We start from the raw sequence: 284,992 nt of genomic DNA, 5'->3' as shown, positions 1-284,992 counted from the left end.
GCCCCGAGCCCCGCTCCCGGCTCACCTCAGCGCCCCCCCGGCCGCCATGCCCCGGCCCCGCCGCCGCACGCCCCTCCTCTCCCCGCAACGCCGAGGGGCGGGCAGGGCCCGGGGTGTGCTCGGCAGGGCCGTGAGGAGAAAAGGGGTCAGGGGGTGTGGGAGAGGCGGCCCCGCTGTTAGGGTTGGTAAATGGGAACGTGGGTGTGAGGGGGGTGGCGTAGCTGGGAGTGCTGCCTGGGGGGGATGCTGCTGAATCACCTGCCTGGTGCTAAACCACAGCCGGGTGGCTTTATGTGCTCCAAAACGCGATGGGGACGCGGTCCTGGATGTCCTGAGGCTCCACAACCCTTCCAGCTGGAGGGTCCCTCACATACGTGCAGCATCACGAAGCTCCAAGGCTGGGGAGAACCGCCCTGGTCCGCATCCTTTTGCAGTCCCATCAGTTGTCATTGAAGCCCAAATGGTTTCGTGAAGCTCTGTGCCCAAACTGAGGTATTCTGCTCCCTGCATTCGTGTCATTCCCTCACACATCATTTGTCCACCCCAGTCAGATCAGTCGTCGGGCACATGGCCCTGTTGACTACTCACACAGGTGGAATTTGCAGGCTGGACCATACTTCTATCAAACAAAGCTCCCCCAGTGATCTGACGTCTCTTTTCCATTTTTTTTAGGAATCTGGATTTTAAAAGCTGTTCAGTAACACACAGAGGCTGTGATTCCCCTATTTGCCGTGGCCAGAAGAGGAAGAGCTCACATCTTTCCTCCTGCACTGATTCCCAGACCTCTTTCTCTGCCCTCTCAGCTAGACTCATTGGGAATGGTTTGACCAGTGGTGGGTATCTTCAAAAATCCTCTTCAGAGTGCTTGCACACTTGGCCATTTCATCCATTATTTATTGGAGAATAGTTCCAGAAGATAGAGGTGCCACACAACAGCAGCCAAGACTTTTAGGTGCACTTGAATGGCCCATTTATTTCTTGATTGTTTGGCACCTTCTTTGTGATTTTTAAAAGCAAGCAGTTCCAGGTAGTTTCCGAAAACTGATATTTAAATCCATTCCCCAGCTACCCAAATTGATTTCAAGTGATATCCCAATGCCTGTGCATTTACATTTTCCAAGTTTCCCATGTCTATGCTTTCATAACTGCCATCCTTATACTAAAAAAATCCTACTTTTACTCATCTTCTTTTGAATACTTTGATTAAAGATATTAACAACAAGACGTCATTCTTGGCATTTTAGATTCCCTACTCATTATAAACTCATTGTACAACTTTTTTTTCCTGATGTATTTTTAGAGTATATTTTATTCTCTGTTAATTCTTTTGGCTCATTTTCCTGTCCTTCTCTGTCTCCTTGTAAACAAAGAGGGAGTTGTATGGGCATAAGAGCGCAGACTGGCTTGGCTAGGGTATCTCCTCTTCATCTGGACCATCCAAAAATTTTTTGTCCTTCCTTTCCTGGGCTTCTTTCAGAGCTGAAAGGTTAAACCTCAGGACAAACACAGCAGCCACAGTATCATTTCCTAAGCGGTCACGGGATTTCTGTGTTCAAGTGTACCACGTCTGTCCTCAGCATCATCAAACATACTTGGGGCACTTTATTACTTCTGTCTGAGTGATTATTTCTATTACACATGCAAAATATGTAATACAGGTCAGGAAACTGCACACAACCAATTGTTTAGCACAAACGTAGTCCATCTTCCTCTACTCTGTAATCCCTTCATTGTTAATGCAGCTTTTTTTCAAAGGCAGGTTGCTTATGAGCTTGCATTCTCACAGCTGAGAGCACAGAGTATTTTCCTGAAGCAGCATCAGAGGCCATTTGCTGAAGTTTCAGAGGAAAGTTCTGGCTGATGAAAAAGAGCTTTAATAGATCTGCAGCAGTATTTTCTTAACGAATAAGGAAACAAACCCAAGGGAAATCCAGGTTTAAAGAAGAGTTTCAGCTAGAAGGGAAGTGTTAGGATAAATGGGAGGATTCAAAATCATAGAGCCCGAGGATGGTTTGGGTTGGAAGTGCCCCTTAAAGAACAACTAGTCCAACCCATCTTTCACTAGATCTGGCTGTGCAAAGTCCCATCCAAAGTGACTTTGAACACCTCCAGGGATGGGGCAACCACAGCTTCCCTGGGCAACCCATTCCACTGCATCACCACCCTCTGAGTGAAGAATTTCTTCCTTATATCCAGCCTAATTTGTGAGGTATTATAAAATAGTGACAACTACCAGCTTCACAAGACAAACATCCCTATTTGTTGTAAGGCAAAGGGGCAGCAGCAGCTATTGGCATCTTTCAGCTCCAGAGAGGACCTAGACCACGGTTCTTGTATTAAGCATTGTGAGGGGAGATTTCTGAGACTGAAGCTGTGTGGTGTGGCTCAGCCAGCAGCCTGACAGCTCCCTGCTGCTACTCGCCTTGCTCGTACCAGCTCCACCACGCTTCACAGATGCTTTCCCGAGGTGATTCAACCCGCTATGCCAGCAGAACGCTATTCCCTTTTCTGTGCCTGGGTTCATTTCCTGCTGATTCAACGAGCTGAACCAGTTCAGAACACGATTAGACAATCACCAGACCTAACGTAAGAGGAGGGAGGAAAACAGGAATAAGGATTTTTCCTCTCTGTGGATGCAAGCCATTAAACTGACTCAAGCTGTAACAGGTACTTTCGCCCTGAGAGGCGGATTGACAGAGAGTTAAGCCAACTGTGCTACTGACAAAAGAGAGCTCCATCCCTTTCCCTTCCCTTAGTTTTGCTTTCCTGATGCCTTCTCTCTGCTGGCTCTGACATCCATGCGGCCACATGTTAGGTTAGACCCTCTTGCCAACGGAGCCGAAAGCTAATCCAGTTTAAAAAAAAAAAGGTTTTCAGCAGGATCAATCTCCTCACCCAGCTGATCCCGCAGCCAAACAGACATTAATGCCAGCATAAGGGAGCTAGAGAGAGGGCCTGTTCCAGTGGCAGCCTGCACACGTGTCAACATAAAACAGAAGTGTCTCCCCCCCAGCCATAATTTCCCAAATGCTTCCAGCCAGCTCTTGCTGGCATCGCTGCCAAAAGTAACAGAGTCTTGCCCTTTGGCCACACCAGCTGCTTATTGCAGGCCCCAGCCACTCTCTGTGCTGTGCTGGAGAAGATATCTATCACAAAACTGATGGATAAAAGCAGCAGGAGTTAAAAGTAGCAGTTGTTGTGTTTTGTTGTTGTTTTTTTTTTCTTTTTCCTCAGGTTTGTCTTCTCCATCAGTAAAGCTTTTCCAAAGCCATGCTACCAAAGACTTGTCCGATTGCACTTGTCTCCAAGGGTGAAACACCGAAGAAAAGAGCTGAGGGCATTTCCCAGACTTATTCTGGGCTCCGGGTCTACCTTTATTTCCCACTGAAGGAGGTTCAGGCTTCACGTCCCGTTGCAGAGGTGCTGGAGCACTCCCAGAATCAGGTCCAGCTTTAGGATGATAACTTCTCGAAGCATGCTGCTCTATTCATGTGAGCATATCCTCAAATGGAGAGAGGCAATCTGAGATGTGCTGTGTGGCTGCTGTCAGGACCTAAATATGGAAATAAACCTGGCAGAGATGCGGTGCCAATACAGCTCAGTAAGAAGACACTGTGAGACAACATAAACTATTCAGAGCAGCCCTGTGTATCAAACACCTTAGCCGTGTATAAACGTCACACAACTATATTGCATCTGACCACACTTCTTTTTCAACAGATACATCTGGGCTGTATTAAACACTCCAAAAGAGAGATCAGAGAAAGCAGTTTCTTGTTATCATTCCATAAAAACTACTTTTCATATGCATTGTAGAGATACTAGCCATTAAAAATCCATGAAGGATCATCAGCAGCTGAAATGATCGACTGCAGTTTTGAGGTCTGAATTTCAGAGACTGCCTCGGTGTCTGCAGGGTCTCTGATGACTATTTTAGCAGTACCAAAAAGTTCCCTAGTTTTCCATGCAGAACTTTGACCCGCACGGTTAACTAATATTCAGCTCGTCACCAGATTTTCCCGTTAGGAGGAAAACGTGGTGGCGAATTCAGTTATCTCCTTGGTGTAATCCTATTTATTTACAAAGAATGTACAGCCACGTCCCGTTTCCTTGCACGCAGAGGAAGCAAATGGGAGGGAATACGGCACGGCGGTCCAAGTCTGCTGCTCTCGCCAGGATGCTTGCCCAGAAGAAGCTGTCCCTTGGCTTTTTCTCAGGGCCATGCACCACTGCTTCTCCCACTGTCTGCTGGCTCTCGCGTGGTGTTTCCGCTCCCTGACATGCACGCAGGCAAACACAGCTGCAACCAATCTGCGCTCTTGCTGCCGTGCTCGCAAGCGGTCCCCGGAGAACTCTGACTTTCCCCAAATTAGTGCTTGCTCATATGAATTAGCTCATCTCAGTGCCTGGCTGTGCAGCCTGGTGCCCTGGGCAGCGGTTTCTAGTTTGTCGCTATCTTACGCCATAAAAGCGCTTAATTGCTCCTTCCTGAATGAAGCCTGGCCAGCCTGCCTGTCGGTTTTAATGAGGTTTGTGATTGCCTATAGATCAAAGCCCTGCCCTGATGGGTTCTGCTTCTATGGCATAGAAAGGAAAGGGGAAGTGACCTCCAAAGTAAACAGAACAACTGGGAAAAAAATTAATTTTCATACACAATTTCTGCTATGACTTGGCGAGTGTCAGATTAACTGCATGAAGTAGGAGACTTCCTACAGAAAGTAAATCCTCCCCAGAACACGTTATAACGAAGATTTGAAGAGTAAGAGCACAACCTGTTTTTCATCTGAGACCTTGTCTGTATCATCTTCCAAACCACAGGCCTGACCCTGTGAGTGGAAGGACTGCTTTCAGTAAACAAACCTTGATTTTCCAGTCCTGCGCCATCATTTACTTCTGTGCAAGCCCCATGAAGATGTTACTACATCTATTCCAGCACATTTAATAACTTTTTTTTTCTTTTTTAATTCATTTTCACAGGTGGAAATGCCTCCAAAAAGCTTGTGGCAGTGGAGGAGCAAGTCCCAGTGTTTTTCCCTAGCAAGGCTCTGATGAAGAGGAATTATCGTGCTGAGACTAATTGGTGATGTTGTATTACATGCTGTAACAACGGGTGATACATAGTTCCCCTCTCTCCTGCGAATTTGGTGACATCAGGGAACCTTACTGAGACGTATTTGCAGCCTGTGGATCTATTTTGCAGGGCTAATGAGAGACAGTTGTGTTTTGTGAATGAAACTCAGAGCAAGGGAACAAAACAAGTCTATGACCACCCTTCTCTTCCAGCATAATCTCCAGCACTCCCATGTTTGTGAAATGGATGAGATCTGGTCTTCTTTTCTGTTCTTTTTCCTGTTCTTCTAACATGGTTCCCAGACAAAATGTCTCTGCTGCTACTGTTCAAGGAAAAAAAAAAAAAAGCTAAAACCCTGTGAGCAACAAGCATGTTTAGGCATGCTGAGCATAATTTTGCTTCCAGTGTGGGAGGGCCCTAAATACTTGGCCTCCCCAGTGAAAGAAATGCACATTCAAGAAATTCAGCAGACGCTGAATTAACCCTTCATTGCCAACCACTGTTATACATGTGAATGCTGGAGCCCAGATCTCCATTTCCTTGTGGCAGCTGCTTGGGTATTGTACAAATTTTGTGAAATCTTGCTGTTCAAATATGCTCTAAACAGGCTGTCAAGAAAAAATTACAGATCTGGTACTATCTTGCTGGCATTTCTCACCTCCTCCTCCACAAGAGGCATACAAAAAAGTTGTATTTATTACCAGCTGACATTCCCTTTTTCCACCTGACCAGCCTTGTCCCCTGTTGGTTTTCCCAGGTGTGGCTTTGCAGCTTTACCATGCACCCTGTCGTGACACTGAGCTGTCACCAGCACTGGGCTTGGTACTGGCTCTGGGGGACACCCAGCACCACAGCTGCTGCTGTCTGGGGACTGGCGAAACCAGGATCTCCAGTAAGAAAGCAGTGGAGTGGGAAAGTGCCAGCAACTGCCCCCCAAAAGCCTTGTTCCCCTTTAGTCCAACAGCTTTGGCAATGCTGGCAAGATGTGCTTGTTTCCCCAGTGGTCATTTTGGGGAAGAAAGGAGATTATTGGGGCACAGAGAAGAAATAGGGTAGGAAGTCGTCTGGAGGTTTCGTCTCTTCCTAAGTCTTTTTTTTTTTTTAATAATATATTAACATTTGTCATTTAGCATTTACTGTAACAAACCCGCAGTGTGCGACAGACAATAAAAATCCCGCAGTGACTTAAATGGGACTAATTATGTGAACAACGAGCTACCAATGAGAACGACGATGCCCTACATACGAAATGAATAAACATCAGTTTCCACCTAATATTTACTTCTTAGAAGTCCAAGAATAATCCCATTTGGCATATTTTAAGGAAGTCAGCTCTTGACCCCAAATGTTTATGGGCTGTAACAGTAAGTCCAATAAAAGAAAGGAAGCATATTTTAAAGCTGCTCTTAAAATCAGATTGGTTTTAGGCACAATTTTGAGGAAGGCAGCATTTCACCTCATGTTTCAAGCGAAGGGCTAAGTGTGACTGATACAGCCCATCCAGACCAATAAGATATTTCTTGCCGTGAAGCTTTCCTTTAACAAAGGATGTGAACACCCACGTAAGCCCCCAAGACGGATGATGTTGTACCACATGGGTTACAGTAGGTGCATACTGCAGGAAAACATTAAGGGAGCTTTCTGGGTGAAATGTAGCAAAATGAGATGGCAGCTGAGAACCACGAGGACCAATTTCATCTCAAATTGGAGATAAATATGCCTTTAAACACATGTATTTTGATGTCGGCAGAGCGTTGTGGACCAGCAGCACGACATTTGCTGGAGGTTTCTCTGACAGAAAATCCGAGCGGGAAGCGGGGTGAAGGGAGCAAAGCGGGGTCCGGGCGGGCTCCCACTGTCGCATTATCACCCCTCACTGCAGGGGAGGCACAGGGGAGGCACAGCCGAGCCCAGCCTGCCCGGCTGCCAGCCCCCGGCCCGCTGCGAGGCCTCCCTCCGAGGACCGGTCTCCCCGTGCTCCCCTCAGCGCCCCGCCATGTCGCGCCCGCCCGCCGCCACCTCCCGCCCGCCAGGGGGCGCCGCGACCCGCCGCCATCTCGCGGCTCGGCGGCGGCTGCGCGCTTCGGCCCGGCCCGGCCCGGCTCGGCTCGGCTCGGCTCGGCCCGGCCAAGCCATGGCCGCCTCCGCTTTCTGCTGCCTCCGCTGGTGCCGGGATGGCGGCGCCGGCCACATCCCGCTGAAAGAGATGCCGGCGGTGCAGCTCGACACGCAGCGCATGGGTGAGCGCGGCTGCCCCTCAGCCTCGGGGAGGCGGCTCCCGGGGCCGGGAGGTGTCACCGCGAGAGTTATTTTGGGGGGAAAAGCTGTCGTTTTGGGGTCGCCGTGCATGAGGCGGTGAGGGGGAGGCCTCAGGGGGCTCTCGCCTTGCTTTGTGGCGTGGGTTGTGGTGGAAGGGTGCGGGGAGGGGTCGGCGCTTGGCAGCAGGTGCCTGGGAATGCAGCCCACCGCCAAGGGATGCGAAGGGATTCGCATCGAAAGAGTTTGCGGAGGAAGCTGAAAAAAATAAAAATAAAAAGAGGTTTGAGTTAGGTTCAGTTGAGGCAGATGATGTGAGTGGGTGTGCGGTCACCTTCCTTGGCTTCAGGGAATGAGCAGAACCGCTTGCAGCCTTGCCCGAAGCTCTTCTTGAGGTGATCTTCACACCAAGCCGTGCCCAGGCTCCATTGAGGAGGCAGCCCTTCATCCACAGCTCAGCGAGGAGGAAAGCAGCCTGGCTGCTTTCCAGCACGATTCCTGGCCTGTTTTGGACCTGGGGAGTCTACCGTATTCATGGCCGTGCCAACGGTACCTATAGGTGAAGTCTTCTGCCAGAGAAAGAGAACCTAGCAGGATTACATTTCTTTTTTTTCCCCTCTCCATACTGGCAGGCATGTTTCTAACAAAAGGACTTCACCTGAGAATACCTGAACGCCTCGCAAGTCCATCACATGTTTCTACTTGATGTGCCTTTCCTTCTCACTGCAGAACATTTTTCTTCAGTCTATAGAGACCGGGTACAGGGCCTAGGTCCTCCTCACAGCAAGCCCTTCTGACTAAATTGTAAGTTATGCCTCTGATGTGGCTGAGCAAAGGCTGTAATCAGCATGGTGCCTTAAAGCCCAAGAGATGAAATTAGAGCAGCGTATAGGTTTTAAATAAATAAACCCTACTTGAAAGATGAACCAGCCTATAAACAGCCTCCCGTTTCTTACTTCAAAGCGTGGCCCGTCATTGTAATTCTCTTGGACTAATGAAGCTCTTACTTGGGGCTGAAAGAACAAAAATTGTTCTCCATGTCTAGGGCTTTTAAGGGCCGCTTCCAGACTTCTGAAAATGTTTTGAAGTTCTGTGTTTTGTTTTCTTCTTGCAGGAACAGATGTTGTCATTGTTAAAAACGGCAGGAGAATATGCGGCACGGGAGGCTGCCTAGCCAATGCACCTTTGCATCAGAACAAGAGCTATTTTGAGTTTAAAATCCAGTCCACAGGTTAGTCAGCAAAAATGTACAACTTTAAACGTGGAAGGTATGTCAGATTGCTTGCTGTTGGTCGTATCTCAAATGCCAAGCACATGCATCTTTCAAATTGCATCCTTGAACTTTGTGAATATTGGAGGCTCTTATAAGTTGTCATTCTGTAAAATGAAATTTTTTCTTATTATTATTCTTATCTTTAATTGTGGCTCTGCAATATTGAAAAGAATGGTAAGTGCAAATCCTAAAACACCATATTATTTTGTATGCTGTTGTATGCATGTGTTTCGTTAACATTTTAGAAATGTATTTTGGTAAATACACATTTATGACCACATAAAACAGTAGCCATGAAGTGTTAGCTTTTTAATAGTGCAGTTTATCCAGCAATATTTGTGGCTATTTGTCTACCTTGATTTGCTATTAAGATGTACTGTGCTTGAGCAATAGTAACATTCCTTGTGCTATGCTTTGCACTTCAAATCAAATGTGTAGCACTTTTTCAACACTGCTTTATCAAGAGGAGCCTTTCAGCACCCGGTTTATTTGTTTTGTACAGATTTGCAATGCAAGGTAGCAGAAAGTGAATGAAATTTGGAAACATGCTTTTACTAATACAGTCAGCTTCAGCTAGTACAGAGGGCACTCCAGACTTTTCTGTATTATAATATTAAAAATCAGACTGTATTTTTAAAAACATCAGATATGTTTTTAAAGATGGGGCTGTTCTTTCTCAAAGAGTAGAGAGAAGAAAGAAGGGAAGTGTTTGTCCAGAGACAGGCTTCACAATACTGGAGCTTGAACCCAGTGCTTTTTGGGTAGGGATTGTTTGCACTCACTTGGTTTGGGGTGCTGGCACTGTGAACATGAATCTGTCTAAAACACCTCACACTCAAACCATTTGTTTTTAAACCAGTTTGGTTTTAAACTACATATAAACCCCAGCTCACTCTTAATCTGGCAATTTTAGTATCCTTTCTGTTGAGGGGGAGAATCAACTCAACTGCAGCTGTTGTTGTTCAAGTATTGTCATCATTCACACAAGTACAGTATCTACGTTGTTACACTTCAGAAACACAGGAAATAAACTCGTCTCTGAGCCCGGCCTCATCTCATCCTGTGTCCCAGGGCAGGAGAGTTATAGATTGCTTAGCTTAAACTTCAATTCACAGAAATGTCCCTGCGCAGCCTACCAGGGGTCATTTAGCCTGACTATTGGGAAGTTTTACAAAGCCCAATCTGAATTTTGTTTTCACTCTGGATTTGTAAATATTAGAATAAATTGTTCTGCAATTTTGTCTTTTAAAATTAATTTAGTTATATTTTTGCTTTGTTTTAGTCTTCTGAAGATAAAAGAGCCCCAGTTTTTTTCATTGTCTACTTACAGACGATGTTTTTACACTTTTTTAACAGGTTTTCTTGTTTCTTCTAGACTTTCTCTAATTGACCTGATTTGTCGTGAGGGGTGATGCTTTAAATGGATGCTGTGCTCCAGCTGCAGCAGCAGTAGATGTCCTTTGTGTACTTTATATGCAGTATGTTTCATTTATACATGCCATACATCCAGAAGTTTTTCATGACAGTACGACACACTCAAATACGGCATGTGTTCTATGATAACCCTCAAATTATATTCTTTGAACTGGTTGCCAAGGCACTATTGTATTTTTGCTACTTATTCCTGCTTACCTGCTGTTCTTTGTAATTCAGAAAAAGGAAATCCTTGCTCCGTATTTCAGACCTCTTAACCAATTTGTTGGGATTATTTAAAAATTGGCCTCTGAAGAGCTTGCACTCCTGTCAGGTTGCTATTGGCAGCATGTTTAACAAGCAAATTGTCATGTTATTTAAGTCATTAATGTGCATACGGAATAGCATCTGACCTTGGGCATTCACTGCAAAATCTGAAACCCCACTCACGTCATCTTTTTGATTTGACAGAGTGCTACTGATGAGTGGTCTCCGAATACAGTTTCCTAACCAGTTGTGCACTCGCCTTGCTGTAACTTCACCTTGACTACGCTTTCCTCATTTGAGTGTTTGAATGTTGTATGAGGATCAGAAATGTTACCAAATCAGTATCTATCGTATTTACCATTTCTCCTTTTTCCCTAGGGCTGGTCTAACCAGATGAAAAAGGAAATTGCATAGTTTCAACTTGATTTGTTGTTCACAAACCCATGCTAGTTGGATTTATTTTTTACATCCTCCTAGATTCTCCGAGTTGTTTTCTAGTATTTTTTAGGAGTAAAAGTTAAGCTAAGTGGTTAGAATTCTCTGGATCCTTATTTTCAAGATAGATACTGACAGATCTTCAATCTTTTGTGACTGTTGGTATTTCCAATAGATATTTACTGGTAGTACCTCCATGGCACTAGTTAAGAACATATTATATTCTTTATACTATCCTGCTTCAGTCAGGTAGTCAAAATTATGTGTGTATATATATATATATATATATTCTTTTTTTTTCTTATCATGTTAATGTCATGTTTTAGGGATTTGGGGTATTGGAGTTGCAACCCAGAAAGCAAACTTGAATCAAATTCCACTGGGTCGAGACGTCCATAGTCTGGTAATGAGGAATGATGGAGCGCTGTATTATAACAACGAGGAGAAAAACAGGCTACCAGCAAACAACTTGCCACAGGAGGGCGATGTGGTGGTGAGTTTCGTAAAGCTGCTGTATCTTTTCCAGCTGTTCCCAGATTTCTCTTTATTTACAGCTGCTGTGTGGTCAGACCGACCGTTTCCAATCAAATTATTGTCGTCTCCCAGTTTGGAAAGTGCTGATGTAAACTCCTGTTGTGTTTGAATGGATCAGCAGCCTGGAGATAAGTGGACTTTGTTCTGAGCATCTGTGTGATCCTGAGTGGGGAACAGGTCTTACCAGGGTTTGAAAGGTGGCCTCTCCTGCTGTGTCGCAGCCCGGTTGCTGTATCCAGGTGGCTGATGACTCTCGTCAGAAAGGTCCTGCACTGTTTGAGATGGGACTTTCCTGAACAAATAACGCGCTGGAATGTGTTATGTGGCCTGCCTCCATGCCCAGCTGAACTCTAGATCCCACAGCTGACTGGTTAATAATTAGAAGAGAGCAGAGAGAGGGCCTGGCTGACTGATGGATTGTATTTTTAGCCAAACTTTTGTAGGGAGGGGGAGAGATACCAAGTGGGAAGACGACTGAAGAATGAGAGCAAAGTGAGAATCCTAAGGTTTTGTACCTCACTGTTTCCAAAATATCTTTATGGCTTGGCATTCAAAGGGTTCCAGTTCATCACTGTCATTTTCTCAATTTCCTGTTAGAGATTTATTTTCAAAAACACATGGGAGCAATGAAATTTAGACCACTTATCACTGCTACTTTTCTTGCTGGGTAACCTTGCTTCTGTATAGCAATGGTTAGAAATTTCATCTCTAGAAGCCCTAAAGAGCTAAAGCTGACTCCTCCACCCTTTACCTCAGACACTACGTTATTCTTTTAGTCCCCTTCTGAAGTTGTTTTATTGGAGGGTTGCAGTCTGTTTCAGGGTTTGGTCAAGCAATGTAGTTTCAAACAACTTCAGTCACAAAAATGTAGCTGATGTGTTACTTTGGTAACTCCCCAGTTTTCATAAATGTCCGTTTATTGTGTACTGTCATGAAAATAGATTCTGAGGCAGTGAACGACAACACAAAGTGCCACACTCAGCCATACCAAAACAGTCAGGAAAAAAAATCCCTTGTCTAACAAATAAGTAATTTATTACCTCATGAGTGTTTGCTTTCTGCTCTCTGGTCAGCATGTTTGTAATGATGTGTGTGAAGTGCTGGTCAAATAAACTGAATTCATAGTGTTGTTATTTAGGAAAGTCATTTCCATGGGAAGGTACAAAAACGAAGACTGCAAACTGCTTAATATTCATTGGAAATTTTGTGATTCTGTGCCATGGTGAGGAATAGTCTAGAAATGTCTTTTGTAAACTGGCCTTAGTAAGACGAGTACAGTACTGATTGCATCTAAATTGAATGAGCAATAAGGAATCCCAAGTATTTGAAAATACAAATGTTTCTGATCATTTATTAACTTCCAGTCCTGTGCAGAACTATTTCAAGTGAAGTTTTCTAGAATGCTGTGGTTTGCATAATGGTGTTAAAATCTGCCTGTGGCTGAAAAAGCTGAACTAAGTAGCAATGTTGTGTGTATAAACTTGTTGATGGTGGCTTTTTTTTGTTTTGTTTTGTTTTTAATTTTCTGTGCTTTGTAGGGCATTACATATGACCATGTAGAACTAAATGTATATTTAAATGGGAAGAACATGCATTGTCCAGCGTCAGGAATCCGAGGGACTGTCTATCCAGTGGTCTATGGTAAGTAGGAGATTTTCAAACCGTTTCATAGTATGGACCATATTTTTGCACCAAGTCTGTCTCGTGAATTCTTCTCCTCACTTGGATGGAGCACACATCTTTCCAGTCACACCTCAATCATTTGTTTTGGCAATTACAACGAAGAATTGCTTGGAAACACAAAGCTAGGAAAATACAAAGGTATATTTTCACTTAATTTTTTAATGCTGTTTAATAGCTAGAAAAAAAGAGCATTGCTTACTGACTGCTGGCAAAGTATCCACATCCAACAAGCCAGGAAGTTCCTGCAGTTAGTCTAAAAGCTGCTGGGTAAAAAAAAAAAAAAAACATGAAGCAGACGAAAGAAAGAAAACCAACAAATTCAACCTAGTATGGACATGTGGGCTAATCTAGTTTATCTCTGCAGCTTGGCATTTATGCCTATTAATTTCACACTTTGTAAAAGTATTCAGTGTTAAATATGAATAGATACTGAATTGCCATTTGTGTTCTCTTAGGGAAGCAATAACTCCCCTGTAGTGCCAGTACAGCTGCTTGCTGTCTGGTGGGCCAGCTCTTTGCTGCAGTACCAAGGTGATGGCCATTTCTGAAATGCAGCAACCGGTGGGTGAGGTGTGGTAGCTGCTCTTGCCATCACCTATCAATACAGCAGAGCGATTTTGAACAAGAAACCAATACCACGTCCAGTTAATCCCCTCATAGGCAGTTTAAGAAAGAATTTATGAATTACGGGAGCTGGAATTTGGCCAAGGCATGTGTTAACAATTTACCCTTCCAGAACTTGGCAGTGTTTTTGTAGTTCCCAAGTAGTCAGAAGGCTGTTTAACATCTCATTTGAAAGGCAGCGCTTCCCCTCGTTCAGCGCATAACCTGTGCTGCACTCTGGGTTGTCTTATAACTTACAGCAAACGATCACTGCTTATTGGATTCCCAGCATTGCACCTCCGGCCTTCTCCGCTTTATCTTTGTTCCCACGTGAGAGTCTTGTCTAAGTAGTATCCTCCCCCAGGCTCATTTAGCTCTTGAGATATCATTAGCTATATGATGTGGATAATTATTTCATTTCACGGTTGGTTCCTAATGAACTGTTGGCATGTTCCCATTTATATCCTGACACATTCGTAATACTGCATTTTATGAGCAGGAAGCAAATACTCTTAGATATGCTGTAGAGCCTTTGAAGTCTGTAAATTTAGACTTAACACCTTTCCGAGGTATTAGGAGTGGAAATTAGTCATTTTGTCATGTGTTTGTAAGCCACATGATGGCGCTGCTGAAGTGCTGTGGCAGCCAGTAGCTGCCCCGCAGCACTGCCGGGTCTCCTCGTGTGAAAAGCTTGGCGGGCAGTGGGAGAAGAGTTACGGTGTGATAGCTGATTCTTGCATCTTCACTTTATTTTGGAAATGGTGTTAGAGAAAGCAGGTTGTTTTTAGAAAACATTCGGTGACTTGTTAGCCTATTAGAAATCATCTTTTTTCTGACTTAGAGTTGTGTGCCAGGGGAATGCAGCAGCCTTTTATTGCCAGGTTCTTATTATCCTCTTCTACAAGTGGACATAATTTCACAGTAACTATAGTGTTTCTTACATATTGCTGTAACAACTGAAGCCTCCAAATTGATTTTGCATGGCACTTACACTGGTATACATTTTAAATACAAACGTCCTTATTTTAATGTGCACTTCTGGTCATGGGAAAGGATCTGAACACAGTAAAGAGAGTTTCTTAAGCATTTCTCTTTCCAGAATTCAGAGTAGAACTATGGATATCTTTTTAAAAGAAACTTGATGCTGTGTTCACCTGCTCTATCAGGTGTGTAAAACAGGAAAGTGAACTTGAAGGTTGCTCCCCACAGCTGCTGTACTTGAGGCACCTTTGCATAAGTGCGATGCAGACTCTGCATAAATGCTACAGCACTGTATAAATGTACTGAGAAGAGTTTTTTCCTACTTTGGTTCTGAGATACTTAAATTTCAAACCAAACTATGGAGATGAATCTCCCCTATTTTGATCTAATATACCTGGTTTATTTGGAGAAAGTTATCTTTGAAAGAGAGCTTTTCTGTCCAGCTGGGCATTTCTGTTTGCTTATATGGTACATGAAAGCTTTTCTGTGACAATCCTCAGTAGTATCTTTTTTTTTTGTACTGAAGGTTAATAACACGTGCCCTGCAGTTTATGCAGGGGTCCAAAAGTGAGAACAGTATTGTAAAAAGCATTAACTTCCAACTTAAAGAGGCAGTCAAGGAACCTCTCTTCGTATTACATCTTAGAACAGATGGTCTGACACCAACCACTGCAGACATCGGAGATCTTGGTAACCTCCAGAAAAATGATTGCAGGCAGCTGAAACCCTGTAAAACTCCAGCAAAATAGGAAGCGGGCAGAAAAAATACGCAGCTGTGGAGGTGACAGCCTTGCAGTACGCATCGAGTAGTGTCCTTAGTCTACAGATTTACAGAAAAATAGAGTAGAAAATTTGAATGGAATTGTCTGAAGCCCTGCTAACGTGAAATCAGAGGTAGCGTACTCTTTGGGTTCAGCAAGGACTGTTGCTGACTAAAGTAAATACCAGCAGAGAGAGGTGACTTGCTCTCCTTGGGTATGCATATAGGGCTTTAGCAAATTTGTTGGAGAAGTTTCATTTAATTCTCCTGTGTGTAGGTAACGGATGTTGTAGAATATTCCTCATGTTGTAAGCATGGTATATATAATCTAGGAAGGTGGTGTAATAGAGGATGAAACTGCAAGTGTTCCTTCTCTAATTCCTTCTGTTTGATTCTTTCCTGCAGTTGATGACAGTGCCATTCTGGATTGTCAGTTCAGTGAATTTTATCATACGCCTCCCCCAGGGTTTGAGAAGATCCTCTTCGAGCAGCAAATCTTCTGAATGTCTTCGTACTGAAAATTTGCACCCTGCACTGTTAAGAAAAAGCTTTGTCATCTTAAATAAAGCTTCACATTACCTTTAGGAAACATATCCGTATTTTTAGTAAGTACTTGTGACTATTGTCTGCGGAATTAATATGTTAACTGCAACACCAGATAATTGTGTTGCAAATACTAGATTTCTGGCAATGTTTTGTGGTTGAAAATCAATGTTTTGGGCCAGTTTTTTTCTGATCTGTACTCGATGCCTAAAGTAACTAAGGAATATCATTGACATCAGCATTCAATTCAGTATTTTGGATGAACTGGAGCTCTGTAAAGCCGGTAGTTCTTATAAATATGATAGCTATGGAGGCTGATAGTTCTCATGATCTTTTTCCCAGCTTTTTCAGACAGAAGCTATATACCTTGTTAAAAGGAAGTACTGTATTTCTAGTCTGTGATTAGGAGTTGCGGTGTCCTGGTTGTGCACGATGACTAACGATACGATGGCATAACTAGCAGCTAGGCTTCTTTTGCCTCCGCAAGGTGTCGTTTAATCCATTTCCTCCGTCTTAAAATGGCAAATGTGTATTTCTCCTAGCTTTTCATTTCCTTTGACTGCGATGGTTACTGTGTAGTAATACTTCAAATGCTATTTTGTTGAACCTTAACAAAGCAAACCTGAACGCCACCTGTGTTTTTTGAGGACCATGGCTCTGTGTCGCTCTGGTAGCAGAGTTCAGTACAGATTGCTCAGCTTGGGTATGCAGAGAGACAGGTGAAGGGTATGAGATGTTACGGTGAAGCCTTACATCTACACTGTAAATCAGATTATTCTTTTACAGAATATCTTATTTAATTTCTCTGTGAATCATTTATAAATGATTAATGGCTAAGACATTGTTCTAAAATGTGATGCCCATAAGTATAAATTGAGATGCTTTTTTTTTTTCCTCTGTTGTCATGTATTTAATATACTTCCTGGAAGAACTTTTATTGTAAAGAAAATCTTCGTATTGGATGTTTGGTTTTTGTTTTTGACTTTTCCTGGGTTGATGCAGTTGCATAAAGGAATAATTTATTTAAATATTTTTTAGAAATGATCTGATTCTGAAATTTTCAAATACAGCTTTCTCAAAGCCTTTCAACGTATGGTTTTCTGCATCTTTCTTTGCATTCTGAGCGGACCATATTTTCCTTCGGTTTCGCCTTGGTATCACGTAAGAGCATGGAACTTTTCAGCCTGAAAGGACGGGATGCCCTTTTCAGCATGGTATAAACCAGGGAGACTTGGAGTGGTGCAGTTTTGGTTCCCCTTGAAATCTGCTCTGCTGTGCATCTTATATTTGAAGATTATACGAAACATTCATCCTTGAGGTGATTTTGCTCTGCTATTTGATAGGAATGTTTCTGTAATCAAATTTGTCAGCTTTTCAAACTTGGAATGATTATTATACGGTTTGGTTTTTTAAATACAAAAGGAGGGGGAAGGTGTCCCTCTTTTTCCTTTTGGTGTCTTTGAACAATGCCTTCAACAGTGTTTCTTTGCCATCAAAGACTACTGAGGTGAAAGTGCTTCATGTGGAATTAAGTTTCTTGTGTTCCTGGGGAAAGGAGGAAATATTTAAAGAAGTTTTTATCACTTCATCTAAGTGTATCCAGCGAACAACTTATTTTGAAGCCTGATCTGTTTAAGAATATTTAACAGTAAAAGCTGCTATCTTGAGCTTAACATAGACTTGGTGAGAGAATTCTCATTCTCCTTGAAGGTGCAGAGAGGGCTGTCTTCTTCAAAGTCAAAGGTTTGAAATGGAGAACATTCTGATAAATACAAAATATTCAAAATAGTTGCTAAAATCACCAAAAATATTAGAGGAGCCTGTTTTTACAGCTGCAAGTTGCTCATTTCTCATCGTAAACAGAGTAAGACGCATTTGTAAAACTGCAGTGTAAGTACACCTCTTGTCTGAACATTGGAAAACTTCTTGTTCTATAATTGGTGTCACAGGGAAACTGTCTAAGGTAAGGGGGATGAATAAAAGATTATTACCATCCATTTATCAAAATGGAAAGACACCACGGGTTTCACCTGGAAATAAATATTGTGGAGGTAGTCCATAAGAGAAGCAAGGGTGCAGTTAACTCCATTGCACAGGTAAGAAGCTACAGAAAGAGCAAATGAATTAACCTGTATCTCAGCATGTCATTTAGACATATGGCAACAAAACCAGCGTACTGCGTTCCCAGCCCCAGCTTTGCCCAGAGAAATGAGGTGCAGTAAATATTTCTGAAAGCTTCACTCTGAAGTCGTTTTCAGTTAAAGATTTAACAATATATTTCCTAGTAGCAAAATTCATTTTAATAAGAATGAATCATGCTTCCCAGTGAAATTGTCGAGGTATTTCCACTAATTGTTTGTACCTAAATGTTTTCTTAATCTCTGAGTGTTACAATTTGGACACACTATCAGAGTGCAAAACTTTGTATTAACTAATACTGTAGATTTTATGAGTCCTCTTGAGATTGTACAGTGGCAGCAAGATAGGAAGTCTGAACCAGGCTTTGTGTATCCATAAATAAATTGAACTGACAGGGCACGTGATACGGATTGCATATAGATCAGTAGAGTTGTTATTCTGATAATGCTGGAACTGTTTATGGTGCTCCAGGATAGATGCAGCCTGGTAATACTATTCCAAGGAGCTTAAAATCCTAATTAGATACTATAAAGCCAGAAATACCTTTTGAGGATTGCCCGAAAAGGGGAGGGTTCAAAAGTGACATGTCAGATTGTATTGGGTAATACTGGATCTGAAAAAAAAAGAAAAAAAAAAAAAAGCTCTCTGCAATGAGTAATTCATTTGGTTAGTATAACCCCTAATTCTGTGGTAAATAGACATAAATGAGGTGTGGGGGAGTGTTTTTTACTAAGCTTGTGCACGCTTAGACAAAAGAGTCATGTCAGGATACTGCAACATACACACTGCTGAGAGAAGCTTTGTGATGTGCGTTGGGTCTCTGAAATCTCACGGAGAGGTTTTCTGCTCCCAGGCCTACCAAGGGCGCTCGGAGGTGGCTGTACATCCATGCAGGTGCAAACGTTCATGTGAAAACAGACTTCTAGGAGTATTCATGCTGTGTTTTTGGTTTTTTCCTTTCTGCAGGCTTTCTTGGGAATGGAAGGCCATGCATATAGAGGTATGCAAAAATAAAAGGAATAGACTCCTAGTCATTAACAAGAACGCCTTAACCACATATGAGTGAGCTCGTTGATTACTTTTGCAGTACTCGCTCAGCTCTGTTACCAGTTTGTGTTGTGCCGATGTTGATTTGCATACTGAAAACTGCTCAGGCTCGTGGCTGAGATAAGGTTTCCCAAGGTGAATCAGTGAAATGGGTGCCTATGTGTCTTTGTCACTCCAGGATTTAAGGTCCACGGCTAAGGCTCCCCTGAGCTACGACATTTTGGAAGGCTTTGGAAATTGGGTTAACTATCACCTCTTGCTGTAGTGAGGGACCTGGTTGTGTAAATATGTCCAAAACTATACAGTATTTGCAGGACTGCTGCTAAAGATTTTGAACAAATCTCAGTGCCAAATGATCCTTTCACTGTTTTGTCCCTAATTCCCAAATAAAGTGCTTTTCAAGTTATTGACATCTTAGATCTGGATTTCCACACAAAAACTGAAGGGGTTCGGGAAAGCTCTCAGATGTACAGTGGCAGAAATCTTGTTTGCTTGGATGGTGGATGTTTACAAATAGAGTATTTGCAAGAACAAACAGTTGGTAGGACCAGTTCCTTCCTGAGCTGGCTTGTTTGAGAGCCTTTTTTTTTCTTTTTCTTTTCCATCCAGACATTTTAGCTTTTCTTAGACCCTTTTCTAGCCCTGTGTTGGACCCAAGGAAGCCTACCTGATCTGGCTGCCCAGATGAGTCAGCAGAAGAGCTCTTTATCTCCCCACAGGGAACAAACGTCTGACACTTCTGGGGAAGAGGAATAGCTTAGGCACTGGAATTTCCTTTGCTGTTGTCAAGAGGTGGGCTGGGGATTAAATGAGATCGAAAAAAAATGTTCTTGTGAGGAGACATCTGCTAAAATGGAAGATATTCAGTGTGAAGAGATGTGCACAAATAAACTTAATGCCACTTCTCCCTACTTCCAGAACCCGTCAAGAAAAAAAAAAATCTTTATGTATTTAGTTTGCCTTGTGCATGCAATCTGATTCAAGATAATACAAGGAGAGCAAAAATGGAAGCCAAGTCACATCCATGGAAAAAAATGGCAAATTTAAGAGACAAGACAGTCCCTAGCTTCAAGAAACATGAAGACTTGAGTCATTTTTCTTGGATGTGCTCATTTCATTGGCAAGCAGTGCATGTTAAAATCCCCATTGTTGAGAAATCTAAACTCCCTTCTGCCTTAAAATATCTGTACTCAGTATAAGATGGCTTATGACCTTTTCATAAGTAAAAAGGTACTACACTGAATAACGATTTCAGTAGTTTGGTGAGGATTTTGTCTTGGAAAAATGCAGTCTTCAGCCAAAGTAAACTCTGGCACGATAGAGATAAGCTGGTGGAAGTGGCTTGTTTCATGGTAGCATGCTCTGGACAAAGTCATCTCCTGTCTGTAGGATGGGAATAGTCCCTCCTCCTCCAGCAGGATGTCAGGAGAACAAACCTGGGGAGCGTGAGGCAGCTGGGGCCGTGTTCAGGCTGCTTGTATGCTAACGCCTGTCACAACTCCCTCTCTCCATTGTCTGAGAAATCGAGTAGGAGCAGTCTGAATCACTCTCATTTGAATGTAGTAGTTAGAACTCCTAAATCAGGCTCACGGAGTAGGGGGTGTGAACACACCTTCAGATGTGATGGTGAAGGGAGGGCCGTCTAATAATCTTTGAGTCTCTGTATTGCCACAGATTGCTTTAGGAGAGGATTGGGCTGATTTTTCTTGGCTTCTCATCTAATTTATCTTCTTTTCTATCTGCTCTGAAGGCCCATTTTCCCCACAAGTAATAAGACAGCCATTTTTTTTGTCGCATGTTGTCAGTTCCTAAATTCTGGGAAACTTTGTCCCTATTCAAAAAGCGAAGGTCGACATAATCCTGCCAGCTAAAGCCCCTGCGGGAGATGCGTGTCGTGCAGCACAAGAGCTCCGCTGATGCTACGTGAATCACTTCCTCGGCCAGCACGAGCAGCAGCGATGGATGGATGGACGTTTTTGCCGGTGTAGCCCCACGTATTCCTGAAGCTTTTCCTCGCAGGGCCGCATGAGTGGGCTGGCATCCCCAGCTAGCGCAGCCCTGCGGGTGGGAAGGAGCTCTGGGCTGGTGAGTCTCGAACTGTCAGAAGCACTGCTTGTAGCTGCTCGCTGCCCTCAGGAGGGTGTCACTCTGCTGAAATAAATAAATTAATCCGGTGTTACAGAAATAGCTCTGTCCTTACCAGGCGAGCTTTAGAGGCCAGCACGCTGCTCTGCCCGTACCGATAAAGCCGTCCCGTTGTGCAGGTCACCTTAGTGCCGCTGCTGTCCCTTCTCTGTAGGATGGGAATCAAGGTATTTCTTTTCTCTCACTCTTCATCTTCACCCAAAGAGACGTGGATTTCAGATTCACCCTGGGGAAAAGGCCAGATCCCCCCAGTCTGTCCAGTTCTGTATCTGTCCCAGCGCAGGGCTGTGGGGGAAGGCAGACCCCGACCTAGCGCAGCAATGAAATACCCAGCCGTGCTGTATTGTTTAGTGCCTTGCTGTTGCCTTCAGGATTGCTCTGTAAGAAAGTAAGTTCCCTTTTAGGGCCATCTCTGTTTCTGCCCTTTGTTTCTCTTCCTTCCTTATTTTCCTGCCTCTAGACGTAGCGACACGCATGATTTATACCAGTGCAAGCCCTGTTGTGTTGACGTGAAAGGATCTGCAGCTGCTCTCGTTAGCCTGATTGGCAAATTACTGGGTGATTTTGACTCCCCAGAGCCTGGAGACATTTTGCACTAGGGTGAGTTATGCTGCCCTGCTGGCTGCCCAGTTCCTCTCGTGGTCTGCGTGATCTCGTCCTCGTGCGGAGTCGCAAGTCGCGCTGGCCTGCAGCCAGGTTCCGCTTCTTTGTGCCCATGCGCTCCAGAAACTACAGCCAATGTGTTTCTCTAGATAGCTCGATGCCTTCCTTTGTCACGCTGCTTTCACCTGGTCCTGGTCTCTATCCTCTGAGAAGTCCCGATGTCCCAGCACAGCTGCTCCAACCGCTGTTAACTTGCAAGCAGCCTAAAACGCATCGCAGAACGGTGTTCGTTGCGTAAGGGGCTCGGACGGTGCCACGAGGCGCTGCTTGGTCCTTCCCCCTTCCCCAAGCTGCTGCTCCTAGCAGTGTTGAATGGTGCACAGAATTTCAAACACACTCGTTGGCTTGTTCACCTTGATGGCAGCACATAAATCATGCAAAGCCACGCCGTCATATCGGATTGCCAGCAGGGCAGGATTTGGCACACGCTTGTCCAAGTCACTCCTGTACCTCTCCCCCAGAGCACCGGTGGCTCTCCCTTGGGACACGATGCCTGAGGGTGGCTCAGGGCATCTGGAATTGCTCTAAGCCTTCTTTTAACTACCAGTAGCTGTCCCGTGTTCTTTCAAACGCCATGAAGAAGACACTTTAATAATAAAATGTCCACGTTAGGTGAAGCCAGAAGTCCGCTCAGCTTGGCGTGCTATATCCTGCAGAATACCCCGGTGATTATCCAACACGGGTGTAGTGTAAATCACAAAACAATTCTCAGCATGAAACCTGCGACACCAAAGTCACCCCCAGACAAGAACAGTACTCTCAGGAGCACAGAGCCACGTCCCTCTTTATCCAGGGATTTCGAAGCTTCCAAACTGAAGCTGAGGAGAAGGGAGAGCATTTCCATCCAGGAGCAGCCAGGAGCCTGGTGGTCAACGGATTGTCCTGCGGGTAGGTGGCCTGAGTCTCTGCCAGGTGAAGAAGAGCCTCGTTACCCATTTGCTGGCCAAAAATTGCAAGTGCAGAGCCAGTGTACAAATACTTACATAGTGCAGGCAACATACAGGAGGCATCACCACATTTCCACCCTAAAGCAGCAGCGGTCAGCTTGTGACCCGTGCAGCTTTCTGGAAGAATTAACTCAGTCTGTGACCCGTTCCCAAGGGAGTATTTGGAAAAAAGCTACTTGGTGTGGCACAGTAAATTGAGGTTTTGATCCCCGCTTCTGGAAAACAGGTGAGGAGGGCATGTAGCATGCGTGCAGGAGGCTCAAGATTTCTGGGAAGACTCAAGGGATTGGGAGAGGCATGGAGTTTTCCTCCAAAACACACGCTGTGGTGTAAATCAGGGTGGTGTGCACAGGTGCATTGGCATTATAGCTTATTTCCCTCTTTTTGATGGACATAAATTACACTGCTAACGCCTTTTGGCCAGAATATCTGCTTCCACGCTTGGAGAGGAGAGAAGGAGGCACGGGAATCGTACAGCCCGAGAGGAACAGAAAGGAAATAACTTCTGCGTTCAGACAGGGCTGCAGTGCCTGAGAGGAGAAGCTGCACAATCCCAGAGCCATTTGCTGAGCCGCGCGGTTCAGGATAATTCTAGGCTGCCTGTCCGTGTCAGAGAGCTTTTGTTAGTTTAGGTAATTCCTCTTCTAATGCATTTTGAGCAAGGTCCTACAACTGAAGAGTTTTTCTTTTTTTTTTTTTTTTTCCTTTTCAGTCTTTTCAGAAAGTAAAATGTCCCTACCTCCAGCTCCAGGCAGTGCAGCGATACGGCCACATCTTTCATGTCTAAAAGGAGTGGGGGCAAGCAGGATTGCACCGTGACTGCAGCAGGACACCTACTGCATCCGTCTGTCCTTAAGCCGTGTAGAAACATTTCTCCCACACTGACAAACATCCTCTGTTTTTCAGCGCACAAGTGAAAACAAAACAAAAAGAAGGCAAAATAGAGGAACTCAAATGTGGGTGCAATCGCATCCTTTTAAAGACATTCACAAGGTCTAGCTGAAAGCTGGTCAAACTTGCAACCAAAACCTTGTTTTGTCTTGTTTTGTTTTTTCTTTCAGTACAGTATGACTGCTGAGGCTGCACAGGATAACAGAGTTCACCTTTGTCGAGCATTTTTAGTCCAGCAGCAAGGAAGAGTCGCTCAGGGGGGAGTTCACCGTGGTAATGATTTCTGGGTCCAGGAAAGGGAATAGTCTTTCTCCACTGATTTGCAGGAAACAAATAGCAAGCCTGTCTGCTTTCAGGTAGGTCCTGAGACCTGGCAAAATAGCTGCTAGCAATGCTATTTGCATTTGCAAGAAGGATGCCTGTTTTTTTTCCACTATATTCTAATGAATTTTTCTAATCTTTGTAACCACTTCGTCAATATCTCAGAGTGTGGCAGTGGAACTGACATCGGCAGGCTTTGGTGGGATGTGAAATACCCACACCAAGTGATAAGCATGAGTACCTAGTGTTCTGGGGGATATATTGTTTTGGGAGAGAGGGACCTTCACAGCATCTCTTTTAGATGAGCCCCACAAAAACCTTTCTAAAGCCCTCTGCAACACAGAGTCCAGGGGAGAGGGCACACGCACCATCGGATGGCAATGAGGGCCACCTCGGAGGGAATACAGCCTTGCAGATGCTAATTCACACCTAGGAGCTACCCTGCACAAAAGCAGCTGGGATTGAGCTCCCCGCTCCTTTCTGGACATCAAGGGCATGACAAAACTTGCAGCACTGATGGTTTAACCACGGGGAAGTGCAGCGGGGCAGAACCAGCAGGAGAGACGGGATGGAAGTCGGGCAGCGACAGCCAGAAGCCCGGCTGCAGATGCCAGGCAAGGTGTAAATGCAAAACTCCAGCAGCAACTGCCTTCGTAGGCAGCAAGCGGCTTGAAGAGCAGAGTAAATAGCCAAAAGGAACAGAAAATATTGCCGTGCGGATGGGAGCGCTCTCTTTAAGCGGGGCGATTGGCACGTGCGGGCACGGCATTGAAGCGAGCTGCGGGGCCGTGCAGGCAGCGATTATCATTAGGGCTCATTCAAACGCCCATTCAGGGAGGCTTCTGCTCCGCGCGGCTCTCCATCAGTCCCCATTGTTTCATAATCCCGCTGTACCCGATGTTGGTTTTATCCCGAATAAGTCTGCCGCGCTCGTTGCCCTCCCCGGTGACTAAGCCGGAGCGCGTTAGCGATGCATGACTTCATCTGGCTCTTTTCTCTCAGGTTAGCTACACGAGAGAAGCCGTCTCTGGTAATTGCATAGCACCGCTTCAGCTTCTTTGCAAAAGGTTGTTTTAGGGGAAGGCACGGGGATATGTGGGCATCCGAGAACTCGCTGGCAGGGGAAACAACTGTTCGCTCCCTGCTAGCATGGCAAAGCCCTCCTGAGCAGCTCTGCACGGACAAATTTCCATCAGACGGACGGAAACCTCGCAAGACCGGGACCAGCACCAGCCGGGCAGCCAAGGGCTCTCTCCCGTGGATGTGGGCAGTGGAGGGGATGCTCGGCCCCATCAGCTTTTCCCGCTGAGAGCACGGCCGTTGCTGGCCAGAGGATGGGGTGGACACGGGGACTTCAACGCAGTTACCTCCTGTCCTGAAATCATCATCCAGCTTCAGAGTCAGGTAAGAAATAACTTATGAACAAACCTGTTTGAGAATCTGGCTTCCCAAATGTCATGGGGAGCAGCCTCTTCAGTTCTGGGGGTGAAAGGTAGACTCAAAACCCTGCACGTCCTTCATCCCAGCATCTCCTCCTTTCTCCCATGGTGCCTCCATGCTTGCAGCACCCTCCTGCTGATGAGTTGCATCCATCAGAAATCCCATCCCTGCCCGAGCCCTGGTGTGCTGAAAACTGCTGCCGGGGCCTCCCTCACCCTTTTTCTGTCTGGCCCCATCACCTTCCACAAATCCTCTTCAATGCTCCTATTGAAACCTCCAAATCAGGTTTCCAGGAGGAATTCGGAGCTTCCCCTGGGGCAGGTTGAACCGACAGGAGCTGGGTCTCGTTGTGCCTTTCTGCGTGCTGCGCTTCACAGGTGGGTGCTTCACACGGCCGAACCCTTTCCACCACAGTGAGAGGAATGCACAGCATGGACATGTGTTGTTGTTGTGGGGTCTCAGAGCTGCTGGGTGTGTAAAATATAAAATGTAACATAAAATATAAAATACAATATAAAAGGTGTGGTCCTGGGCAACCTGCTCTAGGTGGCCCTGCTCGAGCAGGAGGTTGGAGATGACCTCCAGAGGTTCCTTCCAACCTCATCCAATCTGTGATAAACACATCTTACATTTACAATCCGTAGGTATAAAGAAAATTTATATTGATTATATAAATCTCGCATATACAACTGTAGAGTTTATGTGAGAGGAGAAGGTGCCTCCTCTCTTCACCCCACTCTTTGGTGCCTGGAGGCTGCCCCAGGATGGGACATGTGGGATGACCCAACCCGTACCCAGGGGATCCTAAAGGGCTCCCCACACCTTCTTGAGGGGGATGTGCTGAAGCCATGAGGAGGGATGGAAAGGTAACCTCGTGGTTTGGGGTTCACAACTCCAGATTGGGGCTTGGGAGCTGCTGGCTGAGCTCGCAGCAGCCACTAAATCCCCCTCTGGAGCAGGACCTTGGTGAGGAGCATCCCAAAAGGTGCTTTCCACTGAGAAGCCACCTCAGGTGCTGCAGGATCCCTACGGGACCTGGGCCAAAGTGTGGCGTGGCAGCCAGCCACCTGGCAGTATTCACCTGGGGACCTGCTTTAAATCAGCAAAAATGCTGAGCTGTGAGACCCGAAAATAAGCTCAGGAACCTAGGAAGGGTTTTTACCCTCGGTCTGAGCCTTGAAAGTGCAGCTGGATGTGCTGGCCCAGCCCTAAAGCTGCTAGCATTAATACAGGCAAATGAGCCCCCTAAATAGAGAGTGAGAGAGGAAAATGCCAGCACCAAAATAGCTGCATTTTGCAATTTCTGTTTTTTTCTGAAGCATGCAGCTATACTAACAAGGGTGTCTTATGTCTGTAAGCCCTCCAGAAGAGGAAAGTCATAATGAAATGCTAACAAGTGTCTTATCTTCACTGAATGCGGATTCACCCCCTCCTAATTTTCTCGTCTTTGTAACTTGTGAATTTTTGAGTTCATTTCCATATTTTCTGAAATTCCTATGCATCATCCGTTGCCGAGTTTTAGAGCATTAACTCCCCAGTACATAACAATTTTGTAGCTGAGTTTTGTAGCATTAACCCCCCAGTACACAATTGTGGAAGGAAAGCCCGAACTCTGGCACTAACTCACACAGCAGAAACTTAGCGGTGGCAGCCTGCTGATGCCACCACATGAAGAAGAAGGGACGGCAGAAAGAACGAGTCTTACGAGGAGCGGCTGAGGGAGCTGGGATTGTTCAGCCTGGAGAAGAGGAGGCTCAGGGGCGACCTTATCGCTCTCTCCAGGTACCTTAAAGGAGGCTGTAGCGAGGTGGGGGTTGGTCTGTTCTCCCACGTGCCTGGTGACAGGACGAGGGGGAACGGGCTCAAGTTGTGCCAGGGGAGGTTTAGGTTGGATGTTAGGAAGTACTTCTTTACCGAAAGGGTTGTTAGGCATTGGAACGGGCTGCCCAGGGAAGTGGTTGAGTCGCCATCCCTGGAGGTCTTTAAAAGACGTTTAGATGTAGAGCTTAGTGATATGGTTTAGTGGAGGTCTTGTTAGTGTTAGGTCAGAGGTTGGACTGGGTGATCTTGGAGGTCTCTTCCTAGATGATTCTGTGATTCTGTGAAGGACGTGCACCCTCAGGGTCATCATTACCTGCGTCTCATCAGCCACGGCCCTGTGGCAGACCCTCCCAGACCTCTTCCCTCTCTTGCCCTGTCCCCAAAGCCAGTCCCAGTTACCTCCAGCACCTCGATGGAAGATGGAGATTTGAGAGGAGCAAGATCTCAACGTTCTCCTGGGCAAGAGCATCAGGCAGGAAAATGAGCCAAGGGTCTCCTACATGCTTGAGCCCTGTAATCTGCACCACAAGTCTGCAGGCTGGGGGGTGTCCTGTCACAAAACAGGCAAATCTGGTGCTAAAAAGCAGGAAAACAGGCTTGAATAAGAGCTTTATGAGATTGCCATCATGATGGTGAGTAACACGTGGCAAATGGCAGTGTAAATATTCGCCCCTCAGACTTTTTGCTGTTTGTCTTGATACTCCTTTCGCTTCATGGAAAGTCAATATTTGCAAGGAATTAACTGACAGGTTAAATTACACATATCAGTGTAAAAGTATTGTTCCTGCAATTAGGATGCGAAAAGGATACAAATAGCTTCCTAGCTGGTTATTTCAAAAATATGCAAAGTAAAATAGAAAATGTGTGTTAAATCAAACACTCTGGTGCTGACTGATGCTAAATCACCCAGGCTGGACAAGAAGCTTTTCCTGGGATGAAATGCCTTGGCTCACCTTGCTGCATGCGGTGTTGCTGAAGCAGGGGCCCGGCATGGTTTCTTTGGCAAGAGTGATGCCGTCTGCCTTTGGCTTTCACCATCCTGAACTATTTGTGCAGTCCCAGCTCCTGCAAGGGATGAACCTGCCGCTGTTTGTCCCGGTGTCTCGCTGCAGGGAAGGACGGCTCTGGGTGTGAAATCCAGAGCCCTGCACGCTCCGGGGATGCTCCTGGTACCTGCAAAAAAAACAATGAAGTGCAGTGCTGTAGCTGACCTGACTCAGCACATCAGCCCAGGGTATCCACGTTTCCCTGTTGGACTCGGGCTCTGAGTATCATCTCTCTTTCCAGCAGGCCACCACAGTGCCCTTTGGCCATCACGAGTCACCCCATCACCCTTGGACACCCCATAGGTGGCCGGTCCCACATCTCCAGCATGCTGCTAGATGCCCACACCATGTGTCAGGGTTATCAGGAGCGTGCCCAAAAAGCCAGGGCTTCCCCAAAACCTCCTCCCTGGCAGCTGAAGGTAGTTCTCAGCGTAGGATGGAGAGGTGGTTGATGTCTGTCAGTGCTCAAGAGGCATTTGGACAATGCTCTCATTGATATGCTTTAACTTTTAGTTAGCTCTGAAGAGGTCAGGTAGTTGCAGTAAATGACCTTTGAAGCTCTTCTAACTAAACTGTTCTGTTCTCTTCCACCTGTCCCCCCTCCCCTCCCCTCCCCTCCCCTCCCCTCCCCTCCTCTCCCCTCCTCTCCTCTCCCCTCCTCTCCCCTCCTCTCCTCTCCTCTCCTCTCCTCTCCTCTCCTCTCCTCTCCTCTCCTCTCCTCTCCTCTCCTCTCCTCTCCTCTCCGAGAGAGCATAAAGTTGCCAATCTCATTCTTTGTTTGGGGAGATAAAACTCAAAATATGGTAAAACTGATTTTTTTTCACCCAGAAGAGGCACAAAAACGCAGTATTTTTCCCCCATCTTCTTTCCCAGACCCACTGGTCTTTGCCGTGCACCAGAAACCACCATCGTGCTCCAGTTTGCTCCCTGTAAGCTTGCCTAAACTCCGACGTTGTCAGCAGTTTACTGTGTCAGTCACCAGGAGACATCCAGGACACCAAAACAGCCACGGCGTTGCGAAACCACTTGGCATACAGGTCAGCAACTGTTGCTGCGTGCTGTTCCTTTCACCTTTTCCTCCTGCGTTGTACCAAGACCCACGAACGATTTTAAGAGGGTGACTAGCATCCCTCAGCACTTCTCAAGGACGCTGTCGCCTCCTTAAAGTAATGAATCCGTGATTCATGGCAAGTAATTTCATGGTTTATATGTGCTTCTCTGTTGGGTCTGGGATGTGGAATCAGTCGTCGTCCCCGGATTATGCGTGTCTGTGCTGAGAGGCTGAAGGTAATAGGCACAGCGTGTCGCACCCACGCTCATTGCCTGGCAGGCTGGTGTGCGATGGCTAAAGGAGACAATTTAACCTTTAATCTCCCTACTTTCTCCCCAGGGCTTGCTGGCTGCCGGCACGCAGCTCCTGCACATCACGGGAAGCGGGGACAACGCATGTGAAGGCAGAAAGCAATGCCCCATGCTATGCCTGCGGGGAGCCTAGCAAAGAAGTACAACCCATGGTGAAATCTGCTGTCAGGGCCCAACAGAGAGGCCCAAAAAAATGCAGTCGAGCTAAACTGGTTGTGAAGAAACACAAGTGCAGCAGAACCAGCCACCAGTGCACTTTACAGGACTTGTGTCTACATCTAAAGCCAGAAAACGATGATTGGAAAACTAATTACCTAGCCTTTACCGGGTTCTTCAGTCAGCTGGTTCTCCCCTTTGCTGCTCTCCTGCTGCCCAAGGAGAGATTTGTACGGTCAGCGCATGAATGCTGCAAGCGAAATACCGTGGGTGAGAATGGAAAGCGTGTGGGGTCTGCTGAGAGGACAGCAAGGGTTGGTGGCACCAGGGAAAGTGGCCCGCCTAGGTCTGAGGCCATCCAGCTTGTGGTCCTGCTTTGTTAGCAGTAGGCATCTGCTCTAGGTCCCTTCCCTGCTCTTTGGCTTCTCAAAGTGGGTTACAAAGCCGATTCCTTGTGCCATGGACAGGGCTGGCACCCTGGGATGTCACTGCTGTGATAGGCTGCTTTGGACTGAAACTTGGGACCATTGTTCTGGGACTGCTGGTGTTTCGCATGCCCATCACCGTGATGTCTTCCATGGCTCTGAGTGGCCTTCGCAGAGCTCCCCTACTACTGAGCCACCAGAAGTGCGACCTGGGCAGCAATTAAGGAGAGCTTGTGAAAGGCATCTGCCCTCTAATTCATTGTTTCGCTTCTCAGCACCCTTTTGGGGAATAAAGTGAAACGTGGGTGCTAAATAACGATCGCTCGGAGGGATTTATTGCTATTTTAATGTTATATAAGTAACTTCCCAAAACTACTGCTCCGAATAACATGTGTATATTGGTCAGATATATCTAAGATATGAAGTTTTAATAGCTCCATTTGTCTTCCTGAATTGCGTTTCTACTAGATTTACAAAATGTGTTCATATTTCACTCACTCCCTACCCATATGGGTTTCTAATGATCTGCATAGAAATCTTATCATCTCCGGCTTAACTGCTAGATGAAGAAGTTAAATGCGAAGGGAAGGCGAACAGCGGGTGGCTCCTTCACCCCTCGCAACCTGCAAGGATTTCCCCTCTGGCTTCAGCATCCCCACATATGTTCCCAGTGCTTGATACCATCCAAAACAGTAACCGCAATTATTATCAAACCACCAGCAGCACCTAGCAAGAGCCCGAACAAAAACCCAGACGTGTTAGTTATCAAACCAGGTATTTACATCTAAATGCATCTCAGTCTTTTGCATCTCTGGAGGAAGCGGAGATGTTTATTCTGGCACGTTCCCCACAGCAGCCTAGGAGGTTTTGAATACAACAGCCATCAGTCAGTGCAGGCTGGGTGCGCTCAGAGCAGAGGGACCCCCTGCGCTGCTGTCATAGCTGTGAGCTTAAATTAAAAAGCACAGTTATCTTTTGTAGCCTGGAGCACTGCTATCTCTTCAAACACAGGGATGCTCTAACTCCTTTTACACTGATGGAGCAAGGATTCACTCAGTATCCTCTATACAACTTCAGAAATACATGTACACACATATGTTTATGTATATTTATATAATATCTGGGGCACCAGAGCACTGATGGTGGCCACAGCGATGTGCAGAGTGAGGAGCCCGGGGTCTTTCTAAGGGTCACTCATCTGGGACTGCCTCCAAACCATGCCCCTATCACTTTTGGTTGTTCCAAACTGATGAAGAAGCTTCGCAGGGCTTTTGGTTTTGCTGCTGTTGGTTTTCCTCCCTGCTTATATTTACCTTGGCAGGGCAGGAAGTACCAAGTCGCGTTGCTGCAGTTTTGCTGGAGGGCTTCTGGGAGGTCCTGGTGGCCTCTGGTTTATTAGCTGGCTCAGAGCATGAAAAATAGCCTAGGAAGAAGAATAATATAGGCATCTATCCTTCTCTTTTTACCTTGGATCGGGTCCCTGACCTGGCTCACCACCGGCTTTGTGGCTGGAGGGGCGATGCTGGAAGGCCAGGCATCGAGCCCTGCCTGCAGCCTTCCCGTGTGCCGCTCGTGGCTGTGGAAGATAAACAACTTACTGGTCTGTGCCCATTCCTCCTGCCTCTCCCCGCCCCTCGTGGCCAAATAAATTGGTATTAAATATCACTTTCAGCTATATTGTAATACCCACACCAGGCTGGCTCACACCTGGTTCAACTCAGCCAGATTTTACATCAACTATGTTGAATCATCACAAAACGATCCGTGAGCAAATATTTGGAGAAAGCTCCCTCCCCTCTCAGTTACTCCACATCCACATTTTTCATTTCATGTCGTGTTGTCATCATCATGCGTCAGCTTCGATATAGCATTGCCAATACTCATGCTGTTTGAGGTTGTACTTTAAATCCACTGCAGCTCGAGACACAAAGTGAAGTAGGAATTGCAACCCTCCTTATTCATTTTCTTTTGCCCTTCCCTTCCCTTCCCTTCCCTTCCCTTCCCTTCCCTTCCCTTCCCTTCCCTTCCCTTCCCTTCCTTTCCCTTCCCTTCCCTTTTTTTTGCTCTCTTTTTTTTCCTTTCTTTTATTTTCTTGCCTTGCCCCTTGCCTGGGGTGATGCTATCCATCCGATGATGCTGGGGACAGGAACAGGGGCAGCTGTAGTGGTGCCTCTGGGCTGCAGATGGATGCTCCATGTAATTCTTGCGTTATTCTCGCAGCCATGCACCTGCAAGCCCTGACGGTGCTGTTACAACGGGCTCTCATGAGAAGTGATCACCACCGGTGCGAGAATCACCCTTTCTTTATCCCCTCTTTTCCTGTTCCTTGGCTTCTGCTCTTGGTTCACAGTGGGGGACCCCACAAAACACACGCACAAAGCTTCACAGGCAACCAGCGTGCCACACCTGCCCCCAACAACGTGTGCTCCCAGCAGTGCCAACAGCCTTGTGAGCAGGAACTATCAAGAGGGATTTGAGCATATAGATATGCTCAAACTATATATATATGTGCTCAAGATATACATATATGGAAAAAAAATTATGGTTACTATGGGAAATTTGTTGGGGTTGGGGCACCAGTGGAGGATGCCCAGCAGAGGATGCTCCTCTGGGGACCTCCTGTTCCTTCTCTTCCCAGCTGACCACTGGGGAGAGTTTTCCTTTCCCTTTTGTTTCTCTATTTTTATTTTTTATCTTTCCCCAAAAGCGACCTTTGGAGTCAAAGCTTTCCACCAGCTACAGATCCTGTGACCAAATCTTTGTGCAGCTCCACCTGTCTCAGCATCCTCTGCACATCTACCTGGGGGAGGACACGGGCAGCTGAGTGCCAGCCAGCGAGTACCGATGGCAAACGGTGTCCATCTTCCAAGGAGACCACATGCCCAGCAGCCCTGATGCTCCTGCACTGGGGATCACGTAGGGATGGGCTCCAGGTGACCAGGAGGTGAGGTCCACGTGGTGCCCTGCAGATAAGGTCCATCCATTCTTGGGGTGAAGTCAAGGTTCATCAGAAAGGCAGAGAGAGCTGTGAGCAAAGAAACGTCCCGTGTAGGTGATTTTTGCATCATCGTCCATTATCTTCAAACATTTGAGGCAGCATCAAAGGTGAAAACAAACTCCTGCCCTTAACCAAAGCAACCCAGAAGGCTTCCCGTCGTGATTAATGGCTTCGGTCCAAAGGGGGAACACGTAAACATAGAAAATGAGGCCAGGATCCATTTCCCTGCCTCTCGTCTTCTGTGTCACCATCTCAGTGGCATTTTGCTGAGAAGAGCAATGCCAAATGGGTTCACGGTGCACGAAACACATTTGATATCATTAGAAAGCCATTCAAAAGGATGAATGCCGGCCTACTTTAAAAAGTGACAATGTAAAAATAGAGCTCTCTCGCTTGACACGTCTGGCCAAGTAGAGCAGATCTCTCTGTGTGCCCAGAAAATAGCTGTTTACCTTCGTGACTGAAACGAAACTCTCTCGCTGAAAGCACGTACCCATCTGCTTAGCCTTATGCGCGTGTGTCGTCTGGTTACTTCAGTCAAAATAGCTGTGCACATTGTTATTTTCAGAACTTAGGACGCTATTGCCATGGGGACTGAAGATCCAAATAGATCTTGAGAGCAGATCACGAGAGGTTTTAAAATAAAATTGCCGTTTCTGCCAATAATCACGTGAAACTGGCAAAACATTTCAACGTGTAAGCTTGGGGGCTTGCTGCTGTGCTGACTTCTTACAAATGGAAGTTACTGAGACAATAATATTACACGTTGTTTGTAACAGCACGGTACCAAATGTATAATTATTTGCAGGCTTTAAATATGTAGAACCTTTCCTCCAATGAATGGGACATGGTGGCAATAGCCAGCTCTAGTGGTACGTGTTGATAGCAGAAATATAACTACGCTTGAATTTTCTCCCATTAAGGCACACAAAGGGAAGTGTGCCTTGTTCCAGGATCCCACAGCACTGCATCTGTGATATCCTCTATGAGATATACTTACATATATATAATATATATCTGAGCAGAAGCTAAGGCTTGTTTTGCAGAACAGAAGCTACAGGAATCTGCCTCCACTTCTGTCGTACACTTGGGTGTAACCTCTGCAGGGAACTGATCTCAGCTCTCACAAATGAAGCGATGTCAGGGCAGGTTAATACTTGGATATGAGAGCACGAAAGAAAATCCGCCTTTCTTAGGATGCTGTAATCAGAGCGGCATTAACCAGGGACAGGAACAGCCTGATCTGGGAGGGCGCAGGAGGCACAGCCTGCACAACGCGCATGCAACAGGGAAATACGTGTTGTGTTGCTGGCACCATGGGGAGCAGAAGCCTCCTGAGCCACCCCTGTAAACCCTTGCCTTGTCTGCAGTAATTATTCATCTGAAATTGCCTTCGCTTATTAGAAAAGTTCTTAATCTGATTTAGTGAAATCACATCAAATCCACTTGAAGGCTCTTGATAACCTTCGATGACGTGAGCGCTGAAAACTGCTTTGGTGTCACTGCGATTCCACTCTGAGATATTTCTGATTAAAAATAAAATAATAATAAAAAAGCCTATTTCTTGCAGTGCAGGTAGCAAGTCCTGTAGCTCTCAGAGGCTGTGTTTAGGAGAAAAAGTATACTGTTGACACGTGCCAAAATCTGAAACTGAGCATCATGGTTTGTACGGTGAGGTAGAGCCGTGGGGGATTGCCTCAAGCTCATTCAGTCTTCAGGACAAGGCTGTCTGGTTTGTAGCAGGTGGATCTTCTTCATGCTAGAACTTACGGGCTGAAATGTTAACCTCTACCCGCTCTTCCCCATCCATCCAGGTCCCCTTGTCACCGAGCAGCAGTTTTTGGTCAAGGGGAGCAGCAGCCACTGGTGGGAGCAAGCTGTGGGTCTTCCCATGCTGGCTGACTCAGAGTCCAGGAGCTCCAGAGGCAGCCAGGCTTCCTCTTTGCCATGAAGCAGAACCAAACCTCTCCTGCTCCAGAGGGTGAGGAATGTGGTACCCCATACCCTGTGACCAGCACATTTAAAGGAGGTCTTCGTTACCCTGCAGAGAAAGTTTCCCAAATCTGATGACATCATTGACTTTGTTATAGAGCTCTTCTGCAGTTATCTCCCTTCCAGACACGCTTCCCTCTCGCTGACTGTGCTGCCATATTCTGCACATCTGTAATGAAGAGAAGAAAGCAAACTCCCAATTATGCCAATTAAATTATCCACTTTGAAATATAAATTAAGAGAGCCATCCTGCAGACAGTCACTCCCAGGTCCTCAGGGACCTTTCCTGTAAACAGAATCCCTTTGCTGTCTCCTTCAGGCACAGTTCAGTCTGTGTCAGGAATTTCCTGGCTCTTTTTGGTGCTGGGGCTGGGCATCCCCAGGCTGCCTGTGCTGGAGGGTTTGGGCCATGGAGGAGACCTCCCAGAGCTGTTTCCACCAGCAAAAAAAACAGCGAACCCATTGTGGTACAGCCCAGACTCCTATTGCCTGCATCCTAATGCCATACTCCAGGAGGGTGATGGACCCATGGCTCTGCAAGCTGTATCTCAGAAGCTTTGCTCGTGTCAAAGCTGTGGGTAGAATGGCACAGGCTGCTGATTATTAACTGCCTTAAATTTGGGAGGGCTGGCCAGGCCCTGGAATAAGCCTCAGTGCCCCCTCTGGTTCTGCAGCAGCCTGAAGCTCAGATGTCAGGAGAAGGGGACATCTTCACCTCCAGGTGTGTGCCCAGGCACCAAGGACGTCCTCCTCCTCCTGGGGCTGGCTGGGCCCAGGGCCAGCTCTGGCAGCCCAGCTGGCTGTCCTTGAATCAAAAAGCAAGCTGTGAGGAGCCTTGGCGGGGACTCGCTGCACTTCTCTCTGGAGCTGCTTTTAAGCAGGGCTCTGGCCCTTGGTCTCTGCCTGGGCTACAATGCAGCTACGGCTATACCTGGCCCGATAACTCACCAGTATGGACCCTGACTTGAGCTGGGACTGACCACTGTGGTCTGGTCTGGTGATCTGGGCTTTTGGCTGGCCCTGGCTACTGTCACCCGACCAGCTCTTCTTGTTTGTGTACCACGAGAGAGGGCCCTTGTTCACAAAGCTCACAAAGCCCACAAAGCCCCCACCCCATGTCCACCTTGCTGTCACCCCTGGCCCTGGTCCACCTTCTCTTACTGAGCTGCTCACTGGCAGTGGGAAACAGCATAAAATGAGGAAACTCTGGGGTTTCTTGTGAGAATAGTGGAGGATGAAAGTGATACTCTGTCCCAGGAGGAACTTCCCCTAATTGTCCTGCCAAAGTGTAGACAAAGATGCTGAGGCAGCAATCTGGCTCTTAGACTGAACCCAGGGGGGCTGTGAATAACCGGAGGTGTTACGGTTCCTCCTTCACTAGAAATGTCCCCCAGCTTCTGGAAATGCTGGTGTAAAAGCCAGCTGTCCCATCGGTGCTCCTGTTCCTGGTCTGCAGATACCAAGGCCTGCATAAACCCAACCCCTGGGCTGCTCACTGGTTCTTCCAAAGCCAGCCTCATGCCAGCTCCTCTGCCAGTTCTTCGTATGGCCCCCAGAAGCAACTTCTCCCAGCAGCAAAGCCAACCCTCTGGTACTGTCCTGGCACAGATTTCCTCCTCTTGTCCATCAGAAAAGCATTAGAACAAGAAAAAAAGTTGATGCTTCCCCCAACACTTCCTCAGGTTCGTTTTCAGATGAGGGGTTTCCTGACCTGGGCGTGTATCTTTGTACACAGCCACTTTCCATGGGTTTCTCTTTGTTGGATCTCTCGCCTCTCCTTCAGGCATGTTGACTCGTAGCATCCACAGTGTTTCATGGCAGCCTTTAACAAAGCTTGAGTCTTTACCAGGATTTACTTCATGTTCATTACTAAGCCTTAGTCACCATGAGGTAAGAACATAACTTTCCCTATGAAGACAAAATTTGACTTCAGTGACAGTAAGTACTGCAAACATTTATTAATAGCCTCCCTCTATCAGACAAGGGAAAGCAAGCCCCAAAATCTGCTGGGAATTAGGGAGCACTTGAAAAGCAGCAGATTTTATAGAGAAAAGCTCCCTCCTGCTCCACTGTGCCAATGGTCTTATATTGTCACGGCAGTCTTGCAACCCAAGCCAGAGATGCTTAGGCATCCCATTTTGGGATGGGTGAGCAGGACATGAGACTGATGAGTGGTTTAGGTGATCTTGGAGACTTAATTAACAGTCCTTGCACCTTTCTGTGATTAGAAGTGGCACGATTTTATGGACTGTTTTTGACAGCCAATTCAGCAGCAGCAGTTTGAGACCACACCACCTTGCCAGCTGCCCCCCTCTTCTGCTGGGAGCAACATGAGGCACCCACACCTCCTTCATGCTGTGGGTCTTGGCTTCAGCTACCTGTGACTGTGGATAGAGAGAATGGGGAGCTGACACATGTTTTATTCACCCCTCCTGCCTTCTGACAGCCACTAGCAGGGTGGGACTGGCAACAGGTCGCATCTTAAATCACCGCACCTAAATCTCCCCAAGCCTTCTTGCAGGGACAGCCGGCAAGAGTGTGACTCAGGTTCATCACATTTCTTTCACATGCTGGTTTTCTTGCAACTATATTGACTGGCAGATATAGGCAAGATTACAGACTGCAAAAGAGCAAGTGACTAGCTACCACAGGAGTAAGCAGCCTCTTGACACTGCATTCTTGAGGTGATTTCCAAAATATGGCAGTATCACCAGCTGGGTCAATTTGTTTAGCTGAAACCAACAGATCGTCCCAGAAACAAACACAGCTCAACTCTGTTCAGCCATGGGATACCCAAAGAGCTGTTACAGTCCCTCATCTCTGAATTGTTATGAAAGATTTTTCCTCCCCATGCCTCTTAAGTGACAAAATTTATATTGTTGAGGCACTAAAGGCACTCACAGACCTTGCTGGCCACAACCAGCCTCGCTTCTTCCCCTTCACCTCTTCCAGTGGCCCAGGAGCCCCATTTCAGCCCAGCCCTGGACATCAGCCTACCTCAGGGCCCATGGCCAGGCAGGGCTGTGGTGGAGCTGGAGACCAGCCCTGCTGCAGCACTGCTGGGGCAGGGACTGATGGCCCCAGGGGGCTGAAATGGAGTGGGAGGGGGCAGCTCAAGGCCAGTAAATCCTATGAGTGTGCTCGAGGGCTTGACATGTACATTTCAGGTCTTGGTGGCCCGGAACATGTTAATATGAAGCTCATGTGGTGAGGAAGAATACCTACCCTGAACCACAGGGTTCACTCAGTTTTCAAAGTAGCAAAGTACTCGTAGTATCTGTTAATTACAGTGCCAAAAAGTAGTACTTGCTTAACTACATCAAAATGTTTTCTCTCTGAGTACATGCAAGTTTAATTATGTAGTCATGAGCACCACTTTATTCAGGCAATAAAACTGATCAAACTACCATGTAGCTCTGTCTAAGAGGCATTCAGTACCTGAGGGTCTACTAAGAGGAATGAAACGCACTACAGACACTCTGATAGGCTTATACCATGAGGAGGAAGAAATGGGACAGAAAAGACATCGCCACAATTGCATCTATAAATTTTATCTATCTGGTGGAACGGGTATAGATTTATGGATTGGTAAATTGAGTTGTCGCAGTCTGGGCGCTTTCCATTTCTTATTTGTAAGTTTTCCATGTTACCTCATAGGTTATATTGAACAAAGCTCCTTTGTTCGTGGCAATGGCCAGCAACTCCTGCAGAGGATAACTGCAACACCCTGTCTGGCAGCGACCGAGCCGGCGTTGCTCTGATGTCCGAGTGGGTCTGAGTAAGCCACAGCTGGCAGCTGCAGCCACCTTTCTTGGCGGGTAAAGCAAAGCTCTCAGCTACTGAATCTGCTTCAGCAGCTCTGCTGAGGACAGCTGGGCAGCTGGATCCAGTTCCCCTTCAAAACTGCAAGTGTCGGGCCCAGAAGCCGCCTCTGACATGAGCCGTCTTGACAAACGCCGTAACACTGCTCATGCTGCGTGGGCTTTGCCTGCTCTGGGCTCCTTCTTCTCTTCCATTGCTAGCAGTGGTTGTGAAGCATTCCCAGGTAAAAAAAAAAAGTCAGGAAAACGCACAGAGGGACGTGTGTCAGGAGCCAAAACTGCGTGGATACAGGAGGGATGGAAATGATGGAAATGTTACACCGGTCCCTTAGATACACACATTTGGCACACAGCTGAAAGACGGTGACGAAGCACAAGTCTTTCAGACTTTATTCCTCTGCAGCAGGCTGCAAGCCTCACTATGGCAGAGCAGGCAGCTATGGGTCGCCGCCATTTCGGTGACGTGAAGAAGGGCTGGGGGATTAAGGAGCTGAGTGATTAGAGGGGGACGCTCTGAAAATGGGGTCTGTAGGGACATGTCGCAGACCGTGAGGTGGTGTCAAGCGGGCTAGGTGTGAACATGACACATTTTGGGGTATTTTGTGTGGGGGGGGACAGGTTTTTTGGGTTTTATTCCTCAGAAATAGTGTTTCACGGCGGCCTGGGGGCTGAAGTAATTTTGACGGCTATGGGGGGGGATTTTTTGGTCACAGCGGGCGCGCTGCCCCCCTCAGACACCAGGGGAGCCCCCATGCAGAGGGCGAACGCCACGGCCGCTCCCTGACAGGCCGGGACCAACGGCTCCTCCCGCTCCACGTGCGAGGCCGCCGCCCTCGGGGGGAGGGGGAGGGGGGCGAAGAACTACATCTCCCACCATGCCCCGCGCCCCGCGGGTAGCGCAGCCTCTCCGCAGCCCGAGCGGGGCGGGGCGGGGCGAAGCGGCAGAGCCGCGCCGCCATTGGCCGAGCCGCGCCCGCCGCTCTCGCGGTCGCTAGGCAACGGCGCGCGCGCCCGTGCCGTTCCCCCCCCCCCTTTCCCGTCCCCTCCCCTCCCACCACCGCGCGCGCGCTCTCGTCACGGCGCGTCCCCCGCCCCTCGCGCGAGCCGGAGCCGCCGCCGCCGCCGCCGCTGCCGGAGCCGCCTCAGAGCCGCCGCCGCCGCCATGACCGACAACGCCGCCGCCGCCGGGCTGGAGAACCACCGCATCAAGAGCTTCAAGAACAAGGGCCGCGACGTGGAGGTGGGCGGCAGCGGCGGTGGCCGCGGCCTGGCCTCCCTCCTCCTCCTCCTCGCCCTCCTCCTTCCCGCCGCGGCTGAGGAGGAGGAGGAGGAGGGAGGAGGAGGAAGGCCGGGTGAGGGTGGGGGGGTGGGAAGGCCGGCGGCGGTTTGTTCTCCTCCGTCATGAGGGCGGCGGCCCCCGGGGGCTGGAGAGGAGCACAATGGGGCCGCCGCCGGGGGGGGGCCGCCCCCGGGCCCCGCTGAGGGCCGCTGCGCCGCCTGCAGCCGGCCCTCGGGCTTCGTCTGGCAATATTCGGGGGGGTTACGCGCTGCCTCGCCCCAAAATGCCGGGCTGGGGGGGCATCGGGGGGCCCCCTTCACCCACGGGGGTCCCCTCTCACCCCCTGGCCCCTTCCGGCCCCCCTCGCCCCCAACGGCCTCCACGGGGGCGTCCTCGGTGCCAGCCCCCATCGAAGCCAGGGGGAAAACCCCTCACCTGATGGTTGTTTTTTTTTGGGGGTGAGAAACGAAAAAAAAGGGGTGTGTAAGGGTTGTGCTGGAATCCCACTCCCAGCCTGGTGAGGGTTCACAGGAACGGGGAGCCGAAATGCGTGTCAGGTAACTGCCGGGTTCTCCTCAGGGTGCTCGCCTCGCTGCTGGTAACCCACCGCGATATGATCGCCGAAACGCACCTCTGTCACCGATCCGGCCGGGGTTTTAGCCCTCCAAAAGCACATTTCGTGTCTGAGCAGAATTCACACCTCTGCTGCTATTGTTTGGGTGGAGACGGTTCTATGCGGGTCAGCCTTGGCAGCGGCAGTGCCTTTAAGATGACATTCACCATGTAAACTGTTCTTAATTTTCGCTTAACTTAGTGACAGCGGGTCTTTCTCACGGATAATATTGTCTGCGAGGAGCGTGTTAACTTCAACACTCCTGGCTAACATTAGTAAACGCTAGCAAACCGCTAAAAATTACCCATCTTTCCTTTAAGCGGTTGCTTTTCAGGGTAGGAGGAGGCGTGGTGGGTTTCTTTTTCCCCTTCTTATCCAGCGAGGCTCTTCCTGCTGCTGCTCCTCATTCATTTTGTCCTTGTCTCATCTCCCCGTGTTGCTTGCTGGCTTTGTTGCCGCTTTCCCAGCCACTGGCCTGAATCCATCGGAGCTCTAAACAGGGAAAGGTTAGGTATGCTCATGCCTAGCGCGAACTGATCTGTCACCCGTACTTGCTTATGTTATAGCATGCCCAAGACTAGGGGAATTAAATATCCGCCTCTGTGGGGGGGAGGAGGAGAATCAACTGCCTAAGCTCCTCTGGAATTAGTTAGACCAGACCGGCTAAGGTACCTTAGCTCTCAGGAGAACAGTTCCTCCTGAAGTGGAGTAATTATTTTGGAATAGGGTATTTGCTGTTACAGAGAAGTATATCCTCTAGGGTTATCTTCCAGTATGCTGACTGACTTCCTTTTGTAGCTGAGCCTAAGACTTTGCCAGATAACCATGTTAATGGTGCCGGAACCAAAGCTTTCACCCATGCTTTTGAAAAAGCATTAAAATCAAAGAAGCACCTTTCTTCTGGGGGCACCAAACAGGTGAAACTCAGGAGTGAGTAAAAGTTGTACACTCGTGCAGGTATGCTAGGTGAATTTAGGTGCATTTCTCATTTTTCACAGGCCTTTAAATGAACCAGTGTCTTTCATGTTTTCCAACGCGTCGTGTGTGAATTTTTTTACCATACCTCCTTTTTGACTTTTTTTTTTTTCTAATCATGGTACTTATTCAAAAGTTCAGAGTATTCTACTAAGTAAACTTTATGTAACTTGGGTATCTAGAAGTAAAACCAGGTAAGCTAAGTTTATAGCAGAGAATGAAGGAGCCCAGCAGGACCATGTAATTGCCATTAGTTGCTGTGCTTCTCTTGAGGTACTACTACTCAGTCTGACAATGTGTCTGTATTTAGTGAAAATTATCAGTTCTCCACCAAACAGTTCTTTCCTAAATCAAGTATTGTACATAATTCTCAACTGTCAGCAATAAAATACGCTTGTTCCAGTGCCTGTGATTCAATAAGGAGTGTTACATAAAGATCCTGCCTCCAATTTTCTTGTACTCTGAAAACCAAGATGAGAAGTGCTGTTGCTGATCTGCATCTACGCTTTTTGTCAGATTCCACCAATGAGGAAAAAAGTGGTTAGAACGACGGAGTAATAAATCGTGGTCTGGTATCTAGATTATATCCTTTGGAAAATCTCAAATATTCAAGGCCGTGTGCTCTCCGGTTCGGTTTGAAAGGTGTTGTTTGAGTCACCTTCTGCCTGGAGACAGTCCCTGCCTTTGAACTCATCAGCCTTGAATGTGTTTTAAGAGTACCTCAGTAGTCTTCCTTTGGCTTCTAATAAATACTGATGAGTTGTTATTGATCCCCTCTGGGTACAGACTATTATGGCAGACCAAAACACTCCTTTAATTTGTAGTTAACTCATATTTTATTACTGGGTTTGCTAGGCCACGATCATCTTTGCTTTTCGTTAATGCAACCGTAAGGGAAACAAAGGATTAGTAAGCACTGGTTTCACGTTAAGACAGACCTTCGTACCCCCTGCCACTTCTCTCTGGGCTCCTTTTCTAGGACCGAAGAGAAGGATCTGCTGGGCAGGTGTGCACAGACTCCTTGACCTGCACAGGCCCGCTCTGCTTCTCTGAGTTTGAGGTCTGGGTGGAAGTTTCTCACCTTTTAGTTGCCTTCTTGTGTTAATGAGGTAGAGTTGTGCATGTAGAGCTGGAATTCTGGTTTTGAAGCATTAATACTAAAGGCGTTTATCTCCAAGCAAAATCAAATGCCAGAAACAAAGCATTAGTCACTTAATATTAGCTTGCGTTCTCGCTTTTATTAGCGAGACTCTTCTGTTTTTATAGGCCCTCAGATGTGATTAGCAGCAGTCAGAGCTAACCTGAACCAGCAGAGCTGGGCACTGAGGAGCCAAGCGGCTTCGTTTGGACCAACGACTGCCACAACAGTTTCTCCTTACAGCCTTCTCAATTTTATATTCTCCAGAGATAAGAAAGGGCTTTTAAAATTGTCCCATGGATGGTGAGAAAGCCTTCCTGTGTTGATCACAGGCATGTAGCCTCAAGTCTCAGTGGGTGTTTTTCTAAATGTACAGCGCTGATTATTCCAGTACAATTGAGGCTTTGCAGGAAAAGATTGAACAGTTGCTATTGCTTAATTTGTAATACCCCTTGTAACTGCTGGCTTTATTTGTTTATAACTACATCCAAGATAACTTAGCTTTTATAAAACCAAACTTCAGCCTTCTGATTTTTTTTTTTGTTTGCAACTCTTCAGCTTCATTCTTTACCTGGTAACGTCCTTTGTGCAGCTTTTTACTCTTCTGACTTCCTGGACCAGAAACTTGTTACTTACTCTGTATGACAAATAGCAGGCACCAATCTGTTGGCTCCCTGTCGTGATGTTTAAGTTGATAGATAAAACAATTCAGCGCATTTCTTTTTATCAGGATCAGTCAGCATCCTTGGCTAAAACTGAAGAAAAATTCTAGATAAACTGAGATGCTCTAATTTGTAGGACTGTCTGTATGACTTACTGTTATTTTTTGTGTGGTTAAGTGAGACTGTGATCGTGTAATTAGCAAAATGCATACTGGATCGAAAGTAAAGTTCCCTGTACTCCTGTAAAAAAGAGGCAGCAACTGAGGAGCTAGTACATTATAGCCTAAATAACTACTTGTAAAAACTTTTTAATGACTGGGATTAAAATTTCCTTTTTGTATACTTGTCGTGCCTCTAATCGCAAGGCAAAATAATACAGACATCTGGTATCTTGAACTTTTGTTGTTTGATCTGTCGGGTGAACCTCCTGAAATTTGTTAAAGGCTATTTACCAAAAGGAGGCATAGCTACCCTGTCATCTTCCACCTCCCAGTGCTATATTTGATTTTAAATTACTGAGGTCATGACCACTGATGTCTTCTCCCCAGTTACAGTTTTTTGGGGCCAGCTCTATCACCTTTTGGTCTATATCACCTTTGGCCTGGGGACTTTGCAGCATCCATTCTTACTCTTTACCTTCAGCCTCCTGATCCTATATGAGGCAGAGGAAGACGCTGGGCTTAGCCCGGATCTCTGTCATCAGCTCGGGCATCTTCAGTATATTTACTCCCAGCTATTTTGCAACAACCCGGGTTCTTTCCGGAGCTCGCTTTTACAGGTTGGTCAGCTTTCTGCTTCTCTCTCTGCTGGCGCAGGGTCTAATGCTGGCAAAAGAAGGGTTGGGAGGGAATAGGGCTGGACCAGCTGATTTAGGTTGGTTTAGGTGACCGTGGGCCTGCTGTCTTAATAGCCTTGCTGACTCAGTGAAGCTCAGCAGTCAAAGTGAAAACACAGGTATCAGGTAGCTTCCTGCTAGGAACCACATTTAAGGTAAGATCTAATACTCTCGTGCAGAGCTTCTAAGCTGTCCTGCAGCTTCTTTATTAACCTTTCAGGCCAGCATACCCTTGGGAGAATGTAGGTGTACGTGTCTGCACCTTGGAAAGAATTACTTGACTAGGAAATAAGAGGTACACGTGAGAAGCCTCCTTGCTTGCTGTTGCTGCAGAATTTTGTAAACTTCAGTTAGTCTGCAAATAAAAAGTACAGTGCTGTCAAAAGTTTGTCACTCGTGGCAGGAAAAAAAACGCTTAAGTTCACTTAGGTATACTGTCGTATATTTTCCTTGTGAAATTCCAAATCAACTGTATGCACTGCCTTAAAATGTTTAAAGACACAAATACCTTGGGAGGACATTGTTTATTTCAACCTGTGAAGAAAGCAATTTGGAGATGGCGTCTTTTGATGAACGTAATCTTTGTAAGCTGATTGGGATCTGTGCTCGCTGTATCGTCTTTTTTTTTTTTTTCTTTTTGGGTGGTCTTGCGGGGACCCAGGAGTTGGAGTTGATGATCCTTGTGGGTCCCTCCCAACTTGGGATATGCTGTGATTCTATGACATTATTGTTAGTTGTTGTAGAGATATGCCAAGATTTAGGTAATCTTCTGTAATTACAGGTTGTTTTCTTTTTTTTTTTTTCATTCTTTAGTATGTTTAGCAACTATAGCTGTTGTTCTACTATCCCTAAAACCTCTCCTATTAAAGGGTAGGTTATTAACTTGTAAACTGTCAGGAGCAACATAACTGTCATACTAGTTCTAAGAGCTCTCTAACTATCCTTACATAAGTTGTTTGAGATTTTCATAATGTTTGTGCAGTTCTAGCACAAATCCAGGCTTTTTTTTTTTATCTAAAACTTCATTATTTGAAGAGGCAGTGCTTAGGAGGGTGTACCAGCTACAACCGAGCAATCAGATTTGCATTTATTGTGAGGTTGGAAGTGGAATTAGGCACCTAGTGTATGAGATTACGGCCTGAAGAGGCAACAAGGTGGCTGAAGCTGATGGGACGTGAAGAAATTGCCAAGTAAACTGACTTGAGATGCAAGAGAACTGTAAACCCTATATATTTTCCAAGAATACAGGCTATTACTTCTAAAATACCTGGCACTGTGAAATACTGATGCTGGGCTGGTATTTATTCCTAGATACTTCTGTAAGAGCAGAAGCTGTGGGCTTTGCATTCTGTTTCACAGACCCTGACGTTGGTAGTCAGAGCCAGTTTCTTCCAAGAAGCTGGTCCTGCCCCAGAACTGGCGGTGCAATGGGGTGGGCTAGGTGCAAAGCTCTTCACGTTTCTTCTGATCTGCTCCCTTAGCTTCCTGCGCTGGCCTGTCACGTCCAGGAGAAGACAAGTGGTGGCTCGAAGTGTGGTTGGCTTGGAGGGAGAAAGCACGCCTTGTGCGTGGGGTGGTGCTTGATGTCGGGTGCTTATCCCTTCGCTGTCAGGCTGATGCCATTGAATCTGCTGAGGAAGTTCTGTGCCCTTTCTTCTGGGTCAGCTGGTGCTCGTCTCCTCTCTCAGGTTAAGCAAATGTTACCGTCGGTTTTGAGCTTGATTTGGTGTGTGTGTGTTTAATAAGGTACAGCAAGCACAAAATAGGAGTATGTGCTGCATGGATGGCTGCAGAACTAGAGGCAAAATGAGTATCCTTCCCCATTCAGCCACCTACTGCCGCGTTACTCATTTCCCTCATACTTTGTAATGCCTGTGAACGGCTCAGGGTCTCTCCTGCGTTTTTAACCTTGGTAATTGTCACGTTCACTAACAAATGGACTTTGGAGGCAGTGATGGAAGAGGTGATTTGCAAAATCAGCTCGGAGAAATGGCTTCCTCATAGTTTGACTTGCTAGCCTTGATGGAGGTGTATTTTAATGAGCAATCAAGCCCCACTGCAAACTTGCTGGTGCAGAACCCAGTCAAAGCTCGTTTGCATGAGGATAAGGTGGTCAGACAAGGTGTTAGGGCACCTTGTGCCTGTTTTTTGGGGATGCAGTAAGGGATTCCTGGCCGGGCGTAGCGTGAGATCGCAGGTTTGCAGTTCTCAGCATAATCTAGTCCTTGCCTTCTCCTAGGCAGCTGCAATCTAAGTCCCAGTATCTGTGGAATTATGTGGAGATGTTGTAGTTCCTTCCCAGGTGAGCCAAGGTCACCGTAACCAGCAAACACCATCGTTGTATGTGGGTTTTTGGCATCAGGGTCTCCTGCTTCTTTGCATGCTCGCAACCAAATGGATGCAAAGTCAGAGGTGGTGATTTCTCTGCATCGAAAATCTGACTTGTGGCCAGGTAGAGACTGCTCTCCACACCAAGAGCAAACCCTGAAATGAGATCCCAGCCAGGAATCAAGGAGAGCGTCGGCTGTCGGTGCGAAGAGTTCATAACATGGAACAAGCAGTTGTGGAGAACACCCTTCCAGGCAAGCAGAGGTGTTTAAGGGGCCCTGTCACAAGTCCATCAGAACCAGGCCACTTCTGGTGGTCTGACTTCTTAGGGCTAGCTGGTGCCCTTTTTATGGAAGGGTAAACTGCAGGCACCTCAAGGAGAGAACCTTCAGACAGGAGAAACATGAATTCAGGTTCATGTCACGTGAAAAAAGTGAGGTAGAAGCATCTAGAGTTCGTGACACTGCGATGATTATATTTGGAGGGGCTGCTGATAGGGTTCCTAAAGGATTGTGGGATGTTGCTGGAGTGTATTTTCTGGCTCCCAGTGCTCCATTTTCTTCCAGGCTTGTCAGCTGGGTCTATTTTCTCTTGCATCTTGAGCAGAATGATCTCTTCATAGATTTAATTAGGCAGCTTGCACATTTAATTTTTTTTGCGCCTTTTGATTATGTCTTTCGAAAATAGGGGGGGAAAAAAACCAAACATTTCATTTGAGTCATGTAACAGTAGACCAAAAAAACTTAGGATGGTTGAATACAGTCTAGCTCTCTAGGGATCTGTTGTTTTTTTTTTTTTTCATGGCACCTTGTAAATGTATGCAAATTGCAATTATTGTTTCCCATTTTATAGATGGGAATAATTGGACTTTTTTTCCCTCATTTCACAGGGAGGATGCTTATAAATGTATCGTGTGAGGTACTTTGATATTACAGCTGAAGACTGTAAAGTGTCTGGAGAGGGAGTGTCATTGTTCAAACACGGATTGTACAAGAAGGTACCTGGCTGGTATTTGGCCTGGTAGCTGTTCGTTCTGTTACAAGACATCTAGGTTGTTGTCCTTAGCCTGAACTGATGCTTCTGGAAGGGATGTAAGAAAATAAGTTGCAAATTCAGTGTCTGGGTTACCGACCAGCCCCGGAAAGGGGTCTGCCATGTTCTGGCTTAAAGGGGGAGGGAGTTGGGGAGAGTTATTCTGTGTGCTTGTTTTTTTTTCGTTTGAAGGAGGGGAAAGGGGAAACTAGTATAAATATTGGACAAGCTTAAGAATGTCTTGTCTTCTGTGACAGTTGCCACAGAAATCTGTGAGGCCTTTCTGACCAAACACTTCATTTTGTAACTGGTTATTGAAAGTAGTCACCTACAATGATGACTTCCTTAGAAATTCCAGGGCAGGGCAGAGCTGGGGTCGTGTGGGGAGAGAGCAGGGCAGCACGGATGCTTTGCTTCAAGGAGAGGGTGTGCTTCTGGTTCCAGGAGGCTCTGAAGCATCTGATACACGGTTCTTGCAACACAAGGAAATCATAAATATCTTCTCAGTGTTTGCACAACTGAATGGGAATTTGTATGCTGGCAAGAGCAGATTCCCATAACCTAAACCTGTAGTGATGTTTTGAATCCTTGGATGTATTTAGTGTGTCCAGAAGCCTTAATCTTCAAAATTTTTAAAAAATTTGAATAGGAATCACTTGTAATTAGCCTATCTTGATCACCCAGTGTTCCAGGTGTATATAAGGTGTCCGGATAAGGCAGACCTGCCGCCATTGTAAAAATCAAAGAGAGAAGGGACAACTCATCAGAGTTAAACTTCATTCAGCATGCCCTTCTGTTTCCAAAAAATACAGGAAAAGACAAAATGCTTGCTACAGGTATCCTGCAGATCAGCAGCTTCTTTTGGGCTGTAACATGGATGTCAGAACTCCAGTTATGTTCTTCAAGGCTGGCCCTTTGTGAAGTGAGACTTGTCAAAGCGAGATGTTGCCCCAGTCCCTTGGAACGCCGTGTGGACAGATTGCTTTTCCTGGTAGGACTGCAGGACAAAATTACTGCTGCGAATTAGCTGGTGATCCTGTTGGCCTGAGCAAACAACCATTGTGCAGCGATGAGTTAGCTTGGGGTTACCTGGAAACTTCAGTTGGACTTAGGTGGAGCCCGTGTGGCTGCATTAAATCTTCCTCTGATGTCAGAAGAGGTGTGATTAGCGGCGTTAAGATTTCCATCTCAATGGAAATGCTGTGAAACTTTTTACTAGGTATAATGAGCCTGATTCACACCGCAGCAGAGACTGGAAATCTATACGTGCGTGGTGATGTTGGAGAGAGAATTCCAGCTCTTCTTTTATGCTGTATTAAAACACCAGATAATGTTGATTGTATTCCGGGCTGCTTCGTGTCCTTCAATATCAGTGCAATTTGTGCTGAATGCAGCCAGCTAAATTGCTTTGGGTCCGGTCTCCTGAGAACGCTGATACATCTGTACTTGTAAGCCAGGTAATTGGTATATGGAAATTAAAACAGGAGTGCTCACAACTCAATGCTTTGGTCGTAGCTCAGTACACAGCTTAAACAAATGCAAAGAGGGGGTATCAGGACCTTGAAGAGTTTCCTTATAATACAGGTGGTTAAAAAGTAAACCTGGCAACCGCTTTTCTGCCAAGATCACTTGGAGCAGTAGAAGTAGATAACACGGATGGGCAGCTTTGTCTGCTTCCATAGGGCTTTCAGGTGACTCAACACCGTGAGCAACAATAATTGGAGGCTTGTGGCTTTTCATATTTGCATGCGTGTCCGACTTCAGTGAGTCATTGCCCATCACTAAGTGAAAGAGTCGGTGGGTATCTGATGCATCCAGTTTGCTGAGACTGTCCAGGTTCAGCTACGTGAATTATCTTGCCCCAGACTGGCTAACAAAAAGCAGCTGGTATTTGTTTTAGAGGCCCCAAAGTGGGGAATAAAAATATAAAATAAACTAGCGTGGTGGCTCCAACTGAAAAAGAAGTAGTTTTTCCTCAATGGCCTTTGTGAGTCCCAAACAAAACAGACTGTGGCATCAAATAGAGTAGCACGAACACTGCACTCTGCTCCTCATGTCCCTAGTACTGCATTAAAAGTTCCTAGCCAAAAGGAAACTTTATTCTTGTAAGATTCTGCAGTGCACAGAGAATCTGAACTAAGTTCTAATACTTTCAGCAAAGTAATATAATGTTTTCCTAAGAGGAACAAATACCTTTAGGGCACAACAGCCATCAAATGAAATAAAACTCTTGGAGTCTCAGGTCAGTGTGCAGGTACATTGTCTTATTTGGTTGCTTTGGTGGAGCTGGTGCTCGTGTTGTGGAATCCACGCACCCTGCCTGCATTTCTAACCAGCTGGGTGGCCTTAATTTAATAGGAGCTGTGATAACAAAGCCAGAGGTGGCGATGTGCTAATGTTGTAGTCTATGTGACTGGGAAAAAAAAATCACTTTTTCTTCAAAGAATAATTTGGAGATTTATAGGAGTACTCGGTAATTAGTTAAATCTCACGATTGGGTGTGAGGAAGAAGTCTGCTTTCATTATGCACTGGGTGTGGGAGCGTGAGGTTAGCCAATTATCCATGCTGCTCGTACCTAAAGGAATAAACCTAGCAGGGAGGCTTAATTCTGACTATACATTTGGTTTAGTTTGGCATGGATAACAAATCTTTTTGCGTGTCCAAAAGAAATACGGGGGATCAGTGTCCACATCATCATTGGTTTCAGTTCTTCCAGTTTGAAGCACTTGCATTCGCACCATTGCGATGCTATCCCAAAATTTTGGCTTAATCATCCCAAAACTTTGATTTAGGGTATTAATTTTGCTTGCAGTTCTTGGAGTAGGCTCTGTGTGCTTTGAAAATGTGAACAAGAACAGCAGCATCACCTTCTATCAGTGTCTCTTTGCCTGACACTTCGTTGGCTGAAGCCAGCTCTACCAGAGTGAGTAAAACAATATCATCAGGCTAAGCCTCAACTTTGAACGCACCAACAAATGATATTCCTATGCAAATACAGAACATTTAACTTCTAATGTTAACCAAAGATAGGCAGCTGCCAACCTTAGTCATCTCAAAGGCTGTATACAAACAAATATTTGAATTTTGTCTTCTGACCAGAACCAGCCCAGCCCGTGGGGCTTTTGCATTTTCATGTGCATCGCAGTATTTCATGTTTGCTAAAAGGTGTCGGAGAAGGAATAAGGGGGTAAAAAAAGCTAGTAAAAATTCTGGGGAAGCACACTGTTTAACTTCATCAGTGCAAACACCTTCTCTCACTGTACTGCACCCACAGCTACCTTGTAAACTATTTAAAACTGCGCTCTAGGGTATGCTCATATGCAAGGGGGGAGGTATTAGTTAAATCCAGTCCAGCTGTTGGAAGTGGGCCAGTTTTTCTTCAGTTAGGCAGGTGGAAGCAGATTGGAATTGACTTGCAAATGCTAAGCTTTTCTGGTGCCCTGTATGCTTAATCAAGCTACCTTACTCTCCCAGCTATGCATTCAGGGGAGCTCTTGCCTGTCAGCATTTATATTCTGGTTTTCTGAGACTGGTTCCTTTCATGGTGAGAGGCAAGAGCAGAAGTAAAGAATTTAAATGAACAGTTATCTTTTAATGAAGTTTGTAGACCCTGAGAAATTAGAATCAGTCAATGAATTTCTTCCCTCGTCTCCATTTAATGGCTGAAAGTTCAAAAGTAACTAAATGCACGTCTTATCAAAGTTCTTGAAAATATGTTTTGTGTCCACAGAATTGCCAAAATTGATATTGGGGAGTGGTGTTTGTCTTGTCCAGATGAAGCTGGCTCCTCTGTTCCAGGACTAGCAGGGATGCTGAAGCCCGCCGGAGAGCAGGAGCAGGCAGCTAGCTGCTTATGAGCTATCTGGCAGTATTGCTGCTCTGGCTTGCCTAAAACATCTGTGTCCTGCTCTCCATCTATGAGTTTTTCTGGCCTTGCTCCTGTTGCAGTGGACGTTGTGTGTAAGTGCGCTGATTAAAAGATGTCACTCCTCAGGTATCCCACTTAATGAGGTGGCTGGTTTGGGGGAGCACCACACAGCTCCAGATCTCGTTGTTACACTGGTAGGGAGATTTTGAGTCACTAAATGATGGCTGCGCTTTAATCTCCCCTCTGACATGATAGTTATAGCTAAAAATGGTTTAAAAGTTTGAAATTTATACCATTTACCATGGCAGTTTGATTTTTTTTAATGTAAAGAGGATGTATGTTGTTAAACACTTTGTTCTTGAAACTTCATTTTTAATTTGCATTAAAAAATCTTTATCCTTGAATAGCAAGGGGAAGGTAATGAATTCAGCTCCTCGCTAGTTGTGTCATTCACACATTTAAATTGTTTTGGCTTTATAATTTGTACCTTAATTGGAGATGAAGTAATCTTACCAAGTATCCAGAAGTTCTTGTGTTTGGAACAGATATGTTTCGGGGACTTCAAAGTGCTTATAATCAGTTAAGACTGATTTTTAGGTACAAAGTAGGAACTTGAGATTAACGGAAACCCTAAGACTATTTCCAGTGTTTCATTGTGTGTTGAAATCTAACTTGCATAAAACAGTCCCAAAGTTTTAAGTCCGTTACTGCTCTCCCAATAGCCCTTTACTTATGACTGTTGTGTCTCAGATGGTTTTGTCCTTTTGAATTAGCCTGAATTTTCGGCTTGTATAACTTTGGTAGAAGTGTCACATTTGTGTATTTTTTTTTTCAGGAGAAACATGTTATATGTTTGCTACAGAGGGATTTGGAAAACTTATTAATTTGTTCTGATATGCATTAGACTAAAATAACTGATTAGTTGCTGGATTTCTTGATTTTTTTTTCCTTTAGTTTACAGAAGCCATATGAGTTGCCTTTTCAAGTAGTTAAATTTATTGTGCAGTTAACTTTTGCTGAGTTAAAGCAAAGGCTCAAGAGGCAAAATAAGTTTGCTTAAGAGACTTAATTCTTCCATTAGAAACTTAATCTAATGCTATCCAAAGCTTCAAAGTACTTTGTTTCTTTGCCACACAAGTGTGGATGGGCCATCATAAAGGCATCAAGAGGTGGTATTGCAGCAGTGATACTTGCTCTTTGACGTGTAGTGAGCATCCTGTGCACCTTTGTACAGCGTTTCACAAGCAGGCCTAGTGAAGTACACGTGGTTGAGCCAAAGGGTCCCAAGTGTTCAGTCACTTAAAAACGCTTCCTTAAATGTGTTGTTGGCAAGGGTTGCTATTATGATGACAATTCAGAAGTTTGCAGGATTATCTTCAGCCATTGCGTCATGGTATCAAGGGTTCCACGTTTGGTTTGTCATCATGGCCCATCTATCAACTGAAAAATTGGGAGAAATTTTCCTATTCTGTAGGTGTCTGATGTTAAGCTTTGAGGTTGCTCGTCATCGTATTGTTGGAGGAGAGATACCAGAGTTGAAACACTGATCTGATGCGAATTGTTGTGTTTTCTGTAGCTTCTGCCCACTGAGGGTATCAAAGGCCGTTGTGCAGGAACGGTAGCATTCTCCGAAGCCTTGTTTTTGGGCACTGATTTGCAAAATTTGCTTTATTTTCAAGGCTTGGCATTTCTTAATACATTTTTATCTTCTGGCAGTTTAGCATAGTTGTTTTTTATCAGCCTGAAATAAGGTTCCTCAGTTTGTTAGGTTTGACTTCCCATCTCTTTCTGACCATTATCACAAGGATGGAAGAGCCTAAAAAGCAGCTCTGAAATATTTGCATTCAGTTAGGAGGAGGTGCAGGGGCAGTCTTTAACACAGCAGCCCTAATGTGCACAGTGACTTTGTTTGCTGCCATCTGAAACCAATTTCGGTTTTGGTCCTTTGGATCTGGAGGTTATTTCTCATTGAAGTGGAAGATGTCAGGGGGAGACTGCTGGCATGTAACACTTTGCATCTGCCTTTGAAAGAGTATTCAGAAATTCAAGTTGGAAGTGAGAACAGTAACTTACCTAACAGCATCTAGTAGACTTGTTGTTTTTCTGGATTATTTTATAAGATAAAATATCATGGAACTTGACATTAGAAATACAGCTAAAAATCTATGTTTGACTTAATTTTTTTCAATCATTTTATACCTTGAAAATGGTGTATTAATACCCCTGTGCTTAGGAGTGGGGTAGATTCAGTTCAGATTCTGTAGGAATAAGCTTACATCAGCTTGTGTTTTGTAGGGTTGTGCTTATGCAGAGTTCTCCCTTTTTGAGATTTGGAGCCTGGCTTTTAATCAGTGGAACAGTTCAGGTTTGTCTTGGGGTAGTTTTGGGATACGCCGCTTCAGCGTGACATGAAGTTGCATGTTTGAGCACATTGAGCTCAGAAATGACTAGCTGGATGCTGTGGATGTCAAACACGGTATTACATCCAACATCTCGCTAGGCTTCAGCTAATACTGCCTAGAGAGATTTTAGCAGATGGCTGTCCTCCCAGCCTGAAAGCTGGTAACGAATCCACGGGGCTAGGATGCAGGATAATTTTGTCTCTACTCACTGTTTCAGCTGGGGAAAATGTTTAAGCTGTCTATTACAGTACAAATCTCTTTCAGATAACACGTACTACCTCCATACGTGCTGGGGCTTGCAGGTGGTATGAGAGCATGGTGTTCTGCTCACGGTGCTAGTGCTTCCTCGAAGGAGGGCTAGCACCAGTTCCCAAGACAGCTTCTTTGTGCGGTTGGGTTATGCTGTGTTTACTTCTGGGGCTGTAGGAAGATGCTGATAACCTGCTGTATTTCTGAAGTGATTCGTCTGAAACGCAAGCTTTAAATACCTATTTTTTAAGAAATGCCAAAAATTTGCTGGATCGCTTAAGTCTGTGTTGGGGGAATAAAATAAAAATAGATAAGATTACAAGGTACATTTATCAATCTGCAAATTGGAAAACGAAGCTTGCAAAAGCCCAGCAGGAGAGTCTGCTGTATAGCATGGTGCTATATGTTACCTGCATTCCCTGTCATCAGATGAGGGTGAAACACGTTTTTGGTCTTAAGAGTGAGGTCTTGCAAGGCAAGGGTAGCCAAATAGCAGGTGTTCAGAGGCCTGTAATGGGGTAGTCCCATCGCTAGTGGGATCATTGTCACCTCCTGTGGAAAAGAGGGAAAAAATCGAGATGGGGAACAGTTTAAACAAATCCTAATGAAATAACAGGCATAAAACTAAGAAATGAAATGGAATCTCTTTGGGAACTTCAGTCCCACCTACGTGTAGGATGGACCGTAGCCCTAATACCGCACTAACGAGTCCTGGATGGTCCTGGTGACCCCAACGTGCTGAATTTTTAAAGATGCAGGGCCAACAGGAACCTCCGAGAGTGGGAGCCCATTCGTGGAGCTGAGGCTGGGCGATATCCCTGGTTAGCAGCCCGCTTGCTCTGCGAATGGAGAAGCAGCTCTGGAGCCAGTGGTGCGTGCTGCCTTTTAAAGGAGGAAGGAAGGAAAGAAAGAAAATGTAGCAGAGCTGCTTTGGAAGAGAAACTACGTACAAGAAGTTTAAAGGGAAATACAAAAGAACAGGTAAAAGGATAAAACTCGGGTAGTGCAGGCATTGATTTAAGACACACATGAAAGCTCAGAAAATGTATGCGGCTACTAAGAAAAAATGCACAAAGTTGAGAGCCTCTTTGAAGAATCTTTCTAAAGAGTGGTGGTGCTCTAAATGAGGAGAAGATGGGAGGCTTCCTGCACGTCAAATATAAAACCATAATGGAGTAGTCGAATGTTTTGAAGAGCAGTTTGATAAAAGAAACAACTAGTAAAGAAAAATAGAGACAGGATTGTAATAGGATAGGATCAGTGGGGCTGAAATAATGGGAGCATAAAGCAAAACACTGACTGAAAAGCTGAGTGAATTATTTGCCTTCAGAAAGAAGCTTAGGGTATTCCCAGTAGAGCTTTTGTGGAGGGTTGACTCCGAGTAACCATCTTCAGCCACAGTATTGTTCGAGGAGGTTTTACAGTAAATTGATGAAATGAATAGTAATACTTGCCTGGGACTGCACTCTGTCTTTTCTAAAACAAATGTTAAGCTGCTGAACGCAGCATATAGTTTTTCTTCAATTTCTTTTGCTTCTAGAATGGTAGGTGACAAATGTCATAGTTGTCCCCCAAAGAATTTGAAATTTGGTCTGATTTTTTTTTGCTCAATAGAGAATATTCTGGAGTATTATCGCATAGATTTAATGGAGGAGTAAATTCATAGAATCACAGAATCATTAAGGTTGGAAAAGCCCTCCAAGATCATCTGGTCCAACCACCCCCCTACCACCAATGTCACCCACTAAACCATGTCCCTAAGCACCAGGTCCAACCTTTCCTTGAACACCCCCAGGGACGGTGACTCCACCACCTCCCTGGGCAACCCGTCCCAGTGCCTGACTGCTCTTTCTGAGAAGAAATGTCTCCTCATTTCCAACCTGAACCTCCCCTGGCGCAACTTGAGGCCATTCCCTCTAGTCCTACCTCTAGTTACCTGTGAGAAGAGGCCGACCCCCAGCTCCCCACACCTTCCTTTCAGGTAGTTGTAGAGAGCAAATTTGAAACTAAGTTTTGCTTTGCATCTATTAGATGTGTGAGATTTCATAATCTGGCACTGAGATTACTGGATCTGGCTGGGGGGGAATCCTAAAGGACACTCAGGTTAACGGATTTGTCTTGTGGTGGGATATGCCTTAAAATTTAAGGTAAGTAGGAATAAAAGATTTGCTAGTGGGAGGTCTCCTGGAGATTTTTGGTGTCCAGCACATTCTGAACGATCCAGAAAAGGAGCTTTTATAGCAGAAATCTGAGACAAACTTGTCCAACTGCATTTGTCATTGAAGTGCTAAGTTATTGTGGGGAAGAAGTATTGAAAATTGTTTTAGGCTATTCAGTGCCTGTACATTTGACTTAGTTATTAAGATAATTCAAATATAAAATTCTAATACTACTTAGAACTTGAATGACTGGCCAAGCTAGTTGTGTGCAGTGACTTTACAGGTTCTTCACCTTCTGTCCATTTCTTACCTACCCAGTTCCTTCCCGTACCTCAGCAACCCGGTCCTGTCATACCGAGCTTCTGCAGCACTCGGGTGGTCGCAAGGATCGAATGATTTAGCAAAATGATGAGTGAGGGAGGAAGGTGTACTTCTGGTAGGTGTTGCAGTGCTGTAACGAGGACCTGCCTTGTTTAAAGTAGCATCTCCCTTCTTTGGGGATGTAAAATGCAAAGTGTCTGTGTGTACCTGAGTGGGTTGGTTAATCAAGCACTGAACGGGAAGACAAGCCTTCCTTCTGGTTTAGCCAGCCTAAGCTAATTAAATGGGATCCAGCTATGCAAACTGGCGGAGAACAGTGAAGCCAAGGTTATGTTCTATGCACTGAATCCACGTCCCATACAGATTCATGGTGTGTATGAAGTCTGCTCGTTTCATTTACCCATATCGGAGCTTTAGGATGCTTGGTATTTTCTTAGCTGGCTGATGGGGGAGTAGTGGTGGTTTCTCTGTACTGCTTCTTTTCACTGATACTTCTTCACTTTGGGAAGTGATTTGCCCCAACTCAAAAGCGAATGATAGCAGCAGTGAAGGTCAGCAGCAAGGATGGAACATAGAAAGCTTTTTAAAAGGCTAATTTTAGTTAGTGTGGGTGATCTTTCTAGGCTGCCAGCAGTCATCCAGTCCTGATTTTCTTCTGAATTGCATTCCGATGGTATGTCCACTGAAAATGGACCTAGGGAAATTGATTTCAGTAGGCAAAAATTGTTCTTTCTGAATCTTCTGACCTCTCTTAGCTAAGAGGGGTGATAACTGTATTGAAGGGAATACGTCTGAGTGCCCGATATCTTTGAGGAGTTGAGACATTTATGGGTTGGTTTTCCTTTACACCGTTTAAGCTATAGATTCAAAGTGGACATCGTGCCATTGTACTGCTTTGTCTCCTTTTGCTACAAGCCTAATCTATCTTGTTTGGATTGAGCTCAGCCATCTTCTTAGACATTCTTCGTGGTTGATTGTGGCCAGATAGTCGGCATAGGTTCTGTGTCTGGGTTGGGCATGTGGTCATATGCGAATATGGGGCTGTCTAAACCTGTACTTAGCGCGTCTGTTGGTGTGCACACAAACCTCAGGAGAGTCATCCCAGTGAAACCGTGGGGAAGTAAATGTTTTCTGCCTCTGGGATACTGATTGTGGTTTGTAACAAAGCCTTCTGTGAGGCATGGAATCTTTTTTTTTTAAAAAACAAACAAACAAAGAACCTAAAACAACTCATGCATCTTGCTAGGAAAGATTGAGCTGTAAATTATGCACACTGTTTTACTTCTCTTTTGGTGAATAACTGCACTTTTGACCTAGAAACAACTGATTCCAAAACAAATCTCTTTATATGTAAATCTCTTATTTTTTATTTACAGACTATGAGAAGACACAGAAATGAAGTTACGATTGAATTGCGGAAGGTGAGTCTGCTTTTCTTTGTCAGCTATGTTACTTTTCTTTGCTTAAAATGCTCTGGTGTCTTTGCTAAATATTTTGCCATAAGGTTTGTTGTCTAGCCCCAAACTTAAATAGAGAATTTGTATATTTGTAGATTACAAATTGTGGTTTCTAATGGTAGTTTTACTCTGTCACTCATTAGGCTCAGCACAGCAAAACAAGAGTACTGCTTTACTCCAGGGTATGGCTTGGGAATAAACCATATTCAGTTTCTGTACCAGTTCTCATCTTATTGTGAAGCTGTTAGCTGTTTGAATGTTTAAGGTTTATGAATGGGAAAGGGGAGAATTTTAGCACTTAGAAGGTGTGGAAGTTCTTATATTGGGCTTATGTGCTAACATGTCGGTAGTGGAGGGGCTGCAGGGGTGGCCTCTGTGAGAAGAACCCAGCAGCTGCCTCATGTCAGATCAGAGCTGGCTCCAAAAGGGCCCTGCTGCAGGCCAGAGCTGATCCAGTGAGTGATGCTGGTTGTGCTTCTGTGGGAGCACGTTTAAGAAAGGGGGGGGGGGGGGAGGGGGGAAACCCTGCTGTGCAACAGCAGTTGGAGAGAGGAGTGAGACCCAGCCCTGCAGCCCCCCAGGTCAGTGCAGCAGGAGGGCAGGAGGTGCCCCAGGCAGGCAGCAGCAGTTCCCCTGCGGCCTGTGGAGAGGCCCCTGGTGGAGCAGGCTGTCCCCCTGCAGCCCATGGGTCCCACACGGAGCAGATCTCCACGCTGCAGCCCGTGGAGGAGCCCCCGGTGGAGCAGGTGGATGTGGCCTGGAGGAGGCTGCGGCCCATGGAGAGCCCCCGCAGGAGCAGGCCCCGGGCCGGAGCTGCAGCCCGTGGAGAGGAGCCCACGCAGGAGCAGGGGTCTGGGAGTGCCAGAATCCCGTAGGAGGGACCCCACGTGGAGCAGGGGCAGAGAGGGACCGTGAGGGAGCGGTGGAGATGAAGCGTCAGGAACTGACCGCAGCCCCATTCCCTGTTGCCATGTGCCACTGGAGGTAGAAGAGAGTGGATGGGGGGAAGCTGTTTTTAGTTTGCTTTTAGTTTCTCACTGTTCTAGTCTGTTAGTAATAGGCGATAAATTTTATTAATCTCCCTGTACTGATTCTGTTTTGCCTGTGACGATAATTGTTGAACAATCTCCCTGTCCTTGTCTCAACCGTTGAGCCCATTTTCATTGCATTTTCTCCCCCTGTTCCTTTGAGGAGGGGGAGTGAGAGAGTGATGTGGTAGTTTAGCTGCCTCTCACTGTGATACCACCACAGTTACCGTATTTTGCTTTCTGGAAATTACTGCTTCTGTACTGTAGAGGGAGTTAATTTTAGGGTCAGACTTTGGTTATATTGGGTAAATTCTAATACAGCTGGGAAGATTGACAATGAGAAGTCATCTAGTTCAGCGCTGTGTCTCAATACAGGACTTGTTGCACCCTTGTCATTTATAAGACATTTCCAACAGCCTTTCTGGGCACCTTAAAGGCTGGGGGAAGCGTCCACAAGCTAAACAACTTTTGGACTATACATGTAAAGAGAAGTAAACTTTCTTCACCTTTGGGTACCTTCAGTATATTTGAGGACTGACACTGTCCCCTTAAGTTCTGTCATGTTGAGACAAATTCAGTTGTTCACTCTTTCCTGGAATGTTCTATTTCCTAGATCTGACCTGTTGCTACTCATCAGGTTCAAACTGAGATCTTTCTGGAAGTGCGATGCCCAAAACAGGCCTCAGCTGAGGTTCGTGTGATACTGAGGACAGTGAAAGGCGATTCTTAACGCAGTATTCCTATTTACATTGAGTATGTTGTTGACTCAAACTCAGCCTGTGATCCATTGCATCCTTTGGACACTTCCTACGGTACTGCAAAACAAGGGTAGTTGTTTGTGCTCTATTTGCATAGCTAAGTGAATGCACAAGTTTTAAACCTGATTGCTTCTTGTCTTGTGAATTGCATCTGCTTTTTCCAGACAGTTTCTTGTCTTAAATTCCTGTTCTGTTTCCCAATATGCTTCAGGGCATCCTCATTTTTTTCCGTATGCTCTGTCTTTTCTGATATTTCCCTTAGTGACTTGATGGAAGTGTGTGCTTTGAATGTTCCAGATACAGGCCAAGCTGTTTTGGGTCTCCATTGGATGCATCTCCCATTTGGCCAGTTGAATCACCAGGGGCTTTCTTAAGAGTGCACACCCACCCAAATTATTTGCAAACCAAGAGAAGCCAGAAGCCTTGCTAAAAGCAAGGTGAAGATAGAAGCTTATGTAGATAGAAGCTCTGACTTTTTTTTTTTTGATAAATCTTGTCCCTACTTTTCACTTGATTGTGTAGGAGCTACCAAGAATCTTTTGCTAGCATTTTCTGGGAGCCTTCTGCTCGTTTTTAAGAAGATACTTGCTTTTTTGAGTTCTCCCAGAACCACTTACGTCTCTCATTACAATATCAAAAATAAATGCTTGTGAGATTCATCCTGAGAGTACAAGAATTAGTTGAAGAAATATTATTGAACCCACATGACTGGAGAAAATATTTAAATGCTTACATGAGCATGATGTATAACCTAAAGATTTTTTAATGGTTTCCTATTTTCCTAATCAAAGAAACGAGCTGAACATGTCTGAAAATCTTGTGTAGCATAATGTGGCTTCATTCGGCCTGATAGAGCCCAAGGTGTGGAGGAAGCTGGCTTTGCATACAGTGGCGGGTAGCAAGTGAAAAATTAAATTAGCCACTTGTTACTGAAATGAAATTCAGGTGATATGCTGAAGACAAGGCAGTGGGTTGTTCTGTGTAGAAGGAATCTTTGATGTACCAGTAATACATAAGTGAAGATGAGAAAGGAAACCCGTGAGCTGCTAGTTTCTTTTCACTAAAAACTGCACATAGACAGATCAGTTACGTGCTTAAGCACTGGATTTAGGACAGGCTGTAAATCAAGAGTGAACAGCAGCTGCAGAACTCTTAAACGCGGGAAGTTGTGTTCTTCTGGAGTGTTTGCTGAGCGTCTTCCACTGCGTACACCAGAAGTCTGTGTTAATAATAGAGATCCAGTGTGTATTCGAGTTGTTCATTTGCAGCAAGTGAACCGCTGCCGGTGGGCAGCTGGTTTGCTGTGGGAACTCTGTGGCAGGTAGGAGACCATTGCTCCTGGTGCAGAACTGGGACTGAAATTTAAGGGGATATATTTTATTGAGCTCCAGCAGTAGAGTGGGTAATATGTAGTATTACTGCTTCAGTTTTCATCTATACAACTAACACCGCTACCACAGCGTGAGGGTTATGTCTTTGTTTGCATGACCTTAACAATCCATCTGTCTCTCTTCAAAACGAAGAGAGAGCTTCTCTTACTCCCAGCTATCCAGATGTTGAGTGTGCACCTGGCTTCTGAAGAAAACAGGCAAATTGAGCGTATTCTTGATCTGTGCAGTTGAAGGGCTGCATAGGAACGGGCTTGTCTTTTGAATCAACTTGTGTATAAATATTAATTGAATGGATCTGATGAAGTTGCGTACATGTCTGTTTTGTAAGATGGAATAAATAAATCACCGCTTTGAACAGTAACAAACAATTTCTGTGTGTGTTCCTCTGAGGTGCTTGTTTTCTTGAGATGATAGGCATCAGGGTGCATGCACAACCCATGGCATTTCAAAAATAATTCACAGATCTATTCGCTGTTCCCATACCACACTGCAGCTCTTACTCAGAAAGCAACTTTACCTTTTTAAGACTTTTTTTTCCAAGCACTTGTTATTCATTTAGGAATTGAGCAAACGAAGCCATCTCTGCCATAGCAGTGTCTGGCAGAATCCTGGCCCGGGTCTGAGCTGGCACAGTGAGGCAGTCAAATGACACTCCTACTAGTCAGGTGTCCTTCTCTGATTCCATATCGGCCTTGCTGAACGCTCAGTGCGTTGTGGCAGTGGGGTACTATGTTTTTGAAAGGATGGGTTTGCTCTCTGGCTGTGCTGTTAGTACAAGGATGGTGCTAAGAGTTAAAAAGTAGCCACCTCTTTCCAGGCAGATGAGATGATGATGTCAGTTTTGGTTCTGGAGACTGTCTCAGGATTCAGAATTTAAACTGCTCAATGTAGTGTCATGGCAAAGTCTGAGTTAGAAGGTTCATCGCTTCATGTCAACATTACAGCAACACCCTAAGACTGCTCTGTTAGCAACAGGGACCCTGGAATTAACTGGGTTAAATAGCTGTCGAGTGTCAATCTAAAACATGGTGGTGGGGAAATAATGGTTAGGATTCAGTTTAAGGTTGCATACGTGAATAAAGGCAGTAAGTCTACTGCTGTAAGGGATTCTTTGGTTCATTTGGCTTTCTGTGCGGAGGAAACTCAACTTGGGTCATTTGTGTGCTTTGGGAAATGTAGTCAATAGGGTCAACTGGGTTTCGTGTTGCCCTTCATTTGAAGGGTTATATTCCTAACCTCAGCAGAAACAGAGGATGCTGTCATCTTTTAATGCCAGCTAACTAGAATCCTATAAAGATCCAGGTCCCTCACAAGGTATTTGGTTTTTTTTTTTTTACTTTCTCGGCAAATTCAGCTGTCTCTGAGCTCATAGACATGAGCTCATGAAGGCTCTAATTGCCAGTTAAGATTGATGCATGACAAAGCAATTATTTTCTAAATGAGGGGTGGATTAAGGAGCCATGGCCATGTCCCTTTTTTTTTTTTTTAGCCTGTTCTCTGGCATACTGTACTTGTCCCCACCCTGATCTTTCTTCTGTAAGGTTATTTAGGAGCTACTGTAGACATGAGCAAAGTAGTGAGCCTATTTGCTTCAACCCCCGTGCCTCAGAATAGCTGAGGTTTCAATGGGACCTCTGGAGGTCACCTGGGCCAAACCCAGCGTTCAAGCAGAACTGCTTAGAGCAGGTTGCCCAAGGCCACATCCAGGTGGCTTTTGAAGATTTCCAAGGAGGGAAACTCTGTGACCTCTCTGGGCAACCTCTTCCAGTGCTTGGTTACCCACACAGCACAGAAGTGCTGTGCACACAGAAGAAGCGCTTCATGTTGCCCTTGACATCCCTGACCAGATTCAGCTCCGTTAGTGCTTTAGCTTTACTAACTCCATCCCTGGATGCTTGGACAATGTCTCTGTATTCCTCCCAGGTTATCCATCCTTGCTTCCACCCTCTGTATGCTTCCTTTTTGCATTTGAGTTTTGCTGGGAGCTCCTTGTTCATTCATGCAAGCCTCCTGGCATTTCCTCTTTGCTGGGATGGACAACTCTTGAGCTTGGAGGAGGTGATCCTTGAATATTAACCAGTTTTTTCGGGCCTTTATCCCACAGTATTCTTCCAAGCAGATCCTCGAAGAGGCAAAAGTCTGCTGTCCTGAAGTCCAGGGTGTGAGTTTGGTTTTCACCCTCCTCCCTGCCCTCAGGACCCTGAACTCCACCATCTTATGGTCACCGCAGCCAAAGCTGCCATTCACCTCCACGTTCCCAAATTGATTGTTGTTGGTGTGTATGAGGTCCAGTTCAATGTGAACGCATACCTTTTCATTCGTTGCAATGTATGCTTTTCAGGCATCAGTCCAAGGAACAACTACAGTCCCTGCAGGGACACTGAAGCACAATCGGTGTGTTCTTCTGGAGGCTTCTCTAGCCAGTGTGAGTTAAGCACGTTCTTGCCCATCTACCCTGCCTTGAGTGATTCCTCAAAGAAAACACCCTCAGAGAAGAATATTCTCAATGTGTTCATCTGGATGCTCAGCTGAAAAGGGCTATGAAGAAATTCCTTGGTGGCTGACTTGAATCCAGTTTAGAAAGAGCAAGCTGTTGCAAAGATTGGGGCCTGTTGAGTCAGGGAATCTACCAAGATGCAGCTCTGCTTGGAGCTGTTGGGCCACACACTGGTGTGCATGTATGTGTCTGCTTGTTATACTTTCTAAGCAAGATGTGGACTAGCCTAATAAAAAGATTGTGGCTGCTCTTTGTTGTCACAAAGGTGAATTAGCAAAAGTTAAACGTAGAAAAGTTGTCTTTGTCTTCAAACCATAAACTGTAACTTCATTCCATCTGAAGCAGTCATGGAATCTGACCATCTTCAGATGCAGGGGACCTAGTTCATCAAGGATTTAGGATATCGTTTTGATATCTGTGGGTTGTAGCACCATCAGATTGACCTGTTTAGCATTTGTATGGGTTTCAAAACTTTACAATACCGTTGGCAGTAGACAGTTTTGTTGTGATACTCTTATCATCTCTGGTAGGAAGTTGTCAAGTTTTGGATGCATGGCTGCTGTTGTTACGGTTATAGCTTAAGATCTGGTTGTCATCTGGGGACTAAAAAACCACACTGTCTTCCCAGATAGGCAACTTGTAATTGGTTATAAATGTTTCTTTCACAATTTGTTGTAGTTTATGCCACAGTCTGAATGGAGAGGAAATTATTGCAGGAAAAGAGTGGGGTGGGGAGGTCAAATTGAATTTTTGGGATAGATTTACTCACCACTCCAGGCAAGCAAGTCCCAGGAAAAGATGTCTGGGATGTGATCCTCGGATTATTGTCAGACTTGATCTTCTGCCTTTGGAAGGGGACTCTGTCCACTGTTTTCCTTGTAAATTGTGAATTCAAGAGATGTGAAGTTGACTTTCTGATATCTTGCCAGTGGTGTCCACTGAACTACCAATTCATGTCCTAATCTTGAAGCATTATGATAATTGTCCTTAAGACAAAAAGCCTTGTATGTGATACTAAGTAGGGAAATGTTGCAGAGGGACTCCTTTAGGACTAGCACATCCAGATGTGTAGGATATTTATTAATAAAGGCCTGTTTATCGTAGTAAAGGTCCTAGCTGAGCCGCTAGAAGAAAAGTAGGTCTAGTTTTCTTTGCTTCTGCAGATCACTAACTGCTTATTGTATTCTCCTGGAGAGCCTCCTTATATGCTAACCAAATGGCCAGAGAACATGTTCCTGTGTCATCATCTCAAGGCTTTTTTTTGTTTGTTTTTTTTATTTCCTTAAATCCCCGTAGGTGTTAAAGAGTTTTGTGGCAATGAGTAGAGCCAACTAATGGTCCTTTCGCAGCCATTAAAGAAATTGAGTCTTTCCCCAGGCTCATATGCAAGAGCTGTTACTAGGAGCCCATTCAGACTGAATAGCCCACCTAAAAAACTCATTAAGAGGATATTCAACTGAGGTTTTTAGATTATCCCTTTACCACCCTGAAGTTGGACGGTAGGCATTTAATTTCCTTTATTGTGGCAGGTGCTGTCAGGCACTCCCCACAGATTTAAAAAATAAAATAAAATAGAATAAAATAAAATAGAAATTATGTTTAAGTGAAACCTAAAAAGTAGCCCAGCTCATTCTGTCACAGCAGGGGTAACTTAAAAGGGATGGCCAGACAAGCTGGATCTATCTCCGCCGCTGGCCTAGCCCTGCAGTCTTAACTTCAATGCCGAAAGAGTTTCTTCTTACTAGAGGCTGAGTTCCTGGGCCTTTCCCTGACATGAATAAACATTTGATAAAGATGTTTTTTACCTGAAGGCAAGTATTTTATTGTAACTTCTCAATTTAGACCTTGGAGCTTCTCAATAGAGGTGAGACCCTTCATAGGATTTTCCCGTATAACAAATGGGAGTTCTGCTTCGTCGGTCATGAGGGGTTCTTCTTCTGTAGGTCATGTTGCTTTAGAAACTTATTTGTGCCGATAGGCAGTTTCTGAATCCTGTAGCCATCATCCAAGAAGGTAAACAAGAAGTACCAGGATCTGCAGGACTTGCATGCTTACTGGTCACGATGCTTAGCCTTCCCCCTGCCAGTGAAACAGACAGGATGGGTATCTGTCATCAAGGACTGTGCACAGATCATCACGGTGGACAAGAAAGTGCACTCGTGGTATAGTTCCTGTTGTTCCTATTTGGCAATTTTGCCAGGCAGGTGTGTGCGCAAACCTCTTGTTTGTATGGAAACATCTGTAGACTGTCGTGGTGTGTTCCCTACCAGAACACCGACAAGCTCATAACAAGCACTCACCTGCTGTTTATAAACTTTCAGACTCCACTGTACATCACATGCATGGTTTAGGCAGCCTTTGAGTATCTTCCACGTTGAAGGAGAAGACCTGCTTAGTTTCCTTGGTGACGAGAACTTACCCTTCATCAGGGATTCCAGCCTGACGCCTCTCCCTTTGAAAGATCTCTCACTGGTCCTTGAACGGAAGGGCTGTGTCCAAGTATGCTCATTTGCCTTCAGCTTCACCATAGGAGCCTACAGAAGAGGCTGATGATATGATATAGGCAATAAAAGAATTGAGATTTGTTACAGTATGACAAAATACAAACATTTTACGATCACTTTGAGGTGCAAATCGTGTTCTTTCACCTTATGCAGGGGAGCGATCAGTCTATGGAATTACTGTATACAGTGCTCGGTGATTTAGCTGGCCCGAAACTGAATATTTTTGAAAATGAACGCAGCTGTTTCAAAGAGCCTTAGGGCTACTTTTTAGGACTGGAAGGTTCCATGGACACTTTGAATTTATAAGAAGTGCTAGTAAGAATAGCTTTCCTTAGTAAGAATGTTTTAGTGCTTCTCAGTAAGTGCGTATATGTTCCTGCCAGTTGTTTTTCAACCCAACCATCTGCAAACAGTGAGGAGCTACAGGAACATTCGTGTTCTTTCTCACTTTTCCTGGCTAAGGTCATAGTTTCTGGAGCCTCTCATACCGTATGACTGACAGCCTGAAGATGCTGCCTGCATTCACAGAAATTCTAGTATCAAACTTGGTCAGTTATGTCCCGGGAAGTTCAGTTCTCTCTGACAGTTAAGGAGGGTAAGAATATCGTACGTGCTCGTTCCTGCTTGTTTTGGTTAACGTCAACATCAGGAATCGTTCTCTTAGGCATGCTCATGCTGCCAAAGGAATTGGGTAGTTGTGTATGCAGGTACGAAAGGCTCTCTAGGGAGCTGTTGACCTACTTGCTGGAACAGGGGAGAACCAGGCTCTTGGTTAGTTCAGTTATGGTGTATCTTCTGGCCGTCTTTGTCATGCACCTAGAAATGGAAGCCTTTTCAGTCTTAGAGTCTTTTCAGCCTCTTCAGTGTTACAGTCTCGCCGTGTTCAGATTTCCTTAGTCTGATGCCATTTTCCTTTGTCAGGGGTCCCATAGTAGATTGTATAGAATCACAGAAGGATTTAGGTTGGAAGGGACCTCAAAGATCACCCAGTCCCAACCCCCTGCCATGGGCAGGGACACCTCCCACCAGACCAGGTTGCCCAAAGCCCCATCCAGCCTGGCCTTGAACACCTCCAGGGATGGGGCAGCCACAGCTTCTCTGGGCAGCCTGTGCCAGGGCCTCACCACCCTCATAGGAAAGATTTAAACCTAGAATTGTGTGTGTTTGATGGTTCAGAGTTTGAAATAGCGTTCCTTTGTGACTGTCTGCGTCATTGGTGACCTCACAGTGGGGTGCTTTCATTCCTGCTCTCTGTGGAGCTGTTCATGGAGAGTTCCGTTGTCTTTCACAGCTAGGCACGCTGCTGCTGTTGGGAGAACAGTCCTGCAGGGGCTATTCAGGGATTCATGGGAGTCCCCTTCAAGGTAAATGAAATTTTGGTGGGGAGCACTGTCTGGAGATACCCACTGCATTAACGTCCGCATGGACAGGTGCTTGAAGGAGAGAGAGAAGTTTCTTCTCTATTCCTGTTCTTCTGTAACGATGTGTTCATTCAGAACCTGCCCTTCTTCCCTCTTTGTCCAAGTCCCTGAAAGATATCTAGGGAATTGGAAGAACTCAAAAAAAATGCGTTCACCACCCTTTTTATGGCCACAAGCAGACAGAACTTGTGCATGTCTCTCTAGATGCTATAAGCAAACTATGTCAGCTTACAGCATTTGCATAGATGCTCGCTCACTGTGAATAAACATGAAGTGTGTATCTTAAAGAATAACGCTTCCAGGCAGGTAGTCTTTCAGAAGTTCTTCAAGTGAAGAGACAGGGAATAATCCAGTGCTTTGTCCACTGGCATGCTCTGGACTTACTGCCTGGTGGTTGTGGAGGATGACTTTCCAGGATTACCTTTCAGGATGTTAGAGAGGAGATACCAAAATGCACCTTCAGCCTTGTTTTCTGGAGTAACTGGTTACCGCAGCCTTTGTGCTACGCTCTTGTAGAGGCACAGCCCTGAAGAACACTGCTCTCTCAGGACAATGCAGTTGTATAAATCAACGAGACCCATGCATCTGTAGTGGGATACACATTAATATCAGTCCCACAGTTGCTGCAGCATGGCTTTGCTTTTTGCATCCAAAAACCTCTAGATCTTTCAAGCTAGAAAACGCATGATGCACTTTCAACTGTTTCTAGCTAATGTAGCTCTGGGAGGAAAAAACGGAGGATGGAAGTAATGCTCAGGAGATACAGCCCACACGTGTGTGGATATCATCATATTCTTACCAATTTTAATAAGGTCATCTTTGTTGCAAATGGATGGGATCTGTTTAAAATGAACGCAATTGACAAGACTTTGCCCTTACTTCTCAGTTTGTGCTTAGGATGAGAGCGAAGCAACTTGACTTTAAATGTCTCTTGCATACCTTCCACATCCTGGAGGGATTTCAGTTGAAGCTGTCTGAGCTGCCTCCATTCTGTGCCAGCACAGATGCTTTGTGTGGAGCACTGTGGGACGGCGGTCTGCCATTTTCCTCTCCCCAAATGTGGGGACAGTACCTTCACTTCCTGAAGGTCAGAGGATTCAACGGTGGGGGAATCTGCTAACACAATGGTGTAAAAAAAAACACAACACTATATGGGAGAATTTATGACTTGAACTTTTATTTTTTTAGCAGATGGGAGAATTCTGTGAATAAGAAACTTGAAAATAACAAAAGAGACAATGTGACATTTCCTAACTAGAAATTTTCTTCTCAAAAAGTTCGATAAAAATATTTCAGATTTGCTAAATTCTTGGCTATTCTGGGTATTTCATCATCATTTGCATCAAGGAATCTGCAAGAGTGCTACATCTAAAAGTTTTTTTTCAGAAATTTAGAAGTAAAGACCACCTGTCTTACTGCAGGCTGTTGTAACACGTAGTTGAGTGCCACTGATAACGAATCACTGAAAAATCAGTAAATATCACCAGTTGAATTGGTATGGATAACAGCTCTTGAAACAAACATACTTTACAAAAACCCCGTAAAGCTCTTTCCCTGAGTTTTATGAGCATGAAAATCCAGCCAAATACTTTAGGAGAACTTGGTCTGAAAACCTTGCCTTGCACCACAGTGGTTTGCTGCTAGTGACACTCAATCCTTCCCAGTAAATGATTCACTGTGAGTCAGTTAGCTTGCTCCAGCAGACAGTTGGCAACAGTTCTGCACTAAGACCCCAATTTATTCAGGCTGCACCTTTTCTGCAAAGAGGGAATGACTGCTGGACCAGCGCACGCACCCTAATAATTACATTTTTCTCCCTGTACATTTATTTGTGCATGTGCAAACTCCAGTGTGGACCGATGTGATCTGCAGTGGTGTCTCTGGGTGGAAAGAGAAGGACTGGAGACAGCAGGACGTCAGACGTCAGGCACCAATCCTTCTCCCAGTTTTGGTTTGTTTTCCCCTAGAGGCAGAGCTGCTCGTGTAGGAGCCGTGTCCATCAGAGGCAGGAAGAACTGCTTCCTCAGAGGGGGGGATGTGAGCGTAGGAGCCGTGTGCTGGGCAGGAGCGCTGAGCTGCACGTGGGGAAATCGGATCTGGTCCCTGCAGTTGCCAAAGCACAGGCCATGGTTTAGACAAACAGGAGGAAAAGGAATTGTGCTTGAGCAAAGCCAGATTGACTGGGGTTGAATGGTGTTTGCTTAAAATGGCAGTGCCAAGTAGTTGGTGTGGAAGAACAACAGGATTATGACATAGGTCTTCACAGAGAATCCATCCTCCAGTGTCTGCCTGGTACAGCTCGTCTGCGTGACGCTTTTTTCTCAGCATTCGATGCCTGCTCATTTCTATCTTCCTTCGCTCCAGAAACACTTGACAACAACAAACATCTAATGCTTGGCTGTATGGGTGTGCTCGAGTATTCTGGCATCGCTGTACAGCTCTGGAGAGGCTGCCGTAGCTCATCTTGGTGATCTTGTGTGCTGTCCGAGGGTTTAGTTTCTGCTCTTAGTCTTGACAAAAAATGAAGCTAAGCTGAGTCTGTGAAATCCATTCTTCTGCATTAAAGAGCTGTTTAACTTTGGTGCTTGTTTATTGTTTTAGCATTCTGTATCTGAAAAAATCTTAATATGTTGCTTGGGAGCCCTTCACACTGAGGCTGGTAAAGTTGCTTTAAATTCATTTTGAAATGTCTGAACGGTGACAGAGTCAGAAATCTGGGGTCTGAAATTATTTGTCTATCTAACACATAATGAAATGAAACACTGAGGGGAGACTCTTAACAAACATGATTCAGTTTAGAGGGTTTCTTATACTTTACAGGCAAGGCGTGTTATGACACAATCTCTGTAGTCACTACTGTTTGTTTAGCAGATAATTGTTTGGAGACTGAAAAGCCTACTGTTCATTGCGAAGATAATAGATTTGTTTTAGATATTATTGCTGTTTAATACACCTTTTCAAGGTTTTACTTCATTGGAGATTGAAATCTTGATATGCTTATAAGCAAAAGTGTTCAGATATACATGCTGCATCACCTTCTTCCATTGCACTTTCTGTGATTGTACATCTAGACATAGCAAACAAGAAATACAGTCTAAAATTGGGAAAATGCCACTTCACACCTTTGAAATATAATAATGCTTTTAAGACACTCTAAATTTGTAAAGTTGTGTGTGTGGATACAGTCACAACTCCTGATTTTACTGCCTTCTTTTTTTCATTAGGGTTTTAGGTGCTCAGATATTCTAATTAAGCAAAGTAGAAATTAAATGGGTACTTTATCACCGAAAAGGCAGTGTTTTCTCTACTAATTCCTTAAGGGAGCTATGGCTAGACGGTGCTTTTTACTTCAGAAACTAGGCTAACAATGTGAGTGAGCAGGAAATACTGCAGGTGTCAGTGTGTAGGATGCATGCTACTTTACACACAAGGTGTAAATTCACGTAACAAGGGAACTTGAAAGTGAATTTAGCTGAAAATTAATCTTTCACTGGAAAATAATTTGTCTTCTATGAGTCTAAACGTCAATGTCACCCAGATCTATGTGTATTGTAAATTTGTTAGAAAATTGCTACCCAAACTGCAAGTTTTAGTTCATTGAAATGTCATGGATTATCATAGTACTGTCTGTGATTTGCAAGCTGCTAGGTTCTTACACCTGAAATACTGTTAATGCTGGTTGCAGCTATAAATGGCTTTATGAAAGCGATCTTATCTAAAGTTTTATTTTGAAAGGGCCCATTATATCGGCACCCTGTACTAATTAACATTGAATGTCATTATTTTTTGCTATTCCTTTATAGAACAAAAGAGATGAACATCTTTTGAAAAAACGGAATGTTCCCCAGGAAGAAAGTTTAGAAGATTCTGATGTTGATGCTGACTTCAAAGCAGTAAGTACCTTGATTCTGGAAGTTACTTTTAAAACTTTGGTGTCTCAAAACAGTGTATTCTGTTTTTACTTTAACACTGGAAGTCTTGCAGTTATTTGAAAGGAAAATTATGAACTGATACACCGTTAAAATTAGTTTGATTGTATTAAAAGATGAAAATGACAGTGTAACTCAACAACAAAATTACTAAAACATTTTATTTTTCTTTTCAAGCAAAACGTAACACTAGAAGCTATACTGCAGGTATGTTATGTTTACTTATTTATTTTTAATTAGAATTTATTGTTCTGTGGATTTTTTTTAGTTTTTATTGTCATTTTTTTTAGAATGCCACAAGTGACAACCCAGTGATCCAGCTGAGTGCTGTCCAAGCTGCAAGGTAAAAATAAATAAAGACATAGAAATATACTTCCTACGCATTTTTTCATGATGAGTTACTTATTTTACTTTTGCATTTAATTTCACAGAAAACTCCTATCCAGTGACAGAAATCCACCTATTGATGACTTAATAAAATCAGGAATTTTACCAATTCTGGTAAAATGCCTAGAAAGAGATGATAAGTAAGTATACCTTTAAAGACGTTCACCTTTACTGAAAAACTGAAACCAAAACACTCTGGATATTGCAAATGGAACTGAGGGATCCACAGCACCACAAAATCTTACACAGTGGATCAGATTCCATGACAATAAACCCTTAATTCTCCAGGAGCATTTATCTGCCACTGAAATGTCACTTTCTTTTTTAGTGCTTGCTTGAGCATATCTAGCTGAAGGAAGATACTTTACTACATTTCTCATAGGTTTTGAATATTTCAGACTTTCCTGTTAACTGTTTTTAAGAAACATGTCTCAGACTTGGTGTGTGTATTTGTGAAGGCAGAGCGTATGCTTGGTTGTGAACAGGGCTGTTCTCTATACCAGAATACAGTTGTCATCTCTTTCATTAAGGTAATTAGCTTAAGTTTCTAGCTCCTTTCATTCATACTGCAAGGTGAGCTTCTTTCTGGCTCTGCACTGCTCCGTTATATAATGGAACAAAACAGTAAGCATGCTTTGGGTTCTGATTATTCATTGGAAAACGAGTTTCAATAAATGAGAATGTTGAGTGTGTAGTTGCGTGGATTTCAGGTCATGTCAGAAAACTGCTATATTCCACGAGCCCCTTAAGATAGATGGGGATTAATACATCTGAAGTAAATGTTTTAGGCTTTCTTTGGTCTGGGGCAGCCAAAAATGTATTTACAGTATTTCCATTTTCAAGGTTATTTCTGCAACCGCAAGGGCTAGAAACTTCAGAAAATGCAAACTGACATTTTGGGTATAATTTGATGGTTGCAAAACATGAAGCGTGAGTAGCTTTCTAGTTTTTTTAACAAAACAATTACTAAGAAGGCAGCTGGCAATAACGTTCATATCAGGATAGCATTTTAAAATGGGTCACAAATGTCTATCTGCTCTAGAAGTAGATGGTTCAGTGCCGTGAAAATTCATTTAATTTGAATTTTATTTATAGTATTTGTATGGTTTATCTCTGTAAATGTTTAATAAGCCTTTTGAAACTGAACGTAGCATTTTCTTAAGCAGTCCTTTTAATAGTGATTGCTATATAACATTTAGTAGAGGTAAATTCTGCGAAGGCTTTATGTAACAGATCATTAAAGCTGATGTTCATGTTGTAACTGGAAGCTTATCCCAAGGCCACTCAGGTCCCAAGGGGAAGAAAAATTCATTGTGTGCTTGAGGACCAACACAGAACTAGAATGTTAATGCGTTTGATCCTAGAACATAAGGCTTATAGATAGCTGCCTACAGGTACTATTTGTTTTTACAAATCCTTATTTACACCTCGTGGGCCTTCATCTCCATTTCTTTCGCAATCCCATCCCCAGTAATACTTTAAAATGCCTTGGAAACTAGTGCACAAGAAAAGCTTAAGGGAAACAGGTGGCATGGCTGCATATAAAACATAATGATGAAGACACCAAAAAAGCACAGGAATGAAAAAGAGTCACCTAATAGTAAACACTCTCTGTTCCTCCTGAAGCTAGACACCTTGCTATTATTGCAACCACTGTAAGCTGTAAAGTCTTTTATAGCTTTTACAACTTCTAACCTTTAACATTTGCTTGAACAAGTTTTCATGCAAACTGTTTTACTATACTTCTGGTGGCATAGACAACAGCAGCTGATAGACACCATCTTGGATTGGACGTTCCCCCAGCTTTTATAGTATTCGTAACTAATTTTATCTGCATTTAGTAAGTTGGTTGTAGTACAGGTATGATGCTGTCTTTCAATACTGATTCTAGATCTTTACCCTGTCTGTGATGGAGCAGAAAAATGCCTTTGTCCCAGTGTACCTGCTTGTACTTCATCTCGGATGTGATGTTAGAAGGGCCACAAGTGTATATTATTAGTTATGGTCAGCCATGGTTAATTTATTGAGAACTGCTAATGGCAGTAAGACGGTTGCACTTCTTCACTAAGTATGCCTTTGGGTCAGTTGGATGTGAAGAGGTGTCTGTTACCCATTAGAGAGGCATAATTAAATTTTATGATGATGTGTACTTGAAATCTTTCATACTGGAGATAATTAGTTAATTAGAGTAGCGGTCAGCTTCACTAGCTGGTGTGTGCTTCAACAAGTATTACTGTTTGTTTTTCTTTTATTTCTTTTAGTTTTTACTAATATGAAGTTGGAATGATTGGCAGTTTAAAAAAAGACGTAGAATGTAAAGTTAATATTTTTCTCTCATCTCTGTTCTTCTGAAATGTCCAGCCTTAGAGTATTTTGGAAAAACTTTTAGTTTGGTGGCACTGCTTAAATGTAGAGTCTGAGAGTGCATGCAGCTATTCATGCTGAAGTCATCCATAAAATAGTCTGAAGATTGTTTCAAGTTATTACTGTAAAATTATTTCATTACAGCCCTTCATTACAATTTGAAGCTGCATGGGCATTGACTAACATAGCATCAGGCACTTCTGCACAAACTCAAGCTGTTGTACAGTCTAGTAAGTATTAAAATTTGTTTATTGGGGGCTTGTGGATATTTTGGGTAAAAGGCAAAAAGGGGGTTTTTGGATAACATACCACTTGTTATCAAAACTATTAAAATTATAAAATTGTATATATCGGTCTTTCTCGAAAGTTTCTAGTTTTGTTCTTAAAGGTTGGTCTGTTTGTCAGTAACGATTAATATTAAGGATCACGGAACTGAATCTCCCTTTAAAGAAGATAGAGAATGACAGATGATACGAGTTTGACAAGAACGTTAGTCCTTTCTAATTCTGGAGTTGATTATTGAAATCATGTACCGTTAACTCCCCTTCAGCTAAACCTTACATTAGAAAGTAGTTCTTTCTACCTCAAGGGTATGTTCATAAATCTTACTAAAGTTGTTAAATACACGGTTATGTAAGATTGCCCATTTAAACACAGTTAAGAAAATTACCGTCCTTTCCTTTGACCATATGATTCATCTCTCCTGTACACACTGTGTTTGTTGTGCTGGCTTCGATTCTTATTTAACCAGCCACTGACACTTCCATTATAAAGAGACAGAAAATTAGAGCTAATTGAAGATAATTTATGTGTGCTGATTTCAATCAATCTGTTCTTATTTTTCTGGATTTTATATGTAGCTTTTGTGTATCAACATGCTTATCTTCAAACAATCACCTCTATGCTAAATGCAATGTTTTGTCATTAAATGGGAGGCTGTAGCTAAGTAATTATTTAATAAATTGCCTTAGTTTATTCATAGTCAGTGTTTTTATGTAGGAAAATGGTGACTTGGTTATTTGATTTTTTATTTATTTTTATAAATATTTGAACCTGTCTTTCAAATCAAAATGCAGTTTTTTATGTTTGGCTAATAAAATATCTCACTAACACTTAGATTCTGTATAGTTACTATATTGGAGCAATAGAGTAAGAATGCTCATCAAAATGAGCTTTGGGTAAAAATCCAAAGCCTTTAAAAATTGTAAAAATCTTGAAATTGTTTAAAAAAAATAATTAAATGATTTGGGCACTTCTGCTTTAATCTAAACACATCTTTAATCTAATTCTGCTTTACAGATGTCTATCTTTGAAAATGTACTTCCAAGTTTTCATCCTTCCCACCTTGTTAATCGGTTAAGCATTTTTTTTCATCCTTTTTCAAGTTGCAGTGTTATCATCTTTGGGTGAATGAATCCAAATGAAAAGGCTACTTATAGTATTTGCTTTGCAGAAAAAAGAGTGTGGAAATAAGATCTTAATGTGAAAATTAAAATTAAAATTAGAATAAAAAAATGCATGTGTACAGTTAAAAGCCTTGCTGTTAGATGCAGAATTACTCGAAGTTCAGGCTGGGATTTGTCCTGCCCAAAATCTGTTCAGCTAATGCTTGAAAAGAAGCAAGTGTGATAAAACGATCTGCAGAAGCAAAAAACATTTCCTAGGTTTTGCTTCTGAAGAGAAAATGGGCAGAAGTTTAGTCTGGCCACCTTGTACTGGGAGGTGACTAAGGGCCTCTGAACTCTGCTCTATTTTTGATAAGGGACAGTTTGAGGAAACAAAGTGATAGACCCTTTCAGAGGAGGCTGCTCCAGCCGAAATCCAAAAGAAGAAGGCTTCCTGCAATCCAGAGGGACAGATGGCAGTTGGAGGGCCTAGCAAGAGAGGGAAAGTCCTGTACTCACAGAATAGATCTGGCACGAACCAATTTGGAGCAGAAGCAATTAATTTTTTGAGAGCAGTAGATGAGATAACGTGCAACTCACGCTTTCTGAGACTGTCCTGCTTGAGAGCTGATATGAAATAGTTTCGTTCCTGCTTTTGAAAGCATACCAGGATTGCAGTCTAATATAAACTGCATACTTGACCCTCGTCTCTCTGAAATATGTTGAATACATGTATGGCTGAAATGTGGTCTCAGTAAACGCTGGGAAAAGGAGGCTTCAATATTCCTCTTGAGCTAACGGAAGTAGGACGATTATGACAAGAAAAGAAAGTGTTCTTAAGCAATGTTATATTGCTTTCCCTCCCAGCTTGTCAGTTGTAGGCTATTGCTGAATTACTCGTTCAGGTTGGGGAGGGAAATTTAGGTTCTCTTTATTCTTCATCACTCTCTCTCTATTTTTTTTTCCAGGAAAATAACAGCATGTTTTGGCTCCTTATTGCATCTTAAATTATCAACAGAATATTGATTCATAGCTGCTCACAAATTGTGTTGCAATTCTGTAAAATTTCTGAAGCTATTTTGGTTTTTATGGTATCTAAAGAAAAAATACACTTTTCTTCCAGAGTATAAAAATTGATGTATTTTATTTTACTTAGAAAGGCTATAGGATGAGTATGATAATACATAGATTTATAAAACTGTTGTAAGAATTCCCATCTTTCAAGGAATACGGATTGTCTGAGGGGAAATAGCACATGGGAGTAGCTTAGATCTCTTAAATGTATTTATTTCATCAAAGACTGAAATCTAAAATCAGTAGCACTTCCTTAATCTGGTATGTTGCCTGTGTTATATAAGAACAAATAAAAACTCGTCTTAGTACTGTATGGCAGATGGATGCAAGTCTTCACTGCATGTGGAAACTAACTATAGCCACCTCTTGGGAGGAAAGCTATTTTCTTAAAGTCAAGATTTGAAGCACATTTGCATGAGTAGGCATGTCTTTCTGCTAGGTATGTATTGCTGTCTTGGATAAGTGGAAAATCTGAATCACCAGGACATTAAACCTAGCACCTACAGATCTGTGGCTCTTATATAGCACTTTGAGAAAGATGGGGAAATGTTTAAATGTGGGGAGCAGTGTCGTTTAATAGTTGCTTGTTCTTGAGTCTATTTTTCCCCTCTCCAGATTTTTATAGAAATGTTTAACTGAAATGTTATATGCTGTTCATAAGAGAAGTCTGTATCTTAGTATAAGGTGTGGTAGAGAAAGTTTAACATGGATCAATGAACTTATCATGCATGTTATGTTCCAATAAAAACAAATCCAATCCTTTTGTTCTATAGATGCAGTACCCCTCTTTTTGAGACTACTTCATTCACCACACCAGAATGTCTGTGAGCAGGCTGTCTGGGCTCTTGGAAATATTATAGGTAACTGTTGTTCTTACAATGGTTGGAATTCAGGGAGTGTTTCATTTTAGAATTTGACTTTTGAACATTGGCATTATCATGTGAGACTATGTTTCCTCTGAATTCTGTGGCTTAATACAATTTTTCATGTGGAAAGAATTACATCTGTACATGCAATTTTTTTCTAAAGAATAGTGCCACTTGCTACACAAAATGTTAACAGGATAAATTCTGTGTCTCCTAAAATATACATACATATCTGTACGTATGTATATTTAATTGAACACGAACTTTTAGTAGTAAACTATTGGTGAGGAAACATAGAATTTCAGTATCCCGACATGTCATTGCATACATTTCAAGATTTTCCATTTTTAATGTAATTTCTTTTACAACAATTTTCATTTCTGTAGGTGATGGTCCTCAGTGTAGAGATTATGTCATATCACTGGGAGTTGTCAAACCTCTTCTGTCCTTCATCAATCCCTCCATTCCCATCACCTTCCTTCGGAACGTCACATGGGTCATTGTAAATCTCTGCAGGAATAAGGACCCCCCACCGCCTATGGAGACAGTTCAGGAGGTAAATAAAGAATTACAAGAGAGATAATTTTTTATACTCTGGGCTAGAAGCTAGATATTTCACATTGTCATACTATGAATTTATGTATATCTTTTGCCACTGTCTTCTGTCACTTACCAGTTGTTAAATGAAGTAATTTGACCAATTTGTTGCTTCTTACTGAGATTATAACAAAGCTACTCATAACATCTGAAACTGAAGATTGTCTGATTATCCATATATTAGAATGGACGCAACAAAAATTAACACTCTAGAAAGTGTTAACGTACTCAGCATTTAATATTTTTATCAAAAAAGACTACAAACAGGGTTCTGTATATATTCTGTATATAGGGTTATTCAAACGCAATTTTCAGTAAGAGGAAATACATATATTGAACGTAGTGTAGTTTGTGTTTTGATTAGTTGTGAACATGCAGTCATTGTCAAGTCCTCACTTGAGAAGCATCTGCAAATCTTTTTAAACTGGTGAACAAATACAGTGTTTAGAGTAGGCGCATCTAGTAAAGTTATTTGACTAGAACTACAGTTGTAAGTAAAGCTCTTCATTTTAAGATAAATTCCAAAGCCCAGGTACGGCTTTTGAAGCTGTGTGAAGATTGGAAGTGTAAGATTGGTAGTGAGTAAACTCCAATGTATTCTCCAAAACGAAGCAGACACTCTTAGAAGTAAGAATTTACCAAATTAAAAAACAAAACAAAACAAAACACTGTTTTAAGCAGTCTTGCCATTACTCAGTTATATACTTTCTCCGTACATGAATACAAAAATATATATTTTTATTTCAATCCAAAGAGGGTTTTATGTAAATAGTTTTTACTATGTTTTTCAGTAACTTTAAGCTTTCATAAATAGCAGGGAGATGTCTTATTTATGGTGTTTTTGTGTTTTCTCTCAAAGTCTAGTCTGCTCTCTGTGTGTCTTTGAAATAAATTACTTCCTTGTATTTTTACAAATTTTAAATAAAATATATTTTTATACATACTTTGGGGGAGGGAATGAGCAGTTGCTGGGAAACATGTGTAATGTACTAATGCAGTCTCAAACATTAGTCTCGAGTCTCAAGTTTTGTGACTGCACTACTTGGATTTGTGTTTACACAGCAAATTTTATTCTACTCTAATGACTGATGAACTTCTTTTCAGATTTTGCCAGCATTGTGTGTTCTCATTTACCATACAGATATAAATGTAAGTAATTTCTAAAGTTCTAGATATTTAGATCATTTTCTCTAAGAGAAAATGCTATAAGATTTTGTTGGTGGTTAACTTGTTTTTGTGTGTTAATTTTCATATACTTAAGCAGTAAATGGGCAATTAGATGCTAAGATTAATATAACTAGCCATTCAGAGCATGAAAAATGAAGTGCAAGCACCACTCCTAAAATATCTTTTCTAAAAGGCTTATATTTACGTTAGAAATCACATTTTAAGAAATACTATTTTGCAGAATTGAGCACTGAAAATTTAGAATTGTGATCTTTACTATTGACTTAATTCTGCCCCAATTTGTAATTTTGCATAGCTGATATATAATACATGTGTGCAAAGATATGTATAATTCTATATATTAGTTGAATCAAATACTGTAATTATATGGGTAATTCGGATTTTTACAACCTGTTGGGTGCCTGAATTTGCAACCTGTTTAACTAAAGAAATCACATATAAAAATATATTTAAGTAAATATCAATCAGCTATTGTTCTGTGGCACCTTCAACAACTTCTCTTCAGATTTTTAATGCTAAACCTTCAGTACTTCCCACATTCCTGAGCCATGGTTTTACATACATTCTCAAAGTAATGTCCTAGAGAGCTGGACTTACCTCCTGAGGTCTTACATTATGACTTCAGGAACCAAGATCTGTATAACTAAGGGTTACTGAGCTGCTTTTCTACTCCTCCTCCTGTCAGGACTTTGTAATGTCTTGGACTATTGCTCCCTGTAGTGACCTCCAAATTAGGGAAGCAAAAATTGAACCTTTGCGGTGGGTCTGGGGGTAGGACATAAGGTTGGTGGAGATGTCTTAGGTTATCTATTTCCGCAACGAGGTAGTGGTGTTTCTGCTGCTTCTTTAATGGTGTAGTGGGCATGGCTCCACAAGTATTTGCCAACAGTTTAATTTGGGATTTTGCCAGAGTTTTCCCAGTGTAATATGAGTGGGAGACAGCACATGGTGACTTTGCAATTCGTGATTTGGACAAACCTGAATGGAAACTCGTAGTAAAACCAAAATACATCTAACCTATAAGCTTTTTCTTTTTTCCTGCCAAATTTGAAAGCTTTTTGCAAGCAATGATTGTGTGAGAGCTTCTTAAATTAGATACGAGACTATGTGATGCCAGGTTTTGACTGATCTCAATTAGGGTGCCCATCTTTTTGATCCCGAGAGTCAGGTGCTAGTTTGGAGGTACCACTGTGGTCCCAGCCTCTGAGTATTGGAGCAGCAAACCTATCTTTGGAGATGAGTCAGTGATGCAGGTAGGTCAGCCAACAGTACTGTGAGCACTTCTGGCGGCTGCTGCTCTCGTCACCAACAGGGCTGTGGGGCAGCAAACTGGTGAGGCACCATCTCTCACTGCTTCTGCTGCGATACCGGCTCCACTGCAGCACGTTCTGCTGTCCCTGCGGCGTTAGTGGGTGAGGGCAGCAGCAGGCTGTGTCAGGAGAGTGTTAGGTCTGTGCTGTCTGGTCCCTGGAGAAGGGGGGAAGCAGCCTGTGGGTCAGGAGTTTAAAGTCCTTCCCACATCTCCAGTACTATTTAGCTGTCCTAATAGCTGGAAATTTTGTATGGGTATCTCTTTAAAAGTAGAATTCAGGTGCCTTTATGGAAATAGCAGATGAGGTTTCTTTTGGTTAAGTTGTCAGGGAGGGGAAGCTGGCTCCCAAGTTGCTATTTGGGTGCAAGTTGTGCCGTTCCCATTTGAAGCTCCCTTAAATCTCAGTGAGCTGGGCCACTGGCTCCTTTTTGCTTATCATGGAGCACTCAGCCTGGGCACAAGCTCTGCCTACAAAGCCTTTCAAACACAAGTTCAGACCATCTGATCTCAGAACATAATTAAGATGCTTAGATTTGGAGCCTGTTGCTCTAAGCTCATCTAGGTAAACTGGGTGAGAGCCACATTCAAAAGGTGTTTTAGTACACAGAATATAAAAAGTGCCTTAGCATGCAGAATATAGAGGGAGAATAGGCTAAGTCTGCTCTTAATTTAGGCACTTCACTGAAGTGCAATGAATTCAGGCCTTAGTCTTCATTAATATTACAGAGAGCAACTGCTTTGCTTTGGTTTGCAGTGGACATTTACTTAGAAATGCAGAGATCCAGATACCTCAACAGATGACGCCCTCAGTGGGGTCCAGATTTCTCTTCCTGCAGTTCCTAACATCATCTCTAAGTGATGGGATATTACCACTCTTTCTGCTAGCTTTGTTTCTGCTTCAAAAACTACCTTTAAAATAACCGTAACTTTTGTACCTTTCCTTTTTTTTTTTTTGAGGGCTCTCAAATCATCCTTATCAAGTCATCAGTGACGTAGTCGTTACTTTCTTTAAGATACTAAGAGTGCCCTGCATGATAGTCATTCCTTTGTGTTTTTTCCCTTTGCTTGAACAGTTGCCACCTTACAATAGCTGTTACTCCTTTAGCTGGTGTAAGAAATTCTTTTCTTTGCTGTGGATTTTAATCTCGATATGAAGGCCAAAGAGGATACGTTGAGGATAGTTTGCAGTTTAACTTCAAAACTGCACTATGGATCAGAAATGTTAAAGTGTATATAGATGGATTACATACCATGGGAATTTAGGTATTCTGTAATCAGAAGATAGCACATCTAACAGATTAGGGCAGGGTCAGGAGGCTGGCTCAGTATTGTCTTCAGAAAGTTACTAGCATAGTTACTTACCTGAGCTGATCATCAATCTGTGAAATGCAAACCAAGCCAAAAAATTTACTTTTGTCAGGTGATGTGTGCTGTAATTTTATGCACCAAAATGTGGTGTTTAATTAAAAAAAAAAAAAAAAAAAGAGGACATAGAAATTATTTTCATGGTACAAATGACCCCAGTTATCATAGGTGTACCTAATAATCTAAAATTCTACAAATCAGTTTGCATTATAGTATTTGTGTTTTTCCTGTAACGGAGTTGCATGCTCCTTTTTTACCCAGATGTGTGGAATGTTGATCGCTAAATTAAGACTCGGTTATACGGATCTTGCTATTCAATCTGTAAACCATGTTCTTTCCAACTTGTAGATTCTTGTGGACACCGTTTGGGCTCTGTCCTACTTAACAGACGGTGGTAATGAACAGATACAAATGGTGATTGATTCAGGAGTTGTACCTTTCCTAGTTCCCCTTCTGAGTCATCAGGAGGTTAAAGTTCAAGTAAGTCTGCTTCAGTGTCTTTGAATAGTCTTTTGTAACCTATTTGCTTTAAAAAATGTGCTTCTGAGTATTTATTAGTGGTGTTCTGAGACGAGCATTTATAGCTACATTTGTTGTAGGTAAACTGAACAAAAATGTTACCTACCCTAAGGAAAAAAGATAATTTAAAATTACATTGAAGCTGTTTTGAGATTTCTTTGATTTTGTTAGTGACAGGTTAAACATTAACTTCCATTGCGTGATTACCAGGGGTGCATTCCTTTTGTGCTCCTAAAATACTTAATGACAGTAGGTTTTACATTTTCCAAATTATATATACTCTTTTTTTCTGTTGCCACATGTATGGTTGCAGCATCTGAATACCTCATGGAAATCAGCTATGTTTTTGAGACTCGCTGAATGTTAAAATATTTGCAGATTCTTAGTTCTTTTAGTAGAGTAAATTTCTGGTTATCTACAAAAGGTAGGGTAACTGACCTTGTTTGATTAATTTCAAAAACGAAGGGAAACTTAAAGTTAGTTAATATGTCCTTGATTTTTATAAACTAACCATTGGAATGTGGAAGGGTTTTTTTTTTTCTATGTCTGTGCATTTATCATGTTTGTTTAGTTTGGACTTTGGATGAGACTTGGCTGTCTTGAAATTTGTCAGGCCAGTTCATTTGATGAAAACAAGTCCCTCCAGTATTCTGTCACTTATAAAGCACTAAATAACTAATACATAAGAGTATAACGTACATTTTTGAAAGTCAAGTAAGAGTCAATAAGAATAAAAGTAGTCTTTTTTTTTTAATACTGCAGTGGAGACCTGAATCGAAAAGTAAGCAATATTAGCAGACATAGTCAAGACCTAGATGCATTTATTGTAAATCAGATCAGATACACAATGAATTATTTTATTGTTTTAATACCCTTTTACTTTCTAGTCTTTACACTTTTGGAGTTGGGCTGCAGTGCATCTATTGAGTAAAATTCTGTAGTATGTGTTTTTGTTCTGGTGAAACAGCACCCCTTTTTAGAGTGTAGCTGGCAGGCTGAAGTGCTAAATTGCGTTTTGCAAAGTGTTTTTGTAGAGACATTTTAAAATGATCTTTGTTTTAGCATAAGTAACAGCAACGTCTTTAACATGCAATTTTTTTTTTCCTTCCCACTTTGAATATTCAGACAGCAGCACTGAGAGCAGTAGGCAACATAGTAACTGGTACTGATGAACAGACACAAGTTGTTCTCAATTGTGATGTTTTGTCTTACTTCCCAAACCTCCTGACGCATCCAAAAGAGAAGATAAACAAGGTATATTATGATCTGCTTCTTCCTAACTTAATCTTGTTGTTTAAAGTGTAGAACAGTAGTCTGTAGCACGTTACAGAAGAATTTCTTATACCTGTTATCTCTGGGATGTCAGCAATTCTGTATAAAGATGCAGCAGCCTTTGAGGCTGGTGCTTAATTAGGGCTGAAGCCAACCAGGCATACTGGGGATCTGTGCGTTGGTGTTGATGCCCAGTGCTTTTTGGGAGGACTGATGGTTTTTGCTTTTAAGTGTGATACGTTTTTTTCAGTTTGCTTGCACAGTGAGTAATTGCTGAACTTGCGTTAGGGTTTTTCATATGTAAGGATTGTTACTTTGGGTTGAGTCCAGTGAGATGGGTGAGATTGATCCAGTTTTTCCACTCAGCAAAATTAAAGAAGCTTGATGAAATAACACCTTTTTTTATAGCGAAGTTCTTTCTCTTCTGTTGTCAGTCCTCACTTTCAAGGGAGTAGGGAATACCACTGCCCTTTTTTGAAAACTATCCCTGGGTTTCCTCTCCTTCCTTCTGGCAGAGGGAACTTTGCTTCTGCAGAGGACTGGGTGGTATAGGGAGAGTTAGAGGAAAGAATGTGATCGATGGCCTCTTTTCCAGAGCTGTATTTGATGATGTTTTTTGTTAATAATTTTTGTTAATCATCATGCCATCTTTCCCTGCAGAGATGGGACTGGTTGAGGAGGAAGTTTTTTCTTTTCTCTCGCCTTTTGTTTATCTTACACGATTTCCCTATTTTAGCTTACCACTGAGGGGAAATCTGTTAGTGAGGAATCTATGTCTTCAGGGCCTGGCAACTGCCAAGAGCACTGAAGAAGTTAATCTTTGACAGTTCAAACAGCTATGATTTGTTTCTGCCTGCCCTTCTAGCACTCAGGAAAGAACAAGAAATGCCAAGATTCAGTGCTTTTGAATGTCAAGAAATGAACTATTATTGTATAAGGGGAGTGTATAAACACCTTTGAGTTTTTTAATAAATGTTGTGAGGAGCAAATAAAAGTCAGATATACGTCCCTGGAAAATGGAACCCATTGTTTTCTGCAGTACTTTGTAATTGGCTCTTTGATGGCTTATTAAAGTTTGGTTTTAGTAAAGATAAGAGCTTTCTTAAGATGTTCTCAGTTGTCTTGACAAGTATCCCCCATTGTAACCATGAATTTGTTGCTGCCATTAGATGTTATCTATGCTGAGGAGCCACCTGAAAGCGATAAGTGCTGAGTAAGGTCTGAGGACTGAGAGTCCTGTCCTGTCTGATAATTAATGGGAAAACTCGAATGAGCTTTGTAAGCTCTACTTCATGTTTCAGGAACAAAATCGGAGCTGGAAGCACAGAAAGCTACTGCTGAGCTGTCAGGTCAAATATTACAGAAGTCCCTTTTTATATGGGGTTTTACTGATTTTCTTTGCAAAACTGATTAAAAGTTTAAAACGTGGCTGTGATTCCAGCAGCACAAAGTGGATGTAAGGTTTAAGTCAGTATCACTCCCAGTGAATGGAAACACTCCTTGTGTAAGTAATAATCTGACCCAGTGAATTAATCATATCAGTTTTGTATTGATCCCCTGCATGTTTGGCTTTCACAGTGCAATAAAGGTTGTGTGCTGGAAGTGCTAGTGGGGGGGAAACCCGGAGGCTCTGTTTAGAGATTGGTCATTGTATGAGTTGAAGTTTTGAGGTTGTTTTGTTCGGTTTGTTTTTTTTATCTGTTGACTGTTTTTGAAAAGTGCTTTGCTTTTTTATTTTTTCCATTTTTAGGAAGCAGTTTGGTTCCTTTCCAATATCACAGCAGGAAACCAACAACAAGTTCAGGCTGTAATAGATGCTGGTCTAATCCCTATGATCATACACCAGCTGGCTAAGGTCAGTCAAACTATCAGCTATGCGAGTTGTCATCCTCTTTTTATAAACCTGACATGAAGAGTCGGTGATTTTTAATAATAAGCTTGACAGATGTTTCCATGTGGATTTTAATGAGCTATTAATTTTATTCTTCAGGGGGACTTTGGAACACAAAAGGAAGCTGCTTGGGCAATTAGCAATTTGACAATAAGTGGGAGAAAAGATCAGGTATGTGTAGTAGGATTTCAGTTTGTCCCGAAAACATTGTACGTGCAGCCATTTGTAAGAAGCAAAATGTTCAAAGCATTTTGGATGCTTTGTTCAAAGGCTTTTTTTCCTATTATTTAGGTTGAATACCTTGTACAGCAAAACGTAATCCCGCCATTCTGCAACCTACTCTCAGTAAAGGATTCTCAAGTGGTACAGGTGGTGCTGGATGGTCTGAAAAACATCCTGATAATGGCTGGCGATGAGGCCAGCTCAATAGCTGAAATTATAGAAGAGTGTGGAGGTAAGTGCTTTTTAGGCTTTTTAAAAAATTAATTTACTGAATTTTATTCTGTCTTCTGGCTGTTGTTGATGTTTAGTACAGCATTTTTGTGACCCTGGGCTATTTAAATAAGCAAGCGAGACTTTTGCAATGAGAAAAATGACACACTTTCCTGTTTAGCTTGTTTTGGGGATGGTCATGTTGGAGGCAGTCAGTGGAGGAGCTTTCTGTAGCTTAGGTATTTCTAGACTTAAATGAGAATTGTACTTCTTTTCATTTGGCTGTTGCATGTAGTTGGTTGTGTGGTAAAACACAATTCTTGCTGTAATTACTGCTTTGGAAGCAGATGTGAGGATCATAATTCCATTAAGACCAAAACAGGATGAGGAGTCAGGCTTTTGGATATTGCAATCTTATTATTTACTTAGTATTAACTAAGTATTGCAAACTTAGTATTAACAAGCTACAGGCCTCCCTATTTTCTTCAAGGTTTCCTTGTTTTTTCCCAGTTTGGGAGTACAATTTTAATTGATATAGTAGAGTAAGGTAGCACTAAATGGATGTTTAAGAACTTAGTGTATTGAAAACTTTTCCCTTGTGTATACCACATCCAGTTTGAAAATGGGACTATAGTTTTAAGCTGCTCTTAGCATGAGACTTTGTTGCCTTATTGTTTAAAAATTGTATGCAACTCACAAATAATGTCACTTCCTTATTCATATATGCAGAAGGCACAATGACTGGGACAAAAGCTACATATTAGACAGCAGAAGTCTTAAAAAATAATTTAAAAATGAAAAAACAAACACAAAAGTACAGAGAATTTTATCTAAAAAGAGAGAAAATTCCCTTATCCTGTGTTCATAAAATGGGATATTCCATGGCATGCAAAGGTTCACGAACTATTTTTTTTAAATCTTGGAGACAAAGATAGCTATTGTGTAGATAATACTTGGAAACTGAGCTGCATCTTTTTTATTATGTTTCTTTAGTAATCTCTCATGATTTTTCTTGTTTTCTTTTTTTTTTTTTTTTCAAAGTAGTTAGTAACTCACTTTAGATTAAACTTAAAATTCTTCTCCCTTTTCTTTTATCCAGGGTTAGAGAAAATTGAAGCCTTGCAACAGCATGAGAATGAAGACATTTATAAACTAGCATTTGAAATCATAGATCAGTATTTCTCTGGTGATGATGTAAGTATGCTAAGGATTGAAAAGCATATGTCCTGTGCTGTTACTGTTATCGTAGTAAGTACCTTGTCACTGTTGCTCAGTTCCAGTTGTGATAATAGGTTGGCCGGGAGGTCAATTTTCCTGTTCCTTTTTCAGTTCACCTTCCCTTAATTGAAAGTCTTTGAAGAGTTTCTCAATATCAAGAACTTCTTTAGCAACATTATGATGAGTGATCTCGTTTTACTTAAACAAATTGATTGATGCTGACCTAATGTTATATTGACATGTACATTGACATGTAATTACTTGTGATTAGAGTCAAAACAGTTCTCTGGCTCTCCTGCTTTGCTTTCTCATACATCAGTCTTAGGAGTGGCGGAGCAGATCCTTAATTTCAGATAGATTACTGTATTTCAGCTCTGTAATTGCTCAGTCTGGATTCTGCATTGAAGAGAGTCATTAAAACCAGAAAACTCTCTGCAGCTGATTGAGCTAGACCATCAGATATTTTCTTGCATCCCAAGTAGACATTTTGACAGTTTGGTTTCCAGCTCTTCCTGCTGCTGGCTGCTTGTGAGTGCCTCAGAAACACTTCAGCAAATAATTTGAGGAGGAATAATGGTTGCCTTTTCTAGGCCTTGTAGGGTGTTTGCACTTCTGCAGCCTGGCAGTACTGTGTCTTCGGTTCTTTTGGCTAACAAGCCTCACAAATTGAACTCTTCAGATATCAGCTCTAATTTTATGACTTCCTAATTTTCCATTTATGGTCCCGTTGTGCAGCTGTGAGGTTAGTCACCAAAAGTTAAGATCTGTGAAAAGTTTCCTATGCTTTTAATGATTCTGTGGGCAGTGTCTAATAATCTCCATAATGGCTCTGAGACTTCCGTAGTTAACTGAAGAGCACAGTCTGGTTGGTGTGGGTGGAAAAATACCCCTGTTGAGGTTAGTACTCCCTTTTGTGCATTTACTTTTTACATAAACTGATGTGATTTAGTCTGTGCCTAATTGGCTGAATTTACCTCCTTTACTTGGGAGCAAGACTTTACTTCAAATTATTGCTTATACTGGTAGCACATGTTCTGGAGTTTCTGAAACTTACTAGGAATTGTAGAAATTCCATAATTGGCAGATTGGAACTAAAACACAGCAACAAACAAATTTTGAGACAGTAACTGTAAGTGGCAAAATGAACCCTTGTCAGTTTAGTACCAATGCAAACAAACAAGAAAAAAAAAAACTGAAACGAAATCCAAATTGCCCGAAGGAGAGAAGAGAGTGGTTATGTTTGCCTCTTTGGTAGTGTTAAGCTTGACTGCCCAGGAGTATTCCTGCCTTCTGTCACTTCAGGAGCTTCTGAGTTTCTGTGTTCTCATAAAATGTTGCTGGTCACTAGATATTCACCCTTTCATTGTTAATCCCAAATGCTCCTTTGCTGAGTGAGCCCTGCAAAGTGCACAGGCAGGTACTTTAGGACCAGCACTGATAGCTTCCTGACTTTTGTTTATTTCATAAAAGATATGAGAACTTCTTTAACATTACTTTGTAGTACCCCTCCAGAAGGCAGAAGTGCTAATTTATCAACTCACAAACATTTGCAAAGCATTCTGAAACCAGATTCGATCTTCATTCGGTAGTGACATGCCCTAGTCTTCCTCCTGCGAATTGTTGCTGTCCCCAGATGCCTTAATCCCTCTTTCCAATTTAGCTGTTAAGTCGCCCGAAGTAAAAAGAAACATAAAGACTTGAGGTGTGTCAGTTCAGGAGTCTGCACTACTCCAATGACAGACCTCAGAAACCTCTTTAGACCCCACAAGGGCTCTTGTATGTGCTTCCAAAATGACACGCAGTTTGAACCAGCGTGTGACTGCTACAGCCTGTTTTGTAGGGACGGTGTGTTCCGAGCACGGGTGCAGCTGGTGATTTGGAGGAGGATGGGTAGGGGTTGAAGTTGTGCAGGTTGAGGGTACTGCCAGTGGTACTTCTGGTTTCTAGAGGCAGTTATGGCAGTGAACGCTTAAATCCTCACAGCTCTGAGGAAGTTGGATAAAGTTGGATGCAGATGCCTTGCATTCTATATTCATAAAGTATTTTTGGTTTAAAAATATTTCAGATTGCACTTACGGGAATTACGTAAAACTGCTCTGAAATGAGTTAGTCTAAATCCTTCAGATCCTAATAGGAGATGCCAATTATTCTTTTAAGCTTTATACAAGTCTTTCTATCAGCTGCTAATAAAAATTTTCATGTTGCAATAAATGGGAGAAAGTACAAAACTAATTTTGGAATTTACATCTAGTGATCAGCCAACTGAAGAAGTGCTGGAAATTGGCATTGAAAATTAAATTGCACAGCTAAAATAGCAACAGCTTTGACTGAGCAGCAACCCAGTCTCTAGCCATGTTGATTTTCTGTTCCCCCAACGGTATTAGAACAGAGTTGATGTGTTGATCTTTTTAAACAAAGCTGAGGAATTGAATTCAAAAAACTAATCTAATTTTATTGCAATAATGCTTAATAAATAGATGAAGGTTTGTGAATCTCGCTTACGTGTACTGGATTGTGCTGGGAATTGGCCTCTGATGCACTTTTGTTGCTTTATTTCACAGATCGATGAAGATCCCAGTCTCATTCCTGAAGCCACTCAAGGAGGTACTTACAATTTCGACCCAACGGCCAACCTTCAAACAAAAGAATTTAATTTTTAAGTTCAAAAAAGTGCAGCTTCTCTGTCCCACACCAGTATGAAGCACCACCAGATGGCTACCAAGTGAAGAAACAAAAGGCTCCAAGACACACATGCCTCTTCGTTTTGATGCTTCTAAAGCAAGCCATGTATCGGTCACTTTGCAGTTGCCAAACATCACTATCACATGGACTGTAAATGCATATGCATGATCTCTTAAACTGTTTCAGAATTCTTTTTAACAGTCCCAACTACCTTTTTTTGCCTTTTTCCTGGTGCCACATGCTGACAACCGCAATCTGCAGTTTTGTTAAGAATATTCCATAGTGGTGGCACATTGGCTTTCCACGGAAAAGTAGCTTCTTTGGAAAATGGTGCGCTGTGGATCAAGACACTTTGGTATGATGCATACATTTTGGAAGACTCTACAGGGGCCCAGTTTGCTCTGAGCCTCCATCATCCTCCTCCACAAACATATTTTCATATACTTTATGTGGAAGAATAGATTAAAAAATGCAAGCCAATTGAATTTCATTGGTGAAACTGAAATAAAAGTAACTTAAAAAAAAAAAAAACACTTGGCAATTGATTAAACACTTAAGTTTAAAGCAAACAAAAAAACTACTTCATCTATCAATAATTGATGTGTGTTCATTAACTGCCTCAGAAACCAGGGTTGGAGAAAGAACTGTAGATTTGGACTGGTAAAGCTTTGCCATTATACCTAATTTTTGAGAACAGCGAGCCCTATTTGACCACTCACTTCAGCCTGTGTGTTCCTGCTGTTTTGAAGTAATCAAATGCTGTGCATGGTATTTTACCTGAGCTACAAACCTGTTATGGACTTGAACTTCTGTTTAAGCTGAAAGCAAGAATCCCAGACTGTAGAAAAAAAAAAATCTGTCCAAAAATGTATTAGTTAAAAAAGAATCTTGCTTTCAACTTTCAGTAGTCAATATATTTTGTTTTAAATTGATAATTGGATATGGTTGATTTATATTGGGTTTAAACTGTGGAGCTTTCATGTTTACTGTAATTTAGTCTTAAACTATTTTTTACTTAGTAACCAGTGCTTATGATGATGTGGTTGGCAACAAACCAGCAACTACTTAGAAGCGTCATAAAAGCTTCATTCTTGGAGTATTGGAAGAGTAATTCAGAAATTAGTCTCAAATCTTATTCACATGATTACAAAAGATGCAAACTGGTTGATGTGTGAGGCTGGATGGAAGCTGCCATGATTCAGCATAAACCCGATGTGCAGCGCACATTAAATAACTTTACGTAAGGTATGTGAGGTCATTGCTTTTGGAAAATCGCCTGACCCAGTCATTTTCAAAGGGATTTTGGTATTGCTGGAGCGGAGATCGATACTTGTGAAATTCTGTAAGCTATCACACAAACTGGTTTTGTTGCTGTTGTTTACTGGGTGTAATTTCCCAATGCATTGATGTGAAGGGATAGAAAAATCTAAACTAATTTAGTTATTGGATGTGGGTTGTATTTACTGTGATGAAGATAAGGACAGATGCCATCAGAGCTTTGTGGATCAGCTGTTTTTCCACTGATGAACAACGCATAGCAGGTGTGCATTCATTAAATATATATCTGCCAAGGTGGAGCCACTTTAAAGAGCGAGTTGTCTTGTATCTTAACTTGATACAAGCGTATGTTTAAACTGCAAGATTTTTACTTGCTAGATAATCTGTTTTAATATAGTGGTTTGGCCTCTGATTATTTATAGGTTTTATAAATTTTAGAATCAATTTCTCTTTAAGGTGGCTCAGATTTTTCAACTCTTGTGCACATAAAATTGAGTTGAAGTTCATTGTGCCTTTTTTCTTTTCCCAAAAGTTGAGTTGAAGCTTCATATGGTAACTGCATCCTATTCACACACTATAGTCTAAGATCTTGAAACTGTGTGGTGTTCGCTAAAAAACTAAACAATAAAAAGTCAAAGTTAGGTAAGGTCACAAAGTTCTTGTGAAATTAGAGTTCCAGCAGGTGTTATTGTGAACAAATATTTCCCCTTCTAACTCAATTTAGTTTCCCTATATGCCATATAGAATGACGGTTACCCTGTTCAGCCTGCACTCACTACTATCCTACAGGTTATATACAAATTGATACTAAAACAACAGTTTTCCACTACTGTGAAGATTTGATCTTTTTCTTGCACTCAATGCATTACATTAAAAGTGAACATCGGAGAACTGAGGTAAAGCAAGACAAAGCGTTTGCTCAGTTCTTTCTGTTGTGACCTTATCAGCTTTTGATTGGGATTGCACCATTTCATAGTTAATAAAGGAAACAAAGTATATTGCTGCACTTTTACGTTTTCAGAACAGTGTTTAAAATTGCATTGTTTTTATTATTTTTTTAAACTATCAGTTAAAATAGACTAAAACGTTCTTTCAAAGAGGCATCTAAATGTGTTCCTAATTTTGTATATGGGCTTAGGTTTTGTAACCAATAAAAAGCTGCTATCAAATACTATAAAAAATTCAAGAACTTATTTTGAAAATTATGAAACTGCTTAGTCTTCACAGATCTCGACTTAGGGGTTTTTGTCTTTGACTAGATATTAGTTAGCAGAACTCCGCATCAAAGTTTGACATATGTTACAAGAATGAATAAAGTAAGCTAACGCAGTGATCTCTGAAATGTTGGGTACTGTTCTACTACGGAGTTTTATATTTTTTTTTAGGGAAGTGTTTCCCAAACGTGTATGGGAGGCAATGGTAAGTGGGCTGCAGCCGGTCTGCACAACTATATATGAAAGAGTGACTTCCACTAAAGGTGTGGAGGTGCACCACAGCACCAGGGAGCTCCAGAAACGTGTTTTCCAGGTCCCAGTGCTGGGCTCTAACTGCTGATACCACACTAGTTTTATAATCAGGTGGGCACTGCTCCTTGGTCTTCGCCAACACCAGCCTTAGGCAGGAGGCTGACGTCCCCATGGCTCTCCATAGCCGGGATGGATGGCAGCATCCCTGACCTCGACAGACAAGGGACCCCTTTGGGGTTCCGCTCAGGTGGGCTGGAGATTGGATCTGCATTGCCCAGCAGATAATGTTCCAGCAGGTCCTACCTCGATGGCTTGGAAGATGCTACACTGGAATAAAGAATGCCTTACTTTAGGAGACATTTTGGAAAGAATAAAACCTGGAGGATATCTTGATGTCCCTCATACTTTTTAAAATATAAGCCCTTCCATTTTGTTCGCTTGATCTGCTAAAGCAGAAATGAGAAGATCCACAGACAGGCAAATTAAAAAAAAAAAATAAAATCCATCCAGGCCCTAAATACGACCCATTTTGTTATTCTAATCTGATAGTTAATGCCCTCTGGATTTTGAGTGTGATTCAAATTGTTCTTTTCTACCAAAGCAGCCTAGTTGTGTTGTGTTCCTTCTGGTTGGTTGCATAAAAAAACGCTCCCTTTCGTGTCACAATTATGCTTCATTTCATACGTATGTAGGACAACAAATTACTGCAAACCATTAGGAAGCAATTTTCAAGAAGAAAAAGGGGGAAAAATAGTAGAAAACTGGGCTCCAACAGGCAAGGTTTTGTCACAATGGCCACCGTCCATCCCCGCTGTCCCTGTGCGTGTTGCCATCCGCGGGAGCTGCTCAGATCCATCTCAGCATTGTCCCTGTAAGCTGCTCGTGGAAGTGGCCTCCTGTTAAGACGAGAAGTCGGGAACTGGAGCAGCTGGGACCAAACGCTTCCATTTTAACAGTTCTGGCTTAACATTGGTGCTGTGCTGTCTGCAGAATTGGTAGCAGGCAGCTCTGGGCTGTGCTGCTGGGCTGGGCCTGGAGATCTCCAGCACCTTCCTTCTCAGATGGGTTCATGCTAAATCCTTCCTGAGCAGCGTACAGGTTGATAGAGGAACGTAGGGTGGGTTTTTCTCCTACTTGAGCTTAAAAAAAAACGTTAGGGACATTACAGCATTATATATCATTCCTAAGAATATCATGATTCTTGGATCCCTGTGTTTTAAACTGAAGGAAAGTTAGTCTTTACAGCTCTCTGCCTTCATCTGTCAGCCCAGATGATCCCCATATAAATTACCGGTGTGTGAAGAAGTGAGGTGTTGTAAATATATATATTACATATATTATGGTGTTGTAAATAAGGGATTAAGTCCTTCTGTTCTCATTGCCAGGGCTGGCCCTAGCTTACAGGAGAAATGACCACAGTGAGGTCTGGCCCCGTCCCTGTCACCGTGAAACAGAGTATTCGAAATTAGTTCTCTGGGAACAGCCTCTGCGCCCTTGGGTTTGTTGTTTAGAGCATGGCAGCACGCAGGACATCTCAGCGCATGAAGTGTGCGTTGGGGGAGTCCTTGGAGGGCTTGTCAAATTCTCAAGTTTACGTCAAGCACCTCCAAAGTTTCCCCAAAAACGTGTAGTTTCATCAAAAAAAAAAAAAAAAAAAAAGTGGCCTTCCAGTTCTTGCACCCCTCAGCCCCTGCTGAGTGCCTCCACGTGCCATGGCCCCGCTGAAATGCTTAACCCCTTGCTGAGAAGCTGCTGCCAAACCAATGTGGTTTCAGGTTGTACCTCACTGACAGCAGCACGAACCCAAACGTCCGCGTGCACTAAGCTTTGCAGGGGTATCAGTACCCGGGAAGGAGTTTTTAGGAGAACTCAGCCCCAGGTCTGTGCTAGTATTATAAAAACTGATGGAAAGGGGAGAAATCTGCTTGCAGTTTTCACGCTTTTAGGTCTATTTGGTATTTTAGTCAACTTCTGAGCTCTTGAAATACTCCAGGAGTTCTACTCACTTAACCAGTTGCATTTTTTATGATAATTTAAAGGAAAAATAAGAAAGCTATTTGGCACTTAACGATGGGAGACAAAAATCTGAAAATGTGAATCCTACAGGATTCAAAACTGAAGGTTATTAAATTCTGGGATTCTTCTTGGCATAAACCTGTGGATTGCTTCCCATGCTCACAGGTGCAGGAATCTCGCCAAGTGTTTTCAGAGCCCTCGAGCCCCTTGGTTTGTTTCTGTCGGTTGTTGCTCTTACCCCAGACCCAACCACCTACTCAAGGACAACTGCTGCAAGCGTGACAATGTCAGGGTTGAGGATCTGGGGGCTTTTTTTGTCTCCCCTCAGGCAACTGGTAACTTAGGTGAAAAGCTGCCCATTTGAGGCACTGCACAGGGTGGTGCTGAGCTTTGGTTACCACCACCAGCAGAAGTCTGGTGGTAAAAGCCAAGTCAAGAGTTTGGAGCTTCCTCTGGGACTCCTGACCGAGGGAAGCCTCCTGGTGGCATCTCCATACACATCTGAGGGACCACCTGTGTCCGTGACACACGCTCCCCCATGGGACAGCCCCTACTTGGGACACTTGCTGATAATATCTTCGGTCTGGAGCTCCCCGTGGTGCAACGCAGGGCCCCAGCACCAAGGGCCACCACCTTATAAAGAGCCCGGGAGCTTACCTGAAGGTTCATCAGCCTTACTACGACTTTGCAGGGATCAGCACAGATTATCAGCACAGATTCAGGGGAACATCTCCAGCTTTACAGCACTGCCAGCTCTGCTGGAAAATATCTTTTTCACCAGCTGGGTAAAGAACAAACTCCCACAAGAGCCATGTCCTACCCCATTGCCTTCTTAAACTTGGAGCTGAAAGGAAGGGTTGGATGGGGCCTTGGGCAACCTGGTCTGGTGGGAGGTGTCCCTGCCCATGGCACGGGGTTGGAACCGGGTGATCTTTAAGGTCCCTTCCAACCCAAACCATTCCGTGATTCTGTGAAACCCTCCTTAAGTATAACGTCTTAGGAAAGAAGCACTGGTTTAGTCCGTGGAAGATAATGCTTAAGGTGGGCTTACATTTTAAAGGTATGAAAGGCAGTTGCAGAGGTGAAAGGAATAGATCAGTCTCCATGCCCACTGGGAATAAGACCAGTGGTCTGAACTTGGCTTGTGAGCTCCCCAAAGGGGGGTGGACCCCCTGCCCTGTTGCCATCGGGCAGAGGGAGGGGACCTGCGAGTTGAGGAGGAATGGAGACGGGTCCCCTCTCGACCTCGCAGGAGATGCCCTCCCCTTCCGGCGCTGCCTTCCCAGGTGCCCTTGAACAATAGGTTTGAGGCCCTGGAGCTTGAGAGACCGGTGGGTGAGGACGATGTAGGAAGCCTGCCCAGGAGGATGCCTGAGGTGAGGAAGTTGACTCCACGCCTCAGGACTGCCTCCACCAAGAAAGAAAGAAGGGTGATTGTTGTGGGCGACTCCCTACTCAGGGGAACGGAGGGCCCTATTTGTCGGCCTGACCCCACACATAGGGAAGTCTGCTGCCTCCCTGGGGCCAGGGTCAGAGACGTTACCAGGAAGCTTCCAAACCTGGTTCGCACCTCTGACTATTACCCGCTTTTGATAGTCCAGGCTGGCAGTGATGATCTTGAAAAGAGAAGCCTCAAGGCTATCAAACAGGACTATAGGGGGCTGGGACGATTGGTGGAGGGAGCGGGAGTGCAGGTGGTGTTTTCGTCTATCCCTACGGGGGGAGGGAGAGGCATGGAGAGGACATGGAAAGCTCACGTGGTTAATAGGTGGCTCAGAGACTGGTGCCGGCACAGAAATTTTGGGTTTTTTCACCATGGGGAGCTTTACTCGGCACCCGGCCTGATGGCCTCAGATGGGTCCCTATCTCCAAGGGGAAAACGGATCCTAGGCCAGGAGCTGGCGGGGCTCATAGAGAGAGCTTTAAACTAGGCGAGAAGGGGGACGGGGCTCAAACAAGGCTTGTTGGAGCCGTGCTGGGGGAAACAATGGCTAGGCTGGGGAAGAAGGCGATGGCCCAGCTGAAGTGCATCTACACTAATGCACGCAGCATGGGTAACAAACAGGAGGAGCTGGAAGCCATCGTGCAGCAGGAAGGCTACGACTTGGTTGCCATCACGGAGATGTGGTGGGACCGCTCCCATGACTGGAGTGCTGCAATGCCTGGCTATCGGCTCTTCAGGAGGGACAGGCAGCACAGAGGGGGTGGTGGCGTGGCTCTCTACATTAGAGAATCTTTTGATGTTGTGGAACTCCAGGCTGGGAATGATAAGGTTGAATCCCTGTGGGTTAGGATCCGCGGGAAGGCCGGCAAGGCTAGCGTCCTGGTCGGGGTCTGTTACAGACCGCCGAACCAGGATGAGGAGACGGATGAGGAGTTTTATAGGCAACTGACAGAAGTTGCAAAATCGTCGGCGCTTGTCCTCGTGGGGGACTTCAACTTCCCGGATATATCCTGGAAACACAACACGGCACGGAGAAAGCAGTCTAGGAGGTTTCTGGAGAGCGTGGGAGATAGCTTCCTGACGCAGCTGGTCACTGAACCCACCAGGGGTGGTGCCCCGCTAGACCTTCTCTTCACAAACAGAGAAGGACTGGTGGGAGATGTGGTGGTCGGAAACTGTCTTGGACAGAGTGACCACGAAATGGTAGAGTTCTCCATTCTTGGCGAGGCCAGGAAGGGGACCAGTAAAACTGCTGTATTGGACTTCCGGAGGGCTGACTTTGAGCTGCTCAGGACGCTGGTTGGCCGAGTCCCTTGGGAGGCGGTTCTGAAGGGCAGAGGAGTCCAGGAAGGCTGGGCGCTCCTCAAGAAGGAAATCTTAACGGCACAGGAGCGGTCCGTCCCCACGTGCCCAAAGACGAGCCGGCGTGGAAGAAGACCGGCCTGGCTCAACAGAGAGTTGCAGCTTGTGCTTAGCAGAAAAAAGAGGGTTTATAATCTTTGGAAAAAAGGGCGGGCCGCTGAGGAGGACTACAAGGATGTAGCGAGGCTGTGCAGGGAGAAAATTAGAAAGGCCAAAGCTCATCTGGAGCTCAACCTGGCTACTGCCGTTAAAGACAACAAAAAATCCTTTTACAAATATATCAATGCGAAACGGAGGACTAAGGAGAATCTCCATCCTTTACTGGATGCGAGGGGAAACCTAGTTACTAAGGATGAAGAAAAGGCTGAGGTGCTTAATGCCGCCTTTGCCTCAGTCTTTAGCGGCAATACCGGTTGTTCTCTGGATACCCAGTGCCCTGAGCTGGCGGAAGGGGATGGGGAGCAGGATGTGGCCTTCGCTATTCATGAGGAAATGGTTGGCGACCTGCTAAGGAGCTTGGATGTGCGCAAGTCGATGGGGCCGGATGGGATGCACCCAAGGGTACTGAAAGAACTGGCGGAGGAGCTGGCCGAGCCGCTTTCCATCATTTATCGGCAGTCCTGGCTATCGGGGGAGGTCCCAGTTGACTGGCGGCTAGCCAATGTGACGCCCATCTATAAGAAGGGCCGGAGGGCAGACCCGGGGAACTATAGGCCTGTCAGTTTGACCTCAGTGCCAGGGAAGCTCATGGAGCAGATTATCTTGAGGGTCATCACGCGGCACTTGCAGGGCGAGCAGGCGATCAGGCCCAGTCAGCATGGGTTTATGAAAGGCAGGTCCTGCTTGACGAACCTGATCTCCTTCTATGACAAAGTGACGCGCTTGGTGGATGAGGGAAGGGCTGTGGATGTGGTTTACCTTGACCTCAGTAAGGCTTTTGACACCGTTCCCCACAACATTCTCCTCAAGAAACTGGCTGCTCGGGGCTTGGACTGGCGTACGCTTCGCTGGGTTAGAAACTGGCTGGATAGCCGGGCCCAGAGAGTTGTGGTGAATGGAGTCAAATCTGGTTGGAGGCTGGTCACTAGTGGTGTCCCCCAGGGCTCGGTACTGGGGCCGGTCCTCTTTAATATCTTTATCGATGACCTGGATGAGGGCGTCCAGTGCACCCTCAGTAAGTTTGCAGATGACACCAAGCTAAGTGCGTGTGTCGATCTGCTCGAGGGCAGGAAGGCTCTGCAGGAGGATCTGGATAGGCTGGAGCGATGGGCTGAGGTCAACTGTATGAAGTTCAACAAGGCCAAGTGCCGGGTCCTGCACCTGGGGCGCAACAACCCCAAGCAGAGCTACAGGCTGGGAGATGAGTGGTTGGAAAGCTGCCTGGCCGAGAAGGACCTGGGAGTATTGGTTGATAGTCGGCTGAATATGAGCCAGCAGTGTGCTCAGGTGGCCAAGAAGGCCAACAGCATCCTGGCCTGTATAAGAAGCAGTGTGGCCAGCAGGTCTAGGGAGGTGATTGTCCCCCTGTACTCGGCTCTGGTGAGGCCGCACCTCGAGTACTGTGTTCAGTTTTGGGCCCCTCGCTACAGGAAGGACATGGACGTGCTCGAGCGAGTCCAGAGAAGGGCAACCAAGCTGGTGAGGGGTCTGGAGAACAAGTCTTACGAGGAGCGGCTGAGGGAGCTGGGCTTGTTCAGCCTGGAGAAGAGGAGGCTCAGGGGCGACCTTATCGCTCTCTACAGTTACCTTAAAGGAGGCTGTAGTGAGGTGGGGGTTGGTCTGTTCTCCCACGTGCCTGGTGACAGGACGAGGGGGAATGGGCGAAAGTTGCGACAGGGGAGTTTTAGGTTGGATGTTAGGAAGTACTTCTTTACCGAAAGGGTTATTAAGCATTGGAACGGGCTGCCCAGGGAGGTGGTGGAGTCGCCATCCCTGGAGGTCTTTAAAAGACGTTTAGATGTAGAGCTTAGCGATATGGTTTAGTGGAGTACTTAGTGTTAGGTCGGAGGTTGGACTCGATGATCTTGAGGTCTCTTCCAACCTAGAAATCTGTGTCTGTGTCTGTGTCTGTGTCATTCCCAGTTCCCTCCTGCGTGTTTAGGGCATTTGCCCAGGTGAGAGCGGTGCTGCCACGGAGCTGGGATAGGGCAGCAGGGGAAAAACACCTTCTTCTCCTTCCAGCTAATTTGGAAAAGCGAGACATTTTTCTTACACAAAGCCTGCTGCGCTGGTTTGTGACTTGTCTGCTCCAAGCATTTCGATTCAAAGAAAAGAGAAAAATTACTGTAACTTTTGAAAATCAGCTTTATTTCACTGCTTCTAATGGCTTAAAATCAAAATCAAAAAGTCAAAAATTAAAATCAAAATCACAGACTGTGTATAAATAAACTGGAATCCAGGCAGGATGGGACAAAAACAAACACACGTGGACTTCTTCATTTCCTTGACTCAGTAGTTGGTAACTTCAATGAGGCAGCCTGTTTTCATTGCTGTTGTTTCACAGCTGAAATTTCCTGCACTGTCCTTGGGTTTTAGGTTTTTTTGGGTGCGTTTTTTCTTCTGGATGTATTATTTATTTTATTACTTTATCTCTTTTTCATTTTTAAAAGGCTGATGTTGCTTTTATAGCAGTACTTGCACTAGTGGGTATATATGCAGTCCTGAACCCCACATCAAGTATGTTCTTGGATGCCCTTCCCTTGGGGGTATTTTCTTTCCTGGGGCCCATCACCTTCAAGGAGACAGCAATGAGCTCCGTGAATTTCCACCACCAAAATGAAACTGCAATTATTTAATTAGCATGCATCTGCTATGAAGAAAACGATGGCAACCGTTCAAGGCTCTGGTGTGGTCTGAGCGCTGGTGGCCGTGACCTGTTCTGCAATATTCCTGCATTTGTGCCTTTCTGTTAATAACTGAGTGCAGCGGTGGAGGTGGCTGATGGAGCCTTCAGATCTGCAATGGCAGGGAACAAGAAGATTTTATCCTCTGCTCATGCTTTTGGGGAATAGATAGCGAAGTGATCAATTTTTATTTATTTATTTATTTTTAATGTGGTTACAGTAGGGTGCAGAAAAGAGCAACAAAAACATCGAGGCCGTTTTCTTTATGGAAGACAGAATGACATCTCGTTGAGGTAAACCACGAGTTCTTCCTGTGGAGAAAATACAGAAGAAAGGTCTCTAAAGGAGAACACCAGGGTGAAAACTGGAGGCTGAACCAGCTGTAGCTGCCCTGCCATAGCTGCTGCTGTGGTACATGTTCACAGCCACTGCCACCCAGACACATCCACTGCCCCCAGAGGTGTCTTGAAGAGCTTGGTGGCACCGCAGATGTTGTCCCCATCTCCTTCAGGGCAGCTCTGGAGGCTCAGGACCCATGGTGGCAGCCCCAAACCTGCTCTTTGCTGGTGATGGTCCTGGGGTCCTGGCATGGCTCCTGGGCACCCTGCTTGAGCAGGGGTTGGACCAGATGTCCTCCAGAGGTCCCTTCTGACCTCAGGTCCCTTCTGTCCCTTCTGACAAGGTCCCACCTTGTCTTGCAGAAACAGGAACATCTGACACATTTTGCTTCCCTGACGACCTTCTCCCACCCAAACCAAGGAGCGATGCTTTCTCCGCTTTTGTGAATGCTCAACCCCGAACCACGCTGTGTAGACACTTCCAACTAGTCGCAGTGCTGCACTCCTCCTCCACCCTTGAATGGCTTTTTGGGAGATCTGATGGGTTTCCCAGTCACTGGATGCTGGGACCCCTTCTGCAGATTGCCTGATGGGGAGCACCACGACCAAGTCCATCCTCTCACCAGCTTTTGCCATCTGGTTTCTCCTCCATTTTCGAGGTCTTTGGTCTCATTATTTCTGCTCTCTGCCTCAGGTACATTTTGCTTTCCCAAGCCTTGTTTTCTCTGCAAATCCATCCCTTGCTTTCTCCTGGTGCTGCTCAAGCAGAGAGCTCGTGGAGAGCAGCAATGTCTGATACACAGACAAAGCTTGTGATATAGGCAACATTTGCTCCTGAAGGCAATGAAAATAACGAGTTGCGAAGTGTGTATCTTTCTCCATGAGCAGAACAAGCCCTTGAGTCAGTCTGTTGGCAGGGAAAAAGTGGTACATGACAGAAAAATGCTATCAAAGCAATGCCGTGGCTGTTAGACCTGCTCCTGCTTGGGACGTGAGGGTCCCAGCCTGCCCTGAGACGGTGTTTTTGTTCCTGAGGAAACCTCCCATTTGGTCTTTCCAAAGGCATTCCCCCCCGTTATGAAACTTGGCTTGGGACTGCATGGCTTTGTCCTCTCACTGCGGAAACTGGTGGCTTCATGACCCTGGCATGACGGTGGTTTGGTTATAAAAAAAGTGAATTTAAGAATAGTTCATCAGTCATGTGAACTTCAGGGAAATTATTTCTCATAGCAATTATCAGACAAGAGGTCGATCATGGTTTAAATGCCATGATCAAGCATCAGAAAGAAGATTAGAGGAGAGCCAATTAATTAACCCTTGTAAATGCCAAAGTGTTTTTAACCGTAGTTTGTCATTTGTTGTGATTGCAATTGCATGGCTGGTTTTCAATACCACTTGGCAATGGTGTTAGCATTTTTAAGAGGTGGTGGCACATGTGGTTTCGCTCCCTGTTTGTCTCAGTGAGTTACATGCAGTGAATCTTTATAGGTAGTATTTCAGGGTTTATTTAAGAGGAGGAAATTCATATACAACTGCTAGGTGTATTGAAGCGATAACAATGCCATTTCACTGAATTATACAACCCGTTTTCTAACTTTTTTTTTTCGTTTCCAAAAAAACCACACTTCTTTTCTTCTGTGTGTATCTGGGAAAGAAAAACAAACAAACAAACAAACAAACAAAACAGCGATCCTTAGCTGTTTTCATTCTTATTGACCTTGCCTCCCCAAGGCGATCCCCAGGGCTGTTGCCTTTGTGCTCCCTTCTTCCAGCTCCTCCGCACATGCCCCAGGGCTACCTGCTCCCTCTTTAAGTTGTCCCTTGGCAGTGACCCCAGCCCTCTCCCTGCCACCACAAAATCTCCTGTTTTCTGTCTGATCTCAGGATGTTCACCAAGACTGCGGTGAAATGGGCCTGCTGGGCTGCAGGCACACACTGATGGCTCCTGTCCAGCTTTTTGTCCACCAGAACCCCAAGTCCTTCTCCTCAGGGCTGCTCTCAGTGAGTTCTTTTCCCAGTCTGTGCTCATGGCTGGGATTGCCCCAACCCAGGTGCAGCACCTTGCACTTGGCCTTGTTGAACCTCACTGGGTTCACGTGGGCCCACTTCTCCAGCCTGCCCAGGTCCCTCTTGATGGCATCGCTTCCTTCTGGGGTATGACTGCACCACTCAGCTTGGTGTCATCTGCAGACAGACTTGCTGAGGGCACACTCGATCCCACTGTCTATGTCACTGCTAAAGATATTAAACAGCACCGGTCCCAGGACAGACCCCTGAGGGACACCACTCGTCACCAGCCCTCACCCAGACACGGAGCCATTGGCCACCAGCCATTGACCACCACACTTGCCAGTATGGTTCTTCTCAGTGGAGCAGCGATTGGGAAAATGAATGCACGATTATGAATTTTGGTTAACTGAAGTTGCTGTAAACTTCAGTATGTACAAGGTCTCTGAAGGTGTTGGTCTGTTGAACCTCCATCCTTGGAGATACTCAAAAGCACTTCACCATGCCTTCAGCAACCTGATTTAACTTCAGAGCCACATCCAGCTTTGGAGCTGACCCTTCCTTAAGCCATGTTTTGGGTGGATGTCCCTCCCAACCCTTGCTATCCTACTACTTGGCCACTTCTTCTGGCCATAGGTTTTTAGCCACCAGATTAGAAATATTTAATGCTCGCCATTGTGCAAGCATTGGATTAGGACAGGGCAAGAGTGGGTAGAAGAGAAGATAATTAGAAGTGAACTCTGTGCTGCTGTTTTGAACAGTATGGCCCAGCATCATTTCATCAGTCTCTAGCAAGGGTGTGAGTGAGCGGGGTTATGTGATTGAGAGTCGAGCAACGCCTAGTTCCAGAAAGCAAGGGCAGTAAGTCACATGTTGCCCCACGAGATGGAGTATTGTGCCAAACTCCTCCTTCAAGGGATGTGAGGACGCTGTCAGTAACCGGGATGTTGCCTCTTCTGCTTCAGGCCCTGCCACGAGAACCCCTTCTTCACCACTTCCCACTTTGCTAGTTTGATGTTTAATTGCTAATCTCTACCAAAGGCTCGTGGTTAACTCTATTTGCTGCCAGAACAGCCTATTTTGTGTCTTGAAAGGGCCAAAAAAACAGTCCTGGGGGAATAGGAAGGCTTCAGTGCCTTTTTTTATTCACCAGCAGACAATTTTGGAGAGTCAAATGCACACACCAAGAGCCAGCGAAGAGTAAAGCAGCAGCACGACAACTCTTCAACCTGTGCTGAGTTTAATATATTGCAGATCCCAGACCCTAATGATCAATACTCTGTTTGGTATCATGTGAGATGCGTGACCAAAACACCAGCAAATTGAATGAGGAGTAACTTTTGGCACAGCAATTCAATTTTTGTGTTGCACCTCCAGGCCTGCTGCTCCACGTGGCTGAACGGGCCCCTGGGAAGATTCGTCCTCTCCATTCACTGACGATTGGGTTGCACGGATAACCTGGGTTCGTTCGTCTCTATCTCAATACAAGTGCATGTTTTTGCCTTACAAAAACCTCTTGATCTGGTTCTGACAGTCAAGAACACAACACGTGCTTGGGAAACGCGTGTTAGAAGTCAGCGGTGGCCACCTCCAAGCCAAAGGCAGATCAGTCTGCTTATGTTAGCCACAAATACAAAAGTATTTAAAGACATGAATTTATTCTCCTTGTCATGCACACAGGTTTGCTATAGAGGTCATTTACAGTTCAGTGCAACTTATGGGTACTCATAAGCATGATCACTCAGGCCAGACCAACACTGGAACACTCTTTTATCGCATATAATAGTTATTATATTGTATATATTAACACAGCTACAAATTGTGACTTTTTCACTTGGAAGGACATCTTTTATTAAGACCTTCCTATAAGTGGTTTGCTGTGTTCTGCTCCTTCACGAGTTTAGATAAGCCCTGTGTTCCAGCTGCTGCCTCCTACGAAGTGAGGCTAATCACAGCACCAGAAGCAGCTGGATGGTTAATCCCTTAAGAGCCATGAAACGCACTGGTATGAACAGCAGAACGCTTCTTTGTGCATTTTTCTTCGGTGATTCTGGGCTGAATAAGTTCCTTCCTGAAAGCAGCTGACTGCTGCTGCCTAAAAATATGGTATCCTCTCTCGCTCTCCTTGCCCCACCACTTTCATTCATTTCATAGTAGAGTAGGGTCTACCACTAAGCTTCTTAACTTTAACCTTGATTAAGAGAATTCTGGGTGCGGGGTCCCCCAAGGCACACATTTCATAGGTCCTTTCTCCAGTAGGCTCAGTGGGATCCAATGGAGACATCACTGGGACCCTGGCCCCACAGTGAGCTGCCAGGGCTGGGTATTTTGGCTGCCCAGAACACGGTGAGCATGGAGAGCCCTTTGGCAGTCAGCCCGCCCACACTGGGCCACCTCCTGCAGAGAAGTTTCACCTAGTTTCAAAACATCTGAGAGGGGGGGCTTCCCCTTGACCACCATGAGGGTATTCAGAGGTTGGCTTGCCATGCGGGCGTGTTTCCAAGCACCTAGAACTTGGATTTGACTTCCATAAATTTAAAGATAATGCGAGGGAAGTTAGGTACCATTTTCCTGAAAATGGTATTCAATAAAAATAAGGAATGGGAAAGAAAGACAAGGAATTAGTAAGTACACATCCTGAAACAGCGTCACACCGTCTAATCCTGACTCGCTTCCACGGTTTGAAGGTTATTCCCATGGGTGCCGCACGGAAGCCGATTAGCTGTTGGCTGGTGGAAGTCCTGCTCCATCAGGATAGCTGCATCGGGGCTGGGAGAAAGATAAAAATCCCTCATGGGCTTCTCTGCCAAAAATGCATCCCAGCTGACGCACTGGACGCCACGCAGTCGATGAGTAGAGCCTGGTGCAAGAGGTGGTTGGTGGTGAGTGTACGAGAGACGGATCCAAAAATGCTCCCGCTGGTGAGCAGCTGGGTGTTTCTCAGCGCGATGTGTGCCAGCTGCAGGTCTGCTTCTTTCAGGGGGTGCCCAGAGCCTGGCATGCTGCTGGCAAACCCCACGCAGGGTCCACCCGAGCTTCAGCTCTGTGCTGGCTCCACCTGAGGCTCACCCGAGGGCTTGCCTCCTCTCTGCCGGCACGATGACAGGCTGTTCTGGGGACGGGGAGCGCAGCCCCGCGCCCCTCAGCAGCTCACCCAGGACCCCCAGAGCCTCCTGCAAGCCCTGTCCGGTGAGGGCGCTGCAGCCCCGCAGCACCCACGGGTGCCCCATCAGCAGCCCCCGCTGCAGCCGCTGCCCCAGCTCGGCAGGAGCCATCGCCCCGGGCACCTCCTGCTTGTTGGCCAGGAGGAGGACGGGGACGCCAGCCAGGCTGGGGTGGCCCAGGGCTTCCTCCAGAGCCTCCAAAGCTTCGGGCAGCCGGGCCATGTCCGTGCTGTCCAGCACGAAGATGAGGATGTTGGTGTCCTCCAGGTAGTGGGGCCAGCTGGCCCGGAGGCTGCTTTGTCCCCCGACGTCCCAGAGGGTGAAGGGCATGCCGCAGGGCGTCCGCAGGGACTCCACGTTGAAGCCCACCGTGGGGCACGTCTCCATAGCCCGGCTGCTCTTCAGCCTGTAGAGGAGGGTGGATTTGCCGGCGAGGTCGAGCCCCAGCATGACCACTCGTGCTTCTCTTCTGCGCCAGCCTTTGGAGATCAGCTTCCCCATCGAGATCCTGCCTCAAACAGTGGGGGAAAAAAAATTAAAAAAGGGAAGTAGACAAAAAAAAGTGTATTTCCTGGATAATATCAGTTAATAACAGAGCACTCGGTTCTGCTTTGCTTACGTTTGCTGAACAAAGGATCAGGCAGCTTGCTTTTCTTCTCTTCACAGCTAGGACGAGGCAGAGCTCTTATTTTGGAGCTGTGGAGCAGAGCCAGGGAGCGCGGTCCGAAACGGCGACTTTTGCCTTCCAGCTCTGCTGCCCCCAGCCTCCATCGCCACTCGCAGCCTTCAGCAACTGGCGCAACGGGGAGGCAGCATGTTGCAGGAAGAGGTGGGGAGGCGGCGGGACACGTTTCCTCCTCATCGTGGACAGAAATAAACGAGCTTTTGTTCATTGGCTTCTTGAGGGGAAATCCACCCCCGGACAGACAGGAGGAAACCGGGTTTCAAGCACGGGGTTGCTCTGGGAATTTGCTGAATCACAGCTCAAGGGTGTGGATTTCAACACGAGCAGCACCGACGGGTTTTCAATCTTGTGCTAGCACAAATCCAATCCAGCATCGGCTTTCACTACCTGCTGCACAGAGAGCCATGATGGGTTTAAATAAATGCACACAAACACGATTTTTAATGTCTCGTGGAAAGGTGACCAGCCTGAAAAATCTATAAAACTCATTACGTCGAGATACTATATTTTAATTTCCATATGTGAAGCAAAGTCAGCCCTCCGTGGCTTGGCAGGGGGGAGGGAAATCCCTTAAAAGAAGGGAAAAACGTTTAACAAGGTGGCCCTAGTTGAACTTTACATGCCAGAGGCTGCTGGGGACGTGTAAGGGACTGCCTGGTCCTACAGACCATCCTTTGCTAGGTATTTCTGCGAGCAGAGGCTGAAGCACGTCCCGTGCAGGTCTCTGCCATCGTTGGGGCTGGTTGGCACCAGGTGCCACCACGAGGTCTGTGGGTGTGCGAAATGTGTTACTTGGCCGAGGATCTAGGTTAACTCAGAAGCCAGCGCTTATCTGCAGTGCTGTCACGTAGATAATCTCCGGGCAGCAACGCACCGCCACGCGCGTGGTAAATCAGGCAGCGTGTGTTCATGTGCCATCGCTTCTGGAAATGGTCTACACACCAAGAGAAGGGCGGGATGCTGGCTTGATGGGAATAAAGCAAGAGCTGTGGTAGGGAGCGCAGTGATCCTCATCCGCCGGGGGGCTGCTCGCCCATCCCGCAGGCTGTGCTGCAGCCCAAGGGTTGTCCACTGGTCTGAGTCCTTTTCCTTAAAATGAGTTAAATTGGTGCCTGGATCCTTAATCTGCTTCTTCTCCGTTTTGAGAAAACCTTCCTCCTCATAGTACATTGGGCTGTAAGGTCTTTGTGATGGGTATTTTGTGAAACACCAGTGGGTCTGGCGGGCTGCCCCTTGAACCTGCCATGCTCCTCCTGCCTTCGCTGCTGACCTTCTCTGAGGCTTGAGTTGTTCATCCATAAAACTAATTTATTTAAACTGGAATGTAGATACAGGAATCAAGGGTGGAGATCCCATCGTCTGACAAACAACTATCTGGAATATGTTGCAATGGGCTTGTATTGCATCACCCTCTAACACACTACAGAAATAGGCTTCTTCTGTGTATATATATATATAAAAAAAAAGAAGAAGAAGAAGAAGAAGAAATAAAGCAGAATAAAGAATGCAACTAATGCAACTATGCAACAAGGGTGCAGTTTTAGCGAAGATTGCTTTTAAGTTTTCTGTGACCCAGAAAAACAGAGTAGATTAATTTGTGGGCAAATAGAGAAATAGAAGCAACTCTATATTCTTTTTTATTATTATCATTTTATTTTATTCTATTTTACTTTCTCATACTCCTGGTATTGAACTGTAGTCTGTTTTCTTTCTCCCTGCCAATTGTTCCAAACACGGGGTGCAGAAGATACTTACAGAGTCTGTTCCAGCCACAGCTACGTTATAAAAGCATAATACTCCAATAAATAATACATGGGGGCAACTGCAATTTTGTGTAAGAAAGACTGGAAGAAAAGAAAGTAAAAGCAGATGAGATGAGCGCTGAGTGATTCTGTTGCTGGAGCAGAAAGGCCATACACTAAATAATTCAGAAACTCTGTTCAGAGGCGAGGGCAGCCCTTACTCCAGCTACATCTTATGTGGGCAGATCAAATGGTCTCACCTTGTTTTTCATGTCTCTGAATCCACAGGAGCAAAGCCAATCATAGCTAATTCCACTTATAATTTCATAGAATTTCAATTCATTCGTTTGCTCTTTGCTAGCCATGTATTTCCCTATCTCCTGGATATTCTCCACAAGGAGCAATAACGTGTGATGGGACAGAATCCCCCTCCTCCACATGCCCTAAATACTCCTGTTACTGGAGAATCGCTGTATTTGCTGCCAAAGCATTTTGACCACGCTCCATGGGGTGCATACAGGGCAAAGAAGGGGACTTGCAGTACAGCATGAGGCACGGGCTTTGGAGAACAAGCCGAGAGCTGATGGTTCCCTCTGGAGACCACCTCGTTTCAGGGCTAGATGAAGATGCTCTTAGCATGGCTGTCCAGATAACCTTCATGCCACGATGTTTATGTAGGCATACATAAACCAAATGTTTATGTAGATAATATGGGTACTTTATTTTTTTTTCCCAAAAAATTTCTTAATGACCTCACAAATCTCACCCAAGGGATGGTCACAATACCCATGTGAGTGTCAGAGCACTGAGGGGGCCTCACCACCCTCCCAGGGGGTGTCCCCACAGTGTCCCCAAGCAGTGTCACCAGGTGGAAGGAGCTGGGACGGGGCTTTGGTCCAGCCCAGGTCACCTCCTTGGAAGGCAGCACCAGGGGGAGACAACCTGGAGTGGAGCCAGGAATAACAGGAGTAGATGTGGTCCTTAGGATGAGTGTCCATGGTCCTTCAGAGGGCTCCTGCACCACTCCTTCAGGGCCGAGGGGTAGGTCCGACCTGAGGAAAGGTTTGGGGAAAATCCCTGTCCTCCCAATGGTGTCTGCTTGGAGCAACAAGTGGATCTCAGCCCATCAAAAGCAGACTGTGCCTCCATCTCCAATCCTGAGATGTTGAAAATCAGTGTTGATGGGTAGCTGCAAGAACCAGCAGCTGAAGCCAAGGTGCCTTTTCCTGAGCCAGAGTCCCGGAGGCTCAAAAGCTGGCTGAGAGCACACCGAGAGCAGTGCAACACAGCCACAGGCTTTGACAGGCTGGAGGAAAGCCTGTGGTGATGTCTCTTCACAACATATGGCTTCTCAAAGTCGTTGACCTACTTCCAAAAGTTCAGTGACAAGATTCACACAATAAAGTTCACAGCAGACATTGAGCACCTGCCCTTCACATGCCCATCAAGCATTTGGGAGAGTTGCTCTTACCTCAGCTGAAATCCCTCCCAGCCCCAATGCCTGGCACATCCCCAAAAATTCGTGTTTCCTTGCTCAGCACTGGCCAGTGGTGCTCCAGCCCATGAGTGCTGCTGCGGTGGAGCTGCTCCCTTCACAGACCATCCCCAGCTGCCCCTGCTCCCCTCCTCTGACCCTGTCCCTCTTCATAACCCCAAATGAAGAAGTTACTACCTCATTTTGGGCCTCTCTCACCAGAGTTTGTTTGGCTAGGATCACCAAACTGGCCATGGCTGAGCTCTGTGAAGAATAGCTTACAGCTGAGCTCCACCTTGCACAACCACACAAGTTGCCCCCCTGCCACAAGTTTGCATTTGAAAGCTATTGGGGGAGAAACCTCCAAGACCACTACCTGTGGCTACTAGGCTCCAGCAGCCAGCAGTTTGAGTTACTACATCTTTTGTATGCAATTGTTGAGGATATTTCATAAATATTGTTACTCTGATCATTTTCAAAGCTGTTTAGAATTGTACCAGGATGCAGGTCCTCTCTGTAGTTTCATTTATTCGTGAGACCCAAATTGTTTTGTCTTCTTCCTACATAAATTGCCATAGGGCTGTACTTTTCTGTCTGTACTACTGAAACTCTCATTCCAGGTCCTTCTTCTTACCTCTTAAGCTCACCAATCTCTTCTTCCTTGACTCTTAACATCTCAGATCCATCTTCTCGAGGTGATTCAAAACTGAGCTTCTTCAGCTTCCTCACCTATCCTAATGCTCTCACTCCCCTTTCTGACACTATCTATTAGCCCTTCCTCTTATGGTTAGCCTCTACCTCAGTTTAGATCATGCATTTCATGCTGTGTGCTGCATACTTGCTGTCTTCACCTTAAAAAATAGTTAAAATATAACTCTATCTTGAAATACCTGAATCTCAACTCTTCCATTATTCTTAATGTTTCTATGTGAAAAGAAAAAAAAATAGCAAAACGTGGTACACTTACAAAAATATGAATGCTCTGTGTTTTTGTTTTTGTTTTTGTTTTGTTTTTTGTTTTTTTAAAAGAAAGAAAAAAATACAAGAAAAAGGCTCATACTCCATCCTTTCACATATCATAGTGTTTGCTCCTCCATCCGTATTTTATTTTATTTTTTAGTATTTCTTCAGTTGCTGTTGAGGCAGCCCTGCATAGGATATCTAATGATGCATAACCACACTGCCTACTTACTTGCACTATGTATACTATAGGTAACATCTTGTCTGAATCTGTTAATTCTACAGGAAGCCAAAATTACAACTTGGAGGTACACTGAAGCTCATCTTAGTGAGAAGGAAACTCTGCTTTGAAATACACAAATCCAGCTTTAATGCCTTTCCATCTGATACAATGGACGAAAGCAAAAACCTGCGAAAATCGATCTATTGCATTGTATCTGGCTCACCACGGAGTGTCACTGTTAGCTCACACATTTCTCAGTGGACAGGCCATCTCCAGAGGAATCAAACAGCTGCTGCCAAACCTCCAGGGTTGGAGCTCCCTGCTTTGATCAGGGGAGGACTTCCTTTGGCATCCTTCTGTAGCAGGATCACTTCAAAACAGATTTTGCTGAACAGCTGTAGGTATATTTAGTGAACCTATTCTTTCACATCTATAGAAAGCGGATGGTGAGGACTGCAGAACAGAGTGGAATAAGGTGCCAGCTGTGTGTAGGGGATATCCAGCTCCAGATTGTTTTCATATCAGCTGGCATCATGTACTAGGACTCTGCAGTTTGAATGAAAGCAGCTAACCAAGTGATGGATAACATAAGGCTGAACAAAGAGGAGAGAAACATTCTGAAATTTTCTTTCAGTATCCTTTAACAGGTCATTGACAGCTGCCATCATCACTCTCTTCACTGTGGTCGCTTACAGAACTGCAGATACAGGCAGGCTTTTTCATCTAAAACTGAAAAAATGTTATAAATTCTACTAAACCTGAATTCATCTATGACTACGGCACTTTGTGATCTCGTTTCAACAACGTGCACCTCAGAATGAATCTGCTGATTCGAGTTACATTACGGTTCGGGGTGTAATTCAATGCCATGCTATTGTTTGTTTTGTATCTCCAATGCTTTGAGTTTTGTCACTTGAGAAAAGGACTTCATAGTCACCTGCTATGACATCCGCATAGTCATCTGCTATCAGCTTCATGAGATGGAAGTTGAGACGGTCAGTGCAAAAGAGAGATACCAGCATCTGAGCTAACTCATCCAAGTCAGCAATGAGTTACATCGGCAGTACATTGTGATAAGCAATAACTGCTACAAAATAATAATAAAAAGTCTCTGGATAGCACTTTGCCTGGTTGACCTATTTAGTGCTTTCATAACATTTCCAGTCTGTCATAACTTTTCCAAGAAGGATATAAGATTTCATATCCCTTTTCCTTCTAGAAAAAAAAATGATGAGAGAAGACTTTTTGTTATTGTTGGCTTCTACAAAAAGCCTAGCAGAAAGAAAAAGAACAAAGACTAGTAAGTAGCATTCACTACGTTATACAGTGACTTCTGCTCCACACAGAGCCCTTTTTTTAGCTGTCTCAGCCCATTGTAAAGCTCAGACATGGTATAAACTAACTGCAACTACTGTGAGGTGTTTAAGGACTTACTGTACATGCTGACGTTCGTGATAACTAATGACAAGAAACCTAAACCCATGTGAATAAAAACTTTGACTGGGGAATGTGTATCAGTACCTGTTTAAACAACTGGGTTTCCGTATAATATAAATAAGCAGGTCTTTGTTACATTACTAAATAGCATCAAAGCTCTGTTTACATAGCTCCACCTTCTCACCACTTCCTAGCAGTGTCAGGAAAGGCAGCTATTCTAAACAGATAATTTGTTTCCAGAGCCACAAACATAAGCAGAAAACAAATGTTGCATATATGCACTGCTATTTCTCTGGCAAAAGGGAAACCATTGGTGTATGGGTTTTCAGTTGCAGTTCCCCTTCTGGCTCTTCCCATGGAGGCTCTCACTACACTTTTCCACATAACTTATTTATGCTTTCCATTTTTGTAGCTCGAGCTGTTGCACAAGCTATTCAGCAGTCTTCCTGAGGCCAGCTAAAGTGGTCACTCAGCAGTCCAGTAAGCAGAAACTTGGCAGGGAAAATCTTTTTGCCCTGGACCTACTGCTGGGCCTTCTTTGCCTCATATTCCAGGGCAGAATTTCTTCAACATCACTGATTCCCTCTCATAGCAACCCATCTGGATTTGACTCCGTGGGTAGTGACATTGACTTTTCTGTTTTTTTCCTCAAACAGCTTTGCCCTAAATTCCTGCATAGGAAAAGCACATGGGGGTGCTGATTGATGCTCGCCTGAACATGAGATGGCAGTGTGCCCAGGTGGCCAAGGCCAACAGCATCCTGACTTGTGTCAGGAATAGTGCAGTCAGCAGGACCAGGGAGGCGATCGTCCCCTTGTACTCTGCCCTGGTGAGGCTGCACCTCAAGTGCTGTGTTCAGCTTTGGGTCCCTCACTACAAGAAGGACATCGAGGCCTGCAGTGTGTCCAGAGAAGGGCTACAAAGCTGGTGAAGGGCCTGGAGCACAAGTCCTGTGAGGAGCGGCTGAGGGCACTGGGGTTGTTTAGCCTGGGGAAGAGGAGGCTCAGGGGAGAGAGACCTCATTGCTCTCTACAGCTACCTGAAAGGAAGGTGTGGGGAGCTGGGGGTCGGCCTCTTCTCACAGGTAGCTAGTGATAGGACTAGAGGGGATGGCCTCAAGTTGCACCAGGGGAGGTTCAGGTTGGAAATGAGGAGACATTTCTTCTCAGAAAGAGCAGTCAGGCACTGGGACGGGTTGCCCAGGGAGGTGGTGGAGCCACCGTCCCTGGGGGTGTTCAAGGAGAGGTTGGACGTGGTGCTTAGGGACGTGGTTTAGTGGGTGCCATTGGTGGTAGGGGATGGTTGGACCAGATGATCTTGAAGGTCTTTTCCAACCTTAATGGTTCTATGGTTCTATGAAATTGGCTACTGCCAAAGATAGGTTGATGCTTCTAGTGGGTTCTACCCTACTGCTTCATGCTGCAGATCAGCCAGCCCCTCGCTCATGGCACGAGGCCCCAGCTGCCTTATGACCCTGTGCATAGCCAGGAAAGCAAGTAAATTTTAAGAAAAGCGGAAGCCATTTCCTGGCAACAGCTTCAAGTAACAAAAGATCCCCCTCGGGGATCCAATCTTCCTTTTCCTGGATCCTCCCCAGCAGCTCTGCCTCCCGCCCGGCCTGCAGGCACAAACACACAGGGAGCCGTAGAGAGATATAACCCGTAAATATTAACTTTAATAACACATTAGAACCGGGTAGCACACAGCGAGGTGCCAGAACCCGCCTCGAAGCGGGCCTCGGCGGCGAGGAGGAACCGCCGGGGCGCCGCCCCCCGGGCGAGCGGACAAGATGGAGGGGGAGCGGGGGCGGGGGGAGAGGAGCGCGTCACGTGATGCAGAGGGCTCGGGGCAGCTCTCGCAGGCGGCTGCGCTCCCGTGCGCGCTGCCGCGCGGCGGTCCCGTTAACGGCGGTAGCGGGCGTAACGGCTGCAACGGCCGCAACGGCCGTAGCGGCCGCGGCTGTGGCGAGCGCCGTCAGCCCCGGCGGCGGAGGCGCTGTGGAGGGAGCGGCGGGCGGAGGGATCGCGGGGGGGCTCGCGGAGGATGCGGCGGCCGGGTGAGCGTTGCCCCGAGGGGCCGTGAGGTGCTGGGCGGCGGGAGGAGGGCGCAGCCCTCGTGTAACCGCGGGGCACGGGGCAGGCTGCCTGCCTGCAGCCCTGCCCGGCTCCCTCAGAGCCTTTTTGGTTGGTTTCCGGATTTGTGTTTGTGTGTTCATCCTTCTCATCCGCTTCCTGAAGGCAGAGAGATCGAGCGTATTGGGATAACCGGGGCTCAACGTTTTTTCCTCCCATCACTGGGCTTTATATAATAATTAATCTCTTCAGGCGTTGCTACAATTCTAAATGCAAAAGGAGTCTTCGCTTTTTCTCTTTAAAGGGATTTTCAGTGCTTTAATTTAGCTTAAATGACCTCTTTTGGGAAGCATCCTGCAGCCTATTGACAGAAGGTAAAGTGGACCTGCATCCTAGGAGTGGGGTTGTGAGGGAGGCATTGCGAATGGAAGTGTGTTTGGAGCACAAAGTTGGTTAGGAAAATTAGTGTTTGGGAGAGGCAGTAAGCCTTTGGAGCCTTGATATGTATGTTTTCCTTTGAACGTTTATTTCTGTATACATTACATTGAAATGTAGGTGGTTTTCTTAGAAGATGTACGGAGTGAATGGCTTCAGTAAGCTGCATTAACGGCTCAGGTAATTATTTAAAAAAAAGCATATTGTGGCTATAATTGTACTTTTGTTAAGGTGGTTGGATGGCTGTCATCCTTGTAAGGTGTTTTTTTTTTTTTTTTTGGTGTGGTTAAAACAATCTGATATTCAATAGAGTTCATAGATGTGCTGATTTTCTGCATGTTATCTCTTTTCAGCCAGTTGCTCAAAGCAAACAGGAGGACTGCTTCTCAAGATCTTACATTAGCATGTTTGTCTTTCCCTGTATTGCGCATAAAAGGCATCTAAAAATAAATCACCAGCATGCGGAGGTTTGAACATATTGTCATAAGAATCTCGCCTTATGTAAGGTCTTAGGAAAGTAAGTTGAGGCACATGATTTCAGGGAATGTAATATCTTTTTGTTGGCAGGGAGTAAGTCACAATAAAGTCACTTAGCTTCTGCATCTGATTAACATCAGTACTACGTATTGTTTCCTTGTTCTTTCTCAATACTGAAATACGAGATTTTCTTCTTAAAAAAAAAAAAGGGCAAACGGGAGAAAGCATAGGGAAGACTACCTGTATGTATGGGATTTGATTGTTTCTTAATTGAGGTGTACTTGGAAAGATTGGCGGACTTAATCCCTCTTTTTGTCTTTCTTAAACTAGACATTCCAGCTTTTGTGTTCTCGCTGCAGTTTGATTCCTGTAGACCAGGAGGGGAAATGAAGGCCTGAGCCTGCGATTTCTTTCTGTGCAGGAATTAAGTCCGCCCAGGTAGAATCAGCTGCAAAATTGGAGCCGGAGGAAAGAGTGAAACAAACATACAATTATCTTCAAATAATCTTTACAATAAGGGGATAATCTTTGAGTAGCTAACTCGAGTTTTTTGTTGCAATGACAATTGGTACTGTTTTCCCGGTAGGACATTTTTATTAGGTTACTGTTCTTTCCAGCATGGGATTGTTTAGCTGAACTGTGTAAAACTTTGTCTAACACCATTTTAAAAAAACAAAAAACAACAAAAAAAACCCACAACTTTGTGAACATTGTCTTCTGTTTTTTGTTTGGTTGTTTTTTGTTTTCTTTTTTAGGCAGGGATTTGTGTGTGCATACATGCACTGCTGAGAATCAGCCTGCACATTGTTTCTTTAGAACGCAGGCCAGTGAGATGTTGAATGCATAGGCGGCAGTTTCGCATAGAATATTTGAAGGACTTCTGTTTTTGAAAGCATGGGGCTTTTTTGTTGTGAGCGGGCCTAGATTCCCACCCTCCCCTCCCCCAATGCTGATGATGCCTTGGAGTTAAATTTCTTTTCCGCGCAGTGCGTGGCCAGTTCAGTTTCCTTCTCGGCAAGTCATCCTTTCTTGCTTATTTTTAGCATCACTGAAATTCAAACAATCATCTTTGTTTCTGTTCCTGTTTGTATACCGATACTGTTGGATAATTTCGAAGATGTCAAAGTAGTTAGAAGAGGTGGTGTTGACACAAGCTCCCTCTGCTGGTTGGTTCTGCAGTAGTGCAATACAAACATTAAGTAAAGCCGTGCGGTGTATTGTTTATCACTGGTTCGTGCAGCAGAAGTGAAAAGACATTTAAGAGCAGTGGCATACAGTGTTTCCCAGAGCACCAAGTTTAAGTTTGACATCTATACTTAGAAGGCTTTTAATTGCAGAGTTCTCAGGAATATGAATTTTAATCCAGGTGTTGATGTATACAGATATTCCTTAGAAATGCTGCTGCTGTGTTGCATACAGAATGTTGTAAGGTAATATATTGAGGGAGCTATTTGTGTACAGATTAAAATAACTTCATTACTTTGGATTCCAACTGGTACTTTGCTACTCCATTGCGCTTACAGACTTTCCATTAAGGTGCAGTTTTTGCACGGTATGTGGTATAGTGGGCTCCAGGCCTCTATGTGACTATCAGCAGAAGTAAATAATAAACTGAGCTCTCTTACTGATGTAGTACAGAAAGGGTGAGTGAAGGACGGACGCTGCGTCCCTTTGTGTCACGGCACAGCTGAAGTCTCCTAGATCAGCCTTTCATAGCAAGGAACTGCCCAGAAGAAGCTCCACAGGCACTTTTTCCCCCTCATGTTCCAACATCTGCTGGACAGGAATTGAAGGCTTGGTTGTGAGCGGTGAGAAGCTCGTTGTGAGGTGTATCCTTTTTAAAAGTGTGCAGTATGTCTTAGAGGATGGTAAAATTAACTGGGCTTCTGTTCTGATAACACAGTTATTTTATTGACATCTCCATGTATAGTACTATATACTCGTGTATATTCCCCAAATATTTTTTTTCCCATTATAGACCTGTATTTTCGGGTATATTTAAATTGTATTTCAGGTATATTTAAATTGCAAATATCCAACACTGTTATAGATAAAGGAGGTCTTTTCCAACCTTAATGATTCTATTGAATGTATGAAAGGAGTGTTAGACCTTCAAAAATCCTGAGGTTCGTCATCTGTGGATAGAGTTCACTGCTCATGTCTTCAGTCTGGGAAGTCTCATGTACTTGAAAGCTTCTTTTTTGTAGAATGGTATTAGTTTGTCTGACAAGGTACCCAGCTGATCTTTGAGGTGGGGGCAGTGCAGTATAACTCTCCATAGATTTTGGAAGTGCTTGGAAAAATCTCCTTGAAGAGGAGCGGTTAATTGAATCATGTAGTCATGGAAAATAAGTCAAGTGGATTAAACACCTAGTGCAAAGGTCGGAAAGGGAGAGATAAAGGAGCGCATTTTAATCTGGTTACCTCTAGAGCAGAATAGGTTCCACCTGTGCTGTAAAACTTTGATGTTATTTACTAGGATATTATCCATCAAAATAATGCTTCGTATTCATGCTTTAAATGGACAGCATGTGTTAAAAAGAACTTCAATGAAGAAAGTATTTTTTTCTTAATGTCCAGTCCATGATGCATTTGTGCCTTGTCGAGTGTGTGTTACGTAGGGCAAATTATGTAGGTACGGTCAGGATGGACCAAGTCAGAACCTGGTGTGCTCAAAAGAACAAGACATTGCTGTCTTTAAACATGTTACACTATACATTAAATTAAAGGTTTGCCAAAGTGAGACAACAAATCTTAACAGCTAACTCATCTGAGTTTGTAACTGGACTAGAAATTAAGAAGGCTTAAATGCATTCAAATCTGTGTAGAATGTGATGTGATCAGGTGGGTTTTCAAAATGGCTCTACAGACACATTTATTATGAATGTGCCATCTGGAGGCTTCAGGTGTTTTCAAGACTTGCTTCAGCTGTGAAAGGTAAAGTGAAGTTATGCTCTTAGTGAGAGATGTGGGTGCCTAGAGAGCAGAGCTGGATTTGTTGGAGCAAAGTTAAACTTGATAAGTATGTAAGGTTAGGTTTTTGTTTGCTTTTTCCTACACACACCTCCACTGGTCTCAATGTTTCACAAACTACCTTTTTTCCTAATAAAAATTACCCCACTCCTTCCAAACCAACCAAACAAAATAAACAAAAAACAACGAAAAAGAACACTGCACTGAACATCTTGCATTGCAGGATTCACTGCGGGTCTTGAATAAAGAATCTGAACTGAAACTGTTTCTGAAACTTTGCCTTGGTTGTCCGCACAGTTCTGAGGACCAAGCATCAGAAGCAAAAGCATCTGGAACAAATAAATGAAAAGGAAAGACCTAAATGTTGAGGAGAGGATTGCACCTGGATAGAGCTATGTTTTTTATCATTGAACGATCTCTTAGCCTTCATTTTATGGTGGTTTATTGTGATTTGTATCATGCTACCGACCTTCTGTGGGATTCTCCACTGAGAGCTTTCTGGGTTTCAGGAAACCTGCTGATGACCCTGAAAAAGTATTTTAGATTGTCGGTGGCAGAATCCCTTGAGGCTATAAGTAGTTACAATTTTTATGTGCAGGACTGAAGGCTTCAATAAGCTCTGTAGGCCATGTTGATTGGCAGCTTTGTTCTTGAGCTGGTGCAATTTTCCTGGGGAAACTAGGAAGAAAGCATTGTGTAAGGATGGATTACACACATGTATGTTCACTGAGCCATGACGTCTACCTACAGTCATCTCCTTCCAGCGCTTAATGTGGTCCAGCTTGTTTCTAAGTAACCAATGACCACAATTTCATTTAATCACTTTTTTTCCAATTTCTCACTGCTTAACAGTACAAACTAGTAAGTTAATTTCATGCTTTTGTGGCCTCTCAAACAGTTTTTTGACCGTAATAGCAACTTTTGATTACACAAGATATGACATGTTTGGTTCGTATGCCCAACAGTGCTACCTTGTTTATTTGCGTACACTTCAACAACTTTTGTACGTAGTATATGCAGGAATACCAGCTGAAATTCTGAAATCCACTCTGCCACCGGGGGGTATTTGCTATATCACAAACTTTATTAAAAGTTTGCATAATGGTGGTTGTTCAGTAGTGCTGAATGCAGTTTCCTTATATATCCAGTTAAGAAAAGATTGTGCTTCTAATGTCCTATCCCAGTGACTTGCTGTTTGTATATAATTTGTGTATTATTACATATTTCATACAGAATAGAATATTGCACTCTGAGGCATTGATGAACATGTCTTTTCTCTCATTTAAAGGAAATTATCTTACTGCCTGTTGATGAAAGTATAAAGTACACCTTTTGATAAGATTTTTTTATTACAGCGTTGTCATCTTACTTGTAGAAACTTCATGAGACACAGTAACATCATGGTGGATGTAGGAAAGTGGCCAATATTTACCTTACTGTCACCTCAAGAAATAGCATCTATTCGGAAAGCATGTGTATTTGGTACATCAGCCAACGAAGCTATATACATAACGCACAACGACGAGGTAAGGCTCTAAGAAAATGGAACAAATAACTCCCAATTAGTTCGTTTCAGAGTCTGCAGAGTATTTAAGTTAATAACTTTGTAGAAGCACCATTGAACTTAGTCTGTTTCAAAACATGTTGGATTTAACTTGTAATTATTTTTTTTAGTCTTTTATGAGGATAATACAGATGGAGTATTTAGAAAACTTACAAATGACAAAGGCCAGGATTCAGAAACTTGGTGTGAGTTAACATTGTGCTGTTGAGATGAAACAAGCCACGTGTTCTGGGATGTATTAATGAGAGGATTTCTTGTGAGGATGTGTAGAGCAGGATTTTTTTTTTTCCAACTCTTTCTCAAATCTGTAGGATTGAGTCCCCTGTAGTATAACCGTGGCTGCTCTTTACAGGCCACATTTAAAAGACGGTAGTGTTCCACTTTCATAGTCGTGTACTTTTTATAGCACAGTTCCTTTCAGGCCAGCACAGATCTGAAGCATTCAGACTCATTAGTTAATTCCTAAGTGTCCTAGTGCTCACATTTGAGCTTGTTAACTTCTGTGAGTGAAGTCTTTGCTTCTCAGGAGTCCATGGCAAAACTCTGCTGTGTTTTTATGAAGGCCTGGATATCACCACATCTGTGCATAGCTGCGTATAAGTCACTTGAAATCAGTCTTCCTGTGTTTTTCAGGTGTTTGCTTTTGGACTGAATTGCAGTAACTGTTTGGGAACTGGAGATAATCAGAGCACGATAGTACCAAAGAAATTAGAAGCCTTATGTGGAAAGAAGATTTCCAGTCTCAGTTACGGAAGTGGACCACATGTTGTACTTTGCACTGAAGGTAGAAAATCAATGTTTAATAGGGAAGCACAAGTTACAGATTTAAGTTCTGCGTAGCTTAAGAAGAATGGGTTAAGAGGCAATTGCATGAATTTATTAATTGGGTAATGCACACTAAGGGGTCCTCATTGGTCTTAAGTGGAGGCACGTATATTCTGCAATAACTAAAGTAAGTTTCCCTTACACCTCCATTATGTTGCAACTCTGTAGAATTTTACAATACCATTTATGACATACTTGATTTTACCTGTGCACTTTTCCTGTCTCTCTCCAGTAATCTGGTTATACTGTGATATGTAATAGTTGTACACAAGGTACATAATCTTTCAGCATGTGAAGGATTCTTGTAATAAGAGGATTCCTTCACTTTTTTTGTTCCTTTTACTTTCAAGATGTCCTTCTCTAAATACTTACCATTCTGTTTATCTTAATTTCCTTGGAATCTGTGATGATTTTATCACAAACTTACATGTTTTTGCAGATGGTGAAGTATATGCGTGGGGACATAATGGTTACAGCCAGCTTGGGAATGGCGCAACCAACCAGGGCATTACTCCTGTTCAAGTCTGCACAAATCTGTTAATAAAGAGAGTGGTGGAAGTAGCTTGTGGCTCTCATCATTCCATGGCGTTATCAGCTGATGGGGATGTAAGTTGAAACCTGTTCAAATCTCTTAATTTCCATCTTGAAGGAATAGTGCAGGTGTCTGCAGTCTGAAGCTCTCTCTCCATAGCGTAGTTACAAGATAACCTTTTCTACTGCTGCCTCAAGCTAGGGTGTCCTTTCCTTCAGAGCAGACTTGAAAATAACCCTGAACAAATTGGAGCAATGATAGGCTAGTAAATGTTTGTCTTTCATTTGTTGTATGTCTCTGTGATGAGACCAGGAAGGTGTGCCACTTACATGTGGAAGAATCTCTGTAAGGTGCCAAACTTGGGATTACTACTTGCTTTGCAATTCTAATACTTGAGGGGTGTGTTGAGTTGTTTGTATTCCAGTTAGCCTTTAGTCTGTTTCCTGCAGTCTTTGTGATTTCCACACTAGTGTAGAGGAAAGAATGTTGCTTTGCACATCTCTGAATGCTTTTGTGTATAGCTACCAAAAGAGCATTTGTTTTATATCCCAAATCTGCTTCGTGCTATTTGTTTATGTGGCTTGAGGCCATGTGTCATGGGAAACATGTTCAGCTGGTTTCCAGTCGGTCAGGTATGACCAATGTGTCTCTGATTTCAGGTATGTTACTGCATGGGAGACAGCCTGGTTCAGCTCTGATCTTATGGGGGAAAAAAAAGTTAATTTTAGAACCTTCCTAAGCGTGAAAATGGAAACAATTCTTTCCGTGCTGGTAATAGGAGCACATCTGTGTTTTGGTGCAGTATGGAGTCATACTGCATTGGTTAATGCAGTCAGTAATCGGTGTTTTGAGGGTAACAGCCACTGGGTTAGTTTTATTAGTCTGCATTGTGTCTGTGAGAGGGAGCCTGTGTTTAGGAAAGATCTTCACGCTGTCATGTTTGATGACAAATGGTGAAATGATCAAATTTTATTTTTTGTGTGGGAAGGCAGGGAATGTTCATGTATTAGTTTAACTAGTGTTGTCAGCTGCTGCTGTAGCTGCCTGCAATGGCCGTGCCGTCTTTTATAGTATAACATGCTTGACATCTCGGTGGAAGAGGGGAAGCTTCTTTGTATTTACCATGGAGCTGATATTTGCAGCTGGCTAGCCGTGGTGGCTAGTTAATGTACTATAAATCCATCCCTTGTGTACTCTGCAGTATCTTAGTCTATTTGTGCTGGGAGGTTTTATCTGTTTCAAAATTAATTATATTGAAAGCAGTGAAACGTTGTAAGTGGAGTTTTATTTACGGAAACATTGGGCTGCAGAAAACCTTGTGACTTGATCTGGAGTTTCAGAGAGGCACTGAATTTGGAAGTAGTCATGGAAATACTTGGCATAATTGATTTGTACGGTTAGGTTAGTCCAACTTTAATGCAATGCAAACAAAAATCATTAAGACATTCATGCTCCTCTGAAAGAGGAAACTCGTAAACTGCTGTGCATTTTGACCTACCTTCTGAGTTAACTTCTCATTTTATTTTCCTATTATTAAAATACATTTTATAGGTCAAAATAGTTATAACCTTCCTCAGGTATTCAGTAGGGATGATGACCTGGCAAATACAAGTAACAAAAAACAAAGAACTGGTGTTTTTTCTTTTCATATTAGGCATGGCAAATGAATTGTGGGTTGTTTTTTGGGGGGAGGTGGGGGTGAGAGGGAAGGTTGTTTTTTGTTTGTTTCTGATGTCTGAGTTTTGGCTTGGTGTTGTGGTAAATTGGCACCCTAGGATATGCAGGCTTTACATAAGGGTATCTCTGTCAGCGAGCTTTCACGTGACTGGCACGTCTGTGGCAGGTATTTCCAGGAGAACAAACTTTAACTGTCAGGAGTTAGAGAATAAACTGGCTGAAACAGTTTTATGTCATGGTGGTATGTATGGGTGTGTATATATAACAAATACTGAAGGAACTGAAAATGCAAAGCTATAAATATTTTTACAGCAAACTACTTTCCTGTCTCTTGGACTTTCAGATGAAAGAGATATAATATAATATATATATCTCATAATTTGTTATTTGTTGTTTGCCATTGGCAAATGTTGAAGTGTTGGAGATGCTGCTTTTTATCAATGCCATTGTGTAACAAAGTTTTGTTATCGTGAAACATGGGCTGATAAAACTAGCCATTAACAACTCTTGAAAGATAGAAGAGGAGGTATGATGACTGTCCAGCTATAACCTGTGGGAGTATCGCCATGGGGGTCGATAAGCCCCGTGGTTGGTGATAACATTGGACATTGGTGATGATGAAGCCATGAGGAATGTAAACAAGTTAGAAGGAACAAAGAAGGGTGATCCAGGAGACCCCTTGCTGTCTCAAACTGCTTGTTCTCCAACCGCTTGTTCTCCAAGATATGGAAGGTGCTAAATGTTTGCTGTTGATGGGCAAAGTTGTTAACCAATGAATAGTTAGTGGGAAAGTACCGCTTGTGGAGCTAATGTAGAGCTATAAGAAGGGAGCTTGTGCTCAATAAGTGGTAGTTGAAGTTATTGATGCCTAAACAGACCCCGGTGTGCGTGTGGTCATTACACCACAATAACCTAGATTAGAGTTTTCCAAAGAGAATGAAATACCTTCAAAGCAGGGACTTCCTTCATGCTTGTGTGATGGTGGGAAAATGAATGCAAGCACAAGTGTTATTTGATATGGAAGTCCACTCGCTGTACTCTTTGTCTTCTAGTCCAGCTTATGTTTTATATGGAAGTACATTCCTTGTGTTGCCTGTAGTCAGATGCTCCAGTTCCATAGTAGGAAGCTGAAAAAGTGCTATGTTCATGTTTCCTAGGTCAGTCCTATTGCTCTTCATTAATTTTCAATAGTTGAAAATTATCTTAAGCATTTTAGCTAGTTAAATAGGATAGTTTATGTAATCTCATCCTGACTATAATAGGATTATAATCTATTGCTGTCATTACTATTCTTAAGGCTTAAACTACATTTTTTTCTTTGTTTTTATGGACAGCTATATGCTTGGGGCTATAACAACTGTGGTCAAGTTGGATCTGGATCTACAGCAAACCAGCCAACTCCTCGTAGAGTCTCAAACTGTTTACAGGGTAAAATGGTAGTTGCCATCGCTTGTGGTCAGACCTCCTCCATGGCTGTAGTAAACAATGGCGAGGTAAGCATTGCTGTGTTCTCACATTCTCTCTCTCTTACCTAATTTAAGAGGTTAATGTCTGAGCACGGAATAAGGGCTGATATGGATTACTCAGGTTAGAGTATGTATTGGTAACTACTGTGAGACCGCTTTAGGGAAACTGTGCTATTAACTAGAGATCCTGTCTTTGCAGTAAACCTTGCTTCTTATGACAAAGACTATTAGAACAAGATTTTTACTGGGCCTGCATCTGCAAGAATTTTAACAGTTGTATTAAGCATGAGTCATTAAGCATTATTTCAATATATTTCAGTAGGTTCTTGAACATACGTCTTGATTAGATTTTTGAAAGCTGCACAAATAAGTAGTTAATCTTTCTGCAAGAATACAATGAATGATCCTGGTTCTTGAGCACATTGCTTAACTGCCAGCTACAAAAACAAAGCAAGCGTTTGAACATTGCCCTAGTATTGTGCAACTGTTCCATTCCACATAAGAAATTTACGATTTGAACTTGCCTTTAGGTATGAACTGTAACCTCAAATTTACTATATCACACCACATTTGGAGCATATAGCATTTTCTCGTGACAGGAGGGACTGTAAAGGCCCCTGAGGTTGAGATGAGCTTTTGTCGTACCTAATTCTGTCTTGATTTGTCTACCATGACAGAGCTAAAGGAAAAATTGGAGCTAAACTGGGGGCTTCAACTTAAATTAATCTGATAGATGATCAGCTGGTTAGAATAGCTTTTATTTATTTATTTTTTTTAAAAAAAAAAGGTCAGCTGAAAATGTTGACACAAATTTTTGGTGCATTGTAAGTTTTATTGCAAAAGTTTTAGTAATTCAAAGATGAATATATTTTAGAAAGCTTCTTTAAAAAGTAGCACAGGACTGAAGTTGAATATAGTTGATTGTTGCAGTGTACTTAGTATCTTTCAGTCTTTATATCTCTTGAAATAGTGTATGGTTTTTTAAAAAGATGTACGATTTGGACTTGTGCTTAATACTAAGTCTTAAATATTCTGTACTCCTGGAGTGGTGGCTTAATTTTGTTTTCTTCTTGCAATCAGGTTTATGGCTGGGGTTACAATGGTAATGGTCAGCTAGGTCTTGGAAACAATGGCAATCAGCTAACGCCGTGCAGAGTGGCAGCATTGCATGGTGTGTGTATACTCCAGGTATGTCTAATGCAGAAATAGAGAATGCATTTATGTTTCTAGCATCTGTTAAAACTGTATCTTTGGAATCTGTACCTGCTTCTAGATTTCACAATTTCAATGCTGAATTTATTTGGCTCCTTCAAACTATGTTAGGCTTATAAAAAAAAAATACAAGTAAGCTGTGAAGCACTTGCTTTTGTAAATCTGAATGATCTGAATTTGGCTAGTGTGACTAAGTAAATTATGCTATGGTTAAAAATTGCATTTTTGTTACAAAGCGAATGAAATATCCTAGGCAAATATAAAAAATTAAGGAGAACTAGAAAACTAAGATGCTCAAATTTAGATTCTACATCAGTATTCTAATCAGCCCTTTAGGCATGGCTGATGACAGTCACAGTGGTTTTCATTTCATTTAAAAAACAAAAAGTTTTCATGTTTTTTTTTTCCAAGGTTGAACAGGTTAAGGGCTCTGTTAGCTTTAGAACTGCAGCTCTCAAAGCTTATATAGTGAATATCAAATTCTCAAATTATTTCAGAGTTGATAATGAAGTTCACTGTTTGTGCAAGGAGTCTGCAGCTGAAAGCAAGTGAAGTCTGGGGAGACTTAGCAGGATTTCTATAGAATATTACGAAATTAAGATTCAAAAAATAAGAAACTGGCAGTTGCCGTAGGAAAAGACTTACTACATTTTATATATGTTTAGACCATATTGTAAATTCTTTAGGAGGAGTAACCAACGAATGCTAAATTAACGAAGTTGAAGCTGGGAGTTTCCCAGTTGTTACTGTTAATGTATCTTGTTCTAGCTTTAAGTACTGAGAAATAACACGTTCTAGTACCAAATAAAGAATGGCTGGGGTATCTAATATCGGCTAGCCTAAGGTATGCGTGCAATAATTGTGTTTCTTCTCTTTTTTTTTTGTTCAGTAGTAATGCTTATACATTTACTTACAGATTGCCTGTGGCTATGCACACACTCTCGCACTATCAGATGAGGGTGTGCTCTATGCCTGGGGAGCTAACACTTATGGGCAGCTGGGAACTGGCAATAAAAGTAACCAGCTAAGTCCACTGCAGATCATGATGGAAAAAGAAAGGTAATTTTCCTGAAGCTGTTTCTGGGTTGGTATGTCTGGGCATGTGTTACGCAGTCTCTAGTATTGGAAGCATGTGAGTTTGGGGTTTGGTGGGTTGTATTTTTATTGATAATGTTAAAATTCCAGGAAAGGATGGTAACTTACTGTTTACTATAGACTGAGTGCTTTTTGCTATCTGTAATGATTATTGAATGTAAACATTTTATACTTACCTGACACTGAAAATAATGAATGACTGTTAGGCTATTCTAAATATGATTCCTTTGATCAAAACTTTTGAGCTATAAAATCAATAAGCCAAGCTTTTAAGCTGTATTGAGGCCCACATTAAAGGGGTGGTGGGAGGAGGAGAGACACATGAAGAAAAATCAATTTTCTGAAAGGCTTTCTGGGTAACAGCCAACCATGGAAACAGAACTCAATTTGCAAGATTGCTAGAGCTATGGGTAGACAGTACCACTCTTGTCAGTGGTAGCAGTTAGCAGTTTCTCAGGTAACATGTATATATTCTCTTAGTTTCCTGGACTCGCAGAAGATTCACCCTTGTCTACCCTCTTTCAGCACGTTTATCATCATATTTAGGACAGAAATCCTATGGCTCTTCTGCTGTTCACCTACAAACTTGGACCCCAGTCTTGTTCTCTGGACCCATGTGTATACCTGTAAATAAACGTGCTTCAGTTTGGAAGCCTTGTAGCCTATAAGTCCCTTAACTTGTAAATCACTTAAATTATAATCTCCTTTTAACTAGGAAACACTTGTGGCTGTTTTTTCTACTCCGTTTCCAGTTTCATATGAACAGAAAATTATTTATGAAAGATGTCATTTTATAGATCTGAAGTGTCTTTCTGGGAAGTCATTCCTATTTTTTCTTGTTTTTCATGTTTAGCCTTAAATGAAAAGCTGCACAATGCGGAGATTATTTAAGGGTTTATAAATGGTTGGGGGGAGGGGGGGTGTGGAGTTGAAATAAAGAAAGTAACCATCACAGTAGAAACCACCGAGGCAAGGCTGACTTGTCTGTGGAAGAAGTGACACTAGCAAAGTGAAATGAAATTATTTTTTTTCAAGTACTAGAAAGAAAGTGTGTATACTTGCAATGCATCAGCTTTCTTAATGACTCATTTCTTGAGTGAAATAAGGGGAATTGTTGCATTTAGAATTGTATGTGAAGTCAAATGTGGGATTATAATAAAAGCGGCAGTTGTTCAGTGACTAAAAGAGGGAGAAAATATCATTGAACTTCTGCTTGGAGTCCAAGGGACGGAGAAGTCACTTGAACTTACTCATCTTGCTTGACTTGACTCCCTTGGAAACAGTGCTATTAAGTGGGTGAGCTGACATTTCCCATGAAGCATATTAATGCTTCTCTTGGTCCTTTCATTTATATAACTCTCTTGACATTTATGCATGATGTCTCTGACAGTTCCTTGGGAGGTGGCATTCGATGTTATTTTAAAGAATTTTGCACATACAGTTTAAAAGGAACTTCTAAACTTAGCGTTGTGTTAGCTTGGAGGCACAGTTATGAAGGTACACTTCTGAATTTTGATGAGTATATACTTAATGTGCTGTACACTTAACTCTACGTATCAAGTATAGTATAGTTATTCTTAAAAAAATCTGTTCTGCTAAGGGAAGAAAATTCGGAGAAGAACGCTTTCGTATTGCTGGATAGCTATAATGAAATGTAAGTTGCCCATAAAATCATGACTTTATGATGTTTCATGCAGTGATGCCAGAAGGTCTCAATGTTTTTTAGAGCTAGAGATACTGTTCTGTAAGGGAATAAGCACTTTCATATGTATGCGCTTAGACTGTTTGGAAAGACATTTGTCGCGCTTGATCTGTTTTGTTTTTTCATTTACTTATTATAAACACAAAGCACACGGAAGCCTGGAATCCTCTCTTTTTAAACATGTGGGGAAAACCAGGAAAGCACAGCTTTTACTTTTGAGCTAACTCTGGAACTTCTCCAGAATTTTGCTTAGTATCTGAACAGGGACACTGGAAACATCTTGGCAGTCCTTTTAACAGAATGTGGTTCTTCTTGGTTCTTGTAATGCTTCAGATAGTGAGGTAGGGATTGCGTGGACAATGGGAGAACAAAATAGGTAAGTCTGCATCAATAGCTCTAGTATTTTAAGGAACTTGGGGGAGGGGGGGTTGAAAATACTGTGTAGACTTTACTTAAAGTAATGATAGCTCTTCAGGAATGAGGAGTTAAGCGTGTGTATTCACCTCTCCTCAAATGAAACTTTGTCCAAGCAAAAATTATGTTCCAAACAGTTTCAGCATTGATGAGATGAAATTAACAGCAAAATATGAAGTCAGAAACTCGGGCAGTAGATTAATTTCTGCCTACATACAAAAAACATATTAAAGGAGGGGCAGAAGCATTGGGTTTATTGAAAAATACATAGGATTTTAATCTCAAAATGAGAGAAATTTTTACATACGTTTGAAAGAAGTTTTGTAAAATGCTCTGTAAAATCACAGTAGTCTTAACTTTGCAGACTTCCCTAGCTGGAAGCTTTGTAAGTTCCATAAGCATTTATCAAGGAGAATAAGTATCTGATAGGTTTTAAAGGTGGGGTAGACTTTTTCCTTCTTACGGTTGTGGGAGAAAAAGAGAAATGTCAACAAAAAGTGACATTATCAAAGCAATACCTGATTACAATAAAACCTACAAGTACTATGGAAATGTCATTGCAATTCTTAAATATTGATCTGTTCAAACAGAATCACGTTCATGCATGACAAAGAAGTACCGGAGTGTAGATACATAGCTTACTTGCTGTTATTTTGGTGCGGCATTTGGGAGGTCACTTGGTTCCGTACCTGTAAGTATCTTACAAGGTTTCTTCTGTTTGCAGGGTTGTGGAGATCGCAGCCTGCCACTCTGCTCACATTTCGGCTGCCAGGACCCAGAGTGGCCAGGTGTACATGTGGGGCCAGTGCCGTGGCCAGTCTGTGGTCCTTCCCCACCTCACTCACTTTTCCTGCACTGACGATGTGTTTGCTTGCTTTGCTACCCCTGCCGTTATGTGGCGTCTTCTGTCAGTAGGTGAGAACAAGCTTTGAGATGAAGCCAGTGCTCTAGAAGCCAAATAACTTTGATTTAATTAGTCTTACAAAATGTGCTTTCATATTATAGTCTCTGTGCATGTGTGTAGTGGTTAGTACAGCATACCACTTCTGTGGCAGGATGGTTCTTTCTTTGAGGAGAACTGGCAATTAAAACTAGCTCTTCTAGCTAGGGTCTGTGTGGTTTGGTTGTGGGTTTTTTTTGGTTATTTTCTTTCTTCTGAAGAAAAAGTCAACTTCAACCAAAGATTTGGAACGGTGTTAACAAGTTTTTTGTTTTTTTTTTTTGCAAACAAACAACTAGAGAGCCCTGTTGTACCACTGTACTATGAATATTGTGCATTTCCTTTGTTTGTATTGTTTGAGCTCAGGACAGAGAAGGACTTCTAGATCATCAAATGTAACTTTTTATTCTTAAAATTATTTCTACTTGGAATACTGCTCCTGACTTTTGTTTCTTTGGTTTCTAATAACTTTGAATTCTAGGTGTTGTCTTTAGCTTTTCCTTCTTAGTAATTACTCTTCCAATATGAATGTGAAAGAGCTCAGAAAAATCTCTTTGTGTTTCTTGTTAAGGAAGTAAAATGACAGGATTCCAAGTTTCCTTTCTGTGACATGATTTCTTAAGCTGATTTAGTTTGATATTCCTCAAAGCCAATCAGACTTGTAAGTAACAGTCTGTGTATAGCAAGATCCTAGTATCATTTTTTCTTTTGGACCTATGTTCTTATGCAGCCTTGAATTACCCTTCATGAGGCAGTGTCTATGACCAGCTCATATGCCCAAGCCATTCTTCTTGGTTATCTTTGATTCACATGCTGCTAATTCTTACTTGACCCAAAATATGCCATCCAGTGCTTAGCTTGCACATCGTGCTTATTGGTTTTTGTCTTAGATCTTCCACTTCAGTCCTGAAGATCATCTAGGCCGTCTAATCTGTCTTCATGTTGACAACAAATCCAAACTTTGGTAGTTCCTGTAGACAGCCAGCGCTGGGGAGGGATTAGATCTTAAGTAACTTTCTTTCAAACTCAGACTTTTTATCTTTGCATGTGGCTTTTCTGTCTGTAGGCTAAGAATTCCTCTCCTAATCCAGTTTTTCCATTGTAACTTCTCATTTACCTTGTTTTCACAAGTATAGAGGTCCAGATAACAGCATCTCATCTGTAGAGGAAAACTGGAAAATTGTACCAGAGAGGGATTAGCTTGAAATGATCTGCCTCAGGGTAAATCCAAGTCTTGTTTGTTTTTTTCCCCTACTTCTTCAATTCTCTAATCCTGGGGAATGTGTGTTACTCTTGCCCTCTGTAGAGGTGTGATGATCGTCTTGGTCTATTGTCGTCAGCTAGTAGTGAAGGTTCTTTAAATGACATCTTCCCAGATGCAGTCGCTTTCAGTTCCTTAATTTTTATGAAGTATTCCCAGATTGATCATAACAAGGTATTTGAGTCTTGTTTCTGTATTTTAATTCTTATTGGCCTTCACGGATTATTCTTCTCTTAACCTGATAATCCTAATTATTGAATCTTTACATCAAAAGCATTAATATAGGGACAGTTTCAATCTCCTTCCTGTATAATCTTTCCATCTCTTTTATTCTTATAGGTTTAAATTTTAAATAGGTTTTATTCTTATAGGTTTAAAAAAACACTTTTTTTTCTTAGTGAAAGCTAACTCTGCATAAAGGTTATCATTCTACTTTAATTTATGATGGCTTTGCCAAATGAAAGATAAATCTGCCGCTCAGGATTGACTGTGGTGAAGTTCAAATCTGCAGCCGCCTTTGAGGAATGAATTTAAGGTATTTAGGGTGAAAGTTGATCATCAGCATAGCTTAAGATAAACTGATGACCTAGAAAAAGATCACATGAGCAGGTGAAGGGGGATTGGAGTGTGGTTTGTTCATCTCTAATGAGATGCCAGTTCGTGAGTGATCCATGCAGAGTGAACCAAAGGAATTTTTTGGCAGAAACATAACGTGTCTGTTAAAGCAATTTGTTTTAACTGTGTGTGTGTATATAAAGTACCAGCTAATTTAACTGCTGCTAATGGTGAGGAGTAGTTGTATCGTATATGGATGAACAGTCCACAGTCCTGAAGGACACAGGAGACAGGCCACATCCCATCAGAGTGGAACTGCCTTTTGGAACTGCCTTTTTTTCCCTGTTTCTCATGCTATGCTGCTTAGAGGCTGTGTGTTGAAACTCACTTGAGATGCATCAACAAAACCATCAAATAGTGGGTTAAAGTTAAGTTTCCTAAAACTTTGGAGTTCTTGCTTTACTACAATTCTTGGCCAGCTTGTGCTGCAAATCTAGGGTTTCTAGAGAGACAGAACGGGACATCTCTGACTTTGATGTTAAGAACTGTCAAAGAGCTGTAATCACACAATTTTAATGCGCTTCCAAAATTGCAGAAGTCCTGTGTCCTTGATTGTAGGTGCTGAGTTCTTGCTAGAGTCTCTCTTCTTGTAGCACTACTGTTGGATTTTGTGTTGTCATAATTGACTGACAAACTGAGGTAGCCTGCAGGTTGTTTGTTAAGGTCTTTGTCAGGGCTCACTAACATGATCTGTGTCTGCTCTGCTGGCACAAAAGTGGCCAACTGGTGACGTTTTCTTACTCTTCAGGCTCAGGTCACAGTGTGTCAGTATGTGCCTCGTTTCTCAAGTGAGCTGTAGGTGATGCTATAGACTCCATTTACCACCAGTTTGCAGACTGGTCCCTCTTGGTGTAATCCAGGTAGTGGTGCTGAGCTCAGCTGACCTGGCACTTGCCCTGAGCCGCCAGAAGGCTGGTAATTTCATTGGTGGTCCCCATGTGGAGAGTGAGAAAGCAAGTTCTCCAGGTACTTTGGGTCCTGGGTAATGAGCTGGAACAAGGACTGCTGCCACTGCTGCGTGGACCAGTTGTGGAGCTGTCCTTGCCAATGGAAAAGGGTAATGGAGTCAGTCATTCTTCCAGATTCACCCAATGGAACCATGGTCCTGACCTATTTTCCTTCACATGCTGTTACTTGAATAGCTAGCTTTAATTACAGTGACGCGCGTGTTCTGTTTAAGATGCTTAATGTGTTTTGTTTGTTTAAAAATTGTTTCTCCAGAGCATGAAGAGTTTTTAACAGTAGCAGAGTCTCTGAGGAGAGAATTTGACAGCCCAGAAACCTCAGACCTAAAGTTCCGTGTAGAGGGGAAGTACATCCACGTTCACAAAGCTGTTCTGAAAATCAGGTAGAGGTCGTGTTCCACAGCTCCTGTTTAAATACAATAACCTCTGTATTCCATCTGAGGGGAGGGAAGAAAGTAAGTGGTGGGGAGGGACCCTAAACCTGCAACACATATTATCTGTGTGTCTGTAATCACTTTAAATGATTATGGAAGGAGTTGAATCAAAATTCTGCCTTAAAATGGTCCCTATTCAGTCTTCACTGAGCCTATCTGTTATTCCCAGAATAATAAATAATGTTGAACTAGTCTGATTGCAGTGCATACACAGATGGTTTTGTAGCATAGGTCAAATTAGAGTTTTACCTTGATGCATAAGTTTAACAGAGCACTAAAACCAAAATGTGGACCGTTTGCTGTGATGGCGTATAGTAAAATATTTGGGGCTGTTGTAGAGCACACCAAATACACAGTTCAGGGGGGACTGTAACATAACATTCATGTGTACATACAGATGTTCCAGATGATGTCTCTGTCTCTTAGGTGCGAACACTTCAGAACCATGTTCCAGTCATACTGGAATGAGGATATGAAGGAAGTGTTAGAAATCGACCAGTTTTCTTACCCTGTGTATCGTGCCTTTCTTGAGTACTTGTACACAGACTGTGTTGACCTTCCGCCTGAAGACGCGATAGGTATTGCTTATGGTCTGATTGTGTTAGACAGCAGCCTCCAGGCAAACTGAGAAGGGGGATGAAGAATAAATGTATTAACGTGGGCTTCTAGTGCTGACAATAGTGCATTTTACTGGTGATTGATTAAGCTGTTTTTAAAGAAGTGATGCGTATTAAGAAATAAACTGTGAGCAGTGTTATTAGTTGGGAGAAAAATGCTGGGTTAGAGTACTTGCGTATATTACTGATTTGAACCAATTATTGGATAATATGAAAGAATCTGTGTGGATGTAATATGGGAAACCTGGGTAGCAGAGCGAAGAACAAGCTGTAGTTCAAGCACAGATTTTTATAGTGGTAACTTTTTGCTCATGTTGTGCCTCTTTTGCAACAGTTCCACTCAAACATTTAGGTATGCAAAGCAGTGGAACAGAGTGTGTATTTACAGAGATTAACAGGATTGTGGCATGCGGTACTAGAAGGCCTTTCTTCCCGTGTGGTGATAAAATAAACTTCTATGAATAGTGACCTACTTGCAAAAAACATGTTATTGCCATATAGAACACTGTACACACAATATAGACAAAACCTGTACCCAGAGATACATAAATTGTTGAAAAGGCAGAAATAATGGCAGAAATAATTACACATGACTAATATGATGGCATTTTACTTGCAGGACTTCTGGATTTGGCTACTTCGTACTGTGAAAACAGACTGAAAAAACTGTGTCAACATATTATCAAGAGAGGAATTACTGTGGAAAATGCTTTTTCATTGCTCTCTGCTGCTGTCAGATATGATGCAGAGGTAAACTTCCAAAGTTCAATTTCTTAAATAGGTGGCTGTTTTCTGACCCTAAACTGGAGGAAAACAGACAGTAATATTTTTATACAAACTCTCTCTAACTTGCTATCAGATAATGCTGTCTGCCATTTTCAGAGTTTGAAAATGTAGCCATTGGAATTACGAGTTTCATTGCAAATACAGGTTTTATATCTTTTTTCCCCCCATAAACTGGTACTGGGAAAGTGAACTAGTACACAGATATCAAAAGATAATTTAAGTCACAGGCAGAGACTCACTATCTATAAATGTTTGTGTTGCTTAATTCATGGTAAGAGGTTATCATGCTGTGCCAAGCTTCGTGAATTATTATTTTGGGGAGGGAGGGTGACAGGGGAAAAAAAGGGAAGGTTAAAACACTAAATCTTAAACAAGGGAAAGCTTTAAAAACAAAGCAAAAATCAGAACATTATGAAGAGTGGTTTTGTAAGCCTTGTTTATAAGGTTGTGGGTTGTGTGTGATGTCACGTGATGGTAGGTTTGGCGTTTTGGCGTGTGGTTTTTGTTTATTTTTTTACTTGTTTAACTACAGTCAAATACACTTTCAGTCTTTTAAAGTATGCTGATGAAATGGCAGGGTAAGAACTCTTTTTATGGTCCTAGTACATTTTGAACGTGGAGAAAGTGTGTGAAATGGGAGAAAGGGTAGCAAAACTTTCCTGCAGAATATCTGACTTCAAGACTAGATCACTAACGTGCAGTTTTGTGATCAAATGGGTATTCCTGGGACTTCTTCAGCCCTTTGTGTTTGGAATAGTATCTGTGCATCATATTTGCAGCTTGATTGGTTTTAACTTGCTACTTTAAAGCAGTTTTGCTAAGCAGTAAATGAATACAGTGCTTTTCCTTGAGCTTAATATCTAGCATGCCCTAACTTACTTCAGAGCCTAATAGCGTGTTGCTAGTTTGATGTACCTTATATGAAGGGCTGCCTCAGAGCTGAAGTCATAATTCAGACACCATTGTGAATAAAGATTTCATTGGTGGGAGTTCGTGGAAAATAGGAAAATGTTTTTGTCTTACAGCAGGTTGTTTGGGCAATGGGTCTTCAGTATATCACTGATTCTGCTTGTAAAGGGTAGAAGAAATCCAGTTACTGAGCCTTGGCTGTACCTTATTAGCTAAATGAAGTTGGAAGTGAAATGAGAATGGTTGGCCCAAATGAGGAGAGAATGGGTGACGCTGAGATGTTTTTTATATTTTTTATATTTTTATTTTTAACTAAAAAAAAGTAAGTGGTAGATCCGGGTTTGAAATTGCTTGGCTGACATAGTTCATTCAAGGGACTGCGTGTCTGGAAGACAACAGTTAGAAGAACCCACTTCACTGATTTAAAACACCCCCATGACATGAAACTCTCCTATAATTTCTTTTGGTGTTTGACTGGATTCAAGTGGCTGAAACTAGTTCAGGTTTGGCTTCTTATTGTAAGATTTAAAATAATCACTGGATGTACCTTGATAGCTTTTTTCACTTAAGTCTATATTAAGTACAGTTTGCTGGGAGTGCATCCATCTGCAAATAAAATAGTTCTTAATATAGAGTTTTAAACTTTCCAAAGTTTCATATTAACAATACAATATTACTGTTACTGTATGCATCTGTTGCGTTGACTTGGTATGTGAGTTTTTAATAAAGCAGTGCAAAATACTGTAATGCGTATGATGTAGTTTTGTTTGAAATGCCAGTTCCTTCTGTTATTAAAAAGAAAAAAGAAAACCTTCAGTGTTCAGTTCTAATAAGCTTGTCTTTTTTTCATTGCGCAGATGCCATACAAATCAAGATCTGCAGCTTCAGAAAGCCTGGTTTTAGGCCAGGACATATTTTTATATCGCTGTTGTGTCAAGAACTCACTGGCACGCAGTGGCTCTAGCTTTCACTAATTACTTTAACTGAAAATATGAATACTAATCAGTCTTTCATACCTCACATGGCTTAAAAGCTCTGAAAATTTTTGTGCCCTACTGCAGTGCCCAGTCCGCTGAGCAGCTAAAGCTAAGGAAGGCTGTGTTCTCGTGTGTGAAGCACTAGTTCCATGAATTTATGAAGTGCTCAAGGAACTAGAGCAGGCTGGGGAGCTGATGTTCTGGAAAGGCCGTGGCATCTTCCGTAATGCAGCCCAGCTCTGCACAACAAAAATAGATTTCCTCCTCAACAGTGGAGCTGGAAACAGATAATTTGAGCGGGAAGCGTTCTGTGGTCAATGTTATATTGACAACTACTGTCTCTTGTTTTTTAGAAATCCTTTCTCTCTGACATCATGTGGGTGCAATGATGGTGTCTATGAGGCTTTTCTAATCCTTAAGTGGAAGGCACTGCATTGTAGGCTCATACCCAGAGCACGCTTTCTGCAAGAATTGCTCTGCTGTGTTGTTTCACACGTGTCCCAAAAATGATTCAGAAGAAACACACTGTGGCACATTTTGTAACCTGGGTCTGTTTGTAACGCACAGAAGGGCCTTCGGCCTAGACTTTGCTTTGAGACTACGTAGTAGACGCTTCCATTGAGCCTGGTGAATGCACTTCAAGGCTTGATTCAAGTCATAAATTAAGTAGGAAGTCAAGCAGGCTTGTATGTAGACTGGAGTTCATAATATGGAATTAAAGAGCTGAGTTCTCTTAATCCACTGTCCTGGTTATATATTGCATTACCCTAAAATCCATTTGTACTGGGTTTTGGTATTTGTCTGTGAATATAGATGGAACTTTTCAGGCTGGGAAACTTTAAAAATACATATTGCTCAGAATGGCTGGCTCTCGTGACTGCAGCTATATAGGGAGAACCAAACTCTGGTTATTTTGTCTTTGTAGCCATGTTATGTGGGTAGAATCATTCTCTTCTGTTGCATTTACATAGTGACGGGGGGTGGGGGGTGGTTGAAAGACACTGGGTTAATTTATTTGTCTAGTTCTCTGTAAAAATAAAGCTTAGAAAGGCATTGGTGCCTGACTGTAACTTTCTGTAATGGAAGAAAGATAACGAGACTTTTTTCTTTTTTCTGTTTAGGACTTAGAGGAATTCTGCTTTAAATTTTGTGTCAATCATTTGACAGAAGTGACACAAACTACAGCGTTTTGGCAAATGGATGGTCCCCTGCTAAAGGAATTCATTGCTAAAGCCAGTAAATGTGGAGCCTTTAGGAACTGAAACGAGGCTGTAAGTTATGGGTGTTTGCAGGGTTTTCTGCAGTTACCATGGGTTGGTGTAACTGCACAGGTGGAAGCAGCAAGTGTTAGTGTGGCCTCTTGTACTTGCTGTGGAAGGCCACAGCAAAAACTGATGTTCTCTGTGCTCAAGAGTGAGCTGTTGTTAAAATAAACGTTAAGCAAAATACTCACTTGCGTTTAGAGTCTGGATGGTGGAACCAGTACAAGGTTTCAGACAGAAAGACTGCCGCGTGCAGAAGATACCGGGCATTGGTAAGGACTTTTAGGTGAGGAAATCACACTTGTAGAGCTACCTGTTAATATTTTCAATTTACTACTTGAGGCACTGGCCTTTTGGGATTATGAGCCACTGAACGATGTCACTTAAATCATTAACTCCCTGGGATTATACAGAAGCAAATGGCATGGATATCTTTTATTGCAGCTGCATGATTGTGAATGACATTGCCATTTGCTGTGTGTAATTAACCAAGTGTATTCGGTGCTGAGAAAAGTGTGCAAAAATAATGTATCCTCAAAGCCTGCAAAAGTAACCCTGAAGAAAGGGGTACCTAGCAGATTGAATCGGAAGTAAAGCTCTCTATTTGAGTATATCTTACTACAAGTTGTAATGTATACTTTGTAATCTGTTCAAGCAATGTTTATAATGGTTAATGGAAGATTTCCCTCTTTGACTTCAGACTACGTTGGTTCCCTTGGAGGGAAAGGGGCACACTGTTCTGAAAGTTAAGTATTGTATAAATTTAAACTACATGTAATAAAATTCACTTTTTTGTACATGTTCAATAGCCAACTTCTTTGAAGAAAATTTCGAGTTTTTGTGTTATGTACAGCACATACATTGATTTGAATAAAAACACCACAGTCCTCCCAGACCATGTGTGTGAGTCAGCAGAGGCAAGTACCAGGAATGACCCCAGAACCCAGGTTAAAATGCAAAGAGTAAACAGCAGATTTACTTTCATTACCTTGCCAACTCTGAAGCATTGTTTATGATCCCTTCCTCCTTGCCAGTCCTCTGCTTTTACCCCAGTCCTCCCACTACCACCTATTACTGATTTTTTTTTACTGATCTGACTGTGCTTGACAAACATCTGTAATCACAATTTCAAATTGCAGCAAAGTTATTTGTAGGCACTAGTGTGGTCCCCAGGGAGTTACAGTCTGTCTGATTGCTTTACACTAAGTCCGTATGTGAAATGCTGAGACCGTAACCTTACAGTGACTACATAGACATACTTGCTATTCTTACTGTTCTTTGAAGGTGTCACATCTTCCCCCAACTGCAGGGTAGAACAGAGAACCTGGAACTTCAAATGTGAAGATTAGGATGAGATTAACCACAGATCTGCTTCTTGGGCTGAAACTTGGCTCAGTTTTGCAGAGCCTAAAGTTCTGCAGTGTTTAGAGGCCAGGGATCTCCTACCGCATGACAGTAAGAGCTCAGCGTAGGAGCATGTGAAGAAATGCTTCCACATGTGTCAAAAATTGTTTTAAATAAACAACTTGTTCTGGACTGCAAGCTCTAGACTAAAGGTCGAGATGGTGAAGGGGGGGGCAGGGGGGACAGCAAAGTATGCAAATGTCCTTGTCAGTAACTCAGATTGCTGCAGTATGAAGGGAAAAAGAATTGGTCTAAGTCACATGAGCTTTTACTTCATTCCCATATTGGTGAACTTGCATCTTGGTTTCCTAATAACGGCTAAAGCCTTACTCCATGTCAATACATTGAAGACATCTAAGTGAACATTTTCTAGGTAAAAACAGGTGTGAATGGATCTTGGGTCCTTGGCTTAGGTAATAAACTATTTTGGCCCAAAACGTTCACGCACGTAAAAAGACCAGTATTTTCTTCACGGGGTGGGAGTGTGGCAGCCTGCTTCTACCCCGAGGGCTTATGGCTTGACAGTTAGCCCTTATCACTTCTGTTACGCTGCTTACCAATCTCCAACTTCACACCAGCTCATGTCAGGTTTGTACTAACTTGAGAAAGCAACTGTACCTGCAGGGTGGTGGCTGGTAACACAGCAGCCTGCGGGACAAGGTGCAGTTAAAAACAGTGGTGCAACAGCTTATCCCCTCCCAGGCCCTATCCTATGCAACAGTGGGGCCACGGAGCATTACTAAAGACACAGCTTTCTTAAAAATGTTTTATTAAGTTACCCTTTTGTAGCTAAACAATGCTTTTCTGTATTCAAATAATTTTAATATAATAGCTTTTCAGCGAAAACACATAGACGTTACATCCTTTCTTAATGGAGAAAGGAAGAGACAGTCCCTTTGATTGAAATCAGTTTACATTTTGATTGGAGCGTGATAGCCAGCCCTTGCTGGCTTGCTTGCAAACACCATTTTACCCTTGTCATTACAGCAGCTCTAATTCCTCATTGACTGCTTAATGTACGCTCAATTAAAAAAAACTCCTGTTTATAATTCAGAAAGCTTCTTTGAGTGCAACTTCTGCTAATTTATCTTCTTTGGAAAGCCAAAGCAGCACTGTGGTCCTTAGAACAACACTGTCTATATGCAGACAGTGATGCAGCCACCTCCCACAGACAGAAGAGGGCTGCTGCAAGTAAAGTGACTTTGAAGAGTGTTCTCTGGCAGCTGACACACCCTTGTCTTTGAGGGAAAAAAAAGTCCTGGGGGAGGGGGTTCTCTTCAGCTGCAAATGAGCTAAATTTGGTGTATATCACTCATTTATCCACAATAAAATTTAAAGAAAGGGACAACTTAAAGTTATTGCAACAGTGAGGTATAAAAAAATGAGTAAAACACCCAGTCTTTGCTTGTGTCCCAAACTTTGGGGAGGAAAGGAAATCACTTACACACTGACCCGACGTGCTCTATGTTTTCTATCGTTAGAAAATTCTGAATATTGACACCGTTACAGGCAGACTCGGGGGTTATTCAGACACCGTACTGGATGTACTGGCAGCAGTCTCCTGCGGGGGGAGGACGACTTCTTTTAAATCCTGCAGTAGTTCAATCTGGTGGTCCAGTCTTTTCCTGCTTTCCAGAAGTTCCTGGATTTTTTCCTCTGTCCCTGTTATGGAAAAGAAAGGGACAAATGTTTTTATTTTATTTTTATATGCAACTATTAATTTATAGTAAGTTACATAATGCATTAACACTGAGATTGCAGAGGCTTCCACTACTTAGTTTAGTCTACAGTGAAGCCACTGCCTTTTGGAAGCCTCAGCTTCACGCTCTGTGCCTTTGTCTCTTCATTAACACACGGGGAGACAAGTTAAAGAACTTGTGGCAAAAGAAAACGCAGGCTAAATCACAGCGTTACATACTTTGTTTTCCATCTTACTGTATCTCAAAGGTAGCTACAAGTTTTAAATTAACTTCCCTGAATTACATAAAGCAAATTTAGAACCCCAATGGATTTTAGTCGACCAAATTTTAAGCTTAAAAAGAGATGCTTTGGACAACTGAAGACAACGGCTAGTTTCTCAAAAAAAAACACCATGATTTAAGAGCATTTAATGCACCTGCTTCTGGCAAAATACTTACTGCCAGTGCACCAATGGCATGAACCAGCTGCTTCGTCCTCTTTGCAAAGCCCTACCTGGCTGACTGTCAGCTTATCCTTACTGCTTCTGCTTTCCTAATGTTAAATTATCGAAATCCGTGAGCGTTAGGTAACTTTGTGCTAGGCGCTACAAGCTTAGTATTAATGGTGTGTTTTAAGCGAAGCAATTGCTTTGTTCAGTAACATCGTTTTGTAGTGGTTGAGAGGACCATAATGAAAATGGCTTTAAACTACAAGAGGGGAGATTTAGGTTAGATGTTAGGAGGAAATTCTTCCCTGTGAGGGTGGAGAGGCCCTGGCACAGGCTGCCCAGAGAAGCTGTGGATGCCCCATCCCTGGAGGTGTTCAAGGCCAGGCTGGATGGGGCTTTGGGCAACCTGGTCTGGTGGGAGGTGTCCCTGCCCATGGCAGGGGGGTGGGACTGGGTGGTCTCTGAGGTCCCTTCCAACCCAAACCATTCTGTGATTCTGTGAAATAGCACTCTCCATTGCTTGCCATGGGCAGCCTTTATGGCATGTCTATTTGGTGTCAAGTCCTCATGGTTAAATGAACTAGCAGGCACATATCTGAAGAAAAAGTTGGGCATGTAAGAGTGGGAGCTGGAGAAAAATATCTTGGAGAATAGTTGGATACAAATGAATAAGTTACCAGAAAAACAAACAGCAACTGTGATCACTGTGTTACTGCGTTCAACTTAAGGGTGAACCACAGCCGGAAGACATACAGCTCCAGCTCTCTAATCCCACAGGGATACAGGAAAAATAGAAATAGCCAGGAGAAAGGTATCAGTGGTGAGAATGGCATACGGGAGCGCTTCCACAAGAAGGCAGGTAACAGACTGGAGACCTTTCACCTCTCTGAAGAGAGAACCTAAAGGGAGAGAATGTTTCTGTAAAACTGGGAGTGGCAGGGACCTGGAAAGACTGCACTCATCATTCCTTAAGTGCTAAGAATCAATCAGTGAAAGTACAGCACAACAGGTTTAAAACAAAGTAGAGGAGAAAGCAACAACAACAGAGTGGATCAAAAGCAAAGCATTTCAGGTGACCAGAAGTCATCAGTTCCAAGGGAAAGAGCAAAGAAAATAGTACCCGCAGGAATCCTACAGTATTTAGTCTCAGACTTCATCCACTGTGACAGACACTTAGTAGCGAGAGCTTAGAATACAGACTGGGGAGAAGGATGGAAGGAAGCGATGGTTTCCTTCTAACCCTACAGTTCGTCTTGCAACTAAAACGGTTCTCAGTCCTTTTCGACTAGTTTGTTACAAGAGCTCCTCCTGGGTAAGGTTTGGAACCAACTTTGATGTGTTTTCATTATTGACCTCAAAATTAAAATAGCCTTGATTGTATCAGAAAAGAAAAGTGTGTTCAGGAAGAACTGAGCTGCTGAAGTAGCAGGGAGTCGGAGAGGGGACAGCTTCCACACAGCAGAATCACAGGGCTGTGTACCTAGATGCCAGTACCAGAATTTCTCCTGTAAGCTGAGAAAAGGATGAAATAATCAACGCAGCTGTGAAAGAAGCAAGTGTGACCTAAGGTCACGTCACACGAGGGATTACGAGCAGCGACGTATTAGTTCCCCTCAGATGAGGCACTGCCAGAACCTGTGTTGAGATAACTCCACAAACACCAGGCACTCGCACTCCAGAAGAGGAATTCAAAAGCAAGAATCGGAGACTCGAGGGAGGAGCCTGGCTTTCCACAGACGAGCAAAGGGGAAATGGGGGGAAACAGCAAACACCAGCTTCAAGCACTGAACTTGTGTTAGCTGACTTGCTCCCACTTCCCTCTCGTAACAGTTATCAACCTTGTTCTAACTTCTGCTTTTCTCCCTGTCAAAAAGGTGTAAGAGACCCACCTAGGTTTAGTTGGAACATTACAACTAAAAAGTTGTAATGCTGCTTAAGCAGCTGAGACTTGAGTTCATGCCCTAGAGTTTCCTTCCGCTCTGGTGCTCCCAAGTGACTGCTCTTGCACGTTTTCACTGCATTCTTTGAGCACTGTCACCTCCCTTTCCAAAACCTATTAAAATTGCCATCAGTTCCAGGGAAGCTCTATTTGTAGCGTTCGATGCCCTTAACCGGAACAGAGCAGCCAGTTCCAACAGCATTCGTTGGAAAGCTGCACAGCTGTAAGGAAGGGAAGCTGCCTTCAGCAAGCCTTCCACACGCAGGAGGGGAAATAACTGCAGGAACAAGCACCAGCGCACCCTGCAGGAGGGAGGTTCCTCTGGGGCTGAGGCCCTGCGGTCCTCTGAAGCTGTGGAGCTGGGACACGGTTCCAGCTGGCCTCACGTCTGACAGCCAGGTTAGACACGCCGTGCTTCTGGTCATTCAGGTAGCAACAGCTTTTATTCAGTTACTTAGATGATGCTGAGAAGTTCCATGGAATTGTCATTGTAAAATGGTCGCTTTATGATCATTTAAAATTATGAAGATCATTCTGAGAGTTGACGAAAACGACTTGAATGACAACACAGTCATTGGTCATAGCTGACACGGGTTCATGAGGGGAAAGTCCTGTTAATGCACTTCCGCGGAAAGGGATCTGGGGGTTGTGGTCACAGCAAGCTGAACACGAGCCAGCAGCGTGCCCTGGGGTGCATCAGGTCCCTTCCACTTTGGGACATTCTATGGTTCTCTGATTTTTATCAAAATCCTCAGAAGAATAACATCAATGCTAAAAATCATACCAAGTGCTGCTGTTCTGACAGCTTATTTCACGTACCTGAATGAATATTTGTCAGTATATTTTCAAACAGTCCACAGTCAAAGAGTGACATTACTGTCTCTTCATACTCTGGAAGAAGAGAGAATATCACAGAGTAAAGGTTTACAGAACACTTGAGTTCATGCACTGCCCAACATTAAGTGTAGCACAAAACAGTAATTAATTACAGCAATTGCTCGAGGTTTTAAGATAACAAAGACACACACGTCCCTATCACTTCTAATTCTGTACAACTGTTTTCATGAGACATGGCTATCAGTGTTTTACGTTCACTGCCATCCCAGATTTATGCCTCCATTTCCTAATTGGGGCATTTTGTGTTTCATTTCACAGAGTTTGCATGACCATTAAGAGGTTTGCTTAACGGTGAAGTCCTTTGAAACCCTAAGGTGTCCTGGACTTCACTACTGCCCTAGCACCATGACACACGAGCTGCTCATGACAGAGATTTGGCCAGGTGTGACATTTCACCTTCTGTGCACGTGCTTCAGTTATTTGCAAAAATTAGCATTACTTATCCAAAAGCATTGTTCGTAACTTTGTAAAGCTGGGAGGACAATGGGAGATGAAGGTTTGTTTGTTTTTTTTCTTTAAAAAAAATTGTTTTGAGAACAAAGTAATATTAGTGGGGAATCCTCCAAGAACAAAGTGATCCATACAATACACTCACCAAAAAAAACAAATACACGCTAACATTTGACATTGAAGTTTTAAGTAATCATCCAAAGCGTTGAAACATTCATACTCAAGGATTTTTCCCTCAAAAGAGTGCAGATTTAGACAGGCAGATGGTCCTTCTGTAAGAGCAACACGGCCTTCCAATCCATATAAAACCTTCCTGTTCTCTTCGTAACTGCTCCCCTCTTCAGAGTGTGGGAGTAGAGGCCTGTGTTTATGCCAATGGCTAAAAGGTGGCTGCAGAAAGCCCTGTACCTGTTTCCGAAGTGTTGTCATCCATCAGCTTTTCCTGTGCCAAGTGAAGCGTGTCCAGCATCTCTTCAAAGATGTCATCCAGCAGCCCGGCTTGCTTGCATTTCCTGAGGAAGTCTATTCGGACTGGTAAAACAGAACACACGCACTCTTAGACACGAGCGGTCCGGAGCACAGCTGCGTGGGCTTCACCCACTCACTTCAGAAACTAAAACTTTGGTTCAAGTCTCCCTTCTGGTAACAAATACACAGGTGTCTGGCTCTTCTAGCTACCTGCTCAGCCCTCTGCAGTGGGAACAACACCGTGGTCAGGTGAACACAAGCATCGTGCTGGCTATAAATTCGTATAAACTCTAGATTTGGCTTTGTTCATCAAAAAAAAAATGCCTCCCCAACTCCAAATGTGTCATTCCTAAAGCCACCTAATAACCCCTGGTGTAGAAAAACGGATGATTTGCTTTGCTTTTTTTTTCTTCAAATCCTCTGGACCACACCATGGGCTGAGCAGGCTAAAGGACAGAAAACAGCGCAAGAAGTGAACCAATACTGGACTTGGTAAGAGAACTGAGGTCACATTTACTGCAAGTGATCCAGGCATTAACCTCATTTATTGATGTAACCCTGATACAGTCCATTTTATGGTCCTGCTTTGTCAGATTTTTATTGCTAAGGAAATAGGTAGTTACTTTTTCTTCCATCTCGGAACAGCAGCTCAGCGACAGGTTTCAGTAAGGAGTCCCTGTGGACCACTGTGGGAATTCAGTGGGCTATTGAAAGGGAAAAGCTCCCAGACTGCTCAGAGAAGTCTACCAGCCTCCATCAAAAACAATGTTTTTAAAGTTTTCTAAACTTCTGAGCAGCAACGTAACTTTGACCAGCAATTACAGCAGGACTTCGGGGTAACGCAAACTGCGGAGCTGAAGGATGGGTCGAGCAGTCGATTTCACTGTTACACGTTTTGTCAACCAACCTGCGAACACCTGGGATTCAAAGGTAACATAAAATAGCACGCAGGGGCAGCAGTAACTGCAGCAGCATTTACAAAGCCTGGTTCCTGCCCGGGGAGCCAGAACGCTCTTGTTCAAGGTGCACAGAACACCCTGCTGTGCAATTAAAACCTGCACGGTCGTTCTGCAAACCAGGCTCTTGCTCCCTTGCCAGAACACGGGGTCATTTGTTTCGGGCAAATAATAAAAGGCACATTTTCAACAGCACTGATTTCTAACACCTCCAAGCTCCGAACATCGACACAACAGGTCACGGTATCACGCAGCTCTTCCGTAAAGTCAGTCCCACCTTTATGCCTGCTGTTTTTTCTTTTTAATATTCGTAATCTGTTTTCTTCTGCTGTTTCTTCTGTGCTCTGTAAGAAAATCAAAACAATGTATTTTTACATCGTAGGGACATTTCCTGCTCTATTTTCAGTGTCTTAACTCCGTATTAGCAGAGAGAGAAAAACCAGCCCATATTTCTGTGAATAAAGTCAGCTTCCCCCCACACTTAACAATACTCCTCTCCAGACATTCAAGTAAAAGGGGAAGCAAAAATCATTTCAAAGCAAAATCTGCTACGAAAAGCCCATTTACCCTGCCCAATTACTATTACTGCTCTTGCACAATGTATTCAAATAGCACAGATGTTAACTGATGGCTGCTGCTAACTCCCAGCATAAGTGACACCTAATTCTCCAGGCCAGATATAATACTAAAAATGATCTGAGAGGAGAGGAGGAATATTTTTCTCTTCCTTTGGACAGGACGCAGTCATTCTCTGCTGTTCCAAATCATACCTCAGTACCACAAATGATTCTTATCTCTACTACAAAGCTCCACCAGTATAAGAGCTGCACCACTTGGACACTGGCAAGCAGTTTATCCTGCAGTGCCTAAACATACATGGAACCCCCCAGCTTCTTTATTTGCTTGGACTCATTTCCAAAACCACTAACACTGGAGCAGCAGAAACAGCACGTTACCAGCAGTGATGGGTCAAATGGATCTCAGTTACACCACCGGGAACCTGAGTGGATTTACAGCTGAGAAATTCTTGGGGACAAATAACCTACTGGTAAAAATGCCACTTGAAAGCTGCAAAGATCATCCACGTCCTCTCACATGACCTCCCTCTGATCTAGAGACCTGGAAGTCAATTCCTCTAGAAAGGAGAAATCCTGACCCCCATCAGTCAATGGGAGTTCGCATGCATAGTTCAGTGGAACCAAGAGAATCCCCAAAAACTAAGTTGTATTTCCAGATTTCCTAACAACAGCCCCTAAAACAACTCCCCTTACAGCCAGAGGCATGCTCCCAAGCCCCTGGGAAGGCCATCTTCACCCACGGAGTGGGACCTGCCCGAGCTACAATGAAAATCTGTGGTGCCTACCATGAGAACAAGTGCTAGTTTAACAAGGCCAAGTGACTTATCAAAAGCTGTCTTCACAGAAAACATAAAAAGCCCTAAGCAAATCTGAGGGCCTCAGTGCTTCCAAGGAAAAGGAACACCAAAGGAAAGCTCTTTTCTTCTGGCATGTCAAGATCACAGCCGCTGAGTCGGCCTGGTTCAGAAGTTCCCATCACACTTGTGCCACGCTGCCTGAGGGCAGCGTTGGCTCTGCCAGAAGCAGCTCTGAATGCAAGTGGTTTTGTTCTGACAAAATGACAAGATCAAAACAAGGCAGCTGCAAAGGAAAAGTCGTCGTTTCTGTGAGAAAGTCTCCTTCTTAATGCACTGCCAAAAATACTTCACTGCAGCCCTTTGTTGTGGCAGATGTGGGTTTCTGTTTTAGAACTACCGAAATCCAGAATTACCATTTGTTCCGTGATGGTGGAAGACTTCAGTGCGTGTCTTTTCCTCTTATTAGCTGCATCTAGAAACCAAGAGACAGCAAGGTAACTACACGTCAACCTTACGCCGACAATTTCATACAGCTCAAGTTCTCTCCTTCCCCAGCAAGCTACAGAAGTCAGGCACTTTGGGTAGCCGGACAGGAATACATCTCAGCTTTCCCAAATACCTGATATTTCAGTGAAATCCATCTTATTTCCATCTAAGAAAACGTACAAACCTGAATCATTAGGATCTGCAAATCGCTGCAGCATTAGGATATCACTGCCTTTTAAACCCGTTATAAAGCAAAACCCAGATTATAACGTAAGATTTTTGGCTGCGGCAGAGGGAACTGACCCTCCCTGGCAGCAGCACCACCTCTACATGGTAAGAACTTATGGCAAAACACAATAAATTTATGAAAAATGATGTTTGCTCCCCATCAATCCTTGTTTATGTTAACACACTCTCAGAACTAAGGCTCCACAAGAGTTATTTTAGGTGTCCCAAAGGCATACAAGTGGCATTAATTTTTCTTTGCTACATCTACCTCCTAGATAACCTCAGGAGCTCCTAATAGGAAGCAATTTTACTTGTGAGCTTTTATTATTTAAGCTACAAAGCGCTTTTATTGACGTTGTATGAAGATCTCTGCTTCCATTCTGTCCTCTATCAGCACGCAGCCGGCTCTTTCCAACGCCATAACTGGCAGCTGCTGAAAATAGCTGCAGCACCACAAGCGGAGAAGGAAAACTGGCAAGGAGCACATGCCAGGGGGCAGAGAAAGCTGGAGAGGAGTAAAACTACCCACCAAAACCCAGAGGGTTTTAAATGCAGTGGGGTTACATGCCCCGGGTAATGCACGGTAAGTTTATTCCTACTTAGAAATCACCTTAGGAATGGGATGTTACTGCAGGTACAGAAAAGGCTGTCAGAACAAGTCCTTTTTTTTTTTCTTTTTGCGGGGGCGAGGGAGACAGTGCTTTACATTTGCTATTTTCATGGCCTGAAAGGAAATCATAGGCTACCACATCATCCAAAATAAAGCCGGGTGGCCTATTTTGGAGCGAGCTAGGAACCGATGGTGTACGTATTGAGAACAAGGGGATGTGTCTCGTAGCTTTCTCCAGGCTACCAGGGAAAACGTGCCGAGAGGCAGCCCTCTTATACCAACTCCTGTTCCCACACAGTCCAGTCTTGGCTCAGCCTGCCCTGGGGGGAACGGCAGAGCTACTTCACTTGAGTTAGATCCTGAAAGTCTAAACTCTGCCGTGGAGCCACAGTGCCTCTATCCCAACCTATTTTAGCTGCAAACAGGTGGGCCAGGAACGGGTCAGAGAGCACCTGGGGCTGCAGCCAAGCCAACAGCAGCATACTCCTGCTCAGCCTGGCTCCTCTGAGCACCACGCGTACAGCTGAGAGCTGCTCAGAGGCAGGAGACATCGGGGTTGTTGTGGAACCAAGCGTCATTTACCCAGCTGCTCTCTCGGACAGAGACGGGAGGAGCTCACTGAGGAGGCAGAGCTGCCAGAAAAATCCACTTACCCCTCTTAAACAAAGGGTCTCCACATTTAGTGCCTCTGGCAGACCTCCATCAGGCATAAACTCTTCTCAGGGAACTTCCCATACACGGCGCATGCATGCAGAACTCAAAGACACTGAGATCTTCAACCACGGAAGGTTTAAGTCCTCCTTATGAAGGAGGTGGTCTACAAGGTCAGTCCTATTCCCTTAACCTCACGTCACGTTGGAAACTAAGCAACCCTGCCCCTCTTTAGTCCTGGGGTGGGACACCACGGTCACAAACCAACAGATTGGCAACCATTGGGCCACAGAAAATAATTTAAAAAGAGAGAGGGAGTGTCAGGCCTCAGTGTTACTGATAAGTAAAAAGCAAAACTAGTAGGTGAGGAAGGAAGCTGCGCGTGGTTAGTGAGCCGCACCACCAGCGGGTGTCAAACAGACTGTGCTGCTGGGTAAGAGGCGATGATGATAACCACCCCAGTTGGCCCTTGGGTGGTGTTAGGGTGGAGCCAGACCGCCAAAATGATCAGCCAGAGTTAGTGTTATTGCTCAGCTGGCTGAGTTAAACTCAATTCGGAAGCAAAGGCTACTCTAGGACCCACTCCATTTCAAGCACCTGCACTTGGCTAACTCGGTGATCTGAACCCATGTGGTCAATTTGGTGAGATTCCCAGCCGCCTCAGTCAGCAAGCACCAGGACTGCCAAATTAAACAAACTGCACTTCTGTAGCAGAGGGAGCAATCCTTAAACAGGGAGCGTATAACCCTTTGGTTACGCTTAAAAAGCTCTTTGGGATCCTTCAGAATGAAAGGCTGTGTTTTCGAAGTACCGCAGCGGGTACAGAAGATGCAAGTGTGAACATTTTAATGCAACTGCAGGCACAAATCCCAGGGTGAGCACTCCTGTAACAGCCCTCGCTGTGCTAATCAGGTGCAAGCTCGTGCATCCCTCATTAGCACGAGCCCCCCGTTTCACACGCATTTTTAAGAGCTGCTTGGGCCTACCTACAGAATAACTCCACGAAGGATCAGCTCCGTGTCAGTTTTGAAGGGGATTTGGGGATGATCAAACACAAACGTTTCCTAATTCAAAAACCCTTCTTGCTTTCTGTCCGTACCCCTGGATTTCAACCAAACCCCTCCTTAAGATTCGAAATCCACCGCTCAATGTAAAGGTGGAATAACATTTGTTTTGTTCAAATTAGTTATCAACTGTAGGATAAAAACTTTTAAAACAGATAAAAATCAAGGAAGCCATTAAAGAAACTCACCATAGTGATTGGTCCTATTGCCTGGGTCATGTTTTGGGCAGAACACTCTAAAATTTAAGTTTGGTTTTAAGAAAAAGAGAAAAAGTATTAATAAATACGTAAACAGAGTAACGCTGACTGATTTCAACAAATATCTTCCCCTCTATTCATTAAATGTAAATTGCAAGACGTTCTAAAAAACTCTCAGGATGGTTGTTCAGCATTACCCACTTGGGAGAGCACCTGCTGCGAAGTCTCACACATGCACAAGCTTCTGGTTTTACTTTTGGAGCCTCAGCAGGCTCAGAACTGATAGTTCAAAGCTTCGGTGTTCAGTCGCCCCACCGTGTTTGGACGGTGTAAATGATGTCAGGTGCATTTCGGCTGGTGTGGCTGCCAAACACTGGGACAGCGTTTGATCTGGGGTATTCTAATCTCATTTAGTAACTTGTTTTAATGCTGTCAAGATGAAATCCCCGAGTACTGATATTGCTTGGTTGTAGCTCCTGCTGCTCTGCCCCCTCGCCCTATCCCAGTTGGGGCAGGTCCCAAACTTGTTTGCCAGTCAGCCGGGATTTATAAGCCCTTCATAACACGCTGGCATCGCCACACAGTAGTGTGCTGCCACACACAAGACAATTTACTTCTTTGGAGATCCCTGCCCCTCCCTTTCCATTGCCCAGTGCTGATCAGGTCCCCAAAATTTGGTCCCCAAATCCCGTGGAAGTAGGCACGCCTGTTTGAGGTCCAGTAGCTTCAATCTGCTCGATCCCTTCATCCCTTAAATTTAGAAATACATGAGATGGGAAGATTTTCTCCATTTTTAGGAGAGCAATGCAAATTCCTTGGGAGAAATAAAATGCAACAAATACGGCTGGAAATCCTCCTTATCTTCTGGATACTGTAATGTGTAGAGAACATAAACCAGCTTCTTTAAGATGCCTTTCTTACAGAAGGATCCCAAATCACTTTTTAAACAAAATTGCCTCGTCAAGAGTGGGGTTTAGCTGATCTCTTCATTACAAATCTCTATTTGCCAAGAAATTGCTCAAGTGTTTAGAAGCAATTTTAAAAGGGAACCACATTTAGTAGGCCATTTTGTGATTATTGTCATTTTTTGTTAAAAAAAAATGGAAGTGCTGAGCTTAGAAAAGTAGTCTGTTTCCTTGACAAGCCAGCTTTTTTTGCATGAAATTAATTTTGATGCACAAAAAAAGATTTATACACGCTTAAGAATTCAGTCAGAAAACTACATACTGGAGGCACATTATTTACATACCTGAATTTCTAATTTCCCTACCATCATTTTTGGAAGATGGCACTAGAAATGATGCTTGTTTCCCCACTGTGTTATTACTTGCCTTTAGCAAAGCACTGTTCCTTTCTCTTTTTTATTCTGCTCTGTTTGATCTGATAACCACTGCTCATGATCTCAATGACGACAATTCAGAATTTAAAAACACCAGCTCTCCTCCTACCAAAGGAATTCTTTCTTTCTGATACACTTTTCAGTATATTTTACATTTTATATTTCACCATGAAAAAGAGCAGGGGGCTGTCAATCCATGGCCACTGTTTTTTAGGTCTCGTTTTTCTGCTCTCCAATAATTTCATGTTAGCTACAAATTTTCTCCTTCATTCATGCTGCTGATACAGTGCAAAAGGCTTTGGATTCAAGTTCCTGAGACTTGCCTCACCACCCTTCTCTCATCCAGTCCTTTTTCATGCAGGTTTGCTATAGTTTTGCTCCCAATACAGGACAAGCAACTAGCCTCACACAATGACTTAACCCAAGGCATTTTTAAGTTCAGGGTCCCTCTACCTAATCTCCAGTATCACCAGCTCAGAAAAACACCAAGTGAAACTATATATTCAGCTACCACTTCAGCAGCCTGCATACAGACTGCTGGCAATCCCATTCATTTCTCATCTCGATGATATTCACTCTTCTTAATCCCAAGGTGTCGCTCCTAAAGCACTACAATGAGTCATTTATTCTGCGATCACAGAAGGTCCTACCTTTCCATCTACACTCCTTCAGGAGCTTTGCAGGCTCCAGGGAACTCTCCAAACACTAACTGAACATATCATCTTCTTCCTACATAGCTGGCCCTACATCCTTACAGAAAGATCTGGTTTTTTTGGAGTGAGAGCCCTACCAAAGCAGCCAAGACTGCAACTGCTTTGGGTACAAAAGGGCCCATCTTGTACTATTACCAGACAGTCTACCACACTAACCTAAGACTAACGTAGCTTGTGACCTCTTTGGCCTTACCCAGAAGTGGGTGTTCTGGGTTGTGTCTGGGTTGTGTCTACGGGCCTCAGACCTTTACTCTAACTTCCTCGTTCCTTTTGGGAGTCCTAGTTTCTCAACCCCTTTCCTCTGCAGATTATCATTCCTTCCTCTGAACAACTTCTTCCATCTGCTACCTGCAACGTAAGCAGTCCGAGGACAGCAGACACTAGGGCTAGCATGACCAGGACAGAAAATTTACTTAAAATCTGTTTAATGATGTTAATGCTAGCAACGTACTTGAAATGTAAGAAGATCCTGGATGGGAATACAGACTTCTCTGCTAGCATGTGGATGGAAAGTTACTAGCATTTGTCTAACATGAACAGATCCAGAAGCATGACAGCCTGGTCTGAGGCAAGAGAAATTGAGAATTTGAATCATTAGTTTGAACTTTAACAAAAATCTTTGTCCTTGAAGACTAGCTAGGTAGCCAGTAAAGACAGGCTTCCTCAGTTTAGGTCTAGTTATCTTTCACCTCAGTCCCTGAATAGATTCCTTTCCACTGCTGTGATAAAGGAAAGCATTGCTTGTAAAAAGAGGGCATCAAACACTAACCATAGATGGAGCAACACCTGAAGTGAACGTATTTCCTTTTTGAAAATAAGGAGTTAAAAAATTGACAATTTAAGTCTCTCTTCCTGACAGTAACACCAAAACCTCGAGAATAATTAGTTACGAAAGACTTGGTTAAATACCGGTAGACTCCGTTTACTTCATCTGTTTCTATCGCTGCATCATCGCAGAGCGCACAGAAGTAGTGGTAACTTCTGCGACAGGCTCTCTCCTCGCATCCCACAGTGGCTCCTTTCTTGCGACAGAAGTTGCACATCTACAGTAAAACGATGGTTAGCAGGTAAGCATCACACATAGCTACTGAAAAAAAAAATCTAGACTTACAAAACAAGTGCTATCTTCTGTAGGAAAATCAAATATTTCATTGTAAGCCTTCTCTGTGGAAGGCATCAGGCAGGTTCACAGCAGCAAACTCCTACCTCGTCCATCATTTCAGTCACCTTTCTGCTATTTTACCTCAACTGCATCACTTCACAAATTAAGTAGGAAAAAAAGAGTCACGTGAGGGAACTTGGCCACCTTCATACCTTATCCCAAATCTGAACAAGTTATTTCAGTACTCATTGGTATGTGTGCTTATATTCATGTTCACAGAATCGCAGAATGGCTGAGGCTGGAAGGGACCTCCAGAGATCACCCAGTCCAAACCCCCTGCTCAAGCAGGGTCACCTAGAGCACATTGCACAGGATGGCATCCAGGCGGGTCTTGATTATCTCCAGAGAAGGAGACTCCACAACCTCTCTGGGCAGCCTGTCCCAGTGCTCTGTCACCCTCACCGTAAAGAAGTTCTTCCTCATATGGCAATGAAACCTCCTGTGGTCCAATTTATAACCATTACCCCTTGTCCTATCGCTGTCCAGTACTGAGAAGAGTTTTGCCCCATCCTCTTCACATTGTCCCCTCAGGTATTTGTACAGGTTGATAAGATCCCCTCTCGGTCTCCTCTTCTCCAGGCTAAACAGGCCTAGCTTCATTAGTCTTTTCTCATAGGACAGATGCTCCAATCCCTTTATCATTTTTGTGGCTCTACCTTCTCCAGTAGCTCCATGTCCCTCTTGTACTGGGGAGCCCAGAACTGGACACAACACTCCAGGTGAGGCCTGACCAGGGCAGAGTAGAGGGGGAGGATCACCTCCCTCGACCTGCCAGCCACACTCCTCTTGATGCAGCCCAGGACACCATTGGCCTTCTTGGCCACCAGGGCACACACTGCTGGCTCATGGTCAGCCTGCTGCTCACCACAACCCCCAGGTCCCTCTCTGCAGATCTCTCCAGCAGGTCAGCCCCCGGCCGGTACTGGTGCCTGGGGTTGTTCATCCCCAGGTGCAGGACGCTGTACTTGCCCTTGTTGAACCTCATGAGGTTCCTCTCAGCCCAACTCTCCAGGTCCCTCCGAATGGCCGCACAGCCCTCTGGTGTGTCAGCCGCTCCACCAAGCTTTGTATCATCCACAAACTTGCTGAGGGTGCACTCTGTCCCTTCATCCAGGTCGTTGATGGGTAAGTTGAACAGCACTGGCCCCAGTACTGACCGCTGGGGGACACCACTGGCCACAGGCCTCCAACTAGACTCGGCACCGTTGAGCACAACCCTCTGAGCTCCGCCATCCAGCCAGTTCTCGATCCACCCCACTGTCCACTCATGGATCCCACACTTCTGGAGCTTGCTCAGGAGGATATTATGGGAGACAGTGTCAAAATCCTTGCTGAAGTCAAGACAGACCACATCCACTGCTCTCCCCTCATCCATCCAGCCAGTCATTTCATCATAGAAATCTATCAGGTTGGTTAAACACGACTTCCCGTTGATGAATCCATGTTAATTGTTCCTGATCACCTCCTTTTCCTCCACGTGCTTAATGATGGCCTCAAGGATGAGCTGCTCCATCGTCTTTCCAGAGGTGGAGGTGAGGCTGACAGGCCTGTAGTTTCCTGGGTCTTCCTTCCTGCCCTTCTTGAAGACTGGGGTGATGTTGGCTTTCTTCCAGCCCTCAGGCACCTCTCCTGTTCTCCAGGACCTTTCCAAGATGACAGAGAGCGGCTTAGCAATAACACCTGCCTGCTCCCTCAGCACCCTTGGGTACATCCCATCCAGGCCAATAGAGTTGTGGGTGTCTAGCTCGCCTAAATAACCTCTAGCCCAATCCTCTTCAACCAGGGGAAAGTCTTCTCTCCAGGTTTTCTCTCATTTCTGTGCTCAGCAGTGCATGGGGGCCAGCCTTAGCAGTGAAGACTGAAGCAAAGAAGGTATTCAGTATCTCCAGCTTCTCTGTATCTGCCGTCACCAATCTCATTTAGCAGCGCACTCACATTTTCCTTAGTCTTCCTTTTGCTGCTGCTGTATTTGAAGAAGCCCTTCTTGTTGTCCTTAATGTCTCTTGCTAAATGTAATTCTAACCAGGCCTTGGCCTTCCTCATTGCATCCCTGCATTCTCTGACAACATTCATGTATTCCACCCAAGCGGTCTGTCCCTTCTTCCACAACATGTACACTTCCTTCTTCAGTTTAAGTTTTCCCAAGAGCTCCTTGCCCAACCATGCAGGTCTCCTGCCCCCCTTGCTCAACTTCTTTCTCATAGGGATGTGCTGATCCTGAGCTTAGAGGAAGTTGTGCTTGAGCCAACTCTCCTGGGCCCCGTCCCAAGGGATTCCTCCAATCAGGTCCCAGAAGAGGTCACAGTTGGCTCTCTTGAAATCCAGGGTTGCAGTCCTACTTTTTGCCCTGCTTCCTCCTCGCAGGGTCTTGAACTCCAACATCTCATGGTCAGTGCAGCCGAGATGGCCCTCAACCTTCCCATTTCCAACTAGACCATCCCAGTTTGTTAGTACCAGGTCCAGCAGCACCCCTCTCCTTGTTGGCTCACCTACCTCCTGAGGCAAGAAGTTATCCGCAATGTTCTGCAGTAACCTCCTGGACCGTTTGTTCTGAGTTGCGTTGTCTCCCCAGCAAATATTAGGCCTCATCCACTTTGTCTTCCTGATCCGGTGGCCTGTACTGTTGCTCAGGGCTACCTGACAGGGTGAGATGAGTGAAGTTGGATTTCTCTTGCCACCTTGAGCCTGGACTTGTTTCCGTTCATTCACATCCTTTCAAGCTTCTGCCTTGTGCCTGCTGGGGGATGGATACTGCATTCTCTTCTTCTTGGCAAATTCCTGGTGCCTGTTAATGTTTCACAGAGGCCAGAGCTTGGCACCACCACTCTATTTCCCTCTCTGAATCCCAGATGTCCTTCAGTTTTTCCACCTCTTCTCGTAGCTCAGCTACCACACTGAGCAGGTCTTCCGCCTGCTCACATCTCATGCAGTTGCTATCTCTGCAGCTGCCCAAAGGTGGTGTGAAGCTTTGGCACCTGGACGGCTGCAAGCTTTTTCGGAAGCTCAGTTTGGGTCCCCACCTTCTTTTTGGCAAGGGTGGACGTGGCCTTCCACGACTGCTTGTTTCCGTGACTGTAAAATATTCTCTAGACTAACTTCATAAAGAGAAGAGTTCCATCCAGTAGGAAGGGGGAAGGGGAGCTGAGCACAAAACCAACAAGAAAACGTCATACAAATAACCTTCCTTCTGCTAAAAAAAGAAGGTGTTCCCCTTTACACTTACAAATTGAATCATTTTGTTTCTGGCACTAGCTTAGTCTCTTCGGAAAGTCTCTTCTTACTCTTTTATCTTAGGAAAAAAGGGCCAGAAAAAAAATCCAATTAGCGACAACAACAAAAAAAGAACTAAACTTCAATAAGTATAATGTCCAATCAATGTTTGTAACTAAATCTGTAACTTCCCTGATCTTAGTAGATCAGGAGGACCAAGTACTTTTCTGCATTTTTTTTTTCCGAACATGAAACTGACCAGACGACTCGGTACTGAAGGGTGGCAGGGTGCGTGCTATGAGACAGGACTAAGTGCAGATTCCAGAAGAAATTGCCTTACCAGACGCTTTCCTCTCTTGAGTTCATTCAATACTGATTCCACATCAAACCTTATGTCCAGATTATCTGGGTTATACTCTTCAGATTCCACAAATCCCGAGGAAAATAACTAGAGACAAAGAGACGATGTTAAGAATTAATAAAGAGACCTGGTCATCAATATATTCCAGAGAAAAGAAAGGGAGGGTACATCTGTTCTTCTTGCACGCGGATTTCACCTAACCTGAAGATGAACCAAGAAAAGATGACAAGGTGAGAAGGTGAATTAGTAAGAAGTGTGAACAAAGAAAGCTTCAGGCTGCCCAGAGTAAGGAGCAGCAGCTGCTTGGCTGACAAACCTCCACACCTTGAACAACTTTTATCTTCCCAGTTGCTCAGGCTTACAGTTGGATGCAACATTTCTCCATAAATAAAATTTTGGTACAGTCCCAAGCCTGGGGGAAACCCACAAAAATGCACACTTGCACATTCACGCCCCTTTAATTCCCATGGAAGCACTGAACCATGACAGTAAGCGAGGAAGCGGAAGTTATCTGCAACTGTTTTTGCAATTATTTTGTAAAGCTAATTTCAACCAAAAGCGAGCCACCCTTATGTGGGCTGGTAACCACAGTCTGCCTGCTCAGAAGGTGATAGCTGGCTGGAAGAAGCCAAACAGGGTGCTCTTCCTAAAGCACACAAATTAGTAAAGTTGTTGGGTTAAAAAAACAAACCAAACCAAACCTACAAGAGTTCCAACGTTTAACCAACACTCACAGCCCTAATAAAAAACATTTTTCTACTAGGTCATTTTTAAGCTTAGTTTCCTACAGACATTAAGCACGTGCAACATGCCACCCTCTGCATCATGGCAATTCCACTCTCCCCCGGTAATTCGGTTTGCTGGGTATTTAGTGACACTGACAGAGAAAGAGAAATCTGTGAAGATAAGCAAGTTTGTGCTTGTTTCATGAAAGTGACTGGGCCTCATTCCAGTGTGAACCAGACCTGTAGGTCTGGATTCCCATCAGGTAACACGCAACAGCCACTTCAGGCTGTTTGTGTAAATATGTGAGGAGTGAGGCGGCAATGAAAAGCGTTCCACTTTCACCAATTTTGTGCATCTTACCATAAATCTAGCTTTATTTCCATTGCCACCTCTTGGCTAACAACGTACCTATTTTTATTGTTATTTTTGAAGCCAAACTTTCTGCAGTCAATCTGCAGAACGCTGTGAACTTGAAGACTATTTCCTGTTTCAACCGAAACAAAAAAGGAGAGACAAAAGTCATTGTAAAGTTAAAAAAAAAAATCAACAGGCAGTGGAGACTCCCACTTTCGTGCTTCTCCATCTCCCTTACGTACTGACCAACCAAAAAAACCACTCACCAAACAATCCTGATGAGCTGCAATGTTTTGCTCTTCGGCAATGTACATTATAGAGCCAGCCTCCCCTTCTGAACAGAACGCACACGTTCTTCTCACCATCTTCGCCATTATCTGGAAAGCACCTAGAGCAGGAAGACTGGGAGAAAACACAAAGCGACTGACGCAATTGTCTTATGCCAGGCAGGATGAGCAGAGGAAAGCAGAGCTCATGAGCTCTTGCCCTCTAACTGCTCCTTCACCTGCAGCCCCTGAAGCCTGGTTCTTTGCCTTCAGCAACCAGAACGTGCAAAGCCTGCTCTTGGGACAACAGGCGGTGGGAAACAGGCTCCCAGCAGTTAGAGCAAGGGGGAAAAAAGGTTTGTTTGCCCTTGAAAAGTCACTAACAAGTCATGGCAGAAGGCACAGAGCTAACAAAAGAATTGTCGAGCTTGTTCATCAAATATATGCTCCAACAACAGCCCCAAGAGCAGGCCAGCAAGTCATGCCCTCAACACGAAACTCCTTTTATTTGGAGGATGCTGGCTGTTCATAGCAGTGTCTGCCTTCAGCTAACTCTGCCACACGTGGGTCTGCAAGTCAAGGAGACAAAATGGCTTTCCCCAAACTCCTCCGGTGCCTTCCAGGAGTTGACAAAAAACAAGGAAGAAACACCAATTCCTTAGTGCAAAAAGGATGCAGCAAAGCAATGTGAAGAGGCTTACAAATGCAAATAGGAGAAAAGAGAGAGCCGAACACAGGAGACTTTAACACTCTCTCGATGAAGTAGAGCGCTGACATGAGAAACACCATCTTCTCTACATCCTGGAATCCACTCCCTGGACATCTATCCTCTTTTCCTGGCCATAACCACTCAAGTTTTAATCGTCCTTCTTCACACAGCCTCTCTTTTCTTTTTCCCAGCAGCCACAAAAAGTTAAAGGCAACCTACTTCTTCCACTAAACAGTCTAAATGTTTCTGAAAAAGCCTTTAACCCCACCCCACCCCCAGGAATTTAGGGCATCACTCCACACATTAATAGCAGAAGTTTTACTTTGTCTGTGGTTTCTGTGCAAGTCCACTGCAGAAATCTTCAATTTCCCACTCCCACTAGGTGCGATACTCCAAACACCAGAGATGTCACCTCTGACAGCCCAAAAGCCTGTAGGATAAGAGTAAGAAAAGTCTGTGTTTACTTTCAAGAAATAAGATTTGGTGTTAAATTACTCCAGTGACAGAGAAGCAGTAAGGCCCAAGTACAAAACAGGCAGGAAATCTCACAGCCCAGCAAATCTTGCACATATTACTGTGGCTTTCAACAGCCAACTTCTGCCTTCATTGGTTCCACCTCCCTTCCATAAAATGGAGGGGATAGTCTCAAGTGAGAAGAACACCAGAGTATAAGCACATTTTTTTCTCCTGGCTCTGCCACAGAAACTTTACTTAATCTCAGGCAAGCCACTTTGCCTCTACACACATCTGTTTTTCCCCACATCCTTCTATATCTTGTAAGCAAGGTGGGGTAGGGACCGATTTCTACTACCCGATCTATACAGTAAGCATCATAACATCAGTCTCAAAGCTTAGGCATTAAATAAATGCAACAGAAACAAGTGGAAATGTATAGAAATATTAGAATTAGAGAGGGATAAGCCAGGGTTTGAATGGTTGGCCCCCCAAGCAGGGCAGAGTTCTGTGTAGCAGGTCAGTACCTGGAATTGATGCATACATAGGCCCTGCTCAGGCCTAGTCAGAGGATCTGTCCCTGGGAAGCTGGTGAGGAAGGTGCTGAAGCTGGAGCCTGCAGTCCCTGATGCTCTTCCAGGCTCTGTGGAGAAATCTTGGTGCTGAAAGATAACCAAGGACCGTCGGTCAAGGTCAACCCCTGGGTTACTCCAGGGCCTTTGCCAGACCTCTGAAGCAACAGAGGGAAAGCTCTCGCCCATTCCTCACTGCAAGAGCAGCCAGCCTGCATCCAGTGCCCCATTCAGCTCAGTATCCTGCCACCAACTGCACTTTTGCTTTGTCCCTGTGCTCTTCCCTAGGTTTCTGCTACTAATTACCATCAAGAATAGGATGCAAAGCTAAATGGGGCTGTGGATCCAGCTGGCTGCTCCTAAGTAAGAAAGGAAAGGCTAAGGGCATGGTTCCAGTTTCAGTTTAATTACGTTTTGCCTGAACAACCACTCACTTTTTGACACCCCAGATATGTGAGTGAAGGGGCAAGAAATCATTGTTTCTCACTCAGCTCCTCCAGTAACACCCATGATATCACAAATCTGTTATTCTTTCTCGTGCTGCCTCTTTTTCAAGTTGAAGAATCTGAAACTATTTAGTTATTCCTTGTACAGAAGCTGCTCCACATCTTTGACCATCCTCATCACTTCCCAGTCTCTTTTCTACTCCTGCAATAGCTCAGGAGGAGCTCTCTGTATTCATTTTTTTCTGAACAATTCTTAATATTTCACATATTGGACTGCTTCTGAGCATGGACCTGTCACTTCCATAGAACAACGTATTGTAGACCTCAGGCCTCTTTTCTACATGGTAGCTGACAGACGGTACAGAGGGCAGTGTTACGACTGTTGACCTGACACACACATCGTCTTCCACTTATCAGCGCTGGATTTTCTCAGCCTTTATTTTATAGTCAAATGACTCAGAGTCCTTCTGCAACTTTTGACAAGCGGCTTTCACTTTCACACAAAGTAAGGCAACTAATTCATCTGTAAGAGCCACAGGCTCTTCGACTGCCCTCCACTAATGAAGGAGGGGATAAAGCTGTAAAACAGAAGGTCGAGGGGAAGCAGTCACGGGAAGGAAACAGCCACGTGTCTCAGGATGCTTCTCTGATCCCTGTGCCATTTCCTACCAACACGCCCTATTAGTTTTGCAACAATGGCAAACTGGAAGAAAGCAGTAAATGAAACAGAAAGTAAAAGGGGATGAGAAAAGGTGATTGTGCAACTGCCAAGTATACCTTGCTGAAACTTTACTCACTTGTTTAAGCATTTCCTCTCCAGAAGCGATTCAGAAAGCATCCTTGCAGGTACACAAACTCACATTACACAGAAAGAACCAAAGGCAATAAAGACCACCCAACATCTCTGTAGCAGGGTGAGGAGAGCACAAACTCCCTGACTTCCAGCATGCTGCCAGAACCTGGTGCCCTAGCTGCTGTTCTGCTCTCCTCTCAGCGTACTGAAGGAGTTCGTTTGCTGAAGCAGGGGGAAAGACAGAAAGTACCCCAGACTCATGGCTTCCAACCTTTGCACTTTGTGGGGAAAGAAGCAGTACTGCTCATCTATTAGCTGGGCACAAAAGTTCTGCTCTCCCCCCAGATGTTAGCAGCATAAAGACATCTGTCCTTTACAAGGATTTTAGAACAAAACCAATGAAATCCATCTTCCCCTCCACCTTTTATTTGATACATAGATCTAAGGCATGAAAAAGGTATTTTCTTTGAAAGGTAGCCACGTCAACACACCAATCCCAGTGATGGGGATGACAGGAAGGTTCCTCACCAGCCCTCAGCTCTCACCCTTTCCAAGATGCTGGGGAGCACCAGCACTGGAAGCCGTTAACCACTCCCTGAAAGGGAACTGGGAACGTTCTGGGAACTGGGAGTTCCCAGAAGGATGGAGATTCTCCAGTGTTTAAATAAAGCACGATCTGCTGTGGTAGAATGGCTACGAACCTGGTGAAGGGCTTGGACCACAAGTCCTTTGAGGAGCAGCTGAGGGAGCTGGGGGTGTTTGGTCTGGAGAAGAGGAGGCTCAGGGGAGAGAGACCTCATTGCTCTCTACAACTACCTGAAAGGAAGGTGTGGGGAGCTGGGGTCGGCCTCTTCTGTCAGATAACTAGTGATAGGACTAGAAGGAATGGCCTCAAGTTGCACCAGGGGAGGTTCAGGCAGGAAATGAGGAGACATTTCTTCTCAGAAAGAGCAGCCAGGCACTGGGACGGGTTGCCCAGGGAGGCGGTGGAGTCACCGTCCCTGGGGGTGTTCAAGGAGAGGCTGGACCTGGTGCTTAGGGACGTGGTTCAGTGGGTGACACTGGTGGCAGGGGGTTTTTTAAGGCTCCATTTCCCCTCAGGGCTGCCGAGGGGCTGAGACCCAGACACCGGGGGCACAGACGCCGCCCAGCCCCGAGCCCCTCAGGAACCCCCGGGGGGGGGGGGGAAGGGCCGCCCCCAGCCCCTCTCGGCCCCGCGCTCCCCTCAGGGAGGCCGGGCTCGCCCACCGCCGCCCTGTGGGGGGGGGGAGCTCCGCCGGGCACCCCCCTCCCGCAGGGCGTGGAGGCGCCCCTGTCCCCCCCCCCGCGCGGCCGCCCGGTGGTACTTACCGCGGGGGGCTCGCAGGCCGGCCCGCACCAGCGGCCGCTTCCGAGCGGGGGAGGGGGAAGGGGGGAGGGAGGCTCGCGGAAGTGGGCGGGCCCAACCGGAGCGCCGAGCATGCGCGCTGCGGAGCACGCGCTCGGCGGCGCTGTGGGGGGTGGGTGGGAAGAGGAGAGCGGGGTTAGGCGGAGGGGGCGGGAGCCGCGGGTCACGTGGGCAGGGAGCGGCTCTCGGCACATCCCCGCGCCTTCGGGCGTGGCGGCGCTGGGGCCGCGGGTTCGAGTCCCGCTCCCGGCAGTCCCGGGAGGCGAAGCCCCATCCCCGGCCTGAGGCCCGGAGCCTGCAGGGGAGGCTCTGCCGGGGCCAGGAGGACAAGGACGGGCCTGTTCCAGAAGCTCCTGCTTCTCCTCGCCCCATAGGCTGGTCCCCTCCTGCTGATGGTGCCCCCCAATGGGTCAGGGTGGTTCCCTCAGTGTGGGACAGCCTGCGGCGGATCCCTGCTGGCCTCCTCACAGAGCCCTGCTGCCAGCCCAACCCTCCTCCTGAGGGAACAGGGCTGGCAGACGCTTCCCCTCATGGCCCCGACGGGCTGACAGGGCGTCCCAAATGTGTCACTGCGTGGGCCCGTAGGTGTCTTTCACCTGGGCCGTTTCCGCCCGCTCCTCCTTTGGTGCTGGTGCTCGGCGTCTTCAGATGACATTCTGCTGGCGACATGAGGGACCGCACTCACAAATACACAGAAACTGAGCTGTGCGACAGCAAGCAGAGGAACCGTGTCCCAGTTATGGCTGGGACAAAGCTAATTTCCTTCACAGATGCTTCCACAATGCTGTGTTTGGGATTCGTGATGAAAACACTGCTGATAACCCACTGATGTAAGGTTGCAGCAGAGCAGGGCTCACACGGAGCCAGGACGGTTCACGGAATCACAGAGTTGTAGGGGTTGGAAGTGACCTCGAGAGATCACCGGGTCCAACCCCCCTGCCAAAGCAGGTTCCCGAGAGCAGGCTGCCCAGGTAGGCATCCAGACGGGCCTTGAATATCTCCAGAGAAGGAGACTCCACAACCTCCCTGGGCAGCCTGTCCCAGTGCTCTGTCACCCTCACTGTGAAGAAGTGAAGGAAATGACGGTTCTGCTCCTCGTGCTGCCCTGCCCGCAGGGAGCCTGGGGGGCACCAGGAGGGGACACAGCCAGGACAGGTGGCCCAAACTGGCCAAGGGGATGTCCCACAGCATGTGGCAGCATGCTCAGCGATAAAACGTGAGGGAGAAAGAGGAAAGGAGGACGCTTGGAGTGATGGTGTTTGTCTTCCCAAGAAAGTGCTGCGTGTGCTGAGCCCTGCTTTGCTGGGATCGGCTGAGCACCTGCCTGCTACGGTTGAACGAGCACTCTTGCAATGCCTATTGAACTGACACAGCCATGATCTGCAGAGGATACTCGCCAGGCACCTTCTGCAGAATCCATGCAAATAAAATTACAAAAACAAAATTGCAAAAACAAAACAATAATTAAAAATGTACCTTGTAAGGTGTTTTTAAGTATACAGGCTATTATCTCTGGCCTCAAATGTTGCAGTCACAAGCAATGAAAGCATCAGACTGTGAGGGGTGTAAAAGCTGGTTTGCAGCAGCAGAACCTGGTGTATCCTCACGTGCAGAAGGAGGATGAAGCACCCCTTCTGAACACAGAGCTGATAAACACAGCCAGCGAAAAAGCTCCATCATACCCATTATGTAGAGTAAAATCCACACTGACAACATGCTCGTGGATAGTTGCAGACCAGGTATTTTCTCTAGCAAGAAACAGAGGGTACTCTGCCTTTAGATGAGAGCTGGGACTGGAGACCTCCAGCTTCCACCTGGTCTGATGAATTGTATCCTATACGGAGATCTCAAACCCCTGAGGCTGGAGCTCTGCTCCTCCAGGCCAGGGAGAAGCAATCTCTCCCCTCCCCACGCGGAGCTGCAGGCAGGGCAGTGAGGAAGCCTCAACTCCAATTTCTGCACCAGCCCTGGGGGCTAGTGGGAGAGAAGAGCTGAGGTTTCATACTTCACAGAACCGTTCACAGGTCTGATCTCTCAATGAAAGGTCCATTTTTAAAAGGTTTAAAACTCCTTGTACGTACTGAGATTGTTGAGAAATCTGAGAACATCCTGGAGATACAGGTAGCGCTGGTGACCCAAGCATGAAATCTTTCATGCTATGGTTTCCATTATACACCATCACCCCCTGCTCCTTCAGGTTAACACATTTGAGCATGTTTTGGTGCATACTTACCAATACACACACACACAACATGCATTCAGGCAAGTAAAATTGAATGCAGAGTTTAACAAAGTTGTACTTAAGAGTGAGTTTAATGCTTGTGAATGGAGGGTCCCTTCCCTCTTGCTGTGTCCTCCTGCTCCACCAGAGAGATGAGATAGTGCTTCTAGAAGCACCTCTGTTTTCCTGGTATCCATATGCCCAAGGCAGTAGGTGCAGAGGCCTCTCTCCCTGTATGGCATTTTTCAGGTTGAAGAAAATCCACTATGAACTCCCCCTCCCTCCTTCCTTCTCACTATAACGTCACGACATTAAAGCTATCCAGCCCCTCCACCTTGGGACATAGACCACGCTCCTGTTTCTCTCACCAGACCAAATCACAGACATATGCAGCCTCTGTTTCACGTCACAGCCACGATACCGACGTGTGACCACGCAGGGAGCTCTTGAAAAACCATACGGCAGCTGTAGCGCTCTTAATAGTGGTTACTGAGGAACCTGCATGGGAATCTCTCAGAGGTGTCAATGAGTAAGTGAACAAACTTTAGAGGAAGGCATCTGGTGGGTGATGTGTGTGACGAGCTCTATACCTCTCCTCTGAGCTGCCTTCACATGTTTACGCTTGCGACATTTCTGTAAGGATGCTCCTGGGCTGTAGTTTTGGCTGTGCCATGGAAGAGCAGGTTCACCACGGGGTGCGTCGCCCTACAACACAGGCCAGGGAGCCAGTTTCAGCCCTGCTCTGGAGCCAGTAAAACAGGAAAACCAGTGACAAAAAAAAAATCTGCTAATGGCTGAGCAAATACCAACAGAAATTACATGTGATCAGCCATGCACGGCCTCCAGAGTATTCTAACAACGAGAAAATTCAAGCTTCTGAAATTCGTGAAGTTAAGATGAATTCCAGGCCCAGCTTAAACTCCCCCTTCTTTGCACAAGGCTCCAAAAATATTCAGAAGCCTGCATACCCACACCTTGCTCTTTTCCAGGAACAGCATTACACACATGGCATTCAAGAAGGTTAAGGGCCTGGTCCCACACTTGGGTCGTAACAACCCCACGCAGCGATATAGGCTTGGGGAAGGGTGACTGGAAAGCTGCCCAGCAGAAAAGCACACACAGGTACTAGTAAACAGCCCGCTGAATGTGAGCCAGCAGCGTGCCCAGGTGGCCAAGAAGGCCAATGGCATCCTGGCCTGCATCAAGAGCTCACGTGGCCAGCAGGACCAGGAGTGTGACTGTCCCCTTGTATACAGCACTGTTGAGACAGCACCTCGAATGTTGCGTTCAGTTTTGGGCCCCTCAGCATTAGAATGATGTTGAGCTGCTCAAGCGTGCACAGAGAAGAGCAACAAAGCAGGTGAAGGGACTAGAAAAAGACACGAGAGGAACAGCTGAGGGAACTGGGGCTGTTTAGTCTGGAGGAAAGGAGGCTGAGGGGAGACCCCATCGATCTCTACAGCTACCTGGAAGGAGGCTGCAGTGAAGGGGGTGGGTGTCTCTTTTGTCCGGTGACAAACAGGAAACAGCCTCCAGTTGCACCAGCTGAGGTTTAGATTGGACGTTGGGAATAATTTCTTCATGGAGAGGTCAGTGGTCAAGCAGTGGAATGGACTGCCCTGGGAAGTGGTGGAGTTCCCATTGCTGGAGCTAAGGAGATGTGTGGACGTGGCCCTAAGGGACACGGTTTCAGGAAGAGGCTCTGGAGTTCAAGGTGATCCTGAGCACAGAGCAAGGACAGCTCTGGCTCACCTATCACCCAGTACACAACAGGGCACTGAAATGAGGCCCACTGGATTTCCAAGGATTTCACTGTGTGATAAACATGGACAGGGATGTAACCATTTCTCTGCGGCACCAGCAGGACTTGCCCAGCTCACTCTGTAGCGTGACCACAGCTCTCTACAAGACTGTTCTGATCCATCTTACCACTGGATTCAGCAGGCTTAGGTATATTTAAAACATTCTTAACCCCCAAAACAGACAGGCTTGCATTCATATGAGTCTCAGAAAACTGTGTTTTGCTAACTCATCATTGCAGGAGGGCACAGGAAAACATCAACTAACCATTGCTCTGCACCCATCAGGTTTCTGTTGCAGCCTAGAGAGAAGCATGAGTTCTTCGAGCCTGTGAAGGAAAAGAAGGGAGGGGAAAGATGAGGAGCATAGAAGTAATCTAAGAAACGGCTGATGCCTGTTCTAAAGACAGATACTTCTATTCCTGTAAACCATAAAAATGCAAATTAACTCTAAGTTTAAAAAACAATCAGATAAAAGGCATTTTTGTTCAATATAGTTAGCACCACAGGTTTGTTTAAGTGCACTGTTCACTGTATAGTCCCTTCCAGCATATAAATGTCCAGGTACATGAAGTGTTGACAGTAGAAAAGCTTGACCTATAAGGTTTTTTTCCTGCACATCTGAACTCCACACTGGCAGGAAATCTCCATCTCTGGCATGCTTCCAGCTTCATAACCATAATCCCACGTGAGTTCGGTTCCAGCTTTCACATGCCTAAGAAATAAAATATTTGGTCAATTCATTTGAACTCAGTGAAACAGGACTGCGTTCACCATTTGTCACCAACAACCCACACGCAAACCCCAACAGCGTGTGGGGCAAAAGCATCATGCATGCAGCTCAGAGAGAACCAAGAGATATAAGGAGTCCCTGGTACACGCTGCTTTGCCTATCAGAGCTATGGAGAGTGCAAATATCTATAGCTAGAAAAAAAGAATTTATCAAGCAGTATAATAGAGCCAGAGTCTAAGCAACCAGCTCTAACTTCCGGGCAAATTCTGGGGGGAAAAATTAAAAGAAAAAAAAGGAAAAAAGCAGATAAGTGAACACATCTAAACGAGAGCACAGGCAGCTTTGTTCTTTTTACTGTGTACAGCCCATCACTGTGGTTCAAATAGATCTCTAGGTGTATTGAGGATGAAGGGGATCATCTTTGGCTACATTTTAATGCAACTGCATCATTCACGTGCCCAAACCCTAAGACTCAAAGTTAAACACACGATCCTCAAGAACCAGCCCTTGTGACAAGTATATGAGAGAGACGATTTCAAATGTGGGAAATTCACTGCCCCGAACAAATGCCAAGTTAAATACTAAGATGCTGAGGCACAACCAAGTGGAAAAAACAATAAAATACGAGTATTACAAACAAGAGAGTAATTCTCTGATATTTCACAGAGGGTAAGATATAAGTGAAGTTCAGTGAATTATCAGGCAGCAGGCTGAGAACAAACAAAATGAGGACTTCTCAAGCGAAGCATAACTGCAATCTGGGACTTGATAAACTTAATATGTTCTGGAAGCCAGAAACGTAAAAGAAATAAAAACGTGACTGGGAAAGTTCACAGAAGATATAAAATTAAGCTCAATTATCCAGATGGAGCCCTTAATGTAGAAAAGTTGCAAAGGGGTGACTGCCAGAAAGCAAGAGGACAAGCCAAGGGAACATTCCTTCAACAATCATCTTCCGCTGACCACTACTGCCTCTATCCACTGACCTCAATCCCCACTACACATTTCTTTACTGAGTACCTGAGCAAGAAAGATTCTAGCTAAACCACAACCTTTATATTTCAGAAGCATTATCTTCAGAGCTCTTGGAAGCCCTCCTCACAGTGCAATCCACAGCATGTGCGTCAGCATGGGACCAGGGGCTGGGCCTAGGGTTGCAAAGCTCCACAGAGTACCAGTGTTCTCCAGGATCCCTGTTTGTCTGGACTAAACTCTCCTCTCTGTTATAAATTCTCACCTAGCACTGCCGTTGTCAAATCCATCAGCTAACTTCAGTCATACAGTTAATCTTTTCTTTCCTGGGTTTAACTGCTTATCTCCCCTTCCTGCCATCCAGGAGGAGATGGCCACATTTTTTTTGTCTTTCAGAGGAAGTTCCACCTGAGTACCTTACTGCCACTTCCCCAAGACACACTGCAGCACACAGAACGAGTCAGCTTGTTGGGCTCACAGAGAAAGCGCATCAGCCTTAAGAACCTGTATGCTCTGACCCTGCCCTCTGGGACACAGCTCTGCTGGGCATTCTTTGAGGCACAACACTGAGACCAACGAATCTTGGCTTTCTAAAGAACCATGAAAAAAAAGGTTAAACCTATTTTTCCACTGAAGATGGCAATGACCAAAATGGATGCATCAAAAGTCATTTCCACTCTTCACGTTGATTATTGCTAATGAGTTTTTTTTATTCAGTTTGCACTGAAACAACTGTATTCCCCCAGTCTTTAGTGAATATTAAGAAGTCACTGGTAAGAAAGCAGTTCTACAGTTTCATGACCTAAATGTCTGCACCCTTAACATAACTTTTTCTTAATAATTAAGCACTGTTTTCTTCCCGAGTGCCTTGAAAAAAACACATTACATTTCCAAAAAAATAAAATAAAATCACCTGTTTGTGAAGAAAGCCACCCATGGGAAACTTCTGTTGTGAGTCTCTACAAACACGCTCTGTGCAAACAGATTTGGGCAGCAGCTGTGCTGTGAAACAGAATAGATGAATTAGAAAGAGTAAGTGACCTGGTCCTTGGCCAAAAGACCTGTTTTATGTCAAGTATGTCACCGTTAGAGGTAGTTCCTTCCTCCCCTTTTCCAGTCAACACAACCTCCATTATTCAATGCCACTACCACTATTTTTTTTGCTTTAACTATACCTCTTTAATTTGATTTTTTTTTTTTAATCTCCATCATATCATGGAAGTACCTTTGCCTAGGAAAATCGAGGTCATTTATCAAGCTGTCCTCCAGTAATTTATGGTGAGGAATCGTCTTTGATTCGGGCCGTACTACAAATAATCAGTATGTGACAGATGTTTCTCAATGTCAGTCAGGGGAGCAATTAATAGATGAAATGATTGCGTGCACTGGCGAAGAGATGAGATGCTAAAGGTCATTCAGGTGCATGCAGGAACACAGGTATGGTGATGGGTGAAGAAGGAAGGTTTCAGCAAGATGCACTATGCCAATCTTAGCACCATACTGCCTCTGCAACGAGGAAATGCTCAAGTATATTCAAGATTTTACACTAAAATACGTATCGATGCCAATGGAGAAATAAGTTATTTGCTGAGCACATCCAGATGTATGCATAAAACATTCACCTTAGTTGGACTTTTGTTGGAATTCATTGCTATTTCTTGAAAAGTCAAAGTTAAAAGACTTACTAACCAGATATCTATCCAAGCATGACAGACCACTTTCTTAACGTGTGATTGAACTATAGAGAAGTTTCCTACAAAATCCCAACACTTACCTTAAATCAGCATAAGCCAGAATTTACAATGCTTTGGGAACAAGAAATGGGGCTGGGAGAAGGCTGGTAGTTCAAAATGTGCTATTTGATCTCTGGACAACCCCTCTCTCCTCAAAAAGAGGTGCTATTCTAAAATTCAGGAAACAGGTGTCACTCATTACTTGGAAATATTTCGCTCTGGAACCTGGTGGTGCCAAAAATAGAGCTAGTATGTACCATGCATTAACTTATGGAAGCACTCACAGCTGGCAGGAGCCTACCTGCTGTTCTGTCACTTCAGAGTGCAGGCAGTGCCCCAAGCTGCCCTCACACGCACCTACCACGCATTTGGGTTATGTCAGGACAGATTTTTTTGCGAAAGCCTTCCAACTCATGCAAATCCATCATTTATTTATATCAGCTAAGGCACGTAAGACAACGCATGCAACTTCTTACTTACGTTAAGAAAACGACCCACATTCCCTTCTTTCGTGGCATCCAGTATATAAATATTTTCTTCGTTAGCATTCTTCAGAAGCGACCCATCACTGTCAACCTCCTTGCAAAACGTGCCTTGTTTTGACTGCCTGCAATTCTCCTCTTTGTGGTTAGCTTGTTGGGGAACATTTTTGGATGGCCTCATAACACGCGTGTCATTCAGCACATCCGACTTGCCACAAGCAACACCCTGCAGAGACACATTCTTTCTTTTGCATTCTGCACTGTCCGTGTCAGCAGGCTCAGTCTGTCCAGTTTTCGTGGTATGGTCTTCCTTCTGCTGCTGAATGGATCCTGTCAATGGACATGGAAGTTATTTTTCAGTATTGCTTTGAAGCAAAAGCCTTTCCCTTGTTTGGCCCTGGCCTCTTATCCACCCATCTTTCTTTGTTCTCCCAAATACATTCAGCTTCCTCGCTATTTGCTACAAAGCCTTAACGCAGCTGCCCTTTTCCACACCTTTCATCACTTCTCTATCAAATTACTACGTTTCCCGTTGCACTGCCTGAAGCACTTGCCCAAGGCTCCTGTGAGTGACCTAAGTCTCTCCCTTCTTCACAAATCCCACTCCAGACTGATTTCTTTTGCGTGGCATTTTATCATCGTTCTCCTTAATTTCATTCCTGAGAGAATCACAAACTAGAATTAAGACAGAAACAAGACGCATGTGCAAACAGCATCAGTTTCACATCGTCTCCCAGTGTTGAGTGCCCCCCACCCTCCCCCTTACATCCTTTTCCAATTTTGTTGACTGGTACACATAGCGGGTATGACAGCAGTATTTGTGGAAGACCAGCTTCCCCACAACTGCCCTGCATTTGAAACTGTTCTACAGACTGTTCACCAGGGCCCAAGATCAAGTTTGCAGGCAAAAGATTGCCTTGGACCAATGAATGGGCTGTAATATGCAAGGCAGCAATAATTTCTGTACTGCTGAGCTCCGTTAAGACAGCCTAAGCACTACGTGGACATCATCACCCTACTCTGAGAACAGGCCTGCACACATGCAAAGCCCACAGTTTACAAGTACACTACGAGTGCAGTATTTACAGCTCTGCAAACCTACTTTTTCCTTTCTTTGTTCCACTGGTTAGTTTTGTTTTGCTTGACTGATGAGGCTGAGAACTATTATCTTCATCTGAGCTGGCACTGTGCACCAGTGTATCAACTTCCTTTAAACAGAATAAAAAATAAGTGAAAAGGCTGTGACGTACTGTTGCTGTATGCAACTCTGGGTCAACACAGGATAACAAATGGATTTTAGGACTCCAGGGCTTAAGTTTCAAACCTACTTGGCTATACACACGGCTATGACTGAGTTCCAAAGGTCCAAACATTTACTGCAATGCAACATGCATCTTAATTTCAAGTCATCCTTCAGAATAACCTGGAAGGAGCTCCCCATTCAGTATAATATTTACATTAAGTAAATAAGTGCAAACAATCTCACCAGGTCTTTGTACGTCTTCGTTCAAGCTGCTGAACCAAAGCCCAAATATGCTTTTTACATGGTTTCAATAAAACAGAAGTGGCAAGATTTCTCGCCTCCCACTACAAGAAGGCAATCAGTTATGGGAGCACCAAAATGCACAGAACTGCCACATTTTTGCATGAAAACATCGTGTGCAATGGAGCCTGCAGAATAAGTTCACACCAGCTTCCTTCCTTTGCATGTATTTACAGCACTTGACACCCTGGGGCAGATGAGATTCTCCCAACTGTGCCGTTGAGCTAACTCCATCCAGCTCTTGAGATTTTATTCCCTTCTTTTCCTGCTATGTCACTTTTCAGGGAGACATCACAAAAATACTAGCACTAACCCTGCAATTAGCTACAACGGGAGATGGAGGTGGAGAATCATTTATTGAGACTCTTGGCTGGAGCACCAGTGAAGGGCGAGGATGGAGAAAGGAAGGATGCAATTAATGCCCTTCTCAGTGAAAGTGTTGAAGGGACGGTACTGGAGAAGGGATAGGGTATAGCTCCCAGCTCAGCTCACAGCGTGACAACCTCACGAAGAAAGTTTGGTAGAATTTAAGTGTGTAAGATGAAAAGGTCAAAATTGACGCTTATATTCAGCACAGTGAAAAAAAATCCCTCTTTTAAAGCCACTTATGATTATTACCATTTGTAGCTGGCGATTACGAACAACAGCTATTCTAGTTCCAGGCCTTCTCACCGCTGCAACACTCGAATTCCTTGGGTGACCTCTGAGCAGAAAGTTCAAAAGGAAATCGCGAAAGACAAGATGACACATAAATAACTCCCACAACACACATTTCTCCAACAGTCTCTAGTACATTTAGAGCAGACCACGCCAGGACCTGCAGTCTTACTTTCACCCCAACTGCTTTTTGAGGAACTGGGTTAAGTTTTCAGTAGTGTTTATGAAACAGTTCAGCACACTTTTTTTGAGAGATAAGCAGCTGCTTGTACATCCTCCTTCAGTACTCCCAAGAACCAAGCTTTCTGCTAACTATTATACAAAATTACCTCAAAACACAGCACCTACAGAGAGAGTTTTGCCTTTTTCCTGCCATCACTTTCAACACTTTTGACACTGTAGCTTTCAAACAGGAAAACAAAAAGACGCGGGGACAAAGGATAGAGAGAGGGAATTAAAACGTGGCAGACATAGAAAATACTCTCACACAAAAGAACTTCACATCACACTCTTTCACATCAGGAGAAGGTTGAGGAAGGATGGGAAGCAGTCTGCCATATATACTTAAAACATCAGAAGTCACGTTTACTTTGATTGTATTTAGAGTGCAGTAGAAAATCAGTTTAACCTAATCAGAGTATCCATCCAGCATGTAGCAATAAGTAATAGCTCCTATTTAAGGAATTCTTCAAACTGAAATATTTACATGTATTTTCTTGCCATGAAAAAACATCGTATTTCTTTGGTCTACCAATAATGGCCAAAAAATGCTATTCTTTAAGTCTTCCTTAAGATTTAAACCCCTTTGTAAATTCAGAAGTTGCAGTTGCCATAAGAAGTTGTAATATTTTAATATTATTATGATTACGCTGTTCACCGTTTTAAAGGCATCCTGCTTGGGTGAATGACATGTAGGGCTTAGCCCAATAATATCCTCTCAAAAGTTTTTTCAGGTCAGCTGGACTGGGTTTTGTTTTCTTTCAGGAGCCAGACTAGCAAATTCTTTTTGTGTCACATTTTTATATAGCTCCCATGTAAAACATTAATTTCCTTTCCTGAGAATAAAAATGAGATTTAAGGTAACAGTGGAATAAAAACAAATTTAATATCATGCTTCCCTACAATTTAGAGGGGAAGCACTTAGTAGAAGTAAAATCCAGCAGATCACTGATAATTACGTAACTTACAAAATTATTAATTAATTAAGTTTACAAGATAATGAAATGCAAGTGAGAATATACTGGTAGGTATTTTTAAATATGTCTATCTTTTTTACATGAAATGAGCAGTATTTGCAATCATTTCTGGGCTGTAAAAAGAAACAGTTTACAAAGGAGCGTGGCAAAGCAAGGAATAAAGTTTAAGAAAACATGCTCCCCACTTCCTTCTGAAAAGGACTACAGCATGATATTGACAAAGCCACCCATTATTTTGCTGTAATTTTATTCTAGGAGTCTTGACAGGCTATGAGACCATAAATTGAAAACAGGATTAGAACTCCCATGTAATTTACTGCAAAAGGAAGTCTGTTGTCAGACTCCTTACAGAAAGGGTTGAAACTAGCAGGCCAGGTTATGTTACAAAGAATAAGAGATTTAGAAATTGAGAGCAAAGCTCGGGACAGTTAGTGGCTAATTTGTTATCAAATCCTTCAGTGTCATCAAGTATTTTTTAATCACTTCACTCTTTACAAATTAGCATAACGATTCATGCCCTGAAGAGATCACGTACAAATGGGATTTCTAGAAAATGATAAGGGATACACACCATAAAGGAAATTAGCATATAGAAATTACTCTGTCCCACTAGAACAAATTAGGATTTAACCAAAAAATGTTGAGAAAGAAAAAGAAACATCCTCTGGCTGAGGGCATTCAGTTCTACAGTAAATTGTATATAGGACTTTCTAGAATACAAGACCATAAAGTTTTGCTATTCTTACATTTCCTTGGGTAAACTTACTCAGATGATTCATCTTCATTATCCACCGTCTGAGACAAAGATTCCTGCTTCTCAAGAACATGATCTTTGACAGTCTGCACTAGTTCAATCTCAGAATCTGAGCAACTAGAGTCAAGTTTCCTTTTTTTGGAAAAAAAGCCGTGCCTGCTGTCATTCACAGCACTCTCCTCTTTCTTGTCTTGACTGGCACCTCCCAATACTTGAGCTTCAGTTCTGCTCATTAATCTGCCTGGAAGAAAAATGACTTTTTTTTTAAGATTGTTTCTTTGCTAAGATGGGTCACGCTGTATCAGTTCTAACTTATACGAAAGGCAAGAGCATTATTTTGAAAGCAAAATTTCAATGCATTTATACTGAAGGAAAACTAGCCCTGGCATAGGATGCATGGACCTGTGAAGGGAAAAAAAGTCAAGTCTGAGATGGGCAATGCTCCAGAACCTTTTGAATTTGTCTGGCACCATTACATCGCAGAGTTCTTCAAAGTTCTTCTGTCTGTCTGATCATCTGCAAGTTAAGATCATACTGGCTCACTTCTCTTCCAACACTCTATTTCCTTGTTGGGTTCCCAAAGAAATTCCAGGGCACAGGCCACAGGGGAGGGAGAATTATGCTACAAATCTTCCCTAGGTCACCTTCTGTTACCTGAGTAAGTACAAACAAACGTCCCCTTGTCGATATCATCTAGGCAGCGGACGCCCCAACCCTTCTTCTCTGTGTTGAACACCTGCAGGCGAACTTGAATGCCATGCTGTACAACTCTGTTCTGACACATCATCTTGTCACACCTGCATGACACGCTACACTCATAGATTCTGTCACGAGAAAACAAAAGAAAACACAACGTAAAAGAATGCATTACCAAAGCAAAGTTGCCATTATAAATTTCCCTCCTGAGCGCTAAGTAATAAGGCAGTTGAATGAAAAGAAAGACCCTGGCTAAAACCGACTGTGCAGTGCTCTGAAGCTCATGACTACTGACTCACCGATTTTAAGAGTCAGACAGATTTTTTATGAGGACACAAGAAAAATAAATGCTACTTTTTTATTTTACAAGAGTAAGTCACACAGGTGCAGAAATCTTTATGAAGTACCTCATTCTATGCTTGAGCAGAGTTTAGCAAAGACAACCTGTCTGCTGAGACCTCACTGTAGCTGTCAGGAGTTTTAGGATTTAAACAAATGCCACTAGAAGAATTCGCAACTGTGCTTTTTTCCATCTGTCTCTGGGTTCACTGGCAGCTTTAATCCTGTACCCCAACCAGAAGTCAACGTTGCACAGCAACAAGGACTGAAAAGGGAACAATATTATTGGGAACAATAATTTGTTTCCTCCATCACCTGTGCACACACACAGGGCACCGTAAAAAAGCCGTAGTAAACTGCAGTACGAAAGTGTTTTTTCCCCCATCGTTACTCAAGTCAGTCATTATTTCTGCCCAAACCATCCTGACTTGCCAGTAACATTGGGACAAAAATGGAAGGTTTCAGTAACCCAGAAACACTACAGGAGTAAAGCAAGAGTATACAAGTAAAATAGTAATTATTAGTTCTTTCTTACCCACTAGGAACAGGCCCTTCCAGTCTTTTATAGCTGTATCCATGAGAAGTTTTAGTACTTGGAGACAGAGAAACTTTATGACAGCCTCTTGCAGTTAGCTGTAGGCATGCACATTTTGACCTAGAAGATAAAAGTAAAACATCACATGGAAAACAGAATCTGTTTGAAGCAGTGTAAATCAAGTTTACATCATTTAAAACGTACTTGACTATATGCATAAACATATTGTTTTATTTTTAATTACAAACGGGACGTAATCAAATTGATTGAATGAAGGAATGAGAATGACCTGTTCTGGCACAGCATCCTGGTCTGCTAGCCACTACTTCATCACCTTCCTCCCACCCTAGTGGAGGAAGTGAAGAATTCCACAGCGCCCATTGAAGAACTCCAGCAGCAATGCTGACTCTCACATCTTATGACAAATCCAAAGACTCGCAGGCTTTGTGCAAGCAGCAACTGGACAAATCCTGACTCCCCCAAAGTATCTCAGCTCTTGGGGAAATTCAGCACACAGAAGGAGCATGCTATCTGCTAGCTGTTCCCCACTGCTCTACGTAATTTGAATTTCTGAAGCTTCATTAATATACTGCACGCCAGTATCTGCAACTGCCCCAGCTATCAAAAATACAAAACGGATTCAAGAACAAGGCAACACCTCCAGGCAGAGATCAGGTTAAAGACAAACACCCTTCAGGGAAGTGGACAAATACCCCGCAAGAAAGTGGGCAGCGTTATTGCTAAGCTCAGATGTTAACTGTGGCAGTTTCCCGCAGAGCAATACGCAGTCCAGAGCTACAGGGCTTCAGAAAGAGATAGTAATGAGCAACATCATTGGAACATTTTAGGGACGTGGTTTAGTGGGTGACATGGGTGGTAGGGGGATGGTTGGACCAGATGATCTTGGAGGTCTTTTCCAACCTTAATGGTTCTGTGGTTCTAACTGTCCAGAGCATAAACGTGTCCTGTGACCATGGCGTTTTACAGTTGTTGTTTAGGAATGAGGAAGGATGGGACGTAGAGATGGCGAATGGGGGTTTCTTCCTCTGCTTTAAGTAACCTCCCATGGCTGATCTCCCCAGGCTGCCCAGTCCCAGCCCTGTAGGATACCATCCTAGAGGGACCTGCAGCTGAAGTAGTCATGAAGAATCCCTCTGTCTGCCAGAAAAATGAGCCTTCCTCTGCTAGGACACGACTCTCCCTTCCCCACTCCTTTCCCAAAGCCAAGATCTGCTTTCCAGCTCCACTTGAAGAAGCACTGCCCATTTGGGAAGGAATATAAAGGAACATAATCCTTCTCTTGCTCGTTTCTTTCCCTACAACAGATGCTGGGCAGGTTGGAGCACCCAAGTTCTGGATGAAACAAAGACCCAGTTGTTTCAGTCAACACAGAGCACAAGACAACTACTGCAGATATCCCAGCAGCATTGGCCCTTCATTATTTGGCACTGCTTTGTACTGTGCACCTTCACACTTCCAACATCCCCCTAACACTGACACATCATACATTACACAGAATCACGGAACTGTAGGGGTTGGAAGGGACCTCCAGAGCTCACCGGGTCCAACCCCCCTGCCAAAGCAGGTTCCCGAGAGCAGGTTGCCCAGGTAGGCATCCAGACGGGCCTTGAATATCTCCAGAGAAGGAGACTCCACAACCTCCCTGGGCAGCCTGTCCCAGGGCTCCGTCACCCTCACCGTGAAGTTCTTTCGCATCTTGGTGCGGAACTTCCTGTGATCCGCCTTGTGGCCATTACCGCCTGTCCTGTCCCCACAAACCACTGAAAAGAGGCTGGCCACATCCCTCTGTCTCCCACACTTCAGGTATTTATAGACATTGATAAGATCCCAAATGCTTTCCCCATTGTTTGCCTGGGATTCAACTTTTCCACTTACCTATCGATGCAGCCATCTGTGCAGTCACACGAGTCAAGAAACATGGTGGATAAATTGTTGAGATAATACCCACGGGGCCACGATGCCCTCCGATATTTAAAATAAGGTAATCGCGCGCGGTCAATATCATTACAGAAGGAGACGGGCACAGACTCAGCTCCATTGCTGATATCAAAGTCATACACAAGGGGTTTGGGGTTTACAGTGTTCCTGCCCAGCAGTACGTACGTGTTGAAAGAGAAGTGATCAATAAATAAGAAATTGCATTCTGTTTCAAAGAGGTAATTTTGCACGTCTTGAAAGCTTCTCAGACTCCTGCCACAAGGAGCTTTGTAATTCACATCCAGTGTTTTCGAAAGGCAGTCTGCTTTTGCGTGGCGTCTTTCAAAGTGAAGCAGGATTGGGATCTTCAGAGGATTTTCACCTTTGTAGGAGCTTACTGCTCTGTTGGTGAGACACGCACTAGAGCACTTGTGGTTCTGATACTGGGGGCTTAAAGGTACACATTGAATTTCACTAGATGCTTCCTTGCTCCCTGAATCCAATTTTTCCATCTTCTCCTTTTTGCTATTTCGAATGAAAAAAAGAAAAAAATGGCATCTCAGACAACCAGTAAAACAATCCATCTTCTAGTGGTTCAGCATTATTACTGTAGGAAAGTAACAGCCCACTGCTGGAAGGCCAAGGGTTTCACTGAATGACTGTTTGCATCATGCAACATGGCCTGACACCACATGAAGACACACAGCGCCATCCCAAATAAAGGACAGCAGCAGCTCCTGCCTAGAAAGAGCTTACATACTAGAAGATAGAAACAACATTTATAAAAAAGAATTAAAAAAACCAAGGAACAGTACTTTTGCCTCCATCTTCCAGCTACTACCTGAGCATAACTACAAAGACTCATTTGCCTAACAATCCACAGTCTGTGAAACCCTGAGAACCGAACTCAACACTTTTAAGTCCCAGCCCTGGTAGCCCTGGAAATACTCATGGAACTTCATTCAGAACTGAATGCCCCGTTTTATTCTGCAAGGTTCTCAGGTGGCATATTAAACAAGTCTACTCAACACCTCAGGTTTTGATCTTGCAGGCCATCTTGGCCATGTAGGCCAAGTTAAAAATATTTTTACTTTGAAAATTGTCAGGATTCAAAGTTGATTTTAAAACAATGGATTTAAAAATACCAGAGTGAGATTGAATACTCTCTCAAGTGCAATACAGACATGTAGACTAACAAGCTTTGCTAAACTGGAAGCATTAAATAAATACACTGACCTTTGAGAACCTTCTGCCGAGTTTGCAGTGCTGGCATCTGTAAGAAGCTGATGCAATTTAGGTTTGATTTCCTGTGCACCATCCCCATCAACCACTTCGCTTGCTGAAAAAACGTGGAATACAAGCAAAAACATCGTAATCTAAATTTATAATCAAACTTACTTCCATTATTGAAGAGCGAATTGCCAGAATACATTAAAGACAATGCACTGCTATGAACTAGAGCTAGCAGAGCATGCTGACAAATCCCCTACTAAAAAGAAACTACTTTTTGAACTTATACAGAAGTAATGCGTTTGCATAAAGATGTGTGTGAGCAGCTCTCACTCACACACACACACTCCTGCTTTCTCTCCTGTTTCTTTTCTCCATCCCCCCTTCCCCCTGCCATTTCCCTTCCTCCCAGCCATTCCCTTGCCCCAAAGGAGGAAATTTAGGTTAGGTGTGCATCGACAAATGTGAGACAGAAATGCGTTGTAAAGATCTTCCCCCTCTTCACCAGCCACCACATGACTTGTGCATTAAAATCTCCCACGTAGCTTTCAAAATGCACAGAGGTAACACACATATGAAACATACAGATTCTTCTTCACTATTTGAGGTAAAAGGATGCCACGGTTTAGGTTTTTTTCCTCTGTTTGCAATGCCAACGGGCTTCTGAGATTTATTTTATTATTTCAAAACCAGGAAATAAACTCCTGGTACGTAAAACAAAAGAAATTCAAGCCACATAACAAGTAAATACAATCAAGATGCACATACCGTTTGTCAAAGTCAAAAGATCCCCTAGATTAGCTTCGTTCACCAGTGCCCAAGCCTGCCAGCATTCTAGGTTACAAAGAAACAAAACAGATATTAAGCATAATTTAAGTAATAAGGACAATGACCATAGGGACTGCTAAAAGGTAAAATAAGCCTTAAGTCCTCCAGAAACATCGTTTCCTGACTATGCTAATCTAGAGCATTGCAACACTCAGACTATTAGAAACTTTTTGCACTGCATCCCAATACACACATCCAGGAGCTGCAATGAAGTCACAGCTCACGTTAGCAATTGTGAACCAGAACTGAACATCCTCTGCCTTGTGGAAAGCTGCTGGAATGCTTTTAAACACGCCAAGCCCAGCAGCCTCCAGAGGCAGTAATACATGTAAATACAAATTAATGTAAGTTTCTCTCTTTACTTTGTCACTAGATTGGTCATCTCCCACCAAAAAAGGGCTGAATCTTGTCAGGCCAAATTAATGCTACTCGTAAGTTGCTGGGCACGGCCTTCAGACTGTAAAAACGTTTAAAAACGTTTAAAAAAACACAAAGACTTGTTCTGCCTCAACCTGTTGCCCCATGCAGTAAATATCACAAGTTGACAGAAATGACAGTAAAATCCGTATTAACAATTTAGCTTTGAATCTTTACAGAACAAAGCATAGAACGTACAAATTTAAGTACATCACAGACTCGTTGCATCATCTGGGGATTAAAGTTCAACTTCTAGCTCCGCAAATCTGGAATATTTCCTCACAAAAAATCAAGACATAGGAACTCAAGTTCACAAAAAAACACAGCACCAATTTAGAGCAAGCACCAAAATGCAGAGTTTAAAAGTGTCTTACACTGCTGTGCATTTTCTTGCACAGAAGAAGCAGTAAGTTGCACAGATTATTAAATCACCGAAGTAAATAAAAATGAAATAATTTCTAAGTTAAATAGACCAGTTAGAAAAACAAAACAAACAAAATCACCTGTGTACTGCTCCAGGCTTACCAAACTCCCAATTTTGATGCAGATAAAGAAAACTTATTACCACGAAAATCAGGAGCAATCTTATAATGCATTACTGTTACCAGTTTCTCCAACATGAAATAGTACTTACAAGTCTATCATCTCACTACAAACCCATTCAATTCACTGAATCAGCCTTAAAGGCTAAAACTTTTGAAGATGAACAAAGCACAAGGCACTGGAGATATTTCATTACTTCTCAAGAATAAACATTCCTATTCTGTGTGCATAAAAAGAAAAAAAAAAAGATTATATGGCAAAATGCATCTGAAATGTTGGTTTTTTTTTTTAGGAACATTTAAAAAATTGCTTAAAAAAGCCAACTGCTAAGGAACAAACTCAGAGATCTGAATTGTGGCAGGTATCACGCAGCCCTACAAGAAATAGGCCACAGCTCAGCTGCAGTCCTGCTGAACCATTACAAGGATTTCAAACCTTGGTTTGTGGCAGTTCCATTCTTGATCTTTTCCTTTAGCAACAGCAGAACTTCTTGCACCTGCTCAAATATGATGTCTACTCTTCTATTTCCCATTTGGGTCCAAAATGCCTTCAAATCACCTGAAATACAAATTTCCATTTACAAGTCTGTACAGCTCCCAAGAAGTCTAAAAAAGAAGAGCAGCTCTTAATGGACTTTTCAAAGGCTCATAATCATTTCAGTGGGATGCAGGGGCCCAGCACTTCTGAAAAATCAGGCGAGAAACTTTTTTTTTATTTTTTTTCTGAAAGTCTATGCCTAACCCTAATCATGAAAACAAAACAGAAATCTAGTGATGAACTGGAATGACTTCTGATGGTCCATGAAACTCCTTCAAATAATTTTTCAAGCACGTCTACAAAGGGTGCTCTGGAAGCCTTTCTCCAAATACTAACAAATTAGTTCCACTATGAATTAGTCATAAATGAAATTCATAAAAGTGACAAAGGAGAGTATTTTCAACTGAACGAACTAAACATATTACTAAAGAAAAATTTGGATTTTTTTTTAAAGCAATAACCTTCCTTAGCTATATAAGATGATTGTCCTGTTCCCTCGATCTCTTCAGTAAGCTTTCTAGGGGAAAAAATGCTGAACATATTCTCAGATAACAGCAGTTTGACAAATTTTGCTTACCAAGTTATATTAGTTGCAGTAAATAATATTCCACTTATATCATACCTCCATTAGAAATATTTAAAAGAATATTTTGCTAAAAGAATTAAAAAAAAATTAAACCACCAATTAGAACCTGATTCGTCACACCTCGTCTCTTCCAAGCATACGTATTTGTGGTACTAAGCCCATTCATGAAAGCTGTTGTTAAAGTATTAGTACGTCTTTGGCAAGGACACTAAAAAGAGAATATGATTCAGTGTGTCACCAGACCATGCTAGAAAATGGAACGTACTCTCTGTTGTGGTTAACATTTCTCTTCTTCAAATATCAAGCACAAAAGAGTAAATAAAACCGTTTTCCCACTCCATTTCAAGAGTCCACTGTCACCATCCTAGGTTTATCGTCTACTTTCAAGATGACAAGTTTCGGCTAGGAGATCAGTGATACCACCCCAGCTGTAATGAGAAGTGGCATTCTTGTCAAGCTTGCAAAGAAGTATTTCTTCATTTTTTCCTTATCAGAGAATGACTTCCATTGCTCAGTATAACAGAAACTGAGTAACACTACGTCAGTAGAGAGCCAGTGGTTACCCACAAAAGCATCACGACAAAGTCAAGAAAGTAACAATCTTTTGTCAGCAGCAGTTAAAAGCCTAACATTAAATATAAACAGGAACATAGAAAGTACTTTACTTGTAAAATGACTGATCTGGCACTAACTCTCAACACTATTTAGTGAGCTTTTATATTCCCAGAAATACTAAAAGAAGGCGGAAAGAGCAAAGTCACACTACAAAAAAAAGGCCACAATGCCTCTTGGAATCCCACGTTACTGCTCCAAGAACCAAAGTGCGCCCTGGGCCATTCCCACCCTTTTGCTGTGCGTAACAGTATCACAAATTTAAAGTACTGAGAAACAAGTGTATATAATACCCCCGTTTAAAAAAACACATTCAGAAATGCTAGTAAGAAGTTCCACCATTGCAGATTAAAACCGTTGCCATTACGTCTCATCTGTTTTCAGACACTGCAATATGGTTATTGTATCTGGATAGCACTGGTGGACAGACCACTTCTGAGGATGGATGACAGAACACAGTCTTTCATTTCTTCGCCAGTTTTAATCTTGTGTAGGCCAAAAGCAAACAGACCACATGGTTACTACGTGCGTGCTTGTCACTCACCTTGGAAACGCTCCAATTCTCATGCTGGAGTGCTCTGAAACTCCAGCAGCAAAAGCTTGGTTTTGCACGGAGACACCGCATGTGAAGCTCATGGTATCATTTTCCATTTCAAAAAAAAAAAAAAAAAGGAGATGTCCACACCATTCAGGACAGGGAACGACCAGACACAGGATGGGTCTATTTTGTCAGCCTTCAAACTGGTCTCACCAGTTGGTGACTCAGGGCGTGCACTGACATCTGGTGGCAATACCCTAAGTCAGCTTTAGAAGTATTTCTAGAGGGATTTTCTTTTCCCCTCTATAGGATCTTTGTGGCCATCCCTTTTTTTTTTTTTCCCAGCATTGTGTGGGAGCAGCTAGATGTTAGAGCAAGAAAAGAGGAGCCAAAGCCAGTGCTACGTATGCCAGCTACCAGTAAAATACTTGAGTGAGTGTTTCCTATGGAGTACCTGTAGGACTCACACACATCTTATTTATACACCATGAAAGGTAAAACTATTGTCATCCGTGTACCATTTTCATACTAGAAGTGGTGCTAAATATATTCCACCTTCCCCTTTCCCTCCATAAGTCTCAATTATACTACCTTCATTTGTCTCTTTCCTGGAACTGGTACGATTCTCCTCTTCAAGGCAGTTGTACAGCACTGCAAGAGGTGCAGAATGGACACATTAAGAGCTCAGGTAAGAAATGAAAACATTTGTTGGTACTTTTTCAAAAGTTATACAAGGGGATACCTACAGTGGGAAACGGTGAGAACACTGTGGGAGAAAGGATTATAGAATCATAGAATCATTAGGGTTGGAAGAGACCTCCAAGATCATCTGGTCCAACCATCCCCCTACCACCAATGTCACCCACTAATCCATGTCCCTAAGCACCACATCCAACCTCTCCTTGAACACCCCCAGGGACGGTGACTCCACCACCTCCCTGGGCAACCCGATTGTGGTGAAACACCCATCCCACTTTCAAAGCTACGCACCAAAACCTAGCTGAAGAACATTCACAGGAAACAAGCGGTGAGGACCATTTTTTAAACATACATAACTTATCACCCTTAAAACACAAAGCTGTGATGAGGTGGCCCATACGATCCAACACGTTCAGCTAAACCTAAAAACCACCCGCTTCCTGTTAGCTCACATTTCTCTTTTTTTTTTTAATTAACGTTGTCACTACAGTTGTCACTACAGTTGTCACTACAGCTGTAGAACAACAAAACTTGCATACTCAGGAAAGAAAAATGCCTGTTTTAGGTGAGAAATTTACCGAACCTGCTTCACAACAGACCCAATACAGAGCAAGGATCTGGCGGACTAAACAAAACACCAACTGAAGGCGCTGTGTTTCTGACCGTCACCACAAACGGCACAGCGTGGCCCAACATGTCACAGCATGGCACACCCCCTGGCACACCAAGCCCTCAGCCTGCTCCAGGCAGCTCCCACACACCAGCCCCACGTGTGGGCGCCTCAGCCCCTAGGTCTGACTGGGGACAGAGCCTCAGCTCATGCAATTTCCTACAAAAAAACCCTCCTCACAGGACGTGCCTGCGGGCTGTCGGAGCATGCGTTTGTTTATTTAAGGCTTACTTCTTTCGCCTTGCATCTGCTAGGGCTGCTCTACCCTTCTTCCCGTTCCTCCTCCTCCTCCTCCTCCTCCTCCTCCTCCTCCTGAGGGCAGCCGAGGGCTGAAACAGGAGCAGATCATAGAATCGTTAGGGCTGGAAAAACTCACGGCGCTGCTCCGCTGACACAAACCACCTCAGAGCCTTTCGGGGACCCCGTCGAAGTGATGCCGGCCGCCTTCCTCCCCCTCCCCCTCCTTTTCCTCCTCCCCCTCCCCCTCCTCTTCCTCCTCCCCCCCGTCAGCCGCCCCGCCCCCGCCCGCCAGGGGGCGCTCCCCGCCCGGGGCCGCGCATGCGCCGAGCGCACCCCACCTCCCCTCCGCGCTGTAATGGCGGAAGGAGGGCGGGGAGGTGACGCCTCCTCGCTACCGCGCGTGCGCACAGCCGGCCCCGGCCAATGGGGGCCGCGCTGGAGGAGGGGGCGGCGGAGGGCAGAGCCGGGAGGTGCGGCCGCCATCTTGGGGGTGGGCGTGGCTTGCCTGGAGTGGGCAGGGTGCTGGGGGAGGGGGCGCCGCCATTTTGGGGGGAAAGGGGGAGCTTGGGATGTGTGGAGGAGGGGGCTGTGGGGTCTCTTTTACGCTGTGTTGTGGGGCGAGGTGGGCTGTGAGGGGTCTTCCCAAAGCTGGGACCCCGTGGGGACGTGGTTTTGACTGAGTGCGTGCTAGTGTGGGAAATAAAGCTGAGTGCGTGCGTGTGGGGAAAATAAAAACAAGCTGGGGGAGGTGGGGGGTGGGTGGTATGAGCCTTTACTTAGAGCCCAGATAATAAATTAAAGAGACTTGGTAGATGACTGCGTTATTTTACTGTTGCCCCTGTTGTTTGCCATGTTTTCATTGATACGGTTTTGATGCAATCAAATTCACAAGTTTGCATTGCCCTGAATGTGTTTGTGTTGTGGCAATGCAAATTTGTTTTTTTACAGAGGCTATAATTAGTCCTTTTTTTTTTTTTTTTAAGAGGTGGGGTTGTGTTTTTTTTATTTATTTTTGTTGTTGTTTAAGTGCTGAACATTTGTTAGTGAAAGGTAACAGTGCTGTACTCTTTGTCACTGCTACTTTTTCTTACTTTTTTTTTTTCTGGTCACTGCTTTAAATTACAGAGATGAACTTAACATGCTCAAGTCACTGTCAAAGTGCTTCCAGTCTTGTGGATATTATTAAAAGTATTTCTCTAATTGGGGTAGAGAATAGAAATTTGTGTGGAATGCTCTGTTTATGTGACTTGGCGCTCTAGTTAGATTTGGGATCTTCCAGAAGATTTTGATGTTCAGCATCTGCCTCGTACTTTTGTAAAACCTTCTAAATGTTTACACAGGCATGCCTGCATCTGTGGCTGTGTTTGAAGTTCCCCGATTAGCCCACGAGTACTGTGTAGCTCTACAGAGAGAAATGAGACAACTAACAAAAACATTGTTGGGAACAGGGTGACTCAGCATTGCTAATGTGCTGATGAATCTTCAAATAAAAGTAGTCGTTTACATTTTAAAAAGAGAGATTTCTGTCCTATAATAGTTTATTTTAAAATTTAGTACAAGCTTTCCTTGCTCCTGGAGTATACTGCCTTATAAGCTGATGATTGCAGATTAAGTCATTTTATTTTACTGAATTATCAGTGTACACACATGTCCAAGTGACTACTGAATGTTACAAAACGCTTGCGGCATTATGAATTGTATATGAGGTTTTTTTGCAATTGCAAATTGCATTTGCACCAAATGCAAAGAATATGGAGCCAAACATCATGGTGATTGTGTTAATGACAAGTTATTTTAAAAGATGATTTCCTCATAAAGTTTTCCTTCCTTACATAAGTGTCTCCTAAATGGCCTCTAATGTTTGTATACATGTTTTGAAACTGTGGTAAGCATTAATCAGCAAAATGGGGATGGTACAGCAATCTCATAAACAATGAATGTTGCTAAATAATCATATTTATGCTTGGATAGCAGGACTATATATGTCTGCTTGCCTGATGTGCTTAGGAAGTTAATGTTTTTTTTATGATGACATAGTTGCCATATGCTTCACAGTCACCAGCAGGAGATAAGCTCAAGGGTTTATTCAGATATAACTCATTGAAATGCAAGTATTAGAAATCTGGGCATAATTTTAGTTGGAAGGAAGTAAAATAACTCAATGGAGTTATAACACAATGCTAAGAAAAGCATTCCCTTTGCTCTGAGCAATCTGCTAGAGGTTGTTCCATCTGCCATGATGGGGTCTTTTGCCCAATACCTGTCAGTTATGTGTGAAGATACGATACTGTTATCTGTGTTACCCCCTATAAAGTGCTAGCAGCACTCAAAAGCTTTTAACTAGGAATTGGGAGTGACAGAAGTCAGAAGCACATGACTGCATACTTCTCAGACAAATGAGAAATTAGTCATACAATATGCATCTTAGTTGATGCAAAAGGCAGTAGAAATATGCCTGACTAATATGCCTGACTACGCCTGATAAGACTTTAAGGAGGCAATTTTGTGAAGTATCTGAATTCCCTTATTTTCTCTTTCATCTAGTGTTATTCTACAACACAGCAGCAAATCCTACTGCTGAGCAGGTAAGCTCAGTTCTTCCCAAACTTTTTAAGTGGCAGAAGCTCGCAAGCAATGCTGATCTGACATCCTGGAGACCTGCCCACAGCACTTCTCTGGCAGCAGTATAAGCTTCTGGGGACTCTCCCACCAGCTTTTACAGTCTAGACCTGGATGGACTAACTGCATCTAAAGGTGAGGACAGCCTGTTCCATGTGCTTACGCACTTCTTAACGCTTTTGTTAAGATGACAATGAAAGGGTTGACTCTGCAAGTGAATGGTATAATTTGTTGAGTTGCTTAATTTCACTTTTGTATTTTGTAGTTCTTGACATATTTAGGGAAGTAAGATGAATGGTTGCATAGGCAGGCAGACCATAAAGGGCTCCTTTGAATGGGAGGAGATGAAGTTGGCCCAAAATTAACCACTTCTTCCAGTTCTTCAGGGATGGTTTTGTGTTTCATAATTCTCATTTACTTTTTTGTCCGTTTCTGTCTGGATTGTGTCTGTTTTGATGATGCTTTTCTTCTTAAAGTGTTTTTGTATCAGTTGAGTGCTATTACCTGCTCCTTCTCTGCTACATCCTCCTGTTATTCTTTGTGATTTAACTTGCTCCCTTATACATAAGTATAGATAACCACACCTCATTCTTTCAAAATGTAGCTTTAACATAGCATTCACTTCTATTACATCGATTAGCTTAAGTCCGGATTACATATAGTCCTTTATTTTTCACCCATCTAATCCATCTTGGCAAAGATAACGGATCAGAGAACAGATCATAATTTTATACAGATCATTGCTTCTTTACAAAACATGTTCAGTGGGGCATCCTTCAGCTTATCCTAGAAGTCTGGCTGCAACACATCATTATTTATGGAGATGCATACTAATATTCTCTGCAGGTACTTTGCTTACTAATTGGACTTATCACAGACTATTTATAGGCCCGCAGGGCTATGTTTTATACCTGTTGCTTTTGTAGATACCTTAGGTTTTATGTATTATTAGTATTAGATATTAATTTTTCAAACTATTCAATCAAAGAAAAGGCAGATTGGGGTCTCACAGCCACTGAGCCTGTAAAATGATTTTGTTCTACCTGTGTTCTAAGGATATTCTCATTCTTGGCAATTAAAAGTCAGAAAAACTGTCTATTTGAGAAGTGGAACTTCTGAAGTCATAAACTGTTACTGTCCTAAGGGAATCTTAAAACGCAGAGACTGGCTATGAAACGGAAAGGAAAAAATTGTGTCACCATTTAAACAATAGCCTTCTTTCATGTGGAGGACCTAGATGTCTGTTAATTACCAACTAGTTTGAGGGTTTTGGAGCCTGGCCTAATCTGCTGAAACTCTTAACCATCCGCTAGCTGGCATATCCTTCAAGGTCTGCATTTGGACACTGGTAATGTAATGGATTTCATCTTTATGGACTGTTTATGTAGTAGAAATGTGGGTTTTTTTTAGCTATGTTTCTGTCTTAGAGTGTCAGTATCAACTGCCAACATTGATTCCAGATAGTTGTGTGAACGCAGTGATAAGGGACTGGTTTAAATACTAGATAATGCCAGACGAAATCAAGCAGCTTGCATTGTCTTTGCTGTGCCACAGCCCCCTTACAGTTCTTTAATCAAGAGGCCTAAAACTGTGTTCTCCAGTTTTCAGTGACTGGGATGACTACAGAGTCCTGAAAGCCTGTGATTATGGTTGTGCTTGAATTGAAAGGGCCTGCAATCATTGGAAACCAGGCTGTAGATGTACATGAAAGGAACCTAAAATAAATGGATGCCCAAAAATCTTTTTATCTTCATTTCTTTATGAGAATATAACTATATATTTATCTGAAATAAATTTTCACCACTATTTTCTGAAGTAAAGCTAGTGGTTGTAAAATATTCTGACCCTTCTGATTGCCTTGGTGGGTTTGAATGCAAATTAAAGTATGTGCACAAAATATTTTCCTTAAGATGTAGCAGACAAAAATTTCTAAATAATCTTCCAGATATAGTTAATTTGCAGTGTTCTCACTATTAAAAGATGTATTAGAGGATGCACCACAACTTTTTGTTTTGCCTTTTATTTTTTAAAGCAAAGTGAAGAGTAAGTTGTAAGCTTTCTTTGTGATGCCAAGTGATTGATAGGTTAGTTCTGATCTTGGTAACAGCTATGCAAACACAAAGTAGTGAGTGCCTGACATAGAGTTGTACCTGACATAACAAAGCCCATCAAAATGAGTCATATAGCAAAAGATAAGTAATTATTGTGCATAGATGGAATAACCAGTTTCAGATCAAACTGAAATGTGCACATTTTCAACTATGCTAAAAGAAATTTGACTGCAACCATAGAAAACAATGTAAACACATGTCAAGGTGCAGACTAGTGTAGAGGCTCAGCATTGGGGCTCTTAAAAAAAAAAAAAAAACACAACAAAACATTCTGGACTAAATAGTCCTTAGACCCAGCCTCCTGTGTGAAAACTGATTTAGCTGAAGAAAACCTTTGATTATTATTTTTCTTTTTCCTGATACAGTTCACTGTGCTGCATCAACAGTTGTTTTGGCCTGATTTTGTACTGGTAGAGGTGTGAAAAGTGGCAGGAAGGTGTGGAGAACAGCAGGAGCAGGCTTGGGAAGCAGTATTGTCCTATTAATATTGTGCTTGTCTGTGCTAATAGGCATTATGGTGAAGGGTCAGGGAATCCACAGTCCACTGGACACTTGAATTTGGCATTATAAAAAAAAATAAGAGTTCAGTTCTCATTGTGTCACTCAGTCTTCCCCTATTCGTGTGGCTGCTTAGTGAAGCAGGTTCAGGGAACTGGTTGGGGTTTAAAAGAAGTTATGTGCTTGTCTCAGCTACTTTTATCTGAATAAATTTCCCCCATCTAATTCACTGCAGCCACTTGATACTTCTGCTTCTGTTAGGGAATTGGGGGTGGCCAAGGGGCAAAAATTAGCACCTGGAGATAGACTGATTGTTTTCTGATTTTGTTGTCATCGTTACAATGCTTAAAATGCTTGTGCAACTACTTCAGTATGAGCAGCGTGGTGGTATGTGCAGAACACTTACTGTATCCAAGTTACTGTGGATGATCTTCACTGCACAGCAGAACTGTCCTGATCTTCAAACTCACTGCATTCTAGGTTGTGCTAGACCCCAAACCTTCCAGTTTATGAACAGCAGAGGTGGGTGGGCTTCTTTTGGGGGTGACTGAATTTAACTTCACTATTATTTTCTGCTGTAGAATTCCTGAGTGACTAGAAATGAAGAAACTAAGTTTGCAAATGTGTAAGGACATCCTTTCAGCAGCCCTGGACAGACAAAGTGAAATGTGGGTCTAAGCCTTTGCAACCCTTTCTCTTAAGAAATGTCCTTCACATTTCCAGCAGTGTGCCAACTGGCTGAACTTAAGTAATTGTAATGTATGAATTTGGCACTCCTTTCACAGAAGAGAATAAATATAGTATTTGTTACAAAACAGTCCAAAACAAACTTGGACTGCATGAAGATGACATTGTTTTTTAAAAAATAAACAATAAAAAATTGAGTGGTGCTAGACAATAGATTGGAGCAATATGGTCTTAGAACAACTTAATCAGTTGTGAAATTACATCTTCAGTTTATTTTACAGTATAAAACAAACAAACCTCTGATAGTGATGTTTGTGTCTTGTCTTTCCTGTTCCAAGAGACCCTAATTTAGATGAAAGAAAGTGTTAAGCAGGTATGTTTTGTTTTGTGTTTTTAACACCCCCACACACTGATAGATAACCAAGAAGCAATGCTGCAAAACTGGACTTTGAAATATGGGGCCAGTTATATGATAGCTTTTGGATTGGCTGATCTTTGTTAAAGCCCCCTTGTCAATCCAGCACAAAAGCACGTGAGAAAAGGGATGTGCAAATCTATTAGCAATATTTTATTGCATCAGAGAATACAGTTCACTTGCTCTGAAGTGGTGGAAAGACATTGCGTGTGACTTTTTAAGTAAGAGCACTGGAGATTACTGATTATGGAGAGAATGAGATAATGTGGAATGAGAATTCACTTCTAGCAGCTGTAGTGTTAGCAGCAACATGTAACATTCAGCTCTTTGTTATGCCTTTCTCATTTATCATCTGGGAGGCGTGGCTGTATCAGCTTTCCCTCATCAGGTGTACCTTTTTAATTGTGTACTTTCATTTCCTACAGATCAGCATCAGTCAAACAGCTGTCTTTCACTTCTGCAAATAAGCTAAAGGCTACCGATTCCAAATGGTCATTGACTACGTACTGCTTTTGGATACAGGAGATCTCTGCAATATCTGGTTTATTTATTGTTACAAATAATGCACCAAATCGAACTTTATAGGCTGAGGGCAGGATTGCGGGGTGCTTGTATGTATCTGTTAAAGCACATATGTTGTGTCTATCATATAATCAGTCTCTGGGAAAATTGTTTTTTTGTTTTTTTTTTGAGAAATTGGTTCATGTAACTTAGCAAATTAGCTAAGTAAGGCTGAACATTCTGAATAGAAGCCCATTACACAGAAATTGTGTTGACCTTTGTTCCTAATCCTCTTCATCTGCAAGCCATTAATAGGTCTTGTGTCTTTTACATCACAATATGTAGTTAGGTCTGGAACTGCCTGAGACGTTTGTACTCCTCTACTGCAAGCATTGCACACAGCCTTGGGCAAAATACAAAAGTAAAAGACAAACTGCTTTTGGTCAAAGGTGCTGATGTTTGAGTGAACTCTGAGATCAAACTGGCTTGGTAGTCTCTAGCTCATGCTCTTTTTCAAAAAATGTTTTCCTTTCAAAAAAACCAACATTAATATAAGGAGATACATGCCCCTATGATTCATCTGTGTTCACCCCTCTTTTGTCAGGGAAAGGAAAATATTGCCAGAGGATTTCCCAAGATACCCTCATGCTATTCTAGTTTCTTGGGAAGGAGTTAAATGCTAAGAAAACACGCACAGAGATTCTGCCCATTGTTTTTCCTCTCTGTCATTGAACTCTCCATCCTGTGAACCGACTATCTTCTCTCGTCACGGTTCATAAGGTCATGGGAGAAGATGGCTGCTAAACTACATGCCATTCCTGTCTTTGAAGCTGCAAAATATGAGGAACTAAACAAATCTTCAGTTCTGCATGCTATGTTGTTACATCACTGATATATTTCTAAGAAAGCTTGTGAGAGCTTTCTCAAAGTGGAGGGAAAAAAGTGTGAGAACACGTGGCTAGCTAGAATGTGCAGAACTGAATGCCAAAAGATGGTGTAAGCAATGGAGGAGTCCCATCTTGATTTAGAAGTGGTTCAAGGGCAGCAGCCACTTTGTAGGAAAGAATATAAATTACTTATTTTTTATTTTTAAATGATTAAAGACAACTCTCCAGATTTTCTTTGGAACTTCTTGAGGCTAATTAAGGAGCAGTTCTAAAAATACCAGGAAGAAAAAGAACAGTGACATATGTCTGATGGCTGTGCTAAAGTTGTCAACAGTGACGCTGAAAAGGCAGAACTGTTACGTACATCTGTAGCAAAAATGAAGCTGAATATTAGAGACAAACATATAACAATGAGCAAATCCTTCATCTTGCAGTAATAAAGACTGAAAGAACACTTGAAAATTTTTATTACAAATTTATGAAGGCTGAAGAAAATATTTTTTTTAAATGGCTAATGTAAAACTGTCCAAGAACTTAAGTATTGAGATGTGGCAACTGCTGTTCAATATGATTAATAGAAAACAGGCATTATAAAAAGTCTAGTATATCAGTTAGATTAAGGGTTTGATCTACTGTCTAGGAAGCTGACTCCTGAAAAGTTCCACTTTGTTGAAGAATGGTGGAATTCAGATACAATTTTGTGATGGTCAGTCGTTGAGTGTTTTTTTGCTGGTAATATTTGTTTCTTGTTTTGACAAGAGGGGAACAAAAATGCTGTTTCAAACTCCTTTTTTCTGCAAATAACATCTAATTTTGTAAATCTCTAGGAAGCATTGGAACTCTTTGCAATTTTGGAAGGACAGCCAGTTCTCTGTAAATTGTCAAAGGTTATCGTTACGTGTTACTTTTAAAGTTCCTAACCATGTCATCTATATGACTTTTTAAGTAGAAGAATTTAGAAATAGATGGTGTTGTTGCTGAGTTGAACAATGAGGTATTAAGTAGCTTATGTTTATGTCTTTAGTTACTTGGCCAATATGCAGCTGTTTGGATACAGGTCTTTTGTGTGGTGAAATCATTCAATGGAAGTTCTTGTGCTTGTGAAAGTAATTTCATCCCATGATGACAGCTTGTAGAGACTGTCTTGCTGTGGTCATGGAAAGTTAAAGTGGTATGACTCTCACTACGTGACCTTCTCACGGGATTCTGTACTCTCAGAAAATAAGCCTTTTCTTTTTACTGGTGCTTAGATGGAAACTTCAAACCCGACCATAATGCAGGACATAATTTGATGTCCTTATGAGCACTGCTGCCTTTAAAGAAGTGGTTTCAGGATTTAGCTGTCATACTTTCACTACAGTTGGAGCTTTCAGTTCCAACTCCTTGGGTTTGGGAATCTCTGCTTGATTTAGTAGACAGGAAATTTTGTTTCCTTGTGACATTAGGCTTGGACATGACACTGAGCAATGTCATATGAGAGAGAGAACTGAGTTCCTGAATGCCTATTTGATATTAGAAAATGTGTTCTGTGGTTGTTCAGGCTCAGATAAGTGTTATATGCGTTTTTTTGGTGGTGGTGGTTTTGTTTTGTTTGATTGTTTTTTTCCGAAGATGTTGGATAATTTCTCATTTCTGGGCTGATATAGCTTGAGATTCCATTTTTATTTGTGAGTGGGTACACCTTATTCCTTTCGGTGCCAATCATAATTATTATTATTTGTGTTGAACAGCAGCAGCCTTTTACCCCTCCAAAGTGTAGATTTTCATGGCAGGTAATTATTTTGTGATTGGATCCTGAGAAAGAAAACAACCATTCAGAGTATAAAATGTGTAAGTTGTTTCTGTAGGATGAAAGCAGGTATGTACACTACCATTATCACGAGAAAACTGCCATTGCTTGAACTGTTTCCAGAGGGCATAACAATACTTGTAAGTATAGATCTGTATGCTGTGTAAGAAGGAGCTGTCAGATTTCATTGAGAGAGATGCGGACGACTGATGCTTGCCAAGAATATTTCCATCACTGCATTTGACCTGATGCAACCTATGTATCTAGAGATTGCCATTAATGTCATGTGGTGCTTTATTTTCTTCCAAGTGTCCAGAGCCTGTCAGGGGTCCTCACTGTGAAGGCTGCCCAGGAGCAGAGCTGAATCAAAGCACACCCAGGTGCCTCAGCTGCTCTCCCTCCATAACAGAAATTATTCTGAAGACAAGCACTCTGCTGCATGTCAACTCTTGTTCAGGCCAGGCTTCCTGCACTAAAAATGCCAACATGCAGCGGGCCTGCTTCCACCTAAGGAATTCTAGGAATGATCCTGTTTTGTTAATTAAAAATAAAGGAACTCAAGCCTTAATTGGGCACTTTGTGGTTGTATGTGCCTGGCATAATAATTAATTTGTAGCGTCCGTTGTTGGGCAACACAGATGGGGAGAACAGCAGATGACTTTTTTGGAGGGTGGGAATGTATATGGTTAAGTTTTCCCCAGTGGGGCTTAACGTTATTGAATTACATAGAATACTCTAAAGGTTAATTGGCTCAGTAGAGTAAACTTTTTGCCAGAATGGTCTACATAGCTTTCTGGAGAGGTATTGGAGTGCTCCATCCTGGGACCAGAAGAATACGTGACTAAAATCGGTGTCAGGGGATTTGTGACAACAGGGACCATTCATCACGTAATGGGGGATGATCCCATTATAGTTGTGTTGTGATCCTTCCTGTGGGCCAGAAAGTGCAAGCATCCAGTGTTGCATGACTGACTGTCTATCTGTTATATGAGGGCAAATATATTTAGTCTGCAAAGTGATTAGTATACTTTAATTGTTTTTCAAGAGGAAGGACTTTGGGGTACTTGTGGAGACAATGACTCTGTGTGTAACTTGAGCTTGATGAATTGTTGTCGAGGTTCCCTGTTCTGATTCAGTATTTTAAACTACCATTATTGCAGGACAGGATCTGGTAATGAGAAAAGATATGAGAAGACCCAAGTTTTCTTTGTCCAAGGAAAAACTGTTGACTGTCAGAAGTTTTCTTGCGTGACTTTGGGCAAGCCAGTTCAGATCAATTCTTGCTTAAAAATAGCAGCCTTATTTTTCATGAATTATTGTGATGCTTAGGTTTTATTGTCTGACACTGGGGAAAAAAAATAATAATTCTTCATCTGAAAGCAGCGGGTTTAGACTTCCAGCCTAGAATTACTCCATTTTTGGTTTAGCCTGTCTGTTTTTGTAGGATTATTAACTTGACAGTAGTCTCAGAAGTTTGTTCTGTCTGTGGATATAGTTTCTAGTGATGTAGGGTTGTCATACCTGTCTTCCAGAAAAGGGCACAGCAAGCTGCATACTGCTTAGTACATTTATTTGGTTTCTGTCACTGTAGTGTCAAAGCACCTTACGTTCTTTAATGAATTTGTTTTCCCATGGGGAGACTAAATGGCTTTCCCAAGTTCACATAGAAATGTGTGACACAAATAGGAACTGACTCTTGGTTTCTTTGGTCTGAACTCATTTCGTCATTGGTACAATACCCTGCCTCTGTATTGGGCTTTCTGGTAGTATTTATTCTCTTATTTGAGGCAATCACTTGAAAAATACAGTGGTTCTGTGGGTAAATTCTGTCTTTGCTGCCCTAAAGAAATAATTGAGTGGAATGCAGTAAATCATTGATGTTGCTGATTTCTTGTTTGATCTCTCATCCAGAGAGAATAGCTGTCTCAGCTCTCTTGGCTGTTCAGTCTGAGGAATACAAGTACTACAGATATGATTTCAAAATCTCCCAAGAATAATAGTTGCTGCTTTGAACTTTAAAGTGAATGGCTATGGAGCCATTTGTAGCTGTTTAGCATGATGATTTTGGATGACGCTTCAGGAAATATCTAAGGTGCTAATTGCCAGAAGCTGGAAGAGTAGGATGGTCTTTCTTTTGGTGTATGTTTCTTTGTATTTTGCACTTGGCCTCAGCTGATCTTCGACATGGGAGCTGATGGAGCTTTGTCTGATCCAGAATGATGGCTCTGGTTCGTATCTACTAACATTCTTTAAAAATACATTTCAGAGTGCACATCTGTCTGTGTTTGCTCAGTGCCAGCTCAGTTTCCTCATACAAAAGTGGATATTACTCACGGGAGCATTTAACTTTTGGTTTAAATTAACCTTAATTTTGTTTGTTTGCAAATCATCTTGAGTGCATCTAATGAAAAATGCCTTAGACTTCTACAGAAGTGGTCAATAGAGGAAAAGCCTTAATCCATTTTTTATTTTCTCAGTCTGTCCTCTCCTCTTAGAAACAGAGCCGCACATTACGTACAGTTGTTGTCATCAAAGATCAGTTCATCTGTCTAATACTTCCATTGCAAAGCACCATTTCAGGCTTCCCTCCTCCCATTTTCAGTTCTATAAATGAAATAACCATTGACTTCTTTAAAAAAAAAACTAACAAAAATGGCTGCTGAAGTGACTGAATATACAATGATGGGATAGAAGCAGTTTGTAGGGGTGAAGGCAGCAATTACATTAAAAGTAATCTGCTTAGCTCTTCAGGAAGTTACTGATTTTTGGAGGGCTACTTTTTGTTCAAGTCCACAGGTAAAAATCCTGATGTTGTGTGCTCACTGTCCCTCAAGGTAATGTTCTTCACTCATAAAAGTGGGAGTATAATTATGATTCTTAATTATGTTTTATATTGGGACACGACAGATAAGGAATGTGACATTTTATAAGTATCTTTTTAGAGCAGGCATAAAGTTTTCATCTGTGTTTTATTTTTTCAGATGCTGGGCTTTAATAACCTCTTGTTTAGGGTTGTAATTCTTGTTTGGGGGGAAGATGCGCAAGGGAAAGGGATTCATTTTTAGCTCTTTTTCTCTAGTTAGAAGAAAGAATGGAGCTGATGAATGCCTTTAAAAATAGTAAAATTTCAAATATGCTGGCTCATACATAAAGTATTTCATACGTAAAGATGTCAGGTAGAAAGGCCAGTGTTGGTTGTGTGATGCTGGAGTGAAGTACATGAGAATTACATGTTCAGTAAAAACTTATGAGCAGTTTATAAGAGTTAGTGCAGGTGTTTCAAAACCAAACCAAACCAAAAAATCACTCCAGCAATTGTTTTTATTTGCATTAAACGAAGCAGGAAGAAAAGGCAGTATGCACTTAAGATCGCTAGAGGGAGCCAGGAAGAAGAAGAGGGGGCAAAACATTGAAGACGTTTTCATTTTCAGTAGTAGCTTATCCAAAAGCACCCAGGTAATCCTTACTGTTTATTTCAGCTAAAACACAGCTATGGCATAAATTGGCATAAGATAAACCATCTGTCTCCACATATCGTGTCCCTTTTTACCTTGTTGTGTATCTGGATGAGCAGCCAGATGTTAACTTGTCTTTCAGTGCAGGTGTCTCTTTTCAGGGGATCAGTCCTGAGCTGCCCTCCCTTCAAGATGATAGGAGAGAGACAAAGTGTGGGTGTTTGTGTGCATGTGTATTGGAGAGAGATTAGATGAAGAAGAGTTTTAATGGCATTAATTTGGAATGGCCACATTACAGGGGATCTGAGAAAAATGAGCATCTGCAAGCTTGTAGAATAATACACAAGCACGAAGTTACTGTAAAATCTCCCTTATGGGGTCTTAAAAGTGTTATTGGACACACTTTTTGTATTGCTTTGTTGTAAAGTTAAATGCCTTGAGTTAAAGTGTAGCATCTTTATAGGGCAGATAACACTGTAAGTGATTTGGTTTTAGTCTTCTCCCTCCCTCCCCAGCTGATAAATTGCCACAATTTCGTTATCTTGGGATCTGTAAGAGTAGGAAGAAATCCCGTGGGTGGGTTTCTTTAGTTTTTAGGTTTGGGGGAGGAGGAATCTTTTTTTTTTTTTTTTTAGTATTTTAAAGTTTCCATTCTTGATACGTGGTATTACACAACTAAACCAGTTGCTGTGTAGAATTCCATTTTGGTTGCCCGGGGCCTTGGCACTGAGCAATTTTGGGGGAAGGAAGGAATTTTTTGGTCGTTATCTGAGGCTGCTTAGGGCTTTGGAATGCTGGAAGTAATCTTGGAGGAGGTAGACAGACTGTAAGTGGGTGATTAAATGAGCAGAATTAATATACATGTACTACATGTTTATCGTCTGCCTCTGTAATTCATTGCTACCACACTCATTGTTCAAGCTGCATAATTTCTCTTTTCCATTTTAGAAAATAAATGGAAAGGGTAGGAATAATGGAATGTGTTTTTTATTCTTCCGCCTTTGGTCTTCATTAGATGGCATAATTTTAATTTAAGAAAACAACGACAAGCATGTCTCAAAAGTACTCTAACCATACGTTAGCCTGAGGTCTCTCTTCACTTTAAAGGAAACAAATATAATGGAATTTAAATATGTGGAGGCTGGAGTACCTTAGCAGTGCACAGAGGGTTTTTTTTCAGTGTACCTTGAGACTATAAAGAATTGTTTACTATTCATAATTACATCATTCTAGATGGTGTAGATGGCTACAAATTACGAGCTGAAGAAAACATTATTTCTTCTGAAATATTTAATAACGTCTTGGAGAGGAAAAAAAAAAGATCAGGTAAGAGCATTAAGTAATTATAGCTTAATTTATGTAGGATGGTGCAAGGCCTTTTCCTGTCATCCGAGAATTAAGTGCACTGATGATGAAACAGAATTGGAAAAGCAGAGAGAATTTTTTCCCTGCCCATTTAGACAGCCTTCTTTGAATTGTTTCTCTCAGCTGCAATGCAAGGGTGGTGGCAGGCACGTTTCTTACTCTCCCTGCTTGTAAAAGTTTGCCCTCCTGTTAAAGGCAAAAAGTATTTCCTCAGGTAGGAGACTGACAAAGCTGATCTGCAAGTTGAGTGATATTCAATTTACTCCTTGGAAACATGAAAACAGACATATATAGTTAAAAACAGGTAATAGTTTTCTAGATGATGTTTTTATGCTTATAGATCACTGCTTACTCAGAACGTGCTGTGAATACTTTTGTTAACTTAGTGATGCACAGGTTATCCAGTGGGACCCTGTAGCATGCAACTAAAATGGCCTTTTTGTGATTATTCAAGCAGTTTCAGGGTAGTTTCAGGTAGATACAGAGAGGTATTGTTTTACCTGTTAAAATGTTGATGGATACAGTATATAAATCATAAAATTTCCCAAGGGAGAGTTCAGATAAAGGGGAGAAAAAGAAAAAAGTTATTCTCTTTAAAAGAAAAGTAAACAGTGGAAGCTAATGATATAACATGCTTAGGTTTTTTTTTTTCTTAGGAAAAGCCGGTACCTTCTGTTGTAGCCCAAGGGCAGAGCTCTTATCATTTGACTTTAGCTATGCTGTTTACTCAAAGGCTGTGCTATCCCGATTAAAAATAAATACCAAACACAAAGGGTCAACGCCATCACTGATGTAAGGTGCCGTACGGTGCGTCGCCCCGTTCCCTTCCCCGCCAAGCTGGCAGCAGAGCCTGGTGCTGTGGGGTGGGGTGGCTTGGCTGGAGGGCAGGCTCCTGTTGGGCAGTGCCTGGGGCCAATTTTGTTCAGGAGTGCAACAAACCACAGCCTGTGCTGGTTGTTCACGTGCCCTGTGCGCTTCAGAAGCCTCTCCGTCTCACCTCGAGTTTGGTGTCAGCAGCGTCACTTGCTCAGCTCTCTGTTCGTGGCCTCGAGAGGAAGCCTGACCTCGCCACCCAGCTGGGGATGGCTAACACGAAGCCTTTAATCCCACGTTGGGGGAATATTTCCGTCCTGGTTTAGAGCAAAAATGCCACTTGGTGTCACTTGCAGCAGCTTTTTTGGGTGCAGGGAGAGCAGCACTAATACATTTCCAGTGCCGCTCAGGGCAGTCCAAAACCAGGGGGATGACGTATCCTGGTGATGTGTTTTGTAAAGCACAAGCACAAATCACAACATGCTTTACAGATAAGTGAAGGCATGAATCTGCTGCTCTGAAGATGGCTCAGCTCCTCCTGTGCAAATGCGAAAGTGTGCAGCAAGGTTCAGGGAGCAGGGACTGCTTCTGCCTCTCTGTGCTTAAAATAGAAGGATTGAAGCCAGGCATGTTGCTGATGCTTTCCTCTTCAAAGGGACGATTTTTGGTACTTGTTTGCCTTGGTTAGGAACTAGGATCACTAGCAAAAGATGTTAGTCTTTTAAAAGGTTAATGTTTCATCTGTGCTCCTGTGAAACACCTCTCTGAGTTGTTTCTCATGGTTTTTTTTTTTTGTTGTTGTCTGTAATGTAGAGCTGTGAATAGCTACCACAGGTGAGCCCTAAATTAAGCTCTGTAACGCTGGTCCACGGTGGGGGCTGAGTTTAGCTTCCTCTAGCAAACGTTGTAATATGCAGAATTATTTTCAATAATGTGGAACTTTGGCTGGACTTAACTCTAAGGAAGAGGGGACGGGAGGTGAAATCTTACTCTGAGCTGGTGATCTCAGCATAAATACACGCTCCCTTCTCACCCATGCCGGGGCTCGGCTGAGATCTGTGTGAGGATGGATTTCAACATCCTGCAGTGCTAATGGTGCCTGGTAAAGCCTTTTCCTTCCCTTTCTTGATGCGTGTTAGACAGCTGGGGGGGAAAGCCACTTGCAGATCCTTCTGGATATATGTGGCACTCATGAGGAGTAGCTGCTGAGGGAGAAAAGCGAAGCATTAACAGTTCCTTTAATTGCATTTTGCTGTGTTTGTGTGGCTGGTAATAGCTGGTAGTGCTTCTTGCAGAATATTTTAATTGTATGAATTTAGCCCTTGAAAAAGTGCTTTAGGCTAATGCATTTCTGCAGTGGGACTGAAGTTTTGCTTAGAGTATACTGGAGATTTCCCCCACCCCACCCCAGCGTTAAGTATTCTGATCCTGCTGTTAAAATACGCAGCCAGGCAGGAAACAGCAGCAACTTTGGCTCCTCTGGGCAGGACTCCTTCTGCTGAAAGATCCCGTGCGCTAGCATGTTGGTTTTGTTATTATCTTGTAACAACAAACCATTGTTGGGCTCCCTTATTTGCATTCTCGGCAGGAAGGCAAGGTGAATAATTTAATTCCAGCAGCCTCTGCCACGTGATTGGACCCGTCAAAGATGACTGAAAGTCCACTGAAAGACTTCGGAGGGGAATGGAAACTTACAGGAGCGATGTGAAATTGCTGCATCTCTTCCTTTAACCCCAGAGAAATCTCTCGGCGGGGCTATATACGTGTTCTTCTGCTTTACACGCATTCCTCTGACGTGGAGAGAGGGAAGGGACGGGGGGGGGGGGGGGGGGTGAGCCCGTGAGAAAGGCGAGCCAGGGAGTGGGAAGCAGGGGAGGGCGGTGGGAAAAATGCACACCCAGACAGGGAGCTAGTCGGACCAGAAGCAGAACTGCCCCTGGCACACGAAAGAGTCCGGCTGCAGGGAAAGGGGAGTGGAAATTTACAGCTGCTTTGAGTGCGCGCGTGTGTGCGTGTGCGTGTGCACGCTCGGGCGTTCATTTCTGCTAACCCCTTTGCAGAGGGTAACAGTTGCTCCGCAGGAGAGGCTGAATTCTGGAATCCGCTTTCTCCGCCACGTGTCAGCAAGAAGGAGAAGCTGCCATTAAATGGAAGATAACTGAAAAGCACCTCTGGCTGGCCGCGCTGGCAGAGAGCTGTCTTCAGCACCTCGCCATGGAGCTGCGCTTCGCCGCTTAGGCACGCCTGGCCGTCTCTGCACGCAGTAAGTATCGGCCGAGATTATCTCGTTTGAATTACATAAAGTTAGGTAATTTGACAGAACTTTTTTTTTTTTTTTTTTTTCCTCTAGTTAGCAATGGCGTTTCCCTAATAAAACCGCTCATTTATTTATTCTCTATAGTTACGCTGTTAGCTTTTTATAGCTTTGTAAACTGTGTTACCAGGAGTGGCTTTTTAAAGAAGGCAATCCTAAACAATACGCCTTCTGTTACATAAGGCACTGGCTCTGTGACCAAACACTCTGTGTCCATGGAATATCTCTGGAAATGGGTTTATTTACAGTGCGGTTTCCAAAAATAAAATATCTGCAATATATCATTTCTCTCGCTCCTCTCTGCTGACTGCCTGCAGCTGCGGACTTGCTCTTGAGATGCAGAGGAATGAGAGCACGGCCACTTGCATAAGAAACTCAGGAGCTGCTAGGGATGAATGTAAGATGAGCATGTGTGTGAATTGTCACAAGAAACTGTGTATGTAAATTAACCATCTCGCTATTTATAGTCAGTGGGTCTTCTCAACCTGAAATTCTAATTCCGTGAAAGGGGCTATTCCTCAGGTCTTTATTCAGGCAGAACTTTCACTGAGCTTAAGGGAAGTTTTTCTGAACAAAGACTCTTCCTTGGACTAATTTTAGCAGTAAAGTGAAATTACCGCTCTGAAGAATTATTTTAATAATCAGGCTTGCTCAAGTCATGGTCAAGTTAATGCTGTTTAGAGGGGTAACACAGTTACTGAGCAAAAAGAAAACTGGTATTAATGTTCCTCACTAATGGATTTACAGGAAGTCCTATTCCCTCTTGGCTGCTGCCTATGTTCTTTAAATTATATTACCATTTTCCATTATTTCTACAGTTATTATTAATACTAGAAATGGAAATTTAACTTGGTTTCCCTTTCACTTAAGTAATTGAAAAGCTGTTAAGGGCTGTTACCTTAAAATTGTATGTACTTCAGAGATGTTAGTTAAGAGATGTCTTTCTGCACATCTGAGCTTGTGGGAGTTTTTTCTATGGACTACAGTTAGGCATAGACTTGAATTCTTAATTTTTTAGCTTTGAAAGACTCCCACGTTGATAAATGGCAATAGGGATCCCAAATATTCTTTTTATCAATCCTGTCAAACTTAGTGGCTGTAAAATCTGATGCTTTCTTATCTTTCTAGTTTTATTCAATATAAAGTAATAACCTGCTACTTCTGGCTAGTTTGTTAGCATCAGTGGGAGAGTCTGTGTGATACAAAAATGATTGATGCAGGTATGAGTATGGTACTACAGGTGCAATTTTTGCATAGCTTTAGAATATGAATGTTACCTAAGATTGCTGTGTGCAAACACTGTTTTATAATAAATATTTTGTAATTATGGATGTGTTAGCACAGGATTTGCTGCACTAAGAGGATGCTAGGTAGCAAAGTCAAGTACTCAGAAAGTTCCTAACTTTAATTCTGGCACTTCTCTGTACCAATGTAGTCTGTTCTCTCTATCCTACCCAGGATACTTTCATAAAGTTTCAGTCTTGATTTGTATAATCACACATTTACACCTCCTTTTCCATCATATCTTTCTGGGTTTGGTTCATGAGCATCTGAGCTGTAGTGTCTGCTTCAGCAGAGGCCCTGCCTCTCTGGCCTCTTTCCATCCCCTCTTTCCCATCTTGTCCTGGTAGGGCTGTTTGTCAGACTGTGTGGAGAACTGGACTGGAAACCAGTTCTGACCTTTTTTTCCCACCAGGCTATTCTCTTGTTCACCTGGATCTCTTCCCTGACCTGGCTTACCACATGGCCCAGCAAACAACTGTACCAGTCCAGCAGAGGTTGTGTTGTAGGAGTGTGAATAGATCTGGAGCAAGATGGCACTGTCAGGGAGCAGAGGGCTCGTGAAACTGTGGCCTCAGTGACCTGATAACTATTCAGCATTTGAAAGACTTTTTTTGTTGTTGTTCTTTATTGAATGGGCATTCAAGCACTCAATTGAAAATACAATTAATAATTTCTTCAATTGCTTCTATGGAGCTGCATCACACCACTTGAGTCGAGCATCACCATGGATGCCTTCAGTTTCATAATAATATCATGTAGTTGTTCAATAGTACTATTATTATTATAATTCTTACTCTATAGAGGTAGGCAGATCAAAGGCAGAACTGCCTAGTGATTTTCTGTCTGATCTTCAGGATGCTTACCACCTGTTAGAAGAGGTGTTTGTGGGGAAAGTAGTAAGCATTACCGCAAGGTTTTGTATGTTCCAGGTGAAGTTTCAGCCAATATCCGCCTTTGTGCCAGGTCCTTTTCAAGACTGGGAATGCAACAAGTAGCCAACAGCAAGGCTTACTATGAGTAAATTCCTGAGGTTTTGGAATAATTTTGTTGCCAAGCAGAGATGGCACTCATTCAGCCTAACACAAAACTGTCCTCTCTTTTCATCTGTTCATCTTTTGTCTGATTTGCAATGTACTTTTCAAAATCTGCAACTTGTTGAGGAGAAGAGAAGTTTTCAAGATAAGTTACTTGTGTAGCCCTCATTCCTTCTGCCTGCCAAATGAAATGTGTATTGTGTGAGGGTACTGCACGGGGAGGACAGCTCAGAGTTGTCCAGGTGATCAAAAAGTCTTCTATTTCCTGCTTTGAGTTCTTGACTCTGTAATTGCCACAACCTTCCCAAATATTGTGGGAGGGAGAAATGAAGAGGGGAATAAAGCATCTCTTTCACTATATAGACACTGATTGGGCAAAATTATGAAGAAAGTCTGCTGATTCATGCCCAAAATACATGGGGGTTTAGGCACACTGAAGTGAATGGAAAATGAAGCCTCTTTTTCCACAGAAGAAAGTCTCATTCAGTATGAGTTACTGAAATATTTTTATTCTGATAAATAAGTAGATGAAGGTTAGGAACTAAGAAAAGACAGATGTCTGATACTTAAGGGAAGGGAAATTATTCTCTCATTCATTTTTGAATAGCAAATTGCTTGTCCGGAGGAACATCTGAGAAGAATGCACTAACGGGATCACATGCTCTCATTCTTGCCTTTGTGGGCAGGAGGAAGTGTTTGTTGTTGAGCTACTTAACTGAGTCACTTTATAGTGGGATTGACTGATGAGTAGAGTGATGTTGCTGGCTGCATTTTCCCTCATTCCTCTTACAAGCTCAGCTTTGCCGTAATCTTCTAAGAAAGCATATGATGAAGAGCAAAGAATTCAAGGAGAGCGCCTATAAACAGAACTAGATCTATTAGTGTGCTTTGTAGTTGTATCGAAGAGTTCAAATTGCAGTGAATTTATTTTCTAGTGCATTCCCTTTATGGGCAGATAAATTGGCAGAAGAAGAAAAAGAAGAAGAAGAGAAATTTTGAAGACTGATAAAGCATAGGCTTTGGTGTCAGATGATCTAGGTTTCATTCCTGGCAAAGGCACTGATTTTTAATTTTTATGTTTTAAATGTAGCCTTTTGTAAGTCTTCTGATCTTTCTGTGCTTCAGCTTCTCTCTTTGCAGAGGGGAGAGAGTAACAGCATGTATATAGCAGTTTTGGAATTGTGTTTTCAGCCTTAATTAAATGTTTGCAGAGTTGGAGGCCTCTGAGGGAAGGCATGCTCTGAGTATAAAGGGATGTTATGTTATCTGTGACAGGCTACTGAATATCTTAGAGCTCTCTTCTTGTAAACCTTATATACCTCTAGATTCAACTTACTATGTCTATGTGAAATACGTTTTTTCTTTTATCAGAATTGAGCAGGCACAGCTAAACATTTAGAAAGTGTTGCTTTAAAATTGTCTTTTGGTGTTTCTGTCACTTATCTGAAATAAAATCAATGCCTTTTTTCCCCACTAACAAGCATACTCTGAAAGTATTTTTATAAAGGCAGGCCTTGTAAGAAGTGTTGGATTCCGCAGCACTGGAGGCAGAAATACTCTGTGTGTACTGATGGCAACAGCAGACTTTGGAAACCACAATTCCTTGTTCAGTGCTGCCAGGGCATTTCCCCTGTGAATGGGAGAGACAACTTTGGAGGCTGTGAGACTCAGGCTGGTGAGATACAGCTGTTTCTTTCCTTTGCCTCATAAAGCCTCTTGCACGAGTACTGGTGAAATAACATCATCCCAACTAATGCTTCAGAAGTCGGCTGGTCCCTGGTAGGAATTCAGAAGTGACTACAATGCATTTCTGATGTTATAAAAACATATGCTGGTGAAAACATTTTCCATCTAATGGTTATTCCTAGAAAGTAGGAAAGAAAGGGGCTCATTCAGCTCTGTCCCTTGCTGCCAGACAACAGTGTCAAAAATTTATGAACAGATGCTCTGTAGTGTGCCTGTTAGAGCAAGTTATTTCAAAATCTCAGAGCTCCAATGGTTGGAAAACTTTACATTTTTAGCTTACGTTTATTCGTTGGCAGATTACAGCCACTTGCTTGTGCACAAATAACATGTTATTTTAACTGAAATAACTTCTTGAGCCTCCCTGTATTTTTCTTCTAGGCTTACTCTGTTGATTTTATTTGACTTTGGGTGTTCAGTTTTGTGTACATTATTCCATATGAAGTTTCATCAAGACTGTACAAAGACATGAATGCTTTTGTCTTTCTACTAGAAATTACTTCCTCAATTCATTGCACATTTGTGTTTGTCTTTCTTCTGTTTGTAAAATACCAGTGTTGTCCCCGGGTGTCTGTCATTTCTTATGGTAGTCCTCATCTTGAAGCAGATACTCTTCTGTCCTCCTGTTCTGCATTATCTGATACTTTCTACTCTTATTTTGTATCCCATTTTATTATGTCAGTCTATCAGTTTATTATTTATGACATTTATTATGTCAGGCTATCCAGTTTTGCAGGCAATGATATTCCAGTCTTCTTCAGTATTGATGATGTCTTCATATTTTGAGTCATCACAGTTTGTTGGTAGGGTCTCAGTTCCAATGCCTCTCTAAATACAGTTCCATCCCCAAAGTGCTGTTGCCTTCTCAGAGGATCAATCTCCATTTACATGGTAATTTTCTTTCTACTTTTTCTATTATATTCAATTTAGTTTATTTCTATGTCAGATTATGGGATCTACTATATTTTCTTGGACTAAAAATATACTTTATTAATAACGGATTGTAGTATGAGCTACTTCTAGTAAGCTTGTATTGCATTCTTTTCAGTTCTCATTCATCTTTGTATTTCCATTGTTTTTAGACTGGTTTCTTGAAGGAACAAAGCTTTGCATGGTCACGGTGTCTCTCATTCTCGGTTCTCTCATTCTAATTCCCTTCCCATTGCAACATTTGAACTTACTGGCCAATTTCAAGCAACTTTGACAAAGGGCTAGATATCTTGAAAATACTGAGTTCCCAAAAAAAAAAAACAAACAAAAAAACCCACCAAAATGAAAATAAGTGATGAAGGGAATAGGAAATTTAAACCAGATTAGTACATCTACTGAAGAGAAAAGCTTCCAACTAAAGTTTGGAGAACGGAGTTAGTATAAAGAAGAGGACAGGGCAGAAATGCTGCAGCTGCAGGAACAGCTTTCACTAGAGCTAATGCTTTCTTAGATGCTGGAGAATCCACTCATGAGAAACAAATCTGGAGGTAAGGAGTCCTTGTTTTGCCTTGCGCCCTGCGGAATAGCCAGCCTAAGACAAAGTTGTACAGCTTCCAAACGTCAGCAAAGCACTTTTACCAGCACTTGCTCCTGTCTGTAATTGTGAATAGCATGTGCCCCTAAGACATTCCTACGTGGAATAGCCAAAGGGACTTGAATCTGACTGTAACCTGCAGTTGCCAGTGTTCTCTGAAGTGACAGAGTATCTCTTGCCAGATGCTGATGGGTTAAAAACCGTGTCCTGAAAAGGGGTAAATCCAAGGCAGTTCTTTGCACATCTGGGATTCCTAATGGCTGTAATTCCCCCTTTTTTCTCTGTATCCTCTTCCACTTGGAAGCAGTGGATGCTTTGCTTTGTATGTAAGACTGATAAATGAAGTGAAGCAGGGACTTGGCTCTGCTTAGCGGAGGGATGAACTAAACAGTCTCTTGAGTCCCTTCCTGCCATATTATCAGAAACTTTGCTGTTGTGATTAGGACAGTGGTAGGCTATGAGGTGAATAGAAAAGATCATTTATCACTGAGCAGTGCTGTGGTGACTCAATAGTCAGATGAACTATACAGAGGAAAAGTGCTAGCCTGGCTACTGGGGTGTTTTGGCAACATTAGTGATTATTTAAATACACTGGACTCTAGACAGCTATGTAAGTTACTTTTTTTTTGGGGGGGGGGGGGGGACATGCTTGTAATTCATAGCCAACATCAGTTAGAAATGTGGACTTCATTTTCTTAAATCTCAGAACATTTAGGTCATGACTGCCTCAATTAAAAAAATCAAAATATCTCCCCCTTTGCATTTCCTTGTGTGGAGACCTGTCAGAGGGAAAGATGAAAGGATGTCTTAAGCAACCTGAATAAACCTACCACACCTTGGTGATTATTTTTTTTTCTAAACTGCAGCATGCCAGCTAAGCTCCTGCTCTCCAAATGTCTCTCTTACATCTTTGTATCCTCATGCCTTGTCTTCATGGGTAATAAAAGCATGCAGATTTAGGCCCTTTTGTAACTATGTCATGAAGAACTAATCTGACTGCAGAACATGTGAGGTTATAGGGTGCTTGGCACTCGCTAGCAGCTTACAAACAAATTTATTGTATAATACTGCCTTTGCCTATAAGGATGAAGTAAGCTAACTGGTGAGAGGCCCAGTCTTTTCTGGTGCTTGTGTGTAGCTGAACATGCCCAGATGAGTTAGTCACGAGTATACCCAGCCTTCAGTCTTGCACGTTGGCAAGTTGAGGTGTGACTCTGCTCTGTTGCTAATCGGATGCTGCTGCCAAAAATCACAGTTTTGAGCTCGATGGGAGCAGTGCTAAGCGCTCGTTTTGACTCCTTAGTTGAGAGCTCAGCCAAGTATTGAAGGTTATGTAGCCAAAACTGCAAAAATAAAAATTAATGTGAACCGAACCATGAGTTTGAAAATGGAAATCTGAAGGAGGAGAGCTTTCAGAACTTGAACATGAAAATATTTCTGTGAAACTAGCCTAGCAACAACTGAGAAGCTATATACAAATTCATGTACTCTTGACATTATTAAGGAACTTTTGGTTTAAAGATGATATTTAAAAATATTTCCTTTGTGTCATAGAAACTGTTCTTGTAAAGATAATCTGCAAATATTTTGAAATGTTTTTAATAAGATGTTAGGACAGAATCTGTATAGTTTGTTTTTTTAATACTCCTCTGTGGTTTGAATTTTATACTTGACTGTTTTATGTAATTGCTATTTGTATTTGTAATAGAATGTATATGTAATCTAAGTATTAGTTCCATAGGATATTTTGGGATTAATAAAATATGGATGTATGGCACAAGTGGGATCATACTATATGTTAGACTGAAGTTTTTTGGTAGTAACAACAGAGCACAAGAGGATGATGTTCATTTGGGACTACTGGAAAGTCATTTAAAAATATATCATGTATTGTACTAATTTAATTCTCTCCTTTAAAACTTCTTGGATAAAGCTTTTTTGTTGTAAGAGTTGAAAAAGAACAAGGAAATGGAAGTGATTTGTGTATATATTTGTGCTTTCACAGCTAATCTTGCAAATGTGTGAGAGAAGGGTTGGTGACAATGGTTCTCTTTTGTGGTGGAAAGAGATGAAAATATGAGCTTATTTTGGCTTTTTTTTCTCTTCTTCATGTTGTACAAGCTGAAGTGCAGAATAGGGCTGTGCTCTCCCTGTAAAGTGTTACTGGCCTAACCAGAGCATATTCCCATGCACAGTCTGTCTGCTTCAGTTGATCTTTGTATCAGACCCCAAGCAAGAGCCATGGGAGTTTACCACTTAATGCTTTGTAGGATCATAAACCAAGCAACTTGGTTTCTTTCTTGTATAAATACAGTGATTTAGTATTTGCCTTTCCAGCCATCCGGAGGAGGAGTGCTTTAAATTAAACAAGCAAACATATTTTCATTGAAATGCTCAGTCTTTCATTTAAATGTCATGAAAACGTGTCCATGTTTGGGACTGATTCTCTATTTCTGATTTAATTCAGGCAATGTAAAACATAAATGAGATCTGACCCACAGGTACTGATGGATTCTTGAAGTCTGTCAGACTTCGGGAGTAGCCTAAACTGCTTCATATCGAGAACCTTTAGACCAAAAAAGAAAATCAGCTGAAGAAGAACGAGTGATGGCTGATAAGCTGGGGCCTTTTTGCAATGTTTTAAACAAAGGATGTTTTTAGTGTGCTGGAGTCTAAAGTTAGTTACTGTGCATCGCAGTGGAACTGGTAAAGCTTGAAAGAAACCAGTATCAGAAATCTAGGAGTCTGACAGATATTCATTGTCCAAAATACGTTGGACATACACATACAGACTCACTGGAGCACTGAACTGTAGGTCTGAGGCTTTAGGAAGCATCCAGCTCCTGTGCAGGTGCTGAGTAGCTTTCCACATGCTAGTGTTGGTTGTTGAATTCCCAATGAACCTGCAATGACTGTATATGAGGCCTTTTGCCTGCTTAGTTGAAGCAAAATATAGTGACTGAGGCATAACCTTTTCTTGTTCATTATGTTTGTGTATTTTTATTGCATTTTTTGTATAAACCTTAAAAGCTATTTTTATTTCTCATTTGGTTTAAGGCAGTCCTCTTCTATACTGAAAGAAGAAATCCAGGTGAAGAAAAAACATGCCTTTGTTTAGTAAATCGCACAAAAATCCTGCTGAGATTGTGAAAATTCTGAAAGAAAACATGGCCATATTGGAAAAACAAGAAAAAAAAACAGACAAGGTATGAGGTAATGTTGTAGATGACTGATAAGGGTTTTATGCTGGGGAAACTGCAGAATAAAGGGAATGAAATTGTGTTCGCTCACTGCCCTGATTCTGCAAGCACTTCCACGTGTAAGTAGCTTTATGTTTGAACAGTTCTACTGAAATCAGTGAGCTTTTGCAGAAGTAGAGGACAACAGATCTGGGGGTCAAAAAGAAAACGTTAAGATCCAGGAGCCTTATCCAAAAAGATCTACTACTTTGAATAGCAAGGCATCTAACAAAATAGCATGGAGGACTATTTGGAAATTATTATACAATTAATTGGTCTAGCAGGGTAACGAATGAGACTGCCAAATAATGTATAGGTACCCCCAGAGCAAAGCTTACTTCTGATGAGCATTGTTCACGTAAAGCATCAAACCCATATGTATGAGGTCTCACTGTATCAGTCCTTTTCAGTCTTCTCTGTGAGTGCTTCCTAAATGTGCTCTGCTTCTTTGTATTCTAACTATAGTGCTAGATTTTTGCTAATATTACTGCTGTCATTTAATTCTGTGATACAGACCTGAGTTACTTTTACTACTCTACTACTTAATGACCAGTTAAGAAGGCACATACAACTATAGAAAATGATTTTAATTAATAACAAACTACTTTTGGGTTAGAACTGAGTGACAGTGGAGCAGAAGTAGCTGACAAATTACATTAGCACGGTTCTTATGCAGCTGATGTTTGTGTTTGCATGTTGTCCGTCTCCCACCTTGTGCAGGAGTTTGTATTAGAATGAGCCAAATCTACAAGGTAAGCACAGTTGCCTTTGCATCCAAAGCGAAATTCTCTGGAAACTTTTAGGTTCAAAGCAAGTAGCTCGGAGCGTGTTAATTATGTAACATGAGTCACGTGGATTTCAGTGAGGCCTCTGGTATTTGATGTCTCATGCTGAAATACCTTCGGTTAACTGAAAAAGCACAAAGAGAATTTGACTCTGAACTAAAACTTAAATAAATAAATAAATCGGCAGCGTCTGTCCTCCCCTTCTGAATTCATTCTTCAGAACCTGATTAAAGACGACATTCAAAGCAGAAGCTCTAGACTCAGGTTTCTTTTTGATTTGCTTTGCAGTATGACTCCTCTGAATTGTGGTTTTGAGCTGGGTTTTGATGGTGGTTTTTTTTTTTGGGGGGGTGTTAGTGACAAAGTATGAGAAATTCAGACTTAGAGAACGGAGAACTCAGTGTAATTTTTTCATTAAACTCATAACAGCTGGTGTGTGTTTTCCTCACAAAGTGAAAGATATGGGAGGTTTCCCCTAGCTGTTTAGGATGGAGACAGCTTGTGAATTTACTAATGATGCTTATTCTACATTTGATTGAATGGGATACAAACAGGCCATTTAAAATATCTAAAAATCCTAATCTGGCAGACTCTCCTGAACTGTGAATTCCGTGAATTGTGTTCATCTGAACGATCCTGTATAATTAACACTTCAGCAGCCAGCTTAATTGACAAGTCCATGCTGTCTTTGAGGGAAGCATTCTGCTTTCCTTGCACAGCCCATTTGTCTCACCTACTGGTTGTGCCTGGCTGGCATTTGTGTGGCCATGAGAGGGGTCAGGATCAGGGAAATGTTCAGCCTGGTGACTCTGTCCATGTCCCCTCTGCCACACATACATCACTTTTCTCTGGGTTGACAGAAAAGGAGGTTAGTTTTTCCATATTCTCTGACATAGTTTATTATTATTGTATGGAGGCTGGTACCATCATAAATGGGATAAATGTGAGTGACTGGGGGAGAGGAGGGAGGGGGGGACAAGGCAGTCACTTCAGCTTCGAGACAAAGTCAAGAAAGCAGCCCTATTTTGGATGGCGTTTACACATATACTTACATGGCTTGTTGAATCAGGACCTTGCGCTCTGATTCAGAGGAAGCACAAAGGGCCTTTCTCCCTTTGCAGGAGAAGATCAGAGGTTCATCTGTAATGCTACCATTCATCTGAAGCATTGCAATGAGCTGCTCTGAAATACATCCTACTTGATAATGAAGGTAGCCTGATTAATGGTCCTGAGTTCAGGAGGGTAAATCATAAGGAAATATCTTCAGTACTGTGACAACGATAAATTTAAAAAAATGTTAGGCAAAATAATTCTTGCTAAAACAGTCACTATAATGTCTATTACTAGACATACAGGGTTTGTGGGGTCAGTAGACTTGTGTTTGAATATTGGTTGGATTTTGAATTGGAGAAGATGGTGGTGGCACCTTCAATGGTGCACATTTTCAAAATTTACTCACTCAGACTATACTAATAGACAACGTTGTTTTGTCCTAAGTATGATTATAGAAATTTTAATGAAAACAAGAGCAAAGAAAAAGTATAGTACTGCACTCTGTTCTCTGCAGAGACTTGTAAGATGTTGAAATTTCTCTCCGATTTATGTTCCAAAGGGAGAGTCTTAAACTTTGATAAAAGGATCCAGAGTTCTGTCTCCTTCCTGCAAGTTCTACAGACCCTCGATATCTAAAAGCTGCCCAAGGGTTTTTGGACCCTGTGGGCCTATGAACAGAGAAGTTTTGGGGATCAGGGCTCTCCCATTTTTTCTGATTTCTGAGAAAACTGGAGAGGTGCCATTGTGCCTCATCATAAAATTGAGGTTCCCAGGACTTGTAGGAATGCCACTCCACAGCATCCCTGACGTTGCTTGCTTGCAAAACTGCTTCCAACTAGAACTTGCTTCAGATACTTAAACAAGATGTATCCTGTGACAGTTCAGTTGTTATTGTAGTACAGCAAATGTGGCATGTAGGCTGAGACAGCTAAAAGCTGCTAATAAACTTAGAGCTGACAGAGAAGAGCAGCAAGGCCTAAGTAACTGCAAGCCTGGAGGAGAACTTCCCCATTCCCTTTCTTGGGCTGAGAATCTTAAGCATGAGGTGAAAATGCCATGGGCTGGGGCCGTACAAGGCTGACAGTTCAAATAAAGCCTCATGCAACTTTCAGCAGGAGCCATCTGTGCTCCAGAGGGGCTATTTTTAAATAATGCAGAAATGATCATTCCTCCCAAGCTATGCAGTGCTCAGGTAGAAGGAGCCTGTCAGCAAATTCGTGAAGACTTTTTGAGTAATGGGAAGAGGGGCAAAGATACAACTTGATAGACAGGGTGAAAGGAAGCTACTTGTAAGTGTAAAGGCAATTGTACGCCTTTTCCAAGATACATTTCCACATATACACATAATATACAGAAGTTTGCCCTCTTTCTTAATGATGCTTATTGTTAGTCACAGATAGGGCCCATTCAGACTTTGACTGACCTATTGACTGGACTAGCATCTGTCTCCTTAGGTAAGGATTGAATTTGACCCAGTTCTTCCACATATTTTTTTAATCCATTAATGTGTGCAGTGTTGCCATAATGCTCTTTAAACATTCCCAACTGAAAAGTAGGCCAAGTTGGAATGTTCATTCCTTACTTTTTATTTTATGGGTGTTTTATTTTCGTTTGCTTGCATGTGTGTTTAAAGCTTTGCCATTTTCTAGGCTGCATTCTGAAAGCTGACAGCACAGGTTGAGAAGTGCTACCATGCGTGGTTCCTCTTGCCGTGAAGTGCTCTAGCACCTTATTTTTTCTTTAATTTTTTAATAGCATCTACTTTATAGAAGGTATTGCAGCAATGGAAAAGCAAGTGTAACAATTACAGGATTAAGTAGGCTAAAACAGCTGAAAAGCATACTAAAGCCTTCCTTGTCAAGCATCCTCCTTTTCCAACATCTGCAATAAATGAGGTGTTCCTGTGACATGTACAGTTGCTGACATCACGTTCAGACTTTGATGCAGTGAAGAACAATTAATTATATGTTATTGTAGAATTCTATAAATCTCATGAAAAGTTAATCTCACTCATGTAGAACCAAACTTGTTAGTATTTAATGAGAAATATCCATTCTGGAATTAACTAGAAAAGCAAGGAAATATTGAACAACCTAGGAAAGGAAGCCTTCAGGGTTTAGACCCTGTACATCTTCCCACTTTCTGGCACAGACTGCTGTATCAGAGGATGTGCGTAAATAGGGAGCACGGAAGAGAAACCCTGATACCAGCACAGTGGACAGCAGATTTGTTGAACCTGAGGAAAGAGAACCTATTATATGCTGGTCATAGTAGTTAATATATTACTGTGAATGCTATCGTGTATTTTATTGATGGATGTTGTAAAATGACATTAATGGAGCGGATGCTTGACCCACCTCACAAAAAAGGGGGGTGACATCTCATCTCCTTGGAGCCTCGTGTTCAGCCACAGAGTCTGGTCAGTGTAAAGCCCTTCAGGTTGCACACAATATGTCCCCGAGGCATGTCCCTGAAAACATCACGCTCTCACTGCTAACCAAACACGCTGGGGTGCGGCACCCCTGACTCAGTGCCATCTGTGGTGCCTACAGGTTTGGTAACATTTTCTGAACCCACGCTTCAGCAAAAGCCTTCCAAGTGTCACATGCTTTTAATTCAGAATAGGAAGCGGATCTGGGGCTGGTTGAAACTTGGCTTAGGCTTCTATGTGCTTGGCCCTAAGCTGTCTAGGCTTGGCCTAGTTGTCCTGAAAGATTTGCGGTTTTTGGTAGCTGGTTCAAGCCTTGGGTTTGTCATGGACCCTAAAACCCAATGAGTTAGAGCTCATCCAGGGCTCCACATTGAGTGTTTTTCTGACAGGCAGAGCCACAGGCTGCAGCATCTTTAATTGGTATTTAGAAACATAGTGAAGCTAGATGTAAAATAACTCAAAGCATCTAGTTTCTTCCCCTTTCACTTACATTTTTCTAATAAGACTGCCTGTACAGGTCAGTGTAATCTGACCTCCATTTCATCTCCATGTACTGTAACACATTCACTACTCTTCAGAAGGGTCAGGAGAGCAGCACTTTAATACAGCTACAGTTAAGAGTCTTTAAAATTTCCATAACATTTTTTTTATCAATAAATCCTGCTTTCTTATGTAGCACCAGTGAAGCCATTACCAGAGCATTTTCATCTTCTTCCTGCACTGATAGAGCAATGGGGAAGCTGTGTGTAAGATGAGGTGCATGCAGAGGACAGGATGTGCATTTGCATGGAAGAGCGATTGGATGACTATCACAAATGCTAATACCTGTGGACTCGATTCTGCAGCTGCCAAAGTCAGTTGCAAAATTGCCTTTGACTTCATTGCTGTACACTGAAACAAAGAGAATAAGATAAGGGCTTGGCGCCCCTTCCTTCTAACTCTGCACAAAATTCACATGCCCTGGGACTTTGTGGAATGTTTTGTGTTTCAGCCTCCCCATTCTGCCAAGGCCTGTTATTGCTCTTAGAGGTGGTGGGAGAAACTCCAGATACTATCAGACGCTAGTGCTGAGAGCTTAAAGCTTGTCTCTTCCGGTTTCTTTTTCATTTCTGAGCACCTTACAACCTTTAGTTCTGCCATAAGTGCAGGATTAACAATGGGAAAGGAATTTATGGCCAGGTGGGGCGACCCTATCTCTTTCATGCAATCATATTGCCTCTTAGAACTTTAATTATTGTGTCTGCTGTACTAGGTTGTCCTTGCCAGCCTCCTTGAGTAATAGGCCGTAATATTTTGCTAAATGTCAGAATTCAGCTTCCTGATCCAAAACATTCTGCTGAAGTCCACAGTTTGTTCCTGTATATCCTTTTAGCATGAAATTGTATCAAGAGTAAGTCAGTTGGGATGTTCCTGAAGACATCGAATTCAAATTCTGCTAATGGATATTCTCAGGAGTCCTTACACTTGCATTTAGAGAGAACTGTGTTGGCATTATTAAGAAGAAAAATTGGTTTGATTCACACAGTGAGAATGTTTATAAACAGAACTGTAAGCTAAAGGAGACGAAAGCAAACCTAGGAGCTTTATGCTTTTGGTTCGAATGTATGGCATGGGGTACTGGAAACTCACTGAATCACACATTGGAGTATTTTGCATCACACTGGCAGCTGTCTCTGTTACTGTGTGCTGCTTTATAAGATAGCAACTGTTTAGAAAGGCATTTTTGCCCTGGAAATATGCTAAGTATATAAATAGAAGCAGTAAGATCCTATTTGCCAGGTTCTTACGGTCAATTGAGAATTTCCTCATCTCTGTGCAGATGCCAAATATCAGCCATTCTGTATTTTTCTAATGTATATTTAGTATCTGAATTTGAAAAGAGAAAAAGTTCATGTGGTCTTTTTTTTTTCCTTGCTATTATGGTTGGTCATTAATGTTACGTTGAGTCCCGATAAGAATAGGCTATTCTGACCTGTAACATATGTACATATGTGTGAAACCTCAGGTAACACAGCAGGTAACGCAGAAACAACCCACTGAAAGCCTTGAAAGTTGCATTTCAGGTAGAGGAGCAGCTCAGACTGTTGATTAATTCAAGGCCTGATACTTTTTCCACTTACGGTTTTGTATTCTTCCTTGAAGGGGAATAAAAAGATGCAGTGAATCTACATTCACAGAAGGGTTTGGGTTGGAAGGGACCTCAAAGATCACCCAGTTCCAACCCCCTGCTGTGGGCAGGGACACCTCCCACCAGACCAGGTTGCCCAAAGCCCCATCCAGCCTGGCCTTGAACGCCTCCAGGGATGGGGCATCCACAGCTTCTCTGGGAAACCTGTGCCAGGGCCTCACCACCCTCATAGTAAAGGATTTCTTCTAAATATCTAATCTAAACCCTACCCTCTTTTAGTTTAAAGCCATAATTCCTTGTCCTATCACTCCACCCCATGACAAAGAGTCCCTCCCCAGCTTTCCTGTAGAGCTCCCTTCAGGCACTGGAAGGCCGCTATAAGGTCTCCCCGGAGCCTTCTCTTCTCCAGGCTGAACAACCCCAACTCCCTCAGCCTGTGTTCATAGGAGCGGTGCTCCAGCCCTCTGGTCATCTTCGTGGTGCTCCTCTGGACTCGTTCTAATGCTTCTATGTACTTCTTGTGCTGGGGGCCTCAGAGCTGAAAGCAGCACTCCAGGTGGGGTCTCACGAGCAGACTAGAGGGGGACAATCACCTCCCTCACCCTGCTGGCCATGCTGCTTTTGGTGCAGCCCAGGATACGGTTGGTTTCTGGGCTGCAAGCACACATTGCATAATGGGAGATCTGTCTGCCTCTTTGACAAGCATAACAGATCTGGATCACAAATGTGTAATAGGGCATGTTTAGGATAAATGTGAAATTGGTGTAAGTAGCGAAGAAAAAGGAAAGGGCAAGGTTTGTAAGCAGAGGTAACTTCTATTAACCCTGTTGGAAGGGCTAGAAATTAGAGTTGTTAAAGTTAGGGACTTGTTAAAGTATTGCTGTGTGATGTGCTTTGGGTTGTTTCAAAAACTGGCTTTGTGAAGTTTTTGTGTCTGAAGCAGAAGACCTGCTTTGTTTATTTGCTATATCACACACAGGCAGTTACAGATAAGACAGCTTACCCTTTGAGTATGGAAAATCCAAAATTACGTGATTGCAGAAATAAAAATTCAGCTTTCTGCATGAACAACAGATAAGACTTTTGTTTTAACCTTCCACGCTACCCTTTAAAATCTCCCTGGAAGATTTTACAAGAACAGAAAAATTTTAAGACCTGTAGGATTTCTTCATAATCCCTTAATGAAAAACACAAGGCGCTCCTTATTGCAGTGTCTTGTATAACTGTAAAATATAGAGAAAAATGTAACTTTTCAGGCAGCATTCCCAGCTTTTCCAAGCCTGCTAAATTGCTATCCTAAGAATGTTGTAACATACTTTGGCCTTCCTGCAGAGATCACTCCAAAAGAACAGGTAAAACTAAGAAATAGTCTTCTAGATCTGGCAAAGCAAGTTAGACTGAAGAACCCAGTATTAGTTCTGTGGGAAAGGAAAATTAAGATGTTTCATAACACTGGAGTGCTGAAATATTTAATTATAGGCATAGTAGTATTACCCATTCTGAAATAAAGAGTGAACCTCTGCAACAAAGTCAGCTGGTCTTCAGACTTCTGTTAAGCTGCAGATAGGAGAGAGAGTCTTGAGATCTTGAAGAAAGGAGAGGAAGAATTTTTTTTCCACGTAGAATTTCAGGGAATCATTTCTTCATGTGCTTCTTTCTTTATGTTATGATCCTGTTAAGTCAACAACGACAAGGCTTTGTTCTACAAGGGAAGCAAGCTTAAGACCAAGCATCTTCAACACTTAAGTTTCCAGCTCTCACTGCTGAAGCTGTTGATAGGTTTGGAAAGACACATTAATGCTGACAAAACCCCAACTTTATCAACAGGAGAGGCTGAGCATGTTTATAATTGAACTTAGAGAATTAATGTATGCTTATCTATTCTGTCAGTTCTCCATCTCTAAGGCTATTACACATTAGCCCAGTAAGGTTAGTAGGCTGATCGAAGCAAGAACTGTTACGTTTCAACATTTGCACAAAACATTTGATTTCCAAATGAACTCTCAAACTTCCTGTGAGTTGCTGGTCACAGAAAATTATGCTCTGTTTAAAAAAGAAAAAAAAAAAACAAAAAAAAAAACTTGTTAGTCCTGTGTTGGGCCAAAGTAGAGAAGAAATGGCCATTGCTGGAAAACTTGCCTTCATTGCACAGGTCGGTACAGGTTGTGCTCTCCTTCATTTCCTTTACGTAGCTATTGCAAATCAGTATTGTAACTCACTCACGACTTACCCATGTACCCACACTGAATTTTACAATGTTCTGGAGTGGCACTGGATCCTCCCAAGTTTGGATGTTGTGAACTGAGATGCCAGTAGTGCTCGCATGGCAGAAATGAAGACTTAGAAGCCTGTGATTTGTTTTAGGAGATCGAGATCATGATGCTTGTGCAGTGACAGCAACACAAATGTTAAATTGATGTGCATGGTGGGAATCAGCTTGCGTTTAATTTTTTGCTTTGTTGTCCCTGTCTGCAATTTACTTGTCCAAAGTTCAGCATATGCCACTTTTGACACTTGCATGTAATGTGTATATAAGCTCTTCTACTTAGGACTATGTGTTCAGTTGTCTCACTCTCTTTCCTATGTTCTCACACCAGCATCTCTAAAATATAATGTAATAAATTCAGTCACGACGTAAAGGACTCATGCCTAGAGAAGCACGGTCTAATAGTTCTGAAAAAATGTGCTTAGTTGCAAGGATGAGGAAAATGGCTAAAGTGTTTACAAGGTTCATGAAACCCTTTCTTTTGCTCTGTGACTTCTGCTGAAGTGACAGTTGCAGCACTTGATTATTGTTGCTGTTGCCACTGATGTAAGGTAAATTGTGGTACAGAAGTCATAGTAGACTTCAGAGTTTCTATCAAATCTCTCTTTTTGTCACAAAAATTATGTTTGTGACATCGCTGGGAGGAAGAGTGTCTTGCTGAGGGTTTTGCTGTTTAGTGGTTTTTGCAAATTTTCTTAAAGAGGGTCGGAACCAGTCTGGTTTCTTATGAGAAGTTCTGTAGCTATGTTTCTGTTGTCTTTTTTGTTCGATGTATTTGAGTGAATATATTTGGCTTTGTTGTTTCTTTTGGACAGATCTGGGATCTTTGGATCTTGGAATGACTTTTTCTTCAGAGTCTTGAGCAAGTTTCCATCCCAGACACAGTGCTTATCTACTTAGGGTATTATTCTAAAAAAATAGTAAGATTAAGTGGAAATGTCAAAGTGGAGACTGGAAGTGGCTGTTAATTCACAAATCTATGCTTGGGACTGTGATTTTTCTACAGGTAGATTATAAGGGATAGAGGTAGAAGAGCAGTCCTTAGATTTGACCAGGAATAGCTTTTGGTAGAGGCTTGAATGTCAAACCACAGAATATCCAGAGGATATAAAGAAGGAGGAAGTTAAATATGAAATGTAAATTGCATGTACAAAAGCAAAGAAGGTGAGAGGATGGGTTGGCAGATTGATTAGAGTAACACAGCTCCATTTGGGCCCTGTTGTGTCCGTCAACGCTACAATGTTCTGTTGTTTCTTTCTCCTTCAGCACTTTACTTTTTGGCCTCATTTTGAGAACAAAACAAAAAGCAGAGTATTGCAGGCTTTTTCTACACATCAGAAAGGACTACTTCTACTTTAAAGGAGAGGTATTAATTTTTTTACCCACAGAATGCCAGAGATATTCACACCCTACCAAGAAGAATGGGTGAAAAGCCAAAAACGTATGGGTTTTCCTTTGATATGAAAATATTTGCACAGCTCTTATAAAGATTTAGAGCTTTAGTTTACAAGATAGCACCCCCATTGTTAATCCCATCTGTACTCTGTGGGATATCTCTAGTGACATACCACTAACGTTTGTGATAAAAATAGGCTCTTCTACTGAACTGCATTAAGGAACAAAAGGACTTCTGCTGTGGTTAAAGTTACTGCATAGTCATACTCATTTACGTGCCACTCATGCTGGCCTATCTAAACTAGAAAACTGTGAATAGATACAGACAGACTGGGGGAGATGCTTTTTATGCTGTCCAAAATGGATGCTTGAATCATCCAGGTAGATGTGATGTGAAGGTGGCTTTTTTTCAGTTTATACTAATGTGAGTAAAATCCGTGATGTAAGTCAATATTGAAGTGTTCGGAGATCAGCAGCATTTGAGAGATGTCTCTCCTGAGCACTGTGGGGTTGTTTAATGCAGATTGATGTGGTGACATTTGAAAGCATGACATTTTCCCTTTCAGTTTATGTGAGAGACGTATTGAAATTATCGATCTGGCTTTGAACATCCATTAATGTCCAATTAGCTTTTACAAATGACTGCGGTTTTTTATTTCTTTTTTTTTCTCTGTTTATTGTTTTATATATTTTTTTCCTGCTTAGCTAATGAAACACTCATTTCAAGTAAGTGTTTTGCAATATAAATGTAAAATGCTGCCTTAGCTTTGGAAACTTACACCATCTTTGCTTTCAAACCTCTCCTTTACTTGCTTACCACGCCCTGCCAAAAAAAATCCAACCGGCCTTATATATGTGCTAGCTGCTGGTCATGCTTGTATTAAATATACCCTGACCCAGAAAGAGCTATAGCCTGCACAGCCCAATGGCTACAGCAGGTAGGATTTAAAGCAAACACACGCTCACAAATCAAGCCTTTGCTCCAGGGATCCTTTATTTATACAGAATGGGAAGGAGGAGGCTGTGAGGACAGAGCTATCTCATTGTGGCCAACGGTTGTTTCCCCTTTGAAACCGGGATGTTGTAATTCATATCTCGTTGAAACCTGCCGACTGCCACAAACACCAAGCTGTTACCTGTTTTTATGCTTTTCTCTTTCATTTTTTTCTTTGTAAGCTTTCTGCTCCAAGTATTTCATAGGGCAGTTCTTGATTTGTTTTCTACATTAGGTATTTGAAACTTTGCATTGAATTAGTATACGCTAGGTGAGAGTAAAAGATGAAAGACTTGGTTTGTTGGGAGGCTGCTGTAGAGCTTTACTGAAAGCAAGTTAAGTTGTTAAATAATTTCCCAACCTGAACCTGAAGTGCCAGCGCACTCTTCAGATAAATCCCTTGCTGAAGACACTGACTATGTGATGAGGAGAAACAGGTGGTGGCAACGCAAGGCTGGCAGGGTTACGGGGGATTATTTGGGTTGTATGTAAGGAGTCAGGACAGGCCATCAGCAAGCAGTTCTGGATGGGGGCAATGCAGCCTCCGGGTGCCCCCATTTTGTGCCTCTCGGCCCACAAGTCTTGAGGGAGCCCACTGCAGGAGTGGTGGTGGAGCTGCTGCCTGCTTCTGTGGGGGAGCACTCATAAAGGATCTTGATGACATGGGTTGGTAACTGTATTTCTGACCCTGTTTCATGCCCATGATCTGGAAGTGATGGCATACTGTGTTTAATTTGAATATATCTGTGTGTTAGTGTAAGGCCTGCAGGATCTGGTGTGGGCATTGCAGCCTCAGCGATTGCAATAGAGTATTAAAGAGTTGTGATCATCACAGGTGCAGTTAGAAGCTTTTGTTTTGAAATGTTCATCTTTCTAAATTTAATAAAATTTGGTTTTCTTTCTTTCTTTGCGAAACCAAACCAAACCTTTGTCTGTTGGTCAACAGGCATCAGAGGAAGTGTCAAAATCCCTGCAAGCAATGAAGGAAATTCTTTGTGGGACCACAGACAAGGAGCCACCTACAGAAGTAGTGGCTCAGCTGGCACAAGAATTGTACAACAGTGGCCTTCTAGTGACGCTTATTGCCAACCTGCAGCTGATAGATTTTGAGGTAGGTCAATGTACATAAACCTATTTCCCTGGTCTCCGTGTTGTCTGTGATGATAGCCGTGTTTTTCTGAAGCCTAATAATTTTATTGCAGCACTTGGAACATGGTTGCACCATTTCTCACACACTGAAAAAGTTAGTTGTAGGTTGTTCAGTATACTGACAGTTGTGATCATATACTAGAAGTATATGCAGTGCATCTGATTTAACTTTTTTTCCTTATAAGCAAGAAAGAAATATTACTATGCGAATCCAAACAAGATAGGAAATGATGCTGAGAATACTGTTTATGACCTTGCAAGCTGCGGTGATTAACCTCTTACTTTGGGATGCTGCAACAAGAGTCAACCACTGTCTCTGAAGTGTGTCTGATTTAGAAGGGTTTCAGTGACATGGAGTGAAAATAATTGTAAGCATGGGAAAGTCTCATATGAAAAAGACTGAAAAAATTAAGGTGGTTTAGTTGAGAGGAAAAGAGTAGAAAAAGGTGTTGAAAACTGCCAGCGGGTGGCAAGGTAAATTGGATTGCCCCCACTTATTTTTTTTTTGAATAAAGAAGAAAAGAATATATATATATATATTATTTTTTTCCCAGCAGAAAATAAATAAATATTATGTAATTATATAGTCCATGGAACTCATGGCCAGTTCTGTTGTTAAAGCTAAGAACTTAGTAGAATTAAGATAACTGAACTTCCATATAATGAAGGAGAAGAAGAGTTTTAGTAAAAACAGATTACAGCAATTAAAAATAAATATAAACCCTTTTAATTGACCTTTAGCTGCTATGGACAGGAAAGAAACTTCATCACTGCCAGGACATTACAGTATTTCTGTGGTCCAAGGTCAGGTGGGATACTGGCCTCCAAGGGCTTTTGTGCATTTTCGCTGGCACTGATGAATTGTCAGAAGTGTCTGAGTATCTCCCAGCAGATAGAAATCCCTGGTTCCTTGGAAATAAACCTCTTCCACTGAGGTCTGAAGCCAGGGCAGTACCCAGTGTGTAGGGCAGGGTTGCTTTTGAATTTAAAAAGCAGCTCCTTGGAGAGATCACCTGATGCTTTCAGAGTCACCTTTTGTGATATTTACTTTCTTGTGTAAGAGTTATCCCATTATTGAAGTCACTTGTTGTTACTTCATTTCTCCTTCCATTTTGAAAATGAATGAAAAGGAGGAACGATGGGAGATTTATGTTTGCCTTTGCCTCCTCTTCCTCCTGTTCCCAGTAAAGCCAGCATTCAAGGGACTGCTTGATTTTCTATTAGTTGTTGAAATGTTGTTAGTGAAGTTCTCTCATTCTTAAGGTCTTGAGTTCAGGAGGGTTTTTATGCTTATATTTCTTCAGATCTTTTCAATTGTCATCTCCCCCCAGTAACTGTTAAATGACTTAAGTACAAAAAAAATCCATACAAAAACATAACCTGAAAAAATCATACATGTATTTTATATTTATATATTTTTAAAGAAAATAAGAGGGAGGAAAGAGAAGATACTGTTAGCAAATACGCCACAGGAGGGAAACTACTGGATTTTTTCAGTTGCCTGACAATCTGTATTGCTTTGTCAGACAAAAAATAATCTGTTATTAAAAAAAAATCCTAAATAGCTTTTATTGAAAAACAGACTTTTCTATGATAAAACCTTCTCAATCATTTATCAAAATTGTTCAACATACTCCGGTAAACCAGTAGAAATGAAATATCATTGAAAAAGAGGGTAGGAAGAGAATATGCTGCCTTGTCATCATATTCCCATAGATATTTTTAGTTTATCAACTTTTCTGCTTATTTTGTTATATTGTCCACAGTTGATATTTAGGTTTCTTCATTAAACAAGCAATGTAATCACTTTTTAACGTGCAAGTTAGGTTTTTGATCTGTATGTCATGGTAGAAATCAAAATAACCAATACCTGAAAATCTGATTTCTGAAGGAGATAATATTTACGTAAATTACTTCATTTTGTCCTGACTCCCTTTCTCCTCCTCACTACCCCTCGCCATCCCAAAAACTGTTGAACCTGCTGGCCACTTTGAACTTAATTTTTGCGTAGTTGAACTAACCTTTGAAGATACGATTTCAAAGACTTCATGAAACTTGATGGCTGTTTAGAAGAGAGAGACGGGAGCTAATGCCCCCACTTAGAAAAAGGCAGAAGCACAAACTGAAGTCCTGCCTGTCTCATTTGTATTTCATCTGCCAGTATGCTTTACAGCACATGTGGCAGGGGTACATGTGTGTGTATAGATGACATTGTCATGTTCTTCTATCTCTCTACCACACATCTGTAAAAAACAAGTTTATTGCCTCTGCCACTCAAGAAACAATATAATTTTAGTTATGTATTGGAACGGGTTGCCCAGGGAGGTCGTGGAGTCACCGTCCTTGGGGTTGTTCAAGGAAAGGTTGGACATGGTGCTTAGGGACATGATTTAGTGGGTGACACTGGTGGTAGGGGGTTGGTTGGACCAGATGGTCTTGGAGGTCTTTTCCAACCTTGATGATTCTTTGGTTCTATATAATTTTGCTGATAATACTGTTAAGAAGCACTAAAGTTGGGTTTGTGCAGGAGCCCAGAATCAAGAACAGACTGGATAGATTTTTGCAAATTTAGAACATGAAATTTATTGTTGAACTTTGAAGAGTTGAGGCAAAGGTGCATTCCAAAGAAGTCTATTAAAAAAAAAAAAAACAACAAACCACAAACAAACAGAGATGTTACTAACTGCATATAAGCCTAATGGTTCACAAGCTGTAAAGCCCATAAAAAAGGCAGTAAATAGCCACAAGCCCAGGACTGGCAACATTGGACGATTCCTCTCACTTTACCTTGAGATAGAAGCTAAACTGCAGTATAGGTATTATGCAATTTGTTATTCATGTGATGGCATCTTCTGAGGTTTTTCTTTGTTTGTTTGTTCTTGTCTAGCTATTGTGCTCTCCATGCTGCCTTATCTTGTGCTTCAGTTGTCATATGTATTTCATTTTAAGGCAAACTCTAATTGCAGATCCAAGTGAGAAGCATTGCAAAAGTATTCCTACAATTTTAATGGATGTCTGATGGTGAGGGAAGTCTGCCTTGGTTTCCTTCTATCTGCCTCCGTTTTCCTGAGAAGAACTCAGAGAGACCAGTTTCTTTCCTGATCGCTGGTCTCTGGAAAATATGCTGCTATGGGATATAATGCTGTAGTACACCTAGTATTAAGTAACTAGTATAAAATTTGGCATAGCAGAAAGAATCATTCAATTTGGGGACATTTTTATCTCTCCCCTTTCGACAGCTTGTCTCTTTCTGGATTGCTTTCATTTTGGAGTAACTGCTGAAGCCGCTGGGGATCACAGGATTCCAGACATATGTTATGGGTGTTGTAAAGATAGGGAGAATGGGGCATCTTTATAAAGAATTAACTTAATTAAGAGAATGTCCAGAGGTCAAAAGTGCTGCAGACAAAGGCAGGTGGATTGGCCTGGACTGATTTGATCCTCATATTTAATTCCCTGAGTCCCTTAGTCCCCAGGCCAGCTGGGTTGGAACGAGTAGGAAAGCAGAATATTTTGTGTTTCTCAGCAGTGATTTATTTGCAAAGGTGAAACCAGGGAATTTCTCTCTGTGTGAAACTGTCTGCGCCTTGGCTTAGAACATTCAATAATTTCTTCGCCAAGGAGTGTTTGTCCTCTCAAGACAGATCAATGAGCATGTCAAGATTATAAGCAACCTTTTGCTTGAGCTCGCCCTGTGCATAGTGACCTGCTGTTTACTCAGTGCCTTGGTTACTGGCCATTAGTGTGGCGGTCTCTCCCCTCTATTAATTGCACCCATCAATTTGTCTCCTGCGGCCAGGGGAGAAAGCGGTGGGGAGGAAGAGGACTTACAAAGCAAGATGCATTGGCAAGCTCTGTAGCTGAATAGAGCATAATCTGGAAGGGCCTTCCGAAAAGTTATCTGCACGGGGAAGTATGAAAAGACAAAAGATGATTGTACAGATGTGTGTAGGGCTAGATGGAGGAGAAATTTAGGACAAAGTTAAGGATCCTTCCCGTATTACTTGTGACTGAAGCTGGGACACGTATGTGACACAGCAATTATTTCATTCTTCATAATGAAATAAGGGGTACAGTTTTAAATTTAACCCTGATTTTTCAAGATTGCAATCACATTTGCATTGATGACATCCGAATAATGAAAAGCCCTAGCTTTATAAAGCTAGGCTGTGTTTTGTTGTACTTGTTTCTAGCTTAACAACTTAAATTTGGAGGCTATGGGAGCAATAATACACACTGCAAAAGCATGTTTGGCTCAGGGTTGTTGTTTGTTTCTTTAGTACTTTAATGTTGTTATATGAAATAGCCAGGGAGTTGCTCAACAGAATAAAGAGGGTACACATCTTCATCTAGAGAAGAAAAAAAAAAAAAAAAGGTATAAATGGGTGTGTGTGGGATCGGTGTTCTTCAGAGCCACCCGAGGGAGGAAACCTTCTTATGGCATAGAGGAAAGAGCAAGTGTGATGTGGTGGGACTATGGAGAGCCCCAAAAGGAGACAGACTTGTTTTTGTTTTAAATTTCATTTCCGCTTTAAATGGATATTATAGTCAATGGTCATTTACTCATGCTTTTACAGTTGAAGATATGTTTTGCTTCTTTAACAGGGCAAAAAGGACGTTTCCCAGATATTTAACAACATCTTGAGAAGACAAATTGGCACACGCAGCCCTACTGTGGAATACATTAGCGCCCATCCACATATCCTATTCATGCTTCTAAAAGGGTGGGTGCTTTAATTTGACTTTGATTTTCATTAAAGAGCATTGCCTGGAACATACTGGCATTGCAATTGATCTACTGTCTCACTTTTATTTTTATTTTTTAAAAAGGATTTTCAAACTTTGTTCCAGATTTCTTTTGTTTCTTTTATATTGACTTTCTTTCTACATGAATGTACACTTTTTAATAACTGGATTATTTTATTTAGCCATTATTTCTTCACCAAACGTCATGTTGGACTAATTATGTGCTGCTTGTTTTTGACTGCTCACCATGTGGCATGTGACTTCAGTTCTTGCCCTGAACTCTTATGTAGTATTGTTGACAACTGCTGAATTTCATTTAGACCCTTTTGCGTTGCAGGAGGGGAGTTATACTGCTCCCTATAAATAACTGCAGTCAAATGCTGGACCACCATGTGGCAGAACACGGAGAAGCAAAAATGCATGAAAAGAATAGTTGTATCTGTGGGACAGACTTCTCAAATGCTTGTAGCCACATGTGAATTTCAACTTTAAATTAAGTCAGTAATGAACTCCATGTCTTTCAGTAGTAAATCTTTTTTTTTTTTTTTTTTTTTTTTTGTAATTTTAACCTATGCGGGAATAAGTGCTCAGCCAGTGTTTCCCAAGGTAAGCTGGGCAGGGAGGGGGAGAAGCATGGAGAAGACATCAGCCGTAGTTGCGTTCAGGAATGCACAAATGTTGGCCTTAAACTCTTGAGGTTTCTGTCCCCTTTGCTTGGCCAAAAGTGCCTCCCATTTAGCAAGAATCTTTGCTTTTCCAACACTTAGTCTACTGTTTTCTGTGGTTTTCTTTTGGCCTTAGGATTTTGTTTATTTTTCTCTAAAGAAAGAAGAATATATGTCATTGGGATTAAAGAGCTAATGTTGAAATAAGTGCATTCATTAGCTGATCAGTATGAAACAACGTGGACTCTCATAGCAGTTACCTGGTTATACTAGTAAGAACCATTTGAAAAATATTGTATAGGCCTTTTAAACTAATGGTACTTACAAGAATATGCATTTTTTTTAATGTGTTTCTTGCTCTTGAGGCTTTAGATTGGCATTTTAACCATTCACTCTGCAATCGGTGTTAGGAAAATACTTAAGCCCTATCTAAGATTGTGCATAACAAGAATGCAGCCCCAGGGGTAAAATCCCTTCCAGCCAGCCTTCCCCTCTGCCAAGGACAGACCTGAGTGTGTGATCCCGGCCTCCCTCGGAGTCGGGGGAAATAGTCACGTCTGGAGCCTGATTCCTCTAAACCAGCTATTTGCCTCAAAACTGGCGACTTTCCAGCGCAGCTGAGCAGGAAAAGAAAAGTAATCGAGCGAACTAATTTCTACCAGGGATTTAAAGAAGTCCGAGCCTGTCATTGAGTGTGGTGTCAAAACTTGTGTTTGCTCTGATAACCAGAGGTCCTAGTCTGGACCCGCTGCTCTTCCCACCAGCAGGGTGGTGGGGAACCAGGGCAGGTCACTCTTCTGACCTAGGTCTTGCTCTTACAAGTATCATGATTCATTGTGATTGTGCTTTAATTTTGAAACTCTGATTTGTTTTGTGTTACTAAGCACCAACGTCTTTGGATAGGAAGCCAGTAAGCTAGTTAAATGGATTTTGTTTTAATTTGTTCATTAAAATTCAACATTTATATGAACCTCAAACTATTTATTTCAGAACAGTGATGATAATTCTCTCAGTCATTGTTAAGTTGTACAACTGTTTTCAATTTCATATATAGATGCAATCATTTTCTTCCCTTTCCTGACTTTTAGATTTCCTTCTCTCCTTTTCACTCATTTTGTTTTTGCACATTGCATGTACATCTCTGCCATATGTCTTGGCTTTATTTAAAGTTAGAAAATATTTTTGGATCATGTCCCAGATATTCTTTGGCATCTGTAGCAACCAGGAATATTAAAATGATAGTAAAAATTTCATGTTATGTGTATGTGCTGCTGATGGACATGTCACTGTAGGTGACCTGAGCCAGTGGATGTATTTAAGTGGCATCAGTTACGTGCTTTTCTGAGATGGGTGCTGCAGTGTGTCCATGTTAGTTTGGGTCTCTGGCTCCTTGTTTTTGATGTCTTGGCCATCTCTCCACAGCACTGCACTGTATCAGAATTGCCATTTTACAAGTTTTTCCTATGAAAGTACTATTGAATTCTTCAGCAGTACTCCAGAAGATGGTCACTGAGCACTAATGGTATCGGAAAAGTTGCTGTGTGATGATGTCAAATACCCTGCTGCCTTACCTAACCCACGCAGGTCCACTGCCAGGGCTGCCTAAAAAAACAGTACTTCAAATACATACCTAAAGTAAGGGTAGGTTCCCTTACAAGCAGCTTGCTGAGTGCAGGCAGTGCGTGGTGCTTGTGCCCAGTGAATTGTGAATACTTAGAGGTGAACACCCCCACTTGAAAATGTGACTTGAGGACATGTTTTCGTATTTATTTAGTACTAGGTGAATATATATGAAACTGAAATCTACTTAAAGGAAAGTGGATTTGGCTCGCTTGTACCTTTTAGTGTTTGTTATATGACATTATTTGGAGAGAAAAAAAAAATTTCAACCATGACCGTAAAAGAAACAGCCCGGGACTATTGTGAAGGCTTGTCATTGTTTTACTTGTATTGGATGCAAAATTTCCTCTGCCCCCTGACAGTCAGTTCCCAACAGTATCAACAAAAGGTTGCTTTTTCATTGCATAATGTGAGCTCTGTTGAGTGGGAAGGATCCTGAATCAGGGCTCCCTCCCAGTATTTCCTGCCTAATACTCCAGTGGCACTGCCAGTTTGAGATAATTGTTCCTACCTTTTAGGCTTCATTTTACTTGTTGGCTACTCCCTCCTACATTCTCAGTTTCAGAAAAAAACATGTAGCACATAGTTCACTACTTACTACTGTTTTTTTGTTTTTGTAAGTGAATTGAGTTTGCTGCTGCATGGATACTTGCTTTTATGGTATCTTCTCTATGAGCAGGCTTTGTGTATGAATAGGATTTTAGATGAATACAATGTTTGGTATATAGAGTGTCTGATATATTCAGACCAAATTTGAGCCAAGTCTTTCTCTGGTGTAAGCATATTGCATTAGCCCAGAAATAATTTGGTCCTTTATAATTTAAAAATATTTTCCATTTCTAGTACAGTGACTATGGCAGACTTGAAGTTTGTGGCACTGTTTTCATCATTTCTCATGAGTTACGCATTTATAAGATCTTTTGTGAATATATATATTACGATGCATGTGATCTCTAAAGTGCTCAGTCACTGCCCAGATCTGTGTTGATCTCTTCATATCATAGTGCAGGTAAAGCTTTAATAGTATGTTTTCTGAAGTTGCAGAATTCCTTGAGTTAAGATAAACTCAAGCCACAGAAGTTAGTGTAAAAGAAGATCAGAGTATATCTGTCTGTCAAGACCTTCTGTCTTCCAGGCTTGATGTCCTTGTAATCTCCTTCCCATGCATCCATATCTTGTACCATCTTCTGCACTAGCCACATAAGTAGAATTGTCTTTGCTCCACAATGCATCTCTGCTCTCAGTCATGCCTCTTTTAGCCTCCACAATAAATGTTTTGAAATATCTCAAGTCTATTATTTCCCTTTCTGGTTGTCCCCAGTGGTCAGTATGTGGGTGTTTCTTTAGGTTGTAAGTTAATCATAACAGAACTCTATTTTTTTTTCTGCATAGAGTAATAATTGCTCATGAGAAGAGATTGTGAAACACATCTCCATCATTCTTGCCTGATGGCTTGCATGTAAATGTGGGTGCAGATAACGTACTGGTTATGACTGGGCAGCCTATAAACTTCTTCCAGGCATACTCCAGGAGCCAAACCCAACTTCCCTCACTTATGTGAACAGTCAAAGGTCCATAACCCAGCTCTAGATAATGGAGCATTTGACTAAGAATGATTCTGTTGATGCTTGTGTTTTAAGAAGTTATTGTGCTGGAAACAATGTAATTTGCTTTTATTCCAAACAAAATATTCCTTAGCCAAGTATTAAATATTTTCCTGGCTGCTCTCCTAGGAGCAGCTCCGCCTCTTTCTGCTTGAAAATTAGTATTCTTGTTAATGGAGTAGAGGAGAGGTGTGCCTTAACAGAAAGCGGCACGTCTGTTGGCTAAAGGCTTTTAAGTTCATGGTTGCAAATGCTCCCCAAAAGGAAACAAACAGGAGCTTGACTGCGTGCATTTACTTGCGAGGGTGGGAAGTTTCATTTGCCTTTTTGGAATAGTGGTTCATTTTTCATTAAGCCAACTATTGTTGACATCAGGTTGAAGTATGCAGCTCTGGTATGCTCTCAAAACACTAAAATTCTTTTAAATTGCATGCTGGTGGTAAATTTGAGGGCCCACTCACTTACAGCACAGATGGCATTTTGTCTTTTTTTTTTTTTTGGCCTAGTGCTAGGAATTAATTGTGAAAAGGAAAAATGATGCTGATAAGCTCTGGGTGATAATACACAGTTCTGATATAGTATAGCCAGCTTATTGAAACAGTGTGTGCTTTCTGTCCCCTTGGACTTCATCACTTTCACATGACTGAATATTGTTGGAAGAAGTTCACTTCAAGTCCTTCCTGACTGTTAGATTGCTTTTTTTATTTCCTTCTTCCAAATTATGTTTCTAACAGTTTTGTTTCAGATTAACTCCGACATTAAAGACATCAAGACTTTATAGAAATAGAAGATTATCTGAATTCCCTCCCCTATGCCTCCCTTCCCAAGACTGCGAAGTGTGCTGGCTCCTATCTGTGACATTGCCTGTGCCGTAATGGGATTGTAACTTGAGGAACAAATATTCAACTCCTGAACAAACCCTTTGTCTCTGCAGAGGGGGGGATTGAGCAGAATTCCTCCCCAACTGCAGGAAAGATCTTCAGAGCTACAAGAAGCTTAATCATATGTAGACTGCCAGGTTAAACTCTTCCTACCTTCCTCATTAGGCATTAATATTTGAGATTGATGTTCTCTAGAAGAGTGGGAGTTGCTGGGTGGCCATGAGGTGCTGTATTTTTCTTGGATAAACTGAGAAGCTCAGAATTACATCTGAAAAGGGGAATTATTGTGCTGTATGGGCTTTGCTTTCTCATAAATGAAAGAACAGTGAAGGAATTCTGTTGAAACTTTATGCACTCCCTACAGTCTTCACAGAGAGGAGGTGTAATGCACAGTTATACTGAAATGTGTGTTGGCTTGTAAAGACAGAGGTTAGGAGTGGGAAATGCTGGCAGCTCTGGCATTATGAGCTGTAGTCCTGAAGCTGCTCTGGTTGAGGGACACACTGTGCGTGTGCTGGACCCTCTCTGGCACATATTTCATATGCTACAAATTTCCCTATTGCTATAAAATTGTCTATCTGTTTTTGGTCTTTTATGGTTTGATCTTTTTTGTTTCCTTCTGTTCTCCAGATATGAATCCCCAAATATTGCCTTACGCTGTGGAATTATGCTGAGAGAGTGTATCCGACATGAACCATTGGCCAAAATCATACTTTTTTCGGAACAATTCAGAGACTTTTTCAAATATGTGGAAATGTCGACGTTTGATATAGCTTCTGATGCCTTTGCTACATTCAAGGTAAGTTATTTGATACCTGCACCTGATACAATCTGATACAAAACCTGAGGGTGATTGAGTCAAAAATGGCATTCCATCAGTACTGATCATTGAATACTATATTTAAGCATTTGAACTGGCTTTTTTATTGTTCAGTAAAAGATATAATTAGTCCTTGGTCAGTTTGTAAAAGGAGTCACAGCAGCGATCAAGTCTGCAAAGACTTTAATTTAGTGCAGATTTACATTTCACTGATGTTCTTCATCTTGATACCCTAAGGCCTTTAATTATGGCCCTAAGGCCATTTAAAGCTCAAATTAATCATTCATTATGTACAGTTATTGTAGACCACATAACCTTTTTTCTCTTTCTAACCTTCCCCACAAATAAAACCACTGCCCATCATAACCACAAACAGTAAATAAAAGGAATCATTTAATTCACTTTTGAAATCCTGTAATTTTTGCTGAGCCTTCTGAGTCTGGCACTTTGTTTAGACTAATGCTGTGCCCCTGATTATTTTTACATGTCTGCATGCTTACACTTGTGGCCCGTGGTACAGTGTAAGGACCATACTGCTAAGATGTGTCAGGTACAAGCACTGCAAAGGTGCTTGCTTGACATTACAGTGGCCCTAGTTTTGTGTGGTGGTGCAGGGACTATTGTCTTTTGATTTGAGACTGTTAACATTGAACATTTTGAAAGGTAGATCAAAGGAGAAATGTCATGAAACTTCTAGTCACGATTAAAACTTTGCCACCTTCCTATCTCCAAGTGACAAATAAGCTTAATTGTAATGGAGAACATGAGGGAAAGCTAGAAAGGGCCAGCTGCCATTTCCTGCTTTGGCCTCCTGGTAAGTCTGTGGCTGTTGGTGATGCTCTGTTGGTCCCTTCAGTGCAGCAGAAGTGGCCCAAAAGCAGTAGGTAGGATTTGCCCATTGCTGCAGGATTGAATGGTGGGATCCAGGTGGCCTACGCTCTTCACAGAGTCTGTGTTTTGTACTAAAAATGAAGTTGGGTGAAGCTTGCCAAATTTCTTGGAATTTGTATGTGACCATCGTGTTTCCAGCAAGGTGCTAGTGTACTTGTTGAGCCAAAATATACAGGGAAGACTGGTTTATTTCTGAAAAATAACTTAAATGGGAAAATTCTTTTCAGGTAAAGAATCATCTAAATATAGATCTAACTCCTTTTTTTTTTTTCTTTTTTTTCCCCCCCTCTATCATTGGGTTCTTTGCTGTCATAGAAACGAGTTGTTCATTCTTTATTCTCAGAGCTAATTAGAAATATGATTAGGTAGATCTTGGGAATAACTGTAAGAAATGTTAGCTCAGCAATTTAACACATAACTGAGACCTGGCCTCAGTTTTCACTTACCTATTGAATGGGGTAGAGATTTGCAGAATGGAGATAGTGTTGCATTCTTAAGTAATGAGTTGATCAGGATTAAAAATTCAAACCACCCATTAATCAATAGCAGTATCTTTCAATTGTTTTAAGTTGTGCTGCCGTTGTGTTCATTTGGTAAATGTTATGAAAGTGGAAGTAGCAAAGAAATCTGGACAAGTAAAAATATGTGTATAGGACTGTAAAAAAAAAAAAAAAGCTGAACCATAACTGAACTATTTAAATCCTCCATCTCTGGAGTTTTACGCTATCTTTGGAAGAGTATTTGTCTCTCATCAGAAAAAGTGTTCTTGGACTCTGTTCCCAGCCTGACAGGAGAGATTTGCATCATTTGCCCAGGTCCTGCTCTGAGCATGACAGCAGAACATGTGGTTGAGTGATGGGCATGGTTTTTACCCCAACCAGGAGGTAGGATGTGGACATGGGTCACTTCAGCTGCAACAGGGGCTACAGGCTGCTGTGACCCTCCCAAGGCAAGAGGGATTGATTGACCTTCATGGATCTACAGCTGTGGAACTTATTTCTGTCCCCTGTCATCCAAGTGTATTTTTAGCAGGATTTAAAAATAGGATTCTACATCCTCACGTGCATTGGAAAGAGAGGAGTAAGAGGGCAGTTCATAGGAGAGAAATCACCTCTTAAAATGCTTGGGGCAATCTATAAAACTGCATTTTTTTAAAATTACGTTTTAGCACCTGATACATGGCCAGTTCTGGAAATAAACCAGCTGTTCATTTCATCTTCTATCTGACTATTACTCTAAAATAACTGGAACAGCAAGAAGGGATATGGAAGCAATTGAATCATGAGATGTGGAGCTACCTCATTTCTAATACCATATAAATAAGTGCTGTCTATGGTTGCTTACTGGCTGGATTACTGAACTCTGTGTTTTCAGTTCTGCTTCCACTGTTTTGGGTTTGCAGTGTTGCCACCAGGGTGTCTGGTTGAGAGCTGAAAGTCTTGGATAGTCTATGCACCAGAGGAGGGTTTAATTAAATGTGCATTAAAGTTTGAGGATATTTATAGTAGGAAAGTATTGGCATTTTTGATGAACTTGAGAGGTACTTCTTAATTAAATTCAGCCAGGTGCACAGCAGAGGGGAAACAGAGCTGCTAAAAATGCAGAGGAAAACAGCTTGTATTTAGAGAGTCAGCTGTGGAGGGTACCAGGAGAGGGTGGAAGGAGTGCTGATTCAATACTGCTGCTCCACACTTGTCTTGTGATTTTCTGTGAAAAACTCACTTTGGATTATATTCCATTTGTGCCCCCTATTGAAAAAATGTTGTACTTGCCTCCTAAGTGCCCTGCATCAAAGCTTGTGAATTACATTTGTTGTGCTCAGCCTTTTAAACTGGTATCGTTGCAATCCTGCTAAATAAAGGAATGTATTAAAACGTAATGTACTGCATTTTGTAGCACCCTGCTTTCCTTTTATAATTTATGGTAAAAATAAATTAAAGGATTAGTATGTAAAGAATTAATTTTATTTGTGATGCTGTAGAGGATGTGGTGGTGCATGTACTTCAACAATGCTGTTTAGGTCTCTGACTGTGGTTAAGGAAACCAAGGAAAAGATGATGAAAAAGATACCAGAAAGCGATTCACTGAAAAAATAGCGACTTGAATGGACCTCATCAGGCATTTATTGTCGTCAGTGTTATGTTTTAAAAGAGGAAATAAGATACAAATTAAACTTAAATGCCTCAAACTGGCCACCTCAGTTATAGCTATTCATGCAGTAAAGAGACTTGATTTCTTCTGGAGCTGAACATCTGCATCTCTGCTGCTGAGCACCAGCATTCCCCTCCTGAGAGAGAGGATGCTCCAATTTAAATCTGAGTTGGTTACCCACCTTTTAGGATGGGATGCCTGCTGTGCAACTTCAGCTACCTAAAAGGTCTCTGCTGCTGCTTGTGTTGGAAAGCCCAGCTTAGGCAGAAAAACAGAAGGAGTGCATCCCTTCTACCTAAGACTCCCTGTTTTGGGGATGGAATGGGTGTGGAGGGAACCTGGGTTGCTAGCTTAGATTTGTGCCTAACCTGTAGGTTTTAAATAAGTAAGTGTATATATCCAGTGGTTGAATTTGAGACTGCCTTGTTGCATTCAATGGACATGAGCAGTAGCAGTCAATAAAAATTATCATAATCTTCCAGTTGTGGGGCAGAATGGAGATCACTTTTGGTTGTGGGACCAAAGCTGATCCCTCCATAAAGGGTTATTTTGCTTTCCTCCTTTCCCTCACCCCAGTTTATTGTAAGTACTGTACACAATGACCACAAAAAATAAGGCTAGAAGGTGGGAGGAAGAAGGAATATAAAGAGCTTTGGAATAACTTTATGTTGATTCTGTTTGCACTGAATGAATTCTCCTTAATATGCTAATAAACACACAACTGAATTCCATGCGGTATCATTTTTAAATGTTTTTTGTTTATGGAAATCATGTTGGAAATATCTTCTAAAAGATGAAGTGCTAAAAAAAATACTAAAATGTATTAGAGAATAAAGGGAAAATTGAATGGGCAAACTCTCTAAGGGAACCTTTCTCTGCTCTTTTCCAGGACCTGTTAACAAGACACAAGTTACTGGTAGCAGAATTTCTGGAACAAAACTATGATACAGTAAGTACAAATGACAGAAGAACTTTATAAAATCTCTTCATGCTTAGCTAGAAGAAGTGCGCTTTCCAGTAGTGGAGGATTTCATGCTCCACATAAAATAGTCACGCAGGACTGCAAAACTAAGCATTGCTTTTACTAAATGTGGTGTTTGAAATACAGGTATCCGCACTGCTCACATCCACAGGGGACAGATGCCAAGTTTTCAGGAGAACTCGAAGTTTAAAAACAAGTATTATTCATCTCTGTACTGTATCTCCTCATAGGTGAATGGAACCGCAAACAGTATTTAGATAGACCATGGGGAAAAGTGTTCACATTTTTAAACAGTTTTGTGGTATTCCAGCATCGATAGGGCCGTGCCAGTGTGACTTGTAATACTCTGGGACAGAGGAGAAGAGTTACTGCAAGAAGTTTTAGCTTTACTGAAAATTATATGCACCTAAGTGGGAGACAGAGATGTCACTATTCTCCTTACCATCCTAAATCAATTAGTCCCTTGGTTTGTTGCCATTTTTCACTTTGGCTTTTTGACTCTGTTTTGAATCAAATTTCAGTCAAAAAAATTCCACTGGAATCAATGGAAATTAGTCTGATACGGATAATGGAATGAGACTACAGGTTATGTTCTTGTGTTACCTTAGGTATTCTTTATTTCATTGCCAAAGTAAAAAGGCCGATGACTATTTCTTTCGTTCTAGAGTTACCAGGAAGGTTAAATAAAGATCAGGCTGATTATTGCTGAGTCACAAACGTAGCTTAACTGGAGCAAAGTTAGTGTTTCTTCTCATCGTTCCTCTGTTAGTACTGAAGGACTACAGTGGAACAAAATTTGAAGTATAAATAGTGGGCATTAGGATTTTTTTCAATGATTCTTGGACAGTGTTGGGTTTATTTTGCTTGTTTGGTCGATGAACATATACAGTAGCACGGCTGCTCAGTCTTCTTGACCACAAGATTTCTTTTGCCACCTGCAAAAAGCCAGCATGCACTCTACTCCTGGTGATCCTCATTCTACAAAGTGCTTTAATGAGTGAGGATGTTGAAGGCAGGTGGCACCTCACAAAGAGCTTTTGGCACATGGCAGTATGGGACGCACTGTCAGCAGTTTGGGGTGCTGCATTAAATTGCAAGTAAAAGTAAAACACACTCACACGTCCCAGCAGCAGATTCACTCTCTTGTAAAAGAAGGCTGTACAGGCACTGGCTGACTTCTGTGCGAGCTGGCTCATGCTACCTTCTGTTGCATCCAGTCCATATGTGGTATCGCTCCGTGTAGCATTTGGCAGATGAGTATTACTGGGCATTAATTCACTACATGATAGCAAGCAGAGAAAAAAGGCCACAAGAGCTTGGCCTGCCATTGCAGTGAAGTGTTAGAGGGTGGCACTGCTGCTGCTTCTGCTGCTCCTCCAGGGTGGAAGGACAAGAAGGAAATGGGGAGAAGGAAGGATGGACATGAATTGACTGCATTTGTTTTCTTTTTACTCTAGATCTTTGAGGATTATGAAAAACTCATTAATTCTGAGAATTATGTAACAAAGAGACAATCTTTGAAGGTAAAGCAACATTTTTCAGCGCTTCCCTTGAAAATTTGTAATTCATAATATGAAGAATATCTAAATGCATATATGGCAATGAAGTAATCATGTAATTTCTAACAAAAAATAAATGAATGTTTGGGGACGCTTTTCATAGAAGAGCTTGCTGTGAATTTTATTTCCTGGATCTTTGTTGAAGCATTGGACTTTTTCTATGGAAAAAGCACCATCATTTTTCCTCTGACCTCAAGTTTGTACTCCAATTCAGAACAAGTTAAAATGCTGCATGGAATGCAGATGTGGCCAAATAGATGTGTTAATGTAAAATCTGAGTGAAATTAAAGGTGTCTTTGTGGGACAGTTGCACTACACTTGCTTCTGTCCCAACTGGCTCACACCAGCTCCTATTACATTCAGTCCGTATGTGGTAACCTTTTCTGTAATGTTTGGAAGATGGGCATTAAGTAACGTGCTACGTGATAACAAGTCTAGTTAATTTTTTTTAATGTAGTGACATTAAAAACTCTTAAGACAAACATTAACATATGCTGTTGCTTTCTTTGCTTTCAAAAATCAAGTGATAAACTGATTAAAAAAATTTTTTTTTTTGGTAATTTTCTCTGTAGCTTCTGGGTGAATTGATTCTGGACCGACACAACTTTGCCATCATGACAAAATACATCAGCAAACCAGAGAATCTGAAGCTGATGATGAACTTGCTGCGAGATAAAAGCCCCAACATTCAATTTGAAGCATTCCACGTGTTCAAGGTGAGACAGCAGGAGCTGTACAGATGGCAGACTTTCTTTTCTGCTCATAAAAGTGGCTTTCAAGGAGGGCAAGAGAAATCCCTCAAAAATAAGGCTGAAGGATAGGGTTTACAGTTGTGTCAGTTGTTTGAGAACATCTTTATTGAAAACCTCTCTATCACACAGCCTCTGTTTTGTCTCACATTCAGGTGAGATCTAATGCAGCATCATTTCACTTTGGGTTGAGGGTAGTCCCTCACACAGGGATGAGGTGGATGGTACTGGTACCAAAATACACAGTTCCTAGATGTTATCTAGGGTCCTTTCCCGAACTCTTAGGTGTTTTACTGTGTGATTCTGGGTAAGTATATTAAAACAAACAAACAAAAACAGACAATCAACCAAAAAACAAAACCAACCAACCAACTAAAAATAACCCACAATGTCTTAAAACTTTACATTAAGACCAAAAATAGCCAGTGCTAGCACTGTGCATCAATGTGAACACAATTTGCTTTTAAAGGTATTAAAAAGATTTGATAGATCTGAGCTTGAAATAAGTTTAATCCTTCCATCCTTTGCCCTGATCATTAGCACAGTCTTAAACAATTACAAGACCCAACCAGTGTCCTCTTTTTCATTGATTAATGTTAACAGGTGAATAGTTTACTGTTTTCCTCTCAAAAAAGATCTCTGCTCCCAGTCAGAGGGTGAATTGAATTGTTACTGTGCAAGACTACCTTTAGTTTGGAGCTACTGTATTAATTTCAAACTATGCAAATAGAGCTGCTAATAATTTTCAGAAGAGGGGAGTCTGTGAGGATAGTCTTCCCGAAGATGGTTAAGAAAGATACCAGATCACAACAGAAGTCATGGTATTCTGGAAAGGTTACATTACCCTCTACAAATTCAGGGTGACTTGTTGAGTTCTGTAGTTCCGCCATTTCTCATTTGGCAAAAAGCTTTCAGGTCTTTGGTGGGGTGATTTAGAGGATGTACAGCTTCTCCAAAATGCTTTTCATTTACCAAAAAAAAAAAAGAGTCTCAAGGAGGATTAAGATAAAAAAAAAAATCCCTCCCTGAAATAAGCAGCTTGGTAAGCTGTTCCCTTGCTCACTTCCTCCATCGTCAGCTGAACCACTGTGAGCAACTTCTCCTCCTCCTCCTCCTTATCAGGAGGTCTGTAGCTCCAAGATAAGAGAGCAGTCAGGCTCAAAACACTTGCAGCCTTTGAGATGCCTGTGGAGGGAAGGGATCAGAGGATTGGGGTCTGCTTGCCACTCTGTGAACAAATGCCAGCTTTCTGTGTATGAAACACATGAATCGCTGGTCCTGTACTAATGACAGGCATGGCCTGGGCCTTGGGAACAGCTGATTTTACTTATTGTAAGAAGCATTTGAAAGGATTTTGAATAATTTATAAGGATTCCATTGTGCGACTGTGTTGATGTTGCTCCTTCCCATTCCTTCCTTCTTTTCCTTTACCACCAGGCCGTGTCCCATTTCCCGTTAGAGTGTAGGTATTGTAGGCTCAGCCTTGCTCAACCACTCGCAACACTACCACGTGGATGTAATGCTGAGGCCTGCAGGTGCCCAGCAAAATAAATAGTGCATGATGATAAAGTTATGTCTCTTCAGTTCAAAGCACCAAACTCTGTCCTCAGATACTACCCTCCATGGGATGTTGCTGTTTTTTTCAGTAGTACCCATCAGCAGCATTTAAGTGGTGCCTTACTCTACCTCGTATGCATAATGTTCGTTGTGTGGGAACTGCAGGCTCAGAGCAGCATCTGATCAGCTGGAGATTGTTTGTTTATCACTAGCAGCAGCACACCAGAGTAACGCTAGAAGCTCAGCAAAGCTCCTCTGTTAGGTCCTCACTGAGGGCATGGGTTATCTGGATCTAGAAGCATTCAGCTTCTCCCAGGTGGGCAGCGGAGATATAGGATATATTATAGGAAATCCTATTGTGAACTAGCTTTGTAGAGAAGGTCAGAGGAGAGCATTTTCCTCTGACTTCACTTTTTACTCTAACTTCTGGAGAATTAATAAAGGAAATCCTTAGATATTCAAGAGAAGAGGGGAAAACATTTCTCTTTTCTTGTGCCCTGCAGTGTGCCTGCCTACTCTTTCTGGGTTACTGTCTCTGAACCCAATTCTCTTGTCAGCTGGAATAATTCTGTGCTAATGTAACTGGGAGAGGAATCTGGTCCTCAGCTTTTAATCTCATAAATTTTAAACTGTGCCTGCATTTTTAAATTGTGCTTGCAAAATGACCTCTACAGCCCTGGCTGAAATTACAGCAGACTAACCACAGTTACTTGAAATCAAAGGTCTGCTGAGAAGCAGATACTTGCTGCTCTGTCTGAGCTGCCAAAAGATTTAGGTTTAAATTACCTGATTTAGATGTTTCACCAGTTAGACACATTTGAAATGACAAAGTGCTTGTTTTGTAAGCATTCAGGTTTCAACTTTCCCCATGCCCTTGCCAACCCCCAAAAAGGCATATAACTCTTAGCTTCGTGAGGCAATTTCTTATTATTGAGGATCCAAAACTGCAAGACAGAGACTAAAATGATGAGCACCTCATGTACACAAATATTTTGCAGGAGTGTTTGATGGCTGACAACGCCCTTTGGGCTCTGAGAACATTTGTTGATCCAGGATGCTTTCTGTGGGAAATCAAGGACAAACAGAGTGCCTTCTTGCAGTGCCTGCTTCCATTTTCCTCCCAGGAGATGCTTGATCTTCCTCCTACCTTCCTCCTCCTATTCCTTTTGCCTGAGCAAGATGGAGTTTGTGCCTTGCATCATCATCCCAAGGGTACTTTGTAAAGCTGTGTGTCCCACACAGTGTATGCATGAGGATTAGCCAGCATTTAATCGTTAGGAAAAACTAACACACCCTACCTCTTTCCTTCTCCCCCAAAGATGTTCCAGTGGGGACTCAGAGCTGTGGGCTTTGACAGTCACCAGTCTCCTCTGCCCTGATTTCAGTGAAGAGGTCTCAGCCTTGAGCATCCACACTTCGAGGACCAAATGTTAGGAAGGGCTCCCCAGCTCCTGTGGTGCATTTGTGACAGTTAGTGGAGCCTGCTGTGAGTTAGCCCAAAGGGGAGAGCACAGCTCTCAGATGTACGTGAACGCAGTGCAGGTCATCCTTTGACCTAATGCATTTACAAATAAAAGCTAATAACGAGCCCTCTTGGCTTTCACATAAACAATTAGCTTATTTTGAGGAAAACACCCTGGAGTGGTGAATTGGGATTATGTAACTTTCTTGTTCTTAAGCAGACATTTAGCAAGATAATTTTACTGTTTAAATCTAAAAATAGACCGGGTACACTGTGTTTTGTGACCTTAGCTTAATTTTTCCGTTCTCTTCCATGCACATTACAGAGCTACCTCTCGCTCTGCAAATGGTCTCAGATAATTTGACCGTACTGACAGCTTCCTCTTGATAGGAAGCTGAAACCAAGTGTGTGTGGATGTGTCCTCTCTGCCTGTTAGCTGGAGAGTTTGTAGGGCAAGAAATGCAAAGCATTACAGTACAAGCAACATGAATCGTAAGGCACTTCTGTGTGCAGTTTCCTGCTATGGTAACATTGTGCTTGACCCCAGATGAAGTCTTAAAATACTCAGTCCAGCGTATCCAACCCCTGTTCTTCTGGAGTCCCAGAGGATGGTGATTGCTGGTCATTAATTGTAAGGAAACGAGGTCAGATTCTCTAATCAAGCGATTTTGGTATTTGTTTGGGGAAGAAAAAAAATAACACAGTGTATGACTTTTAATGCAGAAGAGAGCAAGAGGCAACTTTGGGCAACTTTTTCTGAGTCGATTTTCATTCCAGTCCTTTAAAAAATATTCACAAAACGGAACTGTGCTGAAACAGCTATTTTTAGAGTTGGAATTTTAATATGAGGGCTCTCTTTATTTTGGGTCTCTCTCTCTCATATATCAGAATTAAGTGTACTCTAGAACACACGATCTTTTATAGTAAAACCATGGGTGAAATGGACTTTCTGTGAAGTGTTTTAGCTGCAGTTAAAATTCATTTCAGTAAAAATGTTCCAGCTAGCATTAGTAATGATTTCTATTTACAGAGAGTTACAAAAGAGAGTTGTGAACACGGGGCACTCTTTTTTACACGCAAAACATTATGGTGGTCCTAACCCTGGCCTTCGTGGATCTGATCAGTTGATACTTGCAGAACTTATTTTGTTTGCTTAGCTGAAGCATTGAATAACATGTCAGGAATTTTCTGGGCCTGTAACGTTCTCTCTTTACGAGTCCCTTTTGACACTGAGCAAGACTGGCAGTCAAGATGATCTTTGTTTGGATTTTCAGTCTGACAGTTTTGCAAGGGGATGATAATAATCTATAAATAATCGAGCTGGAAGATAAACAGGATGTGATGTCTTCTATTAAACTAGGTCCTTTAATTATTTACTGTGGTAATGCCGGTTGGAGAACCAGCACGAAGTGCTGGCATTTACTAGATTTACCACTAAAACCTATCAGTTATGTTTTCTGACCAGATAGGTTTTTATGAGAAGAATTATCTTTGTAAAGAGGCCTAATACTTGCTGGAGGAAGATGTCCAGCCCTTTAGGATCAGGCCTTCTGTAATACATCCCAAAAGGTCACAGAGGAGGAACTGAACTCAAGAATGAAAACCTTGCAGCAAAGCTCTGTAATGGTTATTGTCCTCACCCTGGCCTGCAGGCTCGTGTGCTGCTTTTCTCAAAGGAAGCTTGTCTGGATGGCTTGGGGCTTACCACAGCCCAAGCCCTGGAAGGTCCAGCCTCCATCAGCACGATGGCCTCCTGCGGGTCAGTGTATGGGGAGCCGAGGCGTGGGGCTGCTGAAGCTGAAAGCATGAGCTGCCGCGGTCTCAGCCAGAGCCAAGCATTCATACCCATGAGACTTCAAGATTCATATTCCCTAGATAAGGCACAGAGAGGAAAGCTGTCAAGTACATTCAGATTTACATTCCTGAACCCTTTATTTCTCAGACTGAGGGGAAACAGCGGATCAGTAGCAGAATATCAAAGTTATTTGCAAGGGAAGGGATATTGCTTTCAAATGTAGCAGGCAGCGATAGAACAGTTAGCTATTGACAGTCCATCAAGCGTAGCAAGAGCTGGGAATTGAACACCCCACGGGCTGGCAAATGCATCCCTGGCAAGATGTTACATTTTGAAGGATTGGAGCATCGTGCAGGAAAGCTGTTATTGTAGGGTGGCTGCTCTGAAGGGACTCTTGAGAGTTTGGGCTATGGGTGCTACTGTTGTGAATTTTTAGGGTGGCAAGTAGGCATAAATATATATCTATATTTAAGATGATAGCTCAAGACAATCAAATAAAGGTGATGTGGAGGCCTATGCGGAGGGTCTGAATAACTGGGGATGTTCCACCTTCACAGGGACCGTGGCCTGGCCACACAGAGCACGGTGTGTGCGTGTTCCCCCTCACGTAACGCACTGATTACTTGATGTATCCCAGGTTTTCACGTGGCCAGAATCTCAGGGAGGAGAAACCTGCAGAGGAGCCCCAGTTCGGGAGCCAGCAGCCCCGGGGCTGGGCCGAGCGATCATGCCGCCTGCGCTCGGCCGGACAAAATGCCATTCAGCGCTGTCAGCAGATGTTTGTTTTTATTCTGGTTTGAACAGGCTCGGAGGGAAACTGGCCATTTTCCAGTCCTGTCCATCCTTAATTTCTTCTCGTCGGGTAGAGAATAACTTGAGTTATTTATGTCGTTGCACAAGCGCTCAGACAGTGTTTTGTGTGACCAGCCATGGTAACCTCGGCGCAAGCCAGATGTGGGAACTCCTCCTGTGGTGGCCAGGGGGTGCAACGCATGCGTTCCCTCTGCCCGGTGTCCGCACAGCCCCACTCTCTGCAGCATCCTGAGCTCCTTGAGCAGAGCCCATCACCGCTGGTCTGGAGTTTCCTGCGTAAGGCAGAGAAAATGTTAAAGAAACAGCATGTGGGGTTGTGTTCCCAGTTGGAAGGCTGGTGCTGTAGGTTTTAGGTTTTACAAGAGGAAAAAACAGAGCACAGCTAAGCTTAGCCTTTAAAGTTGCTGCTTGACAAGACCAGTAAGCCCATGGGACTGGCGAGCATCTGAGCCTCACATCACCTCCCTGCTCCGGAGCTGGATGCGCCCCGGCACTGCTGCTCCTGCTGCTGTAAATTTCCATGCTCCCGTGGATGGATTAGGCTGGGGGAAGCAAAGCCTCTGACGTGTCTCCCAAACCAAAACAAAGCTGGCAAGTCTAATTTTAGGCCTGGTTTAGTATGGAAATGATATCAGACCTGACACAAAGCTTTTCCGTTCTCCTGATAATTAATTTATGCGTAGTAAGTGTTGCATGTAGGAAAGGCTGAGAATTGATAGCCTGCCCTCAGCAGCTGGGTTTGCAATCAAATACTTGATCAACAAAGTGCAAATATAAGGGGAAACGATGCCACACGCAGGCATAGCTTTGCTCAGGTTGCTGTTGAACCAACGTGTTTGTAACTCCTCTCCCTGTGCCCTGGGACAAGGTGTGCAGCGGCAGTGTCTGCCTGCCAGCCCTCAGCTGCCTGATGAGAAAATAACTTGTGGCAATATTGTGTGTGACTGATTGTTCCTCTCTCTCTCTCTTTCTCTCCCTGCCGTGCCTGGTTTTGTTTGCATGTTAGGTTTTTGTGGCCAGTCCAAACAAAACACAGCCCATCGTGGAGATCCTGTTGAAAAACCAACCCAAGCTAATTGAGTTTCTGAGCAATTTCCAGAAAGAAAGGACGGATGATGAACAGTTCACTGATGAGAAGAACTACCTGATTAAGCAAATCCGAGACTTGAAAAAGCCAACAGCTTGAAGAACTCCACTCATTTTCCACTGTAGGCATTAATCTCATCTGTTAAGTTCCTCCGTGTCCCTTAAACACCACGATAGTGCTTGAGAAGGCACAAGTGCCTGTTTTTTTTTTTCTTTCATCTTTGTTCGTAGATGTCAAGAGTATAGGGGTTTTACATGGAAACTAAAAAAAAATTCAAAAAAACTAGAATAATATATTATTTTTAATCAAGACTATAATTATTTATGTCAGTTTAGAACCTGTTTGTAATAGAAGCTGGTTTGACAGATTTCTCTGTGCTCAAGGAGGATGAACCTATTTTGCTTAACTTTATCGGCAAACTTGAGCTGTTGGTGAGTGCACAAAGTAGGTCTTCTGAGGACTAATGCTCTTCCTTTGCACCTGTAGTTGTGACTTTGGTTTAGTGCTGCACACACACAAGACTGTGAAAGAGTACATTCGTCTCTGGAGTTAGCTGCAGTTACAGATTCTGTTCTTTAGTCAAAACAGCGGGAGATAAAAGCAGTAAAGGTCACGCTTTCGCTTTATTTTTGTGTTCTTTCATCTTTAAGTTTTCCTATACCCTAGATCAGAGGTTTTCTATTCAGTCTGTGCTAGGGAAGTGGACGAAGACATCAGCCAGGTGAGCGGTTTCTGCCAGCCTCCCATTTTCCTGTACACGATCTACCTTGTGCTAGGGCACAGGCTGTTCCCACCGGTTTCTGGCCAGACTGATGGACCGTGTAGTCCCCGGTGGGAGGAAGGCAAGAGCATCCCCTCCTTCTGTCAAGGCCCATGCAGTATTGCTAATAAAATGATCGTACTCCTACTAAAACCAGCAAGAAGTCTGTCCCCAGTCTCGGTGTGTGGTGGCCAGAGCTGTGTGGTTGAACCCCACCGAGTACTGGCACCGCTGTAGCTCACGAGCTGGTCCTTTGTGCTTCCCGGTGCTGGGAGTGCTTTGGCCAAGATTTTTACATCTGGGTGCTGAAAGGAAGGGTCCCAGTTGTAAATGGCCTCAGCCTGAATCACCTGAGTGGCCCCTGGAGTCATTCGGGGGCTGCACTTGCTCTCAAAGCTGAGAGCATTTATCGGATACCTAAATCGAGTTGAGGCGGCCATTTAGCAGCCCTAGGCACCTCAGGCTACTTCGTGGCTGGTGTTTTCTGTCCTTGTTCATTCAGATGTGAATTCGGGTTCCGTGGTAGGTTTCAGAAGCGGAAATCATTGCACTGTTCACGTTTTAAGTTTAATAAGCTCTGCGGTCCAAACAGTGTTTCCCAGGTGTGTTTGAACGGTTTTTTGGGTGTCTTCTGTTTTCTAGTGGGGAAATGAAAATGTTACTCTGATGCTTTATTGGGAAGTGGAGTTTGAGAGCAGGGAGTGGAAATTTCTTGAGTTTTTCTTGACAGCCTAAGTTCTGAGTTTTCCTGTTTGTTGTAAGGCAGTTATCTAGCTAAAGCTATAGCTAACGCTTCAGATAAAAAGGTGAAACTGAACTGTAAAAACAGAACAAGACTTTTTCCTTCATAAAGCGGTTGTATATTGGGGTGTCTGATACTTTTAATTTATGTGCTTTAGAAAAGAAATTGAACAGATTGTAGAGTCACATTTTTTGTTTTATTTTGTTTTATTTTTTTCAGATGTCAGATATACACAAAAAATGTACATCTTAGTTGCCTGGAATTTAAAAAGAAAATATTTACAAGCTATTAAAGGCATGATTACTGATTACCCTTTAGTTCTGTGTTTTTTTTTCCTCTTGCCTTTCGTGATAGCGGGACTGCGCGGTGCTAAATTCCTTCTCTCCTTTGCCAAGCAGTTTCAGCAGATGGAGAGAGACAGATGAGCACTTTCTTCAGAGTTCATCCATCCCCTCTGCGAGCATCGCATCTGCAGCCCTTGCTGGCAGGGGGCCTGGCAGCCCAGGCTGCCGTCCAGCTTCGCCTGCCTGTGGTCTTCAGCCCCGGTGCTATCAGAGGAATGCTCGCTGCTCGATAAAGGAGTATCTCCAGAGCAGCAGTCCTCAGAGCTAGCTGCTCTGATCCTCTGAGATCCGGAGCCCGAAGCCGAAGGGTGGGACCCATCTCCAGGGCTGGATTAACGCAGAGGCACATGGCCATTGCCTCAGCCTCTGGAGTTGCAGAACATCAGGCTTCCAGCCTGTGCTTGGAAAAAGTGCCTAGCAGCGCATCTGTGGGGAATACCTCCATGTGACAGCGTGAGTGGGATCTGTGCAGAGGTGCCATCACACCTGCTGAAACAAAGTGGGGAAGACAGTGCTGTGAAACACTCCTGTCTGCACGGCCCGGCCATGGGAGGGCTGCTGAAGATACTGAATCCTGGCGTGGCACGAGGAGTGAGGGCAGAAATGTGCCAGGCTGCTTCATCCCACACTCACTGTAGCGGCAGCCTTACCCAGGGGTAAGGGGCAAGGAGGGCTTGTGGAAAATGTGTGTGTGCTCGTATGTGCAGCTGAAAGAGAGAGGAAAGTGGGTGGGCTTGCAGTGAAGTGACGTGTCGGGCTCCATGTGGCTTATCATAAAAAAAAGCTGCTCCTGAAGCGAGTGTTGCCAGCGCATCTCCTAGTTAATCGAGTCTTCCCCAAGCTCAGCTTGCGTAGCTCTTTCAAAGAAGAAAAAGAATTGGTGAAGACGAAATTAAGCGCCACAATAATATTTCACAGCTGGTGGGAACGCATCCCTAATTAAATGCAAATGAGGTCTTTTCTAACGCAACTTCAAAGTAAAGATAGAAATTCCAGTTTCCTTCAGTTCATTCAGCCAAGGCTCCTCTTCTGCCTATGCAGCTGCTCCCACCAGGAACTCGATGATTTCTCTGGAATCAGTACCTGGGGGAGCTGCATGGCTGAAGGACAAAGTTCATCAGCGTGAGGACAGGGAAGATGATGGCTGTCCAGGGAGAGAAGGAAGCTGGAGGAAGCGTGGGCTGCAGCCTCTCAAATCCAGTCCCCACCCAGCATCCGGGGGGGTTGGATTTTACAAGTGACTCCCTGCCAACAGACTGCATACAATCCTGCACGCAAAGCCTTCCTTGACGCAGGAGGGTGCCAGGAATCTTTGAAGCATCATTTTCTGTCCCAGGATTCGGGCGGCTTGTGCTACTAAGAAAAATCTGATTGGGATGAGCAGTGGCCTCCCCTGTCCATAACCACACATAAACCAGCAGCTGTGAAAAAGTGGGGAGGGTGCGGGCCTCTGGCCTTCAATAAAAGTGGGTGTTAAGGCTGCTTGAGCCTCTAAATCTGCATGCTCTGGGGACAGGAGCAGATGAGAAGGAAAGAATGGCTCGGACCCTGTAACCTAATGATAAAAGCACTCTCAGGAGGGAGAGGAGACCTGGATCCCAGCGCATGCTTTGCTATTGTTTGTAAGACTGGAGCAGGGCTGAGAGAACCCCAGCCTCTTTCCAGTGGGTGCAGAGATGCTTGGTCAGTAGAGAGGCTTTTTCTCTGGTCAAATGATTCATTTTTCTGCATGAAGTGGAAGTGCTCCAACATTTTGGCTGGAAGTGCCTTTCTGCAGAGCATCTCCTGCCTGGCGGGCAGGCCATTACACAGCAGGGGTGATGGGTTTTGGTCTCTGAGCTCGCTCTGCGTTTGCCTCCAGCATCGCCCACTGGACTTGTGCATGCTGCCAGCCTCTGAGCAGCACCAGGCAGCTGGGGACTACATCTACCATGAGGATTTGTTGCGTTTACCACCAAGGCCTGTTTCATAGCTCTGATGGACCTGAACTGGCCAGTTGCTATCTGTGTCAGAGTACGGACAGGTGCCAGAAATTGTGCTGGGCTGGGGCTCTCCCAGGGCTTAAGCAGGAGCCAGACAGTGCCCGGTGAGGAATACAGGCTCCTAAGGGCCTTGGCTGTGGGAGCCCCAGTCCTGGAGCAGCTGGTTTGCATCAGTTTTTGGAGTAAATGCAGACCCAGCCCCGGGGAACTAGAAGTGAGATGGGTTCCCCCAGCTTCTAGCCAGCACCTTAACAGGGAGCTCAGCCACTCTGCTGCCTGTTCAGAGCAAATTCAGGGCTCCTCTCCCTCTGATCACAAACCCAGTGAGCTGCAGAGTTATTGACCCAGGCCCCCTTACACATTTATTCCAAATATTTAATGTACATGTGCTGTGTGGAACAGCACAAGCTGATAACATTGAGTGCAAGTTGTCCTGGACGCTCTGTTGGGATGTCCAGTCCCAAAGGGGGAGAGGCAATCCTGCTGGTGAGGACAGCTATGGTCTGGGGAAGAATCAGAGAACCATGGAGCGGGTTGAGTTGGAAGGGACCTTAAAGATCATCTTGTCCCACCCCCTGCCATGGGCAGGGACACCTCCCACCAGACCAGGCTGCCCAAAGCCCCATCCAGCCTGGCCTTGAACGCCTCCAGGGATGGGGCATCCACAGCTTCTCTGGGCAACCTGTGCCAGGGCCTCACCACCCTCTGAGGGAAGAATTTCTTCTCAATGTCCAATCCAAACCTCCCCTCTGTCAGCTGAGACCTGTTGCCCTTCTCCTGCCCCCCCAGCCCTCTGAGCCTGGCCTGCAGGTGACTGTAGGTTACCAGCAGCACCCTCCAAGCCAGCGCCAAGCACATGCAGGCGACACAGGAGGAGATGAAGGGAGCGTCCAGGCCAAGGCAGCAGTTGTGGCCACGTGGTTCTGACCAGGCCGAAAGCCAAGCACCTCTCAGGGCTGTGACTTGGCCAGGCTCCCCTGGAGTGCCTTGGGGACAGGCGGGCAGCCAGCCCGGCCCTCCTGACTAGCGGTCCTGCGCCACAGGCCTGCCTCCTGCTGGCTCCTCTTTCCAGGAATGTGACAGCAGGAAAACCAAGGAACCCACCAAAACCCTTTCCTGTGGCGTGCATTGCGAGTGGCTTTACAAAGCCACGACAAAAATGACCTTTTCCATCTTAAGGATCACCCAGAGGGGGCTAACCCAGCACTAACACCCACTGAGCCGTGTGCTGGGGTTGGCACCTCCAGCACGCTGAGGTTTTACTAGCAGCTGGGCAGAAGGAACACCTCACCACCAAGCTTACGGGTATGAGCAAAGCCCTTTGGCTGCAGGCAGTATGACAGGAGCCAGCTTAATCACCGCACCATCACCCAGCTCCTCGTTGTTAAAGAAACAAAAAAACACCAGCTGGCCAGCGCAGCTCTCCTGGGGAGAGCTAGCAGCCTGATGATGAATGGAGTGTTTCTTCTGAGGGCACACAGACGACAGGATCATGTCTTGTGGGCCACAAAAGTGCCTTGCTCAACTCTTAAGAACAGAGGCCCTTTATTTCCAAATTGCTGGGTACCTCTGCTAATGCACAGCACTGCACTCTGTGGAGCAGCTGGCCTGACAAGGGTTTGGAAGGGATTTAAAAATGCCCTCGTCAAAGCCGAGCCCACTGCATCTGTTCGGAGCCCTGCGCAAACACGCAGCCGGGGTGAGCGTTTCAGCAGGCGGCACACCCCAGCACGGCCCTGCCCGGGCAGGGAGCAAACAACGCGTCAGGGAGGCGGTCAGATGCCCGCTGGCTCTGCACACATAGGGCAACTGGGAGCCTCCCTGTTTTAAAGCTGGGTGTGGGGAAAAAATGATATTCACAGAGGGACTCGCCTTGCGCCCCAAGGAGTGTCAAGGGCAGAGCCGCAATTAGCTCATGGGACGGAGCAGGTTTGTGTCATGGGCTGTCCGCAATGGCTTGTGCTGCCTGTCAAATGGGAAAGGAAGGAGACAGCAGGGACAGGCGAGAAAGCCACACTTCCCAGGAGATGTCAGGCAAGGGGGAGAGACATCAGCCTGTTCAACAACAAGCCCAGCGCTCTGGCTAGTGCCCCTTCCAGCCACACAGCCAGAAGCTTCTGCTTCTGCTGGTTTTTGCTTTCTCCTGATAAATCTGCCTTGCCCCACGCTTGGAATGAAAGGCTATTGGCACTTGAATGTACTGGCATGCGTACTATTTTAAAGACATCTTTCAGGCCTTTCTGAAAGGCCATTGGGAAGGAGGAAAAAGTATCAATGCTGGCCTTTATGAGACACATCCCTAAGGCCTGGCTTTTGCTAAAGTTGTTGAAATACTTCATGGTTCCTCCAGGCTTCTTCAACCTTTTATTTTTCTTGCCAAGTTAGAAATTTAGCTACCCTGGGGGAAAATTTACTGGCAAAGGAGTGAGGTGACCTCACCAGAGCTAAAGGGAAGATAATTGAACAATGACGGCGAACAAAGAGAAGAACACAAGCAGACCACAAAGGCTTCATTTGTGTTAATGAGCCTCTCTAGCTACAGTGAGCGGTGTGTTGCAGAAGTAACTGGCTATGTTATAGCTGGAATAGACAGATGTGATCCCTTCAACAGTGGTGGGAGTTCAGTGGTCCTGTGACCTGAGGAACACCATCCCGTGATGAGGAGGAGCCTGGCTCCTTGGCAAAAATGAAGCGGAAAATTTCAGGTACAAACCGCTCCTCATTGGCGTGCTGGAGATAAATGTCACGCCACAAAATACCCGAGGGAAAAGCTGTGCTCAGCACGTCCCTCTGCATGTCTCTCCCTAGCCCAAACATGGTTAAGCCTGTGCTGCTGCGACTCACGCAGCACCCTTCACCCAAACGGCAGTCGTGCCAGCCTCATTTTTTTGTTCATCACATTTACGGCTTTTGTGCCGCCTCGAGTGCTCTGGCACTTACGAGTCCCAGCACACCTTCGCCTTTCGGTGCCTGAATCAGCAGCCGCGGGGATATTTTTGGGTGTCTGCAATACAATGCATGGCAAAGCACCGCCCGCCCCCCTACCGGGCAGGGCCGCTGCCGGTGCCCGCTGAGCCGCAGCCCTGGCCGGGCTCCGGGCCCCGGGCTCACCGCGCTCCGTGGCCCCGCGGGCGCTGCCCTCTGCTGGCTGCGCCGGGCACTGCGCCCTCCTGCAGCTGAATTGCTGCCGGAGATGAGCCTGAACTCTTTTTGCAGCAGCCAAGGCCAAACCGCAACAGCTTAGAGAAAGGGAAGCAGGTTTAGGAGGTGTTGCTGAGCTGGGCTTGCTGAGCCAGGCAGGGAATTGGCGGAGCAACTCCTTGCTGCTGCAGGGTTTGTCTCTAACATGCCCCAGAGGCATACACAAGTGCTCTAAATTTCTAGGGAGTGTTTTGTCACGCCTGAAGTCATAAAGTCGTGAAGGTGCCCCTGCTATCAGGGGGAGGCTGGTTCCAGTGGAAGATGCTACCAGAGAACAGACCCGCAGAGCATTCTGCCTGATACCTAAAAACACTTAGTACTAGATGCTGACCATGCCCGTGCGTATGGCATGCAGAACTGGCACTTCAGCAGATAGCTAAACAGGTCTGGGAAAACAGAAGGATCCCAAAGAAGATCAGTGAAGTGTTTGACAACAATTCTCCACAATTACCTTTCTCTGCAGACTGGAGCTGGGGTCTGCCTATGTGGCACTGTGACCGTCTTCATTAACGAGACGATAATTTGAATCTGTTAGAGATCAGCAAACACCATCTGCCTTCTTTGCTTTTCTAGTCTCTAAGCAATGTCGCTTACTGAATCTAACAAATTAAAGCCAAACATGTTCTATTTAAAGCCTGGTTCACAGGCGGAATAGCTAAAACAAAAATCTATTGAGGAGCACAGAGGTTTTCAGAACAGTCCCCGCATTAAACACGGCTCTAGGCAGCCTGTGCCACTGCCAGCCCTGCTGACCATGTCCCACCAGCCGCTCACTGTGTGTCTACAGCAGTGCTGCCTGTGCGTGGCCCTGGGGCACGAACCAGGCTTGGAGCTCATCAAGTGGACTCAGGCAGGAGGTGCTGCAGGGACCCGTTGTGCTTCTGGATGGTCAGAGCTATGCCCACTTCCATCCCTTCCAGCCAAGCGACTCCTTGAGGCAGCTCTTACTCTCCCAAGCATGGAATTAATGTCCATTAATGCTTGTGGGGCCATGGGAAGGGACCCCAGCCGTTCCCCGGGGCTGGCAGGAGGCAGGCTGAGGCTGAGACAAAGTCTCCAGGCAGAGCAGAGGGTGGCGATGCAGCTTCGCAAACAGCTGCAACTGCAGGAACAAGGACAGTGCCCGGCCAGTAAAGGGCGTGCGTATTTCAAAGCACTCTGTAGCATTTCTAATAAACCAAAGCACTTAAAAATACACTTCAGTACTTACTGAATTTATTAGCTGAAAACATGTTTTGCTGTAAGGCAAATTAACAGAGAAGTTCTGTAATTCTCAGTCGAGAAGCCAAATTACTACTGGTAGTTAATACCTGCGATTGAAATGACTACTCCGGCATTGATGGAAGAGACCCAAAATGCATATCGAAATTTCATACGTATATATAAAATATATAACTCCTACATTTCGTAATTTTAAATACAGTTTTCTTTTTAAGTAAGAAACAAACACGCTAGAGTTCATTTGCAAAATAAGCACTGCAGGAGATGCCCAGTCCTTCCGTGCTTCTCTCGGGTAAGCAGATGACATGCACGGCAGCGCCTATGAAGTCTGGGGGTTGTGAGAAACCCCATTCACATTCTTCCTAGTGGTCAGGATAAAGACACTACTTTGCAATTCCAGCAAGAAGAAAAGAAGTAGTGTTACATCAATAATCAGAGAAATTTGTGAACTTCTGGAGGAATTTGTAGAAAGATGGCATGACAGACAGTCCGACTTCCGAGCCTTCAGCCTTAAAAGCAATTCCAAGTTTCACAGGAAGCTTTGTACAAAAATACCTTTTTTAAAAAAATCAATAAAAAGTAAAGGTAAAATCTTAACTCCTCATGAAGTACAGACTACCAGCAGCATTCGCTGCAGCGTAGTTATTTAATGTGATGTGCGATATTTGATGCATATCTTGATTTACCTCTCCTTGTACCCAGGCCACCTACAACCTTTTGGGGACTTTTCAATTTCAGCTTTTCCTGCACAGATACAGACTTCTTTACCTATTTTGATACCAGTTGACTGATCAGTATAAACATGAAGGGGCCTTAAATCTGCACCTGTTTTTTCCCCTGCTTCTACCTCAAGTAGAAAAGCACTGCCAATGGATTACAGAAACAAGGTTTCAGGGGATAGGGTGGATTTTTTACTTTAATCTGGACAGTGTTCTTCCCATCTGTAGGAAAAGCCAAGAGTAATTACTCTAACACAAGATGCTTACAAGAAGTGGAAAGAAAAAATATGCCAAAGTAAAATATTCATGATTTAAAACAGACTATAAAGACAATCTTGCTTATGAAACACCAACAATACCCAACTTTAACCTCATATGGAAGTTGCAAGGAATGGAACTATATTCCTTGATGAGAGGAAAAAAAAAAAAAAACAAACAAAAAACAACCAGAACTATTTATGAGGTTTGTACAACACCCAGAACAGTAACTTAATCCCCGGTCTGAAACCTGGATCTACACTGCACTCTGAATCTGATAGGTAAGGCACAGACCTCTTGCAGCTAGATCTGCTGGCCCTAAACTAAGTTCAGGATCCCAGTTCCGCACCCTAGACCAGAAGACCTGGTGGTAATTCAGTTCTAGTGAAGCAGCAGTTCAGTTACTTCCTCATGAGCTACTGTGCAAACGCACTTTTTTTCAGTGTGATGCAAAAAAATAGATTTCACCATCCTTCCTTTGGTTGACAAACAGGGTTGTATTTTCCTCCTTCACTAGCACTATCTGCTCCTGGGAAATGAAGCTGTACGCACCCTGCTTAGCAGGGCAGCAGTGGTGCAGGTCAAACATATGCCCGGTGAGATTTCTGCTGCTAACATGGCATGCAACTCACTCTTCCAGCAGCTGGAGAGTAGTCTTCAGTTTAACTAGACTGAGGGAAACAGCAGCTTCTCCAGCTTCAGTGAGAGCGAATTGTCATGGTGGTAAGAGGATATAAGCACTGCCCTGTTCTGGTATGAAGTTATAATGTGGGCCGTGAGGAATCACAGCTACTTGGTGCAGTTCCAAGCACCAAGAATTGTACCTTAAAATATGGGAGCAGTAGCCAGACTGGGTGCGAGCAAACTACCTACTATTAATGCCACTTTGCACACTGTCTAATCACAGCTTTGCTATCCAAAGCCTACAAGTAAAAACAGAAACTATAGCAGCATCTTAGAACATGATGCCCCTTTCAGGGTTTTGAGGAGGGCAACAAAGAAAGACACGATGTGTGGAAGAACTGGGAAGAATCTGTTTGCACGTCCTACCAGTAGCAGCATGAAAGAGGTTTAAGGCATTTGTAGTTGAGAGCTCAGCAGAGGAGTGAACAGAAAGTCTTGGTACATCTGCTACAGCAGCTAGAGGTCACATTCAAAGCAGCAAACAGCTGAGAGTAGGGAGAGCGACCTCTCAAAAGGTTCTAGGGGTAAAAACTCCCTATTCCAGTTACCTGTCCCCCACCCAGCACTCCCTCGAAAGTAGCAACAACACGAGACTGCATGAAACCAGCTGTTTTAACATCACCTCCTCATGTCGACAGTGAAGAGACTGGCACCTGAAAAGATTTGGCCTATTCCACTGGTACAGATCATCCTATCTAAGAAACAACAGGACCTCTGGCTCTTTATCTGCTCCTCGAGTCCTAGATGCCCGCTAGAGAAGCTTAACAAAAACTAAACACCAGCAGTCTTCGCATAGCACGTTGGGGCCAGTGATACACATACAGCCAAAATCTTTCAGGCCTGTATCCAGAAGCTGAGAAAAAGCAAACCTAGTCTAGGTCTAGATTAATTCAGATGGGATGCACTTGAGGAAGCACACAGAACACACAGCAGCAGCACAAGTACCACAGAACAAACCAGCCGTGCTGCTATGGTAGCTGGAAGAAGTTATGTTTGAGAGACAAGCTTAATCTCCAAATCACTCATCTAGCAACCATCTTCATCCCAGTGGCAGTGTCTCCACCATACAAGCAGACTGAGAAGCAAAAGCCACTTTCAGGGACTAGGAATAATTACTAGCGATAATTTATCTACCATTTTCTAGGAGATTCCCTTGAGTACTCTACTTATTTCTGCATTCGGATAACCCAGAACGTAGAAATTCATTCCCTCAATCCATACACCAGGCAAGGAGACACTTTTATTACTCCTCTGACCTACCACCAATGAACCTTCAGTATTTTGTTATGCATTAACAATGATTTGCCACCCAATTACTTTCACAGAAAATACAAGCAGCATTTTTTCCCCAGGAACTTCTAAATTAAAAAGACCTTCAGGTAATTCTGTAAAACATTTAAGACATCATAAATAAACTTATTCTAAAAATCACCTTCCAAACAATAAATAAAACTCTTCATTATATGAAAGTGCAAACAGGCTGCATTATAAAAAATAAAGAGCAAGACTGCAGAAGTGCTTAATTATTCAATAGTGACCAAGACACAGTTTCTTGTTTTGGTGCTGCTGGTCATCTACTGATTTTGTTTTCTGGACCCCATCTAAAGAAAAAAGAAAAGGTAAAATGTTAATACAACAGTAAGCATAGTCTAAATACTCAACAGGTACAGGCACACTGGAATGACACTGGGTGGGGGCAGGAGAGGTTGTCTTCCTCCCCACATAGGGATCGTGCAATAATCATAGCAAGAGAAACATATTACAGAAAGAGAGCAAATTAAAACAGTTTAGTGTTGAAAATGCGAGCATACCATCCTAAAGAAAACATTGTTAGAAAAATGAACCCTGCTAAAGGTTGTCAAACAGAAGTACCACAGGATGAATCTTTCTCCGGCTGAAAACCATTAGCAGAGGGAGGGACAAACACGCCCTGACATTAGGCAGTTATTACTAACGCCATAAACACTACCCTGAACCCTTCCCTCCCCATTCCTTGCCGTGACCCATAAGGAAATAGCTAACAAAAAGACTTCTCCACTAATCTAGCTCACTACGTTAGGAATTAGCTTCTAGGTTGTGGCTATTCATGTGCTACGAAAACCGCCTGCAGCCTTGTTTATGCTCCCAGCATGGTACTCAATTCGTCGAGCAACTGCCAGCTCCCTATCTTTATGCTCCACATCCTTCTGCTTGAGGCACAAAAATTATTTAGCTTATTTTTCCACATTATTTTCCCCTCTGAGAAACATTTTAAGGACTGGTGGCTGGCAGTTGGTGCAAGTGGTAGGCCCCTTCTGTAGCACAAAAAGGCCTCAGTGTACCTCTCATCTAAACTGTTTTCAGAAGGTGTCAGATCCAGTTCTAAGGGGTGTAGGTGGACAAGGATTTTTTGACCTGTGCCCCAGCTACCATCAAAACTAACGAAACTGAAGGAAAAAAAATATATTTATATATATATAATTATTCATTGGAAAACAATGGTGTAGATTCTGCTTCATAATAAGATAAGCACTGGAATGTCCTGCACAACATATTTAAATGACTTAGAAGAGTCCAACTCCTCTTAAAAAAAAAAAAAAAGGCACACCAAGTCCCTTAAAGTCTTTATAGAAAACAATATAAAACATGATAAAGTAGACTGAAAAGATCTAAGTGCAAAAGAGTATATTGCTGTTCTTCATAATAGCATTACGAGATTTTGTAACACATACGAGTGCCAAGCATTTGCTAAAACAAGCTCATATTTTTAACTTACCATTAGTTCATCTATTCAAAAAGTTCAGAGAAGTGTTCACAGCAAAATTTAACTAACTGAAATCAATCCCCAGAGGAATTCAGGTTTGTTTAAAACTTGATCTCACTTACTATTTCAGTCATAAAACACATTAATGAAAAAAAAGCCACACTTACTCTCCCTGGTCATGGGATCGTGGAATTCAAGGGCATTAGTGTGAAATGGATTTAGTTGCCACTGGTAAAAGAAGAAGAAGAAAAAATTTACTTATTCCAGAAGACAGATGAAAGAGCAAGGGGAGAAGGAAGTACCCTCCAGCCCTCCACTGTGAGGCGAGGAAAGAAGGGTTCCCCCACAAACACGCTTCCTTTGAGGATAGAAAGCTATTAAGGGATGCAAGGCCATTTATTCCTTTGAGAAGGAGAAGCAAGCCAACAGCGCTGCAGCTTGTCATGGTGAGCACCCTGAGCACAGGTGCACTTGTCCACCTTCAAAAACCACCACAGCTCTTTCAGGAACTGCTGGGAAGGGCTATGAAAGCACAAAGTAATCTCCCACACCAGCTGCTGGTCTGTGACAGGGGGCTCGAGGAGAGTTACGAGGAGAGGAGAGGAGAGTTGAGAGTTGAGAGGGGAGGCACTTTAGAGTGTTATGACACCGTGTCAATCAGCAGCAACAAGTCAGAGGGCAATCTGGAAGGAAATTACATCCCAGAAAACAGGCGCACTTGGCCTCGCCATCTGGCAGATGGCACACCACTCCTCCCAAGAGGCATGCCAGAGCAACCTCTTGATTCCACTCACACGTGATTCAGCAGCACAAGGAAACACTCCCCCACCCTGGCTCCAGATGACTGCTCCCGCTGCCCTCCCTCCCTATATTTTTAGAATATAGTACATCGAGACACTTACGGTAAATTTGCTTACACCCTCAAGTTCACCAAACTTCATATACGATATGTCTGCTTTCTTTTTGCCAGCATCAACATCTCCTGCATAGATTTGCTTGATACCAGCCCCTTTGATTAAAGGGACACATTCATCGCAAGGACATTTTGTGACAAATATCATGCTTCTCTCATCTGGCTTTATTTCTCGGCACCTACAAGCAGCCAGAAAACAGAATTTCAGAATTTACCTCCTGAGAGTTTTGAATGGTGACAATGGGAACAAGTAAAGAAGTGTTGTGTTAATATCTACACACAGAAGCAGCTTATTCATGGTCATGTGTGTGGGTATACAATGACACCTGGTTCGGTTTTACTCTCAGTGAATGAAACACCCCTCCTATGTTTCCATGCATATCTCGTATCATGTTGGAAGCCTCAACAACTGCCACGCTTCCATATTTCAGTTTATAGCATGGTCATAGCAGGAACCAGACGCAGTGACTTGCATCTGAAAGATAGCTGCCACATACTGAGTATGTGAATATCCTTTCGTGAATCATCACAGTGAATATCCTTTTGAAACCAAGTTCACTCAGATTCTGTCTGCAGAAACCCCAGAGCTGACTGTGTCTGTGCACATCCAAGTTCTGCAGCATAGGCATAAAACAAGACTGTGACCACAATCCACACTTAATTCCATGACAAAAGCACGATGTCATTGTGATAGTTTCTGAACTGTTTCTTTCTTTTCTGTTGTAAAATTAAACCCGTTACCTGAACGTCAAGGCGTTCTGCTCAGCGTGTATAATGTATCTGAACTTTCTGATCTCCCGATCTTTTTGTTTATCGTCCATGTGTGGAAAATCAGCATATTCAGATCCAGCAGGAAAGGCGTTGTAACCACAGCCTACAAAATACATTGCTCCTGTTCCGTCACAGCTTCTCTGCAACAGCAAGCAAATCATCATTTCTGGTGACGTCTAAACCGAGTACTAAGTCAAAGTGTTGTGCAATACATGCTTTCACATTTTGTTTAGTATGCAAATATTATCAGTTCATGCCAAGTTACAGCCGTTAAAAGAAAACCCAGCTCCTGCTAACTGCTCCATGTCTGCATGGAGCTTTTCCATCAAGCTCCACAGGAGCCACGCAGGCAAACCGCAACACCCCGGACAACATGCTGCACCAGGCGTTCCTTTTATCAAGGAACAAAAAGTCTGAAGGATTTAGTCATTAAGACTCTGCAATGTGCAAAATTAAAGAAAGGTGGAGCTAGTCCCTGATGTGCCAGGGACTGTTTCACCTGCCTCTGAACAGATGCAGTGACCAGTGGGCTGACAAAAGTAGCAAGGTAGCAATCAGTGATTGAAATAAGTACAAGAAACAAAACTGGAATAAGCACTTGATGACTGAAGTGGCAAAAAAAAACAGATGTTAGAAGAGTAGGTTGCAGTTCCATGAAGAATGAGGCTTCCTGGATGGGTAACATGCGTAATGACAGACAAAAAGAAATAAAATCGATATATTTAGATGGGAAAAGGCACTTTGACAGTATTTGCAGAACAATATCACTTTGATTCAAAAGGGAACCTGCTGAAGCCAGTACAGCAGTTCAACTGCAACAAATATCCCCAGGCTATGATTGCTCTGAGACCTCTCCAAAAGAGGAGAGTAGACAGCTGGGAAAAAACTTCATAGCTGGAACACCTGGAGTATTTGACAACAACCAGGGAAGCAAGCACACTAAAAAGACAGGCAGAAACACTGTAGCAGGGTTTTCTTTCTGCGCTACTTTATCGCTCTCCTTCATCTTGACAGCATAGCAATGGAAAGTCTTTAACTTAGTTACCAAACAACAAGGAGGGCAAGCTTTCTATAGCACACTACATGCATGCAAGTTTATACACAGGTGCATTTTTCAAAATAAAATAACAAGCTCAAAGCAGATACAAGTGTATGAATGATGAGTGCAAGAAGAGGCACCTTGTTCAATACTTACTGATTTTTCTTCTGCCCAAATAATAGCTCCAACTCCTGTTTTATGATCCTCTAAAACACAACATTTTAGCAGTGAGTAACAAATAAGGTACTTCTAAGTTATGTACACATTAATATATGATATCCTAGAGTAAGGATTTACATTCATTGTTTTGTGGACAGGAGAAAAGCATGCAGAAAGACTGAGAGCTTCAAAGTCATACGAGTCTACTGGAAATGCTGGGTGTGCTCTAAGTGCAAGGCCAGCCTTTCTAAGACTTTGCCAAGTACATTTGTCCACAAATGCTGAGCAGCAACCAATACGTATTTATCAGATCAGAAAATGTGCCAAGAATACATGCAGACAGGCACAATGATCCGAGATGGAAACCCAATAAAACCATTTCTCATATTTATTACTTAATTGCTGCCACTCCCTACATTTATGGTTCCCTAGTCCGAACTCGTACCAAAATTAGTTTTATTTTATACCCAATTCAGAGACAAAATGTTAACACTCAGATTTTTGGGGGATGTTTCCTATCACTACCATGGGAAAACTGGAACAGAACTTTCCTTTATGTGACTTGGAAGATTTTTATGGATCTTGTAAACCTTCCCCAGTCGCTATTAAGGAGAGTCTTGACCAGTTAAAAGAGCATATCAAGGTCAAAAAAATATTTCAGGCTTCTCGTGATGAATACTGTAGATTACACTGTTTCAATTAACAATTTTCCATTACCCTTGGTATCACTACCACACACAATCACTCAAAAAGGGTCTTCTCCTGCCAAATATAGGTTTTATGAGGGCTGACTTTATTTATATTCTACATACGTATTAGTTATTGATGTATAGTAACCCAGCACAGAATATATCTTTTGATCTTGCTTTTGTTACATGCATCTGCAGGGTTGTTACTGATTTTAATTTCATAGAGAATTAGTGCTTCATTACAGGATTAATGTGGAATAAGAGTTTGCTCAAAAAACAGACGAGTCCAGGATGAAAAGCAGAGATAAAACTGAAGTTTGCTGCACCAAGGTACTCAACAGGTACTCAAGGTACTCAAGCTTTGTCAGTCTGTCTTGGTCTATATGCAACAACAGCTGTACAAAAACCTCTTCTTTTCTGAAGAAGTGTACGTAATATGCTTAAACTTTGGGGACTTACTTAATAACAGAAGCGTCTTGCGAAACGTCTGTAAAAAGGGCTACTTAAAGAAGAATTTAAAAGTCATTGTGTTGCATTTTCAGATAGGCGTTGGCAGGCTTTGCTAGTGGGTATGTGAGATACCTGCATTGATTTTCTCTTGGAAAAGCTCCGTGCTTTCACGCACAGTACTATGTTCCCCTGTGGAGTTTCTACTACTACTGCTGCTCTCGTCTCACAGGTGTAGGAATGGAAGTACACGCCAATTCAGCAGCTTGCTCAAGGAAGTATTTCGATGAAACAAGACTGAAATCAGGAACTCACTCTACTCACAAGACCCATTCCTCCTCCACTATTGTATCAACTCACCTGTCCGGTATGCGAGTAATCGGGCTTGTATCATACAGTGCCTTGCAATTTCTTGGGGCAAACCCTGATGGTACGTTTCATTTGTTGGCTGTGATTCACTGCTGTAAAACCCAAAGCAACCAAAGACAGGGACGCTGGCAGCCACTGTGGCCAGGACCAAGACAAGATCCTTCATATTTTGCCTAAGATTGCTGAAGTAGGGATTTTCACAGAGGTTCTCCAGTCCTATTGTCATCAGTATTTGCTTGTGCGTTTCCTCATTTGAAATTAGGAATAAACTTTCATACTCCTTTATTTTCTCTTGCCTACATGCGGTATAAAAGTCAGTATTAAAGTCAGGCTGAGATTTTGCTATTTTTTGAATAAAATCAAACTTGGTGGAAGTTTCTTCAATGAACTGCACCATGTAGCATACTAAGGGCTGAAGCAGCACACACACCCGAGCACGACTATTTGACTTGAGTCGTTCCACTGCTTTGGCATCTAGCTTTGCATCATCAGTCGTCATGGGATTGGAAGCCTCATTCTGCAAGCTGATTTCAGGATCTGCAGGCCAGTAGGAAATCCTGTTCACCCCAGCTGCAAGAGCAAAAGGAGCCATTTAAGTACAGTGCAACACAAACCTCGTATACAACACACTATTGCCTAACCCTCTTTTTACTCCTTCAAGACCCCAAGTGGTGCTTAAGGTGTGTCTGGACAGTAAGAATTCTAGCAGATGTCAGTGTCAAGACTTATCCAACTTGATAATCAGGCCATAGACAAAAATTGGAATTTAAGTTCTAACATCTTTGTGGCAGCCTAAGTTTACGTCTTGCCTACAACAGATATGTTACCACCATGCACAAAAAGTTAGCGCTAATAGAAGCTGCTTCTGAGATTCAAACCCAAAACTTACAGATGGGCTGTACCAGAAGATCCCATTTCAGGAAGAGAATTATCTGACCTGTCTTCATCTCACTTGGAAAAAAGGAAGCCTTAAAGTAGTTCCCGTGATTTCTGCTCAAAAATACTGTGTTGCCACTAACAAGCAATGAGAGGGCAAAGAAAAAAATGCAGCAATCTCTAGTCATCAGACTTAGGGTTGTTCTTGAAAAGTACAACGGGTACGTGAGAATCTCCATGCTGCATCCCACAGGAGAGAGAACCATCGCCAGTGTTAGTTGCACAAAGAAATGGGGTCTCATTAGCAAACACTTAGTACCTTGACCTTCAGGAAATGCACATTCAACACCACTTTCAGACTTGTGGCAAGTATCAGCGCAGTCTTACACAAGTTAGCAATCAGCACTCTCATCTGTGACAATCCAAAGAGAAAACAGGCTTTCTGATACCACCAATCACAAGCATAACTTTTTCTCCTACTATATGGCAGTCCTTGCTTACCATTTACAATCATTTTTAAACAAGTCGAACATGGTTTTCTGGAAAAATAAAGATCACAGTTTTTAAGTCTTGATCCGTGTTTAATAAGTGCAATCTGGCCAGCGTGCAAGTCTGTACTGGAACAATGAAGACCAATAATCGTCATGTTTTTCACCACAACTAGACCACTCTTCTTTACCTACAGAAAAAATGCATTACTATTATCATTATTATAATAATTATTTTTAGCATCAAGCCCACTGAGATATTACAGCTCTTCCTTGGGTAACTCTAATCAACCAGGAACAGAGCATACCCCTCTTCAGTACAAATTTGATATGAATCACTAAATAAATCTGTTATATTTTCACTAAACAGTGGTGGTTTCTACATGTGTCTTTTAATACCTGAGTGCTGCGCCCCTGCCAAACTTCATATCAAGACCTGTTGCAAATTTCTGAATTTTTTGATCATTGTTTTGCCCACTACAAAACCCAGGAGATGCACAGAAAATTCTTTCAACTATAACTGAAAGCCCCTCTGAATCGTTCAGCATCTAAAAGGGTTGATGAATTTAAATTCTTTCTTAACCTTGATCATCCTGGGATCCAGTTGCTTTATTTCGGTCTCTTTCATTTATAGAAATAAATCACGGTTCTAAAGAAGCTTCCATGGAAAAAGTCTGCATATCATAGACAAGAGCTCTTACATCTGGATTCCCATGTACTGTGAGGAAACTGAGCACTGGCTAGTTTGATGAAGCTGGTGAAACAGATCTCATTATGTAATCCAGCTGCTACCAGAACACTTGTCTGTAAATTATTCAATTTCTTTGCAGTTACAGAGATGAGGCTGTACCAAAGCCCTACATATAACCCATGTGCCATTCCTAACTGAATTACTAAATTTGAAACTGCATTTGAAGTCTGTATAGGGTTCATCTTTCCCTCTTTCACAAAGACAGCAACCTAGTCTGGGACATACAATACTAAACTCTGAAAATTAGGTCTAATTGTCACTCAGATTATTTTCCTGTCTTTTCTTGTCCTGGTTGATATATGTGTGATGGATCCTAGCACATGGGTCTGCTCTGCATGAAGTAGTAATCGTTTTAAAGAACATCATAAGAACTCTGATTACAAATGGAGACACCCTGTTCCAGCACACTCTGGAAACACCCCTGTACTTTGACACGCAACTGGCAGCTACGTATAAGAGCCATTCTCAAGGATGATTTCTTTTGTCACTAATGTAGTTACCTAAAAGTTCTTATCAGCAACTGTTTCAAATAGTACTGTGCACCTCCACTGCATAAGAAAAGTCTTCTACAATCATCAACATGGTCATTTTAAAGATTCTCTCTACACCATAAGCCACACTGATCTTAAAGTTATAACTAGTGTAAAGTAGGAAATGCACAGTATATACCATGTCTTTGTCGCAATGCTTTTCGAAGTTGACCAGCAGCTTTTACTGCTTGCTTCATCTGTTGGGAATAGATCTTGCCTTTCCATTAATTTTTCAAAAATAAAATGCTATTTAACTGTTTTGCTATTTTTCTCCCTACACTGGGTTCTCTTCTAATTCTAAGAAATATTTGAAAAAAACTTTATCAGCTTTTTTTTTCTTTCATCGATAATGCAAAGAGCCATTTAGTTAACTCACTGCAGGAGCTATTAGCATCTGTTCAGAAAGACCAACTCACAGTAAGCTTTGACATTTTACCTGTGACTTCTTCTGTTGTTCGGCTGAAGGAAAGAGCTCCATCCAGAGACTGAACAAAGTAAAAAGATTGACCTTAGAAAGCCTTGGTATTTGACCTGTCATTAGAAGAAAAAAATAGTATTTATTAAAGAGTATAAAGAAAATCGACATTGTTTTAATGACTAAGATACACAAGGGATGCTGTAGAGATGTCAGCAACCCTTCCAAGGTGGCACACCAGATTCCACGTTTCCTTCCTAGGTTAGGGGATACGTATGCCAGGAAGAATACAACCAGAGCTAGAAGAGGCAAGATGTGACCAGGCAGCTGAGCAGTATCTTGCCTCTCTTTACCTTTAAGTTCTGAGATCCTAGTTCTTTCAGAAACGTCCAAGCTTCTAGAAAGGAAAAACAAAACTGGCACAAGTTCTATGTTTTAAAAACCCCCTCGCTTTTCGTAACCTAAACATTCAAGTTTCCATTCTGTGAAATGATATAGAAGTGTTATAAACCAACATGCAGCTAGACTTTGTTTACAATGAGGGCTCTCATCATCTTCAGGGTCTTAATATATACTTCTCACAACCACCAGCACGTTCTAACTGAGCTGGTAGGTAAACCAAAACCTTTCCACAGACACAAATAAAAGTTTTGAACAGTATTTTCCACCTCAGCTACTACAGAAGCTATTTTATCAACTGCTTCTGCTATTACAACATCCAAACCCACTTGTCAGGAGGGTAGATGTCAATCCAGGATGCTTGCACCTGGATGCAGAGATCATACTTGTACAAGAGGAAGTCGAGAAACTTTCACTGTAATTCAGTGAGTTAATTCTACTTGCAAGCAAAGAGCAAAAACCAAAGATCAGAGCCCACATAACTTAATGTGCCCAAGTGATTCACACATGCTGACAGAAATCTGAGACTGATCTTGTGATTCAACTTCGGGCTCACCACACAGAGAGCAAAAACATCCAAGCACCATCATGATCTTACACTGACACCCTCTGCAAGAGCAGACGAGGCATTGTGTAATCTTTCAGCTATACCAGTTATGGAGAAACCCGCTTCTCAATTTTTATGGTCTGCTTAAATTTGGGTTAGATTTTTACGAAAAAAATAAACCTATTACTCAGGCTGTCACTTCTAACTGAATAACCAGAGAGGCAGCAGAGAACCCTTTCTAAGGCCAGTGACCACGTTGTGCTATTTTGGATCGCACCTACTCAAAATGGGGACGGTGCCCTGTGAGGCCCAGCACTCAGCACTACCGAGAGTCCCACAAACAGGAGGAAGCACTGCATGGCTCACTATCACACCATAAAGCTGGCATGCCTCACGCTTGGCAAGAAGTTAATTAAGTCTTTGAAAAAGCTCCAGTGCCTATTCCAGGGGCGCGTACGGAGAGCTGTAATGAGCACACATTCCTCCACAGGTCTCACGGGTGCTGCCTGATAACGGTATCATTTTCATTTGCACCCTTTCCCACAAATGTTAGTGGCGTTTTTGCAAAAGAGGAAAAGGCAGATGCAAGAACAGAATAAAGGGAAAACATTTACTGAAGTACTTCTAGCAGTATGGAACAGATATAATCAGATACTAAGACTGTTTTGGTGGAGGAGAGGGTTAGTTTAATGATATGGCTGTGAACCCAAACATTTAGGACAGCAGACAAACATACGCAACCCATGACAGGAACACCACTTTCAGACGGTATTTCTGCAGCATTTTCTCACGCAGAAGGAAGAACAAAACTACCTGGGATTTTAGAAAGCAGATCGAGTCCTGTCAGCAGCACCATCCGATGCCACGCTGCCTCCTTAGGCTGCATGGCTCTGGTGTCCCACCGTGCACAAACACTGCAAGGGGCACCTGGCCAGCCCCATCAGGCACACTTGCTAGCAAGGTGCACATGAAGATTTGTCCTCACTTGTACTAAAAACAGACACTAAAGGTAAGTCTGCCAGCTGCATTTAAACAAGCAGAATTTGTTTTCTTAAATGGATATTTGAGTTCATTCTTGTTGCAAGCTACAACAAGCAGCACTATTCACATCAACTCACATGTCTACCATCAGGATTTCTAAAATGGATTACAATTCACCAGACAGAGTAGATTTTAAGTAAAATACAATGGAAACAAGTCTGAACTATTGTTTGGGTTTTTTTGGACCTAGTTTGAGTGTGACAAGTTGTACACAAGGGAAACAAACTGAGGAATGTGCTGGTTCACCTCCCTGTTGTGAAACAACGTAAACGTATAATGAGAAGCAGGAGGATATTGTGATGGAAAAGCAATGAACTGTGGTCACAGTTATCATGGAAACATCTTCACGTCTTTATTCATTTACATAGCTAAAGGTTCCCTGAAGTTCAACAGAGTGAAGAGAAGGTTGATTAAAGCGGCCTGGAAACTTTGGGGACTTTTAATGAAGGTAGCAGGTACCTTTGGGGACTGCTGAAGAAGGTAGCAGGCACCTTTGTGAACATTTGAAGGTAAAAGAATTTAAAGCAACTACAGAGAGGCTCTTTGCTACTGAGCACAAAGCCAGGCGGGAAGGGCGTGCTCTTTGGAGGTGCACCAAGCCCTCGGTCCCCCACCAAGCCCCGCTCACCCCCCAGGGGTGTGATTTTACCCCTGCAGGTTTGGGGTCCCGTTCCCTGAGGCACACACAGCACTCCCGGGGGGAAGCAAGCCGGGGAGGGCAGCATCAAAGACCCCACTGCTCCTGCACGGGGACACAGAAAGGCGCAGGGCCTCTCCCGCGGGTTGTGGCTGGGCTGTAGGGCTTTATGCCGGCTGTAGGGCTTGGTGCCGGTTGCAGGGGTTATGCCAGAGCCCCGCAGCGTGGGCAGCCATTTTGCGAGCCCCCCCTCCCCGCCCGGAGCGGGGCACGAAGGCGCGCACCCCCCCCCCCCGGGCTGAGCCGCTGCACCGGCCCGAGAACGGCTGCGCCCCTCCGTGGCCAACCGAGCCGTGCCGAGCCGTGCAGCCCCGCTCACCGGCCATGCTGTCGGTCTGCGTGCTCGCCGCGCTCACCCGCGGCCCCCCGGCCGCCGCCTCCTCCGCTCCGTGCATCGGTACCGGTGCCGCCCGCCCCGCCCCGCTCCTTCCCCCTCCGCCGGCCGCCATGGCCCCTCCCTCAGGGCCGCCATGGCAACCGCGGCTGACGGGCGGGCACCGCGGCTAATGGGGAGCCAGGGGCGGGACGGAGGCTGAGGGGAGGGGTGTGGTGAGGGGGGCGGTGTTGGCCCCTAACGGGTTTTTAGCGTCCGAAACGGTTTTGGGATCTTCTTGGAGATCCTCCTGGGGATCCTCATAGGGATCCCTTTGCACCCTAATAAAGGTGTCGGTGGAAAATCGTGACAGTTTTCCTCAGCAGGGCCACGTCCCTAAGCACCAGGTCCAACGTCTCCTTGAACACCCCCAGGGACGGTGACTCCACCACCTCCCTGGGCAACCCATCCCAGTGCCTGACTGCTCTTTCTGAGAAGAAATGTCTCCTCATTTCCTGCCTGAACCTCCCCTGGCGCAACTTGAGGCCATTCCCTCTAGTCCCATCGGTAGTTATGTGACAGAAGAGGCTGACCCCCAGCTCCCCACGCCTTCCTTTCAGGTAGTCGCAAAGAGCAATAAGGTCTGCCCTGAGCCTCCTCCAGACCAAACACCCCCAGCTCCCTCAGCCGCTCCTCACAGGACTTGTGCTCCAGGCCCTTCACCAGCTTCATAGCCATTCTCTGGACACGCTCCAGGGCCTCGATGTCCTTCTTGTGCTGGGGGGCCCAAAACTGAATGCAGCACTTGAAATGCACCCTCACCAGAGCTGAGTATAGGGGGACGATCTGGGGTTGTTACTTGGACTAACCAAGGCCCTGGAGAGAGAAGGGTCCAAAGAGAAAAAAGGGGTTGTAACATTGATTTGAGTCCATGTCTGAGAGAGTATATCCTTCTTGGATATCAGGTACTGGTGGTATTGGGCTCCTGGAAGATGAGCTGCTTTTACAGGAGCTGCCTGCCTTTGTTCATGGGCTAACACATTAGTGGAAATTAAATTAGAATCTACCCCGACTTCATATTTAGCATCTTTTCTATTATAGGGAAAATTACTTGTAATTAACTGGAAAACCCTTATTGATTCCAAAAGGGGAAATAGTATGTAAAAGCTTTGAAATTTTGTAACTTAATACAAGGGAGTTACTTCATTCCAAAACTGTATACATTTATAAAGAAACAGTCATTGGCTTGTGAAAGAAATGTGAATGCATCCCTGAAAGTGGTTGAGGTATCAGTTAAAAGTACATAAAGTCTTATGGTCCCAGAAGGGATATGGACACAGTCTGGAGTGAAGAAAATGAAGAGAATCAGTTATACATTGCAGTCATTACAAATTAAATAATAAAATCATTTTCCAGGAAACAACTCTCAGAGAAGTTGTTCAGAAGGACTTTCTGTGCAGGCTTTCAGTGTCCACAAAAGATGCCTAGACTTTTTGTCTCGTTTCTTTGAGTTAAATTTTTTTGACAATGAAGTGGAGAGATGAAGAGCAGATAAGGTACTGGAAAGCAAATCTATTGTATGGCTGAGGTGATGTTAATGCCCCCTAATTAGTTTACTACTTGGGTTTTCCATTCTATTTCTCCGGCAAAGCACGTGGGATTCAAGGGTGGAGAGTTTTTTTTTAATCCCTGGTAACTCTGTTAAAAATAATATTTTTTCTTAGGAAAATCTGAAAATGCAGCTGAAGTTCCCTTTTGACCTTTCCAGGAAAGTTAAATATGGAAGCATTTAGTGGAGGTCCTTCCCCACACTGAAGATGCTGGGCCTCAACAGAGAAACAATATCACCCCATCTCAGAAGTTCATGCCTCAAAGTTTGGACTCTACCAGGGAAACTACAGCAAAAATATGGTTGCAGAAGTCTTCTCTCCCTCAAAGTTATGTTTGTGGGTACTTGTGCAAGGGCCATGTTTAGTTCCTTTGTACTTAGCTCAAATGTGGCTTAGTTGTAAGTGGTACTTTACCCTCTTAAGGGAATTAAGTGTTTGTGTTCTGCTGTGGAAGCAGGAGAGGGGAAGCAAGAAGAAGCCAAAGCTTGACATAATGCTTCATGCCTCTGCAAAAATAACTGCCTGCTGCCTCATCTCCCCGCATCAGGGAGCTGCTGTAAAACTGACATTTGGGTCGTGTTGGCATTCTAAACAACCGCTTATCTGGAAAACAATTTTGGCTGCCTCATCCAGCGGCCAAAATTAGAGTTTCGGAGTTCAGTGGTGTTTGTTTACCTTCGCAGGAGGCTGCCGCTCGCTGCGTGCTCGGGTGGGTCAGCCAGGCTGGAAGGAGCTCCCGGTAGCTCCCTGGCCGTGTGTGCTGCATGGCCTGACCCCGAGTCGCAGCGAGGCGCCAGCAGTCCCCCTTCTCCAGATGCAGTGCGTGAGAGGCACCACGCAGCCTGCTCTGCGGGTAGCAGGCATCTGGTGGTACTCTCCCATCAGTGGACTCAAAGAAAATGTCACTACTTTGTGTTTAGATGTGGTAGGTGACAGAAAGCCTGTTCCTAAAGCTTTGTCTTTCAAAACATCCTTTGGAAGCTGTCACCTCTGACTGTCATGTCACTTGGGTTCTTGGACCTCTGACATGCTTCTGTCTGTGAATAAATCATGCAATGTCTTCAGTGCTACAAAAGCATGCGATTGTCCTGTTTCGCAAGCTTAAGGATTTTATTCTTCTGTCCTTCTGTGTAACAGCCACGCAATGTAACAATGTTTTCTGTTTCCTTGGCATTTCCTGAGCCCTTTTGCTGGGCTTTTCTGTTGCTTCTTGTATCACCACCAAAATGTTTTTACACCCTCACTGTGAAAGTATCAACGGACTGTGAATCTCATTCCTCATTGCCACCTGCTTACTTATCTTTTGGGGTTGATTTGGAGAGAAAAGTTATTCCTGCATCGCAGTCACCTGCTTTGCAGCTGCATCTGTGCATTACAGGCTTTAGATCCTGAAGCGTGGCTTCTTGCACTGCTATTAACTCCCTTAATGCAGATGACATTGTACCAACCCCAGAGTCTTTGCTGTGGTGTAATTATCTACAGCGAAGATGATCATCTGTTTCAGAATTAGTAAGAAGGGAGTCCCTCAGAAGAGCATCCTGTGTTCAATTTGTGCCATTTGGGGTCTGTTTATCTCTGGTAGTTCCCTTAGGACCCTTGATTTGCCTTTCGGATTTAAAAACAAAAACAATCAAACCACCACCACCACCGAGCCCTCCTCTTGGAAAGTTTTATCAAAGTGAGCTGTTGAACATCACAGTAACAGATAGGCCCTTCAGTTCCTATAGGAGATGTCTGCTATTTGTTTGTATCGTGCAAATAAAACAAGCTTCTCTTTCATCTCTGCAAGCCGTGGGGAAGGAGTTTCTGCTGGTGATACATTTTTTGACAGCTCATTAGAAGAAAGCTTTTGCGCTGCTGTCGGGCAAAACCAGATGCACCCTGCAGCCTCATCAGTCTGCTAGGGATGAAGAAATATCTGTTAATCTAATCATTAAAATTACATCAAGTAAGCAAACGACCAGGAATTAATGCCATTAATTAAAACAAGAGGAAACTAATGCCATCTAGCAAGATGGCAGTTTCTTCATGCCAATGCTTTGCTTTAAGAAGGAGTTGCACGCACCTCTTAGGGGATAAGGTCTCTTCTGTGGGCAGAGACACCCGCTGCAAAGCAGCTCAGCCACGGCTTGGTGCCTCGATGGGATGTGAACCTGGGAGCTCTGGCTCTCCAGACTTATGGAGCTGAGTCCCAGACTTATGTGAGCTAATCCCACATCCCTGCCCATGCACTGGCTGTCTGCAGTAGCTGCAGATTTAGTTGCCCAGAACATACGTATTCAAGAGCTGAGGAATGAACACTTGTTGCACCAAGACATATTAACTGGCTGCGTCTTGTTTAAGCACACATTTAAGCATTCAATCTGTAGTGCTGCCTAAGGTTCCTTCAAATATTTGCGTGTGCATACACATGTGTGCACATGTGCAGCGATAAGAACGCAAGAATCTGTTGAGGCATTGCTACGGTGCCTTGAATCTGTGATGTCAACTAACAAAAATTCACTTTAAGTTGCAAACACTCAGTGGTGTCCTATTAAAACGTCAGGATGGGATTTCACGTTACAAACTATGGCTCAGGAAAAGATACGAATATGTCTTCCATAGTGGCATGGCAAGAGAAACGGCTGGGATAATGGCAAACATTTGCCAGGTGTTTAAATTATTTTAAGACGGTATTTGTATAACTCCGGTACAGATAACGGCCTGGCTACTGCACAAACAAAACCTGTATAAATAGCTTGGAAAAGACAAGTGCGTGCTACTTTTATAGAGCAGATGCTGGAGTGTGGGCACGGGAGAGGGAGGTATCTGGAGCGTGTGGTGGCAGTGGTGGCAGCTGTGATGTTTTGCAGGACCCCTCTGGAAGCCCAACCCCGGAGATGTTTCCATGGGAAGGCGATGGGGCTTCAGCCAGCCTGACGGGGCACAAGCCAGAGACGTGGTGGCTGTCCCTGGACCGCGACGGAAGGACAGTCCTTAGGATGGCTGTAAGAAGAGAACCATTTCCATCAATTTTCCCTCCATTTCCACCTATCTAGCTGCTGTAGGGTGTTTGCAGGGAGCCGCACCGAGGGTACTGCGGTGCTTGGTGGTTGTTACACCTGATCCCAGCTCCTGCTGCAGGCTTTTAGCACCAGGTCTGGTTTTGAGCACGGCTGCCCAGCAGGGTATGGGGCTTGGGCACCGTCTTGTGTGCTCTCCTCCTGCCCCGAGTGGGTCTCTGACCCAAATTCATTTGCAGTCCCACTCCCCAAGCCTGGCATGGGATTTTTTTCTGTATTTTCCACGTGACAAAGCTCACAGTTCTGTCATGTAAATGTCTCCAGGGTGCCAAGCACAAAACCAGCACCCCTGTCTGCTTTCCCAGTCCAATTTGTGCCTGTCAAAGGCTCTGACTTGAACTTTTCCCCAATACATAACATGTCATCCTTCCTTATTATGTGATTCCTTTGACAGTTTGGTCCCATGCTTCAGTGACAAGGAGGAAAGAATTCAATTTTGTTCTCCTCGTTAGAAACAAATGCAGAATTCCTAGAGCCCCAGCTAAGATGAACTGCATTTGACATTTCCAACTGGAGACAGGCTGCTCCTCGCACGCACATGCACTTCATGAGGCAGGAAGTGTCTGAAAAGAAGGAAATGAAAAGAAAATGGAGTCTGGCTGTTACAAGCTCCTCAGAAGGGCTGTTGTTTCTCACCAACAGCTGCAAAATGGACTCTGGAGACCAACTCAGTTAGTGAAGAGAAAATACGTAGAGAGGGAACAGAGCATTAGGGGAGGAAAGGGGTTGGAAGGGTCCCTTCGTGCAGCAGAGGGGCTCTGTTCCATGGGGCTGCCTCCTGCTGCTCTTCTGCGTTTCCCTGTGCCTTTCCCAGGCTTGTGTCAGCCAGGGCTGTTCTCAGGCAGCTCCATGTTCCCCGGATCCATTCCCATGCTCTGCAGGAGGCATCTCCCTTCACGACAAGCAGCATGGAAAGGAGCAAATGTTACTGCGTCAACCCCTTCCTTCTGCAGCTTTCTGGCAGAACGCGTGGCAGCTTCCCTCGGCCTTTCCTCAGCCATGGGAAGCTGGGACGGGCGCCCCGAGGGGACCATGTGCTCCCTGCTGCCCTTTCTTCCTCGCAGGCTCAGGGTGAAACTAAGGACCAGGTTAATTTGCTCTCGGCTGCCCCTCCGTCCTCCTCGCTGGCTGTCCAGATTCCTCTGGTTCTGCGGCTCTGCACAGCCTCCGCTTTCACGGGGTCGAAATACAGCTGGCATTTGGGGCACATTTGCACGGCACAGACAGAGAGCAGGCCTGAATTCAAGTCAGGGAACAGATTTCTTTGTTAAGATGGGCAAATTTCGTCGTGCAGGAGCTACACATTTCTTGGGCCTGATGCTTCCCTCCATAATTGGTTTAGCTCCAGTCTGGTCAGTGCCGGCGTCCTTGATTTTATAGCAGAAGCTAGCGGATTTTTTGTTGCTTTCAGGGACATCCTGGAATTGCTTGCAGCCTCTGCAGAGCTTCGGAACATGGAAACATTGCAGGGCAGGCAGGTGCTGCTTGTGGAGCTTCACAAAACTCACTTAGCAGCAACGTAAGCATTTGTAGTCATGTGGTGGTTTCACACCGATGGGCAGCTCAGCACCACCTCGCCGCTCTCTCACTCCCACTTCTCAGCAGAACGAGGAGAAAATATGATGAAAAAAGCTCATGGCTTGAGATAAGGACAGGGAGATCGCTCACCAATTACTGTCATGGGCAAAACAGACTCAGCATAGGGAGATTAACGTAATTTATTGCCTATCACTAACAGACTAGAGCAGTGAGAGACTAAAACCAAGCTAAAAACACCTTCCCCCCACCCACCCTCTTTTACATCCTCCCCCTGAGCAGCACAGGGGAATGGGGGCTGCGGTCAGTCCCTGACGCTTTGTCTCTGCCGCTCCTTCACGGTCACTCCCTGCCCCTGCTCCACGTGGGGTCCCTCCCACGAGATTCTGTCGCCCCCAGACCCCTGCTCCTGCGTGGGCTCCTCTCCACGGGCTGCAGCTCCGGCCCGGGGCCTGCTCCTGCGGGGGCTCTCCATGGGCCGCAGCCTCCTCCAGGCCACATCCACCTGCTCCACCGGGGGCTCCTCCACGCGCTGCAGCGTGGAGATCTGCTCCATGTGGGACCCATGGGCTGCAGGGGGACAGCCTGCTCCACCAGGGGCCTCTCCACAGGCCGCAGGGGAACTGCTGCTGCCTGCCTGGGGCACCTCCTGCCCTCCTGCTGCACTGACCTGGGGGGCTGCAGGGCAGCTTCTCACTCCTCTCTCCCAGCTGCTGTTGCACAGCAGGTTATTTGTTTATTTATTTATTTCCTTTTCTTCAATCTGCTCTCCCAGAGGCCCACCCAGCATCGCTCCCTGGCTCGGCTCTGGCCAGCAGCAGGTCCCTTTGGAGCCATCTGGAGCTGGCTCTGATCTGACGTGGGGCAGCTGCTGGGCTCAGCTCACAGAGGCTACCCTTGCAGCCCCCTGCTACCAGGCCCTGACCACATAAACCCGGCACAAGTCACCTGGCACCACAGCAAAGTTTCTGAGAGCACTGATGCAGGGGTGACTTGCTTCTGTTCTGGTGACTTATTAGTGACCAATTAGTGGCCATACCCTTGGAGGGCAGGGTTTGAGGGTGCCTGGGGTCTCATCAGCCTTCCTGTGCAGCCATGCTGCTCTTTGTCACATCGGATATCTTAAGTTCTGGAGAAACAGCAGCTACTTTTGTTGTTGGACCTTTGCTGCCTTCTGTCTCCTGCCCAGAGTGGCTGTCATCTCTGCTACAGCGATTGCTCCAGAGTGATCAGAGTGCTTCGGATAGCATCCGTACACCAGCGTTGTTTCTCCTTCCATTCCAGGTAAAGCCACCCTCTTCTCTTGCTTGCGTATCTGCCCCTCTGTGCCTGGCGAGGTCACGGAACAGATCCTCCTGGAAGCAATGTCAAGGCACGTGCACAACAAGGAGGGGATCCGAGACAGCCAGCACAGCTTCACCATGGGCAAATCATGCCTGACCAACCTAGTGGCCTTCTGTAATGGAGTGGGTGCATCAGTCAAGGGAAGACCAACCAACATCATCTACCTGGAATTCTGCAAGGCCTTTGACACAGTCCCACACGACATCCTGATCTCCAAATAGGAGAGATGGATTTGAAGGGTGGAGCATTCAGTGGGTAAGGAACTGGCTTGATGGCCAAACCCGGAGAGTGGTGGCCAATGGCTCCATGTCCAGGCAGAGGCCAGTGATGAGTGGTGTCCCTCAGGGGTCTGTCCTGGGACCGGTGCTGTTTAATATCTTTAACAATGACATAGAGGGGGTCCAGAGGAGGGCTACAAAGGTGATCGGGGGTCTGGAGCACCTCTCCTTTGAAGAAAGGCTGAGAAAGCTCAGGCTGTTCAACCTGAAGAAGAGAAGGCTTGGGGGAGACCTCACTGCAGCTTTTCAGTACTTAAAGAGGACATATAAAAAAGATGGAGAGCAACTTTTTGCTCAGGCAGACAGCGATAGGACAAGGCTGAATGGTTTTAAACTAAAAGAGGGGAGATTTAGATGAGAGGTTAGGAGGAAATTCTTCACTCAGAGGGTGGTGAGGCCCTGGCACAGGTTGCCCAGAGAAGCTGTGGATGCCCCATCCCTGGAGGTGTTCAAGGCCAGGCTGGATGGGGCTTTGGGCAACCTGGTCTGGTGGGAGGTGTCCCTGCCCATGGCAGGGGGGTGGGACTGGGTGGTCTTTGAGGTCCCTTCCAACCCAAGCCGTCCTATGGTTCTATGAAGGCATTTATTGGAGGGGTGGACACACACACACACACACGTGGCCTCTTCCCAACCAGGCACGTGGGCTGAGGCACCAGCACTCTCATCTGAAAAATCCCTCAGCCCCCAGTAAATGTGGACATGGGGATGGGCATCATGGGCTGCTTGGAAGCAGCATCAGCTCTCTGGATAGCAAAGAAAGCTGATTGTCAAGGAGGGAGCAAAGCCATGAAGTGCCTGAAAGTTGCAGAGAAAAGGTTTGCACCTTGGAGGAAGAATCCAGTGGAAGAATGGAAAGAGAAGGGCAAAATAATCTCAGGTAGATGCTGGTAAAATGGTCTTTACAGAAACTTTCTGGATGGGTTGCATTCGTCCAGAAGAAAAGGACACATCAGGAAGCAAGACATAGCCTGAAAGAGCCTTGTAAGATCTGGAGCTGTGCAGCTGGTTAGGAGATGTTGGAGGTGGTAAGAGGGATGCAAACCTCCAGGGGCTGCAAGACACTTAAGCTGATGGTCAGAAGACATTGACTTCTGAACTGATTTAATCATGACACATTTAGTGAAGTTTAGGGGTTACACTCCTCTCCTCAGGAATCCTTGTAAATGAAACACCTTGGTTTAAAACTGACCAACAGATGTCATCAGGTGCTTTTGTTTATCTTTCATTTTTGTTACTCAGGCTTTGCATTTGAAGTCCTCGGCTTCAAATTCGACTGGGGATTGAACATGACTTTCTCCTGCCTCCACATCTGTCAAAATCCCCAGATTTCTGTGTTTTAATCCATCTTCTTCGCTCCAGGGTCAAAAATTCACTTTAAAATTTTTCGCTCTGCTCACATTTCACTGCTCTTAGAGGATTCCCCAGGGGACCTACGGAGTCTCAGAGCATTTTTCACTAGAAGTGCATTCTGCCGTGATATTTCTTGACCCATCTCAATGTACGGCAACGAAGGAGTGGTAACTCAGAGGCCCCTGGTGCAGGCAAGACGACCGTGCCCGTTTCCCTGTGAGGCCAAAGACAGCCCTCCTCTGGGGCAGCATCCTCGTGGCTGCCCCTGGGGATGTGCTGGGGCTGCGGGGCTGTTTCTCACTGACGGCTGCGGGGCAGGAGGAGGTGACCCGCAGCTGGTTGTCCGCCAGGGAGCTCCTAGAGTGACGTGTCTTCTTTCCGTCCTCTTCTTTTCACAGAAAGGAAAAGCAAACGCGGTTAAGGAGTCAAGATGTGCGGCTCCGGGTTAAACCTGGCAGGGAGGCAAATCCTCCCCCAGAAAAACCCCTGAGTGTTTCTGTGCCCTCTTCTTGCTCCTTGCCGAGACCTTCTGGTGACAGCAAGCGTGGAAACCCTGAGACCCAGTGAGTATTCTTCTGGTGAGTCCTGGCTGGAAGGAGGAAAGGGAAGAGGAAGGAAAGCAGACGGGGCTATCTGCGGTGCTCAGTGAGGTGGGGAAGGCGCCAGATGGAGTCCAGAGGTGGAGATGGAAATGTGGGATCTGGGAGCCCCCAGCCACTATGGAGGGGACCAAGGGGACATGTGGGGGGCTCTGCCCTGGGAGCAGGGGGCACTGCTGCTCAGAGGGTGTTTGGGGCAGCCCGGCTCAGTTGGAAGCATCTCACCCACATCTGCCAGGTGCATTCTAGCCTGGACAGCCATTTTCCAGTCAGAGGCTGGCTTGTCCAATGCTCTGGAAACCACTGGCTTGGGTGGTGTGCCTGGAGATTCGTGTAGCACTGGGTGGCATCAGCTTCCACACCTGGGGTCACCAGAGCATTCCTGTGGGAGGGACTGCAGACCCCTTTATTGCAAGCTGGTGCCTGCGTTGTCATTAAAAACACCGAGCCCAACTCAGAAATCATGTACAACATCTGGAAGCGAGCCTGTGGTGTAGTGGAAACGCTCTGCTTTGCCCCGTGACAAAATGTATTGGGATCTACTGGTACAAAGTGCCCACGAGGCTTAATTTCATCTCTGCCTGCCAGCTTCTCAAATGCAAACCTCACCCCAGCTATAGCAGGGGCACTGGCTGAGCTGCTGTGCTCTCTGCTGCTCTTCTCCTGAGCTGCAGGAAATCCTCACCCAAGCCTGAGCACAGCGGCACAGGTGCCCAGCGGCACACAGTAACAGCAAATCAGATTGCAAATTGTTCCCTAAAACACTGGGAACGTGTCTGCAGATAACTCATTTTAACAGAAAACTGGCTTCTTTCAGTGAATTTGCTGTTCCTAAAGCAAATCCAAGGTGCTGCAGCAGGGTCTTCAGGGCTTGCCCCATCAGGCTGAACTGATCTAAAGCCAGGGTGATGCTCGATCAGTTAAGCTAATTCAGAGCAATTTGGGTCACCCCTGCACCTCTTTATAGCCAGCTCTTTTTCCGCTTACTCTGCATAATCTCTTTTTTTTTGAATTGCAGACATGTCCTTAGGCTTTTTGTTTCCTGTGGGAGCAAGGCAGCAACAGTGCCAAATCCGATTTGAAGGGGACGGCTGTAGGGAGAAAACACGTGTCCCTGCACCTCTCTGCTTTGCTGGGCCAGCTGCAAATCGCCTTTGGAGACAGCAGCGTTTTGGCAATATCAGAGCAACTTTGAAGGTTTTTGTTGGGGTCGACTGCTCCGAGTGCACCAAACCTCTGTATAAAACAGTGATAGTGCTTAGGCTCTGGTGCTCCTCTGGCTAGTTCCTTTTTTTTGATTGTTTTGTTCTAACTGATACATTAAAGAGAGATAAAGGAAAAAAAAATAACCCTCTTCTATTTTCAGACCCAGGCCAGCACCAGCCGAGGCGCAGCAGCAAGAGGGGAAGGAGTTGCCCGTGTGGAGCCCCAGCGCAAGGGGCAGCTCCTGCGCCCCGCTGAGCTTCTCCAGGTAGGTCTGTGCTGCACCCCCGGCCCTTCACAGCACCATGATTTTTTCCTGGAAGGATCCAGGGAATCCAGTGCTGCCTGCTCTGGTTCTGGCCACGGCTTTTTGGAGTGGCGCCATTTGGAAACTGATGTTGAAAGGTTGTGATTCCTTGCAGAAGATGCGCTTGGAACAAATCTTGTCTGCCTGGTTCACATGACTTCCAAAGAGACGTGAGAAAGGAAATTAGGGTTTGTTTATCTTTTTTTGTCATAAACCAGAAATAAATGCAGAATTTCCTCGTGGACCAGAAGGACCGTTTGCTGCCACTCCGCAGAGAGCTTGAGTCAAACCCGAGTACCTCACTCTCAGAACTATGTCTTTGCTTTGCTGAGTGGGAAATAAATAAGCAATAAACCTTGAAGTGTCAACTTCCTAGAAGTGAAAGGTGACTCTCTTGTGAGGATCCCCAAGGAGAAGTGTATTTTATTTTGGAGTCATGAAAAGGTGACATAACATTACCATGCTGCAAGTGCAAATAAAGTTATGTTAAACCAAGGGCCTATTGTACCCCAGATTCATTGTTGAGGGCCAGGTACAGCTATTTAATGAGTATGGAAATCAGATAATTTGAAAATAAGAGGGATGTCAGGGAGTGACTTCATGGAGCTGGCTCCCAATGTCCCCTGTTGCAGTGGCTGCTGCTCACCTTGTTCCTACTGCACTGGGATTGCAATTATGAGAAAACTTTTGTTAGACCATTGTTAGAACTAATCGCAGTTTTTATCAGCAGGAATACCTGACTGAAGCTAACAGAACATGCAAACAAATTTTCCCAATAACTTCAGCAGCGTTGTTCAGGGTGCCTTTTAGGGGCAGCCTAGCAAGTGAGACAAAGCGCAAACGCAAGCACAGGTACCAGTGGAGTTCTGAAGCGATCCCAGTGGTCTTTCCTGTGTCTGCATCAAACTCGTGAGATTTCACAGATGCAGCCTCCCTTCCAAAAAAGGGTTTCCCAGGATTTTCTCAGTCTCCTTTCTCAGCTTTCTCTTTCCCAGCTGTTCTTCTTCATCTTTTATTTTTTTTTTTAAAGAAATACCTGAAAGTTAGATGGAAATTTTTAGAAGTCAGTGGCGGGCTTCAGGCAGCTTCTGCAGGCACAGGGCAGGGGTGAGCGAGCCCTGCAGGTGTCTGTGCTGGAGGCGCCAATTCTGTGGTGCTGAATCCTATGGGGCCTGGAAAGTGTCCCCAAAATGCCACCGTTGCCAGCAGGGCTGAGAGTTTGCTTTAGGCTGCAGTGGTTCCGGGCTGGCCATCGACAGGAGGAGTTGCTTTCCAATCTGCTCTGAGAAAAGCTGTTCGTGTGTTTAAGAATTGAAGTCCAGGTAGTAAACTTTGGCTTAAGGTCTTTGTAAGTACAACTGTGCTCTGTAACAAGTCTCCGGGGGTGCCCGTGGGCTGTGTAGAATCACTAATTCCCCCTCCACACGTCTCAGCGTAGCCCAGTGTTCCTTGAAGGTGCGTGAGAAGTGGAGCACCCTGACGTGCTTTCACTTTTCATCCATCTTCATGCTTTGTTTTTACATTCCCGCCTTTTCTCTCTTTTGAAAGCCGTTCATCATCATTTCTCTCTGCGTGGGAGGGTGGTTGTGCACCTCTGTTCCACTTTCCTTTTTTTTTTTTTTATAGCCCGTAGGGAAACTATCACTGAAATATTGCAAGACAGCACAGCTGCACCTGAGTGCGGAGTTGCTGGAAGAAATAACGCAGCGCTTCTGGTTTATTTAGAGCATCCCTTCTTACTCGAGCCGGTGCTGACTGTCGCAGACAGCAATGCCAGGCCTGGTAATTCTGAGGAAACTCACCAAACTGCATTTATTTCTGTAGAATTTGTCCTGATGGGGACAGAGCATTAATTAAAAGGCATTATAAGCTCACAAACGCGGCCTGCTGCATGTGTTATTCTACTAATCTTACCAGGATATTTATAACGAGGATACAAATGATTTCCCCAGAAAACCAGACCATCTCCACGGAGCCTGCCGCAGGAAGCAGGAGGCTTCTGCTGCGGCTCTGAGACTGAGCAGGACCTTCAGCAGCTCGGGCTGAAGCTCCACGGGGGAGCAGGGGCAGCAGGGGGTCCCAGCTGCGGTGGACGAAGGTGGGGAGGTGCCAGTGCACCCCAAAACAAGGGGGCAGAGGGACCAACCCTGCTTCCATCGGGTTCAGCTTCCCTCTCTCCGCTCACTCCTTGTGCTGGCCATACCTGAACAATGGCTTGTGGTGAAACTGGTGTCAGGGGAACATTTCCATCCTCGGTAGACAGACAAAAAAAAAAGGAAAAGGCACTGCCAGCAGGCCACGGGCATGCAGAGAGGCTGCGTGGCCACATATCGGCGTGACAAAGGTTTGTTTTTCTTTTTTTTCCCTCCGTCTGCATACACAAAATGCCAGCTGTTCTTTTATTTTAACGTAACGTTTTAATGAAGAGCACCGCCCAGCAAAAGCAAACCAACTGAACCCAACCCCTGCAGACAACTGCTCTCCCTGGTACAAAGCTGATACAAGAGGAATGCTGAATGTGTGCGCAGCGAGCTGGGGACTTTTCTGCCTTTGGATATTTTATTCAGTGACTCAGAGTTATGAATTGCTAATGAAAGAGTTTGGCCATATTTTTAAGACTGGAGAAGGCTTGGATCCAACTCTCCTGTTTTGAGATCCCCAAGCTGGATTTTGAGTTGTCTCAGCATTTCAGTAGACTCCAGCATACACTGAACACGTTACTTTTTTGCACCACAGACACGTTAATTAACAAAGGTTAACAAGTTAGCAGAGGCAAGTGTGGCCGTACCACCAGTGACGCTCACGTAAGCGCAGTCCGAC

The 284,992-nt window shown here is 43.5% G+C and overlaps 9 protein-coding genes across 26 annotated transcripts in view; 4 read left to right on the top strand and 5 right to left on the bottom strand.

Moving 5' to 3' along the window:
* Nucleotides 1-86, bottom strand: part of TRIM13 (tripartite motif containing 13) — a 10,342-nt gene extending 10,256 nt beyond the window's left edge. For 4 of the 5 annotated variants that reach the window (XR_007709028.1, XR_007709029.1, XM_050714583.1 and 1 more), the window contains exon 1: nt 26-86. The gene's annotated coding sequence lies outside the window, so the exon portion shown is untranslated. The other variant, XM_050714587.1, reaches the window with a different exon arrangement.
* A 7,029-nt stretch (nt 87-7,115) lies between these two features.
* Nucleotides 7,116-15,867, top strand: SPRYD7 (SPRY domain containing 7). The gene is made up of 5 exons (XM_035553417.2): nt 7,116-7,311; nt 8,442-8,558; nt 11,042-11,208; nt 12,788-12,890; nt 15,682-15,867. The coding sequence occupies exons 1-5, from the start codon at nt 7,206-7,208 to the stop codon at nt 15,777-15,779; spliced, it is 591 nt and encodes a 196-aa protein (XP_035409310.1). The 5' UTR covers nt 7,116-7,205; the 3' UTR covers nt 15,780-15,867.
* Nucleotides 15,868-40,008: 24,141 nt separating this feature from the next.
* KPNA3 (karyopherin subunit alpha 3) lies at nt 40,009-93,043 on the top strand. Its single transcript, XM_035553337.2, has 17 exons — nt 40,009-40,273; nt 58,272-58,316; nt 71,755-71,844; nt 72,058-72,087; nt 72,171-72,223; nt 72,312-72,407; nt 74,776-74,861; nt 77,864-77,950; nt 78,343-78,512; nt 79,658-79,702; nt 82,767-82,898; nt 84,063-84,191; nt 85,960-86,064; nt 86,200-86,271; nt 86,392-86,554; nt 87,632-87,726; nt 90,312-93,043. The coding sequence occupies exons 1-17, from the start codon at nt 40,196-40,198 to the stop codon at nt 90,408-90,410; spliced, it is 1,575 nt and encodes a 524-aa protein (XP_035409230.1). The 5' UTR covers nt 40,009-40,195; the 3' UTR covers nt 90,411-93,043.
* An 11,255-nt stretch (nt 93,044-104,298) lies between these two features.
* ARL11 (ADP ribosylation factor like GTPase 11) lies at nt 104,299-107,300 on the bottom strand. The gene is made up of 2 exons (XM_035553440.1): nt 106,970-107,300; nt 104,299-106,858 (listed from the first exon to the last, which is right to left on the bottom strand). Exon 2 carries the CDS (start codon nt 106,849-106,851, stop codon nt 106,252-106,254), a length of 600 nt encoding a protein of 199 aa, XP_035409333.1. The 5' UTR covers nt 106,852-106,858; nt 106,970-107,300; the 3' UTR covers nt 104,299-106,251.
* A 7,386-nt stretch (nt 107,301-114,686) lies between these two features.
* Nucleotides 114,687-138,887, top strand: RCBTB1 (RCC1 and BTB domain containing protein 1). Of its 6 annotated transcripts, XM_035553332.2 has the most exons (14): nt 114,863-114,927; nt 115,499-115,558; nt 120,204-120,354; nt 121,026-121,176; nt 121,657-121,823; nt 124,761-124,919; nt 125,973-126,080; nt 127,021-127,163; nt 128,800-128,853; nt 130,040-130,230; nt 133,353-133,479; nt 133,957-134,108; nt 134,767-134,897; nt 137,941-138,887. In XM_035553332.2, exons 3-14 carry the CDS (start codon nt 120,211-120,213, stop codon nt 138,079-138,081), a joined length of 1,668 nt encoding a protein of 555 aa, XP_035409225.1. In that variant the 5' UTR covers nt 114,863-114,927; nt 115,499-115,558; nt 120,204-120,210; the 3' UTR covers nt 138,082-138,887. The 6 variants fall into 6 exon arrangements, with proteins under 6 accessions (XP_035409219.1, XP_035409220.1, XP_035409226.1 ...); XM_035553326.2 differs by lacking the exon at nt 115,499-115,558 and having other exon boundaries at nt 114,687-114,927; XM_035553329.1 differs by lacking the exon at nt 115,499-115,558 and having other exon boundaries at nt 114,694-114,927; nt 120,184-120,354.
* A 1,350-nt stretch (nt 138,888-140,237) lies between these two features.
* Nucleotides 140,238-159,195, bottom strand: PHF11 (PHD finger protein 11). Its single transcript, XM_050713334.1, has 9 exons — nt 159,066-159,195; nt 157,699-157,806; nt 153,896-154,029; nt 150,926-150,972; nt 148,112-148,170; nt 146,601-146,667; nt 145,308-145,430; nt 144,372-144,443; nt 140,238-141,147 (listed from the first exon to the last, which is right to left on the bottom strand). The coding sequence occupies exons 1-9, from the start codon at nt 159,171-159,173 to the stop codon at nt 141,008-141,010; spliced, it is 858 nt and encodes a 285-aa protein (XP_050569291.1). The 5' UTR covers nt 159,174-159,195; the 3' UTR covers nt 140,238-141,007.
* Nucleotides 159,196-160,783: 1,588 nt separating this feature from the next.
* Nucleotides 160,784-186,152, bottom strand: SETDB2 (SET domain bifurcated histone lysine methyltransferase 2). Of its 4 annotated transcripts, XR_007708781.1 has the most exons (17): nt 185,915-186,109; nt 184,906-184,965; nt 182,477-182,599; nt 181,022-181,087; nt 180,260-180,362; nt 179,210-179,548; nt 177,086-177,205; nt 176,170-176,339; nt 175,528-175,756; nt 173,527-173,611; nt 172,468-172,573; nt 171,364-171,695; nt 170,064-170,152; nt 168,043-168,160; nt 167,714-167,774; nt 167,113-167,320; nt 165,729-166,351 (listed from the first exon to the last, which is right to left on the bottom strand). XR_007708781.1 is itself a non-coding variant. In XM_050713330.1 (15 exons), exons 1-14 carry the CDS (start codon nt 185,928-185,930, stop codon nt 168,043-168,045), a joined length of 2,184 nt encoding a protein of 727 aa, XP_050569287.1. In that variant the 5' UTR covers nt 185,931-186,109; the 3' UTR covers nt 166,372-167,774. The 4 variants fall into 4 exon arrangements, 1 of the variants encoding a protein (XP_050569287.1); XR_007708779.1 differs by lacking the exons at nt 165,729-166,351; nt 167,113-167,320 and adding an exon at nt 160,784-160,889 and having other exon boundaries at nt 178,982-179,548; nt 185,915-186,152; XR_007708780.1 differs by lacking the exon at nt 167,113-167,320 and having other exon boundaries at nt 178,982-179,548; nt 185,915-186,152.
* A 633-nt stretch (nt 186,153-186,785) lies between these two features.
* On the top strand, nt 186,786-249,597 carry CAB39L (calcium binding protein 39 like). Of its 6 annotated transcripts, XM_035553357.2 has the most exons (11): nt 188,353-188,677; nt 200,119-200,211; nt 203,124-203,326; nt 212,021-212,169; nt 224,201-224,365; nt 229,009-229,127; nt 234,550-234,718; nt 238,671-238,730; nt 240,221-240,286; nt 240,895-241,038; nt 247,705-249,597. In XM_035553357.2, exons 4-11 carry the CDS (start codon nt 212,068-212,070, stop codon nt 247,882-247,884), a joined length of 1,005 nt encoding a protein of 334 aa, XP_035409250.1. In that variant the 5' UTR covers nt 188,353-188,677; nt 200,119-200,211; nt 203,124-203,326; nt 212,021-212,067; the 3' UTR covers nt 247,885-249,597. The 6 variants fall into 6 exon arrangements, with proteins under 6 accessions (XP_035409249.1, XP_035409250.1, XP_035409247.1 ...); XM_035553356.2 differs by lacking the exon at nt 200,119-200,211 and having other exon boundaries at nt 186,786-188,677; XM_035553354.2 differs by lacking the exon at nt 200,119-200,211 and having other exon boundaries at nt 212,025-212,169.
* Nucleotides 249,598-256,012: 6,415 nt separating this feature from the next.
* On the bottom strand, nt 256,013-271,004 carry CDADC1 (cytidine and dCMP deaminase domain containing 1). The gene is made up of 9 exons (XM_035553413.2): nt 270,890-271,004; nt 267,908-268,002; nt 266,204-266,381; nt 264,818-265,396; nt 263,319-263,368; nt 262,094-262,263; nt 261,342-261,531; nt 260,607-260,667; nt 256,013-259,297 (listed from the first exon to the last, which is right to left on the bottom strand). Exons 1-9 carry the CDS (start codon nt 270,963-270,965, stop codon nt 259,224-259,226), a joined length of 1,473 nt encoding a protein of 490 aa, XP_035409306.1. The 5' UTR covers nt 270,966-271,004; the 3' UTR covers nt 256,013-259,223.
* Nucleotides 271,005-284,992: the final 13,988 nt, after the last annotated feature.

The sequence above is a fragment of the Cygnus atratus genome, chromosome 1 (assembly GCF_013377495.2).
Source record: "Cygnus atratus isolate AKBS03 ecotype Queensland, Australia chromosome 1, CAtr_DNAZoo_HiC_assembly, whole genome shotgun sequence".
Taxonomy (NCBI): Eukaryota; Metazoa; Chordata; class Aves; order Anseriformes; family Anatidae; genus Cygnus; species Cygnus atratus.
Note: the sequence above shows the minus strand (reverse complement) of the source record. Positions and strands in the feature narration are given on the sequence as shown.

Excerpts from the sequence above, each read along its gene's own strand:
- SPRYD7 (XM_035553417.2), top strand. The coding sequence starts at position 7,206 with ATGGCCGCCTCCGCTTTCTGCTGCCTCCGCTGGTGCCGGGATGGCGGC. Across the intron at positions 8,559-11,041 it reads GTTTAAAATCCAGTCCACAG|GGATTTGGGGTATTGGAGTT; the intron begins GTTAGTCAGCAA and ends GTCATGTTTTAG. Across the intron at positions 12,891-15,681 it reads TGTCTATCCAGTGGTCTATG|TTGATGACAGTGCCATTCTG; the intron begins GTAAGTAGGAGA and ends TCTTTCCTGCAG.
- KPNA3 (XM_035553337.2), top strand. The coding sequence starts at position 40,196 with ATGACCGACAACGCCGCCGCCGCCGGGCTGGAGAACCACCGCATCAAG. Across the intron at positions 72,224-72,311 it reads AGTGCTGTCCAAGCTGCAAG|AAAACTCCTATCCAGTGACA; the intron begins GTAAAAATAAAT and ends TTAATTTCACAG. Across the intron at positions 74,862-77,863 it reads TCAAGCTGTTGTACAGTCTA|ATGCAGTACCCCTCTTTTTG; the intron begins GTAAGTATTAAA and ends TTTGTTCTATAG.
- ARL11 (XM_035553440.1), bottom strand. The coding sequence starts at position 106,851 with ATGGGGAAGCTGATCTCCAAAGGCTGGCGCAGAAGAGAAGCACGAGTG.
- RCBTB1 (XM_035553326.2), top strand. The coding sequence starts at position 114,704 with ATGCAGAGGGCTCGGGGCAGCTCTCGCAGGCGGCTGCGCTCCCGTGCG. Across the intron at positions 114,928-120,203 it reads GCGGAGGATGCGGCGGCCGG|AAACTTCATGAGACACAGTA; the intron begins GTGAGCGTTGCC and ends TCTTACTTGTAG. Across the intron at positions 121,824-124,760 it reads CGTTATCAGCTGATGGGGAT|CTATATGCTTGGGGCTATAA; the intron begins GTAAGTTGAAAC and ends TTTTATGGACAG.
- PHF11 (XM_050713334.1), bottom strand. The coding sequence starts at position 159,173 with ATGGCGAAGATGGTGAGAAGAACGTGTGCGTTCTGTTCAGAAGGGGAG. Across the intron at positions 150,973-153,895 it reads GAAGTAAACGGAGTCTACCG|AGTGTTCTGCCCAAAACATG; the intron begins GTATTTAACCAA and ends CTTAAATTTTAG. Across the intron at positions 145,431-146,600 it reads AAAAAACAGCAGGCATAAAG|TCCGAATAGACTTCCTCAGG; the intron begins GTGGGACTGACT and ends CTGTTTTACCAG.
- SETDB2 (XM_050713330.1), bottom strand. Across the intron at positions 182,600-184,905 it reads CAGGAAAGAGACAAATGAAG|GTGATTTGAAGGCATTTTGG; the intron begins GTAGTATAATTG and ends TTTGTATTTCAG. Across the intron at positions 172,574-173,526 it reads GTAATCGCCAGCTACAAATG|GAAGTTGATACACTGGTGCA; the intron begins GTAATAATCATA and ends TTCTGTTTAAAG.
- CAB39L (XM_035553356.2), top strand. The coding sequence starts at position 212,068 with ATGCCTTTGTTTAGTAAATCGCACAAAAATCCTGCTGAGATTGTGAAA. Across the intron at positions 224,366-229,008 it reads TGCAGCTGATAGATTTTGAG|GGCAAAAAGGACGTTTCCCA; the intron begins GTAGGTCAATGT and ends CTTCTTTAACAG. Across the intron at positions 240,287-240,894 it reads CAAAGAGACAATCTTTGAAG|CTTCTGGGTGAATTGATTCT; the intron begins GTAAAGCAACAT and ends TTTTCTCTGTAG.
- CDADC1 (XM_035553413.2), bottom strand. The coding sequence starts at position 270,965 with ATGCACGGAGCGGAGGAGGCGGCGGCCGGGGGGCCGCGGGTGAGCGCG. Across the intron at positions 266,382-267,907 it reads AACAACAGAAGAAGTCACAG|GTAAAGAAGAGTGGTCTAGT; the intron begins GTAAAATGTCAA and ends TTTTTTCTGTAG. Across the intron at positions 263,369-264,817 it reads ATTACTCGCATACCGGACAG|AGGATCATAAAACAGGAGTT; the intron begins GTGAGTTGATAC and ends GTTGTGTTTTAG.